The sequence below is a fragment of the Erithacus rubecula genome (genome assembly GCF_903797595.1).
Source record: "Erithacus rubecula genome assembly, chromosome: 4".
Classification (NCBI taxonomy): Eukaryota; Metazoa; Chordata; class Aves; order Passeriformes; family Muscicapidae; genus Erithacus; species Erithacus rubecula.
Genome location: NC_136686.1, coordinates 13446346 through 13679447, shown reverse-complemented (window position 1 = coordinate 13679447; position 233102 = coordinate 13446346). Strand labels below are relative to the sequence as shown.

Below are 233102 nucleotides of genomic sequence, written 5' to 3'. Positions count from 1 at the left end.
TGCACCACCAGCAGTTTTAATGGTAGTGATGTAATTTAAAACAACAATTTTGATTGCACTGTAAAGTGATGGCTTGAGATGGAGAGAATATCCTTTCTAGCAGCTGGATGAGTAGAAGGGAGCACTCAGGAGCATTTCAGAGCACGCAAGGCTGAATGAATGCTCGATAGTGAGCTTGTATGTTCCTGAGGGCTTCTCAATGAAATCCTGGCAGTGCAGTGTTAAGCACAAGCATCGGTAGAAAGAAACTTTCCATCAAATAACACCTGGTATTGGTTGACACTTTGCAGACCCAAGAAATTCTCCATACAACCACTATAGCACATTTTAGATGATCAATCCTCTCTGAGTAACAAAGTAGGAAAGGGAACAATGGTTCTAAGTTCAACTTGATCAAAACCAAAACAGATTGCATCAGAATGGGCCAAGAGATTTCCTACTTTTCTCACAGAAATCTGAGTCTTGCCAAAACACTGCATGCTTAGGATTTTCATAGTGGAAACTTTGCTGAATGCAACTGCTTTTCACAAAGATGTGCATTTGGCCTCTAAATTTGGAAGCAAGGTCAAGAGTTAATCTTGTACCAAATTTGTTCCCATATTTTCTCCATACCTAGTTTTTCATGGCTCAGACATTATTTTCCTGAAACTGGGACATGTACAGAAACTAGTTTTGTGGCTTACTTGACTCAGAATCTCCAAAATAAAACTGCTAACAAGGATCATTGTTCGAAGCACCTATGACTGAAAAATGGGAGTCTCTCAGTTTTTGATTACCAAAAAAGTAAATGTGTTTTAATGTTCATATTATTTCTTCCAATGGCACCTTGAGGCTTAACGGAGATTTCCATTGCAATAAGCACTGTACAAATACAGGAAAAATATTCTTTGCTCCAAATTGCTCACTGTGTTGGAAACATTTGATATTAATGGATAAGATTTGAATTCCTTTACTGAACTTTTGCTATTGAGATAGAACCTGTTAGGACAGAGAAGATGATGAGACAGTGAATACAGCAGTCTCGAGAGGACAAATGGGACTTTTTTTTGCCAAGGGAAGGTCACCAACTATATGTTAATCACAGCCCCAAAGGTGTCTGTGGCACTGGTTCCCAGTGAGAAACAGCAATACAGCAAGGAGAAAAAGGATGGATAGATGAGCTATGACCATTTACTTTCATAGGGCTGTTTTCCTTAATAAAAGGATACTAAGGTTGGAGAAGTTTATCTCCAGATCTTCTCTGCTGTTCTGTCTCTCCTGATTTTTTTTTCCTCGGGTAATGATATAATTGCTACATGATTTCTGGAACTGCAGAATAGTCAACATTTCTTGTGAATATAGGAAAATCCCTACTGAAAAAATACTTTTCAACTAATACTTTTCCCCCCGAGCACAAAGGTTACTGAGAAAAGAGACTTTGCTCACAGATTGTAAGGGACACTTATCTTTAAAATCCTTAACATTTGTTTACAGCTGCTAGTTCCACTCTGATCAAAAATAAAACAGTGGTGAGGAATGGACTGGCAGCTGTAGAAGTCCAATTTCTGTTTTCATGTATCCTCTTTGCTGTCTGAAGCAAAAATGCACAACCTAATGAGTGAGACAGAAATATCTCTTAAAAAGGGAAAGTGAAGGTTAGAGCCAAAACAAGCTGTAAAAGGACCTTTGATTGATGTTACCTGCAAATGGTCTCATAAAAATCCAAAAGTATTAGATCCCAATTAGAATCCCAATTCAATCAGTAAAAATTTATGACAGTTTTGGTGAAAGAAGCTTCCAACTGTGGATACAGTTTTTTCCAGGATACAGAAAGCACCCTTTAAAGTTCCCTTTAATTAGGTGGGTTTTTACCTTTGAAAAAAAAGCCGAAAACATAAACACCATATTTCTTCTTTGAAGCTGAGATTTTTTTGTTACTCTTAGGTAATCATTTCACAACTCACCTGAAGGAGCTAGCTGAAGCTTCTAACAGTAGTTCACACTTTTGTTTCAAAAGATGACCTTAAAATTCTGACTCTACAGTTCAAAGAGCAAGTCAGAGGACAAGGTTTTATGCAATTTACTCTCAAGAAGAGCTTCCCTGGTTTTGGTCCCACTGCTGAGTAGGTTAGAAGGTCAGCTGGAGCTGAGTTTGTCTTGCTTGTTTCAGCTCCACTGTAAATATCAATTTCTTTCCCTGCCCTCCCCAGCCATTAGCAACAGCAGCTCCAGGAAAACGTAATGTGATTCCAGGAAAGCAGAGAGGAGAACTCCACAACTGTTTAAAGGGTTTTTTTCACCTTGTGCTCCATTGTTGTTCCTGAGCTATTGAGCTGCCAAGCCCTGGCAACTGAGTGCCCTGCATCCCGACTCCCGCGCTCAGATCAGATTTCCATTAGTGATACTGAATTATTTAGTGAATGCATTGAAGATTGAAATCAACTAGTTCTAAGCTGTGTACCCACTCACTTTCATTTCAAGCACGCACACTATCATCACAGAGACTATCAATCGTATAATTGGAGTAGAAAAATCCATGGAGCTCAGAAATAATAGTTCATACCTCACTCTCTAGTACTAAAGTAATGCAGCATATAAAAAAATCAGATTTCCCAGATGCACATGGAAGACACTGAGGGCATGAACCCAGAAGAGTTATTCTTTCATGCATATACGCTAAAAACTTAAGATACTTGGAAACAAAGTCAGTGGCCCAGCAATTGATCTTAAGCTCCAGTCACCAAACCATGAATATATGTCATAAATTTACACATTTGACTGATTCTGTTTTCTGCTCAAAATTATTAATGTGCATACATATGCATGTTGCATTTTGAAATCCATATTGAAATATATTGAAATATAATGCAGCACAGCAGGCCTTTCCAGATCCCCAGCATTTAAAAGGCTGCTCTTCATATGTTGGCTTCTCTCACTACTTTCTTTTGTTCGTGCTGGTAATCCTGGAAATGGAAGTCCGACATACCCAGGATTTGAAGCCTACTGCATTAAAAATAAAATACCTTAGCTATGATGAAAAAAAATTTGCTTTGAGTACATGATCACATTTTTTTCCCCATAAACATACATGTTCATTTCATTGTAGTTTTTCTGTCTGGGAAGAAGTTTAAACAAAGAGAAAATGGCATTTGATTATGAAGGCTGAGCAACAGCTACCACGTCTGTTTGGCTTTCTGGGGGTTTGTCACTATACATTGTAAAATCAAAGCAAAATGCAGAAGCATGTTTTTTTCTTTGAATAAGAACCAATAAAATCAACATTTTTAGTTGATTTCAAACTTATGGCAGAAAATTATTGTACAATTAGAATATAAATTTCCCTTTCAATTTCTCACAGGAAGAACCTGATTTGTTTATACCTATTTTTTCACGAGGCACTATGCCCAGGTGCCTAACTATTCTATGAAAGGACTGGCTTTAGAAGTAGAGAAGATAGCATTTATAATCCCACCAAATCAGTCCTTGGTGCTTCATTAAGGCAATCAGCTAGTATCAGACTCGGTACTAAATAGCTTTGCCCTAGGCACTGGACTGAAATTGTCAATTTTACTCTCTGCCAAGCTAGCGATAACAGATCAGAGGCTCTAAGTCTATAGTAGGCAAGTGATTAGAAAATTAGAAGTATTCTGATTCTTTCCCTATGAGCTAAATCATGACACACAACATTTCAGAGTTAAAAATATAGTAACCATGTTTTGAAATATATAATCACTAACTTTCAATCCAATTGTGCCTATATAATAAAAAAAATACTTCTTACTATATCTCCTTTAGGACAAATTGGTAGTATTTTGGGGAGCAACCATTACAACACTCTATACACCCACAATGTGATGCAACCAGCACAACTCAGCTGAATGTATGAACGAAGAAGAAATTCCACTTACCAAAATGTTCTCATGCCTTCTGATTTGTTTGTGAATTTGTAGAGTTCACCTGTGTAATTATAATGATGCTAAACGTCACATTTAAAGACAAACGTAAGTGGTTTTACAAGTTTTTCTTATGCACAATCAAATGATAAGAGTTCTCCTTCAGAGCCACTGCAGAACAGGCAGCTGAATCCTTGATTACCAATCTGGGTGAAATCACAGCAATAGAAGGAACACTGAAAAAATAATATTGACAAATAATTATCAAGCATATTCAGAAATACATTACTGAGAGTTCTTTGTAGCTGTTTTTCCCAAGACTCTGCTGGCTTAGTTCACCAGCTTTCAGTGGTTGCACTACAAGCTTGCACATACTAAAAGGGGGGTTTTTCATCACTTTAGTAGTAGCAGTCACTGTAGTAAATACAAGCATGCACTGATACTGACAGTTGTGGAAGCGACAGCAACTCATCCATTAAGTAGAACATAATAAAATTCAGGCCCTAAAATGGTTGCTTCAGAGGATAATAGTGTTGCAAAGTACTTTAGGAGCTAGCTAAATAGACACAAATTTTCACAAGAGAATAAAATAAAAATGTGAAATTGTATTAAGGTTATGTGGAACTCTTTCCCTGCTACCATTTCTTTAGAAACAACTATGGCAAATGGAAAATTTGGGTGTTGTCACATACAGAGATAACAAAAAACCTACACAAAGGTCTGTTGTTAAAAACATAAGAGCTGGAGGAAGAGCAGCTATAGCTTGCACATGTGCAATACCTCATTAGTTAATGTAATGGCCAGGATTTTTTTGCCCATAAGAGCAAAATTAGGTACATCTGTTCTTAATTTGTTGGCAATTTCTTGGTTGAGACTTGAGCCAGTTGCATAGCCCTCATAAAGCACAATACATCTTTGATGGAAACTCCTGTGGGATGCTGTTGGCTTCAACGTCAGCTTGATCTAGGTTTTCATGCTCAGGAGTTTAACAGAATGTGGCATCATCATTCACAGGCCTAGACCTGGACTGGCTATTATTAAAAATAATGTGCACAATAAAACCTTTTAACGTCCACATTAAAAATTTCATTCTGATGTCAAGTTATGGGGATTACTGTGGGCAATTCTTGCTAAATGATGTGAATTTTTTCCCCAAAGACCTAGTTCCCAGCATTATGTGATTGCATTAGACATGCAGTTTTCAACAGTAAAAAGTGCAAACATAAGGGAGAAAGTCCTGATTCTTCCACTTATGCTTTAGAGGGAAATCTCAGAATAAAAATGTTAAAACATTGTTAAAAAAATCCAGAGTTAATAAAAATTATCAGAATGTGTCAAACTGTGTATCATAAACTTCTATATTATAATATGTAATACATATAAATGTTTAACATTTGGAGCCTTTCTCACAAGACTTGGTGGGAGTTTTTTTTTGCATTTTTTATTCTTGGAACCATCAACATAGGAGAAAGACTCGAGAAAACAGCCACACGTTGTTTTGGATATTTCCTCTGGCTATATCCAGGGAGTAGAACACAGGGGAATGTATCTTTCCATGCAGAATAATTCCTGACACCACTGAAAAAATCCTAATTTTAGGCTCATTTCATCAAAACCACTACACCTTTTGCTTGTAATAATTTTGCCTTTACCATTCATTTTTACAGTTGAATTATAGAGGTTTTAAAAGGAATTAGGTCTGAGCAAAGATATTTGGCTCTGCTTTGAGGAGAGGGAACAATCAGGGTTAACTCTGTATCATCCACAGCTCTTTTGGTCATTAGTCTTACTATTTCTACCAAGAAGTGTATAGGAACAGGCTCTCATCCTGTTTTCTAGGACCCCTCAGGTACTTTAGGCCTTTTGAAAATACCATATTTTTTAGTCATATTTATGAAATGTTCAAAACAGGGGAATGCAATCTTATCTAAGGTTCCTTTTGTCTTACTTTAGGATTAATTCTAATTAATTACTATATTACATTACTGATGAAATTATATTCAGAACCTAAGAGAATATATGTACTTGTACTTCAGGTTTTGCTTTTTCAATTTGCTTTTCAACACTACGTGAGATTCTTCTTGTTTTTACCTCCCCAGGCTATCCTTTTTCTAATTATTCTGCCTAAACGCTAAGATATTGCAAAGTAGACCTTTCCAAAAGCTGAGTTCTGTCTCTTTCTTTAGCATTCTTCCCTCTCTCTTTAAATAACCTGCATCCTTCTCTGTCTAAATGATGCTAATATAAGTTCTGATTAGGACAGCATAAATTATGCACATCTAGAAATTGCAAGGAGTTGAAAGCAGCAACACCACCAGATTTGTCTTAGGAACTACAGTTAACTGCCTAAAGGCAATATAATATTTAATGGAATGTTCCAAATTTTTAACAAAATTCCCATATTTCTGGTACAATTTGCCTATCTTTATTTCCTTCATCATATCCTTACAGAAGGTAAAAAACATGAGCCTTTAACAAGGGACCCTGTATCACTGTTGCCTGAATTTCTTTCTTTAGTGACATGTTTTATATTCGGATTAAATTTTTCCCTTTTTTTTTTTTTTTTTTTCCTGTGTGTGTGACATCTGTTTTTTTTCAGCTGTCTGGGATAGGAAATGAGGAGCACTTTCCTAGCTATGTTGACTATCTTTACTCAAGCATCTATGGGTACCATTCATTTTCCAGATGAAATAGTGTTTTGGAATGTTGTAAAATGATACTCCCTTTATGTTTCAAATTATTCCTACGGTATTGGTCAAAAAAATGAAAAACACCTAATTTTGGAGCATAGGCATAGGACCAGGTCACAGATGTAATTCAATGCTCTTTATATAGTGCTTTTCTCCTGGTTGTTCTAATAATGAAAGAAGTGCTAGGAATCCATGAACTTGTTTAGCAAGCGAGTTTTTTGTAGGTCTGTTTATTCATGAAATTGAAAAGTGAAGATGGGTGAAATCCATGCAAACCAATACACTACCTGATCCAGACAGGAAAAATTCATCCTCCATGGAATCCTGGTTTATTAACAGGGATAACCTTTTTATTAAATCCTAGATGAACCCCAGGGCTGAATTCCCCTGCTGCCTTAGCCTGGCTAGGAAACAGATTCATCCTGTAAAGAATGCCCAGATCCCACTGCAGGCACACTGCATCTAGGCTCTCCTCACTGTGGAGCTGATTCTCACCTGTGATTTTCCCCACTAATATGATAAACCCATCTGTGTGACTGTGTCTGAAATATTACCTAGTACTTTGCTACAATAATTGTTCTAGGAAGGGGATTCAAGGCAAATTTTTCTGTGCTTACTGTTATTAAAGGGAGAAAAAAAAATAAACTCAAAAAAAAGCAGGTCAGGTAAATTAATTAGAATTTACATCTTCTCAGGCTACAATAACAATATGTTTATAAAACCTCAGGATAGCAATTCCTGGGACATCAGGGTATCACCTGAGATGTCTCAAAACCGTTGCTGATTCAAACTTCCCTCTGATTACAACCATTCAAAATTCAAATCCGACCCACTAAGATTATTGAATTTGAGAGAAGCCAACAATACTGTTTTAACATTCAGGTGCTTTTTTATTCAGGGTAGTTGAGAAGAGGAAGAGTGTTGGATTTGGAACCTCTTGAAAACACAGATAATTTTTAAGCTCAGGCTGTCTAAAAAATGAAGATGAATTCAAGAAAATGGAAAGTGATTTCCTGTTAACTTTGTGCAGAATTACTTAACCAACACTGCTAAAACTCTGGCATTCATAGCTGTAAAAGGCATTAACCAAATGACCTCCAGCTTGAAGAGGTCTTGTTTCATACATCTCATCAATACTTGAGATGTGGGGCAAGACTGAACTGCTGGTTTTGACCCTCATTCTTGTGCCAAATTTTTCACTATGAACACTTAAAAGCCTTTGAGTAATTAATATATGAAGGAGATTAAATTAGTCACTTTTGGTTTGTGCTTTTTTTTTTTGGTGTAGTTTTTTGTGTTGCTTTTTTTTTCTTAATTAATATTTCAGAGCAAGAGCTAAGAACGGGCATAATTGTTTCAAAAAGGTAAGTTTGAAAGACTGAGGCAAATGAAAAGAGAAGGCTTGGAACAGTAGTTCTATCTTAAGGATAATTAGTTTTCTTTATATTTTTATTTAAAAACTGTACTACATTTCATCTGAGAACTGAAAGATTCATCCATATTACTGCATGCTCTATACTGGTGCTTATCTCAATGGGTAAGATAAACCAAAGCCTGTATTTGCATTTTTTTAGTAAGCAAAATAAATGCTAAACTCAAGCCTCTGAATGCTGTCTGGCTTCTGTGTGGGTATGTGTGAGACAGGAACTGGCCCCTCTGCTGCTGGAGCTTCAGCCCATGTATTTTGCCCTCTCCCATCCAGGACAAACCATGCTGGCACTGGTTACTCTTTGTCTTGTGGCTGCACCAGCCCTCATCTGATTCCCTTTCTTCAGGGTTATTGAAGAAAATGATGACAAGAAGAGGATTGAGAGACAGTGGTCATTGAGGCCTGAGTCAGCTGGCTGATCTGTATCTGCATCCTGACAACTCTGTGGGAACCTTCACCTTATACCCTTGGGGCAGGAAGATGAGGAATTACCTACCTGCTTATCTGGAAATTCTGTGTCCTTCTTCCAGTCAAACACACAGACATCCATGGCTGTGTTTGGGTAAGCATGAACACAGCTGTACCCTAAAGCAGATAATTTTTGAACTGTTGCATTCAGTTCACACTGAGATAAAACCATATTGTTGTTGTTGTTGGCAGTACAGTGGCATTTGAACCTGTGGAGTAAGCAGCTCTCTCTTTTTCTACTAACAGAGAACACAAGTCTTGGACCAGGCCCTGTAGTGCTTTTTACTGCTACACTCACATTAAGATAGAATAAAAATTAAACAAAAGAGAAAACATTTCCATATCCATTGTTTTAGGGCATCAGAATCAGACTTTTTCCTGGTGACCATGTGTATCAATGGAAAGAATGTGACAGGGCGGCAGGCTGTCCCCTCCTTCTCCTCCCAGTTTCCAGTTAAAGACCAAACACATTTGAGAAGCACAAATCTGTTTCCTATTTTCTGCTTGCACAATAAGGATGCAACTTCTAGCTTCAGGGAGAAAAAAAACAAAAAACAAAAAACAAACCACAACAAACCCTAAAAACTGAAAGAAAAGTGCATAATTTCATGAAAGTACCTTCAGCACAAGAGACTGCAGAAACTAGAAAAATCAATAGGAGATACATAGTGCAATAGAATTTGCCAGATGTGAGGCTGACATAGTGGGAGTCAGAGGATTTGCAGGTCTATTTTTTATACCCAGAAGTGATTTCCTGGATGATTTTGAGTAAAGGAGCCTCTCTTTAGCTGTGTCTGTGTTGTGTTCAGCACCTGATTGTGAAAATCATACACATTTTTGTGCTTCCATTTGTCAATTCATATTCTCTGTTCCTTATAGTACTTTTTTCTTTCCTTCTGCTTTTATAAAAATCCAATTTTATAAAAATCCAAGGAAGACCTTGGTAAGACCTAAATAATAGTCCTAAACTCAAGAATCCAACCCTGATAATCCTGTCCTAACCTCAAAGCTGGCGCTGGTTTGGATGCAAGACCAGGGTCAGATGTCCCCAACGACATAAATAGTTTACATTTATATTATATGATTTGTTTATATGTATAGGTTATATAATGTTGTTGGGGGTTGAGTGTTCTTCTATTACTGTGTCAATTTAAAGAATTTTTCCCATTATCATGCCAATGGAGCTAGCCGGGTTACACCCAGGATCTCTGATGACTCCAGACAAAAGGGGTTGGTGGCAGCGGCTCCTGGAGGGGCCTCTGAGGCTTCCGGGAGGGGACTCGTGTTTCCAGCGAGCTCGGAGCAGGACACCCCGTCTGCAGTCCCTGCTGTGGAACACAGGAGAGCCAGACCCTCTGTGATCACCTGCCCTGCATCTGCCCCGTTCCAGCCTCCTGCCTCTGCGGACACAGCTGATCCCCCGGACACACACGGTGAGCGAGGAGCCGCCACTCCAGCCCGTTCCCACCCGAGACCGGCGTGGCCGCTGCCGCCCCTCCCGCCTGCGCTCCCACCTGCTTTCTGCAGCTCCGGGTTTTGTCCCAGCTGCAGCACTGGGACCGAGCACAGAGGGAGCGTGCCTGCAGCTAAAGAAGACTGGAACCGAGTTATCTGTTCTCTTCTTTTGGTAATTTAAACAACTGCTGTTGTTTTCTGCTTGTACGATTAGATATATTAGTAAAAGAGCTGTTATTCTACCCCCTTTTCTCTGCCTCAGAATCCTTGATTCAAATAATTATAATACCTGGGGGTAGTGGAATTAAAGCCTCTATTCCAAAGGAAAACTTCTGCCTTTACTGGAAGACACCTGTCCTTTCAAACCAGGACAGATTTTGGCAACCCAGACGTGGGACAGAGGGCACTGAGTTGAGAGTTAAGACAGGAGTAACAGCTCTCTTAAGTGGCAACATGTTATCGGTTTAATCTGGTTTGGACTCCATGTGGCCACAGATATCTCTCGCCCATTTGCAAGCCCTTATTTGAATATGGGCCCCTTCACCAAAGTTACTGTAGCTATTATCCGATTTGTTTGGTGGATTGATTATGTCAGGAATTCATGGGTTTTTATTTTTTTCTGGGAAGTGGCCACATGGATCCAGAATTATCGTACTCTAACTGCGTGTTTCTGGGGTTATTTCAGTAATGGTACTTACTGTAAGGTAACAAATGCAAGAGAAATTTTCTCCCAACCCATCACCCAGTTTTTTGAGGCTACCCCACCAGTTCTCAGATCTGCTTTAATTGCTAGTGCTATTATACAGTGGCTGGCATTGCTGATAGGCCTGTTCTACTTAGCATTCAGAAACAAGGGAATATTGGCTTGGATAACAACCCTGATACCTACCCCAGGAAATAGAGGTGCTGTCCCAGAGTCTACCCCTGCCCCAGGGACTAGGGATGTTGTTCCAGAACATGACCCTGCCCCACAGCCCACTGCAGAAATGAGCCACCCAGAGTGTGTGGGGGCTCTAGTGAAGGATATAGAACAAATGTTGAAGGAGCAAAGCCAGATGTTTAAAGAGCACTTTTCTCCAGCTGGTGAGAAACCCTCCTCCTGCCCTAAAGAGGGAGAGTCAGATGGTGCTGCAGTGGAACCCGTAGATGTCGTATCTGTCCAGGGTCCAGCTGGATCACAGGAGCAGCCACAGCCAGCAGCAGTTGCTCCTGTGGAAACTAGGAAATCTAAGATTAAAACGAGGCACCTAGATAATGGGGATCAGCAAGGAGGGTCCTCACAACCAGCAAGGAAGCCAGAGGTTGAGATTGTCACTGAGTCCCTCTCATACGATAGTCTCCGTAACCTGCGCAAAGACATTGCTCGGCGGGGCCGTGAGCCTTTCACAACTTGGTTACTCCGGGTCTGGGACCTTACGGGAACAGGTGTACAACTGGATGGAACTGAGGTCAGGAATTTGGGATCCTTGGCCCAGGATTCAGGTGTGGACCAGATATTTGTAAGGGAGCAAGGCCTCCTTTCCCTCTGGGACCGGCTTTTAATGAGTGTGAGAGAGAAGTTTGTCCACAAAGAGAGAATGCAGGAGCACTACCGTAGGATGCACTGGAAGACCCTTGAGGAAGGGATCCAGCAGCTGAGAGAGACAGCAGTATTAGAGGTAGTCTTTGGGAGGGATGGACAGCATGACAATGACCCTGACAAGGTCAAGTGCACAGGGCAGATGCTGTGGAATTTGGCAACCTTGGGTCCATCTCAATATACCACCTACATAGCAATGATTAATGCTGATAATCACCAAGAGACAGTGGATTCTGTTGCCAACAAACTCAGAAATTTTGAGAGTATGATGAATGGCCCAATGCAGGCCAATGTCTCTGCTGTGGCCAGGGACCTCCAACAGGTCCAAGATAGGATGAGGGATATGAGGGAGGAGATGAGGGAAGAGATGAGGGAGGTGAGGGAGGAGATAAGGAAGATCAGTGCGGTAACAGTATGAGTCACAGGCCCCAAATCTTGAACACAACACCCCCAGCTAGGGAGAGAGGGTACACCCCACGAGCTGACCTGTGGTTTTTCCTGCAAGACCATGGGGAAGACATGGGAAAATGGGATGGGAAACCCACTTCTGTCCTGGCAGCACAGGTGCGTCAGCTCAGGGAGGGAAATGCTAACCGAGGGAGCCGCACTAAAATGAAGGTAGCCTCAACCTCCCACAAGCAAGGTACAGAGTATTACAGAAAGGAGGATGATCTGTCAGATCCCCTGGAAGGAACCTCCACTATGTATGCCCAGGAAAGAAATAATAACCAGAGCTAGAAGGGCCCTGCCTCTAGCCAGGGAGAGGCATGGGATGACAGGATCTATTGGGTAGTGTGGGTGTGATGGCCTGGCATATCAAAGCCACAGAAACATAAAGTGCTAGTTGATACTGGTTCACAATGCACCCTGATACCATCAGAACATGTGGGGAAGGTACCTGTTTCCATGGTTGGGGTGATGGAGGGATCATAGGAATTCATTTTGCTGGAAGCTGAGATTAGCCTGACAGGGAAGGGGTGGCAGAAACATCCAATTGTAACTGGCCCAGGGGCACCGTGCATTCTAGGCATAGACTTCCTCAGGAACGGCTACTACAAAGACCCAAAGGGGTTCAAGTGGGCTTTTGGAATAGCTGCTGTAGCGACAGAGAGCATTAAGCAGTTGAACACCTTGCCTGGACTGTCAGAAAACCCCTCTGCAGTAGTACTCCTGAAAGTGACAGAGCAACAGGTGCCAATTGCCACCATGACAGTGCACCGCTGGCAGTACCGGACAAATCGAGATGCTGTGATCCCCATCCACAAAATGATTCGTGATCTAGAGAGCCAAGGGGTGGTCAGCAAGAGCCACTCACCCTTCAACAGTCCTATCTGGCCTATGCACAAATCTGATGGAGAATGGAGACTGACTGTGGACTATCGGGCATTGAATGAAGTGACTCCACCGCTGAGCACTGCCGTGCCGGACATGCTGGAACTCCAGTACGAGCTGGAGTCCAAGGCAGCAAGGTGGTATGCCACCATTGACATTGCAAATGCATTCATTCTTCTCCATTCCTTTGTCAGCAGAATGCAGGCCTCAGTTTGCTTTCACCTGGAGGGGCGTGCAGTACACCTGGAACCGACTGCCCCAGGGGTGGAAGCACAGCCCCACCATCTGCCACGGACTGATCCAGGCTGCACTGGAAAAGGGTGAGGCTCCAGAACATTTGCAGTGCATCAATGACATCATTGTGTGGGGGAACACAGCAATGGAGGTATTTGAGAAGGGGGAGAAGATCATCCAGATTTTGCTGGGAGCCAGTTTCGCCATTAAAAAGAGCAAAGTCAAAGGACCTGCCCGAGAGATCCAGTTCCTGGGAGTGAAGTAGCAGGATGGACGGCGCCAGATCCCCACTGAGGTCATCAATAAGATCATTGCAATGTCTCCACCAACAAGCAAGAAGGAGACACAAGCTTTCCTAGGTGCCATCGGCTTTTGGAGAATGCACATCCCTGAGTACAGCCAGATTGTGAGCCCTCTCTTCCTGGTGACCCAGAAGAAGGATTTCCACTGAGGCCCTGAACAACAGCAAGCCTTTTCCCAGATCAAACAGGAGATTGCTCATGCAGTAGCCCTTGGCCCAGTCAGAGGTAAAGAATGTGCTCTACTCTGCAGCTGGGAACCATGGTCTGTCCTGGAGCTTTTGGCAGAAGGTGCCTGGTGAGACCCGAGGCCAACCCCTGGGATTCTGGAGCAGAAGCTACAAAGGATCTGAAGCCAATTACACTCCCACAGAGAAGGAAATCTTGGCTGCCTATGAGGGAGTTCAAGCTGCCTCAGAAGTGACTGGCACAGAAGCACAGCTTCTCCTGGCACCCCGACTGCCAGTGCTGGGGTGGATGTTCAAAGGAAAGGTTCCCTCTACTCACCACACCACTGACGCCACATGGAGCAAGTGGATTGCCCTCATCACGCAGCGCGCCCGTATTGGCAACCCGAATCGCCCTGGGATTTTGGAGATAATTACAAACTGGCCAGAAGGTGAAGATTTTGGTCTCGCTGATGAAGAGGAGCAGAAACAAGTGACCCGGGCTGAAGAAGCTCCACCGTACAATCAGCTGCCAGCAGATGAAACATTCTACGCCCTTTTCACCGACGGTTCCTGCCGCATTGTGGGGATGAACCGGAAGCGGAAAGCTGCCGTATGGAGCCCCACATGACAGGTTGCACAAGCTACCGAAGGAGAAGGTGGATCGAGTCAACTTGCTGAACTCAAAGCTGTTCAGCTGGCCTTGGACATTGCTGAGAGAGAGAAATGGCCAAAGCTCTACCTTTACACTGATTCGTGGATGGTAGCCAATGCTCTGTGGGGTTGGCTGTAAAGGTGGAAAAAGGCTGACTGGCAACATAGAGGAAAACCAATCTGGGCTGCTGATGAGTGGAAAGACATTGCCACTGGGGTAGAGAAGCTGCCCGTGAAAGTTCGTCATGTGGATGCCCATGTTCCCAAGAGTCGGGCTAATGAAGAACACAGGCACAACAAGCAGGTAGATCAGGCTGCACAGAGAGAGGTCTCAAAGATAGACTTAGATTGGGAACACAAGGGAGATGTGTTCCTAGCTCGATGGGCCCACGATGCCTCAGGCCATCAGGGTAGGGACGCCACCTATAAGTGGGCACAAGACCGAGGGGTGGATCTAACCATGGACAGCATCTCTCAGGTTATTCATGACTGTGACACTTGCGCTGCCATCAAACAGGCCAAGCGGGTGAAGCCCCTCTGGTATGGGGGGCGATGGTCCAAATATAAGTACGGAGAGGCCTGGCAGATTGACTATATCACACTTCCTCAGACCTGCCAAGGCAAGCGCTACGTGCTGACCATGGTAGAAGCCACCACCGGATGGTTGGAGACCTACGCTGTGCCCCATGCCACTGCTCGGAGCACCATCCTGGGCCTGGAAAAGCAAGTCCTCTGGAGGCATGGTACCCCTGAGAGAATTGAGTCAGACAACGGGACTCATTTCAAAAATAGCCTTATAAGCACCTGGGCTAGAGAACATGGCATTGAGTGAGTGTACCATATTCCCTACCATGCACCAGCGGCTGGGAAAGTCGAACGGTGCAATGGTCTGCTTAAAACCACTTTAAAGGCACTTGGTGGGGGGGACTTCCAAGAACTGGGAGATGAATCTACCAAAGGCCACATGGTTAGTGAATACCCGAGGTTCCACTAACCGAGCAGGCCCTGCCCAATCAGAGCCCTTGGGAGCACCAGATGGAGATAAGGTTCCAGTGGTGCACCTGAGAGGCATGTTAGGGAAAACTGTCTGGGTGAACTCTGCTTCCAGCAAAGACAATCCTGTTCGTGGAGTGGTTTTTGTTCAAGGACGAGGTTGCACTTGGTGGGTGATGCAAAGGGATGGAGAGACCCGATGCATTCCCCAAAGAGACCTTGTTCTAGGGTGAACTATCTATGATACTGTGACTGTAACTGCATGTATGTATATAATTTAAAGGTTTTAATTTGCTGTAGCATGTTGGCATGGAAAAAATTCAGGGGGTATGATGTTGGGGGTTGAGTGTTTTTCTATTACTGTGTCAGTTTAAAGAATTTTTCCCATTATCATGCCAATGGAGCTGGCCGGGTTACACCCAGGATCTCTGATGACTCCAGACAAAAGGGGTTGGTGGCAGTGGCTCCCGGAGGGGCCTCTGAGGCTTCCGGGAGGGGACTCGTGTTTTCCGGCGAGCTCGGAGCAGGACACCCCGTCTGCAGTCCCTGCTGTGGAACACAGGAGAGCCAGACCCTCTGTGATCACCTGCCCTGCATCTGCCCCGTTCCAGCCTCCTGCCTCTGCGGACACAGCTGATCCCCCGGACACACACGGTGAGCGAGGAGCCGCCACTCCAGCCCGTTCCCACCCGAGACCGGCGTGGCCGCTGCCGCCCCTCCCGCCTGCGCTCCCGCCTGCCCTCTGCAGCTCCGGGTTTTGTTCCAGCTGCAGCACCAGGACTGAGCACAGAGAGAGTGTGCCTGCAGCTGAAGAATGGACTGGAACCGAGTTACCTGTTCTGTTTTGTTGGTAATTCTGACAACTGCTGTTGTTTTCTGCTTGTACGATTAGATATATTAGTAAAAGAGCTGTTGTTCCTACCCCCTTATCTCTGCCTCAGAATCCTTGATTCAAACAATTATAATATCTGGGGGTAGTGGAATTAAAGCCTCTATTCCAAAGGAAAATTTCTGCCTTTACAGCCAGACATCTGTCCTTCAAACCAGGACAAATGTACACAAATCTGTAATCTAGTGAGGAAGCATAACAAAGAGCTGCAAAAAAAATCTCATATTGGTCAGGAAAAAATGGCAGCAGCCAACAGGAAGGTTCAATATGCCTGGGTAGGACCAAAGTTCAGATCTGAGACAGCTAGAGCTGGGCATCACAGTCTGGGAGCAGAAGGTTAATTTCTCACACCAGAAAGCTGTTTCCTCAACATACAGGTAGTAAGAAAGAATCTAAAGCAGAAAAACTAACTTTAGCCATTGACAATTAAGATCCTGAATTATCCACCATTCCCAAGTTCTTGGATTCAAGACCTTCATAGGACCACAAAATCATTTAGGTTGTAAAGGACTCTAAGATCAAGTCCCATCATTAACCAAATACTGTGTCAAGCAAAACCACTAAACCACATCACTAAACACCTCATCTACACAGTTTTTAAATGCCTCCAGTGGTGCCAACTCTACCACATCCCAGGACAGTCTGTTCCAATGCTTGTCATCCCTTTTGATGAAGAGACTTTTCCTAATATCCAATCTAAACCTCACCTGGAACAACTGAAGGCCATTCCCCATGGTATCATCTCTTGCTTTAGGCAATTGTAAAGAACAATAAGGTGTCCGATGAGCCTCCTTTTCTCCAGGCTGAACTCCCACAGCTGCTCCTCTTAACACTCTTGCCCCAAACCCTTTGCCTTATGCATACATATGGCCATTTTTACAGATGTCTTTTTTATTGGATTACTGAGTTGAGACATTGAAAAAGGCTGCCATTTAGAAGGAGCTGCAAATCGATATTCTGGAAAGATTAATCTCAGTATTTGTTACTCATAATAACAACAAAAAAGAAGATAATCAGATCCTGTATTACTGGATATTCAAAATTAGAATACAGGAAACTACAGAATGTTTAAAAAAAAGAAGAAATATTAAATGACAAGGTCACAAAGTATTGTCATTCTAAGTCAAATGGTGCCTCATAATCCTAATCAGCCCTTATTCTTTTTCTCCCACGTGACCACAAATGTGCTTCATTTCTGGTGACAGACCAGACCTCTTTCATTACTAAAGGGCAAAAAGAAGCCATAGATGATGCCCTAGCTCTCCCATTAGGGGATCACTTCTTAGAGATGGACACTGCAAGTAAAAAATCACCTTGACTGCAAATCCGATATAAGAATCTCAGGGTGACTTACAGACATACTGCTCACTTGGTTTGTATTAGGGAAAACTTCAAGATACAAAAAAAAAAAAAACCACTAAGTGACTGGAAAGACTAACAAGAACTTCTAACAGCAGTGTCGCAAGGAGAAACTGCTGGTTATCCAGTGACCCCTCTACAGTACAATCATCTCATTGAACTGAACACCACTGCTCAAATCTACCCTTTTAATATATATTTCATTAAAGGCAGAAGGAAGGAACAAGGGAAAAGAGGGAACACACAGAATAATATCCCCTTATATTTATATGGAGTTTTGCATCCCATTAGGACATACCTCAGGGATGATAGTGAGACCCATTAGCAAAACACAGATACTCCTGGAGCTGAGTACAGACTGAGAAAGACCAGAGCTTATTAGAATATCATCAGCTCTGTCAGCAAAGAAATTTATGAGGTACATACATGCATTAACAAAAAGACACAGGTAATCATACCCCGTTAAAAGAAAACACAGTCCTCAGCCTAATGGCTGATCATATCAGGAGCAAAACCCCCAAAATCTAGACACCAAACACTAGTGTGAACCACTTGATCAAAGTAACTCAGGTCAGATGAGCTCCAGGATCCAAAATATTCAGAATTACATTTTTAGTCTTATTCCTTCATTTTTAAGTCACTTCTTCACTAGCTTATCACCCTTAAAAAACCCAACCAACAGCAACAAAAATAGATTCTGACTACCCTGTGCCCTCCATGTTTTGTGGAGAGCACAAAACCTCCTGAGAAGGTCTACACCATCCTTTGGTGAGAAGCCTCCTCTTCCCTCTAATTTTAGTAGAAGGCATCATTCAAAAGCTGAAACTTCTGTGGCTTCCTATCAAGGCATTACATGCTTTAAAGGCAAATGTAGAACAATGAAAGCTGCAGTCAGAAGTTCTTCTGACAGTCAGTCCTACTGAATTTTGTTAGTTCCCTGATAGCAAACTGTTTATAGGCCTTAACCAGACAGTGCTTCATTCTCCTGGTTTCCTATCATCTACAGGTTGCCCATCTGAATTTACACCCACCAGCCTGCTTCTTAGCCATGGGAAACAAATCCTTCATTTTTCTGGGTTTTGGAAATCACAGCTCACCTTTAATACCTCAGAACCTCATGCCTTACTAAACAAGAGCAGAAGAATCCATGCACTTGACCCACTAATACTTTAGCTCCACACTCACATAGTAACAGTTCCTGACAAACACATGCTCACACATCCCTGGTATCAATTAAGACTGTGGATAGATGGGGCAGAAGCAGTGAGGGTGCACCTCTGAAGGTTTTCTTGTGCTGCTGTGAACTAATACAGCTGCAAATACAAGTCTCATGTAGCAATATCAAGCCTTGAATGTGATTGAACACCTTGAAATTATGGGACTGCTTCCAATATTTACCTATTTTTAGACTTAACAACCTTGGCAACATGTCTTACAAGCATCACTACCTAGTTTAAAAGGTCCCTTGTTAGGGATAACTGCATTTTAACAGCAGGGAAATACTGAAATTGCTTGGCTGTGGTGAAGCTGCAGGGGCTTGGAGGGTGGGGGGGAAAAGGTTTCAGAGCAAATTACGCCTGTCAGGACTGGTTTTTTTTCTCCCAAAAATGGGGTTTTATTGTTTTCATTGTAGTTACATTTCTACTTAGCATGAAAGCCTTAGCATTTTAGAGAAACATTATTACATTTCATATGTAAAGGTTGCATGAAAAAGGGAATTTCTCACTGAAGTATATTAGCCTATGAGATAGATGTTTTAATAGATGTGTGTGTGTGTGTGCGCATATATAGTTATGAATTTCACATTAAAGAAACAGCCCTGTGTAAGCAACAGTTAACAGAACTGAAAGGCTGAGTAACAAAGGCAAATTACAATGGATGAGAAAAGAGCAGTTGGACTCTCTTCAGAACTACACACACATGTAAGGCCACACACATTCAAGAATTTGGGGTACAAAAAGGATACAAAGCTGTTTTCTCATTTTTTCAGATGCACCATTGAGCAGCTCTGCCTTGCATGTGGTGGAACACTTCCAGAGGTTGCTGTGGGGGCAGCCCTGAGCACATCAAAAAGCACCTCTTCTCCATAGACATTTCCAGAGGGCAGCTGGCAGCCATTTGGTGCAGCTGGTGGCTGTGAAGGACCCTGGAGGAGTCAGTGCTTTGTACCACAGGGCTTGTGGGTGTCAAATCAGTACTTGGTGGCTGTTCTTGCTGTGCAATGTAACCCATGACTAGCATCCATCCTTGTCCAGCTCCAGTCCTGCACAGGCACAACAGTCAGTCTTCTGAGCACTATTCTTATTAATAATAATAATAATCCTAGGCTGTCTGAGACAGCAGGAAAAGGGAGCTTAAAACATCCTTTAAAAGATGACAAACACACAGCTGGCTGCTGGCAACAACAGCGAGCATCAAAGGGCTTGGAGTGGAGAAGGGAGACAACCATGTGTGAGGGAGAGGTTTGGGGGGCAGGCACTGTCCCAGAGAGACATCACAAAATGATTCAGAAATACAGTTTCAGGGTGGGACAGTGGAGGCAGGGGAGCTGTTAGGAAACATCGACTTGCACAGAAGAGAGGTTACAAAATTTTTGTGTCAGATATGGCACAGAAACTCCTGAGTGAGGCAGGGAGGGGGGGCTGCTGAAGACAAGAAAGTGAGCAATGGCTATGAAATTCTCAAAAATTCTTCAATTAGACACATCTGGGCATAAACAGAGTTTCATTCATGGGTTAGTCCTGCCTGAGAGAATATGGAGGTGAACCAGAGAATGCATTGGAGGAATTATTCTGAGATGCAGAGTTAAGATCCTGAGGTGACCTACATGCCTACATTACAGCCCTGCTAACCTCTGCTGGATCTCTCCTGCACAGTGCTGTGCTGACAATCTCAAATTACTAAGGGACAGAAAACATGTTCCTGTAAATACTAAAGATATAATTAACCTTTTTCTTTACTGTGAGCTTGAAGTCGATTTATCCAGAGTCTTAACACTCTCTTCTCTACACTATCATACACACATATACAGAATTTTGACCTCTGGATCCCTTTCCTTCTCTCCCCCTGACTCTTCACAACTTCCAAGCCACACTGTTCTTTCCACTCTGCCAGAAGCAGCAACAAAGCTCTGCTGGCAAATAACACAAAGAAACTCATCCCACCCAAGGCATGTGCTTCTTCACTTTTTATTCTGTACATTTCCACACAAGTCACAATACAGAAAAAGTGTCCAAAAGGAACAGTAACCAGCTCTTTCACTGTATACATATTTTTCCTTCCCCCAGTTTAAAATCATCTTAGTAAGCAACAGAGTGATCAAGATGCTTTGTATAAATAGGAAATGCAATAAAATCATGGAAGAAAATACTTTCTTACTTTGTTACAAAAGGCCCTTCATCCTTCTTGTGCTCCCCCTCACTGATCATTACCTATGCCTTGATTCTGTGTTAAACATATATCCTCCTTTTATGGGTACTGCTGTGTGCCTTGGGTTCCTTTTGCCAGCTGGCAGCCTTAAGATGTTCCAGCACATTATGCACGGGGTCAGGTAGCATAAAAGAGCCCTTTGAGGTGTTATTACAACTCCTGGAACAGATGTGGATTCAGATAATAGGATATGTACAAATACTGGAACTCTGGATGCCCACAAAGTGTTGCTTAAAAATGCACATTTGCTATTTGAATTTACTGCCCTGTTCAGGGGGCCAAACACATTTTGGAGTGGTCCAGCTACTGACCTCAGTCACAACTTGGTTCACCAGGAGTGAAGTTGATGCAGAGGAGATCAGAATCTGCCCATTGCCTTTTTTCCACCATCTCCAGGAATCACCCCTCTGTATATATATAGCCTGACGGAACCTTTCCATCAAGAGTCTGCTCATCACCATTCCACTGCTTCCTAGCCTTGATGACTCCTTCTTCACCTTCCTTTCTGCATGACAACCTTCCAGTTCCCTTAATCTTTGGTAATCCCGGTGCTTGTTCTTTACCAGTTTTCATTTCCCATTTGCCAAGTGGCCAAAGGAGATGTTAATATGAAAGGCCAGAGAATTTGTTCCCTCAAATGTTTCTCTCCATTCCCCAAAAAAGCCTTTTGCATCAACAAATCAAAGTGGTGACTTCTGGACTCTTAAGCAATATTCTGCCATACCAGAATAATAGCAGAGAGGTGACAGAAAGAATTATTTCTGAGATGGGCACTCCCAAAGGAAACATTTTGTGCTCATTAACAATGGAATAAAGCTGCTCTAAAATTCAGCAAAATACACTTCTCTGAAGAGAGATAAACCAACTGAATACTTTCATTGATTTGAACTATTACCTGAGTTACAATTTTTAATACAAGATAGCTCAAACATGGAAATCAAGCCTGAGAAGTGCAAAATAACTCATTGGAAAATTGTCAATCTCAACTTAAACCATTTAAACTAAAAAGCATGGGACAGGGTTTCTCTCACTGTCTCTCAAAAAATGGCCCCAGAAGAAGCAGGATTCTATAGACAAATAATATTACAAGGCACACAAAAAAAAAAAAAAAAAACCAACAAAAAACCCACAAAACAAAACCACCAAATGAAACCTCAAACAAAAACAAAAAAATCAAAACCCAAACAATTAAAAAGTAATTAATATACAGTATATTTTGGTTTTGTAATACAAAGCATCTTACCTGTCCGTGTCTGGGGAGGTGATATTATCTCCTTTTTCAGATAAGAAAACTGAGGCACAGTAAGGCTAAATTATTTACCCAGAAATATTCAATGGAAGTGGCAGGAATACAATCTCAAACACTTGATTTGCTACTTTTGGTCCTATCTCTTCAACCCCAGTGCCTCCTGGGAGGATTTTGATAAATTCTGCAAGCAAATACTTTCCCTATTCTGTGACACAACCATGTGGCACACAGACTTGTTCACTATTATAAGACGGAAGCATACCATTAAACCAAGTAATTATTTTTTGCATAATCTTTTTTGGTTTGCAGCAAAAGAACAGGTCAGGTCTTGCTAGATAAAAGTCCTCACCAAGCCAGCTGTGAGAGTCTCATAAAACAAGGTCAGGCTTTACATGGGTGGCGTTTTCATTAGGACAAAACTGCAGCTTGAGGAGAGTTTGTGTCTATAGGAAAAACATGTTTTCCCCCATACCACTGTAGTTTTTCCCAGTGCAAGGCTGCAAAACCATAGCTTTTCTAAAGGCTGTTCAGAAGCAAAATAGCAATAGCAGTGGCACAAAGGCAGGCCTGTAGCAAAATATTCCTCTCAGTGACTCAGAGAGGACACTGAAACTTCCATGGACTGCCAGAAGGTTTGTGTGGGAGCTGCAGAGCACAAGTCCTCAGCTCTATCATTGGCTAGACTTTCAAAAATCTTTCAAAAGCCTCCTGCTTCCAAAAAGCTGTCGGCATCTAAAATGACTGGCACAGGGTTTGCAGCACAAAATAAGATGGGCAGGAGAAAAGTAACCTTCATTTCCCACTGTGAAAGCACATTTCACCTTGAGGAGATTTCTACAGAGAAATGTGGGCAGTCATATTCCATTCCATATTCCCTCCCCAGTGCACTGCAACCTGCTGGGTTAGTGGCTAAGGCTGGAAGCTCCCAAGTCCATTTTGAAAAGGTTTTAAACTCTTAATTATTTCATTTTCCAATAGAGTTATGGGACACAGAGCATATGCAACACATGGTGTGAGAACAGCTAGATGGCACCCATTACAAAGGGCATTCTCAGCATGATTGCTCTGGGAAGACACAGGCCAAAATCCCTGTCCTGAGACACCAGGAAGAGAATCAGAAGAGCTTGGAAGAGCCCTTAAGAAAGGAAGTCCTACAGGTTTGCTACTGTCCATATGTATTTTACACTCTACCTGGCACTGGTGGGGTGTTGGAAATAGGTACCTTCAAAGAGTTGTTAGTTTTGCCAGTAAGGTGACAGATTGATCTTTCTGCACATAAAGCATCCCTGATTCCCCTTTCCCAGTTCTGTGAGGTGCAACAGCAAGCTAGGGAGAGACAAAGCTCCCAGGAGCTACTTGGTGCTTTGAAGGTTCAGCCACTTCTTTTCTTTTCTGCCAAAGCTGTTTTGTGATCAAAGGAGGCAGATGCAAGAGAATCACTCTGCAGTGACATGTAAATGGAACAAGAACCCCTGATAAGCCTCTGCCATCTCCCTGTGATTTCTGTGAGGTACATGCTGAGCAGAAAACTGTACAGTAGCAAAGCCAGACATTTTGCATGAGACACCAGCACACTCACTTGACAGTTGGAAGTGGCTTTTTGCAAACACAAGCACAAAGCAATTCAATAACATTTGCCCAGGCAAATATTATTTAACATAAAAATCACAAGGGGAAGAAAACATAAGAGTAGGAAAAAAGAAAATATACATAAGAATTTTCCTATTAATATTAAAACTAAGTCTGGAAAGGCTGAAATCAAGCCCTCAGGTATGAAAAACCCAAGTCAATCATACTTGTCATCTGTTTAATCCTGAGATTACAACTCTGGCATTACTGCTACCCTCAGAGGAGCCTTTAGTATGGCACATCCAACTCATTCCTAGTACAGATAATTTCAACATTCCCTACCCATGTCTGTACATGGTCAGAGGAGATCCTGCCATCTGCGACTGGTCAAGCAGAAGTGTCCCAAGGGTAAGCACATGAGCAGGACCAGTCAAAAAATGAAGGTAGGATGAGCTAAGGAAAGAAGAGGTGATGAAAGATTAACAATTTCTGTAGAGAAACTCTGAAAGGGAGGGGAAAGGAAGGAAAAGCAAAGAACACTGAAGAATATTTAAAAATAAATTGAAGTAACATTAGATTCTATTTCCTTCCTGTCATTAGCTGCCAGCAAGACCACTTTTTTCCTTAGCTTTGACATGAATGTACTTCTCCCCTATGCCATGCAGATAAGGTGAGTGTTACAATAGTAAAAAGACAAAGAATAGACAAAATCCACAACTGCACCTGTCTTCTGTTAAAACAGACACATAAACAGACTTTCCATTCATCAACAGACTTCCCATTCTGATGAAGGGAAAAAAAAATTGTTCTGAAAAAGGGCTGAAGCAGGGGACAGAAGAAGAAAGACAGCTATTCACTTTGTGACCTACAGCAAACAATTTTTTGATGTGGCATTTCCTCAATTTATTTGGAAGGAAAACCTCCAGCATGGCTAAGGAGCAGGGAGGGGTGTCCTTGCATACCTTAGGGCTCATGTCTCACTTCACAAAGCCTCAAGCTTTGCAAACAGAAGGGTGTCTTACCCCAGACTGTCTGGTGATATCTATAGGGGTAGGAATACCTCTTCATCTGGGTGACATAATTATTGGACACAGTGAGCACCCACCTCAATATTACAATGAAATATATCCAATTATGATGCATAATTACTCATTACAGTGTTATTCAAGAAGTGGCATTGTAACTCCGTATCTAGAAAAGAGCAATGCATGTGGAAGCCATTCTGTTGAATTCCCCATTTCCAGGGGCCAGCTTAAACTTACTTTTCTAATTTTGTCATCTTTAATTTTTATGTGAATGTCACACACAGAAAGCAGCCCTAGGAAAGTAGGACTGCTTATTAAAGCCTAATTAGCCAAGTAGAAATCACCAAGTAGAAATCATCATCAAGCTCAAGAGCTTCTTGAGCTTCTTCTTCATACCTAACTGATTTGCACAGCTCCTAGACAGGGTTTGGACTCTGAAGAACAGAGATTACCTTCTACCTCTTCTTGACCAGAGGTTAGGAAAAAGAGTGGAAATTGAAGGTCACTAAGGTAGCTGGAATCAGAAGTCCATTCTTTTCATTAAAATGAAGTGCAACACAAAGAAATTAATTGAATGTGGTTCATGCACTAGGAGTTAGGTAATTGCAGCAGCACTTTGGATTGTCACAGTGCACTTCACTGAGTGCTGGGTTACACATCAAGCAGCCCCCTAGACAGAGACTAATTGAAGAGCCAGGTGTGGCACTTCAGCAAAAGGATGCTGGCAAGAGATGAGGCAATTACATGTGTAGTATTACGGTGCTCAAAGAAATAGTGCTTTATTTCTTGCCTTTCAAAATGCTACAGCTTCTCAATACTTGGCATGTGAATGCTGAGGCTGTTAAAATACTGATGAACTCTGAAAAAGCATTCCCAAATCAGGGTTCTGATTCTAGTGGATGAGGGCAGAAAAATAGAAACAAATTTTTTAAGAAAGCAGGTTTTTGCATTTTTGGGCAATCACCTACCTTTATGTGCCTGTCAAGAGAATTACTGCCTCCTTATATTCCCCAAATCTCTGACACATAGGAGATCTAAGAGCATAAGCTGACCATTTTAACAGGGCTTAGCATCAAATTATTTCCTGAAATATATATGTTAATATTGAAACAAATGTTTTTGTTGCAAGGCTACCCCCTGCTCTGACTTTAGAAGTCATGATGTGCTACATCAGAATGAGGGGATTTTAAAATTATCTGCCTGTGTTCCCTGCTCTCTGGGTAATTAGATACTTGTATACTGCATAGTTTTTGGTTTTTTGGGTGGTGGGGTTTTTTTGTTTGAGTTTTTTGGTTCTTGTTGGTTTTTTATTTTGTTTTGACTTTTTTTAAATCAGTCAGGGAAACAAGAAACTGCAACTGAGACTGGAATGTGGCACCTTATAAATAAGGCAGGAGACAAGATGCACTCTAATGGCTGAACACAGTAAGGTCATTCAGCTCTAAGACTGCCTAATCACTGAAGTCAAATGTAATGAATTTACTGGTGTGATCAAGCCCTGAAGGAGGGCATTTCCCCCTTTTGCACAAATGGCACCATACATGGGTCAGGAAATTCTTTGGCCAAGGTAGGACATGTTTCTCCAGTGCACATGTAGAGGGGATGAGAGAACACCACTCTCTGTGGGCACCACCACAGGCTGGAAACACACTCCGAGCTCTGGAGCCCGCAGAGGATCTCAGGCAGGCACTCCAGAGAAGTCCAGTGCCATGGCAGAACCTGGAGTAAAAGCAGCCATGGTCACTTGCCATGGTCACCTGGAGTAACTTGCAGCACATTACTAAGCTGCTGTTGCAATCAACAGATTTTGGCAGGCAGATCACGGAATTTAAGGCTTAGCAATGCAGCCATCTATTGCTAAGAAAAACAGTTGTTAAGAACACAAAACGAGAAGATGAGTACCACAGTACCACAGTGAGCACTCCAATACTCTGTCCTATGCATCCAGAAAACACAGGAATATAAGCTGTTTCCAGGACTGCTGAAATGTCCAAAGATACTCACATTTGATGCTTCAGATGAATTAGGAAGCAAATGTCACTTTGGCTCAGATTCACGGAGGAAATTGAAGAGAGGAAACAATATCTTATGAATGGAAAAGAATAGGTAAAATGGAGGTCAAAATGTCACTTTTAGCAAGCTTAAAAACAAGTCATATAAAATACTTTTCTGTAGATGTTAGTTTGGTGCAGAAGAAGAAAAAGTGGGAGAAGGAAAATTACACACTTCAAATGGATCAGCACAAGGAACTGCTTTTTTCTTGTAGTACATAGAGTGCAAGGACAGGGTTTCCTTGGGGTTTTTTCAAGGCATTTAAATTTTCAGCATGACCATACATTTCTCAAGTACCATTAAACTCCTAGAAAACTTGAAGCTACTGATATATCTTGCCCATTTGATACCCCAGAGGCAGATCGCATCAACATGCTTTTGTCATCCTGGAAGGGTCAACACATAAACATGTCCCACAGAAGGCATCAGGAACAGCTGGAAGGAAAATAGCCACCTTCTATATGAATTTGTGTTAGAAACTTTCACTATCATGCCTTTCACAGTCACAGCAAAGAAAAAGACAAATATGAGCCAAAGATGTAATATTTCAGTAATATTTCATTATGCCATGAAATATAACTGAAACAAACCTCCCACAGCCACACCACCAGAAAAACTATGTGCCCCATCTATTCTTCTCAACAGTACCAGCTCAGTAAATGCACCTGGGAAGATCTGTGGCAACAAAGCATCAATTTTGTTCTATTTTCTTAGTCTATGGTTTTTCTGTATTGCAGTCCTCATGTAGCACGGGAAATTTCACGTAGACTGAATGCACCATGAGTTGAGATTGAGCAATTCTACTGCTGCTGGGGAGAAGCAAGAGTGACAGATCTCAGTAAAAACACCTACAGACATCCCAAAGTGCTAAAACACAGATAAGCAAGATACCACATGAAATGGCAAAGAGCCACTTGAGTCTGACATGTTTTGTAACAGGAAAAATTTGCCTTGAATTCCTATTATAAAATAGGAAAAATTGTGAAATAAGAAAATTGTAAAATAAGAAAAAACTCAGCCTCACATCTCACAGTATTGAAGGATGCTCAGAGAAGTTGTGGATGGACCATCCCTGAAGTATTCAAAGTCAGCTTAGATGGAGCTCTGAGCAACCTGGTCTAGTGCAAAGTGTCCCTTCCATTGTTGATCTATGCTATAATAAATGAAAAATGTTTGATATCATCATGCCTTGAATAACACATAAAAGATACCTCTATCATTGAAACATGAAACAATAAGAGTAACTGATGCTATGAGATGACAAAATTAAGTTTATTTTATCAACATTATAAATACTTTCTTTCCCCCCATTTAACTGCAAAATGAGGTATTAAAACCAGTACAGTGGAACAATTCAGAAGCTCCTCAGTTCTACTGAATAATGTTCCCTTTGATAACAAATCAAAATGTAAAATAACATTTTGTCAGTCCAGCAATCTCAGTAGCTGAGCATCCCTAGGGACTTTATCATTCAAATGGCACAATTTCAAGTGTGTTCACATATGTGTGCACCTATATACATGCTTATTGATATTTATAAATATACATATATATATATATATATAGTTATATACACACATCAACAGACATAGCCACTGAACAGATGCTTTTAGTAAATCAAAATTACATGTAATTCAAGTGGATTCCCAGCTGCACACTGGAATTTGGGCCCTGCCCAGTGCAGGCACAGTTGTACTGTACTGATCTAGATCCCAAGTGCTCCAGAGATTCAGTACATGTGTCGCCTTTAACTGCTGCAGTCTGCCTGCTTCTTGTAATCCCATCACACTTGAAAAGGGTAGGGAATAGTCCTGCAGCATCCTGGTCCCAAACTGCCCTCAGTGAACCAACTTCTGATATTCCTTGCCATGCATGAGCCATTGTAGAAAGCAATAGATGTGCTCTGTCACCTACAGGTACAAAACATCACCAGTGTGTTGTGCATCACATGTTCCGTGCTTTGGGACACCTTAAACACTAAAGGCACTGCATGCAGCCAGTTCCTGTCCAACCTCTGGTACTGGGGGCTATTTTTATCATACAGTAGCTGTCTCCTACAGAGCACACAGCAGGGGTAGCTGTCCTGAGACACAGAAGGCTTACTCTGATCATATATCATACTCCAGCTTTTGGTGAAAAATCCAAGCTACGCTCTCTCGTGTGCTCTGAGTTCATCTGAGCAGTCCAAATGGCACAAAATTGCTCAGGAAATCTGCCCATCCTGACAATCTGTTCCAGAGCCTGCAGCTGCAGGCACCTCCTGGGTACGAGGGAAGAGCTGGCAAGGGAAAGGCAACTGGGCACAGAGGGACCAGAAGCAGTTCCCTTATCATAATCCACATTTGGCCTCTGGAGGCTACCTGTGATTAAATCAAGGCTTTACTGCTCCACCTGCTTCATGGGATTAAAGGATGAGGGAGCTGTCACGAGCTCAGTGACCATACTCAGCTTGGCCTCAGAACAGGACAGAGCCAAGCTCCTGTGCTATTGAAATTTTCTCCATTTCTCAGATCAGCAAAGCAAATTAAAAGATTAACGTGATTATAACAATATTTCTATACATTTGATAAAAATAAGAATATTACAGTAATGTCTTTTCTCACAACTGGGAAATGATACAAGGCCTATCATGAAACCACAGTGTGAGGATCTTTCCTTGTGGAAATATCACATACACCAAAACTATATTCTGATTTTTTTCATTTAAAGAGTTGCCAAATTATTTTCTAATATATACACATACTTATTTTCTCAATGAGTCTCTGGATAATTATCAAGGGAAGTAATTTGGCTTTCATATTTTATTTTTAAATGAGAGAGGTAAAGACAGAAAATAAGACAAGATACATTTCATGTTGCCATTGATCTATAGATTATAATATATATAATTTCCTTCCAGAGGAAGATATTAAGGAAATATTTTGCCCATATTAAATGAATTTTTGAAAAGAGGAAAAAAAAATTTTTTTCATTTCCCCCCTCCTTACCACAATTCATGGTTTAAAAAAAAAAATTGCATTCATTTGATTTCCTTCACTTCTACCAAAGAAAAAAAGCTTATCTGGATAACAACCTGAGTTCCTGAGTTATTTTCATGGTTTCAAAATGCATGTAACCCTGGTGATCACCATCTATCAGAGAGCTACCCCTAGCAAGGCATGTGAAAACAAACACTGGTAGAACTTTCAAATCAAACAACAAAGCAAAATTTAAAAAATGTATTGATTGCAAGAGTTATGCCAAAAGTCAGGCATGAGCATTGGTCTGACAAAGTAGAGGTGGAAGTTCTGCTATTTTGTCAGCTGAGATATCTGTAGCAATTGGAAACCCAAAGGTGAAACATTTGTTTGTACCTGTGTATTTCTTTACTTTCTCTTCTCTTATGGTTATAAGACAGAGAACAGACAAGTACAGAAGACACAGCTAGCCTTGACAGCAGCTAAGCTTTACATTTCCAACCTATTGTGGGTTACAAGGCAAAGAGCTGCTGCTTGTCCTTTTCAGGGACAGAGTTCCCAAAACTTTGTTCCCTTGAAAAATCAGATTTACAGGTTCAGTCAAAGATGATTTTCCCATTCCCAACGCAACCAGGCTGGCTGCTGATGTTCCAGGTCTCCTTCCTCCCTCCAGCTGTGGTGCAAAGGGGACTAGGCCTGCCAGTCAATTCATCAGAATTCCCTCAGACTTGCACAAATCTCTCCTCAGTGCAAAACCCATCTTTTCAGAAGTAAAGAACAGCTATCAACTTCTAGGCAGGTCTGAAACCTGAGAAGAGCTGGGTCAGCCCTTCCACACACAAAACTGTTATGAGAAACCTTCCTGGTGACTTTCTGCTCTGCCTTTCAGCATGCTATATCCCATATAACTCCTTTCCATACAAGTGCCTGTCTCACGAGGACACTGTAACTGTATGCCAAGCAATGATGACGTTGGTTTGTCACTGCTGTAAATCTAACTGTGTCCCACACCCTGGGAAACGACAATAAGCAGCATCTTCTCTGAAAGCAAGAAACCTCTGTGGTGGCTGAGTACTGAGAACACAGCTTCCAAGAGGATGTCAAAGGAGAGGATGTAGCTGATAAAAACACTGGATATTTCTTAAGGGCATCCAGAGGTCCTCATATATTTTGCTGCTTCCTGACCATTCGTGAAGACAACACAGCAGTAACAGGTAATATTTAACTGACGAGAAGTGAGGGGAACAGGAGAATAAAAGCAATGCAGGAAACTGTAAGGATGGAGGAGAGCCTGGTCGGGCTGGCCTAATGTACCAGTAGGTTTGGATTTTGTTCCCCCACACCCTTTTTACTCTTTCCTTTTTTTTTTTTTTTTTTTTGTTTTTTTTTTGTTTGTTTGTTTGTTTTGTTTTGTTTTTTTAATAAATTGTACAGATGAACATGGGAGAAGTTCATGCTACTTGCTGGAAGCAGTAAAGGTAAGTTTTGTGGCCTGTGGATTCCACAGACCTTTGAGTGTCCCACCTCATTATCATGGGCTAACTTATGGAACATAAGCATTCCATGGCAAGGCTCAGTAGTCTTTAGAAACCAGTGACATATCCTCAGGTACTTTCCTCGAGAGTGAGAGACACGTGGATTCCATCAGTTTCTTCCTCACACAATGCCCGAATGCCTCAGATGCAGTCTCAAGATTTCCAGGGATCCTCTTGAACATTTTCAGACATCAGACTGCTGTCTCTAGATCCTCATGGGAAACCATTTGATAGTTTTGTTGACTCTCCAGGTAGGCAGCCAGATCCAGATCACCAGCTTGCTGAGCCCTGTCACGAGGGGTCTTACCCTGCAACAAGAAACATGAAGAGAAGGTCTTATGCCAACACATTTAGAACAACAGATAATTTCTAGGCAGAAGACAATTAAGAAGTTAGAAGCCACTTGTCTAGATGTCATCTGTTTCAGAAAGCTTTTTGCAAATTACAATTCTGTCATCTGAACAGGAGATCATAGAATTATGGATGATCTCTCTTCTTATTACAGGCTATGTCATAGAGACCAAGTAGGTAGGAATTGGTTTTCAATTGCTTCTGACTGTGGAGTCCAGAGAACCAACTCGCTCTCAGCTGCTGACCACAGGGTGCATGTGCTCAGAAACTCCAGAGAGGCAGCTTCTGGACCATGTTCCTAAGCAATCAGATTGTTGCAATGAGAGAATATTCCTTGGATTTAATTTTTCCTAGATTTCTTTCTCAGTCAAGCTTACACCAAGAGAGTGCTGTGGTTAGTGTCATATAAGTGAGCATAGGGGCAAGGAAGGGCAAAAGAAAATAGTTAACCATCCTCACAAAGCAAGCCAGCCACAATAATCATGCCTCACAGATGCTATGTGATCAGAAACCAAAGCTCTTGCAGGTGGTCCTTGCACACAGGCCTCTCTTTTGACCACACAGGAGGAGGATACTGCTGTCTCATTCACATTGAGATGTCTCATTTTCACCCCATGCACTGAATAGTTTGAGGCCAGGCTCTTGCTATGGTGACAACGACTTGTGTTGGGAACAGAACTGAAGTCTCTTGTACTTGTTTAAATCAATACAGTTTTCTCTATAAAAATAGATTCCTTAAAAGAAGCTGTCCTCGGCACACACAAGGAAGCCTCAGTCATGCAAACAGCAGGGATGGATGCTGATCAGCCTCATTCCGTTGAGTTTGTAAGTGTTTGATGGAGCTGGATTACCTTGGAGTCTGTCTTTCTCAGAGAGGCTCCCGCATCCACCAGGAGCTGGCAGACGGCACGGTGGCGCTGGCAGGCTGCCTTATGTAATGCTGTCTCACCCCTAGACCAAAGTACAGAAATCAGCAGTGAGACACATCACACCAATGTACATTTACGAAGCATGACGTGCAGAGGATAGACACAGAAGGATGCTGCATTTCTGCGAGGTTCGCTCTTGCTGGCAGAGGTAGACTTGTGCACTCTCTCTCCCTTAGCATCTACATCCTTTGACTCAGTAGGAAAGCCTGCAATGCACAAATAGCAGATGAAGAACTTCTGAGGGATGAACAAGAAACATGCACAGATTTTACTTACTCAGAGGACTGAATGTCACAATCCCATCCAACCACCAGCACTGTTAGCTGCTGCAAAGGTAAGCTAGCCACCTTCTTATTTCACGGCAGGCAAAACAGCAACAGGGTTTGTTTCTTCCTGCAATTTCTTTCCTTAATCTCATTCTTGGAGTCATCCTAGAAAAATCCTACCCATCAAAGCTATGACTAGTGCACTTGCTGCCCCAGTTCTGATACTGTGCTCTCTTGGACATACGAAAGCAAGACCTCTCATGTGTTTTCCACCACTGGACTGCTAAGCTACTGGGGAAGACTAAACACATGTTTTTCAGAAGAGAAGACTGTGTAGTGGGAGCACATTTGTTGAAAATTTTCTCTCTGGCTGAAGCTAAGTCTGATAGGATTCTGAAACTGACTTATTCTTTAATGAGAGTAGAGAAATCTATCTAGATTTGCCTAGGAAGAAGAGGAAAGTATGCTTTGAGTGGGTTGAAAAGGAGTCCTTAATACCAGTACCCAACAAGCAGGGACATTACATAACCTATGAAATAACAAATGACAAGAAATACATGTAGCAGGACAAATCTTGCACCTACCTACACAGAGTGCTTAAAAGAACCTCAGCCCTCATCCATGACAGGGGAAGTTGAAATATTATGAGGTAATCTTGCAATAAATTGCTGTATGAGAACTAGTATCAGAATTGGATAGAATCAGAATTGGATACTATCTTATCTCCCCTTGAGGACCAAAAGACAAATTTATACTGCCAGTTACAGCTTGAACCTTTCCAAGAGTTAGAGGTAATGGAACCTCTATAAATGGAACCTCTATAAATGGAACCTCTATAAAGGGAAGCCCTCGTAGCTATGCCCACTGACACTACACTATTGGATGAAAAGAACCTGCGGACTTCACTGATGCACCTTGTGCTAAAGGTGTTCTTGTTAGCAGAGGAGGGCACTGTGGGATGAGAAATGGTAGGCTTGATCCCTATCAGAAAGACTGCTTTTGTTTTGCCTGTATTACACATATTTTCCAGGGCTATTCATGCTTTCCTTACCTACTTTTGTGAAACTTCGGTTATACAAGGTGTAAAAAAATTGAGAATTGGAAAGGAAAGTAATTTTCTTGGGTAGGGTTGTGGGGTTTTTTATATAAGAACAGAGGCAATTGATGTTTTAACTACTTGATGGAAACCTTCAACTGCACAACTCCTGGCCACTTGGGAGAGCTAAGGCAGAGCACCCTGGATGAATCAAGAAGGGACTGAAAAAAAAGGTGTAGAGCAAGAAAATTAATTTCCTGACTTTTGGAATTTACTCTTCAGGTTGGTCTCTTAGTAGCTGGAGGCCAGAAACATAAAAATACAAGCAGGGCTTCTATTTCTCTAGAAAGATTAAGGAAGCATGGGAAGCAATAGAAAGTCCTCTGCAAATCCAATAAATATTTTTTGAGGCAAGAAAGCCACATATGAGTGTGATGTGTGGTTTTTAGGGGGCCTTCTGTTTGTTTTTGAAGAGGTATGCCACTTTATAAGCTTTTTCCTATTTAACAGTTTGCACTTGAAAACCAAGAGGAGTCTGCTAGTTTAACACACATAACATGAAGGACAGAGTAGTTTGCACTTACGTTTCACTGTCTGTCATGTCCAGCAATTCAGATGGACCTGCAAAAGATAATTAGGTATGTCATATAGCATTTGCCTGCAAGACTAAAAAAATGTATCTATCAGGAGAAGATTCCCAGTAAAAAATATATAAAAGAAGACAAGTGAAAGCTTAACCTCTACAAATACAGAAAACTTCAATATAATATTTGCTTGTATGAGCCCTTGTACTAATAAAATTCTGAATGCACAGTCACTGCTGGAGTATCAGCAACAGGGAGTAGCAGTCTCTAAATTACACTGGGAATGAATATTCATGGAGTTTATTTTCTCACTCTTCACCTTGTTCAATTAAGTGGTTCACATAAGTACAGTACATTGAAAATGCTGATATGCTGGAAATCCTGATATATTGCAAGTTAACATCTATTGTTGGTACTAGAGGGAAAATGTCATTAGGAAGTTGAAATTAGCCAAATTCCATCCTGAATGACATCCCTGTGCTACTCCATTTAATAGCATTATACAAAATGTAGATCAGGTTGGAATATTCCCAGCAGTCTTTATATTGATATGCAAATCCTGTACTCTACTGGTTAGCTGTGATCAGGAAAGTAAGATGAAGAAAAACAGAAAAGATTTTTGCTAAGTGGGAAAAAATACATTTATGTTAATGTCCTTTTGTCCTTGATAATCACTACAGGCAGATATTTATAGCAGCAAACTCTGTCACTGGAATTACAGTGAAATGGAAATTACAGTGATATAAAAAGGCTAGGATCTGGGAATCACTTTAAAAAAACAACTTTTCCTTTGCAGTCTGTCATATTACTCTTCTCTCCATTGCTCTGGAGTGCAGTGTTAGATGGCATAGGCCAGTTAGCAAGGGGAACAGGGAAACTTTACAAGACTTTTCCTTCCTGTGCATGAATATTTCGTTCCAGCACACTGCGACTTTGAAATTCAAGAGTCCTCAAGAGCTTACAGAAAATCTCACCTGAAGCTGAGGAATTTCTCACTACTTGTTCACAAAGGCCTACACACAACCTCTCTACACTCCTTTTATTCTGACTGTGTGTCAAAATACATCAGAGCAGCCTGTCTTTACCTCACTGCTTTTACAATGTACACATGGAGTATTGTAGGAGGCTCCTGGAGCTGCAGGCACCTCCTTCACTGCATCTTTGGTCATCATGAAAAAGGATGGTGCTTAGTCCTCAGTGCACAGGGCGTTGTGTACCACTGCATACTTATCATGACAGTTCTCCAAACTGAGTAGCCTCTTTCAATTATTTAATGCACCCTGACTCTACTGCCACACATCCTCATCTCTGCCCTTGGCAGTTGTGTGTTTACTCCTTCCTATCAAAAAGAATTGGTCACTATCCCTGAGCTCCTATGATCATGAAGAAGGATAAAGGGGGATAAGCAGAGTCTCTTGTTGGGAGGAAAAAAAGATAATGCCTGAGAAACTAAAAAGACAATTAATGAACAACATGTAGTAAGAAGAAAAGGAGTCCTTTATACTTCCTAGGAGAAAATCATGTTCTCTCAAAAGTAAAGGTAATTCCCTAGCTTCCTGCAATACTACATCCCAGTGATAGCTAAGCAGGAATGGCTTGCAGTGTGTTAGAGAAGACACTGCCACCTATTATTTCTGCTCATAGTTGAAGCAAGAAAGGTTGTGTTGCCAAGGTGGAACAGGGGGACAAGTCTGGCTTTATGGGACATAGAGGTACTTGCCCAGGTAAGTGGAAGAAGCTGTTAAAAGGTAAGTAAAGGCAGTAAAACAGAGAGGAGTTAGAAGAATATGACCTGAGAGGGAGAAGAAAGCTGAGGCAGAGTGGGTCTAGAGAGAAGCCAAGGGTAAAGGAAAACTGGTGTGGAGCACCAGAAGTAGCAGGGCTAGGACAGAGGACAGTGTTGAGGACCATGAGAACAGTCTGTGAGTACACACCTGAGGAGATGACAGGTACACCCCATCCGAGTGCAAAGGATGCTCTCCTGGACACTGTCCCAAATTAAGCATTTCGTGGGAGAGCCCTGACCCCATCTGAGATGCACATAGGGGCCAGATACTGGGGTTAATAATTAGCTGCATGTGGATGCTCAGTCAAAATTCTATCATTAGGATTTTCCCAGGCTGAGAGCTTTCTCAGTCCCAGCTCGGGTTTTTTTCCAGCCTTGAAGCTTTCTCCAAGGTTAACATAAAAAGAGAAACGATTACAACAAAAGATAAACACCTGCTGAATGTGTGAGAGATGTCACAAGGGGTGTTAACTTTCTTTGCACCAATGAAACCAAGTCTTTCCTCACTTGCACGATGTAGAAAATAAAAAGTGTGGTGATCTCTTTAATAAAGGGCTTTTTGGTTTTTTGCTTCTCTTCTGCATGAAGGAAGTCCTGTTGTGCTCTTTCACCGCTCCACAGCCCCATACAGCAACAGCTGCACAATGCGGTACCAGGATTCTTTAATTTCATTCTCTCTGGCCTATCTCTGAAGCTGGAATGTCCCAAGTCACAGCCTGAGCAGTGCCCTTCTTTATTTTATTTTCACTTCTGCTTCTCTTAAACCATCTCACACCCTCCTCCTAATTCCCTTTCCCCTCTTTTTTGGACCTCATTTTTATATCAGTCTCCCTGGCGCTGCCAACCGACCATTCCAAATCCCTCTCTGCCCAGGACAAAAGCTGCACAGATGTGGGAAGGGCTGGCACTGGGAAAGCTAACGGCACTGTCATCCTGACCCAGCAGGGAGGCGGCGGTTTCACTCTGGGACAAGGGCAGAGAAAGAAAAGGGGACCAAGGCACAGAGAGAAAGAGGACAAAATAACCCAATAGAAATCCGGAAGGGAAATGCATGAGTGAGATTTCTATCAAGGAAAACAGCAGGGGGGGAAATAAAAACAAAAGATAGAAATGTGTGGAGATGTGGAGGAAGGAAAAAAAAAGAGAGAGAAAGGGAAAAAGAGACTGGGGGGCTGAAGAATGGCAGGATGGGGATGGGGGACAGGGTGGGGGGAGAAATTCGCATGAAAAGAGCTGAAAAGCATGAAGCACTGAGGGGAAGCCCAGCTGAGATCACTCTGTTTCCTCAGTATTGCCCATAGACTGTCTGTGTGGAATTACTAACTTTCTTCTTCTCTCCTTTTGCCCTCTTTCTCTCCATCAAAGCCCTTCTCCAGTTTCTCAGAAGGCAAAGCAGCCTGAGCTGGGTGTGGGAGGAGGGAAGGCAAGGAGATGCTCAAATCCAACCGCTCCTTTGCTAAGCTCACTACAACAACAACAAAAAAAAAGATTTTAAGTGCCCGTATTTCAGAGGCATTTCCAAAATATACAGCACCACACATTCTTGAAAGGCTTCTGAGCCCACAGCATAGCCTTTCCTAATGGATGTGGTTACAGCTAACCACAGGAGACCCAAAGATATTAACCCTGCCAGTCCCATGACCTGTTAGTCCTTCATAGAACGGGGAAGAAGGGTGCTTAGTCTAAGCAGTAATGCCATTATCGACATTTCTGGATGATTATCTGTCAAAACCCTCTTTGTTTAATAACCTGAGGTTTTTATCTGGGGGGCAAAACTGGATGTGGATCTCCACCTTCAAAGTAGGAATATTTTTTAGACAAAAGTAAACTGGAAATTCAGAACTATTTCTAGCCTTTCCTTAACTCCACACTCTTTTTTTTATCTGATGTGAAAATTAACAGTGTTTTTTTCAGCTAGCATCTTTTAGCTCAGAACTTCCACTGCAATATAGAGACTAGTCAGGTTATGGGAGCATTCCTTCCTATGTGTTTGTCAGCCATGTTGCCCAAAAATCTGGTAAACTTGAAATTAAAATAGACTATGTTATACCTTGTGCCTTCTAGAAAAACTAAACTGTTTACTGCTTAGGCCCCTCACAAATGACCACTACCTTGAAATATTCCACAAATCTAGACATACAAACTCACTCTTACTCAGTGCTGCTTTCTGATGACTATTCAAACTTCGTCCCTGACACACATCTCTATCACCACAAAATTTGTTTTCTCAAAGCCTTCTAAGGAACTTCTGAATCTGGTCAGGATGGAAATCCAGATTCACTGATCGCTCTCAACACTGGACTTTGCAGTGCTAAGATTAATGAAAGCATCATCTTTTTTTAGGGGGATGCTAAAGCATCAGGGGATGCTTTCTAGTGAAGCAAGGACATTGAGGTTTGAGGACACAGAAATGTTTAGGATGGGATGCCCTACATACTGTTTGTTGCATCAGAAGGTATCACCACAGACTCCTAAGGCAACTGTAAACATCTTCCCTCTCTTCTGTTTAAAATTAAAATACCCTAGATGAACTATAAAATTCTTGCTTGTTTTTTGAATGTCTAGAGAAAATAAGGACAAGGCAAATGGAATTATTTGTACCATGTTTATAAATTATACATTTTTCACAGTAGCCAGATAAATACTCCAATCTAAGTTTGATATCAAATATAGGGGATTCAGGAAGCCCTTTATCCAACAGAGGTTCTTAAGCTTTCCTTGATTCTGCTTGTGTTAAGCAAGTATACAGTTAATTCTTCTCTAATGTGCATGCAATAGGATGTGATGCAATTGCTCACTGCAGCATTAAAAGGCTGTGGTTCTCACACCTACTTTGGCCATCAGTTTCTAGCTAAGCATTTCTTACTTCAGCTACAGACAAGTTTTTAAAACTGACCCTTCTACTAAAAGCAAAAGCCTCCTGATTTAGGTGGGCAATCTTGAACAAGTTATAGGTCTGTGTATCTGCCTTTCCTGCACAGGGAATGGAGGCAAACTGTTTTATTGGAACAGCAGCCAGCACAACTTCTCCCACAGCAGCAGCAAGCAGCTGTTGTCCTGATGCCTTCTACCTTGGTGCTTCAGCTGCTATTCCAGGCTTGTGCTGGGCTACTGTGAATTATCTGGCAGTACTGCACAGCAGTGCTCCTGTGTGACTCATCTCTCCTGTTTCTAATTAGGATAGGTTATTTTCCTCCTCTTAACATCAGAAACCATTCTGATCATGATCACAGAATATCCTTTCATATAAATATGTCCTGCATGTTTGCAGAAAGCCATCTCCACAAACTACAGCTTTAGCAACACTACACTGTTCTCCTTCCTTTGTAATTCCAGTTCTATGGGTGCCAGTGCTGTATTGTGTTGGATTCACCCCACTGTTTTTCATACTAGACAGTTAAAGTTCCTGGAGCAGTGAAGTTTTTCTTCCTTTGTTGTTGTTATATTCAGAAGATATTCAGAAGATTTTCCCTGTGTGGTTAATAACACACTTCCTGTGCTATGTGCTTGAGGGCATTTTACAGTGGTACTGTTATTATCATTCACTATCCTCAGCCATGTATGGGAAACAGACAAACTCCAGAGGAAGTGTGACTGGGCAGAGGTAATTGCCAGAACAGAAGGAAGACTAATATATATGAAATTTTTATGGGTGGATATCGGCAGAAACAAGAACCTCCACACAGGGAAACCTTAGATATTAGTAGCATTGGATCAGGTCATATACAGTAATTATTGCTGAGAAGATGTCAAATGCCAGAGGACACAAAGAAAAACAAGTACATGATTACATTTGTGGCTGAGAAGTGCCCAGAGTAGAAATGAGTTTCATTAATTGCTTAGGGGGAGAGGAGAGGCAGCTTCTATTAGATCGTGCATTGTCCCATGCACTCCATGATCCCCAGAGAGCATTAAACAAACAGTGCATTTGGAGAAGCCCTGAGGACATGTCTGGAAAGCTGCAAAAGCTTCCTGCCATCCTTGGAGATAAAGAAGGGAGAGAGGAACTGAGCTGACATTTGCTCAACCCTCTGATTTGTATTTGTCTAACAGTTCTTAATCCCTCACACTTCTCTATTTACTTCAAAAATTCCCATGAATTCCCTGCTTACATTTTTATCAGTTTAAATTATCTCACTACCCCTTCAACAAAAGAACATTATCTGGGTCAGACTGTGACTAAGTTAAAGTAGATGCATCTAATAAAAATCCTAGAGAAGCATCTATGACAGTGAATTGGCACAGGTCATGTGCAGTGTGAAAAGAGACCGGGGTAAGAAAATAAAGCAAAATTATTCTTGTCTTCAGAATTCAGTGGCACATATGTGCACTGTGACTAATGAGATAATCCAGAGCACTTAAATAGGAGGTAGAGTTAGCACTGGTAAGGCTTGCTAGAACTGCTGAGAAAACCAGCCATTATTTGGATCATAAGCACAACTGCACTGACCTATCCATGTGTAGGTATCTATATGTAAAGGAGTGAAAGAACAACTCAGCCCCTTTCAGTCAGATTTTTGGGGCACGGCTCAGTTGCCCACACACAGATATTTTGTGTCATTTGATATACCTAAGGGCAAGCCTTGGGATGCATTTGCAATGACAGAGATGCTTGCTTGGGCTTTGGCTGTCAGTGCAGGTCAAGCCTCCTCTGGGCCTTGTGCATTATCTTGTAGAACCAAGCAAATGTCCTGGATATCCAAGGGCAAATGACATTAGTCATTTATGTATATCTAAATTAATAAAGTACACAGGTAACTGTTGCCTAAATAACTTTCTGGGCTCCAGTGATTACCTCAACTAAGATTTCCTTTGAGTTAGTCATGCTAAAAGTCTGCTGCTATTAAGGATGCCCCCTCCACTTCCATCTGCCACCAAAAGTGCTTCTGTCATACCAGGGCAAATGAGCTCAGTCACAGATTGCTGCTGACAGTACAGAAACTTGGACCTATAAAATACCTGACACCTGTATGTTAACACCTAGTTTAGGAGTCAAGCTTGAAGAGATGCAATGTTCCTTCTTCCTTTCTTAGGAGTTGTGCATTTTTCTTCTCTCTCTGTACAATTTGTGCAGTATCTTGGAACATTAGCTAACACTTGTTCTAATTGCCAGGGACAGTCTCTATGTTCACACTAACATTACTGCTGAAATAATGCAGCTGATTTTGACATTCAGAAGCTGAAATAGCCATTAATATTTTGAAATGTGGTGAGACAAGAGTTACCACTAGAAAACTTTTCCTACAATGAAGGAGGTTGATAAGTGTGACTTCAACTCTATGTGCAGAGTAGTGACTGTATTACTGTGCCACTCTCCAGCAGTAAAGGAACAAGGTTACAGTGGCTCAACAGGCAGAAGCTCCTAAATGTGACTACCTCAGACACAAAAAATTGCTGGATAGCCTGCAGTCTCTGCTACTGACAAAAATAAGTGTGAAAAGGAAAAAAGGGCAATGACAGGATCACAGTCTATGAGTACAAAATGGAGACCGTAAGTTTTTGCTACTGGGTGGTCTTGAATCTAACAGGCATAATCTACAAAGGTTGGAATGGATGCTAGGTGAATTCATCTAGAAAAAATTAAGCAGCTTCTTGACCAGTGTGTTACTAAATGCTGAAATAATAGCAATGATTGTATCGGCTCTTTGTCACAAACATTTGTAAATGTTTGAATGGAGATTAGATGCTTTCTGTAAGATATACTCTAATTGAAAAACAGTTCAGAGGATTCCTGTGGCAGAGGTTTTAACTAGAGCTTCATATTGCTTCTTCACAGCCCCCACAGCTGATGCAAATGTGAAAACACCATCCTCCTCAAAAGCCATTCTAATTCTTTTCACACTTATTCTGATGCCATCACTCTCATTGCTACCCCATTCCCAGCCTCCTGCTCACACATGCTGCAGGGGGACACTTCACTGAGGGGCACCACAGGTGAGCGAGGCCACTTCCAGCAGCCCAGTGTGGTTTTGCCTGACTGACACTTGGTTGAAGTACAGCTCTCCGTGCATTTGCCCACTGGGACTCACCATGCTCCAGGATGTATTTCACAATCTCACCGTTCCCAGTCTTAGCAGCATGGTGCAACAAGGAGCAGTGATCAGGTCCTTGGATTAACAAATTGGCTCCTTTTTTACAACATTCTATGAACTGGAAGGAAAAAAAAGAAGGGAGAGAAAAATTAATATACAGAAGGATAAGATGGGAGGAGCAGAAAAATATGTCAGTAAATTCTTTACTGGTTCTCATTGTAAGTCAGTACCAAAATACAATAGAATAAAATAAAGCATTAATTTAAAGCCAGCATTTAGGCCCTGATATAAAACATCTGAAACCAGAAGTATTGACAATTATATGGGTTAAGGAAAACAGTCTGTATTTCCTAAACAATGAGACATTGCTACTCCACTGGTGATGATTTACTGCTTGCTAGGAATGCTTGCAAAGAACATCTGGCAACACTGCTGGGATATATAAAATACATGTACTTGACAGAAAATTCTGGCTTCTTTGCTGAAGACTCAATCTTTTCCTCAGCACAGGAGTCAAAGATTTTCTGACTAAATGAGAAAATTCCAACACAAAATTCCACAAGGAGGTGAGGTGACTGTCATGGACCTCCTTTCTCACAGTTCCTCCTGTTCAAGGCTGGCTGAGGAGGAAGCACTGGGGTAAGAATGAGAGGGGAGAAGCAACCAGGCAGGTCTCAGAAATGCTGCAAACTTTGCGGGGGAGGGGGTGGGATTTGCAATGCAGATCACTGAAGGAAAAGGAAAGAATTAATTTATGATGCAGTACATCTGAAGAAGCACAGGAAGTTTCCCCCTCAAAGCCAGCTCAGGCAAAAGGTTTTTGAGAAGTGTAAAGGAGAAATATTTTTATGACTGCTTTAAGGACTGCTTATTAGATGCTGCAGCCACAAGTGCTGAGGCAGTGGTATAGAAGAGGTGCCTGCAGGCAAAAAGTTGGTCTACAGCACTGCCATTTTTACAAATGGCTCTAAGCTTCCAAGCTTGCTTCTCATAGATAAAATTGCAATCATTAATCACAGCCCTCATCCAAATTCGAAGGCATGTTTTCAGATCCTGAGTTGGCTACTGAGACACACAGCCTACATAGCTGTCTGATGTGGGACTTCAGTCACTGGCACAAAAAATATTGCATGAGGAGTTTTGCCTCCCAAACTTACTATACCAAGGCACTACATGTTTTGAGACATCCATCAGGTGATAAAACAGCCAGCTGAGGTTTGTGCTACCTGGTCTGGTGATTGTCTAGGTAGACTTTGAGTGAGATAGCACTTGAGGGCTTAGCCACCAACCTCACTGGTGGTAAAATATCCTTTCCTGTGTAAGGGTGTGTCAGAACTACCCTTCTGTTCAACACTGCCAATACAGTAATTTTCCTGTTTGTAACTGGCACATTGCTGCATGCAGTGGGCTCTGAAACCTGGGCAAAAGGTGCTGTCTAACACCAGATCCTATTAATTTCCCACCTCACCTGAATAATGTGTTCCCCCAGTATTCAGGATTTCCTGGAAAGGCTGTAAAATGGCACTTGCAAGCAATCCCTACAGCAACCTATTTATGTTTTGAGCAGAGGTGTGATCAAATTTACAGTGTATCTGACCAGCAAAAACTGGTGAATAAGTGGACTCAGTGCTCTGTACTTACCTTCAATAGATCACCAGATGTGACAGCCTGTAAAAGTGCTGCAAAAGACAAAAAGAAAACTGATGTCAGGCACAAAGCATTATGCATACATCTTCACAGCTGAGGACATAGCTCACAGCACATGCAAGTTAACACTGAAGACATCCCTCAGCCCATTTGCATCCTCATTATTACCAGAACCAGTGCAAACCCTGCACTGCCACATATTGGAAAGGCAGAAGACAATCCATGGTATTGAAAGCTCTATGGACATCAAGGCATCATTTCCAATGCTGTTCTGGAATTGCAGACTTCTGTCTGAATTTTTCACTTGAGACATTTCTGAGACCTTTTAACAGTATCTACAAGGTCAAGTATCCGGCACCTGAATCATCACTGAAGATACCAGTGTTATCTGCTCAGAGAATCTGAAATTAACTACCTAAAGACCTGTTGGAGTTCGTCATACTGATGGTGGAGTGGTCAGTCAGTCTCCAATACACAGAGAATCCCAAATTGTAGAGGATTAAGTGACAAGAGAAATTTCTTAAGAGTTACTTTTAATACAAAAACATTTTGAGATGCCAGAGGGGAGCAAGTCCCTTGGGCATGGCAGGCAGGGTCAAAAACAGAGCAAGAGACAGTCCTCACCTCATCAGCCTTTGTATTTTAAAAAGACATGGAAGGAAAAAGAGACAAAATGGACAAGGGCTCACTACAAGGCAGGACAGAGCTGCAGAAAAGCTGTTACAAACCTATCACTGTGTGGCTATCTCCTTCTTTTCCCCTCCTCTTTCTTATCATGATACATATTGTAAAAAACAATGATGAATTATCTTTCTGAGGAAGATACATGGTTTCATCTTAGAAAACACTAAACATCTGTCTTGCACTTTTTCAAGAGTATCTAAGCCCATTTCTTTCTATCTTTGCATCAAGGCAGTGGAATCAAATTCAGTATTTGCTCAAGTACCACGCTTGATAAAGATGCCAGAAATTCACGTAAACAGAAACAAGGGAGGAAAGAGAATCACAGTACAGTCTGAAAAATAACACACAGGAAGCTGGACTGTGGGAATTCCATTATGAACTTGCAACGCCTTCGGAAATGACAGTACATCCAAGCCAAATACTGCAGAAGAGGAAAGATGTTCAAAGGCAACTCCACAAATGTCCCTTTCTTTGAAATCACCTGGGACTATGTGGCTTTCTGGTCTCACTAATGCCTCATGCCCTGCCCATGCAGCAATGGGAAAAGCAAAACTCCAGTCCAGCTAAGATCTGTGTTGAGGAAGCAATTCTTGCAACTTTAGATTTAGGGAAGTTTTTCAGTGACCATAAGAGTTAAATCAAACCCTAAAAGTCTCCTCGGCATCTGTGAGAATGAGGACACACAGATTTTAGAAATGGAAGAAGGCAAACATCAGCAGGTGAGAGCTAGAAAATTTGTCAGTTTTTATTTTCAGTGGTTTACATCCTTCTTTTTTTTCCCCAATAGTTTTAACAATTATTCAGCCCAAATTAATAGCAGAGCAGCATTTAACTCATGTAATTTGTTTTCTTTTTTTCCCTCTTTTTTTTTTTTTTTTTTTTTTTTTTGCCAATCTGTTCTCACTGACACCCTTATTCTTTAGGCTACTGCAGTCTGAGCATGTATAAATATTTTGCACTCCTCGTATGTGAAAATCAAATGAACTGGTGACATGAGTTTTTCATTGCTATCTACATCCAATTTCTTAAGACATAGCTTCCCTGAAATCACTTTCCTAAAAGTCAGTGATACATTTTCTTATGCAAGCCACGCTGAAGATTACAATTCAAAAAAAACCAGGACAGAGAGCTATGATTCTATGAAAAGCCTGACAAGATGAGAAAAATCTTCTGCACTGAATATCCATAATCAGAACTGGTCTGATGATAAGGCTATTAGAATAAAGCAGCTCTAAAACAAATTCAACATAATTAGACCAATCTTTTAATCTCTTTCCTAAGCCTCAAATCCAGTAAAGCATTTAGGCAAGTGCTTAGCTTTGAGCTAATTACATTCTTTTCACACCAAGTCTACCTGCACTCTTAAAATTAAGTGCTTTGCTAGAGTAGAACCTATTGGATAAATGAATACATTACAGATCAACAAAACCAGCTGGCATAACAAGAGATTAGACTACAGTAAGATAATTCAGAGCTGTACATCCCAGCACAGGAAGATTTAGAAACTATTGAGCTAGAAATGGAGAAATGTTCTTTAGAATCAGGAGCATATTTACATAAATATATGGATATCCCTTAGCACACTAAACTCATAAACCCAAATGGGACTTCTGGGCATATTGAGGAGGAGGGTGAAGATGGCAAAAATCACCTGGTTGTTAAAGTGGTGATGAAGCAAGCAAGCAGATGGCATTGACAAGAGAGAGCAGACTGAGAAGTGGAGAAAAATGCTGTTAACATGCAATGCCAGGCTAGCTTAAAATTAGAAAAGTTAAAGTAGGAATTGTTTTATTTTTTCTAAGCAACACTGCCCCACAGGTCTAATAGATAAAATGAATTATGCCACTCTTTGAACATATATAATATACCTTCAGGTCTTAAAGACATCTAAAAATTACTTGATTTAATTAATATTTTAATCAAGTCATTATTATCACAAGGAAAATATTTATCATTATTAATAAAAGTGTTTTATTACTTTTTATATTTATTTAGCAAGTAGCTTTATTGCTGATGTAAGGTGACAGCTTGTCAAAACTGGTGACTGGAGTGCTCTGTTCGTGTACTGTGGAAGCACTTGGTTCCCAGGCTGTCTCCTCTGCAAAGCTCTAACTACTCAACTTAGAAAAGAATCTAAATTTTAAAAAATAAAAAAAACAAAACAAAACACCAAAAAACCACCCACTCCAAAAAAAACCCCTCACACACACACACACGCCTGACTTATAAACTATTCTCGAGGAGATACAAGTGGATAATGCACCAATAGGAAAAAGCCATGTTGAAAGGGCTGCTAATTGAATTGTAGTAATGCTGCAAGCTAATACAGCTCGAGACACAGGATAAACAACTACTAGTAAACACTTATGCAGAAAACAATACTTTTCCTAGGGCATATATCACTCGTCTAACTTCTATATTAGTGTCCATTGCTTCCATTGGAAACAGCTATTTTTATTTCATACTCTAAAAATCTATGTTAATATCACTGAGTTACAACAAACATTTTTATTTCCCAGACAAAATTAATTTCTGAAATAACAATTGCTCTCTGGCCTTGCATGTGAAGCCAGCACCATTAAAACTGTGCTGCAAAGTCAATCATTAAGGAAGGAGTGAAGTATTTATACTCTATAACTTCAGAGAAATAGCAGCCTAAAAAGAGCAAAATGAGAGGTCTTCTTTTAAGGTTTTCCAAGGTGTGATATTCCTAGCACCAAGCAATTCCCATGGTGGTGGAAATTTCAGTTCATCATATACCGTACAGGTGCAGAATGAGAAATGTCTCATAAATGTAAGGGCTGACAAAGATCCACAACTGCAGCACATCAGAAAAATACAGCAGGAGAGGGGCAGAAGTCATGACCATCACCTCACTCATTTCAGAAGCCATGAAAATTCAGAGAAGAACCACAAGCAAGGAAAAACCTCAAACAACTACTCCTTCCTGGATGCCCTGCAGAAAAATTTTCTCATAATCCCAAAGCTGCTGATCAGCTTAACACCAAGCACAGACATAGGGCTCATTGCTATGTTACTATCACACCAGAAACATTGCTGCTAAAACTTCCAGAAAGAACATGAAGAAAAAGGTTCTTCTAAGACCTTTTAAGTAACACGTCAGGATCGCAAGGTTCTTTGTTTAAAATAGGTTGACATGGAAGATATTAAGTAAGTTAGCTGAATTATCTTTAGTGAGACAGTAAGAGATGGTCTGCACTGGAAAGAATCTCAAAGAACAGGGTAGTTCTACAGCTTGCCACCGTTAGCAATACAGCAGTAATGTGTCTTTTCACTTGAGTAAAAGCTATTCATAAACCCTAAACATCCTCCAGATTCTATTAGTCAGATTGCACACCTGATCTGACTCTTCCAATGTCATGTTTGAACCCACTACTTCTGTACCAACTAAACCACAAGGAATGATGATAAAAATGTACAGCATCTTAGAAGTTTTCAACAGTTACAGCAATTCTTTAATGAAGATCTAAAAATTGTGACTGAAGGGAACAGAATTATTTTAAACCATGTTATAAAGTGTAAGTACCACACCAATGAGTTGTCACATTCACCATCAAAATACAGGCAATTACAGGTCTATGAATGAAATGCAGTGTGACAGCAGAGTATTATTTGCAATAATGCATGAGTTAAAAAATACCAGGGTATCAATGCATCTAATCAGACTATAACAATATTCAAGCACATGGAAACTATGGCAAAATTCAGCTACCATAACTCAAGACCTGGTTGGAGGAGGGTGCTTTGACCAAACTGATTTGTTGGGTGGCATCTCTGGCAGGGGAGTTGGAACTAGGTGTTCTTTAAGGTGTCTTTCAATCCAAACCATTCTATAATTCTCTGATCTCAAGCAGAATTAGGGCTCACACAACCTCTAGCTCTTTCAGAAGACACAGTAAGATAGTTGATAATCTGAACTAATCAGCCCCCTGCAGAAATCTCATTTAACAGACAATGTCTGCATCTGTCCAGATCTTTCTAGACACATCTAGTGCACTGATTCAGCATTTTGAATTGATATGTCATCAGCATTTCAGTGCTGAATGCTTCTTACTGGTTGGAGGTAGTTAATAATAAAAAAAAAAAAAAAAAAAAAAAAGAAAATAAAAGAAAAAAAGAGCTTTGGTGTGGAGGGTCAAGAACTAGTGACAGTGTTCACCACCATCTCCCACTGGAGTGCTCAGGGGAACTCTTAAGGAATACCTCATAAAATACTGCCTCGTTCAAACCTTGTAGAGCTAATAATGAAGAAGAAACTATAGGAGAAAGTGACATCAACAGATTTTTGAGAGTTATTAAACTTAACTTGGACTATCATTAGCTTCCAGAACATCTCCAACATTTTATTGCTGTTTTAGTCTTTGTGTAATTTAGAGACTCAGAAATTTAAAGTAATTACTGCTTTATACATTGGGAAGTTAAAAGCTGACCCTGATTAGAAGAGAACTTATACACAGTTGGAGTGTTCTGAGCTGTTAAAGATCAGCATTACAGAAACAATAACAAAAGGAGCCCTTGGGGTTTATTTTTCACCAGTTTTACAGAAATCAATAGTAACTTCTATTTCAATCACTCCAAAAGCTATGCTCTCAAAAGACTGGAGTCCATATAGATTATCATTCAGAAATACACTCTTTTCTCTGAAAACAAAAATTTGCTCATAAAAGCTTTATGACAAACTGGCAGTAATATAACTTACCAGAAATGTACAGAAAGGATTTTTTTCTATTCTAGCCATGATCTTCAGCCTTGACCTGCAGATGAAAGGGTGGAGGATACCACAGGGAATTGTTTTGTGGATTACTTCCCTTCTGAGAGGACTGTGAGAAACAGGCACTTAAGATGAAGAGCAGTGAATTCACCTGGTATTTCTGAAGGGCCTGCCAGTCCCATGGAACAATTTTAGGGATCCATGAAGAGAAGTTGCAAATCTCTGCATTTGAACTTTTGCATAAACTTTAGCTCTTTCCAACCTTTTATCTGCTTTTAAAGTTACGGAAAGAAACACAAACCACCTATGAAATACATATGCCAAACTGTCTACATAACTGAGAAATTAAATTGCAAAACTAATAACCTTTGTTGGAATGACTGTGAGCTCACAGGTCTTTGATCTACAGACAGTCTCAAGCCTCACTAAAGCTGATGATGCTTAAATATTTCCTTTGAAGATAAGCTGAGTGAAAGGAGCAATTAAGTTTTTCTTCATGTGTTTTATGCACCTGCAAGTAGTGGAAGTGACAACTGAAGACCATGAAAAAAATTAAACAGAAAATAAACCTTGCAGGTTAAGGGGTCTTCTAGATGCTGGCAAAAAAAAAAAAAAAAAAAAAAAAAATCCAGAATCAAATGGTAAAATCACTTCTTCTTCTGTATTCACTGAAAAAGTACTTTACATCAAACAGCAAATGGAAAAAGGTTTCTGAACTTGCTAGAGTAGTTCTAACTCAGCCCAAAGACTGCATAAGAAGCATGATAGAAACAATACAGCAAAAATACATACAGTTTAGAGGTTTTCTGCCTAAATCATAATATCTCTTGTGCTGAATAAAGCAAGGACTCATTGATTTTTAATTTTTTCCCAGAATGTATCTGTTTGGTGCCACTGCCCTAAAAAACCAAGAATTTTCCACAGGTTTTCAGATTGTCAAAAGTCTTCTTATGAAATCTGAAGGCATGGCCACCAGCCTAGGCTCCCAACAGCTCTGCTGTGAGGCACTACTCCCATGAAAGGCAAGCTAACAAAGAGCCTGAGTTCTCAAAATACCCCCAAGAGACCAAGAAAACTGACAGTGCAGCAACAAGAAGGTAGAAAACCCTTCTAAATATTTGAGGTCTATCCTTTAGTTAAAAAAGCCCTGCATCCCATGCAGATTTAGAGAACTGACACAGTTTTGATTGCAACTGTTTGCCTAAATTGTGAAAAATAAAAAAATTTAACATGGAAAAAAATCAATCATTACTCAGGTGGCTATAAATATGCATTATGAAGATTTACCTTTTAAGAATTTTAAATTCAAACAACTGCACCAAAACACTTGTAAGAGAGGAGAGGGGGAAAGGCAAAAATAGCCACACATGCTCACTGAAGGGAAAGAAAGGCTAAATTCTCACACACAAGTCCCTTCATAAAACTCTGGTAGGATAAAGAGGCTTTCAAGTAGATGTAAATTGCAGTCAAGCTGCCTTTAAAGCCACAGACCAGTTTAAAGCTACTTTGATGACAATTAGAGTCCAACCTGAATTGTTTATGTGGCACAAGTGCAGAGCTGGGAGTGCAGTTGATAGTTAGGAGTGGAAGTATTCAGACCCTAATGTTGAAGTTTTACTGCAAGACCAGTGTTGGGGGTTGAGTGTTTTTCTGTTACTGTGTCAATTGAAAGAATTTTTCCCATTATCATGCCAATGGAGCTGGCCGGGTTACACCCAGGGTCTCTGATGGGTCCAGACAAAAGGGGGTGGGTGGGAATGGCTCCCGGAGGGGCCTCTGAGGCTTCCGGGAGGGCACTCGGGTTTCCAGCGAGCTCAGAGGAGGATGCCCAGGATCTTCAGCCCACGCGGCCGGAGCACAGGAGAGCCAGACCCTCTGCGATCACCTGCCCTGCATCTGCCCCGTTCCAGCCTCCTGCCTCTGCGGACACAGCTGATCCCCCGGACACACACGGTGAGCGAGGAGCCGCCGCTCCAGCCCGTTCCCACCGAGACCAGCGTGGCCGCTGCCGCCCCACCCCCCTCCTTCCTGCCTCCGTTTTCGTCTGCCCTCAGCAGATCCGGGCTGGGACTAAGCACAGAGACAGCGTGCTTGCATCTAAAGGGACTGACACCGAGTTATCTATTTCGTTCTGTTAGCAATTTTAACTGTTATTGTTTTCTACTTGTACAGTTAGATATATTAGTAAAAGAGCTGTTATTCCCACCCCCCTTATCTCTGCCTCAGAGTCCTTGATTCAAACAATTGTAATACTTGGGGGGGAGAGTGGAAACTTCTGCCCTTACTGGCAGACACCTGTCCTTTCAAACCAGGACAACCAGTTAACTCAGATTTACAGAAGGACATGATGGTTAAAAAAAAAGGATATCCTTTGTAAATAGTTTAGAATCCCAAAGAAAACTCGCAGATAAACTAAGCACCATCTGGCTCACAGCATCACTTTTTCGCCTTCCCTTTTTTCCCTTCCACCATTTGTATTTTTAAGCCAAGACAACAATTCTCATTCTCAGGAGTGATGCAGTGGAAGAAAAAATCTGTGATGAAGTGAGAATGCAAGGCAGGGAAGACTTTGGCTGACCAATGCAGTAATTCTATCAACAGAGTGGCACTACCTTGGCAGAAAGAGAATTCTAGGTAAAATAATTAAACAGTGGTTTATTTTAAATTTAAAAATAAATGGGACTGCAAAAAAGAAGCATTGTGGGCCACACTGTTCCTCTTCTCTGGCTTTGTGGATCATTACCATCACAGGCACTCTTAGCATGCTACTTTCAGGTTTTTGCCACTGAACACTGGCTGCAGTGCCTTTGCCTGGCAATATCTAAGCAACCCTACCTCAAAGAGCTAGGACTTCACAGGAGAACTAAATAATCCAATATTCAGTTCAAGAATATTTTTTCTAGCCAAGTTCTTCAGTGGGTGAGGTGATTGCCACTTCTATCTGACCATGACCAGCCTTCATCAGAAAAAAAAACACAGAAGCAAAGTAGGTTACAAGGTTACCCAGGGCTTCTGCTTTAAGACAAGCACTGAGATTCAGACAACATATACCTTCCTCATACTTCCTCCAGAGGGGAAAAGGATAATAAAGGCAGTGGACATCATGAAATAAATGTCTTTCTGTTTTCACCTAGTACTGATTCAGATGCCCAAATCTACCAGACACCTCCCCTCATCTCAGCTGCCTGCTGACTCCTCAGGCTGCTTGGATATGATGAGAGGTAGGGTGTAGGCACCTTTTAAAGGTTTTATCTGGAAAGGATCTCCCTCAGCCCTAGCATGTGCTTTCACAGAATGCTTTCTCTTGCCAGGGGGACCCTGGGTCAGCATCAATACCAGCTTCTGCTGAGCTGAGGAGCAAATGAACAAACCCAGGGCAGATCACCAAGGCATCATTGGCTCAGCTGGACACAGACACTATCCAGGAGGGCTTCCCAAAGTGGCTAATTAATCAAGATAAAGCCTGCATTCACGAGCCTCCCTCCAGCTCCTCCCATAATCTCTTTAGTTTGTATGGAGAAAGCATTCCAAGACATCTCAATTTGCTGCTGGGTAAACAACTGCAGCATTCCCATGAAGAATACAGTGTCTCCTCTCTCTCTTTTAAGGGAATCTGATGTACAAAACAGCCATTTTTTCAATCTTTATTTTTCAATTATACCAGTGCTGAGATGTTTGGATTCATGTGCAGCACCCTGCTCATCCTTTTAATCAGTATGGTAGACTTCTTAAAAACTCTAGAGGAGAACATCCCTGTGCAGACTGTGACTATCAAGATTATTGGAGAGTGGCTCCAGGAAGAAGAAAGGAGACTAAGAGAGTGAAGTCTGCATTCCCAGAGGTCACCATGGGCAACAGGAAATTCCATCTATCGGAGGTTCCAGAAAGTGTTGTTCCTTCTTGTGCTATTTTTTGGGATTCCTGAAACCATCATCTTCCTTGCACGTGTTTAGATTTCCTCTCTTGAGCAGAGCAAACAGTGTTGGAGCAAATCCCAGAGTGTACAGTACATTCTGCCCCCAAGGCAGGAGCAGATACCGCATAGCAAAGCATTTCCCTTGTAGGATGGAGTCACCACTGCCTTCCATGCACACACATGATCAGTCCCCTTCTTATAATTCAGATAGAGGTCTCTCTATTCAGAAGGATGTCCGGAGGCAGAATTACACCTCCACCTAAAACTTCCAGTTTGAATCATGCCAAGCAATCCCTGTGGAATTATTTTTCTAATAGAGACAAATTTAGAAGTCACCATTATCAACTCAATTCACTTCTAATGCACTCCTGACTCTACAGAAACCCCTCCTAGGTGTAGGATATTCAGGCTGGATGACTACAAGTCATAAAATGACTCCATGGCACGAAGTCAGCATCTGGCAGAATCTGAAAGACCTTTGAATGTTGCTACCTGTCTTTTCTTTATCTTAATCTCTTATATAATATTATTAATTTGTAATAACTAGCTGTCTTAAAAATTGCTCAGTTGAATGTATTTCTCTCTTGTCTTAATTTCTCAGTTGTCCCCTATTCTCTCATGAATTTTGAATCTATTACAAACAAAATGCCCAAAACCACAAACCCTAAATCAGAGAAATTATGCTATGCACCAAAACCACATGTCTGCTGGAAAAAAAAACATGGCAAAAAGCCCAATTTCATTGGTTTATAGGGAAATGAGTAGGAGAGTAGTGACATTAATATTTGAAACCTCTTGTCTCCCGATCAGAATGCAACTCAGATGTGTTAAGGATTAAGCTCTTGTTGACTGCTACTTGAGGTGCATTAGTATAGCTACTTAAAACTCGGTAATTCCATCAAAGGCAAGGTTCTTCTGTTTGAAGTTAGACACACAAATATAGACACACAAATATTGAGTGTCTATTGAGTAGACACACAAGTTGCCATGACATGAATAATGCACCAATGTCCCTACACCATTAATAGCAACAATCCAGAGTTTGCTGAGTGTTTTTCAGAATGCTTGATATGGAAACAGAACTCACTGTACTCTTTTTAAGGCCATTTCCTTCAATTGCTCACATGATTATGAAGGATCAACTAAAACACACAAGGCAAACAAAGAATATAAAGAGAACTTAACTTTAGCCAGATGAAACTACAGATATGAATATTTAATGCAGATTTCTGCAGGGTGGCTGTAAATAGGGGTGGGCAGGGCATGATCCAGTGTGGACACAAAATACAGTGCAGCTCTGAAAGGTGCTGGGTGAATGAAGGGTTTCACCTAATGATAACCCGACAATCACTGTGAAGTGGCAACATGATAACATTAGACAACGTTAGAAGTCTGCATTTGCACCACACTACTGTACCTGTTCAAGAAGCAATGGGTGCAATAACATGCAATAGTATCAGGCTTCCTTCACCAGGACTTTTTATACAGCAAAAATATAGCAGGTGATACCCTCCACTAAGAGATTACTTGCCTGGCCCTCCATCATGACATCTACCAGGCCTCCTGTGGTCCTGGCACTTGCCCATTGTTGAGTCTCATCTAACCCAACACTGAATGAAAAGCACTGACTTCCAAGGCTGCACCTGATGCATGCAGAGGAATGCAGCTGCACCAGGGCCTACCTGACCAAACAGGCCATTCTTCAGAGTCATCAATCCTGTCTAAACTAGAATGCTTTAGGATTTACTTGGCTTGTATCATTTTGTCAATCAGTTAGAGCGTTTGGGGGTTACGGATTTTGTCTACTCCTTTTGTTATTGAAAAGAAAAAAAAAGGGGAAAAAAAAAAGAAAAAAAAAAAAGATGGATTATGGGTTTCACTGTAGTTATCTATTTCCTAGCTACCAAGAACAAAGACAAAAACCTTAAGAGGTTTTGGGTATATTTCTTTTGAAGTTTGGGATTTTCTAGCAGTGCTCTTTCTCTTTCTGTGCCAATTAAAATGGCTCTGTTTTGTAACTGATATAGGTACCTTTAACACTCATCCAAAACAAGGAGCATGTTCAATGGATGCCCAGTCCCAGACAGATGGTGCTTTATCTTCACCCACTTGTCAAAACAGCATAATGCATTGTCCTGTCAGGTATTAATGGAAGTGCCACTCACATTAGATGTTAATTCTGATACAAGTCTGTTAGAACACTATAGATGCTACAGCTACTGTTTCCCACAAGTGCTTGTAGCAGTCAGTCCACACTGGAGCAAAAGCAGGACATTCAGAAAACGAGGTGTGGAGCTCAACGCAGAAATCTATGCAGAATGCAATCTTGTGGGAGTGAGTCATTTAAAATGCAAGAGGATGTTTTTTAAAAAAACATGAAGAAACAGAAGAAGGAAAAGTGACAACTGAATATTAAAGCTGACAAAACAAAGATTGGGAGCCAAGAGGAAGGTTAAAAGAAGAGATCTAACATAAAAGAGAAAGAGCCTTTTCTTAGTAATGATCAACACATCACATCATCAGAAAATCAGTGCTAGAATGGTGTCCATAACAGGAAAGAGCAGCTGTAATACAGGACAGAATTGTAGGTACAGTGAAGGTATATTACTCCATAGTTGGAACATTCAGATTTCCTCACTATGTAGCACAAAGCATTATTTCCTTATTAGGAAAAAAAAACAAAACCAAAAAACCTGAATGTTTAAAATATTGAATAGATGCACAGCTGAGTACTGATTATTAGTGAACATATAAGTCTCAAAACTGATTCCAAGATTTACCATGGTCTGTAGCTGGCATATTGGGATAGATGAAATCCAAGTATTGGACCTTTCTATCTGAAAAGTCACTGGAGAATGGGAAATCTTTTGTTCTTGAGAGAAGCTCCTACATATTTATATGGATGATAAACCTAAATAGATACTCCATAGTCACAAAACTCCTAATAACTGGCACTATCATGTCACTAATTGGTCAATCCTTTCACTCTGCATTTCAGAAGAAGTTGATTGTCAGAGAAAGGGAAGAAGAGGCTATTCAGAGATGTTGATCAAACCCAAAAAGCCAAACCATGGCAGCAGATGGTAGATGGCAAACAGAAAGGTTTTGTGAAAAACCAGAATAGTATAAAAATAGTGGAAAGAAAGAAAGCATTTTATGGCATGAAATGCTAACCTTTAAAGATACACAAGTACACCGTCTGTTGCTCCATTAATAGATAAAGATGAAGCAATAGACTAAATGCAAGGGAAATGAAATAGCAAGAGCAACCTATCACTAACAGTTTTATGCACTAAGATGAAATACTTGAAAATACTTGAAATAGTATATTAAACCATTATGATTTCAAATCTCTTCTGACAGTTGGAGACATGTTAACTTCTCATAAGTGTCCTATTTGAAGCTGTGGTCACAGTAAAAAGCAAATGAACTATTAAACAGGAAAACTCCATCTGGTTCACAAAATCAATGAGCTAAAAATCATAAAAATCTAATAGAGCACACCAGGAAATTAAACCTGTATACTTCTGCGAGTCTCGTACTTTTATTTGTCACAGGATCTGCTGCTACCAGACACTGGAAATGTACTATATGGGCCAGATATATCTTTGGTCTTGCATGTTTATTCATTTTTATGGCTTTCTTTACAACTTTTGTTACTGAGAAAGGACTCGCCAAGGAGATGGAAGAGAGTTTATTAATGGCAATATGTTTGCCATCCATTATACTGGACTGAAAACCTTGACTGGAGCCAAGGACAATGTAGGTTGATATCTAACTAGTCACTCCACACTCCAAGAGAACATAGTTCAGTGACACACTTCCAGGCTCAGATGTCCTTACACCTCCATTTGCAATGGTCCTTACTACTCCCATCTGGAATTTTCTTGAGTAATGCTTATGGTATAGGCCAGAAAATGTTCTGATTGTGTGACTGCACACAAATTAGATGCCAGAAGAAAATAGATACTTATTTTTTGGACCAAAATAGCGTTCCCAGGTCAGAGCCACATGATGAACTTTCTGCTTTCAGGCAGTCTCCCTTTTTTTGTTCCTTACTCCCTGTGCAACTCTGGCAGTGCAATTACCACCCCTTCACAGTATGTCTGTGGATTTCAGTGCCAATGTATCCATTTACTGATATACTGCAGATGGACTTAAGTTTACCACATTATTAAGCAGCTGGTAACCACAAACTCTCTCTTTAGTGCATAGGGAAAGATCAGATCCTTCAAGTCTTCCTCACAGCAACCATATTCCCATAACCTGCAACACCAGCTATTCAAGCTGTGAGATTTTTCCATGTAGAAGAGCCTAGCTACACTAAATTCCATACTGTCCTACTAAACTGACTTTACTGGTAACCCAAGATAATGTGTGTTCAAACCTTTAAAACACAATGCATTCTCCTCTCAGTGACAAACATGCTGTCCTATGAGAGTCATAAGAGGTGTGCTTATCTTTACAAAAAACATGTATCGTCCTTTGAGCTACACATCATTTTCCACAGGTGAAGCTCTTCACAGTTGGATGAATAAACTCTAAACTCTTGCAATAGTTCAATTTGATTAAGCAAGACTCATTTTACAAATAACTCAGCAACTTCTGTCAGTCCCAATTAAACTAACTAAATGATCAAGCACTTAATGTCTAAGGGTGAACAAAGTTTCATCAACATCAAAGTGCTGTTTTTATAAAAAACATTTTTCTCCACTACAACCATGTTAAAATAGAGCTTACTAGTCTTTGGTCTCATTTTTAATACACTGTTAGTACCTATAAAACAGATCTTACCTTGATCTTCTGAAGAAACCGGTGACCTGGAATGAAGCAACAAAACCCAGTCAATCTTTGGTTAAAAAAAAGGTCACAAATCAAGTTTAGTCTCAGTCTGGGGAATGGGATATGGAGTAATTTGAAGGGTATTTTTCTTTATTCCTTAGAAGAGAGGACTGAAAGCCATCTGACAAAAAAAAAAAATATTTTTAAATTTTAAAAATTAGAGCTGAGCAGGCCATCTAGCAGCAGATTCTGCAGGCCAGAGTGACCATATGGAGCCACCTCTGTGAGGACTGATGCCAAGACTGTCTGTAGATACTTGGCAGAAACTCATCTGCTACTTTCACTGCCAGAAGAAAACCTCACAACTAGGGGTGATCAACAAAATAACACCTTGGCAGGAACTCATAGTCATAGTCATTACATTTTTTTGCTGTAAATCAATGTATTGGTTAGCATAAAACAGTAGTTATATTTAACAACAATTCATGCTACCCTCACAAAAGTAACACAGCAGATCAAATTTTCTGTAAGTACCAAAATAGCAACATACCAGCAGCAACACAAGAGTTATAGAATACCTTAACCAGTGGCTAAGGACTCTGATAATACTCCAAGAGAGGGAAGGGTTATAAAACACTGGTACCCCCTGTTTTACCACCAGCAGGGTGTCCCTGTGGATAAAGAGAAGAACCCCAATGAATTCTAGAGATTTATGTCACAGTTCCCATCACTAAGGATCATACTCCTCATGGTTTTGCTCATCACCTAGAACAAAGGAGCACACAAGTACTGGCCCTCCATTTTTCCCTTTGTTGCAGTAGTGTGGCTTAGCAAAACTGAAGCTAACCATGGAGCTGAATCTGGATGTATGCTCATTATTTAGACCAGACTGACAGCACACAGTCCAGTGGACTGGACCATTCCTCAGAATTTCCTCAGCACAGATTCCAGTTGTATACACAGCCTTCCTATCCAAGCAACAATGTGTTTGTTCCTGCAGTGAGTGGGGCAACCCTTATTTCCTTTCCAAGATATTTAATTTCACAACAATGTACAAAAACAATAATTTAGAAAAGATTTTTAAATGTTAGTGTTGCCAGCAAGCAGATCAAAGCCAACATAAGAGAAGCAGCCACAGAGGGGTGAAGGGAAAAGAAGGAACAAAGGGGAAAAGAGCACACGTATATTTAACTGAGTCAGCAGGGGCTCAGGACTGGGTGGGGGAAAAGAAGTGAAGGAACCATGGGTTAGAGGAACAAAGGAGCTGAGGAATAAGCCATGATCTCATTTCATAACAAGGGTTTGAAAATGAAGTTAGGGGGATTATAGTACATCAGAAGCAGATATGCAAATATGTAGATGCAAACAGGAAAAATTGAAAGAAAAGGGGGAAGCTTTCCTGCCAAAGTATATAATTTTTTTTTGGTTTTTTTTTGTTTGTTTGTTTGTTTTTTGTTTTTGTTTTTTTTTTTTGTTTTGTTTTCTGTAAAATAAGGATTTGCAAATAAAGAGAGGAAAGAGTTAGAGCACAGCTGGAGCAATGGTCACTATGAAGGGAAAACATTTGACTGCCTAATTAGGATTCTGGCTGCACAAGAAGACAATGTGTCTGTATGGACCAGAATTAATTAATCCTCTATTCCCATTAAAGGCTCTGATTGCTGCTGAACATTCCAAGCTTGTATCCTGCTCTGCTGCCAGCCAGATCAGCTCTGCCCTCACCCTTTTGCCACATGTGCAGAGATACAGCAGGAATGCAGGTAACCCAAAGGATTTAGCAGGCACCAGTAGAATGGTCCTGCTTTGACCAGTTAGTTGCAGACTTTTGTCCTTAGCTCCTAGAGAACCCCTTCTGAAGATCAAAATCCACTTCATTTTCTAGAAGGTTAAACAATGCCAAATGGGTAATATCAAGAGGTGAAAATGTTTAAATATTTGAGAGTATTTTTACATGCAAGAGTCGTGCAAGGTTCATTGGTTCACGTATCCTGACTCTCCACCCATTGCTAATGCAGTATTCCACTGCATCAGCAGAATTATTCCTTTGTTTTGTTTTTTAATTGCCCAGTTTCATCACCTTTCAGTTCTTTATGTGAAACAATAAAATAAACAATGCAGATTATCCTATAATTTCGTTCTTCTTTATGCTTGGTAAAACAGATGTCATTAGTTCCTTAAAGCATCAACAACAGAAGAGATGCTATTACAATACCAATGCCTTCTAAATTAAAACATTGATTGAAGGGAAGGATGAAAAATATGTTTACGCATATTTTGCATGCCTAAAATTATTATATATTTTTCAAAATATAACTGTCTTTTTGCTTTTTTGCATGCCTCAAATACAGTGCTTGTAAGAAATTTAGCATTACTACCGATGCTATTATCAGTGCTTTTATTTGAAAGAATCCATCAAATAACTGTGTAGCCTGGTATCCTGAGAAAAGAAGGTTCATTTAACCTTATTTATATCAGTTTCATCAGGTTCGTATTGGTATCTTGATGTGCACATATGCACGTCTCTGTCTCACCCTGATAAACTCTTGTTGGCTCATTTCATCCCTTATTAATTGACAGAGAGTCAATTCCTGCTTTCACGCAGCAGGAAAAAATAGCATAAGCTCAACTTTTCTGATGTCACAAATAAAAGTTTTATATATCCCAGCCACAGTAAAAGCCTCAATAAGAGTTTCCACCACTGGAGATACCAAAGGCTCAACCACAATAAACTGGGCTTCCTTTGTTCCACTACTGACACAAAGTATTTTGGCAAAGAGTATAGAAGACTTTCAGCATTCTCCTATAATTCCAGGCCATACATTTTAGCAAGGGGGAGGCTTTCCCAACTGCTCAAGTCCTGTCCTCAGTACACCAAGGGGATTCTTGTTTGTAGCTATGCTGGAAATAGGTGAGACTGTAGAAGCCTCTACACTAAATAGAATTGGGCATTTTATGCACTGACTCATCCTGCCCATGCTTATGACAGGCTCTAAAAGAGGAAAAAGAGAAAGCCTAATGACCTGTTCTAAATGACATCCACTCACTCCACACCCACAGCAGGCTTTCCTTACAGGAAAAAAAAATCCAATAGATGCTTGTATTTCTGGTCACACATCTTTCTCTCAGGTCTCTAAGAAGTGTGAGAGATATACTGTGGCAGCACTGGTCACCAGAGAGGTGTTCCAAGAAGGGACGACTCTTATCTGTTTACATCCACACAGGAACCATCTGTCTAGTGTCAGCTACCCACCCAGTACGACCCTGGCTATGTGTTTTACTGTCATAATGAAGCAAGTTATCATCTCCACAGCTTCTATGCCTTAAAAAAAAAATTAGAGACAAGTCAGAGATACTTCAGAAAAACTAATATACTGTCAAGTTCTGTGGTCTCACCTGGGTCAAAACACTTTGCCAAATGACATGTTGAAGAGATTTTCATTTGGTCAAACAAAACAGAAAAAATCTTCAGGAAAAGGTTAAGGAACTGCAATATCCTGTTCTTGTCCATTTCAGAATGGAATAACTTTTTTTCTTTATACACACACACACACACATCAACTGAGTTTTCCTCTGGTTTTACCTTGGTGCAAAATTAACTTGTAGAAAGAAGGGGTCGCCATCTCCCCAAGAGAGTAAAGGCAGGCCAAATTAACTGTGACTGGCTACATCTCCAGAACAATGAGATTCAATTATCTCTTATACCAACAGTTATTTTTCCATGCACAACTGAAACTGGGAAGCCTGATTTCACATATTTTCACCAAACGCTTCAATCTGACTTTCCTCCTGCTCTGGTTTTACAAACATCTATTGATGCAGCAGATACTTCAAGTAAAGACATGTTTCTGTGATAGGGCAGAGGATCAGAAGGGAGGAGGAAGAAAAGCACACTGTGAAGAAAGGTCTTATCACCTCTGTTTGATTTCTATGCTTTTCAAAGCCCTTCTTTCTTACAGGTCCTGCAGCAGTGTTCTGTTGCAAAGTGGCAAGCTCAGCTCAGAGGGATAATAGAACTAGCAAGCCTCAGCCTGCAAGAGGAAGCTGTGCAAGATCTGTTCCAACACCCCTTACATAAGCAAAGCAATACCCTTTGGGCTTTACATAAAACTCGCAAGCTTCTTCCAGAAATCCAGGTACACATATTTAGAAATGCATTAAAAAGCCATTAAAATGGTGTAAAAAAAGCTTGATCATACATACTCTGAATGCATCCAGTAAATTGGAATACTTACAATATTGAAGGCATGAGACCTGCCCACCTAAAACTGCAACAGGCCTCCAAGTTCACTGTGTGATCCAAAGCTCACTAGACTTTTTCCACTCACTCTTTCAGGGTTTGGATGAATTTCTGCAGAAATCTAATCCTCATTATAGCCATGGCAGCCTTCGCTATCACACAAGCCTCTCTCAAAGAGCCAAACTCTCAGAGCTGTTTCCAAGTGCACTCTTCGATGTGCAAACACTAGGTTTGTTCAGCACTAGGTGGGTAGAAGAAGGAATATTCATTTCTAAGGAGGGAATGTCACAATTTTGAGCTAGTCAACTAAGGAACCTAGAGATGTACAGCCAGATTCCAAGAGATTAATTCTAACAAAATTTCAGCAGATGAGTACATTATTCATGAAGACAAAAGCCTCTGGAGAAACAAACTTGGAGCTGATGTAAAGCAGCTATTTTAATCAATAAACCTGTAGCAGAAACCATCTGCACTAGGCCTATTTAAAACCAGCCATTTAATATTCAAAGGCTAAATAAAAATCTCCGTGCAGCAATTCTACTGGTGTTTATGACCATTACACCTTTTTTCCTGCTTAAGGAATGTATTTCTGCAAACTTTTTAATTCAATCTAACAGCTACCTGTGATGAGGGGAGAGGAAGAGCTGTCAAACCCCTTCCTTCTCATTTTGCAAGTGCATCTCTTAAAAATCAAGTGGCATCCCTGTTGGGATTTGTTCACATATCCCAATTCCAAATGTAGAAAATTTTTAGCATATCAAGTATTTTTAGAATATACGTGAGGAAACACTCTCATTCATTTGTATCAATACTTCTGTAGCTGTGTGTCCCCTGCAGTCCCAGCTGCAAACAGTACATGATTTTACTGGTAGAAAAGCAGAACTGCTTCTTTTTCTGGTCCCTGACCAGATAATGCTCAGTCTGGGCATCACCATTTTCTGCCATGGCACTTGATGAACAATAAGAATTTCTGAGAGCTTCCCCACACTTTCACTTTGACCTTATACATGCCCAGATCAGAGTGATCATAAGAGGTTGGAGAAGTACAGCAAGATCAGCAAAGGCAAACGCAAAGTCCTGCACCTCAGGAGGAGTAAACCCATGCAACAAGACAGGCTGCAGGAGTCTAACACCTGAGAACAGCTTTTCAGAAAGAATGCCTGATTTTAGCAGAGTACAAGCTGAACATCTGTCAGCAGGGTTCCCTGTGACAGAAAGCGCCAACAACACACTGAGCTGTATTTGCTAGAGCAGAGTCATAAAGTAGATGGAAGCGATTTTTGACCCTCTTCTCAGTGCTTTGAGACTTGAGAATGAGACAGACACTTACAAATTGGATTGAGTTCCAGAGATGGTGCAGGCATAGGAGGACAGGCTGTGGAAGCTGGGTTCATTCAGTAAGAGAAGGTTTGGGCAAAATTGAATTGCTGACCTCAGCTACTTAACAGGAAAGGGTAGAGAAGACAGAGTCTGCATGAAGCAAAAGTTCCAAGCCGGCACATGAGAAATTCAGATGGGATGTTAGGGGAAAAAAATTTACCCCGTGAATGATCAAAGAGAAGAACACACTGTGTAAAGAGACTGTTGAAACTCCAGTTTTTCAGATGTTCAAAACTCATCTGAAAAAGGCTCTGAAGTTCATCTAGCTGGATCTATCCTGAAGATTTGTATTAGATGATATTCAGCGTCCTTCCCAACCCAAGTTTTTCTGCAATTCTCTAAGTCTCTCTACAGAGCTTTTGGTTTCACTACCCCATTTTTCCTGTCATTCTTTCCTCTCAAATATTTCCCATAGACAATGGCCATACTGTCACATACATGGGAAAATGCTGCCCAGCAAAGCCTCCAGAATCTAAGAAATTCTATTCAAGTTATTTATTAGTTTGCAGGTATCTGTTTGGACATGTCCTGTAACCTGCAACAGACAAACACTAGGGAGATTATTCTTTCCTACTGCTGCTAAAGGATAAGATCAATACTAATTCTAGCACCTCTAACTTCTCAGTCTCCATCCAGACTTCAGCAGTCTCCATCTCTACCTGCACAGCAATCACTGCCTCAGCCTGTTCACATGAAGTCCAACATAAAGGAAAGTAATTGGTGCTTCTTAGGGAAACCAGGGGAGCTCAGATGTATTCTATACTGGGTCTTAGGTATGTCAGTGTCTCCTGTATTGTCACATATCTTTTTTCAATGCTGCTTAACTTTGTCTCTCTTACCATTCCTCTGTCCACTGTGGATTGTTTTAATGAAGACTTGTACCACCACAATGCAGCTTCCCTGAAGCTGTACTGACACCCAGAGGAGTTGTCTGGGAATTGCTGCTTAAAAAGGAAATAGAAGATTTTATTGCAAAATCAGATACAAACCCAAATGTGCCTATAGTTAATTTTTTAAAAGGAGAAGAAAGATAGAGAAATGTTCTATTAAATTCATCTTGGATAAGATAGTTCCACCTCAAAACATGACTTGAGCATGCTGGCTTGGTACTTACTCGAAAAAGAAGGTATTTCCAAATGAGCAGCAAGATCACTGCAGGATAATCACAGTTTGTTTGGATTTGGTTTTATGTTTTGTCTTTTTATGAATACTTGGCCTTTCTTTCTCTTATCATCACATGGCACCAAAATATGTCAATGGAATGCAAGAAAATTAATTTGAAAAGGGCCTTATCCCATCTTCTTTGAAATGTTCTTTCATTTCCAGATTTTAATTAAATCTTTGTCTTGGGTTGCAATACAGGATGTGACCAGAAATGTGTATTCTATCACCATATGCTGGTGCAGTGATCCTTATCACCGTGGGACATATTATCTGCTAATGGGCCATCTTTAAAACCAGGTGGGGCAGTCATCTTTATCTTTTTCACAACCCATCCTTCCTCCAGGAAGATACCTGCTAATAGGCCATTAAGTCCCACTGTATGGCTGATAAAATTACATCACCCCATTCAGAGATGCTCCACCTGGGAGAGGGGCCAAGCCTTTCCTACCTAGATAAAAAATGAGATCTTGAACACCAAGGCAGCCTTCTTTCCACTGGATTTCAGAGGAAAGCTGGACCTTTCCACATCATCACTGGACCTTCATAGAAAAACTGCACTCTTCTACAGGAGCACTGCTTCAACTGAACATCTGCTACTGCAGGAGGGCTGTAGCCACTGTTCAATTGGACTGCTACCAACACCCTGACTGACAGGGTGTCAGGTTGTATTCTGACTCTGTCAGTGTTTTGGATTTGTTCTTTGTAATACTGTATTTCTATTTTAATTTTCCTAATAAAGAACTGTTATTCCCATTTCCCATATCTTTGCCTGAAAGCCCCTTAATTTCAAAATTATAATAATTTGGAGGGAGGGAGTTTATATTTCCCATTTTAAAGAGAAGCTCCTGCCTTTCTTGCCAGACACCTGGCCTCCAAACCAAGACAATCTTCCAAATCCTCACCGACCTATAGAAATCAAGATCTCGGTATGCCGTGTAACACCTTAGTGGAACAACAGCCTGGATGTCAAGGGACTGGATGTTGTTTGACACAGATTATTAAGACCTGGAACAGGACCCAAAATTGCTACATTTATGCACTTCCTTAACATTCTGCATGAAAATTTAAGCATATCTGTTAGGTAACAAAACATCTGGCTTTTCCTCAACAACAAATCAGTGCACTTTTACTTAATTCCAGGAAAAGATTAAAGCAGTGGTCACTTTATTAGGACTTCAACTTTTATTTAACCCAGAGAAAAAAAAAATTATTTTGCTAAGCCCAATGCAATGACAGCCCAATTATGAGCACCTCAGGTATAACCTGGTTCATAAGACACATCTCCACTTGGCCCTCAGGCTAGATGGAGGTGAAGCACATCAGTTGCTTGATGTCTTGAGATGCTACTCAAATAATTTTAGGCCACTTTGTGTTTTCAAACAATCCAGAAGCTACCCTAAATGGTGTGTTTGTTACAACTATGCAAAAGAGTCACTTTTGAGAAACAGCATTTTGTTCCTGAAACACAAGAATTCCTCAGAAACAGATTCATGCATTTATGTTAAAGAAGTGGCCTGATTTTCACAAATACTAAGCACTAAGAAACCTTCACTTTCCTGCCATCTTTAAAAAAATAATCTAAATATTAAAGAATAACCTTACTTAATATACATAACACACAGATCCTAGGCAGAGCAAAACTGCTGAGCTGTTTACACCTCTGCTGTAGACTAACTGATGTGGAATAAAACTTCTATTGGGAATTTCAGATAGGGCTTTTGTGCTGCACTTTTGGATGTCTGGCACAGAAACAGGAAAGCAGGAGTCAGGGTTACACTGGCTCTAAGCCCCCTCTGGCTCTCTGATTTCACCTCTTGGCATAATTTAGCCAGGCCCATCTGTCCCTGCTTGCCCATGAGCATCAGCACTGCCAGGACCTCAGCAAGGCTCTGTGTTCTGGCCTTGCTCCCCTTGTATTTCCCTCCTTGCACACACCTCTGTGCCAGCACTACTAAACACTCTCTGTTTCAACTACCAAGACAAAGCCATGGGTTTTAGTGGTCCTTTTCTAGTGCAGCGAAGCAGCAGGCAAGCAGGGACAAATAGAATGTTTTTAAGCTTTCAGAAGTTTGTCTGCTCACCCAAGTTCTTTGGTAGGCATGTTAAAAATGTACTGTACCTCCTACACCCTGACGCATAAGCCCAGAACCAGGGGACTCAGACAGTCACACTAGACATGGAAGAGAAAGAGCAGCTCTCTGCAGAGCAGCCATGCCAAGACACACAACCTGGGAAACGATGAACTTTCCAAGCAGCTCCAGTGAAGAATCTTGCTTTTGTTCCATGAGTTAAGTGAAGGCTCATGTCAGAATATCATTCCCAGCCTCACCCAAACACTAAATTTTGCAGGTTTAAAATACTCCATTGCAAACCTCAAAAGATGACCTATTTTCACACAACAATCCTTTGTCTTTAGCTTTTTGTCACATGGTGTTTTTGACATTTCCCAGTTTTCAGCCACAGCAAAAATACAAACATATCTGTAGAATTACAAAAAGGTTTGGCTTTTTTGAGTTTAACACAGTCAACTCAGGCAAAGTCGTACTTCTGTGTGATAGTTTAGAGCAGCTGTTTTACCAAACTACATTTTTATTATCTTCGAAAGCCTGTTAAACCAGAATTTAGGGATATGAACAAAAATAGAAATACAGCCTGAATGAATATAATGAGATGTCCAGGTGTGAAATCTTGAACAGAGTATGTAGCCCAATGTGTGTGTAACACATGTACAGGACTGTGTTTCTTCCCTGGACTCAGAAGCTCACTAGTTTTGGCTTTGATAAGACAGCTTGGTACTGAGCGAGAACACATTAAGAACCAGTCTCCTCTCCAAGCAGATGGCAGATCCTTATGGCAGGGACAGAGCACATGGACACAGGCTTGCTATTCCTGTACAATGCTCAGAAAACTGGGAGGTTTAGGTTTTTGTTTTTGTCATTTTGGTACGTTTTTTTTCCATCCTTCAACTCTTACAATTGAGTAAGTACACATAAATGCAGACAAGTACACATAAATGCATAAATGCCTCAAACTACAAGGTGCACAATTTTTCAACCTTGATTGGCTTATAAGACTGACATTCTGGAGAATATTTTACCTATATTTATAACAGTGCCTAAAGTAAACCCAGAAGAATATATCTTTTTGTCAATTATCCTTTATCACCCCAATAAACCCATCCACCTTCTTTTCCAGCACTTTTAATGTCACTGGGGACTGTAGGTCTGTTTCCAGTCCCTAAAGCTGGACACAGGGATATTCACATTCTACAGTGGCATTGTCAGATCCACTCTTGCTACCCTGCTCCTCCCAGGTACAGTTACCACCTGTCCAATGCTTGCAGGGAAAGCAGTAGGGCCTAAAAATCAAATTATCAAATGTTACTTTCTTGTACCTAGACAAAAAGAAAATGAGATTATGAGAAGTTATTCTCCTGTTATATTTCTGTCTTCTTTGCTGTAAACCTGTTTTACTTCTCATAAAAGATTCTGCTTCGCAGACCAAAGACTAAAGTAGGCAAGCAAGGCTGGAAGCAAAGGGGGAAAAGAAAACTGTTGTTAAAAGAAAAAGAGAAAAGAGACTCTACTGCTTCAGTCTTGGCTATTAGCCAGAGAGTGGAATGCAGATTAATAGCTGTTATGGTAAACTTCTTAAAGGAAACCAAGGAACCCAGCTATCTCTACTTCGACAACATAAATTTTTATCCTTTAAATGCACTCCAAAATAAAAACTTAAATTCCATGTGGAAAAACTGGCTTTGTCCCTTTGTCTACTGGAAATATTCAGAAGGCATTTTCAAGTTAAGTGGTAACTGACTTTTTAGCATTCAGGTAAGATGGTTCCTTTGTCAAGTACGTGTGCATTCTATTGTTTGAAGTTGCCCCAAGGAGAGGAGGAGAGCTGGACTGCTTGCATTTCCCTTTCAGAAAGTGGGATGCCAATCCAGAAGCAAAATCTCTCTAAAGATGCAAGTTTGTAGTCTCATCATGTGTAGGAGTGTTTTGCATATCACTGTCTGTCAAAATAATTTGTCAGCAGGGTGAATTTCCTCAGCTGCGCATCGGGTGTCGAGATGCCACAAAAGTCATTAAGAGGGGGCAGGTTGGTGAGAAAAGAGGAAGATAAAATCCCACCCGATCCGTTCTGGGGAGTTAAATATTGAATGATGAAATGCATTGGTAATAAGTATTAATGAGAAAAAAAACACCGTGTAGGACACAGTACATGATGTGCTCTATTTCTGCCATCTATGGAAGGGGCAGGTGCACAAACCTACCTCCCATGTGCCTACTGTTATTGAAACCCCTTTGCCTCAACAGCAAAGGCTGGGGACTTCATTCTTGAAGAAAACACACACTCTCTTCATTGCATTCACATACACAAATAAGGTTATAGACATAAAAATCTAAACAAAATTCTGATTTCTTCTTTTCCCAATTATGGTTGACAATAGCAGAAGCAAATGTGTCTTAAAGCTCAGTATTACTGGGCTGGGTTGTCAGGATGGTGTGTAAGTACCAATTACTAATGACTGTTGCAGAAAATCTTATGAAGTAAACCCCATGAATTTTCTATTTAACAGTAGTGACATAAAAATTCTACTCATCAAAACAGAAGAGATTACTAAATAAGGTTTTTTCCTGTATGCAATAACCTGAATGTAACATTAGAAGCTGCTGAAAGTTTGTGTTGAATAGCTTCCAGAACCACCTGATTCTCACTGTTTGCAAAGGTCCCTCAGGTCCAGTGCCTGAAACACCACAAAGCCACAGCTCATCCCCCTGACCTAGCAGGGAGTGTATGTGGCAACACTTTCCTTTGTCCTGTTTATGTGCCTTCAGATATCAGAATTAAATGCTAGGCTCTTTCCATGCCCAGAACCATCCCTGAAATGGTACCACTCTACCTGAAGTAGCACAAAGCCTCTTGAATCCTGAGTTGAGAGCATATGTTCTCATTTTCTACCCGCTCAGGATTAATCAAAAGCATATCTAATGCAAGCCAGTCTTTGCAAAGCTATTTTAATATGAACATTCCTCTCCATTCTCTCTCACTTTAGCATTGTTTTCCTCTCCCAACTCTGCCTTTCTTCTACAGATGAGTCAAGGTGTGTCTACTAATCAGAAATGGCCAGGAGTCCCTGAATAATTTTTGTATTTTTCCCCACTGAGAATCTCCCAAAACAATGAACATGGCTAAGAACTTGATGTATATAGGGAAATTATATTCACAACAGAAGATTCAAATACATGAAATTGTTTACCACACCTGTGCACTAGACTAAAAAAGTAAGCAGGTGCCATGCTTGTCAAAGAATTCTTCATAAGTGGGAGTACGGGAAGATTTTTAGAGGAATTGAAGAAAGGTTTGCCTAATGGTGGATAAATTGTAGCTTCTCCCTGGGATGTGTATAAAATTTTAAGTATTGTGACTGCATCATGCTATGAAATAGTAAAAGTTTTAAAAATACAGGAAAGATGCATCAAAATGCATCACTTTGTTTGCACTCCATCTCATGCAGGGAAGTTGCTTTCCCTCCAAACAATTTCTTATTCATCTGCTGTATTCTTATAATTTATTTTTCTTTGCATTCTTAAAAATTCTTTACCTATTTAATCCATGTTTACCTTCTTCTGAATAATTCTAAGTCCTCCTTACAACACTTTCCCTACTCTTTGAGTCTACATCTTCCTTTCCAGTGGCTACCCCAATTTTTGACATCACTTTCCTAGCAAGAGGGTGAGTTGTTTCAGGCAAATCTATCATGCTCCACTTTTAGGTAGTGAGAGAGATCTCTTACAAGCTATTTGTAAAAGTATCCAAGACAACAGAAGAAAAAGAAAAGGAAGAGCTGAGCAAAAAACAGACATTGCACTTTGTTATATTTGAGTTCTATTATAAGGACTACATGGAGTGTACAGTAAAGGTAATGGTGATTTATGCCTTCACTAAAATAAGATTTGTTTGAAGCAATCAGTACTCATGGAGCCTCATCTGCAAAATGGAAAGCAATTCTTACAGGGGTACAAATACCTGATTAAGACATATGCACTTCACTCTTGCAGTGTAATTCTAGAAATACAGCTTGAACTAAATCTGAACTGAAAATTAATTCTGATTTTGCTATCAAAAACACCAGAGTAGACTACCATGCCTATTTATGAGCTGATGCTGATTTTTTCAGTGCAATATATTTTGGGCAAACCATTGGATTTCTCAAGTCCTTACCAACCTTTGGAATTTTAGAGTCACTATCACTAGGCAGTTCCTGCCTAGCATGCTCTGAATCATCTCTTTATATTTTCTAAACTTTCTCTAAATGAGCATTTTTGTTCCTTTCTACATGCAAGTTTGTATCCCTGATGCTCTTCTCATCTTGTAATACACAACAATTTCTCTTTAAAAAATACCCTAAACCACCCTGTAACATCTGCATTGTCACATGGATTTCCTGGGCAACAATCAGATTTTTGTGGCTGTCTTAAACACTTGGCATTTGCCTTTTTTATTCTTCCCTCTGAGAAACTCGGTTATTATTGCTTTATAAAGCAATGCCTGGATGGTACTACTAGCTAATTAATGTCTAGTTAGTGGAAAGGGTTGCCATCTTCCAGCGCCTACAGGTGTTTTTTCTTCCTCTCCCTGGCAAGACCAGATGGCATCCAGGCCAACCTTCACCCATCCTTCACAAGCCATGCCCTTGATTCAGAAAATGCAGCCAGCAGCCTGGGAAACACATTACCATCACAGCTGGACAGATGCTAGAAAAGTGCTGGTTACTGCCCCCAGTAGTGGGAAAATTAATTACTTCAATTAAAAGCTATAGATTAAACCTCTACCAAGATGTAGTCATCTTTTCATCTCTGTATGCTGTTAGGGGTTTTGTTTTATCAAATTTTCCAGCTCTCATAACATAACAGGGTGACAAACAACCAAGAGAAACATATGGCCAACAACACACAGCAAGCTGTGAGGTCTTCTGCATCTCGCTGCACCATTTAATCACAGAATGAACCCCCTCATTCACAAAGGAAGGGTCCAATTACCTGTATTATTATCTTTTTTCAAGATCAAGCACCTCTAGTCCTAGTAAATTGTCTTCCCAATGTGGGTTTTTTTAATGCAGTGTTCACACTAATTGATGTTCCTATTAAACTATAATCATCCCCAGCTCCTGGTTACTGCATCAAGACACTGTTTCAGATCCTATCCAATCCATCACAGATCAAAGAGTCTTCAAATAAGGAACAAAACATGAAATACTATTAACCAATAGCTACCTGAAAATAACATGAAGTCCAGTTAATTGGAAAAAAAAGCGTAATTTTTCCTCAGAAAGACTCCTGCCTCAAAATCATTATATTCACACTATGCTTTAACCAAACAAGCTTGTGATAAAAAGCAACACCTAACATTATAATTACTTCCTGATCACATATTCTGTTCTCTGCTTTCATTTATTGAAATAATATAAGGGATCGTTCAACTTTGAAATTTTTAGCTACATTCCTCACTTCTCAGAAATAATTACTTAATCTTAAAGAAGATATAGATATAGATAGATAGATATGCATATACACACATCTATATCTGTGCATATAGTGATGACAGATATTCTCTGACATCCTGAAGCTATATTATGACCAGTTGTGGTCATATCCTGTTTAGGAGAAAAATGACTGCTAAGAAAGCATTCCCAGTGAATCAACTTTCACACTAAGTCCCCTGTCATTTGCCCTAGGCTATAGGATACTGCATTTTGAGCTGTACAATATTTCCAACTACATAAAAAAACATTGGATGCTGATGACCCTCAGAAGAGCTCTATGTGCAGGAGAAATTGACTCCTCTCTTTTCTGCCATATTCTTGTTTAGGAATTTTACTGAAATCCTTTTTTAAAGCTCTAATTGAAAAATAATTTCTGAAGGGACAAATCTCTGCAAAAAAAACCTGTGACCAACTTCAGCTGTCAAAATATAATAGTGCTTTATTTTTTTCTTTAAAGTTCCAGTTAGACAACCTCAGGCAACATAAATGTATTTCTTAGTTTCCAGCCCTTCACACTCTTTAAAAAGTTCCTTGTAGTGTCCTCGCAGTAACCAAACCTACTTCACAGTGGACATGCACACAATGCCCATGGTTACACAGCCACTTGCAAAAAGTTTGCTGTAAATTGCCATTTAGAAATTCTGTCATGGATGCTGAAAAGAGAAGCCAGTCCCACTGAGCATCATTCAGCTGTCTTAAATTTATTACCTTGCTGCCTCCACTGAGGTTCCCTGACTCATTTACCATACATCTTCCACCTTGGTAGCAAGTGAGGCCGTATCTAAACATATTTCAGAGCTTGCTTACCTGTCTATTAACCTGCATAAACCCAGAATTCTGTGTTCTGGAAAGAAACAGCCACATAATCTTCCCTCATGCCCCTAGCCTGTCACTCAGCTCTTCCTTATCTGTAACCCATGCACTCCTCATTTTCATTATTCCCATTCTGACTCGCCAGACACCTGGTTATCCTCTGTGCCCTGAACAGCTCCCATCCTTTAACCCTACTCACCAAGTTCCTGCACATGCTTCCTTTTTGCTTTTACTCCTTTGGCTCGTGCAACTTCTTTTCCTTGTTCCTTCACACACCTTCTCCTGACAATCTCTATCTGATCATGAGTACTGCATCCCTTTTCTCCTTGCTGCTGGAGATTAGCTAATGAACAGCTCAGTCTCACTTCCCTCAGTCCTGTGAGCAGATCTGCAACATGAATTAAGTACAGAGGAGTAACTCCTCTGTGAGCATGTACAGACAGAAACTTTTGAAAGCAAAGCTCTTGAATCTGAGGTGTCTCCGAAGTGAATGAACAACCTCATCAGCAGGGCAAATTCAGGGGTATTTTCAAGACAGCAAAAGGCATCTCCCTGGTATTATGATGACATTTTACTAAATGTCAAGCTTCCAAAATTTCATTCCAGTGAGGTTCATTCCACTGGTAGCACTAATTCATCTCAGGAAAGAGCTACTGAATTTATTTGAAATAAGGTCATTTAAGGGAGCACATTTCCCACAAATCTTGTCTTCAGAAAGAACTGGCTGTTTGGTAAAGTTTTTACTGAAAGAAAAAGAATCAGTCATTGACTGAGTCTTAGCGTGAAAAATTTCAACCAAAACAATTAAAGTTTGGAGAAACTGTAAACAAAATTCCTCATAGCAGGCAGTGAGAGGGGAACTTTACTCCAAGCAATGCTACGAGCTTACCTGTATTTAATAAATTCAGCAAATGCAATTGTTACAGCTAAGCAAACATTTCCAGTCATGCTGATGCAAACAAAATCATTCTTATCAATAGAAATTAGTCCACATGTTCTCACCATCACTACACACTGCCTAAAACTGTCTAAGCATCATTTTTCTCACAGCTTGGACAGCTTCCGATTTTGGGCCCTGCCATTCCAATCTATGGAAAAATTAACCTCAATTCACCATTCTTCACTTTGCAAAGAATATAAAGAACTGATCCAGAATCTCCCAGTAAGAAAACCAGGCAATTTTCTCCTGGAAGTGATACCCTGATAACCCTTTCTTGCTGTGACATCTCCTCCTGACAGCAGTCACCAGTTAGCTGGAAAATTTCCAGTTGGCAGCCTCATGGCTAGACAGCCTGCCATCCACACTACACCTGTCCTGGAGCTGTAGGCTTTGCCTGCTCTGTGCCTTGCAGCTCTCTCCCACACATATCCTGACAGAAAAAAAAAAAAACAAAAAAAAAAAAACCTGAAAAAAGGCCACATTGACACTATTCCTAATTTTTCTATACTAGGTTTTGAAACCTGTCCATTGGGTTGCTGATACAGTAGAACCAGAGACACAATTATTCATTATGTAGTTGGGGGATGGGAGAATAGAACCACAAAACACAAATAACAAAGTCAGCAATAGAGTTGTGACAGATGTTCCCCACACAATCTTTGGTAGTGATCCTCTGATGGTTTTGAAAATCTAAAGTGAAATACCAATAAGTTGAGGAAAATAGGTAACCAGAATAAGAGATGTTTTTAAAATCAATCAGAATATAGTAGATAGTACTAAGTAGATAGTACTAATTTTTACTAAGGTAAAAAATTATTTTATGGGGAAATTATCAAAAAGAAAACCACTATACAGCCATCCTGCATGGTTCAAGATTATATGAAAACCATTTCCTGCATCGTTGATAGCAAGCAGCAGTTCTAGAGATTTCTGTTTCTCACATTGCATCAGAGCTGCCTTGAGGGTGAATGCTTTGACTTTTCACCAAACCAGTTGCCAAGATTTTCTTGTCTGGAGCTTCAGACAAATAAGGTATTTTCTTTCAAAGGCTTGGATTTAGGTGTATCAAGAGGAGCAGCTGCCAAAGAGAATGAAACAAAGGCAGTAACATAAAATAATGGACAAAAAGGAAGAACAGAAGGGAGAAGCAAAAGAGATGTAGCAAAAAATATTTGTAATTTAAGCATGTTGGCCCATTTCGTTAAGATAAAGGAGATATTACAGGTTGTCTGTGGTGAGAGGGACAGTGAATCATCAAGCAGAGAAATGCAGAGGGCTCTTACTGCAGCATATGTGTCTGGCTGGCGTCCTTTTGTTTGTCAGGTACCTCGTAGTGGGGAGAAATCTTTCCAAGGCCGCTGTCGCTCAGCATCCTCTTCCGAACGACAGGGTTCCACCGATCTGATATCCTAGGGAGAGAAGGAGGAGAAGAAAGGCATTCACACCTCTTGTGTGCTCCACTTTGAAGTTGTCTTGTGCCAATTGGTTCCTAGCATTTTTGAGCCCATAGCAAGTTAAAATAGATGAATTCGCTAAGAGTACAATGCTGCTTCTGCAGAGGAATAGAAGCATTTCTGGTCTATCAAGAGGATGATAACAGAGGCACTTCATGGTCATTCTTAGACACAAAGGGCTTCAGGGCCTTACACAGTGGAGTCAGGACTCCAATCACGCAGAGAAGTTTGTAATTCAATCATTAGATATTCATGGCAGGATTTAGGGTCAAGTGGTGTGACATGGTTAAAAGGTGCTGAAGTCCACTAGTCCTGCTGTGTGCTCCAGGAAGTCTAATGGAGTAGATGTCACACTACTGTCCTCCTGTCATTACCACGGCTGGATTTGTTCCTACCTAATACCCACCCTCCCATATCTCCTAATCCTTCAGACAAGGGGACCAGAAAGAGATGTCCATCACTAATACAACTGCTGAAACTCAGATCCCAGCAACACTCACCCAGTTGCCTGCTCCACTACCAGGTCAGGCATTCCTGGTGGTGTCCCCACCTGCTGAGATGTCGCCATCTCTGGGTCCAGAATAAAAATCTCATCCTGTGAAATTTCCGTCACAAAGTGCAAATGTTCCTGTTGGAGTGACACAAGCAACAAATAGTAAACCTGTAGCATCACTGATCTCTCAGAGTATCCAGCTGCCCTAGAATGAGTCAAGTGCATGTCAGGTTCTCTGAAGAATATTCAAGGGATTCTGTGTATTTAAGTGTGCACTCATACAGACATACACATTAAAATCAATGCCATAGAAGTCACTAATATCATAGATTTCAAGCCAAACAAGATTCCCCATGAGCTAGCTGCACACTCACAGCACCACTTTAAAGGCTGTTACTTGATGACTATGCCATTCTGATGAAACCTGGAGATCTACCCATAAAGCCAAGGTTTGCATTTTGAAATTAGGACCAAAACCTGTGGTCTCTTCTTTGATGACGGTTGACAGGACTTTTCATTGTTTGGGTGTACTCTTCCAGATCTCCACCACTTGTATATTCTGTTTTCACATGTCCATTACCAAAGCTCACTTTCTCAATCCTTTATTTTTGTTATTGACACTGAAGGCTTATTGTCTTTCAAAAAAACCACTGAGTGTATGTCTGTCTATGTAGGCAAATGGGCAAGAAATTTGTAACTATTTGTTCTGAGACCAACACACAGTATTAATTCTTTTACCCACAGAATCACAGGATGAAGGAGTAGGCATTAAAAATTACAGTTAGTACAGTGTCAAATATTAGCGAAATGCAGAATAAGCCAGAGAAAAATTGCCAGTTTAATCTGTAGCAGCATCTTCTTCATCCTTGCCTTCACAATGTTAGATTACAACATTAAACCATTTATCTGACTGCGTGCAAAGAACTCCCATGGTGTCTACATGCAGATACAAAACATGGGAACTCTGAACTGAAGTCACAGCTCCTTCTGCTAGAGTTAAATCATTTTGCTAAGAAACAGTAACATGTCCATGTGATCCAGAAACAACTTATACAGTTCTCAGGGGGACCAAATACAAACAACCACAGTGTGAAATCAACAATTTGAGCTTAATGCTGAGTTACTAATTGGCCTGTTCTGCCTACAAATCAGAAACTCCAAAAGCCCTGTAAAATTTTCAGTGTCTTTTAGAAAATATATTCAGATTGTCAGATCTGTGCCACAGGTCTGAATCCAGCAGAGATACACATTGTTTTGGGTTTCCTTGGGAATATTTTATGCACCTCTGTTCATAACTCTCAAATTGTAACAACATCTTAACTTCAATAGCTATTTCATGGCACACACACCAACACAGAGATGATCAAGACTTCTGGTGACTAAAAACATCAGTGAAAAGATTAATACAAATACATTGGCACCACACAGACGCCTCTAGTAAGACTTGATAACGAAAACAATTGCAGAAAATTCTGATTTGCATCACATTGGTAGTAAACAGAATGGCAGATGATCAGAAGATACAAGACTTTAATGAAACAACGTGAATTAGATCAACTAAAAAACAGCCCAGAATTTTTTTTCTCTACTTCTCATGAGACATCATGAGTAACATTTTGCAACACAGGAAGAATGGCAGATAATTCATTTTAAGCAGCATTAGATGTAGCTTAATACAAAAATAAATCTATAGAAACAAAAAACAAATAAGGAATTACCTGAGATCTGTCAATGCGGTAAAAACGATCAGCAGAAGTAGCTGCAAGACAGAGAAACAATAGCAGAAAATAGTCTGAGCAGGACTGCATGGACAAGATGGGCTGCACTAACATCACTGCTTCATAAAACAACCCCTGTGCCAGGGAAGTCACAGTGGCTCCACAAGGACATGAGTTAACTCCTTATGTCCATGTGAGGGGTATGTCTCAGGTCATTACTGTGACCAACATCTTTGTCAGTGGTAGGGGCAGAGGGGTGGGGCGTGCCCTGGGCGAGTTCCCTGCTCACACCAGCCTTGGAGGAAAGCGACACCAGTCAGGACCACCTTGACATGCTGAGAGCCAGGCCACTGCAAACCTCATGGAGTTCAACAAAATGCAAGGTCCTACACAAGAGCCATGGCAATCCCATGGATGGAGAAGTGATTGAGAGCAGCCGTACAGAGAAGGACTTGGAGGTGATGGTTGGTGAAAAACTCAGCACGAGCCAGCTGGGTGCGCTTTTAGTCCAGAAAGCAAACCGTGTCTTGGGCTCCAGCAAATAGGAATGTGGACAGCACATCAAGGGACGAGATCCTCAGCCTCTACTCTGCTCTTGTGAGACCCTGCCTGGAAAGCTGTGTACAGTTCTGCTGCCCCTAACACAAGAAGGACCTGGAACTGTCAGAGCAAGTCCAGAGGAGAGCCAGGAAGTTGATAAGGGGACTGGAGAACCTCCCTTACAAAGACAGACTGAGAAAGTTGGGGCTGTTCAGCCTGGAGAACAGAAGATTGCATGGAGACCTCAAAGCAACCTTCCAGCATCTGGAGAGGTCTATAGAGAGGCGGACAACAGACTTTTCATCATGAACTGTGGTGACAGGACAAGGAGTAAGGGGTACAAACTGAAGAAAGGGGAAATTCAGGCTGGATCTTAGGAAGAGATCTTACTGGAGATCTTACTGTGAGATGGTGAGATAGTTGCCCTGGGAACTTGTGAATGCCCCACCCTGGCAGTGTTTGAGATCAGGCTGGGTAAGGCATTGAGCAGTCTGGTCTAGTGAGAAATGTCCCTCCCCATGGCAGGGGGGTTTGGGTCTGAACGACTTTTAAGGTCCCTTCCAACCGTTAACATTCTACAATTCTGTGATATTCCTCTCCCATTAAATGCTGAATTTAAAGGTAGTAGTCACGAAAAATATTAACATGAAAAAAAATATTTTTTAAAATACATAAAATGGATTTCAGTCCTCTAAGAAGAATTAATTACATTAAAATATGTGACAGAAAAAGATACTTTGCTCCGCTGAGAGCAAGCATATGCTGAATTTGATGGATCTAATGGGATAATTCTGATTCTGAGTCTAAAGAACAATAATATGCTTGGAAGCTCTTTATAAATCAAATGCTTGGCCACAGATATTGACATCGAATTAGTAATATGTTAAAGAAAAATTTATGCTACTCATGAAAAACACATGAAAATAGGGGGATTCACTAAATAAATTCACATATTATGAATCTTGTCATAGCCAAATAATTTATACTGCAAAACACAAAAGTATTTATCATCTATAGTGTGCTTCATCAGATATGATTTTTTTTTGTATCTGCTTTGCATTTATTTGGGTGAGTGAAATCAGGTTGATTCACTCTGCAGTTTTGACACAAGAGCACATTGATGTAACATTGAAGGTTTTGGCACTTCACAGGAATATCAAACACTGAAGACAAAAAACTGAACACATCTATCCATCCAGCTTTCTCCAAAAACCAAACATATTCTTGCTAAAGCTTTTATCAATGCCCCTCTTGAGAGACAAGGAAGGGTGATTAGAAATTGCTAAGGAGAATTTAGTTTTGTTTTGAGCATTAAAATTTTAAGTCTCCCCATGGTGACGCTCTTGTAAAAGCAGATGCCATCCATTCCAGCTGCCAATTCTTGTGCTCTGTAGCCTGATGTAAAGCCCAGATAAGTTATCTGCTTTGACAAAGTCTAGCTCAAATAGAAGTGCAGCTCTCCAGAGCTCTGCAGAGCTACAAGGAAAGGGAGGTACCTGAACACTGCAGTGCCTAAAGACTAGAGTGTCTGCAGAGAAACCAGGGTGAAGAACTCAGCCTAACCAACAGCAGTGAATTGTACAACTGGCTGCACTCTGAGCTTGGGCAGTGCTCAATCACAGCAGAGTCTGATAAACTAAGCTTCTAACTCACCTCAGGGAAACACCTTTCTGTGGGATGGAAGTAGCTACAGCAGATATTTTGATTGTTAGATGAAGGGCCTGTTTCATTTTTCAGATGGGAAAGGGGGGCACACAGCTGCTTTTTTACCTGCTCAGTGTAACAAGAAGGAACAGTTATGCCTCTCTAGCAATACACTCAGAACTATCCTACAAAGCACACTAGAGGCAAGCAGCATGCTAGGCACAGGAGAAGGGAGATGTACTTACCATCTAGGAAGCACCATCTAGGAGAGAGCCTCTGAACAGAAAGCACTCTGGGGAAAGAGCTTTCCTGGTCCTGGATAGGGCATGAAACTTACATTATTAAAAAACCCCAACAAACTGTTTCTTCACTAAAAAGGGCTATTTTTTACATTTTGACTTTTTCATTTTGCTCTACTAACATTGCACAATGTGCAAAATCTATATAACCCAGGAACCAAATGAAATTACTGGGGAAGAATTAAGATCTTCCTGACCTGTACTTATCAAATACTAAAGCAGGCTACCCCACATGTTTTTAGCTCTTACTGGAGAGGCAAATGGGATCAAAAGGGATCTAAGAGGGCAGAGGGTGATCATGGCTCTGCTCCATGCTGCCAGTGCATAGTCAACCAACTTCACAAATCTGCTGCATATAACATTTAAGCACAAATATATCTAGATAGGGCAAAACAGTAGCATGGGTCTTTGGCATACACAATTTTTTTAGAGACATATTCAATCCTTATTCACATCTTTAGCAATACAATCAGCACATCTGTAAATGCTGTAAATTCAGAAACATGGCTCGAGATTAAACTTTATTCCTCCTTCAGACAACAGACCACAGAGTAGTATACCAAGTCAGGTGGCAGGAAAAGAAAAGTAAAAGCAACAGGGAGGATTTTACAGGATACCATAAACCTTATTCTTATGGTATCCAGCCTCTGTGCATCACAGAGAAGGAGACAATGACAGCATAACAGAAAGTGAATTATAACTGTACATGGAGAGCAAATAACATATCTCAGAGATTTCACAGAATCGGATTGAAAATACAACTTTGTCTAACATAGGCAAACAGACTTGTGGGATTTTTAGGTTTGATTGTATTGCCACTAGAGTGTTTGTCAGTAAATCAAGGATCTCTGAAATCCACTAGTCTTCTGGCATTGTTGTATCTACATGCACAAAGCTTTATGTATCTTAATATTTAGTCCACTCTGTGTGGAATGGAGGAGACTGCAACACAAAGGAGAAAAGGAAGAAAACATCCAATGGGTTGTACTAAAACACAGTTTATAAGAAGTGGAGAAATGAGCAAAATTCATAGAGTACAAAATGCTGAGAAAATGAAGATGGGAATACTGCTGGTAAATGTCAACTTATGTTCATAAATTGAACCTTGTGACATACTCCCTCCAAGACCTCATTACAGTTCAACTACAGAATTAGCTTGCAAAGTCTCAGGCCCATGAGAATGATATTTTGTGAGCATTAAACTCATTAGAGAAGCAAAACAGAATGAGAAAATGCTCCAGTATATTTTTTCTCATTTGCACTTGGTTTTGGTAATATTTCTGCTGACTCCCTATGTTTTGAACTGCAGAGGAATTATGCCAGAGAGCTGCATGTAAGAGACTTAAAAGTACCCATGACACCTTATTAGTGAGGTATGAAAACAGTTCCATCAGCTAAAGTACCCTATTCATGTTCTTTATCCCTCTCTTTTTCCCATTTCTGTAATATGTGGAGGGATACCAACAAATATGGAATAAACCTCAAATTAACCTAATGTGACAATTTGGTGAAATGACACACTGAGGGGAAAAAAAAAAGAATCCTAGACAAACAAGTGCCAAAGACACAACACAGAGAGGTGCATTTGAAATGTAACATCATAAAAAATGACTGGTATGTTAGGGATTTCACACTGCTGTGCACTAGAGAAGATAGGTAAGCAACTAATTTATATACTGCTGTAACTGCAGAGGTTAAAGCCAAGCATGGAGCTGATTTCTGACATTTCATACTCTTTGGACATCTTCCCATATACACAGATTTTGCTCCTCATTTTACCTCAGGTGGTTTCCTACACATGGAGCAGTCGGCAGCTACTTAGGTTAATTCAGAATGAGTGGAGCAGACTCATACCTGCTGGTTTATTAATCAATTTTCTAGACACTAACACTGTTCTAAAACTGAGTTCCAGAGCAATGATTGATGGAAATATCACAAATATGAATTTAGGATTGGATATGGAAAGAAAGAAACAAACCATGAACTGATATAAAGAAGGCAGTTCAAGGAAAACATGACAAATGGCATTTTCTTATAGTGTCTGTAGCCAGTTCATCTACAGGCATTCATGTGAAACTGGAATTCTGTATTACCCAAGTAAACATTAAACCCAAAAAATTATCAGCAATTTCACCACAATTGGTTTATGTAGGCTAGTCTCTGCATGCTTTCTCAGTGAACTCATTCTTGCTGATCCAACATTACTTGCATTGTTATTTCTAGGGAAATGCTATGAACACCATGAAAACTTGTCCTGTAACCCTAAGTACTATGTCAACTGACCATAGTTTGTGCCAAGTCTCCCTGCTAATATCATATAATTTCAGGAGTCAGTAGAGTTAGTCACAGTTTACTTCCAATTTAAGCACTCTTCAATGAATTGTTTTACTGAGCGAAATATGCATTATGGAATGATACTTCCAACTGAAAAGACAAGTTCTGTATTGCATAAATGGTAGAATAAATTTGGAAAACATAGAGACCAATTTTAAGAACTATTCACCTACACTAAAACCTATTGATCTCATGAAAAAAGTGCACATGTGCTTAGGATGGACTAAAAAATTACTCTGAAGATTATGTAAAGTAAGAATGAATGCCTGTCCTGTACAGAATTATTAAGAGGCTGGGCCTGATAAAGCAACTTTTTTTCCCCTGAAGACAGACTTTATTACAACAGCTATGCAATACAACATGTCATTGTTAAGTTTCTCAGACAGAGAAACCATTGTACTTTTCTCATTTGTCCTACAGGATACATTTTCACATTCACTTCAATATGGAAAACACTGCTATTGCAGTATCATTCACATCATCAAGCTCCAGTAATTTCAAAGGTGATTCCATAAAACTAGTCCAAGAGAAAGCAGAACTAGCTTCCAATATTTAAAGGTAAATACAATAATCAGATAATTAGAAATTAATCTAAAATATGAGTCTTTCACCCAAGAACATATGGGTTCAAATACAAAGAGTGCCATTCCCATTTTTCTGTTCTGTTGCTAAAAGGAAAGTTTATCTTACCTGGTAATGAACTCTCTGTGTAGCAGATGTTACTGACTGTAGGTCCTAGCAGGAGAATGAAAGACACAGCAGTGATGAAAAAGATTAAAGCAACAATAAGAGCTGTTTGTAGTCCTATTATCTGAAATGGCTGGGCAAACACAAATAATTTTGCAAATATTTTTCACTGGTTTTAAGCATATGAAACAAACTCCATAGAAAAGTCAAGGAAAGCTCACTCAAAGTTTAGATTTGTATGCATTTGATTTAAAAAATAGTTAGAAAAAAAAAAGAGATTATACTAATGTATCTTTAACACGTTAAAAAAATATATTTGCTCCAAGAGAACTAAACTAAATTTACAATATCAGCAACAAAATTAATGCAAATACGTCAAAAATCTTTAAGACACCTCTGTAAATATTTCCGAGTGATTAATGCACTATAGGAAACAACGGACAGTTCTCTCTATTTTAAAACAACCTCAATCCAAGAAGGTCATAGCAGAATGATCCTGATATTTAACAGGGTTCAGGTATCTAATTTATTTTAATAGAGATTTTGTCAAATAGTTACAGCACATGACATAGTCTACTAACGAGCCTGACCTAAAGACCATTGTCCTCCAGCAGCATGCAAACCTTGGCATCTCTACTCCCAGCAAATGGGACTGAGCCAAATCAAGCACACATACACAAAAATTAATACAAACCCTGCAAAAGGTTGGAGAAACACAGTTCCTCCACAACCATTATGGGTAAGTCAACCAAAATATCTAGCTGTGCTTCCTTCAGGGGTTGTAGCTAAAACTGCCTGAACTCAGTGTGAGATCACATTTTCAGTCTGATGCGATCATCATCATTATTATTTCACTGTAATCTTCTGCACTAGATACTTCAAATATGCACCACCTTACAATGTGGTTTTAGGTCTGATAATAATAGCCACATCCCAGGTCTGAATGTCCAAAACTGCAATTGATGAAGGGAATTCGGGCTGAAATGCAAAGTGAAAGCCTAAGTGATATACTAAGTTTCATACTCAGACTGCAAGTGTGGAGTTCCAAAATCTATGGGAAGTCAATGGCTCCCAAAGAGTTCAATGGAAGGGATGAGGTTCATAGCTCCTACATAAATTAGACTAACAAGTTATAATTTTTTATAAATATGAATATATAAATTATTTATAAATGTAATGTCATCAGACTTGTAAATGTTATTGAAAGCTATCACCAAGAGATTGAAATACATTAATGAAAATCCATTTGTTTATTACAAAAGGGATTCATACTTCAAATGATTCAGGTAAATGAGGCATTTGGAGTCTGCATTTCCAGTGTATTGTAGAATGGATTCTCATGAGGCAAGGTGTTAGAGAATAAAAGCGAAACTGTTGTTAGCTGCATGAACACCCATTTCTGTGTCTTTGAAAATATCTAGTTAGTATTTGTTGTCTTTAGTGGTGTCTCAGTAATCTCCATTGAGTAATCTCCATGACAGTATTAGAGAACAATTTTTGCATAATTAGATCTACTCAAATACCACAGTGTTTATCCTTGCCTAACACACTTTCTAATCCATAATTTATGTAATTTCAACAAGGTATGTAGAAAGTCCTACTATTCCGTTATAAATCAAGGAGAAGTAAACACACCCATTCACTTCACTGCTGTTATAATTTAAAAGTAACCAGTAGGATTTTTTATTTCCTGTATAGGGGATATTTTTCAGTACTTTTATTGTCACATCTTAATTCTAGAATTTTGGTTTCAATGGTAGACAAATTGAAATACTCTTGATACATGGTTGTTGCAATTATTTGGCCCCTGCACTCAAAACTGAAAGAAACATAGAATGTTGTAAATGATACCTGAATTCACAAAAGCCTCACCTCTTGTAGACGATCAATGTACATACGACAAGTCTCCAAGTCACAATCTCCTCGTACAACTATGATTCCTAACGGAATGGCTGAAAAATTGAAAAAAAATAAAAACCTCTTTAACTGAAGTCTCTTGAACTGTAACAGACTTGCAATGGTTTTCCAACTCTATTTTTTAATATCCTCATGAAAATTTTCTACTCTCTAAATCTTAACAGTTATGTAAAAGCAAGAGCATATTATTCATATTAGTTTCACCCATTTATAATTATCAAATATTGCATTTTCAACCATCTTTCATGGTTTCATAAAAGAGGCTAAAACATATCCAGTTAAACTGTGTACTCCATTTTCAGATCTGAACATCAAATATTATCTGTAAAACAAAGGAGCATACCCCAAAGCAAGATTTATGGGGGACACCCTTATACTTTGAAATAAGAGAGATATTTCTCAGAACTCAAAGTCTACAGACTTAAAGCAATAGAAGTCATTGGTGATTTCAGGGCAAACTATCCAATGCCATGTTGTCTTGAAGTAAGGCTGCTTTTAAATCAAAACAGGTATTATTCCATCTACACACAGAATTTACATATTTTCTTATTTAGTCAAACAGAAAAAAAAAAAAGAAGTAAAAGATAATCTGTGAAAATACAGCAAAACCTTTCAGGTTAGGGCAAAATTTTAATAACAGGAGATTGAGGTTCCCACATTCATTCTGTTCTTGCCACCAAAATGAGTCCAAAACAAATTTGTAAAAAGAAAAATAAATAATAAAGAATACAATAGAACAGAAAAAAGCGAGTCTGCAAGAAAGGCACCAAGAAACCTACCTACTAAGATCTCATTAAATAAAAAGAAAACAAGTGAATATTCTTGAGTATCTGATTTTTTTTTTTCCCTGAAGGGTCTTTAATCAAATAATGGCCAAAAAATTTATGGGAGCAGTGGGAAACATATTTAAATCTTCCCATGAAATATTCCAGAAGCAGAACAGAGTATCAACTCATAAATAATTTTGGTAACTGGATAACAAGCAGCAACATAAAATCACCAAGTTTTCTGAGATAAACAGTTGTGCTGCAACCCTTCCTGCTGTTGAAAAGAAGTTGATTAAGAAGGAGAGATATTTAAATACTGTCAAGTTCTTCATTCTGATAAAAGAACAAGACAGTGCTAAAAGATATTGGGGAAGAGAGCTCCCATTTTTCTGGTCCACCGAGGCTTGAAGCACCAAGAAAAGTTCAGTGATTTCCAGAGAGAAGAGCTGGAGAGCATCTAATGCACTCAAGGTCACTGTGGACCTCAGAGTCCAGCACAGGGCTCAACAATGCTGCCAGAATTGGGCTTGGGAAGCAAATTGAACAGCAGAAGAGCTATGGATCCAGAAAAACTGGAGGTAGGGGGAAAATGCTGGAGTAAGAAAAAAAAAAAACATAAAGAAAGAATAGGCGGGTAGGAAGAGGTCACACATCTCCTGAAACAACACTGACATCCAATAGTGATGACAATCCCCCTGCCCATTTTCAGAAGGGCCAAGTGGAAACAGACCTCCCAGATTCTTCCACTACAGAACAGAGACTGAGAGACAAGAGAGTGGAAGGATGGTCACAAACAGGGCTTGCTTCATGCACTCCAGTGCTCTGGGTTACAGACTGATTCTCTACACTTATTGTTTATTATTGCTTAACTTGCCTTGGCAGGAGCCCCTTAAGCTCTTAGCAAGAGTTCTTAATAGCTATCTAGTTTCAATTGAGCAGATCTCTTTACAGCCCTTACTGAAAGAAGTGGTTTTTAAATTCATTTATAGCACTAAAAACTGAATTGTAGCAAACAGAGCTACACCTCCAATAGTTACAGGGCACTAGGGAGTTACAGCACTGTTTCACAGATTGTCACCACAGACTTTTTTCTCTCTTCTATGCACTTAAAGGGGCACTAAAGCTTTGACCTGACAAAACAACTCAGATAACAGAATTGGAATCCTTAACTATCACCATTCCTGACAAACCAAAAGAGAAGGACCTTAAAAATTTTTGTAATTCTTAAGAAATCCACCAAAGTACCTAAAAAGAAAAAAATATCGTGCACTATATATCTTAGTGGTGATACTTCATGAGTCTCATCTAATCATTGAAGAACTAGTGATTCACAGCAGTAATTAAATTATCTCAAGGTGATTCTTAGCAGTCAAAGAACAGTTCTGAAACCCTGGACTGTGTGACTTTGTTCTTAAAAAGAAAAGTGCTGCCTTAAGTGTTTGGAAATTGTGAATTAGCATGATCTATGGTTCTCGGAGTCAACGGCTAGCTAAGGGGTTATGTGTGGGGTGGGTCTCTAGTGGTTCTATTCCACATGGTTCATGGCTTTTAAAAAAACCTTCAAAGTCATTACTGAATAACACTACAGTATATGCTAAAATGTTGCTTTCCAATTTTTGCTGTTGTTGTTTGTTTGTTGCTTGATTGCTTCCTTTTGCAAGACTCATTTGGCTTTCAGCAAGGAAAATGTTCACAGCCCTCATTTTTTAATCATAAAAAGCAATAAGTAAACAAAATCCACCACAGAGTCAAGAATTGCAAAGTGCTTCACAATAGTTGCTAATCTAAAACAAAAGCAAATGCTTAGTGATTGATAATGGGATAGAAACTCTGGGGTTGCTGCTCATTCTACAAATAGTGCAATACCATACAATAGAAGCAAAATTAGTTAATTTATGATAAATCAATTAAAGACCAAGTCAACATGCATTGTGGGAACTTTTATCCAGGACTAAAGGAGCCTCTGCATTTGCCATGTGGATGAGGATGTGGACAGTACAGAACTGTGCTGTGGAGCACAGGGACTACTGGATATGCCAGGAGAGAGGTGGGAGTGCAAACACATAAAGAGCAAAGGCACTACAAAACTATTTTCCATGTACCCACACACTGTCCACTCCTGTGAATATATGGATAAACCCACACACATGAACATGCCAAAAATAAGACATAGTCTCAAATCATGAGCAAAGCCCCAGCACTCAAGTGCCAGATACATTTCTCCTGAGGCATCTGCTCTTCTGGCCACTTGCTTCCATCTCTAGTTCCTTTGTTCTCCCTGAATGATGAAAAAGGATTTTGTCCAGGCAGCTGTGATGAGCAGCAGTGCAAGAACCCCAGGAAATGAGGCAGGCAGACAGTTGCTTCATAATCTGAACCAGTTCTGCAGAAAGATTTTTGTTCCTAGCAACACTAACCAAAGCTAAGGATCAGCAGGAGGAGGGTTGGCTAGATGCAGCAGTATGGCCAGCATGGTGTTCTAATAAACTGCAAGATTAGGAGTGATTTCCTCAGTCCTCATGAAATTAGCTATGGAATTCATAAACAACAAACAAATCTTCCACCTGTTAAGTGCCCATTATGCTGAATACCTAGAGCTAATTAACTCTTTAATAGCATTGAGGACACAAATGAAGGAAGCCCACATATACTTACATATATTACAAAATCCAATTAACTTCCTTGTTTATTGTTATGAAAGGATTCAATTTGTGATCTTAATACCATGATTAGCCCACTCAAATCCCAAACAAAACAGCCTTGAGACAGAATATTACAGTAGATGCAAATGCCAGGAAAACTAGCTCTAATTCTGACATACCTCAGGAGACTGGGGAGCTTAGACATTGGACTGTAAATGTTTAATGTAACAAATAAAGGATCCTCACTACTGAATATGTTATAAGAATGCCATTTTCCTGAGGGGCTTTCACTGATATTAAGAATATGAAGGATGAAGTAAATTAATGGCATAGAATTATAAAATATTCAGACATTTACCTTGAGAGGTTTGGCTTTTGCCACTATGGTTTTAATAAAACTGAGTTTGTACAAAAGGATTTTCTTACCACACAAATCTAAGCCACGTGTCTCTTCATATCCCCTCTGCTTATTACACTGAGAAATCCCAATTCTCCCTAGTTCATTGGTTACTAGTTTTTTTTAGCCCACTTTCAAAATCCCCACAAAAGCAGGTAAAACACAGTGGGTTATCAGATTGAACCAGACCATGTTTGAAAAGGAAGTCATCCCCTCTAGCCTCTCAATGATTTCCCCAATACCCTGCCAAAAGGGAAAAGGCTGCCCAAGACAAAGGAAGAGAGAACCTGTGCCAAACACCACACACACAAAAAGAACAGATTATAGAAAATAATTTGAAGACCTGGGAATTGAAACTGGCTGGGAATGAATATTGGGACTAAGAGCTGACAGCAGAGATCTGGATAAACAACAAGTAAGTATTTGGGGTAAAGAAAAAGAACAGGAACCTGACCTGTGAGGTCTGCAGAGACAGACTAAGACAGGCAGGAAGGATGTGTGTGGGATGAGTTATCCAAAGGGAATAACCAGGACTGAAAAAGTAAGAGGAAATCAAATCAGGAAAGAACTAAGGAAACACACAAGTAGAATATGGACAGAAGAACATCCCAGAAAGGCCTGCATGAGAAAAACTAAAAAAAAAACCTACAGTGTGATTTCCTGGAAAGTTTGAAAATGAACTTGATATTCTTGCTTCTCCCCACTTCTCTAAGGCAAAAATATAAATTTGTACCTATTTGAAATACTGCCCTCCTCTAGTTTAAAGATGACAAACTTAACACATGACAATTTCCCACTAGCTCAAATGGCAGAGGACTGTACAGAATATGTCTTGTGAGGTGACAGGACAAGGTAGGTTTAGATTAGATATTAGGAAGAAATTATCTACAATGAGAGTGGCAAGACACTGGAATGGGTTTACCAGACAAGTGGTAGATGTCCCATCCCAGGGAGAGTTCAAGGTCAGGGACTTTGAGCAGCCTGCTCTAGTGGAAGAGGTCCCTGCCCATAACCATGGGTTTTAAAGATTATTTTTAAAGATTCCTTCCCACTCAAAACATTCTATGATTCTATAACTCCATGATATGAAATTTCAATTACTTGGGTTTACTCCTTTCCCCAACCTCAGGCAATGATGATTTCCAGGATTTAACTCACTACTGACTTCTAATCATCTGGCTCTCACTTACAGCTAGGAGGCTGTAAGCAACCCATTCAACTCCTCTCAGTTTCAGGTCTTATGAAATCACTGTGATGAAGAAATGCCTAAATTAGTTAATGTGCACACAACACATACTAACAAAGCTGTTAGAGCAAGGCACTGACTTCTAAGCAGGGTGAAGGTAATGTTGTCTCTTACGGAGCTTCTACCATGTGCCCAAAGAGCACTTCTGACAAATAAATGCCCATTGGTCCATCCTTTACATGATGAAGGACAAAGTTCGTAGCTGCACAGCCTGCCTCATGTAAATCCATCCAGCTCAAAGTTGCTTCCCAACATAAGCACATTTCCTTCATGGCTCATTAGGAAGTCTTCTGCTCCCTGATGATTTTTATATTACATAATCAGGACATAAATACCAAGTCCTAAGTGGTGATCCCTTCTTTCTTAGCTAGTTGTTCAAAATCACATGAGCTAGTTTCCAAATTAGCTTCACTTGTGCTATCCCTAAGTTTTAGAGAGTCAGAGTGCTTTTGATAGATGAAGGCTTATAAGTGCATTTCTGGTATGAGTAAGCTAGTGTATCACTGTACATGTACACATCAGAACAACTCACAAGCTAGTCACTCTGTGTACCCCCATGTGTCTGATAAGAACACCTAGGAAGAACCCAAAACCTTCAGGTAACCCACAGATACTGGAGGCACACACATTTAGCTACAGATAACCAAAGAGACAAGAATGAGAGGTTAAGATCTCAACATGGATCATGCATGCACACACACAGCAAGGAGGCTACACAGAAAAAGATTGTTAAGTTACAGACAGTCCAATCACTACATACATGAAAATAATTTCCTCTCAAAATTTCTTTTGAGTCTAGTGTGCAATTTTATTCTAGGGGACATAAGCAGCATCTGCTTCTATGTAAAAGAAAGTGTGGGAAACTCAGAGCTGCTACAGGGCTGAGAGTTCTGATACTGTCATCACTGCAATCGGGTATGATTCCTCCTTAATCTCAGTGGTACTGAGGAAGCTAAGACTATTCTCCATGGCTAGGGCACACACAACAAATTAAGGGCAGTAAAAACTGACATACACTATTAAAAATCCCAAAACTGTTTCGTTACTGCTTATTTTTTTATGGTGCAAATCTGAAATGGTGTTGCTAGAAAGAACTTTGAAGCACTGAAGATCACTAGGTCACTAGCTATCTTATGTTTGGATTGTCTGTTGTGGTATTTTTTTAACATAATTAGTTTCTGCTTATGCCTCCACTGCCAGGAAATTCTTCTTCATATTGGAAAGGAGAAAATAGGGTGTCACACAGAAAGATTTTGCAATCTTAAAAATAACTAAATTGTTTACCCACAGTGCTGCTTTGGACCACACATTCCTGCTATAACAGGAAGCCAGAGAGAGTGCACACAAGAAGGCGGAATTAAATTCTGTCCATCTAGAAACATCAGTCTACCACAATTCTTGAGTAAGATAATCTTATTTATGGTCATTGCAATGTCCAACTCTCATATTGGCCAGAGACGGTGAAGCTTGTGACTAAGGTGACAAGTGCTCAGGACACGAATAAGGAAGAGTTAGAAAAGACAGCTACATTTTCAGTGAGAAACATTATAACATAACTAAAATACCAACATACATCCCTTTCTTAAAATGCTGCATGGAAGCATACAACCCTCCTCACTGAAGGATCAATAAGCATCTTCTGCACCATCATTAATCATCTCCCACACAATAATACTGAGATGCTGACAGGAGAAAAGAAGGAGCAAGGGAAGGGAAGAAAGGGACAATTCAGAAACAGCATCCTGGTTAAATGCCAGCTGCATTGACAAGGAAAGTAGAAAACAACAGAAGGAGAATGAGCTAAGGACAGTCATGCCCTTCAAAGAACAAAATGGCATTCTTTAATTGTTCTGGAGGCTTTCAAAATGAGATGTCTACCTCCAGCAGAGTGAAGATGAATCTTCATGGAACGGTTTGTATCATGACCTCCTCTAATTCAGGAAGTGCAATCTTAGGTGAAATAGTTGATAGATTCAAATCAGTATTTCAAGCAATAGGGGGAATTAAGGTATTTACTGTGGGTTAAAATTATCCAGATTATTACATTGAGGTCAGAGTTTTCAAAACGCTATTATGAAGACATGTAACAAGCAAAAACCATAATAGGGTCTCTGCTATTTTTCCTTCAGGGAAAACTGCTTATTAACTGGCTTCCTTTCCCTGTTCAGATTGCTGTGAGATTCTGCCTTGTTCTCATATTATTTAGGCAGGTCAAAGTGTTTTTAATCTTTGCGGATGGAGAATATATATTAAGTGCAGCATTCTGGATTCAGTCGTGGCTATTCTGCCAAAGCCTGAACTAGTACATAGACTTGGTCTCCTGCAAGCATCTAGTGAGACATCCATACACACAAGAGCTACAGTTCTGCTGAAGGAAAACAGCACCTCTTCAGTAAAAACTCCCCAGTAAAAGAGGCATTTAAAGTTATATAGGCTTTTGACCACCAGTGTATAGTGCAAGTTACATGCCCTCTCACAGGACATTCCTGCTGCAAAGGCTAAGGTGAAGTATCTTTTCTGGTTTCTTTTAGGATAATGGGGATATTTGCTTTCTCTTGTTCTTAAAATAGTAACAGCAATGCACAAGCATTACTGGGACAGTTAAAAGAGGACTGGTAGGAAAAACAACTTGATGAAAAAAATATCTTGGGAGAAGTCCAGTCTAACTATGTTATATTATCAAGGTGGACATGCATTAACTTCAAAGAGACAAAAGGTTTTTACTATAAATGACCCACCAATATCCAAAAGCAATTTTTTTAACTCTTGATGAACAAACATCTGATTTTTGAATGATAACCTCTTAAGCACACTCCTAGTAAGTGATCAAATCCATACAAAACCTAAAACTGAGACGTTAGATGAGTTGCTGGCATTTTCTTATGATGTTATCATTATGAATTTTGGCAGGTGACAAAAAACATATATACACAATTACCACTGCAGTGACAATAGTGTAAGAAGTTGTATATTTTATGTCAGAATGTGCAATGGCTCCTAAGTACAAAATACATGCTAACTACAGACACAAAATTTACATCCATAGTAAGGATGGATGAGGATAGTTCTCCTCAGATGGGAAATCCTCGAATGAACCAAGTTGCTTCTGACAGTTGTTTCTGTTGGGGAGTTGTATATTCAATGTGGCCTGAAATTTACTCAATGTCAAACCCTGAATTGAAACTTGAAGCAAGTTCTCCTCCAGTGAGGAATAATCTTGATCCTGTTAAAATTCTTCTCAGTCCAGTGAAGAAGGTTTTGATTGCTTTAAATAAAATCAAAATCCACTAACTTCAGTTAAGGCAGTCAAGACTTATATTAAAATTTAAGCCATTTCAATTCTTTTCTTGTAAGGAGAGATGGTAGATTGAGAAGAGGTGGGAGTAAAAGAGTGAAATGGAAACAATTTAACTATCTCCCAACAATAAGATAAGCAAACCAATTAAAAGGATTGTCATCCTGTAATTACCAGAGCACTCTGTATTCCAAAGAGAACTGAAGCTCTGTTGCACAACAGTCGTGCTTATAATTTAATATGAATAATGAGCCAGATGCAAAATAAGACTATTAAACTGTTATCACGAGCAGCCCTGTCTCTCATTGATTAATGACTCTGTGTCACCAAGGAAAGGAATTCCATTTTTAAGTTCAGATTGTCATCATTAATGTTGCCAAAGCAACCACTGTCTGCTTTTGGCTTACCCCTAAACATGGTAATTAAGCCACTACATGAGGAAACAAAACAGTGATTATTCTCTGAAATGGAAAACTGAAGGCTGGTAAAGAATAAGGGTTTGAGGAACTCAGATTTGTTCCCCAAGATAAATGTACCTGTGCAAGAACCATGTTCCAGGTCAGTGCACATTCTCAATATCAAATATATCATGGTCTTCCACTCAGTTTGAAATGTGATGCTAATCATAAAATCTGGTACAGTTTCATATCCTAGAAACCCAGCAGAATCAACAGACAGACATGAATAAAAAAATACCCTGTGTGAAAAACACTTATTTTACAGTAAATATAATCAGAGGACAGAAACATAGTTAAATAAGAAAGCAGGTGGAATCCCTATAAATGGTCTTTATAGAGGGGACACATTTGCACATATAGATGAGCATACTCTCTACATTACTCATCCAAAAATGTGTGCTTGACTCTTTCTTTAGGGATTTCTAGTTATTTTTGGGGCAGCGGTTGTTTAAGCCAATGCAAATTTTATACCGAATGTTCTACCAAGAGCAGCTACAACCTTGCTTCTTCCAACTTACAAGCTTCCCGGAGTTTTTCCTTGTCGTAATGTAGCCCCTCGTATTCTTGTAAATTAATCCTGTTCACTCTGATGCGCAGGCGATCTGGGATGGAATGAGGACTGCAAGAAAAGGAGAAAGCTTCTTAGACAAAGTATTCCCTGGAATAGCAAACAAAGCCAGATATGAAGGGATTTCAATCTTCTCTGAAATAAGAAAATGAACAAGCCTCTTCAGAAGTGGGCCAAGTCCCCACAGGCCAATTCCTGCATTTTAAATTATGAATTTCTACTGCACAACAGCATCTACAGCATTCCACCTTAAATAACAAGCAAGAGTCCCCTTTGCTATTTGTGTGACCTGAAACTGTAAAGATTTTTCCTGAGTTCTTACACCCCTATGAAGCTACCCTGCCCTTCTCCAGTTCAGCTTTATGTACATTCTTAGAGCCCTACCAGAACCAGTAGATAGATCTGCCAACTTGAATTTCAAGACATGGAAAGATGCTTCTTTTGAAATTTCTCAGGACAACCTCTGCCCATGAGAGCATCCACACCATATTATTGAAGGATCCTGATACAACATCTCAGGTCTGAGAAACAGTCAACAATAATGTGGCTAGGAACCAGATTCCTAAAGTTGTGAGTCTAATACTCAAAACCCAGGAGGACTTTTAAAAGCAAGTAGCAGTATGGTAACCTCACTTTTACAGATTTCAGTCTGATTCAGATACCTCAGCTATTGGTAGTTTTGAAAGACTCAATAGGTCAGTATCTAGAAATTTGTGTGTTCATATACTAATAGAAATATGTCCAGAAAAGCTTTCATTTCACACTAGTTTCTACCTTAATGCAACCTATTATTTATTTTTTTTTAAGTTTAGTTGGATGCTATGCAAATCAATTTAGCCACGCTTGCATCTTCCACTTTTCAAGAAAGATAGACAATTCATGTATTACAATGCACATAGCAAATGTCTGTCCTATAGGAACTCAGGCCCAGGTCAGTTAAAAGTAGATTATTTATTCTGTAGTTTTACCATAAGACTGTCTATATTTTCTATTTTAATCTTTTTTATAACAGGACTATGCCTACAGTAATATTGATTAATACACACTGCCTTTTGAAAGTCAAAATGCTGTGTGCTATTGTAAATATATGGGTTTGCTTCTTTCTTTGTCTCAGTTTTGAACTATTTGACTTACAGCATTTGCACTGCTAGCGAAGGACAAGGCACATCTCACAAATTTTACCTGTGCTACCTAATTTCTAAAGACCACTTCAAACGTTAATTTTCTTCACTGATGTCATCAATTCATTAGTGGTAGATTTATGTCCTATCACAATGGGCCTCAATTCAAACTCATTATCACGGTGAATAATCTGGACATCTCATGAAAGCAGGAGAGGAAAGACAGGGAAACAGAATGACCTCACTCCAACATCTGCCAAACCTTGGCTAATTGCCTCCCTTCCAACCTACCTGTGAGAACCAGATGGTGTTTGGGCACCAAAGGAGGGGAAAGACAACACTGAATTATGTAGATATGCTGACTCACTACTAATGCCATGTAAGGAAGAAAAACAAATGTTTTTTCTTAGCTTGAAGCCAATGGCAGCCTATTGCATGCGCAGTATCACCTTCTGAATCAAATTAGTGCTTTCACCTGAAAAGAAGTAAACAAGACCTTTTTCTTTGTTTGGAGATGGAGAAAAAAAAATACCTAAAATGAAGAGCAAATCTAGAATACATTTTTTCTTCCAGGAACACACACATACTCTTCAAAATTCTCTTTTAATTGGAAAATGCAAAAGAAGACACTTGCCATGCTTTTGCAAAAAGTATATTTTTATATATATGGGCACATTGTATATCTCTAACTTTGCTCCTGAAGGAGCAATAAGTGCATCATCTAAAGTGTGATGTATTTGCTGAGGAAAAACAGGAGATGGTCCAGTGTAGGAGGGCAATCAACTGGCAAGTACCAGTTTGACATTCTGTTCTGCCCTCCTTTCACAACACTTTTTTAAAGACAGGCTAAAACCATTACATAAGCAGGTTGTGTGCTAAAACATACAACTGGTGAAAAACAGAACTTGGCCTCTTGTCCATTTGAAAAGTTTAGTTATCTCAATGAAAAAAAAATGTAACCTTGGAAACAGTAGCTTTCTATAGAAAATAAATTATTATCAGAAACAACAATGCCAGGGGTTCTTTTCTACAGGGTGGTGATTTATACACTTAGCCAGGTCCAGACACAAGTAGCATATTCATAATACAAGTAAACATATATACACATTCCTAAAAATGTGTGTGTATTGACACACACACAAAGGAGACATTTATTCAGTAATTGAAGCTCTGTGGTTTTGTTCCTTCAGTTCTTTGCAAACACCCTTTGTTCTCTTAGAACAGTCATTGGCTGACACATTGTGTCACTAAATTTTATTACCTATTCAAAATAAATTTGATTCTAAAACTCACTATTTGAATATTCATTTCTTCTGCTATCAGACTAGCAATTGAAACCAGGGTATATTGTCCTCATCAGTCAAACTAATTAACCCGTTCATTCACAGACCTCTATTTAGTGCAGCTGAGCAAAATACTTCCACTATCAATACTACTGCAGTTTTCATAGACACTGCATCATAATCCATATTATTATACAAATAGATCAATTTATTTTTGTTCAGACATGCTCAGTATATGCAGAAACCAGAAAGATTAAGTAAGCATGTCCATGTAAAGGCAAATAACAGGGTGATGAATGTGAACACAAACAGTAGTACAGTATTAATAGAAATAGATGTCTCTGAATACCACTAAAACAACTTGCTCAACCACAAGGAGAGGAAGATAAGCTTTCCACACAAAGCAGCAATTTATAAATAAATTTGGGGAGATTGCTGCAGTTAAATTCAACCTAAAATATTTAAATTACTTACCTCTTACAAATTATTTTTTTTAAATGGTGTATTACGTAGTCAACAAACAGTATTTGAAAGTACAGATGAATGAAGTTCATTACCTTCTAAAGAATCTAATTAAGAACTTGTTCCACAAGCACATCAATCCACATAAATAAATCCTAAATATCATTTGCCTCATGAGGATGTAAAGAAAGACTGAGGTCAACTAAAACATTCTATTTTTTCATGTTTATTATATATAATGATTTCATTTAAGCACAAACTTAAATACAAATTTTCTCCAAGATCATTCACCTAGAAAACACACTTAGCTTTAGATGACTTCCTCCTTTCACCCCTATTAATCACCCAGCAACAAGTGAGAGGAAGCCAGGCAGTGGTTTTCCTATGAAACATGCTCCTGTCTCCAGTCATGCAGGGAAGAGCACAGGCAAGGTGAGCTTGGGTCCTGCCCAAGCCTGGCACTCTGGCTCAGCAGCTGGTTATGCTTCTGCCATGCCACTAGCTTGGTATGAAGCTGGGAAGACAGACTTGTGAATTATAAATACCCTAATCCCTATATCAATTATTTATGAACCCAGTGAGCCATTTCTTATGCTTCATGTCTCCACAGAGAAAGGAGTAATAAGAATAAATGGTCCAACAAGTCTACAGAATCCAATGAGAAATTTCTGATATTCAAGAATACAGCCTACCCCATCCCTACACACAAACAGATTTTAACGTGATTCAGTAAACTGGAAAGGAAACTTACTTTCCCCCATGCAAAAAATACTTGAGTAAAAAATAAAAAAAAAAATCAGTCCTTTAGGGGATGTTTGCAGTGACAATGAATGATTAATAAATTACCTGTCTCCTAGAGAAGAAATAAACATGAAAAATTAATTAGAGTGTTCCAGTGTTTAGGGGAAATGGAAAGAGGAAAACTGTAGTCAAAAGAAAAATTATTTCACCTTACTTTCAAGATCACATTGACAGAGCTTGGAAATGATACATTAAAAATAAGTTTTTGACAGCATCTCTCTGCTTCAAACATAAGAATGCCACAACAGAACAGACTCATTCACACTCTTCTATGGATGAATTTCAGTGCTTCACAAAAGCTCACTACTATTTTAAGGTAAGCTCTTGCTAAATTCATTACCCGAAAAAAACCATACCCTTGAAATTATAAGCTCTACCACATTTTTTTCTTTCATTTGGGAATCTGAGATGTATGAGTAGGCATGTTATAGAATGCTGGGCCAAAGGAAACTCCCCTTGGTTAGGAGAAACACTGGAAAGAAAAGATAAACCTCATAAATGGGAGAATAATTCAATGATAGAACAAAATAGTAAGATAATAATAAATATGGTAATAATAATAATTATAATTGCAATGGTAAGTGGAGAGTAGAGAGAGTTACAAACACAAGAGAAAAAAGGGATGCATGACACAGCTGCTCACCATGCAGCATATCCCCAAACAGCAGCCAGACCCCTCACAGGTAACTCTACCAATTTGCATACTGGGAATGATCTTCTCTGGTGTGGAACATCCCTTTGGCCAGTTTGTGACAGCTTATCTGGCCTCATTCCCTCCCAGCACTGAGTGCAGTTCCTCAGAGCAAAATTTGAGACACTAAGTGCTTTACTTAGGATAAACACTACTTAGCAAGAGCCAAAACATATTTTTGCCATAAATTCAAAAAATAGTTCTGTACAGCTACTAGGGAGAAAATTTGCCATGTCACAGCAAAAACCAGAACAGAAGTGCTATCCCAGATAAGACAGGTTAACCCACTGTACTAAATTTTTTGGCACTTTCTTGTCTCACAATTGCTTTAGCAAATACACTTTGCTTTGTAGAGGCTAGACCCACACAGACAAAGTACAGACACACACTGGTATTCCCAGTAGAATCCTGATATTTGCTTTTCTTCTTCTGCATGCTAACTGTGGTTCTCTCACACTTTACCTTTCCAAGCACAGGGTGTTCTCCGTAAGTAATAATCCTCCTAAACAGAATTAAAGAATTTTTGGGGTTGGAAGGGACCTTAAAGATCACTTAGTTCCAACTCCCCTGCCATGGGCAAGGACACCTTTCATAAGACCAGGTTGTTCAAAGCCCCATGCAACCTGGCCTTGAGCACTTCCAGGGATGGAGCACCCACAGACTCTCCGGGCAGCCTGTGCCAGTGCCTCACCATAAAGAATTTCTTCCCAATATCGAATCCAAACCTATTCTCTTGAAGGTTGAAACTATTCCACTGGTCATTACATGCTCTTGTAAGTCATCCCTCTTCATATTTCTTGTAGGCTCCCTTCAGGCACTGGAAGGCCACAATTAGGTTACTTCCAAGCCTTCTGTTATCCAGATTGAACAACCCCAATTCTTTCAGCCTTTCCTCACAGGAGAGGTGCCCAATCCTTCTAATTGCCGTGGGGGCCCTCCATTGAACTCACTCCAACAGTTCAACATCTGTCCCATTATGTGGACCCTGAAGCAGGATGCAGCACTGCAGGTGAGGTCTCACAAGACCAGAATAGAGGGGCAAAATCACCTCCCTTTGCCCTGCTGGCCACGCTGCTTCAAATGCAGTCCAGGTTATGGCTGGCTTTCTGGCTGCCAGAGAATACAGGACAGAGAATACAGAATACAGCTTCATGTTCAGAAACTCACATGTTAAACAGGAAAAACTGATGAAGAAACAATGAGACTCAATTCCTATGAGCATTTTCATCCTTAACTCTGCATTGAGAATAGTTCACGCTCTACCACTTTCTCCCTTACACCTTGCCTCCTACTATTCTTTATTAGACTCTCCTCTTATAAACAGTAACCATATTCAGCCTGAGAAAGTTGATTCTATTTGGAATTTGGACCTCTAAAAGCAAAAACATTATTTTCTATTACCCTTTTGTTATTCACACAGGTTTTATACACATACTCTGCTGCAATCATTATCACATAAACTCCATAAAGGACCAGTATTTACCAATACAGTGATATTTATATTTTCATTTATGCAGACTTTGTAATTGAAAAAAAAAAAATACAGCCTACCCACAGTGTTTATTCTACTTGTAGAATAACTGTAGGATCTAGGCAAGTAAATATTTTATTTTCAATGGTAATTTTTTCAGCATTCCTTTGTGATACGGGTGGGGAAAGAAAGAAAAATCTCCCGAAGTAACAACTTTTGTTTTTTCCTCAAAATTAATGATTTCTGTTTGGAGTCTCAACAGGTACTCCACCCCCATTCTACCTCATACAAGCTCAGGCACAGCTAGCCACATTGCTATTAGCCATCAGAGTGCTAGTCCATGCTGAAGAATCCCTTTCCTGACTCAGTTTCCTGACAAGTCATGCTGAGAAAACTTCACCTCCCTTTCTACCAAGTCCAAGATGCTTCAAAAATCTGTTCAGACATTAGAGAATCAAAAAACTGTTTACGTTTTGGAAATGTTTTATGAATGCTTTTGTTTTGGTCATTTTGTGTTCTTTCATTACTTCAACTATTTAATTTTAAAAATCCTTAGTAGAAATTTTCTTAATTAATAAAGAAAGGGGAGTTGTGGAGGCTGGTGAGCCGACAGGACCCATAATGTCTCACTGCTTTAAGCAAATTGTTTGTATCCTGCTGGCTCTTCCCACCTTGTTCCTTCCCTGCACCCTCAACGATGCTCTACCCCTCCCCTAAGCTGTCCTATATAAACTTTGTATCAACCACACAAATCGAATGTACTCTCACATGTGCATCTCACTATATGAGCCTAACTGGCTGCCCCAAATTCCCATGCACCTCATGCTGCAGAAATCCTGACATTTATCTAAGACAGACTATATCCATCACCAGGTCTCAGTAGGATCTGCCCTGCTGTTCAGTACTAACTGGAACTCAGTCTGTTTCTATGTTGTTCAACAAAAAAAACAAAGGAACATTTGAATCTCAAAGCCATCATAATTCAAATCAAATTTCCCTGTTACCTCATGGGTTCTTCTTTTAATTTGGCAGACACATTAATTGGCAGCCCCAGTGCAGCAGATTGTTTAACCAATTTTTACAGATTTTAAGATACAAACATATTTGACTTTCAAATTAGTTTGGGGCTTGCAAGTTTTTCTCTCCCTGCTTTATTCTGACAATTGATAACAAATGGGTCATTAAAATGAACTGCATCAAAACTTGGAGGTCATTTTCCAAGGGATATCCCTGAGCTTGGAAATAGTATTCATGCTCCTAGACAAACAGCTCAGTGTTCTGTGGAAGGAATAAGGGTTACCTCAATTATTTTCTAGAGGCTGATTTAGATGCTGAATTGTTGAGAAAAGTTAGTTTGATTACTTTATGCTTCTTAGCAGAATACAGCAAACTTGACCCACAAAAAAGGGACACCAAACTGGGAATCTTTTCTTGTTTGCAAAATAACAAAGAAGTACTCACAGTTTTCTGAAATTTCACAGAATTGCAGAATGGTTGAAGCTGGAAGATATCTCTGGAGGTCATCTGGTGCAAACCCATGCTTAGGCAGGACCACCTAGAGCAGGCTGTCCAGAACTATGTGCAGGCAGGATTTGATTATGACTAAAGATAAAGACTCCACAACCTCTCTTGGCAATCTGTGCCAGTGCTCTGTCAACCTTAGGGTAAAAAGCACTTTTTCTTCATGTTCAGAGGAAACCTCTTGTGTTTAATTGAAAAGATCTCATCTCAGTTCTTTCCAGGAATGGTGCCTGGCATCAAACTTTGGATGTGCCTGCTGCTATGGATGTCTGGGGAGCAGGCTCATGGCTGGACCTGGTCATCATCACCAGACATGTCCTGCTCACCTTACTGGGCTACTGTGGAACTGTGGACTTCATGGCAAGATCCTGTGCCCATCAGTCATGCTGTTATTTGACTTCCCTCTTTCCATTTGTTACTGGATTTTACTGCCCTATCTCTCAGCTGAATGACACGGTAATAACAAAAGGCTGTGGAACTCACAGAGTAGGAAAAAGCCAAATACTCACACAGTGAAGGAATCAGGGGGAGCTGAGACTCTCCTCAGGTCAGCAGACTGCACTTTATGGATACTATAAGGCAGCAGGAAATGAGTGGCCAGGAGAAAAACGGCACATGGTGAGGACAGACAAGAAAAAAAGGTGAGAGAGAGAGAGAGAGAGAGAGAGTGGAAGAGAAGACAAAGACACACAACATTTAAACAGAAACAAAAGGAATGTGTGACATAAAAGCTGAATGAAGTGACATGCAAATCTCTGAGATCACACTGGGAAGCCAAGAGCAACCGAAGACATGCAAATGGAGAAAATCACTGCTATGAGGCACACAGGAGGTTTCCAAAGATACAAGTGAGGACCAGTGACAAGCTAGGCACACAAGTATGCAAGGAAGACAAGGCACCCCCGAATTTCTTCCACAGGCACTGAAAAATTTCAGAGCAACAGACTTTGGAATCAGGTCCAGAAATGCAAACAAACAACAAAGATGAGATCCAGACGGATGGAATTATCTCCAAGGGTTGACCATGTCTAATTACTGTTTAAGAAAAAAAAGCCTTACTAGAGATTTTGTATCCACAATGACAAATTCCTCTTTTCATTCTTCTTTCTCATACCTTAGGGAAACTTGAATTTTATATGTAGTGACTCCCAATATTAATTCACCTTTAGTGTTTTTACTCAAATTATCCCTCTCTTTATCTTGAATGCATCAAATAAGTTTTATCTAAAAGCTCTTCCCTCTTCTTTCTCTTTCATTATGCAGGATGCTCTTCCTCAACCCAAATTAAAAGTCAGTGAGAGCGAAATACGTTTTGCAACTCAGAGTGTGTTAATTAACTGAAGCTTAATGGGCAATATACTGTACAGGAATATCTAATCAGAAAATTATTCCTGGAAAAGCTGAACCACAGTTCCTCTTTTGATTCCCCACAATTTTTGGTATCGCTCACAACAACCACGTTCTTTGCTCAGTCACATAAAACCAAGCTATGTGTTGTCTTTTTCACATGCTATCATGATCAATAGTGGAGAACAGGAATGAGAACTTAGCCAACAAGTGTTTCAAGGAGAAAAAAAACAAACACCCACAGAAAAAAGACAATCGGGGCAAAAAATTACAGAAACAATGTAAAACTTCTTCAAATTAATTATTTTTCTACTCATTCCCACTTCTTACGTAGCAATAATATCAAAGCTGACAATAATAACAACTCTGCATTTCTGTGACCAAGTTAATTGTCTAATTGCTTTCCTGGCAAGGAGCTCAATAAGGGCTGTCTAGTAATTAAGGACAGCTCCAGACCCACTGATTTATCTCACACATCTACATTCAAATTATAGTCATTAAAAAACCCCTAATCTATCATGTTCAATCCAATAGAAGGCTCTCTGGGAGATTCCAACAGAACAAGGAGTTATAGCCTAGAGATCAAGTTAAGAAAAATAGAAAAATATATTAAATTACAAATTTCTTCACTTGTGCAATACTGCCAATCAGCATCATATTGAATGAACTTCTTACAATACTAATATGCTTTGTAGATTTTAGCCTTTAACAAGTCATTTGCTTTTTATCACATTAGAAGATTCAAGTCCTCCCTCCTTCCTTTTCAACACCTCAGAGTGAAGTACATACACAGATACATACAGAAATAGATGTAAATATATACACATACAGTTTCTGATATATGAAGCTAAGACTAGAGTTCCTGATAAATCATTTGCATTTTCCCAATACACAGATCTGCAGAAAAATACCTCAGCCAAATCAAAGGACTCTAACAGCAATTTAGTGTCCCATGACACATTTAAATCAAGCTAAACCACAAACAATATCTGCTTGACAATTGGCATATGCTACAAATCTGCATTTCCCTGCCACGGTTTAAAATGAGATCTAAAAATGCAAACCTAACCATGCTAATTATCAGTTTGAAATACCATGAATTCTTTTTTTAAATTTGCATTAGTCTCCTTCCATATAGAAAAGATGTCCCAAGATTATCCTTTGCTTTATTCTAGCTTTCCCTGATGACTGAGGCCTTGAGGTTGGGTGAAATTGGGTACTGCTGCTCATAGTCAAAATCCTGCTATCTCTGCCTAAGAAAGATGAGTATACCTTATGTATTTTCCAGGCAAATAGAAATTGCACATTAAAGAAATGGGCTTCTACTGCAAGCATTAGTCTCAGTAAGAGAACAGAGTGCTAAATTGAACAAGAACATGCTGAAAGCAACCAGGGTGGCTTTGATTACATTAATAGATTGAGAGCCAGGGGACGACAAAAAACTCTTAAGGACTGGAGTCAAAGTTTGAAGTAAAGCAGTATCTTTCTCTAGATATACAGCTGTGAGAGGGACAACTTTCAAGATAGCTGAAGAGAAAAGGTGTGCCTAAGACCTTGCCCTTTTTTTCCAATTATATGGGTTAGTCTACTGAAAGGTGTTACATCTCTTCACAGAACTTGCTTCACCATTACAATTGCAACTGCAAAATTCCCCACCAATTTCCCCAGAAATATTAAAGCTTTGGTGCATGAGTGTTTGAATTAAATGTGGATCCTTAATAATTTTAGGCCTTTAGTTTGATTAGGTCCTTAATAATTTTAGGCCATTATCTTTGGGTAAGGGACAGACTGTTTTGCTTTGCATTGAGAATATTTGATGAGAAAGAGTGAAGTCCCTTGCATTACTCATTTTAGGAGTAATAAAAACTTATACAAGGATTACAATAATACCTTCTACAAAATAATATAAATAATTTTATTGAATGGCCAATGAAAATTTGACTACTTAGGTTTCTTCTGATTAAAATATATGCAGTTCTTGCAAAGAAAGTTGAACCATGAAGAGGAATGTTAGCCCTGTGTTGCCCTCTTCACAAGCTACTGGTTTCCAATCTTTTTAGCTTTTCTCTAGTCATATTTAAAACACTCATTTCTTATTTGAGTTTCTGTACTGGAGAAGGATTTCCTACAAAGTACAAACAATTCTTTCAGGACATTCAAATCTTTCTCCACAAACTTGGCCAGGCAGCATGTGCTCACAACAGAGACTGAAATATGTCCTGATTAGTTCTTGATTGTGGCAATTTCTTATGGGGTCTTCAACATAGCTTAAAAAGCAGTTCAATAAAGCTGAAAAATTAAATAAAAAAAACTTCAAGGGGAAATGGCATACATATGTCAGAAGCCAAGGGGCACACTGCCAAGCTTGCAGAAACCTCTTTAAACAAACAAACAAGCAAATAAATAAATAAATAAATAACAGAAAGATACACCACCAGTCTAAAAGCAAGACAGGGGTAATTCAGAAGATAAAGAGTAAAAGAAAGTCAGATAAGTATTTACAACAGAGTGAAAAGGGACTTCAGAAGATGTGTTGTTTTCTCTTTTAATTTATTTTTCGAATGTGCTGCAAGTCGTCCAGTACATGCAAAATCCAAGATGGAATATGCTGCCCCACATGGGCCTCCTGCTGTTAGGACATGCACATATGCAACTCACTCATTCAGCAAAGGCATAGACGTTCTCCTCTTGCTTTTCTGCACCATGTTGGCTTGGTTCCTCAGGGAGATGCGGATGAGGGAGGGAGCCAGCCGACAGGGTTCACCATCCACTTGCATGGGGATTGACTTGTACGTCAGCAGCGTCACCTCCCGGCACTGGTGCAGCCGCTCTCCGTGACCACCCACCTGCAGGGCAGCCTGCAAAGCACAAACACAGAACACAGACAAACAAAAAGCAGCAAAAGGACAACACACCAGGCAAAGAAAAGAAAAGGTACCTCAGAACAGAGATAGCTGAGGCAGCTAGTCTATTCAAAATGGCTCTTTGCTGACAGCATCCATTATACAGTACTCCATACCTAAGCTATTCCAAAAGAGCACAATGAAAGTGTTTTCACCCCAAAATTGCAAAGAAATACTCAAAATTTAATAAAGAAAGTGGTGGGGAACAAGCAGATGTCTAATCACATGCATTATAGGACTCATCATTTACATATATGCACATGTGCATACAAATTAATAACTGTGTTCATTCTTAAAGCTTTCAATTTGTTTTGGTTGGTTTGGTTTTACAATACAGTAATGCTAATAATTATTTGCTCTTTAAAACAACATCCCTAATTAGATACATCTGTGAGACAGAAAAATTATTTCCCCTTCCTGAACAGAATAGTCCTTAATGTGAATTAGATAAATTTAAATTTTTTATTATGAAAGCTTACATATCAAGTCAGCCTCAACATTAGACAGGATGAAAAGAGCAAGCAGAAGGACATTTTTACAACAATTAAATATCATGCTTAAGAATTCATTTCAAAGAAACTAAGTAAGGAAGACAATGAGCAGATCCTTCAAGCTCTAGGCAGACATGTTTGGGCAGAAATAATTTTTTTTAATGACTATGACTATTATGTGACAAGTAACTCATGTCTCAGATGCAGAAAAAAATCTCATATTAATGCAATGCCAATATAGAACAGCCTAAACACAAGTCAAGGCCTGTGCACTTAATATTATGGACCAATTGACAATATTATCAATAATGTAATAATGCTATTAATAAAGTAGTTCTTTCTCTCAGTTTCACAGACCCACTTAGGTACAACAAGCACATCTGAGAGACATAAAAGGCAAATCGGGATTATATCTATATAATCTAGGGTTAAAATTGTTCTGCAGTATCACAACCAAAGCGCATCTGTAGACCCTCAGTTCTCCATTAGGCTTTCTTTAAAGAGAATCAGCAGCTCAAAGGCTCCTACTTCTTAATTTCAGCCCCAACTGAAAATCTTGGTAGCTTTTGAGATCTGTCTAGCCACTTTCATTGACTAGAACTGTGTTAGTGGCCAATACTCCACTAAAAAAAAAATCTCTTCTGACTCAAAACTGTCAGTTTGTACATGCTAAAGAGAATTTTGACTTTTTAGAGAGTTTAAAGAGAGATTAATTTTGAAGAGTATTTTCAAAAGCATGCCCTAAACTCTTTATATTTATTCCACAAGATCTATTAAGCTAATAAACAAAATTTTTCTTGTTAGTTATTTCCCTAATCCATTAGACCCATAGGAAAAAAAAAAAAAAAAAAATCCAGGAAAGTATCCTTAACCCAGACAAACTCTTAAAGAAAAGATTGACCAAGATTGCCTTTTGCTTACTTTGAAGATTAGATTTGCCTGAGTTTCTCTTTGGGGAAACAAGCACCATTATCGTGGGTATTTACTGAAAGTGACTGAGGGCAGGTCACACAACAAACAAGGGAGTTTAGCTAAAACAGGCTTATCCACCTTTGTTCTCAACTAGCTTACATGAGACTGCAGCAACAAAGGACTACAGGTATGGAGATAAGTGTGCTATAAAAACTTGCCCAGAAGTCCAGATGTGGGCCTGCTGCTGTCCACACTAAGCCCAAGATGCAGTGCCTTAGGTAGGCTGGTGCTAGCATGAGGATAATTGCCAGTTCTGCCTGCATTTAACCACCCCCTGAGGACACTGTCACAGTGCCTGATCACTGCCTTAGCAGCACACCAGGGTACTTACAGCCAGATTGTTTTTATGGTAACTCAGTTTTAATTCCCTTTAAGGACAGCATTGAAAGAAAGTGCACTGACAAAACTGTTAGCTGAATTTCCTTTTCTTAGCAGAATAAAAAGGAGAGATAAAATTCATGCAAGAAATGCTAAAAAAGTTTTCCTTAGCTATTACTAAAGTTTCACAAGATTTTTGGCGAGCGTACAGAAACCGTATGTGTATATAACTTTAGATAATAACTCATATTTATACACCAGACATACCTAAAAATAGACTTTAATGCCATAGATTGAAACATAGAAACGGTAAAAAGAAAAAGAAGTGTTTATGTGATCATAGAACACTCCCACAGTAAAATCATGACTTCATGCTCTTATCATACCGTTCTTACTGTATTAATCTTGCCATTTAACTTTGGAGCACTGCACATGCAAATCAGCCATATTTTGCAAGTAATACTTTTTGTTATTAAGTAACTCTTATTAGTAAAGAACAGTTTGGCTCTGCCATTTAACAGCAGAGCATGCTGCAGCTTTATCTGACTATGGGGAAAGACATTTATCCTTCAGTAACAAGAAATATTTTGCACTGTGCAGTGCTGCCCAGGTGGCTGACTCAGCCTGCCAGCAGCCCATGCACTCACCAGCGAGGCCATGGTGAACCCAATGACTTCAATGTAGCCATCGTCATGACGCTGGGGCTCAAAGTCTCTGTGGTCACTGGGGTTCCCCCAGGGCATTGTACCAGCACAATACCTACAGAGAGAGGTTTGGAGAGCGAGTTGGAGAAAGCAGCTTGTCCCAATGGGTCCTGACTAGCAGCCTTTGAGTCTCTTCTTTTTGCTCCCAAGCTGATACAACACACTCAGATGTATTCACCATAAACTTTATCAGGTTCCTCTCTGAGAGGAAAATGGGGAGACACCAGGAAATAGGTCACAGAGCAGCAGGAGTCTTTTCTGCCTATATGCTTTGGTTCCTGCTGGTGAGCTGTTGAGCCATAAAGCTGTTTTGCCCCTCTTTCCTCTCTCCCTGCCAGGTCAGCAGTTCTAACAGCAAAAATAATGCAAACATTGCACATTTGAGGAGGCAGGGAGACATAACAGACACGAACAGGTACAGCTGTGGCATCTCTCTTTTCTACCATCAAAGAATAGATGCAAAAGTGATCTAAAAGTGATAGAAGAGGGAACTTTGAAGAGGTGACAACACGTAGAAGCTTGCAGTGCAGGGCTCAAAGGATTAAGTGCTTGGGAATGCCTGTGGAGCAAAGTAGGAGGCTGTCTAAAGCAATGGTCTCCAAAGTGGTGTACATGCAAGAAAAATCCACATCTGACAAGACAATTAGAGTGTATGGAGAAAAACATTACTTTTACTTTCAATAAGAAATCAAATATTAAAAACAGACATTAAAATAAGTATTTGTTTAATCATTATGACATTATTTCTTAATTCATATTTGTGCATGCTTTATACTGCTTGTAATACTAGTATAAAGGTACATGTATATAATTTATAAATATACATCTATTGGGGCGGTGCTTAAAAGCTTTTTATTGATAGAAATGCACAATTAAATTAAGTTTGGAGACTACTGTTCTAGAGATCAACAACTTTTGATAATTCAGCTATATTTTTATTAAGGACATATTGTAACATGTTAACAACTCTGACTTCTTCCAGCAGTTTGCTATTCCTTAACTGGTAAAATATTTATCCTTCCCCTCTCTCCATTTCTGTCCCCTTCTACTCCTTTCCCTTTTGTTTGCACTTTGATTCTAATTAAGCAAAAGACCCCATATCTGTCCCTTTACTACCCTGTGTGCAGGTTTGATGTACTGCTTTTCAAAGTGTGTTTGCTAAGCATTTCTACTGTATGAGGCTATTCAACTTTTGAAAGAATGGTTTTGCTGCACCCTGAACTCTGATGCCATTCTGCACAGCTCGTTAACAGCATTACAAGCAGCCAGCTCTCAACAAAATAGCTCAGAGGCAAAATGCTTCCTGCACATTCACCCAGCCTAGCACAATTGGTAGGTGTCTTTTGAAAAGAATTGTTATTTTTTTGTATAACTTCCAGAATCTGTCTTGAGCTTACCTGGGTATGTTTAAAAACACTATACACTGGAACTTCAGCTCCTGGATCTTTGGAGTCAGGTCTGTACCATCACACTACAAAGCCAAAGTGACAGAGCACAGAGAAATTGCTGAATGGAGCCACAGACAAGAGAAGTGTTGCTGCTTTGTAACAACTTTCCCAAGACTTTCCTTGGAATGTGTTGCAAATGTCATGCTCAAAACTGAAAAGTAACAGAGCCATTAAACTCTCATCTCACTGTGCCTCCCAAACCTCCACCTCCACCCCCTTCCCACAATACTATGACACAATTTTTTATACTTACCACAACTTTAACATGCTTGGATAAATCCCTTGAACTTCTTTGCAGAAAGTCTGTAAAGGCTGCCTGCAACAGAAATAAGTGAAGAAATTTCCAACACTGCCTCTCCTTTTCTTTCCCTCAGTTCTTATCCATCCACAGAGCTAATTACCAAAATGCCATCCTTTGGTCAAACTTACTCTCTCAGAATACTTCATTTGATTTTATTGTTTGAAATTGTGATACTTCTCCTTTTGAGATCTTAACTGAAAAAAAGGCTTTGGAAACCCAAGGGCAATGGTGTCCCGGACCATTAAACACAAATTCTTGCTCACATACTTGTTTCCATGTTTAAGGCACATGGGCACGGTGGATGTCATCATCCAGAAATACATTATATGTCATTGATAATCAAACTGCTGTTTGCTCTTAATGGATTTAGAATAAAGTGCTGTCCATTTGCCTCCTGAATGCACAAATGGGTAATTATATGTGCATATTCACCTATCATTAATCACTCCAAATATCTGATTTGTGCCCTGCATGACCCTACATCCAAGACTGTTCCTCAAAGCTACAAACATACAGGCCAAATCTTTGGGAGTTCCTCTGGGAAAGTCAGTATCAATGCCTTTCCCAAACCCTGAAAAAAGCAGAGCAGGGTCTTGAGAAGCTTTTGAGCCAGGTGCAGAGGGATCAAGATATGATCAGGACTGTGTCCAAAGGAGTGGCACTTTTCTCACCTGCCCAGCTCTGTATAACAAAAGTACCACAGGCTCTTCTCTACAGAGACCTACAGTGTGTGGCACTGGCAGAAACAGCATGTGTGCACTTGAAATTGTGACAGGCAGAATGAACAGGCAGGAGCTCCTGATGTGAGAAAGTGAAGGGGAAGGCAATCAATAAGACATTCAAGAAACTAAGCTAATATCATTCTGTAAGACAAATCTGTACTTACCCCTGCATAAAACATTTTATTTCTAAATCGGCTGTTGAATTTCTCTGGATTTGCTTCTGTGAAAGGATGAAAAATAAAAGTATTAACACCCTAATAAAACAAGTAGACTTCATTATACCTTTACATTCCCTGTCACCACTACAGTGCTTTCAGTGTATCACTCATAGAAAATATTAACATTTTCCCTGTGAGAGTCACCTATCTGTGCTTTCTCTGCTATCAGATTTCCAGCATGGATATTGAATCCTTCCCTTTTCTTGCTGAGAGTGGAAATAGAGAGTAACATGAGCAAAGAGGTAACTAGAATTCAGTCAGTTCATTTCACAACTTTCAGACTATTCATCTTATGATCTCTCCATAGAATTTGCATGATTTCTGTTTCTAACAATGGAGAACAAATCTGTAATAATTACTAGAAATTTATTAGAAATTTAGTAACCCATGCTTTCAACCAGAAGTAAAGCATTAGAAAATTACTAGATGAAACAGACCCAAAAATTCAGATGTGTTACTGTTACTAAGGAATAGACATTTCTACACAAAGTTTTCTGCAGAAAAAAAAAAAAATGCTCACCCTAAAACCTATTTAGAAAGCTGTTTCATTTTGATTAGACTCCAAGTGATGGAGAATTTTAAGTCTAGTAGTAATGTACATCTAATGGTTAATTATTCTCACTCTTAATGTAAATATGGCAGTTTCCAATCTTGAAATTTTCAGTCTTCCAACTGCCAACTGCTAAATCTTGTTATACTTCTCTGTCAGATTAAAGAGCCTTCAACTACCAGATATCTTCTCCTTGAGTAAATACTTATAGGCAGTGATTAAATTGCCTCTTAACCTTCTTCCCAATAAGCTAAATGGAGTTCCCTTAATCTCCCAATAAGGCACATTTCCCAGCATACAGTTCATTCTTGAGCCTCCTTGGAAACTGCTTTCCTTGTTTGTGGCATTTAGAGATTCCAGAAGCAGTCTTTCTGACCCTAGTTGGCACTTCTCACTCTAGTTCATTGATTCTCTAGTGAAAACATCAAACTACCAAGGCAATCCTGGATTCACACTAGTGTGGATGCATCTAAATTACCTCTCAAATGACCATTTAAAACAATACTTCTAGTTCTCTGTGAAGACACTATATCACACAAAATACAGCTCCATTTTGTAAGAATGAGCTGCTTGTGGCTTCTGATTTGCTTGCTGGTTCAGTTCCTGTATCTGTTGCTGTGTCACAGGTGACTCTAACTCATCCAGGGCCACTTCAACTTCAAACAATGAATTTAATTGCATAAGTCAATCTCATCTCACTTACTGAATTCACAGCTCTTTGCAGAGAGTCTCAACACCCCATATTAAGCAGCAGAAGACTTCTGAAGTCTTAGTGCCTGTGCTGTTACTCTCATGTGAGTATCCCCAATGGTTCCAGACAGCACACATCATAGCACTGGACCTTACCTGGATCTTACAACAAATACTCCCCATAACTAAAGCCCAAGGTTACAATAGGAAAGGAACCTTTCTGATGTCAGGGACTCAGCAGTCCCTCAACCTACTGGTCCTACTTCTACCAACAGATATGAGTACAGGTAGGGAGGAAGGACACTGTGATGTAAAATAGAGCCTTAAGTTGATTAGCGTGCAACTTTGATTCTAGGAGTAAATTATTGAGTGCATATCCAAGGCTCACTGCACCCTCATCATACTTAAACCATCAAGGAAGTTGAAAATGGAATGTGTTAGACTCTGTCTGTGTGCAATGGGGGAGTTCCCTGCAAATAAACAATTCTGCACAACTGAGGGATCAAACAGCCTGTCAGCAAGGATAAAGTAAATTGCATCTTCCATGCTCTATCAAAGCACAAGGATATCAATGGAGGAAGTTGGAAAGAGCACTACCCAGAACTTCCCAAAGAAGCAGAGCTAAATACATTAGACTTGGATCCAACCCTCAAGCCTCAATCTGATTAGTCACACGAAAAGTGCAGAGGCTGCCATAGAAAAGGCCACATTAATATATAGATTCCTCTGGGACACTACAACCACTGCTTATTTTCAATATAACAGCTGACCAATCTCTACTGCATAAAGTGTCATGCTAGGCTGAAAGCTCATAACAATTTATCTTATTTTGGTTTTCAGGCATGGTATTCATTTGTTTGAATACTATATGTGATTACAATAGCTCCACATAAGCAAATGCATACAGACAGTCACCTCAAGATCACAAATGCTATAGCTGTAAAAGTACTTTACATTTTGCTGCTGTTGCTGAGAATTTCTCTAGATTGTCATCAGTGGTAAATAAGATCATAAACTGCTTTGCATTGCTTAATTCAATGAGCCACAGGGCTCTTTGGGCTGGAAGGAGCCTTTAAGGTCCTTCTTATCCAACCCTCTGCTATTGGCAGGGACATCTTCACCTAGATCAGGTTGCTCAGAGCTTCATTCAACCCAACTTTGAATGTTTCCAGGGATGGGGCATCCACCACCCCTTTGGGAAACCTGTGTCAGTGTTTTATCACCCTCATTGTTGAAAACAACTTCTTTATATCTAGTCCTAATTTACACTCTTTTTGCTTAAAACGGTTATCCCTTGTCCTATTGAAACAGGACCCATTTTTCTTACAAATCTCCTGCAAGTACTGAAAGGCTATAAGTGCTTCCAGGAACCTTTTCTTTCCCAGGCAGAACAACCCAAATTTCACATGAAAAACAATATGACTCTCACACCAGCAACTCCTCCATGGCTATAAGCTTTCCTCTTCTAAAATACAGAGAATTCACTTCATATATTTAGCATTTGAAAAGGCAAGGCTAACACCAGCAGTGAAGACTTCTGCTACAAGAAGCTTTCCTGGCCATTCATACTCAGACAGACTGCTTGGCAGAGCACTGCCAAGTCCTTTTTCACCTGTGTAAATTTTTAAAACACTGGCATGTCTGGAATAACATACATTCTTTATAGGGCTCCATAACTTCATTATTAAATAATGCCTCCATTAAATGAGAAAGTAGCAATGCATTTAATCTATACAGTATATTCACAGTCACATTAGCAATGCAGAGTGACATGCACTCATAAAAAAAATGCACACAGCTGTCATAATTTCATTCCTGTGCCCTTTTGCGGCTCCTCATTATTATTCCTAAAGCTTGAAGCAGTCTTAAACATCATAAAAAATGCATTAGCTCATTCCATCATGTATTCTGCTCTTTATTTAGCCTGGCATTAGAGTGCTATCTTTTCACCTTTCAATGACACTCTGATAGAATGACAGTGAATATAAGGAAGGCTGTGTTTCAGAAAAAATACCTGCACGTGAAGCTGGAATGACCAAAAACTGAAGGCAGACACCTGAGCAAGGTTTGTTTCTACAAGCACACCCACCTAAACCGTATACATAGAGTCCTTCCTATCAATGCAAAGCCATTCATTTCAGTCCTTAAGCCACATGTCAATCTGCACAGGGTGGCATAACTGCCACAGGCAAGGTGACAGATAAGGTACTAGAACTGCTCAGATTCCTGACACTTCTGCGGACATTAAACTCTTTAACTTGCAGAGAGACAGTCTGGGTTTGTACCAAGTCCAGGGATGTTATGCTATACTGATCCAGATGTAACAGGTATTCAGTTTGAGAATACAATTATATTCCTACTACTTCCAGTCTTGCAGCTCTTCTCTTCTCTTCCCTCCACTTCCACACTCACACCTGACTTATATATTATCTCCTTTACAAGATTTAACACTTTGGAAAGCTTCCCTTTTAGCCCTTTTCCTCCAGTACATTACAGTCTTCTTTGTACATTTTTCATTTCTTAACTCTGAAGTCCCTTGGAAACTCATGCTACAATCACTATTTCTTCTTGTATGCATCTTAAGGGTTTCTATTCCAACTTTACTTTTGAACTGTAAGAACAGGATGTTAAATCCAACTCTATTTCTTATTAAGAAAATAAATGCCCATCCACAGGGCTAAGGAAATAAAAAGTTCCTATTACCTCTGGATTCATGGAACTCCAGCGTAACATGTGCATCAAATCCAAGACTGAAGTAATTATTGAAGACATTGAGGGGAAGCTGTAATTAGATAATAAAAAGAGACATAAAAACAACATTAACAGAACATTTCTTGACGCACCATGGTTTAACTATTTAGACTCACCTTATCATGGAAACCTACTAAGAACAAAGTGGAACATATCAGGGAAATGTAAGCAGAAGGTTGTTCTGAAGGTTCATAATGGTTTGCGGAAAATAATCGGATACAAGAGCCCAAAGAACACAAATAGACCTGCAGTGCTTTATGATCATATATGTGTCTTTGTTAACACATCAAAGGGTCCTTATGTTGTCTTTTAGATTCCCCATAAGGTTGTACCACCTAAGATATCACCAACACAAAGGTTTTCAAAGGTTTTGCTGGCTCTTCAAGCTGAGCATGGCAAATGAAATTCCACCTGTGTTCTTCTCACCCCATCTATAACCAGGAGCAATCCAAGCCCCAGAGAAGAAGTCCTAATCCTATTGAAGATGCATGAAGGCAGGCCGGCACATCTGGCATCCTCAATGTTTCACACACCCAGCTGGACTGTAGAGAGGCAACTGTAGCATCCAATAGATAAGCTGGAATTTATAACTGAGAAGAGGAAAATGGTTCACAGAATTGGGAAGAGTTTTATTTAATTTTGTAATATTTTCATCATCCTCAGTCCAAATTATGTATTACTATGAGAATTCCTCACAAAAATTTTCCCATTCTTCAACTACCAAGATACACTAGTGAAGATTACATGGAGGCCCACACAAAAAGAAGTTAAATACCAAAATACACTACACCTTTCTGTAAACTAGGAAACAGAGGGTATCCATTAGCAAAATCCTAAGGAATAAAATTTTACATCCTTTTTTTAGTTTTGCCTAATTGAGGAATGGATGGTAGTCACAGGGTTGCTTCTTCTGCAACTAGAGAAACTCAGCAATGACCTTTCTGACAAAATGCTAGAGATTTTTTTTCCCAGGATTTAATCTTTGACATAAATGATGAATGCCAGGGTGTTTCAAACAACAAACAAATGCCTTTCACACAACTCTGGAATCACTGACACATGAAAAGAATCAAAGAGAGAGATGCAAATAGAAAATTAAAAATTTGCAGAACTCCCCACCCCTGCTGCTTAAAGCGCAGGCCAAAGAGCTTGATAGGCATTCCATAGTTTCCATGGGAACAAAGCAGGCTCTAACCTTACGTGCCCCATCCTCCAACTCATCCTGAGGCAAATCAGGGTTGCGTTCAACCTGAAGATTCCAGCGGTCCAGCTGGACAATGGTTCCATCTTCTACATGGCACAGGATCTTAGGCACAGGCTCATCTGTGTAACCCTGATAGCAGAGTGACAGAACATCAGCCACACATGATGAAAACAAATCATGTTACTCACCAACTACCTGACAGACTTCCCTCCTTTCACACACACCTAAGATCCTCAATAAATTTTTGATCAAACATTTTAACAAGCTGCTATTGAGATGCACAAGTCTAAGGCAGGCAAAGTAAGGCCATAAAGAGAGGAATTAAAATTATATTTGCCTTTCTGGAGTAAGTCCAGTATTGTGGTAAAGGACAAACAAAGAGAAAGTTCAAATTATGCTTAAATTAGAAGCCTATTTACTGTTCTTGATACTTGGTTTGAAATACCAGATACACCTACATACACTTCCATTACAAGAACATCATTAGTAATTCAAAATCCCAGACTGCAAATTGAAGCAAACCATTCTGCGAGACTGAAGTAGACCTTGGACACAGTCCTGCCTGCTATTTTAGCCAAAAGTCCCACCCCACACAAATAACCTGAACAGCAAGTTAAGAACCCCCACAGAAGGTACACCAGCCAGTCCTTACCCCACCCCAGTTGAGGGTGCGGGCAAGGTCATTCCCAGTGCCAAGTGGAAGGACAGCCACAGGAGGTGGGGGGCTGAGTTGCAGCTCATCAAGAATGGACAGGATCCAGCCCACCTATAAAAAGGGAAATCAAGATGACCGTTAGGAACATTAAAGGGGAAAAGACATATTTTGATCATATCATTTTCTTTTCCACAGAGAAGATCAAGTAAAAAAAAAAAAATGAATGAGGAATATGGACAATTCAAGTTTTTGTTTTTGTTTTTTAATTACCATTATGTCAAAAGAAACTCAACCTTTGACAAACAGCTATAAAAAAAATTAGAAACACATTAAAATAGCACAGTGTCTCAGAACTTGTCCTGCCAAGCATGAACTTGCTCACAAGTCTCCCTTTCCCAAAGAGACCTTAATGCTGAATTATTTCACTCAGTTCAAAGCATTATATCTATATATATATGCAATACACAGATATACACACACATACATATCTAATAAAAGATTAAAAGACTAGACTAAAAGGCAGACTCCGACTCAGGGTTGGAAGCTTTGGATTGGAACAATGAATCTTTGTCTTTTGCATCCTAAGCTATCGATTTTTTCAGAGAGCTATGTTTTTTTATCTTTCTTCTGGACTACATAAAGCTGTCAAATAGAAATCTAGACAGAAGAACAAATTATTGTAAATTATTTTTGGTTTTATTAAATGGTAATTTTCAAAGGGGAGAAAGAATTGTTGCTAAAGATGTTATCAAACTTTTGGTGACTGAAATTCTTGCTGTAAAAACAGAGGACTCTTTCTTTAACTACTTCTCACTTTAAAAAAAGGTGAAGAACCTGTGCTGCATTTTTAGATAAAGAGTTAATAAAAATTAACAGAAGATTTTTTTTTCCTGTTGTCAGTTTTCAAAGATACAGATTTTACTGCAAATGTGAATTTTTAAACAGGACAGAAAACCAAAATCCTGACTACAGCAGGACTGAATTTCTCTTGCCCCAGCTAATATTACTGAGGTTTCAAATATATTCTCAATCCAAATGAGGATACTGGAGCTTCAAAAAAGGCAGCCAGCATAACATGGCCACCATGAACAATAGCTGGAGTTTGAAGGACTGCAGAGGAGGTGCCCTGATAAATCCAGAAACCACCACACTATTTAGTATTCTATGGTATTTCTTTCTCCAAGTCTATTCAAAAATTAATTTTGTACAAATGGCATTTATCAGACCATCATAACCAATTGTCCAATTATTAAAGCATTCATCTGGGATGTGATCCCCTATTCAAGTTCATTGTCTGACAACAGCCATCTCAAGTACTTACAGCTCTCATGACCTTGGATGTCACCAAAAATACTGAGGTCTTTAAAGGGATTTTCAGAGGTAAGTAATCCTCTCTCTTTCAAAATATCTATACTTCTGCACTGATAACAGGAGACAGAATAAAAAGTCAAGATAACATAAGTAGGGTGAGGACTTCCTAAAGCTGGTCATTGTCACTGCCAGTGACTTAATCCATACATCTGTGCTTCAGCCTCCCACTGCTACAGGTAGCATCAAAATTCCCACCACTTTTGTAAATGCTTTTAACTGATGAACAGAAACATCAAATTTCAATTTATAAGTACAACATTGCTTTTTAACTTGAGGTCACTTCTAAACCTAGTACATCAGTTGCACAATCCAGGATGACACATACTATCACTTCCCTATAAACAGAAATCTCTGGATTGCTTTGAAAGCAAAGCTTTCCACTCCCACCCTGAAATAACGATAGAAAAGTTACAATAAGTTCTGATTCACCTCAGTAATGAGAGATAACATCTGGTCTCATTGCATATTCATTAAGTCCATTTGAGCCAGATTTTTCATTTCTAGATGTAATGGCTTTGGGAATAACTAGATATTAATTTGTTTCAAACTGAGCAGCAGCAAAGGTAATACTGGAGTGCTGCTCATACTAATGAGAAGCTGCTGCCACCTCTCGCTTGCACAGTTCAGCAAAGGGAAATAAGATGGTTCACCTCAATGTAGTTGTATTCTTTTCTCCTTTAATATCTTCATGATTAATTTTTCCCCCCTTCCTCGGATGAGAAAGAAAACAGAGGGAAACACTTTTTCTCAGCTGATGCCTCCTGCTAAAGGACAGTCTTTCAAGTAACAATCACATCTTACTTTCCCATGTACCTGCAAGGCAGTAGTCTTATAACAGACTTTTGTCTTCATTCTTGCAGGGGAAGCATTGATATTAATAACCCCACTGCTGGGATTTTAAAAGAACCAACAGAACCTGAAAAAATTCCCCCAGAAATTCAAGCAGAGACAAATTAAGAGAGGGGATTCAGCTCTCTACAAAATAAACCAACTACCTTTCCATGCCCTAAACATCTACATTGATATATTCTGTTCAGTCACTGTATCTTGTGAGTAGTAATGCATTTTCCTTTCCATACTTACTGTTAAAATTGCCATCAAATGCATGTTAGGGATCTGAGCCCCCTAGAGATTAAAGGCCAGTTTTTCAACTGTATTTAGCACTCAGTGGCACAGACTAAGATTTAAAGTATTTTCAAGTACTAGAAAGAGAATGCAGGTATAACAACTCCATTACCACTCATGACTTCAAACCATGAGCTGCAGAGATTTTCTCCAAACGAAGGTGCCCAAATCCTTTAATGGCCTGACACCATTCACTTACCCAAGAACATGGAAATTCTGTTGTAAAGAAAAGTACTGAACCTGGATCTGTCAAAATCTAGCAGGCAGGAGCAGAAATTAGGATTTAATGGCTCCCAGACACTAAGTCAACCTTCTAGACCCTCAGATGTAAAGTGTATGGTGAGAAGACACCAGCAAAATCAGTCTTTATCCCTTTAAAGCTGTATAAAACCTTTATGCATAAAGGAAAGAGGGCTTTGGACATGAGAATCTGGCCCCATATCTACACAAGCCAGGCCACACAGAAAATTGAAAAACAAACATTAGATTTAACAAGTGTAAGATAGGTTATCTCTCTGTGCCTTTGCAGACAGTGTGAGGTGGGAAACCCACCACTGTGAGGAGTTTAATCACTTGGCCAAAGACCATGAGACTGCCACATCCCTGCCACCTACCGTCCCATCCCCACCACATGCCAGGATCCTCAGGTTTGGCACTTTTCTGTACAGCTCCAGCCTGCCCAGGGATGGAAAGGGGGGGAAAAAAGGAGAAAAATGTAAGAACAGTAATGCAGACATTCTTCATGAGTTTTGCTGAGTGAGAGCGTAACCACCACTTACTGCACTTCCAAATATTCATTACTAAGAATATGAGTGGAGGTGGAAATGCAAAACTACTAGAATGTGAAATGGAGCCTTCCTCCATGTCACGCAGCACATCCTGACAAGTGTTTGATCAGTTATCATCTTCCCAGATTTTCATATACCCTCTAGGGAGGTCAAAATCTTTCATTTTTCTCTTATCCTAAAGCAAATAAATTTAAACACTGAGGTTTAATAATAATATTTAATGTTCTTCATCATGACTTGTTCAGCTACCATTTCTTAGTCTTGTATAATGTGACAGCTTCTTCAACTAATGTATTTTAACACTACAGAAGGCAAGAATATGTTCTAGAGTTCTTCCTCTGGATATGTGATTTAAATATCAACAGGAGAGACCACAAAAAGCACCCACTGAAGTCCTGTTCCTTCAGTTGCACCCTTCAGAAAGCCATAATGAAATATCTTCTAGTGAAGGGGGGAACATTCACATGTAGAGAGCTGAGTGACCAGAAAACCTAACTCTCCTTTTTCCCATTACACAGCTCTGAAAAATGTATGTCTAACTAAAAGCTTCTAAACATCATGAGAGAGCAGCAGTGTAGGTGTTTCTGCAGGAACATAAAAATCTTGGGTGCCTTTAATAGGAAACACTTGGACTATTCTTCTACAGGCAAATATTTGATTTTACATTATTGCTGTAAAATATTTACAGTAATAATATTTACAAAAACATATGAAACAATTTTACAAAATGTGAAAATAGTTCTGAACAGAGGGTTAGGTAAAGCCAGCATCCCCATGTCCAATACCACAAAAGAATGGCTTCTTAGACCTTGGCAGAAGAATCAGCCCTTTAAAGAGAGGTACTCTCTCCCTTGGAGGAGGCTTGCACTTCAGATATTGTCCTGCTAAGCTGAATTAGTTACTCAGTGTGCAAGGACAGTTGCCCATTGCTGCCATGTGGCACCTCTCACCACTGGAATGCTCTTTCATTAGGGAATAGTCAGGCACTGGGATCCTCAGCAAGCCTTGGAGCCATCTGGACCTGTCTCTGTCTGTTCATAGGGGAACCTCCTGACCTCTTCTCACCAAAGCCCCCACTGCAGCCCTTCCCCTTGCTACCAAAACCTGGCTAGGTAAATCTCATGCAGTCACTAATCCAGCCAAGCTAGGTCTTTTCCTGTTTTCCTGACCAGACCAGAAATGGGGGGCACAGCAATTAAGGCTCCAATACTTACGCATCTCTCGGCCCTTCCTGAGAGAGATCAAAGACCTGGCGTGGATTCAAATACCACATAAACATTTGGAGAACCTTGGTGCCCTGGCAAATGAGAGAAATCAAAGGAAGGGAAGTTATGAGCAGTTTCATGATTATTGGAAATGATAGTGTGCATTTTTCTCTACATTTGAACTACTTTTCTTTTTTTCTGTACTTTATAAGGCAAACATAAAAGAAGACAAACTAGAAAGTGGCATAGCAAATGACTGCTTTGTAGAATAGCAATCAGGACAAGGTGCACATGCAGGCATATAGACCAGTTTCAACAGCACAGATGGTCCATAAGAACAGGCATTTGGGGTCAGACCAAAGGTTTGTCTCCCACAGCAACCTGTTCTCCTGCTTCTCACCACCTGCAACAAGAAGAAACCTCTGTTATCTCACCTCACCCTCAGCTGACCATGACAGCAAGAAGTTGAACGAGATTGTAGCCAAAGTCTCCATCACACTGGACAGAGTGCTGCCCAATGTGGCAGCAGCAGTGACAGTGCTGTGGCCTCCACCATCACCATGATGATCATTCATAATTGTAACCTCTATCATCTAATGAAGCAGGAGTCAAGGACTTTGTGGGGTACAGCTGTCCCAATGGTCCCTCACTTGGTGCAGTGTGGCCAGCCCATCACCTAAAGGTATAATTTCTGTTTTCTCAAAGGCCGGGGTTCATATTCCCATGCAAATTCCTTCCTTCATGTTCTGCCCAGACACAAAGTGACAGGAACTCTTACTAGCAGCAGAGAACTAAGAACTCTATGGGCTGAGCTTGTACTCTAATTCAAGAATGCCTTTCAGATATGGCCTGAGGGTACACATCAGGACTTTTCCATAGCTCTCCCTTCCTAGGGATGGCTCTTCTGCCTGACACCTTCCCTGAAGTGAAGAACCAAGAATAGCAGTCATAGTACCTGGGAAAAGGTATAAGAGAGAAAATAATTGTGATGTTTGCCATATGTATTCTTCCAGTCTCAGCTGTGTGCAGTTCATAGAACACTTGAACCAGAGGGTGGTACAGGATTTCATGTTTTTCATTTCCAAATATGTCCTCCAGCCTGTATAAATGTTTAGCATCCACAACATCCTATTGCAAGAAGTTTTTCACTGAACTACAGACTGTGAGAAGAACCAACTTTTTGCTTTTGTTTTGAATCAGTCTAAACAGTTTCATTTGATATCCTCCCTAATTTTATCAGAGGAGAAAATGAGCAGTGCTATGCTACTCTCTATGCTCTATAGGCCTCTGTTGTATCTTATACAAATCTTTTCTATGACAAAGCCCTGTTTATCAAAAGACACTCAGATTCTTTGATATTCAACAAGTGGCAGAACCAGGAAAATATTCACTTGGGTAAGTATTTATTCCAAGAATCCTAAGGAAGAAGTCTGCTGCATTTTAGTCACTGAAACTTGGCCTCTGAGGTACAGTACAAGACCATTAATGATTCCTTTTAGATGCCACAGGATTATGTCATTTCACATTCAGTAATTTCAATAGCCTTTCCTATTAAAGTTGAACCACTTTTTGGATAAAAGGTAAGTAAAACTTCAGTGAAAACCTAAATTTTCTGTGAAAGGATGAAATCTGAAAACCTCCAAACTTTTCAACTCCTTTCAAGAATCTAAAGACAGGAATACAACTACTCAAATACTCAAATATCCACTTCAGTCATCCAACTCTACTCAAGTAGAAAGGCCATTCCACAGAAAGGACCTCTTCTGAGGAAGGTCTTCAGGCTTCTTCAGGCATAGTCCTTTCTATCTGACTGGCCAAGAAATAGTATCACTTGCACAAACCTTGCAGCTATACTTAAACTTTGCAATCCAGACCCAGCTGACACTCTTACCTGATTACCTCCACTTTTTGGATTGACAAAAACCAGCAGTGGCTTCATGAGTGGAGAGGAGATAGGCTTTATCACAAAAGGCCGGCCCTTGTTATCCTGAGAAACAGAAGCAAGAAACAGCCTTAGTACAAGTTAGCACACAGAGAAAACCCAACCTGGTTCTGACAAAAGTACCTCATGTACTGGAAATGGTACAGCCATGTCAATGTGCAGCCAGCTGAAAGTAATTTATCCAGCTGAGACAACAAAATAAAATAAGAGGTGGAAAATACCATTCCAGCGTAGCACACAACTATCTCAAAATTCTTTCGAGATTATTTTTGACCCCATTCTCTGAAATTATTCATACAACACCAATAATGTATCAGATACAGTGTTATTGCTAATACAAAGAGTTTTTCCAAAGGAAAACAGAATGAAATAAGTCATTTATTCCATTAATTCAATCTAACAGACAAGCTGTATAAGCACTAATTTGCAGATAATCTGCTGTCAAATTCTTGGCCCTGTAGCCTTCCCTCATTTGAACAAATGCCACAGATTCAACATAACACATCAGTGAGGAAACTATTTGCCTCCCTACTCTGTAGTCCCTGCAAGACACCCACGAACCCAGTAATGAGAGCACTGTCCTGGGCTCTAACAGACACAGATTCCACTTTCTGGGGTGCAGCTCTCCCACCACGCAGGAAAGGACTTGAACCAGAGAGCCCAGAATAAGCAGGCTCCACCTCTCCCATGAGGCTGTTTGTCCATATAATTAACCCACCAGGAAGGATCTGGAAGCAAGGTCTTCTATAAGACACATGTTAAATCAAAACAATAGATCAATAATCTGTATTCTCTTTCTATGGTCCAATTTTAATATTAGATCCCCTGAAGAAGACATCCTAAAATGGATCACATCTGGACCTCAGCCTTGCATCAGTGCACTCACCATGGGTCTCATAACCCCTGTTTCACACCCCTGTTTTGCTTAGTGGAAAAAAAAGTGTGAGCTGAATCTCTTACATCCCAAGGGAACACTCTATCCTTAGGGTGCTGTTCCTCCAAGAGTCTGGTACATAGTTTCTTGAAAATAATCAACTCAGAAAATAAACTTCGCATACAAGTTTTATCTCTTCTAACAACAAATTCAATATCATGTAATTTCACAGGGGAATAATATATTAAACACTTCTGTGAAAAAATAGTTTAAAAAACTCAAAAACCTTTTAAGTCTGTGTTTAGACATTTAAACAACAGGAGTGTAATTTCCAAAGCACTCGACTACCTACTTCATTTCCTCTTTTGCTGGCTTTTCTTTTAAAGGACGTTCTCTTCTTTCGCCTTGTTGAAGTCTTTAAGGAGGTCTGCATCAAAAGAAAAAAAGAATACATGAAAAGCAAAACAAAATTGAGAAGACAGGCCCAGACAGAGTCCCTTTACGAAGCTCTTCCATGCATGTCCACTTGGAGAATGATAAGAGTATCTGGCACATGCTTGAGATTTAAATTACATGCGCTGCATGCTTTACACTTCCACACCACCGTTTATGGAGAAAGCCACACACGGAGACCAGACTGGTGCTTTGGAACTGGAAACTTTCCCACGCTGTGAGGGGGGAAGAAAGATCAGATGCTCCCATAGACTCACATAACACCACACGTTGTACCTGCCAACCCTCCCAATAGGGGTAGGAGACGCCCATTTCCCCTTCGGGGCTCCAGTCTCCTGCCCAATCAGGCTCGTCTCCTGGTATGGAGACCACCTGCATAAAGATGTAATAAAAAAACATGATAAATAAGATATTTTTCATGTTTTTTTTGTTTGTTTGTTTGCTTGCTTGCTTTTTTTTTTTTTTCTTTTAAAGGAAAGAAAGCAACAAGTTTTAGCTCTGGGAACCATTATGACTCAACATAATGTAGGCCAGTATGGCATATGATGCTGGCACTGTAGAGTCATTCCAGCCTACCAAGAAGCTTGTGTAATCATCTGCTAAGGAACAAACTGAATTGTTAATTTTTGAGGATTTAAGTAAAGAAGGTGTTCACGGGGTCATTTTTTGTGTTTTTAAATAACAATATCACTTAAATACATAGGAAAAAAAATGTACAAGTGCTTGTATTTTTGCAGAACCTATTAAAATAGAACTTTCGTCAAGGTTATTCTCCAGGCAGATGACAGTCTGCTCCATGTTACTGAGCAAAAAGGTGTTCTGGTGTGATAAGAACAGTCAAAAAAAGGGGAATTTTATTATATTTTTTAATGTATTTAAATTCATTGATTGAAATTTCACCTGCAGGAAACCCTAATAAACCTTTCCATAATTGAAATTTTGTCTTTTGGGAAATATTCCAAATATTTATGCAGTATTTCAACTTCTACTTTAACCATCACCAGGAAATAAAGTAGCATGAAGAATTAGAAGACAGTTAATTTCTCTTTTTTTCCTGGACATAAGAGAGAAAGTGGGATCCACTCAGGTCATCTGAAAGTTAATTTCTGTCCTGACTTAGTGGTACATCAAAAGTGTACGACTAATGAAAGTCAACAAGCAGATACCATCAAATTTGTAAAAAGTTATATTTGTTCTTGATCCTGCTCACTAACTCACATCAAGAGGAATAGCTGCTGTTTTGTTAAATACACATCAACCACTATCAGAATTTCAGGACTCAAGTATGACACATCAGATACACAAGTTAATGCTTCCACATTCTGAGAAGAAAACTAACAGCTATCTAACTGAAATACCTAAAGGCATTGTTCTCTATCACAGTAGACCAAGAGAAGCCTGCCACAGAGCACAAGATGCCAAGCTCTCAGCATTCCTGAAGAAGGAAATAGTCATGCCTTGTTGTTTACTGAAAGTACAGAAGACAAGACAGCTCTGTAGAGCAGTTTCACGAATTTAGCCTTTTAGACCAGATTTTGAGAAAACACCTAAAGAAGCATTCATACTCTAACTACTCTGGTACAAAGGGATCCTGAAAGTGTGATAAACCGTAAAGACTGCACTGATACCGAGTGCATCAGCAATCCCATCTGCATCACCTTGGGTTGCCCTACTGCAGTAGTCACATTGACTCCAGGGAAAAGTCTTGATGCCAAAGGAAAGTTATGAGTGCATTACATTCAAAACTGCCTCCCATGGGGGCCTGATTCCTCAGGCATTCTCTGAGGGATTTTCCCTGGATTAGGGCAAAACACTGAGCAGAGAGAGGAGATCTAGTCTATCTGTACTCTCATTACAGTTCAGTAAAACCCCGACTAATTATAAAAGAATAATTTAAAGAATGTTTAGATGTAGTTGTCATTAAATTCCACTTTAATGTACCTAACAGTGGGGTGGGAAAACATATATAGTTATATTAAAGAAGCAGTTTAAGGCTAAGCCTCCATTCATGATTATAACCATTTTCATTCCCATACTCAAAAAGGCACTAAATGCTGCATCTCAACAATGTTATTTCACCTCTTTATTTTTAATCTTTTTAAAGATGCCTACAATTATAGTAGGCATGTTTAACAGAACCTAAAACTTTGCTACAGTAAATGCAACCACCTGTCTGTAGCAGATGAACTGCAAAAAGCTGCTAAAACACACCCAGGGGTTTTTTGCAAGCATGCAGAAAAGTAACAGCCAAAGAGTATAGGCAGTCTTTGCACACTGAAGTGAATAAATAGATACATAATACTTTGTTCACAGAACAAGGAAATGAGTGTTTTGTAAACACATAATGTCGTTCAGCAAGGAACCTCATAGCAAAGCATAATTTTAAACGGGCACCATAGGTAAATCCTAACTTGCCTCTAGAGAGGAAACCTCTCCTTTGTGGGTGTCAGTTTGTCCATCTTCAAAAAGAGATTTTTCACATTATTGAATGGTCAGTATAGCTCTCAGAAAGCTTAGGTAGATGAACAGAAGAATTGGAGTCATTGGATACTGTTGGATGGTGTGAAGGCCACGGACTACCTCAGACAAATCCAATGAAACCTTTCAACCTTTCCCTTTACAACATGTCATTCCCAATTTTCAAAGGCTTTTCGCACACTGATTTTAAAATTACTTAAACAATGAGAAGCATCTCAATGGAAGGTCAATTTTTGCCATCTTCTGGTTGCTCACAAACCACTATCGGACAAGTCAGCTGCACTCAGCAATTGAGGAAATAAGGAAATAAGCCAGAAACAGAACTTGAACTAGCTCACAGTTTTCAAAGGAGGAGAAGAAAACAAGTTTACTCACCTTGAACAGAAAAACCTTGGAATTTTACAATTTACTGCCTTTGTCTTCCCAAACAGAAGACAGACAAAAACAGCAAATCCATAAGTTGGATCCTCCTTATCATCTACTTTTCTCCCACAACACATTGCTAGAGCTAACACCACATTGGCTACCAAACCTCACCTGAAACAAAATACCATCAATCAGCAAGGATGACTCACTTCACAAACTAGGAGATGGAATTGTTTTGAAGCCCAGGAAAACAGAACTGAAATCAAAGCACTGCTAGCAATACAAAAATACTGGAAATCAGTAAAAAAGTTACAGAAGTGGCTCACATTACAGATAACATGGAAGAAGTATTGGGAGTTTTCATTCATGTAAGGGTGTTTTTACACACAGGGCTACTGCCAACTCCAAAACTCTTTGAACCATTCTGAATATCTTCATCTTGCAATCAGTTGCTTACAAGAAGCAAAAACTCCCCATTTAGAGCATAAGTTGTCAGCATAAATTTGTTCTTAACCAATTACACCATGACGCTTCACTAGCACAACACTGCTGGTAACAAGACACAGAGTGCGGTCTTTGTGCAAGCCTAATATTTGAAAGGAGGTGACCCACGTTGTACAAAATAAGCATGGAAAACCATTTTTGTGGCAATCAAAAAATAAAAAATCATAAAACTGGGCGGGGTTTTGCTACCAAATGCCATCTTATTTACTTAAAAGAAACCACAAACAAACAGGATGCAGGCGCCACTAAAATAAATTTTGTATGAGCAGGGAATTCAGTTCAGGAGTTGTCTGTGACCAATGTAAGTAGTTAATTAGAGCTGAGGAAATATTTTATGCCCAAAATCTTCTAGCCATATTTGTTCTGACTGTGGAATATGTGAAAAACAGATTGTTGGTTACACATTCATTTTTTTAATGTGAAATTACAACAGTTTTTAAATATTGTGTTTGAACTCTCTGGATCAAGTGATGTGAAAATTTCACAGTGTTTACCAAACATTTCTACAGGGTGAAGAGGGTCATAATGCATAAAAGCAGAGCTGGCCAGAAACAGCAGGAGAAGAAAAATATTTCTTAAGAAAACAATAAATAAGAGAACAAGGTTTCTGCCAAAAATCTGAAAACATATCCAAAAGATATATCACTATTTTCTAAATAAGGACGCATTTCCCATAACTCCAATGTGTGCTATTAGGAAGCTTCATGAAAATGCACCCATTGTCTGTGTTAAATACAATTGTGATCTATTTAATTCTTCATCTACTCAAGATAAGGTTCTGCATGCCACTGGCCATGAATTTCAAGGACTAGAGATGTGATGGCAAGATAATAATGAAGTCCCTTCTCTGCGCTCATGACTCAGGCACACAAAGCTAACATATACTTTCTTTGAGTTTAATATTTTAAGCCTTTATTTAAAAGATATTTTTTCCATAAATTATAATTACCTGGATTAGATTTATTTTTAATTTCAAGTTTAAAAAAATGGATAAGAAAACAAATTCTCTACAAAGATTATAAGGAAGGTACTCTGCTTTGGGCAAAAGCCAAATCACAAGAAAATTGTGCGTCAGGGTTTGTTGAGGTTTTGTTTGTTTGTTTGGGGGTTTGGGGTTTGTTTTTTTTCTCTTTTACTATTGAAATTGAATAACATAAAAGAAGAAAAGCTTCTTTTAGTAAGGTCAAACATCGATGCATCTGTCAAACACCACACAGTTGCTGAAAATTAGCCAAGGATATTAAGTCCTTGCCAAGAATTCAAACATTCCTCAACAAAAGAGAAAAAAGTATTTCTCCTGAGGAGACTGAGTAAAACAGAAAAATAACAACTTGGGGAAAATATACAAATGGCAAATCTCAGAATGGAGGTGGCTAGGTTTCTTGCTCTGCTCTCTCTTGACCTAAAGGAGAAATACAGGTCTCTTTGGTTGACTTTTTGGTTACTTTACCCATGTATTTCCCCTTCCCTCTGCCCTTTGTCTTTAACAGCTTCCTACTCATGCCCAAATCTGTCACATCCCTAAACTGGAACTAAAGACAGTGCCAAAATTTGGGCCTCAGGCCTTTTTCTGGTTTCATGAACTACTTTTGTCTTAGAGCCTTGGCTACAGCCTGAATTTCTTAGCTTCTTCTTGAGTACCAGGAGGCAGAGTCAAAAAGACCAGGTTACTTCCCAAGAATGGACTAAAATAAAGAATGTTATTCTGAAATGAAAGTTTAACCAGCATTTCTGACTCCCTGATATGTTCACTGTATGTTTCTTTCAGCTCAATTTGGACTAAAAACAGACTTGCAAAGAAAAAGTTATTATTGCATGATGTGAACCCCCTTTTAATTTTTGGCCAGCTCACTTTTGGATATCTTTTCTCCCTGTTGTGTTCAGCAGTGAATTACCATCTCCAAGACCTATCACATCCATCACAAAATCTTTGACATCCATGCTGTTATGTGCAATTCAATGAGCATGTGGGTTTACTGCTGACTGAGTAAGACCTGATTCTTTACATGTCCATTAAAGGAAAATTCAGGAGGATGCCAGTCCAGACACAGCCAATTCTTATTGCACTTCAAGTCAATGTTTGTGAAGTTCTTCCCTGTATTTGCTCAGCTCTATTTAATGAAACATGCTTGACTGCCTACCACACAGGGGTTGTCTTGCAGTATGCTTGCTGAGCTCAGTTATAGGAACAACTCTGAGCTGTTTGTTGCTAATCATCCCAAACAGGAAAAAATTACTGAAGGCCTTGATGGAGGGGAAAGAGGGTACAGGTTCATAACAACCATGGAGGTATGCTGGGTTTCAGGGATAGAGCCAGGGTTGAACAAGCATGCCTTGGTGAAGGAGGAGAAGCAGAGAAGCCTGGCTGGCCCTGCACAGCCAGACAGCTTCAGAAACAGACATCGCATGCAGTTACCTGAGGTTTCTTCACCTTAATGATCCAGGTGGGAGGCACGATGACAGCAGCATGAGCCCCCAGGGAACATGGCTCCTCAATGTGATGCAGCATGAAACAAGTGACTTTATTATGAAACTGGAAAAAAGGAAAAGAGTAGAGTCAAGAAAGAGGACAAGAAAGATAAACGGGAAGCCTGCAGAAGTAGAAGAGGGTGATGGTACAAAAACTGGAGCAATATTCCCAACTCCACCATCTTCAAGTTCTTCAAACCATGGAGATTTAGGACATGTAAGTAAAGATTATCTTCCTAAGCCATGTCTTCTTAGAAAAAAAATAAAAATAAAAACAAATATAAAAACAAAACCAAACCAAGACAAATAAAATAACCCAATCATGAAATAAATTAAAAAAAAAACCAAACCCACAATTACTTCTAGTTAAACCCAGATACGTCTCCTGAAGTATTTTCCACTTACCGCCAGTTTGCACCAGGAACAACTGATGGCCACAATCTCTTTACTATGGAAGGAGAATTTCTGCTGAAAGCCCTATAATAACCAGGGGGGGAAAAAAAGGATTAAATTCCTCTTGACTGTAAGAAATTATATATCTCTAACTCCAACCAAATGAGTGTGCTAGGCAAGAAGATTTTTAGGGGATAAAACAATTACAGGAGGTAACAGAGAAGGCTTTTCTACTGGGGTACATGTACACAATTCTTTTGAAAGGGTTTCTGCAAAATTTTGCACTTTTCCTTAAATTTTTTTTCTAGTTACAAATAATGGAAAAAATGGAGAAGAAATGTCTATTTTAATTTTTAATGGATTTTTACAGACCTGAAAGTTTCATATTTTCTATTGAACAAAGTGTTCTGTCATTGCAGCCTTGTTTGTTCTAAATATAAGCAAGAATTTGTATTTTCCTTCTTTTTTTTAATGACAGAAAAAAATGAACTACAATGTCTGTCTGGGAATGTTCTGACAGGGAAACAAAGTAATAGAGTTTATAGTTTTACTGAACTGACTTAGATTAAAATCTTTCCAGTAAGTTCCAAAAAAACCAGTATGGCCTGATGCAGACCACAAAATTAAAATGAAATATTTCTTTACATTTTTAAAGATAGAAAAGCCCACCCCAACCAGAAAATACAGCTTATTCTCCTAGAGAGGTGTTGCTTTCTATGGAATGCAACACGATTTTGCTGGAAAAGCAACTTGAGTCATATATATCCTTCTACATCTATCACAGGCAACAAATACTAAGATACAGTCTGCAATTTTGAGCTGTTAAAGCTTATTTTAATCAGAGAAAAAATTTGATTTGGGTTGTTGGCTGGAGAGATAGAAAGTCCACAATTTCAGTGAACAGTTTGTCAAAGTTGCCTTTACTACTTGGATTTCAAATTTGCAGTTGGTTGGATCCTTTATTCACAGCCTCCCATCAATCCCCTCTACCTCTGTCAGTAGCCCATCACCCCCCAGAATTTTGTAATTCAATCTCTCTACCAAGTGATGAATTTGCAAGCCAGTTTTCTTTTCAACAAGCTGAGTAATACCTGAATCTCCTACATGCTGGACAATGCCCAAGACTCAACACAAAAAAAGTTATAAACTGATTTAGTAACATTTAACAGGTTCTATGTTTGAAATTCTTCTTATCCTGCAGGACAAATGAGCCTATTAGTGCTCAGTGAAATGACAAGGTCAAGCACACCAAAGAGGAGAAGTAAATAAACAATCAAAATATACCATGCAGAGATCCCTTGGTCTTCCTGAGTGAGAGATTGAGCTACAATCTGTCTAAACAGGGTGGCTAAAGACAAGTCTATTGATACTCAGAAGGCAAGGAGGTTCTACCTGCCTGCCCAGAATGGACAAGTACATCCTGCAGCTTCATCTACAGATGTCCCCAGCAAATACTCAAACCAGTTTGCCACATGGACCTCATCACCAGGACCAACTTCTGAAAAGGTTTGTGTCACCTCTGGCTAGATTTTTGGGGTTTTGCTTCAATCCTTCTCCTAATGCCTCAGGGTTTACATTCAGAGAAATTCAAAGGGTATGTTCTTCATAAGTGATAGTGATTTGGCATATTCAGGTTTAGCAATGGAGTGTAGTGAAGTGGCTTAACAAAGACAAGCTGGCCAGATATTTCTGGCTGAGCACGTCTTTGCTGCCATTCAGTGTGGGCATAAGAACAGTAACTGTGATACAGGACTGTATCACAGAGGACTGACACTGGACAAAACACTCCTCATTTACTCACTCTAGTGCTTCACAATGTCTCTCACAAATCTCACTCCTTCTTGTTCCAAAGTGTATTACAATAAAAAAGAATTATTTCAGTCCCTCATGGGCATGAAGTGTTTTGGGTTTTTTTTCTGCTTTGTAATATCCAGGGGGAAAACTCTTCTCTCTCAAAATCCCCAAAAATAAAAGTGTAAATTCAGTACATTAATTCAACAGCCCATCAGCTGAACATATGGACTGAGCTTGTCTGGTTTGAGATGGATCATTTTTCATTTATTTAGTAAGTCATTTGTCTTTTAGGGAGTCATTAGAGAAAATTATACAGCAATAAAAACATATTAATGATAAGTAGCAATAAACCATCACTTTCTTTCCTTAAATTGCTTTACAAATGTGAGTTAACTCTTCCTAAGGATACAAGTTTCAGGTGAAATAGTGTTTATTTGAAAGCCAGCTTTACAAATAAAGTAATTTATGAAATTGATAAAATAAACTGTGCACTGTAAGTCACAGTGAGATTTGACAGGGTCTGCTGGACTGAAACATAGGAACTCTACATAGTTCACTAGAAATCATATTTTCTGCCTTCTCTGAATGAGAAGAAACACTGAATTTCAGATGTCTTCAATCATGCAAGGAGGTCTTCTGTATCAAATTATAAATTTTGAGATAGAAAATGAGTTTCACCTTTTTGAGAGCATCAGCCTAACAGTATACAATTAGCACTGATTCTCCAGCAACCAATCCCTCCACAACACCTGAAACCACATGTTGTAAGCTGTTCCTGTAAATATAAACAGTTGAGCACACCAGAAAATATGTACTTGTAGGAAAAGAGCACCTGAATGTCCAAAAAACCAGCTTCTGTTGGTAGTTCAAACTATCTGAATAGTCTGGATTAAAGTACAAATTAACATAGACACCTGTGCACATAGGGATTACTAGTTCTGATATCTTCTTTTTATATTCTCAGAAGTATTTATTATTAAAGATTATTACCACACCACTAACAATATTTTTACAAGTATTTTCCTACAAAAGATTTTCTCTTTTTAGTGCTCTTAGAGATACCCTAATGCAACATAACTGTAGGAGAGCCAGGTATTATTGCAACTTGAATACAGACTGCAACAGAAGTACTTGGATGGTGATCTCTGCTAAATAACAAAGAACTAGAATGGCCTTTCAAGCACTAGAAATTTCAGTCTTAACTTTACATGCAGCTCTGCGTCAATCCACAGGACTCTAAAGGGACCAGTGACAGAGACACTGTAGCCACATACTGCATCTTTATGAATGACATCCCATCCTGGACACCACATAAGGTTAAAGAAATAGTGTCTGTTTAGTATTATGATCCAAAATGTCTTCTTAGACTCAGAAAACCCCTCAGCCACTGCTAACTGGAAGCTTATGAGAAAAAGATTTATTTCCATTCATACTTAAGCTTCTATTGCTACACATAGTTATGAAATGGATGCTGGGCCACATGGTCTGAGTACTTTTATGTCATATTAGAGAAAGATTAAAAAAATTACCCTGATTTCTCTGATGATCTCAGGTAATAAACAGCTAACAGCTACAAAACTGTCTTTTTTTTTCTATGTCCTCAAGAGAAAGAAAAGAATTCTTAAACATCATGAATGGTGTGGATGCCATGGCTTGGGAACACTTAATTAGCATCCCTTCAAACACAACAGCTATGAAGCATTAGTTAAAAAACTAATGTGTGATAGGTTTGAAACAACCAAATCTAGTTTTCCTCATAGCATGTAGCTAAAGGAACTTGCTAAAGTTTGTTGTGAATGCTACAACTTTATATGAACTCAAGGTTCAACAAGGCAAGACCACAGTAAAGAGATCATCATAGACTGTCAACCATAAAAGCACGATTTCTGGAAATTAACAGGACAAAAATAGAAATAATTTTCTTGGTTACACTGCACATTGCAGGCCCCCTTCCCTGGTACCAATTTCTCTACATTGTACTTCAGGAATAAATCAGTGAAATCCCCCTTAGAAAGAAGAGCAAAAACCTAAAGCCTAGAAGAGCTTAGACAAGTTCTATTTGCACTAGCAAGTAATGGGTAACAGGGTACCATAGGTTCTATTAGAACTCAAGAGATTACACACAAGCATTTTCAGACAATTTTACTTTGGATTAGCTGTAGTCTGGTCCTGTGGACTGAATTCCCACCAGTAACTGCAGAGTGAGCTTTCAGTTAAGTTTAATCTAAAAGGAATTCAGTTCATTTGTTACAAGACTATCCCACATGTGAAGCATTGTAAGTGATTATAACAAGGAAATTTTCTTTCCAACTGAACTTCTGATCTAAGGTGGAACATTGACAGCCAGACCCCAGTGTACTCAATTTTACAGGAGGTGTCAGCCATGGCACGTAATGGCACACAGAACATAAAGCCTCAAGGCCATGCTAAGAATATGGAGTGCATTACTTCCTATGATTTGAAGTATGAGATGGGTATATCCTGAAAACTTTCTTTATTTGAGCTGTAATTAATAATCATTATAATACTTAACCATGCCATCCCAGGCATGGGATATAGGACTATAAATAGGACTATAGGTTATAGGACTATAACCTGGATCTACCAGAATCTCTAAGTATTCCATGAATAATACTTTTTTATTGCTTTAAATTTATTGCCATTCTATTTCAATGACAGTTTCCCTTTTCTTGCAAGAGAAGAGAATAATACAGTACTTACTTAGAGATTTTTATAGCAGAGCACATGCATTTTGCTATAATAGGAGGCTGCTTGGCCAATAAATATAACTGATTTTTTTTGTTATAATTTTCTCTAATTCTTTGTTTTCTGGCCAAGAACAACTCTACTACCATATACTCATATTGTTCTTAACAGAATATTTCCTATTTAAGGGGAAAACTGAGATTTTCTCCGAACTTCTCTATTCCCTATATTCTCTGTTTGATGGTTGCATTTGAGGCCCTTTATCAACCAAGGCTGCCCAGGGGAACATACCCAGCACAGGTTTTGATATGATACCTAGTAAGTACTCTCATTGCAAAACCAAATGCCTGTAGGGGAGATCCAGGCCAGGAAGGCAGAGAAGGATGGCAAAGTCATACCCTAAGAATGCTGTGTGCAAACTGCCTTGCTGCACCATTTCCGTGGCACTTGCTATAAAAGGGCATCACATTTTTATTGCATGTCCTATTGCAGCTGGTAGCTGACAATCTGCATGAGTATCCAGATACAAATCTCATTTTCCTCTGACTGAAGTGCTGTGCCATGGAGACATGAACTTCCTTAGTAGTTGTAAAGAGGGAGGCAAAATATAATATAGTACTAGAGAAATTATATCCCTGTTAATTTCATTTTTATATATCTCTCAATATCTTTCATATTCATACAGTACAGGGGTTCATACAGTGCAGAAGAAAGACCCTCAGTTGCTAAAGTACTTCTTTCCCTTTTTTATACCTTTTTAGAAATAAACTTTTACAATCTATGAAACAGTGGAAACACAAAGCAGTCACACAAATCTTAGAGGCTGCTGGGGCAGAAAGAAAACAACAGTCCTTCTTTTTCAGGAGCCTAAAATGCCATCAAAGTTTTGGCACAGAGGACAGTATTGCAAGAACATATTATTAGTACAGGGTTAGCTTAGCAATGAAAAGTAGCCACAGCTTTCCTCCTCCTCATTTTCAGCAGTCATTACACCACAACCTCCCAGGACAAATGATGTGTTCATTCCTGCAGATACAGCTGTCTTTCTCTTCCCACATGGGAATCAGGACTGTAATGCTCAACACCTCAGGCTTGTCATTAGTTATTAAAAGAGGCCAAATGTTTGTGATAGCAAAAAATGTGGTGACTAGAGGACCCACTGGCTGCCCTGAATTCATAAGTGGCCTATGCTGTACTTGGGCTGTGCTGGAAATCTTACCTTTCCACACTGCTTACATTTGCCCTCCTGCCTCCGCCGGTGCACCCAGTGATGCCGCACGAAGTTCTGCAAACAAGGACAAAAAGATGCATCACAGGAAGCACTGGCACCTTGCAATCAATAGTGCCATCTATGTGAAATCTGTTAACAGACACCAAAGAAAAAGTCTCTTCAGTCAACAGAGTAATTCCTAGAGCAAAATATGCAGCAGGCACTGCAGGAAACCCCAAAAGCCACCAAAGCTGTAGGAGGAATAAGCACAAGGTGGTGTTTTCTTTAGCCTCATTGAAGTAAGGCCAGAATGACTTCCTCAGTATTTGGGTTTTTAGATGTTTGATTTTATGTTTGAGATACTTCTAGAGGGGGAAAAAAATGAAGAGAGAACAAGTGAAAGGAGAGCAAAATAGTTTCTTAAAAAATAAAAATACCAGGAAAAATGCCAGGAAGAAAAAAAAATGCTATCAAAAAAAAAAAAAAGAAAAAGAATAACTGAATGAAAGGGCAAAAGACAACAAAAAGGTGAAATGGTTTCTGTCAGTGTAAGCAATAGAGTGCTTCAGCTAGAGTTCATTTTACATTTATTCTGGAGAGGGAAACATGTTCCACTGGGAACCAATTCTCCGTCTAAGATTCCTCTCAATCTAAAAGCACCTCTGCAGCAGCACACCATGGGGATCAGTACACATGTCAAATGCAAAATGATCATCATTTGTCCATTACTTACTTCTCTTGGAGATCTGGAGCCTCCTTCTCGGAAAGTTGGTTTGCAGCGAAAATTAATCTGGCATTGAAATAAAACTGTTAGAATTTAAAGTGAGATGAAAGAAAACTTATTCCAATATTTTAATCTAAACTTGACTTCTAAAATATTTATTATCTATTAAAATATTAGCTTCACTAGGTGAAAAAAACATAACTTATCTATATGTCAGAAAAATCTCTCTTCACATGCTATATTAATTCTCCTTGCTAGACCTCTACCTCTACCCCCCATCTTCACTAATGCTATTGCTGCCTACACAACTCAAATATTTAAACTGCCTTCTCCTTCTAGAAGGAAACCACTTTATCTGTTTTGTTTTTCTGAAGATCATTTGCAAACAAGTGCACACTTCAGCTCAAGTGTCAAAAGTCAGCAGGTGCTGGAAATCTCACTCTGTAAGACCTTTGTGCACGTCCTATCTTTATATGTCATAAACAAAATCTGTGGAGAAACTGCCACTTACATAAAGAACCATGCAAATCCTCACAGATTTCTACCTCTTCCTTAGACAAGGATGTTTGCATTCACCTCCCCAAGCACAAATTATTTGGGGAGCATTGCATTGCCTCATGCAGTGGTGTTGCCACTCTAAAGAGGAGAAGAGGAGCTCTCATAAATGCTCTCACTTTGAGGGAGGTGAAGAGAAAAAAAAAGTATTTAATAGAAAGGAAGGCAGTCCTATGAGGAAAAAAGTGTTGAGAAATGAAAAAGGGTAGAAATAAGAATAGAGGGATGTGGACACTAAAAAAGATACTGAAGAAGAGCATGGTGGTTTGCAAAAGTGTGTGGAGAGTTCTGCAAAAAATCTAAAGGATATGTGAAGTAAGGATGCCCTAAATGAAATAAATTCAAGTTTGAGTTGACTATCCTTCAAAGAATTAAACATTTGAAGATAATGCACAGCTATGCTTTTGTTACAATGGTAGAATGACCAAGTTTCTCCAAATTTAAATACAACCGTCCTTAAATAAAGTTCTTCCCTTATTTAATATTTGCCTTCAAATTAATAACTCTAGAGAGAAAAATAATTAAAGGCACACACAAAAAAAAATAAGCAAACAAAATACCTAGTACATATAAATAAATAAAAGGTATTGTAATATTAATCTTGTTCCATTGCTCTTCACCTGTAATTGCAATTTGTTGATTTATTGCTCAGTCACAGCAGGCTGGAAATTCCCAGCTTATATTTATTTTGCTTAAAATGTATACCATTGCAGAGAGAGCCAAGCAGAAGACTATGTACTAGTTTTAAACCTTACAGACTTTATAACAGCTCTCTACCAAAAGGTGGATTTCATGGTCTCCAAAACAGCAACAGAGAAGCTGGGTTTTATCTAACTGCTCATTTTCTCTGGCTGACAATGCCACCAACTTGCTGGGCTGTGGAAAGTCAGCATTGCTGGTGATGAAGGAAGTCACAAAAAACTCACTGGTAACATTTTGTGCTGAAAGCATGTGCTAATGTGAGTTTCGCTGTGGATAAAAGCATTGGGGGTGGAAATGGTACCTCTCCAACTCGGTGTTATGGCAGTCACTGTGGGATTTATCAACATGAATCCAAATATTTGGAAAGAAAAAAGCTCTTTCCTTATAGAGTTGCTGCTATAAATTTGTTGTTCATCAGCTTCTTTTATGAAGAAAAACACTGCTAAACATATAGGAGTGAAAATAAAGTTCTAATGAAAGCAATGGGAAAATTCCCACACATATTTCCCTGCATGTATCCCACCAGGAATGAAAACGGTGAGGAGGAGATTTCTCTAGCACGTTTCCAATTAGGCATAATGAAGACAAATCTCTGAGGGGAAGACTGAAGTCAGTGATAGATATTCTCTAGCTCTTTGGGATTGATCAAGGGTCCTTGAAGGAAAGGAGAAGCAGGACAGATGCTCACAGAAATAATGAAGGACAGGTTTGATGTTTTCCATTTTACAGACAAAAACTTGAATTCTGAAGTTCTGAAGAGAAAACAGTATAGTCTAGTAAATAATTAATTACTTAATTAACTAATTACTTGAGTAATTAATTAATACTTAAGTAATTACTTAAGTAGATACTTAGTAAATAATAAATAGGGGGAAAAGTTCACACTAGCATCTTGTGTTGCACTGCTCATAATAAGTATAGCTGTCATACAATGAATTATGCTGGCTTTAGTTGAGGAATTGTAAAAGGCCAATTTTGCATATAACAGGATTCTCCATTTTCTAGCTTCAATTTTTAATCTAGAAGTAGACACAATTTTTTTTTTAAACATTGAAAGTGTGAAAGCATTCTTTAGTTTTTGTTCTTTGTTTGATTTTGGATTTTGTTGGCTCTATGGTCTTCTTACATTTCACAGAGTTTGAAGAAATATACTTAAAAGAAAAAAAAAAGTAGAATTTTAAGCCAGGTTTTGTTCACAAGTACATTGTTAAAACAGCTGTGAAAACTTAATTTGGCATAGAGTGCTGTCCAGGCTGAAACCTCACTAAAAGAACTCAAAGCATGTTGGCTGCATCAGGCTCCAGAAGATGGCAATATCTCACCTTCTCTAACTGCTCCATGCACGCGTTGTGGACCACGATCTTGCAGGCAGCACACTTCCTCCTCAGGGCTGACTTCTGCAACAGCAAAGGGACATGTGTCTGTGTGAGCTATTCCCAGGAGGAAAACAAAGTCAGCTCCCTGTGCAACATACTTTTTTTTTTTTTTTTCCTCCTTTGGTGCTCTCAGTTGTGTACAAAATAGACAAATAAATGAAAAAGGTCTGAAGCTCTTCCAGTTAAAACCCAAACTTTGTGAAAACAACAGCCACAGCACTCCAGCTGTGAACTAGGAGTGAATGTCTCACTTTGGGTAGCAGATCAGGTTGTTAACACTGCACAGCATCACTCTGAAAGTGAGCATCCTACAAAGATAATGAGCCAAGAGGAGAAGAATTGCACATTCAAACCAGAGAATTCGGATCAGTTTGCAAGAGATCATTTCATGCCTATCATAAAATACTTCATTTGATGGGCCTGAACGCTGCCTTTCAGAAAAAAATTGTGTACTTGGGTAATCTTAGCAGAAAATGATAAAATTCTCAGAGAATGCTGTTAAATGCTTATGAAATGTTACAGCAGGGACAAAATTCTCAATTATGCCAGTTAGTTTTATTAATTTCAGTAGGGCTTTTGAAATAATTTCCATTGAATCCGCTGGGCTAAGGCATATCAAAGACAAGAGAATACATCTAGAAGAGAGAATGTGTTTACTTACTTTACTTCCATAAACTCAATTTAATTAACCAGATGTAAGTGATTTTCATAGAAATTTAACTTACAGGCTTGTACTTGAGGGATAGAAGATCTATAAATACACAGTAAATAGAGATTTTTTAGCTTCAGATTTTTTGCATTCAATTTATTCTTGTCCATTTAAATCTCTAATAAATTATTTCTTTTATATTTCTTTTATTTCTATTTATTTTTATTTCTATATATTTCTTTTATAATTTTCAGCATATTTTAAATAAGCTCATAAAAAAAGGGAACACAGCTTCAGATCACATTATGGAATAATTATAATAATTTTATTAATTCTTGTAATTATCTAGATACATCATAACTGTACATGTTCGCATTAACATGGTGTTCTAATGTTTCACCTGAAGAATCATGGCCTTGTGTAACAGACTAAGCTTTTACATGTTTCATTACTTGGTAAGTTCATGGTTATTATCTCTGTGTTTAGCCAAGTTTGTATTTTATCTCTGTGAAAACCATATGGAACATATTACTAAATTTCTATGCTGCTTTCAATGCACTAAATCATAAAAAAGAATTTGCTCCATTTTAGGAAGGCAAACTTCTACTGAGAGCACAAGAATCATCACACTGGGTCAGATCAAAGGTCCACTCAGCCAAAAAAAGATGTGTCCAGCTCTTGCCAAAACTTGGTGCCTGTTTGATGGTTGGATTTGAAGGACCAATACAAGTGCACAGCTAACACAGTGACAGTGACACTTCCTTTGAGAATCACCACACAATCAGCAGCTGTTGGGACTTGCAGTACCCTGAAGGAGGCACGGGCTTCCTTAATGAGATATACCATAATTAACCAATTTGCTTGAGAAGTTTTAGGAGATGGATATTAAATATGTGCTGTGGAAAGCACTAGTATTTTGGATCACATTGTCCTGAAAGCTGGGGGTGATTAGTGAAATTGCTTTGATTTTAATAAAATCCGGGGGGGGGGGGGGGGGGGGGGTGGGGACAGAGCATTGGGGGAGGGCGTTAATACAGGCAAAAAGACAGTATAATGAAGAGTCACAGATGGTAACCACAAACATCCCAGAGAAAAGGAATTCCCTTTAACCTTCTCAGTTCAAGGGCTAGGATACTCCCTTAGAGCATTGTTTTAAATCAAGGATGTGAACACTCGATCTCCACTCTCTTCCCAAGCTTCATAAATACTAAAGTTAGAGGGGCTTGGGTATTTTCTTCTCTTTTGATGAAGCAATGTAACTGAAACACAAGGCAAAAAGAGCTCCTGAAATAGACTGGAAGTGTAACACTCAAAGAAGAGATATTCATGGATATGAGATCAGTCCAGTGAAACATTTCTATAGACAGCAGAAAAGCTTCAATAGAAGAAAGGTAATCTTGAATATTCCCAAATAGGAGAAGGTAAACACTCAAATATGAGTGCACTCATTGCTGGTGAGTACATTCAAGAGTTTGGAAAATTCAGTTCAAATCCTTGCAGTGATTAAAATTGCAGAAATTTTATCAGACCTTCCTCTCAGAGGCAGCAACACGTAATATATATTTGCATATATTTTCATGTAAAATAAAGTAGTGTCTTTTAATAGTCCTGAAACATTTTAGTACTCTACTCTTTTCCCCCTTCCATGTTAATAAAGCTGTTCATCGCATATATTCTCATGTATAAAAAATCTGGGTGAATCAAAACTGGTTTGGGCTTTTCTCCGGAAGCAATAAAGTCTTTACCAGTAGCCTTTTGCCCTTTTTGCTCTTGTTTTGGAACATGGGCAAACAGTTCAAACTCTCAAGTGACTGAGCATTGCATCAGTCTGAAGTCAGGCTTGTTACTTCAGGAAGAGAAAAAAAAAACTGAAAATAACTCACTGAGAATTTGACTTGGCAGCTTTCCTCCCCCAGGTAGCAGAGGTCCCCAGAAACATTTGTCTCTAGCCACAGATGCTCTCCGTTCACAGCATTTTCCTGGGAGAAAAAAAAAAAATTAAAAAAAAAAAAAAATGTAGCTATTAATCTGTTTTGTGAAATTCAGCCATGTGAGTACACAGGGGTAAAAACTCTGATTTTCAACAAATTTTAAAAACTAAAATAAACTTTTAAAAAGTCAAGCAAGCACCAACTACCACATCACAGGCCTTGCTTTGCTTTTCTACCATAGCATATAACATTACCCTGGCTGACCATCCCAGCGTAAAAGATGTTGACAATTCAATGATGTGTCACCAACTGAAACCAAAGTATTTTTGAACACACTTCAGTTAAACTTTGCTGGTGTTCTTCCCACATGCTGCATAGTTTAACTGGGAATTCAGATTTCATAAGCATGAGATGTACACAGAATTTTGAAGAAAAGAGAAAATCCAGAGAAACAAAACAAAAACACGACTAATGAACTTCCAATGGGAGAAACCAAAAATGTGAGGACTGGGCATAGAAGTAAAAAAAAAACATGCTGACTATAGCTTTGGGATAATGGGATAAACTAGACAAGGAAAAATGCTTTCTTTGAAATAGCAGGGTCATCACTCTATTTGTGAACACCTCAACAAAACATTACATTGCCAGGAGAGACTAGACTTTATACATGAAAGAACAGCACATTTGTCTGAAAATGCTCTCAAAAAAAAATCTACCTAGCACACTGACAATTAGGACTGATTAACAGGTTAACATCTAACCTTCAGCAACACCCTTTCACCAAATTTGCACCTTGATCCTATGCAAATTCATGTTCTAGGGGAACTTGTAGGTAGACAATGGGTTTCACTTGTCTGTAATTCTGATATAACTAAAAAGCCTAAAAATCTACTGTACACTACTTGAGCAAAGTGAATAAAAAGAAATTCTGTTCAGCCAGAATTAGAGCATGATAGAAAATGCTTTGACAGTCTGACATTCAGTTCCCACACTGCAGAAGTGACAAATAATGACACTCACCAAACAAATGGCATCCGACAGCAGGATGCTCCGAAATAGCCATCATGGATAAAATAATTTATTTAAAATATCACTGTCAGTTTCAAAGTGATGAAATGAGATAGCTTCTCTTGCTATGCTGATTTCTTAGGCATAGCAGAAAAGCAGAAGTAACAAAATCCTTTGCTTTTTGGAGTGCACCCATAACAGCCAGGACCTATGCAAGACTGCATATGGTGCCTACCACAACCACAATGTTCACTTTAGTAAAACAAGAGGATAAGACAACACTGCTTTCTGGTGAGAGGTCTACCTGTCTTAAATATTTAATTCTTTGAAGGATAGTCAACTCATTTAACTTCATCAGAAATGTTCCAATTCCCAGAGTACAATAGTTTAGGTGAGGATTTTCAACACTCTCATAACGCAAATAATTTCTAATATCTTGCACTACCTTGAGCAAGCCTTTCTTAGCAGGTACATTATTCAGATTGTAAACTTTGTCTCTCATGTGTGTCTTTATATTGCAGCTGTTTTCCCTTCAGCAGCAGGATACGAGCTCACCAAAGAGTGCTTGACCTGAGCAGCTTCTCTGCTGACAAAACAGTGCAAACTCAACATTATAACCCAGAGGTAAATTTTGTAGGTTATTAAAGATTTGGTATTAAAGTTGGTAAGACCAGCTCTGAAAACTAAATAAGAAAGCACACAATTCCTGGGAGAGAATTTTTAACAAGGAATGAAAAATATATTAAAAAATAGATTAACCACCCCTTCATTTGGACCAGGTCCACATAACTTGCCATCAGGATTTCTAAAGATAAAGTGGCCTATTTCCTTAACCTAGTTTAGACTGTTCATTCTCTATTGTTTCAGAGTGTATCAGAGATTTACATATCTAACTTTACATCACCGTGTAAATAAAACTGGTTAGCAGTCTACAAGGATGATCTTCATAGTTCATGTTATTACAGAGTTCTAACACAGAGAAGTAATAAAAATGTAAATAACCAGGTCCGGTATGAATGACACTCCTCCAGACTCCTACTGACACAGAGAATTTCGCAGCACTGTGTGTCAAAACTCCCAATTTCAATTTCAGCAAATTGAGTTTTGAAAAATCTTCCATCTTGAATCAGCACAAAGAGCTAAGAATGCCAATGATGAAATTTCCTCCCTCAAAAATCTTTCTTTGTCAATTAATTTGTCCCAATAAGGTCAAAGGGAATTATTTGAACTTCATTTTTAAATTTTACAGGGCTCTTCATTTATATGATGAGACATTCTCTTGCCACTTATGAAAATCAAGATGATATAGTCAAAGGAAGTGCTGTGACCTTTCGTAAGACAAATTTTTTATTCACTTCAGCCAGAAAACTTTGACAAAAATCAGTATATTTCTGTGAAGCATTTTTACTTCAACAAAACAGTATTTTCTAGTCTAAAATTTGCAGGGAATATTACACAGCATGCTGGAAAAAAGGGCACTCATCACCTCCCAACACAGAGGCTGAGACAGGTCCTTGGACTAAGCTCCTATCACCTCTAAGATATCCTGTTAAACATAAAGTTAAACCTCAATAAAGGTTCTGTCATCCCTTGTATATTTTGACACAGACTTTTTTTCCATAAGAAATTTGCCAGTTTGGTTTATTTTGTACTTGATGTATTTACGTTGGCTTTAAGATTTAATGGCTTCTAAAGGAATAGTTAGAGTAGCTATTCCCTTTCTGTCCCTGAAGACATAGATGCCAGTCTCATGCTCTTGCCATTTTCTTCATGTTGAATCTGTGGCTGTAAAACTACGGATAAAATTAGTTCAGCTAAAGGAAAAAAATAGCTATCTAATCTGCCAAATCAGCTAGACAAAATGACTCACCCTGTGACCACATAACTGTCTGACACAAAGACTGGTGGGTTAAAGATGGCTTCAGTGGGACTGGTGCCAGCTCAGTATCAGGGCACCTCAGCTGACCCATCAAATCACACTTTGGGCTGACACGTTTTGCTCTGACTTGCTATGTAGAAAATGGATACTGTCCATCATTGCAGATAAAATAACAGTGACTATGGCCTAATAAAGAAAACTGTGAAATCTCTCTCCTCTCCAGCTTCCCTTCACAATTGTGTGATTTCAGTGACCTGGGAAGAAAGAGAACCCCTGTTCAGTGAAGCGGAGGCAGCAGTGCCTTCCTGGCAGCCTGGCTCACAGGGGACACACACAATCTCAATATGTTCCCCCAGATGGAGATGTTCCCTTTGATTGCTCCTGATCCATTACCACCTCAATAGCAAACGAAATAATTTCAGTAGAGCAAACATTCCTTGCACACAAAACAAATACCACATACAATCCCCCCTGAAGTGGAAGAGAAATAAGAATTCAAGGACCAAGAGTTGGGAACCATGTAATGTGTTCATGAGTTGCTGTGCACATTTCACTAATTCAGCTAGATTTTTTTGAGTGCTCCAGCACAGAAAATGACAGAGCAATGCCCACCATTATCCCCATATCTCACTGTTCTTCAGACTGAAGTCATGGTTCAAAACCAATAAAGATATACCTGACTGTTTTAATTTGCCATGTCAAGCAGCTGTACTTATTCAGACAAATAAATCAGTCAGCCCAAACTTCTAGTTCAAAAGAGTTGTAACTCCAATTGTAACAGGAGGAATGGAACTCTTTTCTATTCCCTCTATGACTGACATTACACAAAAAATTATTTAAGAAAAATCTCTAAAATGAATCAGTAAGAAAATTTTCCCTTTGGTAACACTCCAGCAAGAGAGGAGAATTTTCTTGCAAATATGCATGTAGGTGATACTTAGGATTAGTGTAAAAATAGTGGTCATCAATCTAAACTTAATTAAATATATTTGTAAGCAAAAATTATTACTTTTGGCCCTTTTCTTTATGAGATGACTATTAAGCAGATACAAATTTGCTTGGATGTTTCTTTTCCAAATATCTCTGTCACGTTTGGATTATGTTTCAGCTTTAACTCTAAAATTTCAGAGCTCACACTACTCATGTTGCAAACGGAAGCAATGCCTCAAATATTTTTCTGTTGATGTATATTCTCAATTTTAACTCCATCTCAGCACATTTTGATTTGGGAATATTTTTCATGTAGAGGTCATGTATTCTTTAATTATTGCAAATGTAATACATGGACATAGAACAAAATAAAACAGCATAGGCATACATTTTTCCTTTCCCCCACCATGCTTTCCAACATTTCTGCATCAACTGCCTTTTGAGATCCCCATAATCTTCAGTTGAGAGATCACATCTATACAGAAGCTGAATAACAATATTTGTCTTCATGGAGCAGCAGTGTTCAGATGCTATCAGCTGAGATGATGATTCCCTATGCTCTTATAGGGAATCTGAGATATTCCTGATAACAGTTGCTGATAACAGTTGCACTTCAGCCATGTGAAAAAATACATGTTTTCTAGATGGTCACCTTCTGCAAAATCACTGCCTCCTCTACAGCACTTTGTAAAATACAAAGATATAGCCACCATTTTGAAATATGACAGACTTCTTTTCTCTTTAGATCTCTCTGGAAAGAATATCAGATCTCAAACCTTCATGAAAAAGAAGCAGCGAAGTATAACTACTGATCCAGAACAGAGCACTTCAAGTGTCAACTGAACACAAAATTTCAGCAGTTTTTAAATATGCACTCATCACTATTTAATTTGTATTAGAATTCCCATCACCTCTTCATGTTTTTATGTAACTTTTTAATGTAATGAAGTACCCTGGGATTCTCCTTTTTTCATGAGAGCATATAAAAACATACATCTCTTTTCAATTTATACTTAATTCTGAATTACAGAACTTAGCCATGAAGACCCTCTAATGGAAGGGAAGTCCATCCTTCAGTGTAAAAGTTAGTATAGCTTTTAGGAATTCATGATACAGCACACAAATCATTCATGAGGAAAAGAAATAAATTCATCTCGAATGACAGAAATGTTTCATCATATGTAAAATATGTGCTACTCTATTAAAACATGTACTAATTATCCAAGCTCATTAGGCACTTCCAAACACTTACTGTCCATGAAGGTAAGCAGACAGAACTACTGACTAGTGCCAAAAAGGCACAGAATGCAATGCAACAGACTTATTTCAAAGACACATCCGCTAATTTTAAACACCTCACTGGTACAGGTCACTTCATGTCTATTTGTCTAGTCCATACCCCAATCAATCTATCTACAAGGATGTTTTAGAAGATGGTGTGAAAAGACTTGCAAAAGTCAACACAATGGCCACCACTCCCTATTACCCCTCAATAAATCAATGCTGAATACTCTCAGTCACTTCTTATTCTTAATATTTTTGGAAATTACCTCCAGATTTGCTCCATAGCCTTCCCAGAAGTCAGGGTAAGACTGATTAGCCTGGAGTTCCCTGGATCTTTCTCATCCTTCTTGAAGGCAGAATTGGCATTTGTTTTATTGTAGCCCTCAGGAGCACCCTCTGACTATCACAACCATTCAAAGACAACAGACTGTGCTAGAGAGGGATATCAGCCAGCTCACTCAGCACATTTATGTGCAACTCATCAGGTCCCATGGACTTCTGGATGTTCAGTCTAAGTATTCCCTAAACTGATCATCCTCCACAAAAGTTAGTTTTCCTTCTTTCTGAACCTGGTAGCAGTGACCTGGGACTGATGAAGGCAGCTCTCACCAGCAAAAATGGAGGCTTTAAAAAAAAATAACAAACAAAACTGAGCAATTCAGGTTTTCCACACCCTTGGTCAACACATTATGTGTCCTATTCTGGGGAAGAAAATCAGGCAGAATCTTGTACAATCATCCTGACCTAAGCCTGCTTTGACATATTGGTATGTGCCATTTTTCAACTTCTACTCTGACACATATTTTTTTCATCTTGTTAAGATGTAAAAAAATTCTGGCTTTATCTTTTATGCACATAATTTACAGTATAAATTATAATATTTCACCTCTAAAAAACGCTCAGCTTGTACATAGAGAACTCCAATTGTGCATTCACAGAGAACAAAGCATGGATCAGTCAAGTTTTTTCATTGACCTCCAAGAATGGAAGCTGAATACCTTCAAATGCCTCTTAAGATATGGGGGAAAGATTCAGTCTTGTTGTCATGGGAGAATGAAAGAAATGGGCACTAACAGAAAAAAATGCACAATGGAAAAAAATTATTTGGGGATGTTTAACACTCTGATGTTCTAGTGGCTGTCAATAGTTTTGTAGGCACCACAGAAAGCAAGAGCTAGAAGGCAGTATTAAAAGAAAATTACAGGAGGACTTTGTGCACAAGCTTATGGTCATAATCCTTGGTAGAAAATGGCAATGGAAAAATACACAAAGACCTGGATCCTCAAAGATATACAGGCAATGTATTGGGTGGCTCAGTCTGTACCCACTTGAGAATCTGGGCTAGAATTAATTAATTATTCAACACTTGGGAGTGATGTCTAAAATGAAGGCATGTGGAAGAAAGGGAGAGGCATAACATATCATAGAGGCAGCCATTTAGGTAAATTCCTTTTTGGTAAGGCATCCCCAGCACTCCCCTCTGGTTATTATAACACCTACTCCAGACACTGTATTCTGTACAGCCCTGGTATGAAAAGAGAACCTTAAAACATATAGCAAAGCCACAAGTTATCTTGAATTAGTTGTAACAAATGTGGTGAAACTGGACATTTTAAAGCACGTTAGGGAAAAGAAACCTCAGGGAAGAGAGACAGCAGTAACAACAATAATAAAGAATACTGAGAGGTTTTATGTAAAAAGTTTAGGAGACATGAGAATCATCACCTCTGTTTCACAGCTAGAGAGGCTGATGTATTCAGAGGCAAAACAACTCATCTAAGCTCACTCACAAGGTAAGTGACAGAGCAGAGAAAGATCTCCCATCATTTGCCCTTGGAGAATCACCCTCGGAAATACTGAAGAGAAGGATGATGTACGAGGATGCAGCACACACTGATCAATGTTGCCTTCCAGTGATTAAATACAAAAACTTCTTGTCTAGCTCCCCCACATCAACTGAAATATCTTTTCACTCTACCAAATACACCCCTGGGCTTAATTTAGAACTTTTTAATTTTTTTTTAATTTTAAATTTTTTTCTTTGTTGAAATTCACTACATATTAAAAACCCTTTGGTCCACTTCAACATCCTCACATCTTCAAACCATACTCCAAACTCATATCTCAGATGTGAGGAATACCTTTCTCCCTTTTACTAGTTACTACAGCTGGTCAGTTCAGTGTCTTAGCAGCCACAGATGGCCTACATTCACTATCCTGTCCCTCTCCCCACATGATAAAGAGTTCCCCCTGCTTCTCCAATAAAAGTGTGAAGTAAAGCAGCAACACCAGGCTGTAATCTGCTAAAATGTTGAACTGATCAAAACTCTAAACCATAGGCATGGAAGTAAACTATGAAAATATCACATACAATTAAAACCCAAAATATTTAATCAATATTTACTAACTTACAGCAACTCTTGTTGTATTTATGTAAAGAGATAACATGAGGTAAAAGAAGTAATCATCATGGGATCATGGATCACCCCAGTAAAAGAGTAGCAGACAATCAGCTGAGTAAGGGCAAGCTGTGGTTGATGCACTTGCGGTTCAGGGGTTTTTTGCAGGGATTGTTGCTGCTGATTTTTTCAAGTATGGTTTTCAAAGGTGTTTAATTTAGCTAATGTGCTTAACCCTTCACTTTTGTGATCTGAAGGATCCTTCAGATTCCCACTGAACAGCAGTGATGACTCAAAACAGGCATTTTTATTACCTTGCTGAATAAGCACATGAGTTTTCTATAATGAAAGAACAAGGTATTCTCCAAAACAATTGCAAGAGGATTCTATGCAAGCTTTCAAACTGTAGACCCTCATAGTGAATCTAATCCAACTTCCTGCAATACAGTCTGCAAAATTTCATCCCTTAAACTTTGAGTACAACACCTGGAGTTCAAGAAGAGCAGGCAATCTAAAATTCAAATTTGTTTTGGTATAGAGAACAAAGATAAGTATAAGCCATATTCATCAAAACAGAAGATATCTTCAACTAAAAGCTGCTTGGGTGGCTGGTGCCTTGATAATGCAATGTATCAACCTCTTTACCAATAGCCAAGTGTAACATCTAATGTATGCTTTGTTTTGAGACATTTGTGTGACCTGTTGGCTTATAACTCATCTTTTTAGCTCTTGCCAGTGCATAACCACATGGAAGGTGCATGGAGAGGTACAGACTTGCCATTAGTAAACACAGAAAGGGTGGCTAAGCCCTGGAACCCTCTTCCTAGAGAGGTGATTGTTTTAAAAGACTTGAAAAATGCCTTTAACAGTCTGCTTTAACTTTTGGCCAACCCTAGAGTGATTCAGCCCAGGAACATAAAAGAGCAAGCTGAAAGTGGTGGAAACATGCTCTTCATGTTGACACACTAGCTTGGGCCCAGAAGAAATCTAATCATACCTACAAAGAACTGTGACGAAAGATTTCAACTACCTATTCTACACATACAGACAACTCAACATGTGTCTTCAGCTTAAATTTTGGCCCATCAAACAGAGGAACAAACCCCTGCTCTGATAAAATTAGATCAACCTTTGATGGCAGAATTTGTCAAGAAGGAGGAGGGAAAGCATTACCAGACAACTGCCAAGCTGGAAAATCTGTCCTGTTTTGCACGAGGCGCCACAGGTTTTCATGTCTCTGCCTTGTGCTTCAGTTCATAATCGAAGCATACTCCCAATGACTAGCACTAATTCTGACAGCAACAGGATGTCTAATGTTGATTTAAGGATGGAGAGAGCACCAGCTAGAGATACTGCTCAAATTAACTGCCAAAAAACCAAACACCTACAGTCCACTCTAAGGCTGCTCTCGGTTCCTTCACAGGTCCATTGGTGACTGGAATGTTGAGGGAATGCACAGGAGCCAAGTGCTGGAGGCCTGACCTGGAGATTGCTTTCCTGCAAATTGAAAAGAAAGAGAAAAACCACAAATAAATGGAGTGTATATATGGAGTATGTACATAATGAATATATCTCTCCAACATAATTACCCAACATCCTCCCCAGCCTTCTCCAGAAATCAGAAGAGGCAGCAATGCATTTCATTTCAGCTTCAGTGAAATGAGGCTTGAATGCCATCTCCTGCTAAAGCTGTTTAGGAAAAGAATAAAGCAACCTGATCACTGGAAATTACTCTTTAATGGAGATCAGTCACTCATCTAGCACTATGCTGAAATACCAAATCCAGTGGACTATCTGTGGTTATGTTTGCCAGTGTCAGCGGAGTCCTCATTCATTACACCTATTCCTTACACACAACTAGATCTGTTGAATCAATTCATATCAAATTTAAAAAAAAAAACATTTATAGGAGAGACAAAATACAATTTTTTTACAATGAATCAAACTTGCTTTTACTTAGTTTATAGGCTGGAAAAAGTCATCCATTCAGCATCCAACTACATAAAACAGAACATGAGGATGTCACCAGGAAGGGAAGTCACAAACTGCTACTTTCTTTGATCATATCAGGATCCCTCAAGGAATTACAGCTTCTTTCCACTTCTATTTAAGTACTATCTTTCTGATCCAAAGTAATTTTTGCAGCTCTTGAGGCAGAAATGTGACCTTCCTCAGAACTCATAGGTGGTGGCCAGAAACACTCCTGAAGCTGGCTCCAGTATGGAGGGGATATCACCCCCTGCCTGTCTCCCTGCAGACACCCAGCCTTGGCAGAGCTGCCTCCACCAGTGAGCCTTCAGGTAGAAGTACAGAACACTGCCAATGCAAAGCTCATTTGCACCCAAACAGTCTCTTTCCTACAGCTTCCTGACATTATTGCATTGTATGTATTAGAACCTGATAGTAGTGGCCAAAATAATCTCACAGCTTCAGCTGCAGTGATTCAGAAGAGGACAAAAATAATCTCAGGGAGATATTTCCCTTTGTAAGCCCAATACCCATGCCCCACAAAGTAAAATGGCAGGCTGTTTGTGTAAAATGCATTTTTGTGATACCGCTCCCACAGTGCTGCAGCTATTTATAGCATCTCCTAGTCTTACCACTGTCCCAAGGCAATAAAGGTCAACTGAACCAGTGGAGACAATGCAGGTCAGCCATATGCTTAATAAATCTTTTCACTGTCCTGAAATATATATCTGCATTAAAGGAGTTTGGAAGCCTTGATGCTTACAGTGCATCTCTGGAAGAACTGAGTGAACTGAAGCAAAATCTCTTAAATCCCCTCTCTTGTGGCCAGCATGAACAACTCAGAACATTAACATCAGCCTCTGATCATCCAATGCCCTCTTTTTATACTGGGCAAAACTGACATTAAGGGTTTTTTTTCCAAAATACTTTGAAATTGACAAAAAAAGGGAAAAAGCCCAAGGAAAACACTTTTACCATCAGGCAGTGTATCAGAAGGGAACAATTTAGCAAGAAAGACTTTATGCCAAATATTTAAGTACAACACATACTACACATCTCAATAACTGGATTAAGGCCTTAGAGAAATAAGCTACAAGAAACTAAAACAATTATTTTTAAATATATTTTTCAAGAAAACTTCCCAATATTTGGCAGTCTCCTTCCATGCTCTCTTTGGTATCAAGACATTCAGGCTTCCTAAACACAAGAGTACATTCTTGTGTCTATTTCATAACAGACATTCATAATGTGTTAGTTTGTTGGGGTGGAAATAGGGCAGTAGCACTTTTTCCACTCTTCATCACTGACAGGGATAAAGTAAACCTACTTAGGCCTGTCGTCAAAACAGAGGAAGGCAAATATGTGTAATAAGTGCTTGCAGAAGTCTCAGCACCAAGCTTCAGATACTATCTCAAGTCAGAATTAGAGATGTGCAAGCCTCCCACAGGAGAACCTGAGACTTGGCCCACATTTCTTTCAGAGCAAGCAGAGGCTGATGAGCTTTTTTGGGGGAGACCTGGCACAGTTTTGTGCCAACAGCCTGCCCTTCCTCTGCACGCCGAGCTGGATTTTTGGCTTCGTCTAAGAAGAATGCAAAACACAAGCATGACAATAATGACCTTTTCCTCTGGTTTTTTTTTTTTTTTTTTCTGGTCTGTTTTAACATAAAAGCCTTAAAATTATCTCAGGGGTAGCAAATTTGCATGAGCCAGGCAGAAGTGACCCTTAGGCTCAGGAACAAGCTAAAAATGTCTACTTTGCACAATTTCTTATCAGAATTTTCTCTCAGAGGAAAGAAAGACAGAATGTCAAAACACACTGTATGCACTGCAGAAGGCTTTCCCATCGAAGAAGGAAGCCAAGCTAAAGAGCAAAAACATGGCCGCCTAATAAATATAAAACAGACAAGAGATGGGAAAATGGGGGGCAAGGAAAGGTAGCACAAATTTGATAACAGAGCAAATGCTGAGTGTATCCAGGTGATCATATCTCATATTGCTTTGATAAATTACACCACCTGGCACTTTTCCAATGGTAAGGTAACATGATTGGCTTTTAGTTATCTTTCCCAGAAATTTCATCTCCACCATGCTGAGTGCATGAATGAAAACACAGGCTTGACAGACACCCTTTCCAATAGAAGTAATCACTGTTTCTCTGATAAGAGACAAACAGTAAAAGTGAATCTTTTCAAACTATGAAAAGCACAACTTTGTTAAAATGGGCACTACCAGCCCAGTTGCTGATGTAGTAACCAACAGCTAGGAAATATTTTGAGCTGTATTTCGGTAAGTACTTTTTCACATCCAGTAATCATTTATTTGTAGTAGATATTATTATTGACTTAGCTAACACCCCACCATTGAGAACAAGCATGGGTATGTAACTGAACGGGCTAGATGGGGTTTTTTAGCCTTCAGCTACAAGTCAGGATAGCTCCAAAAAGTCCTTGATGCATTACAGTTCCAAAGCCAGCTAAAAGACTCTGAGACCTTGCTCCAGAAGTTCCAAAGACAGTTTATTTCTTCGAAGGGGTCCGCATACAAAACCCGATTACATAATACAACAAGGGGGTTTTATAGCTTGTCAGAGGATTGAGTTTCTAATAAAAACTACAAATTACAAACTATCCAATTACCTTAAAATTCTAAGTAAGAAAAAACCAATCACTTAACAACTTTAAGAACCAATAGAGATCGTATGACATAACAGAGGTTTTGATAAGGGAGGGGGGCATGCTCTAAGGAATTTCTTTGGTTTTGGGGAGTATGTCCCAGGGGCCCTGCTCAGCAGGAATAACATCATCCACATGAATGCCTATGTCATCGAATATAAAACAGACAAAAATATCTGATACTAATTCCAAGGTTGATATCACTAAGGAAATTCTTTAACAGAGCAGTCAACTGTCTTGAAAACCAAAAGCAATCAGACATTCAAAGCATTCAAGTACACTAACTGACTTTTTTTATTTTTTAAAAGCATTACATTTGCATTTTGCTGAAAAATCAGGAGAGACTCAACCTACTTATCAGACCAAAGGATACACATTTGATCAGGGGAGATGTGAGCTTATATCCTAGCCGTTTATTGGGGTTTATTAAAGGGCTTTATTGAGCCCTTTCCTTCACTGAAGGCATATAAATATCCTCCAGTGAGTTCTTTAGACTGCATGGTTTTACCTGAACCCTCAAAGACCACAACAATTAGTCAATAGTATGCAAACTATTGAAGTGCTAGGGAAAAAAAAACATTTTGAATAAAAAGAACAAGTACTATTGCACGTGATTAACAACTTTGACTGTCAATTTAGTTGTCATGGTGTTGGAGTTGCTACCTTTCCAAGGCTGGGGTTTTCATCCTCCTTTGTATATGAGCATTACATTAGGGTAGTCTCAGCTGCAAGGTTGAGAAAATATAAAAATGTAGAGAGACTGGCTTCCACAGATCCTATGGCTAGCACATCTGCCAGGAAAGATGTTTTGGAAGTCTTTTTTCCAAGTTAACCTAGATATTTACACAGAAAGGGACAATCATTTGTATAATGATGTTTAAGTTTCAATAGCCCTGAATTTCTCTGAATGTTCAATGTGAATAAACCCTATACAGCCAGCCCTCAGCTTTGCCAACTAGAGGTAGAAAAACCCTGTACCAGGCCAAACAGCGCTTATATACTGTGTGCACAAATTATATGTGCCTAAGTTTATTTAGAGGAGGTTTTCACTCCAGCAATTGGTGCTTATGGATGTTTTGAATAAAACATACTGGCTAATCTACGGCATTATTTAAGTTTTCCCCATGCATCTCTGCTGACTGCATCAGGACCCTGAAACTACTGTTCCCAGCTGGCCTCCTAGATGTATTGTTTGTTTTTAAGCTGACCACTGGCAGTGATTATTTCACTGCAACATTTACTCCCAGATTTATTTGCATTTGCTATGAAAGGTGCCAACTTCAGCCAAATTAAACAACCTGTCTGGTGCACCAACCCATTCCTGATAGCAGCCAGTAGCAGGTGTTTAGAGAAGCCCTGGCACAAATTGGGTGATCTTTCCCCTGACATACTCCAGTCACAGTTTCCAGTAATCAGTAGTTTAAGGACTTCCTGAGCTGGAGGCTGCTTCCAGACCTTTCTACTTAATAGCCTGTAATGGCTTTTTACTCTAGGAATGTGTTGGTCTTTCCCTGAACCCATTTATAGTCTTGGTCTCCACAGCAGGCTATGTAATAAGCTCCACAATTTAATTATGGGCTATGTAAAGTACTTTCTTCAGTCTGTTTTTAAAATTCTGCCAGATAATTCAATTGCTGTATCATATTGCCTCTCTACGCCTTCTGTGACTTTATGAATCTATAGATACATCCCTTAAATAACCACAACCTCAAGTGGAAGCACCCTAGACTACTTAGACTTCCGCTAATCTTGGATCTGTTCTATCTTTATCAATGTTCTATAGCACAATTGCAGGGGTTTTTTGACGTACAATTGTCAGAACTAGAAAAAAATATTCAACATCTGGCTGCATCAGAGTGGTTTCTGCACTACCCTCTATAATTAACCAAAGATCTCTTTCCTGAGTGTTAAATGATAATATAAAGTCCATAAACTTGATAGTTTTTTAATCCTGCACATGCATTATTTTACCTTCACTGATCTCACATTTCAACTGCAATCTGCTTCAGTCATTCAGCATCATGACATCCTTCTAAAAATTTCTGCAATCAGACGATGCCCATTCTAATTGTGCAATGCAACAGGAAGCTTTGTCCCCTTTCATTTTGCTTCCAGTTGCTGTCCACACTTACACAGTTTTTTACGCACAAGGACATCATGTATTCACCCCTGGTTTCTGTATCAGAAGGTGCTTTTCTTACCCCACTGAAGCTTTCTGGAAAGCCTGGGCTCTCCTTATCCAGACCACCCAGTTCTCAGGCCTCATGCCTCTGTCAGCAACCTCGGCAAGATTCACCCATTCCAGTATGGGAGAAGTGTGCTGGCTCTCCTCCAGCACAGCACATTCAGCTGTGCATTACTAATCCTGCATCTTATCAGCAGCTTTACCAGTTTCTCTGATTAAACTTGCTGCTGGGTTTCCCCATCAGCACTCTGTGAACCCATGTGACCACCCCACTCCTTTAGGAGTAGAGATCACTTAACAGAGGATTTATAAAACCCTCTCAGCAGTTTCTTATTTGAATTCCACCAGAATACTTAGCAAAATCAAACCTTAGTAGTTAGTTAGTGGCCCTTTTGTCATGTGGTTACAAGCCTCCTACATCAACCATCCTCTTTCCCTCAGGTTCATCCCACAAGGAGCAGCTCAGCCTAGAACACTCTCGAGCACCCTCAGTAGTGAACATTGATTGCAAGAAATTCAATTAGCACTAAAAGAAACAGACCTTTGAAATGCTTTCCTAAGCATCTGTCACCCCTTGCTGCCCAGTGAACCAGCATATGGGAAAGCTAAGATTTGGGTAATTTCCCAGCCAGTCAACATCCACATCACCAATACCCCAAACAAACCTTTCCTACCTCTCTCTCCACCTCTCACCACACAGAGCTGTCTGAAAAATAGGTGCATGGAAACTGGCACATCTCCATGAAACACTGCATCTCCATGCAGCTTTGCTTCAGCCTCAAGCCCAGCCCTCCTGTACCTGGGGCAACTCACGTCCACTAGGACTGTCCTGAAGAGGTGAAACAAATTTCCACTACAACCATCTTCCCAAGTACCTCCAACACGACCACAGACCTGCAACACAGCGCATCGACTCTCTAGTAAGTTCTGGTAGGAACATTTGAATATACATCAAACACTTATTCAGCTTGCATTGAGCAGGTGCAAGATCAAACAGAGCCAACAAGCCTTCCAACAAAAGAATCATGAGGCAAAGCAAAGAAGCAGAAATGAGCTGCAGAAAATTAGACCAGGTTAACAGAGGAAGGTCTCTACCACATGATGATGTTTTTCTGCATCAACACTGCAGTTCACAGACATTTCTGTGTTATGTACGTGAGGGATATTTGTAAAAAGGAAGTAATATCTTTTGGTATTCTTGAGGTATGCCCCCCAAAGTTCTGGGTACAAGAATGGCAGGTTACTTTCCTATATCAAAAGAATAAAATGAATTCATTAAAAAGGTCTTTGTGTGGCAACAGGCATTCACAAGTTGTGGCATGAATATGTTTGCAGTTTCTTGAAGGCAGACATGCAAATCATCACTGCCCTGTGGTTACACTTGGAGCTTGATTTAGTGTCAAAACAGTGCAAGTCCAAATGCTAAAGATTTCTATTATATATTTTTTTTTCTCTTCTCTGCTTCACTTGACCAGTAGGCATACATTAAGGACAAAATCTTACCTTTTGGAAAGCAATTTATGGTTTCAATTTGATCCTGAACTGTGCTAAATTATTCAATCCCTTAAATCTTATCTTCCATCAAAAATACATTTTGATGAAAGCCAGAGAAAGCACACAGTTTTGTATCAGGTCCTATCAAGGTGACCAATATATCCTGTCCCAGATCTGTAAGTCACTTCAGAGTCTCTATTACCTAAAATCAGGGTGACTTTGTCCTGCATGCCTTCATTGGCCAGCCCTGGATCCAGCTAATTCCCCTGGAAACTATAACATCCTCATCTGCAATATGGAAACTGAAAATGGCTTAGATCCAAAACTTAGATAATAATAAGATAATTATACAGAAAAGCAAAGGCATGCAGAATTCTCTCTGAGCTCCTATCAGGGCTCAGATTTCCCTATATCAATGGTAAGCACCCATTTTTCCTTTTGCTCACTTTAGGGTTTTTTTGGCCTTACTCTTAGTTTATTCTCTAGATTTCTTAGCAAATGAGATAAAACAGGAAGGTACAAGGCAACTAATTTTAGGACCAACAGGATTTCTCCCAATATTTTGTTTAAAATTTCTGAAAAATATGAACAAATACAGTAGTTTCTCTTGCCACAAAAAGTGACAGGCTTCGGAGGCCTCCTTGTAGTAACGAAATGTCAATGTTTAGTGTTATGAGGAAGAAAGGAAAAAAAGTGATACATTTGGTGATACAATAAAGATCAGGAGTATTCTCTATCCCTGTAATTTACTGAGAAAGGGACTAACAAAGGAGCCTAGGAAAGCTGGGGATAAAAAAAAAATCCATGAAAGCTTTCTTGAAGTAATTTATTTTGCTTTGTTTTGGCTTCAGTCAAAACAAATTTGTTTCAGAAAAGCATTTAAATTTTTTCTAGCCTTTAGCTTTTAAAGCTATTAATATCAGATCTGGAAAAGACCTTTTAGGTCATGAAATCCAGTCAACTGTATTTCAGGCAAAGTTATCATATGTTGGAATTCACAAAGACCCATTTCAAATCAAGCCCGGTTGTACCTTCTCTCTTATTCCTATTGAGAAGCTATGCTAGATCTCCACTCTTTTCATAATTAATTTTTTTTTGTGATTTCCATCCAATATGCATGCCCCTGTACAATCTTCCTTAAATTTACATTATTAGGATTTTCACATTTCATCCAAAGTGTTAAAGTTGAACTGACAACCAATGATTTTATACAATCCTTCTACAGAATAAAAGGTACCTGAATGTTTTGATCCAGAAATCTTTAAAACTTTGGATCAAAATCCTTTGAGTGAGTTTATGTAGGGCAGAGATGTGCATGGGGAGTTAGAATCTCCCATTTCAAAGATTCTGGAATCAATCAAGTAAGCAAGATGATAACATTTAATCACTGTCTTTCCAAGAAAACAACAAGAAATGCTCTAGGGAGCTCCAAGCATAAATTATTTCCAGCTGCATCACAGACTGGACATTAGCATTAAAGATGATTGATTTGCTTTTATAGTATTTCAGAAAACAAAAGTCTGAATGGGAGTCATTTTTATACATTTCATCCAGACAAAAATCATGGGATATGCAGGACCTACATTCTGTAGTTCAAGTATAGAGAAACAGTGGTGACAGCAAATTAGATGGACATAACTATGGTATAATTGTGATTTTTTCTAAAATAATATTTAAAAAAAAAAAAAATAATAAAAAAAACACCAGTGCAGATATTCTACGTTATCTGTCTGCCAACCAGATTTAAAAAAAAAAATTTAAGCTCTTTTTTTGGGGTACTTCTTGTGGCATCAATTAACATTCATTTGATCTGGAAGATAAGGAAAAAGAAAACAAAACAAGACAGGGAGGAAGGGAGGAATTTAGAGCAGCATTTTAACATTAGTCTTGGAAATTTTTTCTTGCCACTCAGATGCTAGCACATGCTTTCTAAAATAACTCAATTTAAGGTAATTTCTATGTCAGACCAGGATGTCTCATTGGCATAAGCTATTTACACAAGCTGAAATGTCATTATGTTTCAAGGACTATAGAGCCTCACATAAACTATATAATAAACTACTATGCTTTTCTTCTTTTCTGCAAATCCAGTGTTTGCCTTGCAGTTTGCACTGTAGGCATCAGACAGTTATTTCAAATATGGATTTTTTGAACCTTTCCATGCCCCTGAATCATTAAGTGTTCTTTTTTCTTTGGGCAGTGTCTTTTCCTTGAAAATGGAAACACCAAAAATGGTGATTGTCCATTTCCATATTTTCCCCATTATAAGCCTTCATTTAGCATGCAAGGGTCCCAGAGGGGATAAAAATAAAAATCTTCCATTTCCGAGTATGCAAAGAAACATTGAAAAGTTAATGGAGATTCATACTTACTAGACAAAAGAAAAAATCATACCACAGTTTATAGACTGTGGATTTAAGAAAAAAGGAATATTACAGGAGATTCCAGAACAAGTTTTATTACCAAGTATTGATAGAAGAATCAAATTTTCTTCCTAACAGATATATACATACCTAGGACTCAAGGAAATAACAAAAGCATGCTTAAAACAATCCACAAAACACCAGTTTTTTTTCTAACGAAAGATTTTGCAAGTATATAGGACAGAGAAATCTCTCTTCTAAAAAGCAAGTTAGACTTCCACACTCCAAGAACCATCTAGAGAGTCAAGGGAGTTCAGGCTCTGCCTGCACAGTCTATCAGAGGAAAAAAAAAAAGAAAAAAAAGAAAAAGGAGATAACTAGAAAATAAAAGAGGGGGGGGGAAAATCCTACATTTGCTTGTCATTAGAACCCAACTCGAGAAAGACAGATAAAAATATACAACTACCATTGACTAACCAAATAAATTCTATTTTCTCTCTAAGGAAGGAAGTCCAATAACTGAGATAAGATAAGGGGTTTTTCCCCCACTTTGCCTCCCCAGGATCCTATGAGATATGAAAACTGAAAAAAATTCAACAAGTGTCTCTTTCTTGTCATTCCTCACCACAAAGGACTACCAGGTTTTATGGCATGCATCTAATGCAGTACTTTTAAAAATTTGTTTTGAGCACCTGGGATAAGAGGCTGCTAATGCCTCAAGGGGCTGGGAGCTGCCAGGTGGGACAAGCACAATGCTCCAAGAACCTCATCCTGTCCATACCATTCCCAACTTTCTTCCTTTCCCTCTGGCATAGTTTATATGCACCCATCCCAAGGAAGCAGATGTGTGCCCACCACTTTCACTTCCCTCTGGTTAAGGCAAATGAAAGAGTCTCAGCAGAAGGCGGAGAAAGAGAATTTACTGCAGTAAGTGAATGGCACATGGAAAGAAAAAGCATCAGTTCACCAACAAGTCTGTGTAGAAAGCCTATCCCTGCAGGACCCCATCCAAAGCTCAGATTCTAATCAAAAGGTTTGATTGCTTTTAACAAGTTTTAGGATCAAAGAACAGAGGCTTAGGGATAAAGTTTCATCAAAAAAAACTTAAACAGGAATGAAGGATGTGTGTAGAAAACACAATAAAGCACCACCTTCCCCTCTCCTCATCAGATACAACGGTATGCCATACAGAATGAGGAAAAAGTGCCTCCTGACAAGATTCCCTCTCTCCCTTCAGCCACAGAAAGAAGAAAAACTTAGGAAACAGCTTAAAACTGGAAGAGAATCTGACTCAAGTCCTGCTCTAACCTCAGAATGCCCAGTGTGTTTATAAAAAAATTAATTCCCACTCACAGAATCACAGAATATAGTGAGTTGGAAGGGACCCATCAGGATCAAGTCCAGCTTTCTGGCCCTGCACAGAGCACCCTGAGAATCAGCTCCTGTGCTGAGAGCATTGCCCAAATGCTTCTTTGGAGCTCTGTCAGGCTTGGTGCTGTGACCACTGCCTGGAGGACCCTGTTCTAGTACCTACCCACTCTCTGGGTGAAGAACTATTTACTAGTATTAACCTACATCTCCCCTGATTGCAACTTCAGGCCATTCCCCTGGGTGCTGTCACTGCCACAGAGCAGAGATCAGTGTCCTGCCCCTCCTCTTCCCCCCGTGAGGAGTTGTGACTGCAGTGAGGTCTCCCCTGGTCTCCTCCAGGCTGAACAGACCAAGTGCCCTCAGCCACTCCTCCTACAGCTTCCCCTCAAGGCCCCTCACCTTTGTTCTCTCCTTAGACTCTCTCTAACAGCTCAATGTCTTTTTTATTGTGGTGCCCAGAGCTGTCCCCAGCCCTGGAGGTGAGGCTGCCCCAGCTCAGAGCAGAGCAGGACAATCCCCTCCCTTGCCCGGTTAGCGATGCTGTGCCTGATGCCCCAGGACAGGAATGTCCCTCCTGGCTGCCAGGCCACTGCTGGCTCATCTTCAACCTGCCATGCACCAGGACCCCCAGGTCCCTTTCGGTGGCACTGCTTCCCAGCCTGCCATTTCCCAGTCTGTCTGTACACCCAGGGCTCCCTTGTCCCAGGTGCAGAATCTGGCATCCCCTTGTTGAACTTCACATGGTCACTGGGTGAACATCACCCAATGGGTGATTCCCAGTCCCCTAATTGTTAAGGTCTCTCTGCAGGGCATTCCTGCCTTCAAGATCTTCCCAGATTGTATCATCTGCAAACTTGTCCAGTATCCCTTTGAGTTCTGCATCCAAGTAGTTTATGAAGATGTTGAAGAGCCTAAGACTGAGCCTTGTGCAACCCCACTGGTGACAATCTCCACCTAATGTCACCCCATTGACAGCAACCATTTTGCCCAACCCATGAGCCAGTGCTCACTCACTGCATGATGTACTTATCCAGCTGTTTAGCTCCAAATAAACATGAATTATCTACCAAAAATACTTAATGATTAGCTTATTCTTGGTAATCAACTTTGGAATTGCATGTAACCTTTTTTTTTTATTTTTAAAGAAGACTTTGTGTAGCAAACTTAACATTTCTGCCTGAAGGAGAAATCACACCAGGTTTCACATCAGATCAAGACAACAACGTTGCCTGTTGTCATTCATTGTTCCAAATCTCACCAGAATCACAATGAAAGCCTTCTCCCTTCACCATGCAGCAGACACTGAATTGGGCTGCAGAAAGACACTGAGGCACTCTCAGTGTGAGAGTGAGATTATTGCATTTCACCCCAACCCCAAGGGACAGCTATCACAGGGTTGAGCCTAGGTCTCAGTCTTGGAATAGGGAAACTTTCAGGGAGACATTGAGGCAGAAAAGTGCAAGCAGTACATCATCTAGAGCAGTGATCATCATGGCTGAGATGAAAGTGGAGCTCTTTAACTTTCGTTACCAGCTCTGTAGATCTAGTTTAAAAAATGGTATAACTGGAGTTTGGGTTGCATTTCTTTTCTTTTGGAACCAATTTAAGAAATTTTCATTTTTCTCATAATCTGCCCTTTTATTTTTTCATCTAAACTCTGTTAAATTATACTTATGTGGTTCTGCTTCCTCCCTGTTGACTCATCAGTTGCATACAAGCAGGCTAAAATAACCTCCACAATACAAAGCACTGTCAAATGCATATAACAAGCAAACAGCAGGGAGGAAGGAACCTTATTTTTCTTATAATTTCTTTTTGGCTGCAGTAATCCTGGGTGTTGCTACTCTTGTGCCTATATAGCTTCAGAAAAGGACACAGTAAATTGCTGGTATTCCTTCAGGGCTGGATAAATCCTCTGACAAAATGACCTGCCTACCTTGGCCTGGAAGAGATCTGGACACCAATATTACAAGGGGACATATCCCATTATTTGGACATTATTTCAATTTGAAAAGATTCTGAGTGCAAAACAGGGATTTGTAATGCCACACTCTTAACTCTTGTGTTGGTGTATTATTTAGTCACTGAGGTCAAAATACTTATTTGAAGTTAACTCACTGATAAGACCACAATAGAGAGAAAATACTACCTGTTTATGTACTGGTTTTATTATAAAAGAACAAGACCAGTATCTGAGACTCCTTTCAATCATTGAGCATTAAGAAATGAAGATAACTGACAGCACAGGAAATTAAAATCCTTTACCACAAAACTACCAGAGCAAAAAGTATCGACTATACAACCATCCCAGCCACTTTTATCCTGGAGTAACACTTGTAGCACTGAGAAGACAGGCCAATCACCAGATTCAGTCCAACTCCAACCTTGTATTTTCTTGGGGTTTTTCAAGAAGGGAGCCATGGATCTAGGTGTCTTAGTCCTCTTGCACAGGATAAAACTACATGTCCCCTAAGATGTGACCTGTGTAGGGGTGTTGAATCATTTTACATTGGCACAAAACTAAATAGTCCTTAAATTGTTCTGGTTTCAGGTAGAATCAAATCTGGATTAAAAATCGCCTAGAGGGAACTGCTCATCATGCCTTGAAATGGCAGTGTCTCGAAATACAGCACTATTAAAAGAAAGAAAATCCAACCCTGGTGAACTAAAACTAAATAGCAATTTACTTGTTTCATTACATTAGCCCCACCAAGCAAAGTAAGGTACAGAAATGCAGGAATTTACTTTTCTGCCACATATTTTACTTCTGCATCAACAGAAACTGCTTCTTTAGATAGCAACCATCTGTTGGATGAAATCACACCTCAACCACAAAATGACCATTGTTCTATAAAAGGTGTAACAATATCCCAGCTGCCTTTTGTCTGGCAGATATCAAATAGCCAAGCCAGGATACCCTTTAGAAGCTCACTGCACACATATGAGATGAAACCTGACTTTTTCTTAGCATGGAAATCCAAACTACCTTAGATCATCTGATCTGATGGGATCACAATATAGATATAAAAATCACCCAAGTGCAGGACCAGGTTACTTATGGTTCTTCCCCAGCACTTTCCCAGCACTCAAAAAAGGACTGAATCACTGGGTGTTATTCTGATTTTAGTACTACATCCATTTTAGAGGGAATATAAATTCTCCCCTGAAACTACATCGTGTATCCCCTCAATAAAAACTTCAACAAAATACTAATGGGCAGTGAAGAAAAGTGAGAGAATAAATATTTTGAGAAGGATATCTCAAATGGCATCATTGCCCTCTTTCTAGTGATATTCCTTGGCAGGAGGGAAAGCACAGCTTGGCCAAACCAACCAACTTGCTTGGGGACCTGGCCCACAGCATGAGTCTCTCATGGGGGAGGACATGAAGGAAGTTGCACACTCCCATCCCAACATCAGCCTGCTCCAGCTTCATTCCTTCCATTTTACCAGAGCAAAAGGACAGAATGAATATAGTTAAGAAGAAGAGAGAACATAAATAAAAGGCTCATAGCAAAAAACAGAGAAATCCTGAAATTTTAAGGGGAGCATGACCATTTTCTGCTCAACCTAGGATTAAAATATACTTTTTGGACTGCTTTTGCTGCTCTAAAAATGAACATAATCATCTCATCCTGATAGCAGGCCAGAGTTCACATCCTGACACATCTACATGAGCAGCAGGGAAGAGTTCTGCTCCCAAGTCTTGCAAAAAGTACCTAACTGGTGAAGTTAGTATGACCACAAAACCCACCCTTGCTAGTTGTCCCCTAGCAGATTATCTTGACAACTCCACAGATGATGTTTCTTCCCTGCAGCAACATTCAGGATTTCAAGCCATGAATTGATACTGAAAAGTTGTGAAAAGTTCCTACTGAGAAAAATCTGCCAGGGAGGCAACTGCGACTATTCAGTAAGAGCATTCCAAATACAGGCAGGTAACTTCTCTAACAAATACTGCACTAAAGCTCTTGCACAGATAAAGTCCTGGGCAACAAAAAAGAAAGAAAAATAAATCTCTTCTGTGGAAAAACAAAACAGTCAGAAATAAAAATTTAAAAAATAAAAAGATAAAAAAAGTGATATACTCTTGCTGTTTTTTAGCCCCAGCTTTTTTTCAATATATTGTCTGTTCTTTGAACTGAGTAGGGATGACTACTTCTGAACATGTAGAGACCAGTAGCTGCCTTGCTGGGATCAAGAGCCCTCATCCCCAGCTGGCAAATATGGTGCAACTCTGACTCCAGTGAAGTAATACCACTTTGGATCACTTGAGATAATATCCCCAAATTAGCTCTTAACAAACTAGCCGTATGATATTAAATCAATTATTTATAAGTAACATCAAGCAAAAATTGAGTGAAAAAAAAATTAGGCATTGTCAGGAAAAATTAAAAAGAACAAGAAAAAACCTCCAATTCCCATTGCTGCTGGGAGGCACAGAAGCATACAACTTCTTTGTATGGTGGGTGTTAATAAAATGCTATATCTCACATCAAATGCTTCAACTTGAATTTTAGACTACTTAATTCTTACTAGTCCAAATAAGAGCGTGAAAATTACTTACACTTAATAATATTTTATTGCAATTGGGACCAAGTCTGTGCCCCTCACGCTACAATAAACTGAAAAACCTGCTAAGGGAGTGCCTACAGGAGACACTGTGTTCTGAAGCTGCTCCTTCACACCAGTATGTAAATCAAGTGCAAACTACCCAATTACCAGCGCTCCAAGAAAAACTAAGTAACAGTAAATTGCGTAAATAATAAAAATTGCAAGATGTACAGTGCAGTGAACACCATCTAAGATTTTTATAGGTCCTCCAGAAAGTCCATTTATTTTGTTATTGTGAGTGCTTTGTATTTTAAGACATCTGATTGCAAAAGGCAATATTGAAACCACAGCCCATCCGTAATGCAGAAAAACTGTCTGAATTTGCAGAGAAACTGATGCAGCAATTTTGGTTTTAAAAGGGTCATGATTCAAATGCCAATTACATTAGTTTGACATTGTTGAAAATGCACTGTTAATTAAAGGGTACAAGAGATGAAGATGAATACCTACACAGTTATTTGAGCAACTTCTCATTTTGGGTAGGCCTTAAAACAACATTGCTGGTAGCAGCAATACTGCAAGCCAAATTTTCTTCACAAATCAGGATTCAGATTTCCAAACTTGAGGGATGCTGCATGAAGATGGTAATTCCATCTGGAGGAGCACAATAAACTTGAGCTTTGTTCTTGTGGTCTAGCATGTCACCAGAAACCTCTGCTGGAATTACAGAACTACTACATGCACAAGAGTGCATTACCTCATCAATAAAATGTTTCAGGAGCTTTTACAGAAGCAGCAGCAGAAAAACAAAGAGCAATTTGGACTTGAGAGAAGCTATTTATTATATCTTGTGAGTTCATTTGTAATGCCAAAATATACCATTTCCTAAAATAACAGTTTACTTGTAACCTCATTTTAAACTCGTAAGCAAAAAAAAAAAAAAAAAGTGAAATTTCATTCTACAGAGTCCTTCATATTGCAGATTCTAAAATGCATTATGAAACAGGGAATAAACCAGCATTTTGTAGATATAAACCAAAAGATATATCTTCCTCAGATATTCTTTTTTTTCCCAGATCCAGAGCTCTGGATCTCAGTTTTGATCAGAGCAGCTAATATTTCCAACAGATGCTGAGGACTGGATTTTCTTCTTTTAAAACAAATAAAAGGCATTTGCCATCATATCTCATCCAAATGACTGCATCCTAAATTTAGCTCAGTGTTTTAATCTTCTAATCTGTACAAGACCTTGTTCTGAGATCATGTTAACTTTAGTGTATCCATCGTCACTGGCTTGAAATTCAGATGAGAAGGGAAAGCACTAACAATTGCTTACTGAGAAATATTGCTCTGGAGAAGGGAGAAGACTTATTCTACACTCATGCACTTCATCTGTCTTACTAACATTCCAGTCTTCAAAGAGCCCACTGAAAATTAGCTTACTATTGAATGTATCATGCCTAGTCATATAGCTCGCCAACCTTGTCTTTTCCCTTAATTTCATCTGGCAGGGAGACACTCTAAAGAAATTGAGGCCAGAGTCTATACAGAAGGAACCAAACTAATGAGAAACTTGCAGAAAAAGTAGGTTGCCCAGAAGTAAGATTTCAGTTTCAGGTGCCCTGAGCCTTTCCCTGCAATCCCTACTTTTAGGAATTTCCTCTGTTGCACAGAAGACCAAGTGACAAGTCTGATGCTACTATCCCAGATGGAACATTTCCCCCAGACACCTACACACTCCTACATCTTCTCATAATTTTTAAGAGCTGCCTGACGCTGAAGTAAATGCAAATACACTTGACACCTCTGGTTCTGTTCCATATGTGATGTCCTACATTCAGGGAGCTCAAAGTGAAATTATGTTACCTCCCTTTACCAGCAAGGTTCAGAAAGGCAAAACATAACTTTTCCAGGGCTATGTAATAACAGAGGCAGAATCAGATGGTGTTGAGGGTTGGGGTTTGTTCTCTTACTTACTCTTTCTGCAGCTGAAGAAAGGGCTGGAACTGAGTTACTTGTTCTGTTTGGTTGTTAATTTTCATAGCTGCTGTTGTTTCTGTTTGTCCGGTTAGATACATTAGTAAAGAGCTGTTATTCCTAACCCACTACATCTGCCTGAGAGTCCCTGATTCAAAAATTATAATACTCGGGAGGGAGAGGGCTTACATTTTCTATTTCAAAGAGGAGCTTCTGCTGTTATTGGTAGACACCTGTCCTTCAAACCAGGACAGATGGCAACAAAAATTAAGGCCATTGCTGAATTCAAAGCTCCTCTGTGTTCTCACTTTACTACTTATAGACAAATATATCACCCAGGTATCTTGTTACTTTTAAGTCTGACTATCTGCACTGCTCCCTTGGCAATCGGTCAAGAGACACGTACATGTAGTTGTTATTATTCCAAGCAGGTTTTAACATCTGCTATTGCAGAGCTTTCTGAAGGTTATCAGAAAAAAACAAAGTTCAGATGCAGAATAAACTGGAATAGTTTCTATTCAACTGGTGAAAGAAAGAAAACTTTTTCTAATATCAGAACAGGGATCTGATTCATATGTGGAAAAAATTTGGTGATTTGTAAGGTGAAACAACGGGATGTATAATGTTAAAAATATTTGGTTGAACCAGGTTTCATCTAATACAATAACCCTAACATCAACATTGCCTGGACAGGTATTTTATCCCTCAGCTTCAGTAACTGTGTTAAAGACTCTGATTTCCCATGCCAGCAGTTAAGCCTTTTTAAACATATTCTTTACTTTGCCTTTTGTGCATTCCATCTTTCCATGCACTGTTCATGGCACCAAGTATCTTATAAAGTATTTTATTAGTCTTTACAGTAATATATTACAAATAACTTATAATAAAAAAAAAACAAGGTGGACAATTCACAGCATTTGAATTCTATTTAAATAGTCAATGCAATATCATGCTTATCATGCATCTCATACTAAATAGGAAACAACATGTACCCATTAAAACACAAAATATCTGCACAGTACTGGTTTCCTTTCCTAAGCCATGCAAAAAGTAAGTCATTTAGACATAAATATACCTTGTATCAGGAAATCCATGAGCATAATAATAAATTCAAAGGAATGTTTTTTATCACCTTATTAATATAGAATATAGTAATAGAATATTAATAGAATTGAGGAAGAATTAAAAATCTTCATACTTGTTATATTTTCTGGATTTGAATTTCAGGCAATGAAAGTCCCATAGCTTCCCTTAGGAACCTAATCCACATCTACAGGCTCTGGGACAAAGTCCTGGCTGTAGTGAATTAGTCTAGTTTCATTGATTTCAGGCTATCTAGGTTGATTTTTCACCAGCTGATGTATTTAAACAGAAGTACAGAGCAGAACAAAATTAAATGTAATTTTTATAATTGCCCCCCTCATTTAACTCTAAGTCTCTTAAAAGACTTCAGCACTGTAGACTTCTTTGTTTTAAATGCTTAAACAGGAGGTGAAAATGCTACCAAATAAATAAAGGACCTTTAAAACTCGAAAGGCATTTCCCCATGTTTCAATGGAAATGGGACTTCAATCTTTAACCAAGGTGACATTAATGATCATATGCCTGAAGTCAACACAAGACAGAAAGAGGACAGAAATTGCCAGTTACTCCAGAGAGTGTCAATCTGGAGCACAACCTCCCCAGTTAGGGGTAGGATTTGATACCCTTTCTGCAATGCAAAGCTTCAGCAGAAACAGCTCTCACAGTGTTAGAACAGAGAAGGGTTGCTGATTTATTTTTAATTTGGCTCAGTAATCATGTTTGCTAACTATAGAAGCAAGACAAATAAATCAATGTCATCACCATCTGAGGGAGGAAGAGGAGGAGTAAGAGAAAGAAAGGGCAGTTTCAATAAAAGTAACACTCAAAATGTGTTGCTGTGCTCCAGCCCCCTTGCAATGTGTCTGGATCTCAGTTTTATTTAACCCTGCCACACATGGCTGTATGCTGATGACTGGAAAGGATCACTGGATTGCTGTGTTGGGTGCTATCACAATTACAGCATGAGCTGACCGCAAACACCAAAGCTTTACTGAGCTAGGAATGTGTGCCATGAATGACAAACCCTACTGTTATGAGCTATTGGTCTAATGGCAAGAGGAAAGGAAACAGAGGTGTGAAATGACTGTCCAGGTTTCATCTTTTCCATGGCCAAGACAAGAGCAGTCATGTTTCCTCCAGATACTCATTGCATCCCTCACCACTGCTAACAGTAGCCCTTGCTGTGCTGAGGATTTCAGCCTGGCAGATCTGAACCACAGATGACTTAAGATATGTCTGTTTCTTCATTCCTTTGTGCCAAAGCATCCTGACTCTCCATTTGTCCTAACTGCAAACACCATCATTTTTTCACTGAGCAGAACTGGAGCCTTGAAAGGATTCAGTGAAGAATGTGTCAGTCCAGTTTGCATAGTGCCCACCCAAAGGCCAAAGAGACATCACACACTACACAGGTGCTGAAGTGTCAAGGAAAAAACAAGTTTCTCTGTGACCAGAGAAACTCCAGTCCACCTTGAGATCCATACCTAGAACAAATAAAGGACAGATCACATGAAGACATCTACATTTGGCAGAGAAAATATCAGCTAAATTACTATTTTCTGGGACATCAAAAAAGAATACCAAAACACAGTATTTTCTGGCTACTTCTATAATTGTTTCTACTTTGGATTCTGCTGTTCAGTGCTACTCAAAACATGAATCTCCTGAAGTGTCACTAGGACCAACCCATTGGGAACTGCTGCTGAACTTTGATTTTTAACACAGAAATAAAATAATAATAATAATAATAAATTAACTTTGGATCTGTAAGAAGACTTGCCAAACAGAAATCACATTGAGGAAAAACAGGCCTGATTTATTAATATGCTCTTCTAGGCATGCAAAGCCTTAGAGAGACTGCAAACAGGAAAAAAAAAATTCCCTTTTTTATCCTAAATTTAGATCCATAAAAGAATGTGACTTTTAGTTAGTCTAGAAAGCAGAGCAGCCTGTGATCCTTTGCACCATGACAACCACAAAGCCAGATGCTGAAGGTCTGGGGCAACAGATCTATGTGGAATATTTTTCCCCATATATTCTGTATAAAGGTGAATGCCCTACCTCACACCAGCTCAGAGCACCAGAAAGTAGAAGGAATGACAAAGGTGAGTCTTTTGTGCAGATTAAAATTAAAGATTAGTTAACATAAAAGACCAGAATTTCCCAAATCCTGCAATAAGGCTACACATTATTCTGGAAAAAATTGTCATTTTTCAAAGCTACATATTTACAGTATCTTGTATAAAGAGATGGAATTCAAAGAATAACTTTCATAGTAATATACATTACATATGCATACAGTACTACCTGAAACAGAGGTTCTAGTGAAAAACTTAAATTTGGGTGACTCATTTTACAGCTTTGGTGTCTCCCTTCTTCTTACTTCAAATATGATCATGTCATAAACCTCCAGAGAAGTCTAGTCCCCACTCTGTGGAATGACCACCATGCAAGTGGGTCAGCCTGAATGCCAGTCATAATGATAGTAAATTAATTATATGGTATGGATTAAGACTGTAAAGAAACTCTGATTAACTGGAATGCCTAATGCAGAAAAAAAAAGCAGTCAGTTGCTTTGTTTTGGTTTAGGTTTTACTAATCAATTTTTTTTTTCCTTGCCAGCTCGGACTCCAAAACTCAGCTTTACATAAAATAACTCCATGTTTTGGGTAAACTCAGTGAGCACACAAAATGTAAACACCAAACACAATCTGTGATATTGACCACAGCAAATGTATGAATCATTCTGATGCAGCTACATGTCAATATATTTAGACTGGGATTGCCTTTGAAGCTAATACACTTAAATCAATTCAAATGTAACCAGCTGAGTATAAAAACAATCAACTTATTTGGCTTTTGCCTCAACGAGTATCCCAGCATCCTCTGATATTCATTGATTATTCTAATGGTAGCACCAAAGTAGAGAAACAATAGTTTGGCTATTAAAAATTAAAAAGGAAACAAGATGGTGGCTTTTTCAGCTTCCTACAAAAACTCATGAGCACTGAAGGAAATCTGAGCTGGGCTTTCAGACTCTTATTGAAGCCAGCAGCCCTACCCATTCTTTTCTACATCTATTACCATTTATTGGCAACAGAATGCTGTGCTAACCTACCAACTAAAAGAAAGCTAATGGGTGGTATTTGCATCTTCTCAAAGCACTACTTAAAGGGAAAAAATAGAGAAATTCCACTGAAACAGACAAGACCAAGAATAATATGAAAAGGAATGTAGGTGTAAAAACTGCTCTACCTTCCCTATTCCTTAGGTTTTTCTCTCCCCTGTGGTTCTCTAAGCATTATATTTACAAGAGGTTTGGTGCTCTATTCTGGTACAGGATATCTCTGAAAAGAATTGTAAAATCACATAGAGGTAACTAAAAACATTATGATATCAATTTATTTTTTAAAGCCAGGTAAGAGGAGGAAAAGGCTTAAACTTGGATTTGAAATGGACATTGGGAATGAGGAGAATAATGGAGATGATTAAATCAGAAACACTTGGTAAGGCTGTGGGTCCAAAGCACATCCCCAATGTTCTTGCATTCCCATGGTTCGTGAATGTGGTCAGGACAGTATCCAGGATCAGACAGGACCACTGCAAAGAGTGTTCATGAAACACTTATTCTGTCATGAAGATGAGCAAAAAACAAAACAAAACCATGAGAGCATCCTTAATTCTTCCCTCATTGTGCAGCCTGAATAATGTCATGAGGAGCAACGAGAAGAAAACAAAATATAGAATAGCTTCTCTTTGAAACTACATGGGGCATCTCATGCACAGAGGGTTGCAGGAGTTCTCTGAGAAAAGCAGCATGCAACTGTGTAATTAAAGACTGAATCACAAGGCATAAGTGCAAGAGGGTGGGAAAATCCACATCCTGGCATTTCCTAACTATGGCATGTTTGATTTTGCAGTCACATGAGCACTCTTTTTCCATATGTCATGAACACATGTCCAGTATGTAAACAAACACTCCAGGCTGTAATTCAGCACTGCTCTCCCCAGACTGAAGGGCTGCACTGTACTTAACCACTTCCTTGAAGCCACAGCCTCCAGCAGGTGCCCCCATGTCACTGCAGGGATGGGACTCACCTTGCAGTTCTGCAGCTGGGGAGGGTGCCCAAACCCAAACCACTGTTATTCTCATGCTATACAAATATCCTGAAGTGGAATTCAGGTCCATTCTACAAGTGGAGGATTGACACAGCAGGTCATAAACCCATCAGAACTGTAGATGGAGCAAAAATAGCCTTTGAAAGAAAAATTCAGCTAACACTAAGACTAGCACTCACAGGCAACTTGTGGCAGCTCAAAAGAAGGGAATTCAGAGAAGCCCACCACTAAAGGAATATATTGCAACAGCAAGCTGCCAAGCACAGTTGCAGATCCATGCAGGGGTCGAGGAAGAATAAAAGAAAAATCTGAACAGGACCTCTTTTAAAAGGACCTTAAAAAGCTCCTTTAAAAGGACTCAAACTAGCTGCATCAACTAACTCTGTTAATATGATGTGATCTCTCCAGTGCAGGTAAGTTCCCCACTTTCTCATAACTCCTGCCTGCCAATGAAACATGATGATGAATAACTGGACCCCAATCATCTGGGTTTTGCCACTTGTAGCATTACATGAGTAGTTCAGAAGCTGCTGATATGTGTTGCTTTCTCCTCTTGCAGAGATAAACTTTTGGATTAAATTATTCCACCTCAAAGTCAACAACTCAAGGGTTCCAGGGGCTGACTCTATTCTATTCAGTTTCAGAAGAAAGAAAGGAGGAAGTCACATTCTACATTTAGATTATCTATACAAAAGGCTGCAATTCTTCCAATAATTTGATATTAAGCATTATTTGATAACAAATGAACAATTAACTTACTATAAAGCCATATATACCTCCTCTGCCAAGAACCAAATGCAGGCAAGAGAAGTAAGAGAAATAGAAAAGAAATATCAAGAAATGGAATACCATCCTTAGCAATAGCTGTATTTCTGATCCCACTCCCAGCTTCTTGCCTCTCTGACCAGTCTTCTTCAGGTAGTATGTCTGATCCCCATCTGTCTTGTTGCAAAAGCTAATCAAGCCTACACAGAATAGTAGTAAATACAATGAGCAACAGATTAAGAAATGACAAAATACTTTCAGTCTCCATGCTGAAAGACAATTTTGTCTGAGATTATCTTAATGAATGTAAAGCTCCTTTGCCACAGAAGCTATCAATTAATATTGGAACATCAGTTCCAAAGCTGCAGTTTAGCTGGATCACCCTAGGAACATGTTGTTGGTCCATGTAGACTGCTTCAGAACAAACACAAATGAGCAGCAATAGTGGATCCAATACTCTGGGACAGCACTATTACAGCTGGAAAAATCCCAGCACAACTAGAAAATTCCCATCCCAGTTCTATCCACTAGCTAATGTATGCCCTCATGGCTGAGATTTCCCTTCCCTCAGCATTTATTTAATCTGCTGTATATTTAAGAGCTTTTGGGCAATGTCCTCAGTTGTATTTATATATCCAGTCACAGCATTAACAGGTCATGCTAAGGGTTGGACTCTACATACAAGTGACCCTGGAGGTCACTGTTACAAAATCCCTTCCAGCAATACAGAATCTGTTATCAGTTGATTTTGGTGAGGAAAGTGTGGTTCTACCAAAGCAGAATGCTCATGAACTATTTGGTACATTTTAAAATAAAAAGCACTATTTGAAAAGAGGTGTACACGACTACAGTTTTAGAAAATGCCTAATGACTTTGAAACATATAATATCTGATGGAGTCCTAAATAGTTCCCTAGGGCCATTTCAGATAAAAGAAGTTAATTCCATAGGGATTTGGTCAGAGAAGAATATTCTTATTGAAGAGGCCTGGAATGAAAAGAAAGTCTTGATTTTCCACTTAGGTACTTGCACCTGTAATGATTTTTGAAACATACAAAACAGTACCGAATACAGATATCACATAAAAGATACAAGATAACTTTTCCTCCCCCAAAAACAGGTCTCTCATTTTTAATAGAGGCACATATGGAAAATACAATTTTTCCAATTCCTTCAAATTAAAATTAAGTGCTTTATTGTTATTCTAGCATGTAATGCATTCTTCCATGTCAAGAATGTTACTCACCACAGATTAGATCCTGTATCCTCTTAAGTTTACTTCCTGCACCACTTTAAACCATTATCTTCTTCCTTTTCAAATCCCCTCTGAATGCCTACTTCTCCTGCCTTGTTTATAAAAAAAGGTAGATAAGCATAGCTTTTGTTCTCTTTTCCTACTTTGCAAGAGTCAAAACAGGGAAAACAGGAAGCTGAAGAAGTGTTTGGAGAAGCAGAACTAAGCACTTAAACAAAAATAAATCAAACAATGCCATTGTTGGCAGTCATTGCTGACAAACCACAGTGCTTGTACCACCTATCATTCCCCCTCCCAGACCTTTCAAATTCGAAGCAGTGATTGCACTTTCCACTTTTGCTAGTATAGACTTGGCAATGGATTGCTTTTGTGGGAAAATACTTTTTAAAAATAGCTAACCAAAAGGACTGGAAGCTAGGAGGAACGTTGCTTTTTGAAGTGCAGAACTCTCTGTCAAATCATCTATTTTCTCTCAGTTTGATGCATTACCTTGTAATATATAATGTGCTTGGAAGGAGCTCTACACTGGGTTCACCTCAGAAGTGTTCTCAAAATTAGCAGGCAGAAGGGCAGGTCCTTGTGTGAACTTAGAGACTTTAAACAAAGAAAACAGGGCACTCCATGTAATCAATCTGTCATGTGGTTTCCCCAGGTTGTTCATTTCAGGCAAATCAGAATATCCTTGTTACTTGTGCTAATGACTAACAAATCCCACTCATCTGGCACTCCTGCTGTGAAGAAAAGCACTCCTCCAAACTTTATATTTTTCTGTATCTTACAAGAGAGCGATATGTAACAAGATCTATGGCTTTTTCCTTTTTTTAAGCTAAGGTAGCTGTCAGAAAAACATCTCTCCAGACAGGTAAAGCTACATAAAGCTTCATTCTTCAAGCCCTCACTGCAGGAGCAGAAAGGTGAGAGGTGCCAAACAGATGGACAAGACACAGGAGAGATGACAAAGGACACTGGATTCTCCTTTGGCTTGTATTTGCACCCATGAATATGTCCAACCTGTTCTCCTGAGTGGGTGCCACTCACACCATTCATTCCTCAGCTGCTCACAGAAAAGGATAGAGTTCACGTAGCACTAGCCTCCCAATGCTCCTAATTTCAGACCACATGCTACTCATGCCTCTTAAGGTCTATGTGAGGCAGGAGTCACTGAATGAATGGGGGATGTTCCAAAGTCCAACAATCTGGTCTGCACAAATGGTGGGAAACCACTTGTTCCAGTGTAGAAAGGTCAGCCTTGGACCTCACAGACAGTGGAAACAGCAGTTTTCCCCCAACACACCAGTGCCAGAAAATTATGTTTTCCATGGCCAAAGATAATTCTCAAAAAGATTGGCCCAAGGGTGCAGAAGACTAATTGAAATCAGCAAAAAATCAAGAGAAAATACAATCTGCTCCCATGCACCTAAATTTTGGTACTTTATACACATCTAAGAATTCATTCTGTTCTTCCAATATCTTATATTCTTCTCTCTCCCACATTTCTTCTTGTAAGGTCTGTTTTGCCTATGTTTTTAGATTTGAGAGTTGTTTTCTGGAGGGGCTTGGGGTTTTGGTTTTGATTGGCTGGTTTTTACATAAGCAGTTTTTCTTTCTAATTTTCATGACAGTACAGTCTTTGAGATCAAAGGGAGAGTATGCTACCTGAAAAAAAATCATTTGACTCAACATTTTGGTTTTCTTCACGGAAGCTGTATACATCTTGTGCTAGGACTGAGGGGACCAGCTTGACTTCTATTTTAACCCCAGCTCCAGACAGTCAGAGAAGATGCTCAAACAGAGAAACAATTTTTAAAGTAAAGAAAAAACAAAAATTCTTTTGAACTAGAAACCGTAGCCAAGAGGTGAGGTTTTAAAAAAAGCAATTTTTTTCCTTTAAACCACATTACTCTTCCTTAATGTAAAAGGTAAACCTCAGAGGACTCATGGAGGGCACTGTGTACAAATATACAAGAACTAGAAAGTATTTTTAATTGTTTTTCCTGGAAACTATACACCAGTTTTTGTAGAAAATCTTTTTGGCATGGATTTCTAGGATGCTACATGCTGAAGGACAAGTGGATATATACTGAGCTTGCTAAAAATCAATGATACTGCCTTGCAATAAATTTTGCTATGGTTTTGGCCAAAAAAAGCAAGTACTGAATGTCTCATAAATCAGCTTTTAGCTAGTATAAAACTGCCATGGCACAACAGAGCCACATTGGTGTGCAGAGGACAGCACCATTCTGTGCAGCTCTGCAATCAGGACTAGAGCATCATGAAAGTGGAAAAAAAAGACAGCAAACCCAGCTTCCATGACTGTTCTTTTGGCCTTGCATACACATCAGAGATCTGGCAAATGCAACAATTTTCCTGTCTGGCAGCTCAGCAAAATTGCAAACTCGGTATTTCAAACCGAGTTTTATGAAGTTTGAAGGATTTTCTAAGACTTCAACAGCAAAACTAGGAGCATGTAGGTAACATGGATTATTTCAAGCTTAGTGAACTTTCTCAGCAGTTCCTAACTGGTTTTAGACCATTAAAACATACATGAGGATAGCTTGTAGCACTAATAAAAACAATGAAACATAACAGGAAACATCTGTAAAAAAATAAGCTCCAGAACAGCTTTGAGGCAGAAGCAGATTAATGTATTTTAATGTGGAGTCTTGTAGATACAGTTTTAGATAACTGGCCCCTCAAAGAAATACGGGCTCCCTGCATAATATTTTATAGAGAGAAAAGGAATTAAATTCTTCCAAGTAACATAGCAACTAAGTTGGCTAGTAGGGAGGTGATAGGAAAGTGCAGCAAGCATGATCTCTGTATCTGCTTAAAATTCACATGCAGTCCTGATACTTTTAGGAGAGCAAGTGCCTCCATGTCTGTACCACCTCACATGAATGGATCTCACATCAAACCACTTGAAGGCAGCAGGGTCCAGCAATCTTGCTAGTAAGGGGTTTTGGATCAGTCTCAGCATCATGTCAACAAGACGAGCTGCTCTTCAGACTCAAGTTCCCAGCCTGTACCATGCAAAGGGCAGTATAATTTCACCTCTGTCTACTGTAGACAGACTCTAATACTAAGAGAACAATCTTACTGAACTGTCTCTGAGACAGAACAAATGTTCACCTAAGCCAGCAGCTCTTGCTCACAGAAAATTAGTGATGGACATTAACAGAGAAAGTATGAGAATGTGGCAAGTCCAAAGGTATGCTGCCCTCCACATATCCATCTTGCCTTTAGCAAAGCAGAGTTTTGGTCTTCTTCCTCTTAAAAACATCCAATCCTCCTAGTTCCTGTTCACTAGTGGATTCTCAGTGTTTATTTACTCTGACTTTTAACACAGGTATGTCGGTCTCCATGACATTGCTCGGCAATGAAAACTACCACATAATATTGAATTGTAAGCAAACACTATTTGTCTTCTTTTAAACCTGTTTGACAAATTTAGTTGGATGTCACATTGCAGGAAAGACTAACTTAGCCTTCCCTACCTGCCTGCTGTTTGCTCTCAAAGCCATTCAAGCCGGTAAAACTTTTCTATTCAGCCTTTTCCCAGCCATAAACTGTTCCATTTCACTGATCAAATTACTATTGCTCTATTTGACCAGTAAGCAGAAATATTCAGAGACTTATCTACAGTGACTACTAAATCTCTCTCTAAATGGGTAATAACTAATGCACCATCCATCCTTGCCCAAGTTAACTGCAATATAGTGCAGATGGAAAAAAGTGGCCTTATCAACACAGAAGTGCAACCCCAATTTTATAGTCCATTCTTTCACTACAATTGATCTTCCCTCCACTCCACAGTTAATTCTCATTTTAAATAGCTTAGAGACAAGTTTCAGCATGCCATAGTTTATTTCCTCTTTCCAAACAATTTCCAGGAGTGCATTTAGCACCAACTGTTCTAGCTCCATATAAAGACCCCTCTAGACTAAAAATCACTCATCTACTCTTTTTTAATCAGTTTTGAGACCAAGAATCTTCATCCCACAGAATGCAATTTTGTTTCTTCCATACCAAGAAGAATTCTGCTCAGAAAAATAAAAAAGTAACAAATACAGATATGCTACATCAATGAGATCATGGAATGAACAAACAGCTTTGGCAGAGGGACCAGAAGTAGAGTGACTAAATACTACCACTTCAGCCCATCTCCAGCCTTGAGCAATCCAAACAAATCCCAGTCAGGCTTAGGGATTTCTCTACATATCAATAGATAAATAAATCCAAATCCCTCGAGGGTTCACGGTTATCTCAAAGCTTACATATATGGACAATAAAGCACTAGTGAGCCTCTACAGCATAAGACTGGGTTGCTAAGGAGGACAGATACACTGTAGAGATGTACATTATTTTAGCCCGTTAGTGATCCTCTATGAGAAGCATTCACAATGGAGAAAAAAAATCCAGGAATTCAGCTGCATGTATTTTTTCATTCCTGCAATTCCCTTCAGTTCACTGGGCTGTGCAAATAATTATTTTCAATACAGTCTAATAACTCCATTTGTTTTCTCAGACTTCTTCCAATTTCAAGCCCTGCAGACTTCAGCTCTGCATTGTTTTAAGAGAAGTATTGTAAATCTTTTCAAATTCACATGCAGCTCTAAATTAAAGTGCACTTCTGAAGCCTTTCTTACCCTTTTCCATTAAAAGCATCAACAGTCCTGACCTAAGAGGAAGAGTGCAATTAGGTTTGTTTGTCAGTAATTTTGTTCATAGAAAGGACAATGCAGACTGAAATTTGTTTTTCATAGAAAAATACTTAAACAGCAATGCCAAACAGCTAGAAAACAAAGAAAGAGGTGCCTCTCCAATGGATGAAAGGCAAAAATCTTTGCTAGCACATCTTTTTCTAGTGCACACACATAAAACAAGTGAAATTCAGAAAGAGGTCCAAATGCATGCCAAATAAATTATAAAATAACTAAGCCTCATATTGACTAGGACCAAGAAGTGCTGAGCTGTCACTGAAACCCAGGCCATTTGAATTTGGTTTGTGTTTAGGAACATCAATGCTGACATCAGCAGAAACTTTTTCAGAAAACTATTTCCTTCTCACACAAGGAATGGCAAAAGAGGATCCAACCCAGAAAAATGCCAGTATAGATTAGTTCAAGGGTTTATTGACCTTATATTGACAGCAGTTTTGTGTTTTCCCACAGGACGTAATCCTAAACTGCCCAAAGTTCCACTGTTTGTGTTAAGCTCTATGCTATACAGGATAAAGACATGTTTTTACAGGTTCACTAAAATAATAACTGACCCTTAACATAGATGACTACTTAAACAGGAGCTAGAAAAGGATCAATTTGTTTCTAAGTAATATTAGACATCTTTCATGGAAGTCACATCCCAGCACAAAGTCTGTTTGGTACAGAATAAATTGTATAAATGAAGACCTGAAGAGAAAAATAAAGTAACTCTTGAATAATACTACTATGCTAAGCATCTTACAAGGCAATTTTCTCACCTAAAACATCCTGCAGAGATGTCCTTATCAGCTAAAGTAGCTATGAAGAAAGGTCATCTGCTTATTTTGCTTGGAAGAAACAAGATTCACCTGAAAACATACATATGAGTGTAAAGTGAAGTGAACTGTCAGGCAGCCTTTAAATACTGGACTGAGTCAGCCTCCTTGTCTGTCAGGAGAAGAGAAACATCAGGGGGCTGCAGTTACATGCCTAGATCCAACAGCCTTCCTGAGACAGAGCATGAATGGCCGATATTGCCAGTGAGACCCCAAACCAATCCTTTTGGATAACAAGAGCTTCCAGAGCTTCTCATGTTAGTCACCTCCCTGACTATTTATAACATTCCAGCTCAGTCCATGAGAGCTGATTCCCAGCCTCATTTCGGGGAAGGCGAGAGAGATACTACAGTTCCATAACCATTTTCCCTTTGGGCAGAGATTTTTGCCATCAGGAGCTGCTTAGTACTAATTTGTAGTCACCACACTCATTCTGATGAGTACGATGATTTTGCCTTTCGTAGGCAAAATCTCAGATCCTGATGGAGAGTAACACCTCTACCCCTGCATCCCAGTTTTTCCAAAATATCCAGGTGACTGGCTATTTCCTTCCCCGTGGAGGGCCGTAAATCCCAACCTAAAACTCTTTAAAGCGGTAAATTTTCCAGTATTTATACACTTTCCAATGATGCTTTTTCTAAGGGCACAATCTTCAGTTTCAAAATTATCTTTTCAAACCTGATCTAAAATAGCAGTTTCCTACTTGAACACAGAGCTGTGTGAGCCGCTCTCTGTTCCTGACAATTGCCTACATATTCACCAGGACATATAACAATATACAGCAATTCAAACGCTTTCTTCAAAACAACATAAAAATAAAGAACTTTGGCAGTGGAAAGCTTTGCACCTTGTAGGAGCTCCTCTCAGCCAAAGGACTCCAGTAATTCCTTCACAATTCACAATGATTAAACACAGATTTGCTGTCTCAAAACTGAGGGAAAATCTTGAATTAAGGGAATTTCAGTAAATATGGAAACACATGGTGATTTTTATTCAAGATCTATGCAGGCAAAGAAAGAGTAAGAATTAGGCAAAGATTTCTCACCTCAGTGTTTCTTTTGATTAATTGCAGTGAAATTGCACACTTTTCTCCACTACTGTAAGCAGAATAAGATTATTACAGGAGAGAGTGATCCCTGAGAAAATACAGAAGACATGGATGAACCTAGTTGCCCACTTTAAATTTCTCCTTAGTTTCCACTGCAGTAATGTTCTGTTTAGATATCCTCACTGAAATATCTACAGTGACTCTTATTCCTTTGAGAACTCCACAGTTCCAGAGCACATCACTCTCTGTGAATTTAGGCCATTTTTGCCAGCATGCATTACTTGACATTTAAAGTTGTTGCCATGATACAAAGCTCCTGGCACACCAAAATTTACTTGGAGATTTTTGCCCTCCTTTACAGTCTCTACCAAATGTTTTCTCATCTCCTTTTCTTCCAAACAAGAATTTTCTGCAAATGAAAAAGTGCCCTGTTGACAGGCCCGTGAAATACTTTGTCTCTCCAAAGAGCATAGATGTTCATAAACAGATGGAAATTCATCCATTCAGCTTTATCTCAGTGTGTCAATACCATCATACAAAGGGATCATGCACCCCAAAGGAAGTGGATGCTCAGGGTCAAAGCCCACAGAGTTCTTCATACCCCTTGCTCAGATGACCCCTTGGATTGCCACATAACATCAGTGCTGAGAGCAGGGGGTTGCAGCTGTGACCTGCACAGATGCTTCCAGACACACACACATACAATTACAAGGATTTTCTGCATTCGGAATGGGTACAAATACTCATCTGGACTTTAAAGAGTACATGTCCTAGCTGTGTTTGTGTTTGAGGATTTGGTTGCATTGGGGGTTTTTTGAAGCTCGTCAAGTATTAGGAATATATGATGAAGCAGCCTGCTGCATGAAGATTTCCAAGAAATGAAAGAACAAAGGTACACTGATGAACTGTGTTTATCCACCTCCAGGGTGAGATATTAAATGTATGAACTGCTTCAGACCAAAACAAAATGGAATTTAAGAACCTGCTGACTAAAATGATAGGACAGAGATGAGAGCTGGCAGAAGTTACACTCACTTCTTAATTATTACTGTCAGAATTTCATGATAGATACTCCAAATTCTCACAGATAACTTACTCAGTGAAAAAGTCTTCTGAAAAACCAAGTAACTCAGGTCAGCTATGCTGGACTGCCCTTATTCTGTGTTTATATGCAGTCCCACTTCTGTGCCACTTCATATCTGCAAAGCCTAATACATGTGAGATTGCAGCTTTTGAGTGAAATAGCAATTTGACCCCAGATTTACACGCTGCCCTTTGCTATTCCAAGATTCTCATGCAGTTCCCCTGCAATGACCAGGCAGCTTGGCCAGTCCCTGATTTCCAGCCCCTTGCTGCTCCAGTTTGGAGGCAGATCCCACACTGGTGCTTTGTCAGTTGTCACCAGCAGCTGCAGATTTTTCAGGATATATCATCACATGTCCTCATCAGTACTGGTATTATTTCACACTTTGGTCCCTGCAGTAACCCAAGATGAGTACCATCCTATCTACGTGATCTAACCTCACATTCTTTTGTTGCTTTGTATAAAATAGGCATTAGCAGATCTGAAATCCAGAGTACTGAAGAGTAAGCAGTATGGAGCAATGTTTTGTTCCTGGTGTAAAAATCTCAAATTTGCTTGCAACAAATATTTCCATATGAGGTTAACTTGATTTTAAATTAAATCACATTGCTAAACCAGATGCTAGATATTTGCCTCAAGATCACCACAAACACACAAATGGGAGTTTGCCACCTTGAATCTGACCATAACCTATTGCTGTCTGAAAATTCTGAAACACAGTTAAACCACAATTTTCATAAAGATTCACATCAGTCTTGCAGCCTCTTCATTGATATTTCTGATCACTAAAAACAGTGGCTCGAATCTACATTTTCAGTGACCAAATACTGACTCAGGAATCTCCAGTGTAAAGCAATTGTTGCTCTTCCATTCAACGAGCTGTGGCAAGTTAGACATCCAGTTATGGACTACATGGGGAAAAATGCATCTGAATTGTCTATGTAGTTGCAGTCAATAATTTGACCTTTGATTTTACCTTTGATGAGAAAAGACTGAACTTGTTAAAATTATTTAGCCTAGAAACAGTTTATGATAGGTTGACCAGATTTAACATATCTGCTGCCATGTAATATGCATATTACAGACGAGGAAATAAGCAAGCATATATTATATTTGCCTTTTCCAAAATATGGGGAATGAACGTGTGACTTCCTATTACTGACATTTTCAAAGTTAATTTGAGGCCAATAGTTGAACAAATAAAAAATGTTGAAAGGGACATTTTCAAAAATGACCATGCATCCATTCTCAGCAGATTATTGGTCTCAGTATGGGCATGATCACTTTTTTCTTAAGTAAAAAATAAAAGCAAAGTAACATGTTTTAAATTGTATGCACATTCTGAAATTACATTATTTTTCAATAATAAAGTTAATAAACACAGAAAAGCATTTCTCTCCATAAAGAATAACACAAGTAGCTGGAGTCTTCCAAACATGTAATACAGGAAATCCAGAAAAAAATACTCCAAACTGCCAGATTCAGGAGCATGATCAGTCTCTCCTTTAGTCCCTTTTTTTTCAACACTTATTCCCAGTGTTATAAAACAAGACAGAATCTTGGCTCTTTTTTTGTTTGTTTGGACATTTTTTTCCTGGGGTTTCAATTTATCAATAATGCTGGATAAGCTTGACTGCAACAAGCTGACTAAAGAGTCTTCTCAACACCATTGCTCTTCTTTCACTCATTATTTCTTTCTGGAAACTGAACTCCAAAATGCCTGGATTTAGTTCAAACATTCGTGTTTTTCCAGGGATTTATTTGGAATTTTCCAAACTTTCAACTGCAAGACCAGTCTGCACCTCCCATGAGGAGCAGCTGGGCGCCTTGCAGCTTGGCCAGAGGCACAAGGAGAATACCTAAGGGAGTTCCCAGTTCTCCCTGCAGGAACTCTATCAAAGCCTCAAGGGAAGGCTGGAAAAGGTCTATGCTTATGAGACACACTTACCATACTGAGATAGAAAGCTAGAGACACAGAAGCAGAGAGATAGCTGAAAAATGACAAATCACAAAACTTTCTAGTACTGAAGGCAGTGAGAGTTTTCTAATTTTTTAAAAATGTTTCAGCAGCAAAAGGAGCTTTTGTTTTTATCTTAGATGGCCAATACCCATCAGGATTAATTAGTAGTCATTAGAAGATATTTTTCAATGAAAAATAAACCAACTAGGAAAAAGTGGGCCTTCTGAATACTTGGAATTCAAAACGAGGCACAGTTCTCACACACCCAGCTCTCATTACAATTTTTTCCATAGCCTTGGAGATACGTATTTCACTGAAAAATTACAATGTTCTGACAAAAGAGTGTGACTTCAAAAGCCTGCTTCCTTCTTGGGCACACTGCTATTTTCACTACACAGACAAGTGCAAAATGTGAAGGATAATATCCTCTAAACAAAACCAGATCTTCACACATTTCTGCCAGTTCCACTATTACTTTGTTCTGGAGAATCCACTTTCAAAATTAACCTGAAGCTTACAACTGTCTTGTGAACAGGAAATTATCCCAAACAAAATCTGAAACTTGGGTTAGAAAATAAATTTTCTGATCAATGGTTTAAAATATTCTGTCTTAGTCAGATCAATATTAAATTGCTAGTTGGAGGTAGAGAACTATTCCATTACATCTTTTAGAAGAGCAGAAAATTGCTTTAAGTTGTCAATGGGAAAGGGAGAGAAATTTCCAGGCAACATCAATAGACATCAATACAGTTCTCAGTATGAACCTCTCATTGAACACCTCCACAAGTAATCTTACAGAAACAAAAAAGTAATTTTTTTCTGTTGCAAGAAAAATAAAACGCACTTAGCAAACACTGCTGATAAACTAGGTTTTGTAAGAAATCTACTCCCAATTAATTGAATAAAGTTCTTTTACCTTCTTAATTAGTGAGCATTAATCAGTATAAAACTGTTTTTTCTTTTTATATTTTGCTTTAAGTGTGTTTGATGAAGTGAAGGACAACTGGATGGCAGGATTCCTCTGTTCCAAGGTCAGTATGATGCTCACATTGGCAAATAGCATCTGCTATTAGCATGTGCCTGGATAACGAAGGAAAGGGTCTACAAAGGCAAATGGAGTGGAGAAAAAAATACAACTACAAAGTAAAGCAGATCTTCACAGGAATCAATGAGAGTTTGGAGACTGATCTACAGTCCCCAGCAGGTCCCCTGAAGCCCTGAATCAAACCCTCTGCACCACATGGGAGAGTTCTGCTCAGTTTTGCAGGAAAGTTGAATTCCTTGTCCCTTGCTTAGCCTTGGGAAAGAGATCTCTACCGATGCCATGTTAACTTTTAAAAGAAGCACTGTTCCTTTCTCCTCAGCCAAGAAAAAGGCCAATTTTTGTACAATGGAAACTGTTTCAAAGGGGAAAGAAAGGGTTATGTGTGAGTACTCAGGAGGAAGTCATCCCAACACTCAGGTGGAATAACCACCCAACAGAGTGGAGAGAGATACATTTTGCCAGACATTAATTCAGACATTTGTTACCTTAGCCCAGAGAAATGGCATAACAGATCATTGCAAGTAAAACAACTGGCTTTTCTAAATCCATACTTCTCCCGCCCTCATCATTCCAAAGCCTCTCATATCTTTCCATCTCAATTCTCAAACCGTTTTCCACAGCACTGAATGGGCACAGTACTGAACGCCAGGAACAAACAAGATCCAGTACAATCAGTGAACTCTGCTGAATGCAGTTCATCCAAAAACACCAGCAGATACACCACAGCATCACGTGTGACAAGAACTGCCTTTCCTCATGGATTAGGGAAAGGAGTTCAGAAATCTTGAAACACCTTCAGTGCTTGTGGACAAGATTGGCCACTAAGCATAACGACATGAAGCTTTTCAAGCTTAAAACTTAACAGTTCCTGCAAGAACCCACTTACCAGCTATCCAAGGAGCCTGACACAAACATTTCACACCTGTTCTGTTTCCTGCTGCTTTTGCAAAAGAAATACATGTATCTCACACTCAGGACTTCCAGGAAAATTTAAAAAAAATTAAAAAAAAAAAAAATCTCTGATACCTCAGATAGCCAGGCTAGGTAGAAAACAGAAAAGTGCCTCCCATCAGTGAGTCAAATTGAAACAGGGAAATCTAAAGCAGGAAGAAGAAAAGAAGTAATATCATCAAAGGCCAGTTCCTGGAAGAGAATGTTGCTGGTGAGCTGATCAGTATGAGCAAGCTGAGATGATGCATGGCGAGGTGGGGAGGGCATGTGTGCACACATGCACACAAACGTCAGCCCCTTCCTTGGAAGTGGATTAGGTGGCAGATGGTGTCAGAGCCTGAGCTGCTGTCAAGAGCAGACACTGTCCTGTTCTCCTGCACTTAGAGATGAAAGCAGCACAGACAAGCCATTAAAAAGGCTGATAAACATCTGACAATCAGCTTTGTCACTGGCAGTGGAACGACATCACTTCTTCCCTTCTCCCTCCAGAGTCCTTACAGGCAAAATCCTCTCTGAAATGGAGACAAAAGAGGAAACAAACGTGTGTGTGGAATCTCCCAGCGTGAGAAATACTAGGGGCTCCGTTTTTCATAGGGAAACTAGAAAGCGCTATTAGCAACCCAAGTATCAGAACTCAGGACAGAGTAGGGGGAAACAGAACACTCAGTTTAAATCTGTAAAAAGCAAAGTGAGTAAGCAGAGAAGAAAAAGAAAAAAAAAAAACCAACCCCCCCCCCCCAAAAAAAAAAAAAAAAGCAAAACCCACAACCAAACCAACCAACCAACCAAACAAACAAAAAATGTTTAAAAAGGAAGAAAAACCCACTGCCCTTGATTGCCAACACAATGAAAATGAGTGAGGGAAATAATGCTTGAGAGGGTCATGTCAGCTGAAAACAGTCACAATGACTTAGTAATAACAGGGTTGCCTGCACAAATTATTGCAGATAATAAGGGTTTTCAGGCTGAGCAAAGGCATTTTTTTTCAATTCCTAAAACCTCATTCTCCCTCTCCTGTCACCTACCTCCCCCTTTTTCTCTCACCTCTGAGCACCTGCTTTACATAGCTTTCCTTGTATTATCATTAGCTTCGTGGATAATTGATAGCTCTGCTTGTCCAGCTGATGCTAAGAAAAGAACGACAAGGTGGTTCGACACACTTGCTATAAATAGACACACAACAAGGCCAGTGTTTGCCTGCATCTGGTGATGCCTTCCCTCCTGGGTACTAAAGTTAGCTAGTTTCTCAAAGGCAGGAAAGAAAAGGAAAGCAAGGTAAAATGCCTTCAACTAATTTTGCAGAGATTGAAGTGATAAAAATAGGAATGGGGCTTTATATTTTTATGATGTGCTAAAAATACCCACTTTGTGAAAGCTTTGGCACAGTTTGCAAAGCACTTTGCAAGTTTAAAAGCCTTTACTTTTCTTTTCTTTTTTTTTCCCAACTGTGAAGTTCCAAATATTTATCTGCTGATGGGGTCTTGGTCAATAGGGTTGAAAATGAGCAGATCTCTGCTGAGTACAGTGTGTGAGAGCAAGACAGAGAACACAAACCTCCCAGCTGCAGTAAGCCCCAGGTAGCTCTGCAAAGCTCAAGTGCTCATGCTTTGAGCTCCAAGGGTGAAGGCTGTCAGTCCTGAGTGCAGGGGAATCAGCTGCCTCTGCATGGCTGGCAGGAGGCTCAAGCTGCCTCAGGCACTGACCCAGCATCAAAGCCTCAAGACTCATCTCTGCTTGGTTCTGGACAATTCTGGGGCAAGGTACTGACCCCTACCCCTCACCAGACATGCCAGAGGCAGGCTTCCAGCTGGGAAAACCTTCGTCATAGCACCCAGGGAGGTATGACACTCCATGCAGTTACTGTCTGGTGAACACCTGCTTGCTGTTGACCCTCCCCAGAGCCTTTTCCAAGTACAGAAATTACCTTTGCAGGATTCATCCAGACTCTCTGAAGGTTCACCCCCCTACCCAGCCTAACCCACTTCCCAGCCCTGCCTTTCAGTGCATTCTCTCCTTCTTTGACAAAAAAGATACCCCAACATGGTGTAGGCTCCAAAATCAACTGCTCCCAAATTGGACCAGATGTTTATCTCTTTTTGTCTTAATCCAGGTGGACTTTGCAGATCAAGTCAATATTTTTTCCCCAAACATAAAATTTTTATTTCAGGAAATTCTTAGTGCCTTCCATCTACAAACACTAATATAGGTTCAGTTCTCACTTACTAAGCTTCATCAGTACAATTAAGGCAAGGAACAGTTTAAAATTTCCCCTGCTGAGGAAAGCAGCTGCAGGAAAGTATTTGCCCCAGCACATGCCAAGGTATCAGCACTGCTTTTGTCCTTGCAGTAGCCACCTCCCATTTCAGAGCTGACAAACTCATAAATGTCCTCAGGACTCTCTCATTTTCTTTCTGAAGGCCATTTTAGACTGGAGTAGGCAGGAGCAAAGCAGCACAAAAATAAACAACTGTTTGCCCTAATCCTCAATCAAATACCAAAATAGAGAAAATTTGGCACTCACACACAGTGAGTGTCCAATCAAGACACAATAGCAGTATCTCAGACCTCAGGGAAGGGAAAAAAGAAGAGAACCTAAGCTAAGCCTCCATGCAGCTCTGTGACAGGCATCCCACACCCAGCAAGAACAGTGGTATAAAGCCACACAATTTCAGAGTAGGAGGAGGACTTTTACTTAACCAAACTCCAGAAATCTGCACAAGGTGGAGGCATCATCTTAAACTTGTAGCTTGAAGCTCCCAAGAAAAGCTGCATCAGGAGCAAAAGAATAAAAACCCCCCTTTTATGAAATTGCTTACCTAGTCAATGCAGGAGGGCAAACACTCTATGGATGAAACAAGGAATGAAAGGATTCAAATAGTTTTTCCTCTCACCAGACAAAAAAGTACTCATGAAAATGGAAGTTGTAACTATTTCATATCTAAAAGAAACAAGAGAATTTACCCAAAACAAGACTGCTGGTTCAGCAAAAAACAGCAGCACTCACAATAAAGTTGATAGAGGTTTTACATTAGCTGCACTAATACCAGTTGGGGAGAGATAAAACCCACTCACAGAAGAAAAGATGCAGGTTCCCTTTACAGTTAGCAGAAAGGCAGGGATCAGATGGGGAACAACCAATGTTTCCCATCTTTGTTACACTTACACAAATCGGTTAACATCACCAAAAGTGGAGACAATTCAGAAGGGATCAGTACTTGGAGTCACAACAGATTATGCTATTATTTTGAGATTGTTTAAGAGAACAAATTCTATTTTATATGTTCTAATTATTATATATAATTATATGTTCTTCATAAATCTTGGCTTATTTGCATAGATGTAGTGGATGTTGGACTAGAAATAACATCTTGCATTCCTTTAATTTCTCTACTGACTGACCTCCTTACAACAAATATCCCCTATTTGAGCACTGGCACTATTAACCACATGATCAAACCCCCAGCTACTTGACTCATGTCTCGCTCACACACTTGTGACTAAAGCAATCACCACCCTGAGATCAGCAAAGCCCTTCCCCACAAGCTCAGGTTAGCAGAAACCTTGGAGATTTTCCCACCTTTCCTTACAGCAGATGGCCCTGTGTATTTCCCCAAGATCACCTGGGTATTTTCACTACCAAATTCCCACTCCAGCAGGGACTCAGGAAGCTGGCAATGTCTGACATCGCACTTGATGGTTCCTTGCAGCACCAGAGAGTTTTTCAAAAACTGTGTTAGAGGGCTCAATTTTATAGCAGGGATATGAGAGATCCTTAAAAATTTAGGTACAGGAAAATTTACAATTTTTTTCTCCTATAAATCCAGACTTTTTAATTATGGTTACCTGCAATTACAGAAACAGTACTCAATGATCAGCGTAGTCACATCCAATTCTTTATTGCTCCCCACTTATTTTTGGTTTTATATGTCTGTGGTTTTCCCCCTATGCTTCCAAAAATTGAGAATTCTCAAAAACAGAAGATTTGGGGGTTTTTTGACAGGCACACAAGCCTGTACCGCTCACACAGGCAGAAAACATTTTTCTGTACATTAATCAAAGATGTGATTGATTTCCACCTATGTTCGGCCTATCACTGAAATTCTGCATTTTAAATTCAACTTTATCAGTATATCAACCTATTTCACTTGAAAGTGGGTTGAACACCCAGAAGTTACTACTAACAGAGAATTCTAGTGTAAAGTACACAGAGGAAACAGGAGTGGAAAGGAGTGAAAGGAAAAAGTAATTTCCAATGAAAACACAAGTCAAAGGAGTGATGCTTATGATGGTGACAATTTTGGAAGAAAATCTAATTGGAGATCAAGAGAGGCAAGGTGAGCTCTCAGTAGTCAAACTAAGCCTGGGAAAGTGAAGCCTTGCTTAGAAACATCATCATGCCATTATGAAATTCCACACAGAGAGCTCAGCCTGACAGAGTCTGTCCTACTGAAGATCCCTGAGGCCTTGCCCCATTCACCACTTAACTCTGTTGACTCAATCTTTGACTGTAAAATTTGTAAAAGGCCTGGTAGGGAGAGTGGTTGAGTGGCTGCAACCCCCTCTAGAACAATTCCTTCATGGTGCTTACAAATCAGAGCATATGTTTGGCACTTCCCTTTCTCTGACAGACTTCAGCCACAAGTGAGTGCCTGCAGTAAGCATCCCAGCTTCCCTTAAAATGCTGGTTTGCAGGCAGACCAGAACCAGGGATAAATAGTGTGTCACAGGCTATGGTCATGATTTCATTCAGAGCACAAGGTACTTGGAAGTCTGGCTTAGAAGTGGTAGCATTTTTAGGCACATCTCTTGCTGCAAGAACAAATCCCATGCATCCTTCTGGGCAGCTCGAGCTAGCAGGAATTTCCCTACTGCCTGTCACAAATTGTCATGGCTATTTCAGGGCAGAGCAGAGAATGACAGCAAGCTCCCTTTAAAGACAGCTCAGGCATTGATGACAGGACAATTCTTAGCATTATTTGCACTCTACAGTTCCATCTGTCAGCCACTCAAGATACACAGATCACATCTGCTCCTCGAGGACAGAATTTGTTCCTATCACTAAAATAAAATCTTTATTACATAAGTTACTTAAAAACATGCACACTACCCAGTGCTACATACTCATAAGGGTACTCACTGAACAGCAGGAAGGTATTAGAAACCGGAATTAAACTTTGTCTTCACCCTAAATTTATGTAGCAAATATACAAGCAGAAGCAGTGTGGAGGACACTTTTGTTAGGCCACCTAGACAGTCATGCCCTGTAGCTGTGGAGATTTCATTTCCTTTGGCAAAGACTGCCCACTTCCATCTCAGGGGAAACACAAAGATAAGGTTATATGGGAGCTCACAGGAGCATGTGTATCTGAAGAGTTTCTGAAGGTGCTGTGTCTGCAAAGTAACACACTGTCACCCTTGGGGGTTCTTTCTTTTTTGCCCTTCTCCTTTTATTTTTTCACCTTTTTATTGCTGTTGTTTGTTTTATAGCTCTATTTTTTTTTCTTTGAGGTTTTGGTGTCCCCTGCTCTCTCCATCCCCTGCACCCCTCCCCCTTAAAATTAATACACTCTGTCTCTCAGATCCTTTGCTTTCCCTCAGTAATAGAACATTTTCTCCTCCTTTCCCTGCTCTCACCTTTTAGATCCATCCTCCACACCTCTCTAATTCAGTACCCACCTTACACTTATGTTCTTTGCTTACCCTCCTTCTTCCACCTTCTCCATTTAATCTTCTCCCTCCCATTGCCTTACAAATCTCTACCTTCCTTGCCCTGTTCATTTTCTCAACTAACCATTCCTCCCTTCCCCTTTTATCCTGCTCAGTTCCTACTCCCCCATTTCATTCCTACTCACACAGCACCCATTGTGGTTTTCTCCTCCTGCCCCAGTTTCTAACGTCCTCATCATATTTCATTTTCCTGAATTCTGTTCAGGTTCTTATATCAGCCTATTTCCCTTCATCATGTTACAGAACATTTCCCACCTCCTGAATCTTTCCTTCCCCATATATAACAGTAGTGGGATTATTCCTCCTATTAACATCAATGAGCTATTAAAATTTTAGACATTACTTCTGATCAAAAAAAGGTAAGACAAACTCTCTCTCACCCTTGCCAGCATAAGCTGGTACATGTCTGTGTATCCACAGCCCAGGACAAGCAAGGCACACTTCCCTGTGTCCACTGCTCAGCAGTAACATGAGCTCTAATGAAAGCTATGCTAGCCACTAGATGCCAGTGGACAAAAACAATTATTTCTCAATGTGAGATGTAGGGGATTTTTTAGTAGACAGAGGTGCATGATTATAATAAGTTACTAATAAGAAAAAAAAAAAAACCAAACAAGTGAGATCAATAGGCAAAACCCAAATAAGAAAATCATTCAAACAGCTTCCCAGGGTTGGGGCTGATCAGACAACAATTCAATAAGACCTTCAAAACAAACAGCTGAGGTCCTATAAAGACTGTTCTTTTCTGTACTGTGCTGATTTAAACAGAAGCTATACTTAACCTTCTTCATCTTCCTCTTACTACCAGATTCAAATGACTACATGATTTGGCATTTCAAATCCAAATGAAAAAATACAATACCTGGTGAGAAATGATGTTCTGCAAGAGGTCTGGCATCAAGCAGAGAAAATACAAGTACCCAGGCTCTTGGATCTACTACAGCAGTGGGAAAAATATTATTTTTCTTAAAAGCCAGACAAAACAGACATTTTAAAGACTTCTGCTGCTTGTACACATCTTATCCTCTCAGTTTTTGTTGAAATGGCATTTTCTGAAGACCAGAGAAGAAAGTTGCTCTACAAGCTTTTTCATATCTAGGAGGAGGGGTGTGGCTCCTATTGACCTTGCAGAATAGGGGACAGAGCTAGATATCATATCCACAAACCTTAAGTTCTGTCCCTTTTGCACTTGCCACTCAGCTTCTAATGTCCCTCCATCTTCCCCTCATCACCTGCCATCTCTCCCTTCTCTCCTTCAGACTCCTCAGAGGGAACATGACAGGACTGTCAATAAAACAATTCCTGACTTTAAGGCCTTACTCAACAAACATGGAGGACATGTCCTCTGCCTCTGGTGCTGAGGACATTTTCATACATAAATGTTGCTCTTCAGCAAATAAGCTGAGAATGCTACTGCAGCTGGATAAAGGTTTCTTTAATCCAAGATGTTAGAACCTTGTGCTTAACCATTCCATCATTCCCCCCACTCCTCCCCAAATCCTTGAGGTGCTTCTTCTGGTAGTTAGTTGCCATAGGAACCCTAATCTTTGTGTGCTTTGCTTGTTAAATAAATTAGCATCAGAACTCTCGTTTATGGCTGCTCTGTCCTTCTCCTCACTTTACCCCTCCCTCCCTCCCTGAAAAAGAGACCAAATACATAATATGTCTGATAATCATCCTTTCCTCCTCTCTTCCTTTCTCCACAGCTCCTATGAGCTTTCCAAGTCTAATATCCATAATTTGGCAGAAACAGCCACTGTGAAGAGTAGGGATGTATAAGACCTGGCTGTTCTCTGGATTTGTCCAGAGAGAAATCAGAGGCAAGGCAGAAAGCCAGGTAGGAAAATGCATCTTAAGACAGCTAATCCCAGCTATTTTAGATGAAACTTTCCAACACTTCCCATGACAACTCCCTTCTCCAACAGTCCCTATTAGTAGCTTTGATATCAACCTCAGTCTAGATCTACAATGCAATTTTAATGCCATTAGAGAGGGGACAGCCCTGAAAAGGTGCTTCGGAGATGAAAGATGAAAACAGAAAGCCAAGGAGGCTAAACATATGAGAAACACCAAAAAAGACCAGATGTTTGCAGTGGCCTAGAGCTTTTTAATATGAAGTAAGATTTCTCCATTCTATGACTCAGAGTTCTAGGCCAGATTTATGCAGGTCACAAGCAAACCTTGTTTCATCTGGTCTTATGCCAATACTTAGAAGGTGGCAAGTCCCACTCAGAGATCATTATTTTTTTTCTTCGTGTATTTTCTTGTAACAGAGACAGAAAACTAAAGTGCCAAGAGATGCTGGGTGAAGGAGTAAAGCCACATGGCTTGAGGACATGTCTAATTTTCTAACCATACTTTCTATCTCAGGAGGAAAACACACACACACATATGCATGTATGTATGTGCTAAATACAGAGATTTCAAAGTTGTTTCCTCATAAATTTTAGTACAACAAATATTCAGAGAAAGAGCAGTGGTATTTCACTCCTTTGCATGGAAGAAAATGCCTAGAAAATTAATAGTACCAAGGTGGAAAAGAACAGGCAAAAGGGGATTTTCAAGAGCCTGAATTCCTGCTGCAAGTAACACCAAAGCAGGTTAGCAAACAAGGACCCTATTTACTTGAAATTAATAACTGGTTAATCCTCCATCACACCACAACAAAATAATCTCACACCATAGCAGAAGCATCAATTTTAGGATCATTTGGGCATACCCAGGGATCTTCAGCAGTTGTTTACTGGCATATGAATCATGATCCCCATGGAAGACTTTACATTGCTTAGCTTGCCTCCAGTGGATAAAAGCACAATTCTGAAAGCAGTTGGACTACTGATTTCTACCTAATTCAAAGCTTGGACTGGTCTATGTTTAGCTGAAGGACCCAGCAGCTGTGTAAAATAATTGCCAGGGAAACAGTCACTGTTACAATGTGGTTTACAATTAGTTGTCCTACTGCTGTGTTTTGCACAGGTCCCCTGCTTGCCCACACATGGATGCTCTCATATTGCTATTTATCAGGAATGCAGGCTTCCCCCCAGACTCTTTCAGAAATGCACCTTAAATTAGCAGCCCAAAATTTGAAGTGCAAAGTTCAGGCATAATTCAGGCAGTTTCACATACACAACTTGGCTAACTTTACCCCCACTAATCTGTACTCTGCTGAACTATAATCTCTTATGATCTGGATCTTTCTGGCATGCCTACTACTTCTTACTCCTTACAAGAGTGCTGGAAACAGCACTCAAGCAGACATCTTTGGGAATACTTATTCATGTGTACTCAGGCCCACAAGTAGAAAGATGAGACAAGTGAAAAAAATAACACTAAGTTGAGCTAAGGTTCTTTCACATTCTGGATGAAGGTGTCGCAAATTCCTGCTCTAAATGAATCTGTCCCCTATCAGAAGTCTCTTTTCTGTGATAAACATGGTCCTTATTCTTCATAAAGCCATTTTTAAATTAATTTAAAAGCCATTGAAATTCATTTTTAAACCTAAGTTTTCTCTTTCTCTACTTTGCTTTTTTTCATTTCTCTGTGGGGGCTGCTTTTTTTGAAGAGGTGTATGTGGGAATCCCAAGCGGCTTTGCCACCCACCCTTATGTAAAGTATATTCTGGGCCATCAGAGTGCACAGATCAGCAGTAAAGCATTGTGGGCGCTATTTCTTCTTCAATCCTCATGAGTCTCCTGCCTCCAGTTTTGCTCAGAGATTCATAGCTGAACAACCTTTTAAACAAATTCAGCTGAAACTATTTCAACTGAAGCCTCCTCTGAGTTTGTACCTGAATTAGGAAGAGGTAGTCTAGGGGCCAAGAGGAAAATTATCCAAGATTTATTTGTTAAGTTAACCATACTTGAGATTAGACTTCCAATCCCTCAGAAGGTTTACATGCTCTATTTTCACAAATTTTACAAGGTAAACATTGTAAAGAACTGATGCCTGTAAAGACTGACCTGAAACAGAGACTAGACAGAGCAAAAAGAATAAAACAGGTATTTATTGAAAGGATACACTTTGGGCAGTGCAATAGTCCAGCTGGGGATACACCCAAATCAAATCCAAGATAGATCTCGGTCAGGAGTCTTTGCACTTTTACAAGTTTTGGTTCATCTACATATTGGGGTCAATTATCCAACCACAGCCCCAGGATATGAAGCAAAGAGCTCAAAGACATGCTCACAAGAGTTTGCCACAGCAGTTTTCATTCCTTTCTCCTCTGCAATTCAGCCCATGAAAAATTTCCAGTGTCCTTCTCAGTTTATGAATCCCTGCCTCACTAAGATTTCTCTGCCACCACCCCCACTCACTCAGTGAGTCAGACTTATTAAGATAACTTCTCTTTTTCTAGTTCCTCACCTCCAACACACTCAATGCATTAAGGCACGTACTCCTGCACATATTTGAAATTGTCACCCAATCGCCCTCTCTAATCCTTTCTTCCTACAGTCCTTGCACTCCTGAATCCTGGGACAACAGACCCAGTCAAAACCCACACAAATTAGTTCAACTTAGACTTCTGGCTTCTCTCAAGATTATTTTGAGCTGGTGTTTGAAGACACCAGGACAAGAAGGTCTAAAGTAGCTCTCCTCTTCCACCAGCACACAGCCTTTGGCAAAGATGAGGTTTGTCATGCACAAATCAGCCATGACCAGACACGTGGTAGGGAGAGGCCTTCATGCTGCACAGGGCTTTGGCTCTGACCCACATGCTGTGTGCAGACCACAGTCATGGCTTGCCATGGGCTGGTTTAGGAACCTAATGGTTCCTCTGAATGGTGAAATTTTGTCCTGTGGAAGAAGAGAGATTTGTATGTCACTATTTACCCTGCCTTAAGATGTTTCAGGCAACAAAAGCTTCTCATCATGTTTTAGGATCAGCAGGAACCCTAATTTCCCACCAGGCTATGGATGCTCTCTAGGCAGTGGTTCTTGGGTGGTCACTGGGCATAAAACAGGAGGCTGAGGCAAAACAAGAAAAGAGCCCTTCCAGCCCCTGGGTCTCAGTGTCTGTGCCAGCACAGGATGGACCACAAGCTGCAAAGCAACACTAGCACTGCAGGGGAAAGAAAGCATTTGCTAAAGCTGGGGGTTTGCTCAGATTGACACCTCTGCTGCTGTACAGAGCTCTGCACATATGCTCATGATCGCTTTTGTTCCTTTTCCATAACCAGCAACAGGTGGGGAGAAGTGGGATGTACACATGGAAGGAGGATGCAGTGGGAGCAGAGAACATGTTCCTGACATTCAGGGATATGTGTAGGGAAAGCTTTCTGCCTGGAGCAGAAAGGGACTGGGAAAGGCAAGGGGGCTGCTGAGCCATGGGGCGCTTAGCTAGGAACAGGGACAGACTTCTAATTCTGGCAGCATCAGGTGGGAGCTGGGAAAATAGCTGAGGAAAAGGTTGAAGCAGGAGTGCACAGATCAGATTAAATGAGGGAATCTGCATCCTTTGTACCAAATGTCAATTCTCTTAAAATGGTCTTCTGTCACACTTGTGTACTGATTAAGAAACAGTGCCCATTTCTGAAGCAAAATTCTGTGCCTTCATTTCATATCCACTGTCAAAAATGCTGGAAACAGCTGGAGCTAGGCAAATGGCTTTGCTTTCTGTGCTTTTGCTGTTTCTCTGATCCATACACTGTAGTTCATGTGCACCACTTCTACTATAACATTACAGTCTTCCCTGACCAAACACTTCCAAGTCTCAGCTATTTGGAATGTGCATAACCAAGTGACCCTGCTGGAGACCTACAAGAAAAATTAAACTGATCACAGGTAAAAAACTCTTCCCTAACTGCACTGCAACCCTTCCAGTCACCTTCTCCCATAGAACAAGTTTCTTATTTGCTCTGCTTGCTGGATAACAGGAGCTGGATTAATTTTGTTCCTCACTCAGAGACCAGGCATACAGCATTTACCTTCTCAATGTTCATAATTGCAGCACAAGCCTTGCACATGAAACACCAGTGGGAAATAGAGCTAAGGAGAAGAGACATAAGAGAAAGGTTGTCCTCTTCACTTTTCCAGAGTTTTTGTTTCTATGGGGTTGAATTCTAAACAAACACTGTGAAAAGTCGCAGGACTACTTTACCCAAAAAGACATTTAATCACTCTAATTCTGAATCTGGATAACTGGACAGAAAAGCCACACATTGACTATTCAGAGAATAACTGAGATATCAGCAGTAACAGAGAGGCAACACTTGATCCAAGACTCCTCATCTTTGAGCATGAATATACCGCTCTTATGAAAGAGGGAGATACAATATCTGGACACATACTAACCTAGGCCTCTGTGATGAGCTGCCAATAAGTGCTTCAGCTGCTGCTAATTATGGTGGTGTTTCTACAATGATGAGATGACTTCATTGTGGAGAAGAGCTCTCATCAAGAAATTGGGTCTATTGCAATTAACATCTTTAAATATCCAAATTTAACATCCCCCTTGAGCCTCCTCCCTTATTTCAGGAAGTTTATGATCAGTCAAGTCCTGGAATAGAGCTGGAGATCTGGGATTCAGAGAAGAGGGAGGAGTTCTCTGTTTGGGGGCGGGGGGGTTAAGTACACCACAGTTTCAAAATCAGCTGGTTGATGTCTCCAGCAGCATTTCAAACTTTCATCCCTATAAGAATAATTTCCAAGAAAGCTGTTATCATTATCACCACTATTTAGAGTAAGCATAGGTGATACATCCTTTTCCTTGCCTCAGCTCTGTCTTCAGATTCAGCTGTAGAGCAGAGTCTGAGACACAGAAAGCCTAAAGACACAAACATCCACTCCTGAAACGATTAATGCAGTGTGTCATAGAACACACCTTTCCTCTTCCCCTCCTTCAAAACAAAATCATCGATTTTCTCTTCCTGGGACTCTATCATTCTATCAGTCCCCACCTACTGCAGCTCCTCACGGAGCTGAGGTAGCATGAATAGATGCCTATGCTGGTTTGAAGGGCAGGTATTTTGCCAATAAAGGCAGGAACTCTTCCCGAGATGGAGAGTGTAAGCCTTCTCCCTCCTGATCATTATAATTTATGAATCAGGAACTCTCAGGCAGAGATATGGGAATAGGAATAACAGTTCTTTCCTAGTACATCTATAACCAGGCAAACAGAAACAGCTATGAAAATTAACGACAAAGAGAGCAATAACTTGGTTCCAGTCCCTTTGTGACTGCAGACTCTCTGCCTGCGCTCGGTCCCGGTGGTGGAGAGCGGGACAGGGCCCGCGCAGCCGTGGAAAAGTTCTCCAGAGAGGAGGAAGAAAAAAGTAAGGGAACAAACCCCAACCCCCAACAATGCCAAAGGAGAAAACAAACCAAAAACGTCTTGCTGATCTTCCCCTGCACCACACTGCATCTGTAACACCACACCCAGTACTTCCAGCAGCAGCCCTGCCACAACCCTACCCATAGGAGCAGGGCAAATGAGTATTTCTGATGTACATCCTTTCAGGGGAGAAGGAAAACAGGTTTTCTGTTCTCAGCACACTTAAAGAAAAGCATATAGGCCTAGCCACAGAAACTTTCCTCATCTTGTACCACAAACAGAAATCTAAACAGTAGATACGCTCACTTTATGGCACTGTAAACAACTGGGGGGAAAACAGCCATATATTGCAAGGATTTACCAAAAATTTCTCTGCTAGCTAGCTATTAAATTTCAAAAATATATTCACAGCCAATACCACCAGAAGGTTAAAGTTTAGGGCTCAAAATTCATAATCATTAAATAAGATCTTTTTAAAGTATTATCTTCAGGTTTTCTGCCTGAGGAACAGATAGGATTATATCAAACAAATGACTGATTATTCAACAGTTTTTTCCCCCTCTCAGTGTCAGCACCAACACCTTGGGACTCTCAATTACTGCTCTCTACTTAGGTCAAGAAAGGGTTATCATATTTAGTGTAATGGAAAAATCAAATTAAAAAAAAAAATAACAAACATTACTTTTGCTCTATTATATTCAGTTATATAAAATCTGATTTCCTGCTAGATAGCATTAGACCCTCCCCAGCTTGCAAAATGTAAACACTGAGTGTTTACATACTTACCTGAGCAAATCATTATGACTAAGAAAAATTGTACCACAGTCAATGAAACTGAAGTAAAATGTAGCACCACTTTATGTTACACAATGCCATCTCTTGTCAAAAATGGCAATGAAAATACCCCCCTCTCACCCCCCCCCAAAAAAAAAAAAAAAAAAATCAATGAAACTTGAGAAATAAGTAAACTAAACAAAACTAGGATGGAGACACTTGGACGATAGCTACAGCAGCTCACACAGTCATCTACACTTGTTTAATAATCAAGAAAATATGCCTCAGAATCACATTTGGACAGTGGAGCCCAGGGTAGCCAGAGAAGAAGTCACAGGGAGTCATTCTGTCTGTTGCAACAGATACCAAATTAGACATGAGAAGAGCAGAAAACTGAACAAATTAATCCTACAGCCTTTTATACTGAGTTCATCTTTATTTTCAATGAGGGATGCTGCTAGACAGAGACAGGAAAATACTCAGATAAAGGCTTGTTGAATGAAGTCTAAGAGTTAGAATAAGAGAAGTAGAAACTAGGAGCTGATGAGTTAAAAAACCACTGCACAGCATGAGGGCTCAACAGCTGAGACAACAGTGCAGAGGGGGTTGCAATGTTCAAGGCTTTCTGCAAAGCTGCCCCTTTCAAAGGAGCAGTGAAGTTATAAACCAAGTAAGATTTATGAAGATCCACACACAATATTATGATTCACTAGTGAAGGTTAGAAACTAATAATTGGGGTTCCATTGTCCCAAATTATTCTATATTTAATGCAGTCTGTATACAGAGGCTGTTGCAAACATATCATCCTGTCTTACAAATCACTGTGATTTGTGTGCATTCACACCAAGAAACATCTTGACCATGAAGAATTACAAATACAGTTGAGGGGTTCTGAAACTGCTCATTTTTACAGCTCTCAAAGCCAGGGTAATTTCAACAAATGAAGGAGAATAATAGGAAAGCCAATTCTAGAGGATCCCATAAGAATTCCACTCACTGGAGACCAAGGGGAGGGATAACCACTAGGGATGAGTACTCAGTCAATCCACTCAGGTGAGCAAAGGGGTAGGCATAGAGGAAAGGTTTCTTGAGTGCCCTGGCATCCTGAAGGTGGCCCAGCTTTCTGTGCCTGCCACATTCAGAACATCACACCCTGACGGCAGGAGGAATGAAAACTGCACAGATTAGGAGCATCAAGCAGGCTTTGTCCTGATGGCAGGTCAAGTTTCAGTCCTCTTACCCTTCACAAAACCCCTCTAAAATTCTTGCACTTCAAGGCATGAAGTTACCAGAAGTTACTAAAAGCCTAACATTATTTAGAGTCTGCAAAGCCCTCTGTCACACCCCAGTACATCAAGTGTTCCACATCATCCAGCTAAAGCCACTTGGTTCTTAGTGACATTTAAGGGGAAAATTCTTTTTTAGCTCTACACTCAAATTGCCATGACAGAAACAAACAAGGTGAGCCCTTTAAAGAGCACTTTTGTTTCTTTACTTGCATGACCTTGCTATTGTACACACACAAACATACTGACACACGCATTGTAACTAACTTGTGTTATTTAGATGACCCACAGAGATATAAATACACATATGACAACCTGGACCACACAGATACTTATGCACCAGCACACAAAAGCTCCCAACCTTTGTGTATTCCAAGGATGTTTGTCTTTCCACCAGTCCCACATTCCTGCTGGCTCCTGCCCCCAGCACCCAGTGTCTGAGTTCCTTGTCAACCTCAGGAGCTGCCCAGCAAGAAGACAAGAAAGCAGTAGGTGGAGGGAGGCATGAAGAGTACCCTGTGAGTGCCCCAGGGTAGCCAAGAGAAAAAAAGGTTGAGGGAGAGAAGGAGGGAAGAGGTGGTTCCTGAGAGGTCACTGGAACAACTGTCATATGAGCAGTCTTCAGTGCCCTTCCCATTTTTTATATTTAGGTGAAAATATGAGTAACTACTTATAAAATGGAAAAAAAAAAAAAAAAAAACCTCTTTGGCTTATATTTTTCCATGGAGGACCTGACAATGTTTGAACATCAGGACAGCAAGTAAAAGCAGAGTAAACAAAACCCATGCAATTTCCAGATCCTGTTGAAATTTTACTTCACATCCAGGGATGAGCATCAAGAGTTAGAGCAGTAAACAAAGAATCCCTTGCTTTTGCTTCAAGCAGATAACCACTGTGGCTTTCTAAAACCTCTGAGTGCTGTAGCCTTTTATAACAAGTAACAAAGCCAGGCAGAGCACATAATAACCCTTACTGTGTGATGAAGTATAATAATAATAATACATTACCACAGCTTGCTGGTACTTCTTTATACATGAGTAAGAAGCTACTGTGTTCTTCAAATAAACATTTTGTCTGGCTATAAGCAAAGCTCTTAAAGTCAGAGTGGATTAAGGAATAAATTTACTTCATTAATAGTACGGAGCTATAGTCCATCCCATACTAATGGCAACTCTCAGGCTTTTTGTCAATATGTTCTTTTTATTGGAAATTTGAATAGCTTTATAGCTGGTTCATTTGTTATTTTGTGCCACGTATCACCTGCTCTTCTCTGCTGATGTTTTCCAGCTTTACAGCAGAAGATTATCTCCTTGGGCTGATCATCCTTTTTGAAAAAAGGCAATGCTGTGAAATACAGGAAGCAGGTATAACAAATTTTGAGAGGAACAACCTTTCATAGATGTCTGCCAACTCTTCAATCTTTCCAGTCTCTAAATGCTCCCTTCTCCTTAACACCTGCTACTTTCTTACCAAAATAGCTGTGCTTCAGTGCACACAAAGAAGTCTCCTCCCCAAAAAGTGGTCACAGCATCTCACCTCCTGCAGCTCCCCTGGTTTCACCAGCCAAGGGCAGTAACAGCCTCCACTGCCTCAAGCCCAGCTCGAAAGGCCTCTAAGCCAGCTCAGGGTAGTTCAGCCTCTCTCCTTCCCCAGAATCCCATCACCCACATGTTCCTGCTACCTGTGCCTAGTAAATCAAGGGTCTCAATGACCTGGGTTTGCATCCCTGATTTTTGCATCCCTTGAATAAATTTCCTCTGCCATAAATGGCCAGCTAGAGACATTGGGCACAATACTACCAAAGAAGACCCTTCAACTTAGTATGATCTCATCACTTCTACTACTTTTAACACTTTGTGATCATTTCTGCATGGAGATAAGTCAATCTCCCATCTTCTCTCTCAGGGAGAGAGAGACTCTTCTGAAATATTTCAATTCAGCATTTTTTCCAATCATCTTTTAAATGTTTTTCTTAAAACCAGAGCTGACTCATCCACTAAAATGAGATAGTCTGACTCATATTTAACACTTTTGTCTCCATGGCTCATTTTGGTCAGCAACTGGCTTAGACTTTCCTTTGTTCTACATGTAAGGGGAAAGAAAAGAGAAAAATGTACTTTAAACATCCATTCAGTTCCAAAGCGTTGACAAACACTCAGAATAAATCTGCAGAGAAAGGAAAATTGTTTCAGCACCTAGAGACATATTACAAATTAGAACAGAAATGAATTTTTTCAGCAAGAGACAAATGTGCATTTTTATGTTCCCAGATTCAGATGGAAAGGGGGCTCTGTTCAAGAGATATTTGGCTAGAGAGTTTTCTTTTTTTCATTTACCATCATCAAAAACCACATAAGACTGAAGAACAGCACTTCAGAAATTAAATACCAAGCCAGGAATAATTTCCCATTTACATATATCTGGCAATGAAATTTATTACTAAATATTTCTAAAATATCTAAAAAGAGGAGCCTAAAAATCTGAGGCCCATATTTAGGTGGGATATAAACTGTTACTGCTTCACCCATTGGAAATCCCCATTTCAAACAGGGACAGCATCCACATCCTGGTTAGAGGCACCAAATCCTGATCCACAGAAGGCTCCTGTGAGGTGGATTCAATTAAACCACCTGCAGCAATTTTCCAGAGGAATCCAAAAAGCCAGAGAGCACATTTTATAGAAATTAATGAAATCCGGATGTTGGTTGCCTCTAGCTTTCTTTCAGCGACCTTCAGGTTAGCCTCAGAGCCTGGTCTTCTCTTTGATATGAAGATTATTAATAAAACAAAAACATGTCTTTACCCATTTGGGAGCAAACTAAAATTGTCTATGCAAAGACTTTTCAGTAACTTACCAGTTGTAGAGGACTTCAGTCCCAGCTAATGTGAAATAAACTCACTGTCTAAAATTTAAGAAGTTGTTTACAAGGTTTGGGTAGGGGCTTTTAATAATCTTTTGGTTAATTAGAACAAAGATAAAATAATGGGGGAGAAGAGGGAAGAGGTTTGGACATAGCAAGTGGAAATAGGTTTTAAGTGTCAGAAGGTGAAACAGGCTTAGTTTATAGGTGTGTTTTGGAAAGCAGCAGGGAACTCCAGACATCTATATAAACACATAATCAAAGCATTCTGGCTCAATTCTCACCTAGTTATCAAGAGACAGAAATCCCCCTTAGTTCACATACTTCCTCTGTTTATCCAGACCCACTGCTCCAACACACTTTTCAGTTTAATCTGTGTTTAATGCCTCCTGAGATCACAAGATCTGCTCTTTCAGGGAACACTTCTGTAGCCTAGGCAAGCAGGACCAGTCTCTAGAAAACCCGCAGCTGGTGTCCATCCCTGCAGCATCTGAACTCTGCAAGGGCAAGGTGACTTTGAGAACAGTTCTGCTAGTCTAGAGATGTACTTCACACCATGTTTGAAAGGAGGGACAACCCTATCCTGTTCCTCACTCACAGAGGCAGATCATAAGCTCTTGTGTCACAAGGGGCACCTCCACCACCAGCCCCAGCAGCACAGCAGGCACTCAGTGAAGAGCCAGGCTATTTGTTCTCCAATGCAAAGTAGCCAAATGTCCAATTTATCATATGCCTCCACCATTTGCCAGCTGCATGTGATCACTCATGAGTAAAATTCTCCTGCCCAGATCAGAGGCACAAAGTTGTGCCCTCTCGTTGATCACGTGTCATACACAGACTGTCCAAGACACAACTGAGATATGCTTTTTTAAGTGCTTTATAGCACAGGAGTTAGAACAGAACACTTCCTTCCAGCTGCAAATCTTGCCCTTGCTGCAACCAAGAATGAAGGAATCTGGTGCAGGTTGTTGTAAACAAACAGAAGGCCTCTCATTTTAGGAGCACATGGTATTTAACTGCATCTGAGAGAAAGCCAGGGCAGTGTTTTCTCCCAGATTCACCCCTCTGAGCTACCAGCAGGTCTCCATTGCTATACTGGCCCCTGAACAAACCTTTAGGAAGTCTGGCACTGAGCTGATGTGTTGCCAGGGCAGTCAGAGCCCCACATCTCTGTATGGGAAGGGAGGAGCTTGCAGACAGCTGGATAAGCACGGATGGAAAAAATAACAAAGTAGTTCCTTGGACATTACATTCTCAAATTGCCTGAAGCTGAACACCTGGTGGTAGGCACACCTTCTCAGTCAGGAGATAATAAAACTGTTTGTGCCCTCTTAGCCATTCCTCAAGGAATTACTGCTGTGATCTAGTAAGAGACTCAACTAGGTAATCTGTTTCAGAAGAGAATGACCAAGGTTCAGACAGCAGAGAGTTTCAGCTCCCTTTGAAAGCCCAAATTATAGAGGCCTGTGTTGGCTCAAGCTGTCTGCCCTGCTCTGGGTTCATCATGCCACTCTGCCCCCATCTTACAGCTCCAGGACTTGGTAGCACAGAATTCCCCAACCTGCCTGCACCAACACTCAGAACAGCAACACTCCTACTCCGTAATACTCCTACTGACAGACAGCATGCGGAATAAAAATTTTCAGTTGCCGACAAGTTGCAAAATAGAGCTTAACAAGAGCTTAATAGAGCTTAATTAGCAATTAAGATAAAATATTGTAAAAGTGTGCACACAGGATGATAAACATTGCTAGAACCAGTGGATAAACAGATAATGGAGAACATCATGGCTTTTGTGGCATAGTTGTGCAACAGGAAAAAATAGCACATGCCCTAAGAGAAGTTCAAGGCAAAGTCATCTCAATATTGGGGGCTCTCAGTGAATATGATGACCTTTAGATGACCCTTCAGGACCATAAGAGGACTTCCAGTAAGAGACAGAGGCATGTAAATTAATTTTGGGAAAAGTGATGTTCATGTATTATCTAGGAAATACTACTATAATACATTATAATGAATATGTTTAATCATGGTGGAATAAACACCCTGTTGTAAAATTTCACAACACACATTCAAGTAGAGAAAAAAATCCCCTGTGTGTATATCAAGCACTGTAATAAAAAATGCCTTTTTTCTAATATTTTCAATTGTGTTAAAAATTTTGTTCTCAAGACGACTTCAGTATCACTACCTTAGATGGCAGGACTAGCCAGAGTACAGCTCATGGCAGTTACAAACTGCTCTTCCCAAAGTATTGCAAAACAGCAGGGCTGGATCCTTGGCCAGCAAATCCTTTGCCTGGAGGCACAAAGGCAGATTGAGGTGAAATGCTGTACACTGGGCTGCTACATCCAGGAGGAATGAAGGTCAAAGACCTTGGGAGAGAAGAGATAAATGAAAGAGTGTATTAAGAAGGCAGCAGTCAGAGAAAGAGCATCCAAACCTACTGGCAGTATACCCCTTATAACTGTGGTAAAATCTAGAAATCAGAGAAAGCCTCTTAGGTGCCCAAAGCTCATGTGTCCCTGAGCAGGTACTCTGAAAGGACTGCTTCACCTCTACAAATGTCTGAAAAATTCATAGTTTAACCTTTACTCTCGATTTTCATCTCCTGTGGTATGAGAACAGCCTGTCCTCTGCCTCCCCAGTGATGTTGCAGAGATTAATGTATGCCTAAACAGGATTTTGCAAACTGTTTTACAAGTCTCCAGAGTTTGTCATTATGCCCCAAAAATCACAGAATCACAGAATAACCAGGTTGGAAGAGACCTCCAAGATCATCAAGTCCAATCCATGCCCTAACCCCCCAACTAAACCATGGCACCAAGTGCCACATCCAGTCTTTTTTTAAATACATCCAGGGATGGTGACTCCACCATCTCCCCATGCAAAGCATTCCAATACTTTATTATTATTTCCGTGAAAAACTTTTTCCTAATATCCAACCTATATTTCCCTTGGCACAGCTTGAGACTGTGTCCTCTGGTTCTGTCAGTGAAAGAGACCAACCCCCACCTGACTACAAACACCTTTCAGGGAGTTGTAGAAAGTGATAAGGTCACCCCTGAGTCTCCTTTCCTCCAGTCTAAACAACCCCAGCTCCCTCAGTCGTTCTTCACAGGACTTGTGAGGAACTTGTGTTCCAAGCACCTCACCAGCCTTGTTGCCCTCCTCTGAACACACTCAAGTACCTCAATGTCCTTCCTAAACTTCCTAAAAATAAAATTCTTCAGAGAGAAGCTTGTGCTCAACATGCAGTAGTCAAAAGCAGGGCCAGGGCCACAGATGCCCAACCTTATTTGACAGCAGCACCCCCAGGCAGAAGGCAATCCCAGCAGGAACACATCACAGCAACACCTGGCATACAAGTCACTGTCTTCAAGCTAGTGCATTCTCATAAGGATTCCCATGCACTTCAATAATGGATGCAAGAGCAGCTCTGCTCCAGCACTCAGCAACAACCACCAGTGCTGTTCTCACTCCACTTCAAAGGTCACAACCAAGACGAACATCATGGCAGTAAGCAAGAGAGCCGGATCCCCAGAAAAACTCAGGAATCCTGTGTTTCCCTCCCAAGCAGGCAGAAACAGTCATTCCTCTCCAGCTCACAACGGAGGCACCAAGAAGACCCAAGACAAAGACAGGAAGAGTTACACAAGCGTAAGGAGAGACAACAAAGAACTGACACCCATACACAAGCCCTCAGATAGTTTCCTGTCACTGAGTCCATCCCCTGTGCTATTCACACTAGTTTTCCATCCCCTGTCATATGTTAATAATTCTTGCCCTTCTGCTAATCATGACTGTCAGTGTGGTCAAGTCAGATCTCAAAAGCAGTGAGAGCTGTGGAGCCACAGGAAGGCTGCCTGGCTCTGAGGAAACATGCAAGAGCACTCCAGAGGACAAAGCAGACAGCACAGACATTCATGCTGCAGAAACAATTCAGATTTTTTCAAAACTTTGCTTTACAAATTGCATACACTCAGCAGCATGGAAAAGGTAAACCGACCATTTAATGCAGCAGTTGGGCACAAGAATCCTGTCTGCTTGATTTGTTCTCTTTTAAGTGGCCCTCCCAGCTTTTATAGCACAAGCTAAGTCATCTATACTGAAGTATGGTGACTCCAGAAATCCTGATTTTCTTGACAAATCCAGTTCCAGACAGGCCACTAAAATTTGAAGTAATATATACACTCATAAGTGAATATATTAAGTTGCATCAAAATTCATTTATCTTTTATGTATTGCTTCCCTCATATTTATTTTCTGAACTCACTACAGTGGAACATTATCCCCAAGTAAACATAGTTTTTCATGTTTAAATACACATTCAAAAGATGCATATAAATAAAAACCTGTGGAGTTCATATCTGGAAAAGTCCACATGAGACTCCTGTCTCATGTGAGCAACATCTGTTGCTCATTCTAGAATTTCTCTGTATGGATGAGATTTCCTTTACAGTGCAGCATCCCGATCGACCCCAGAAGTTTAGAGCAAATATCCTTTCAGATGCATAACAGTTTCTTCAGTGCATATTTACTTTCATTCAGCCCATCATTCTTTACTTGGAGCTATATTTTTATGCACAAAACAGCAGCTTTCAGAGGCATCAGGAGTTATGAAAAAGTTCATCTGTTCTAGCTGCTTGATCCTCACTTAAACTCATCATTAATCCTTTTTTTATGACACCATAATTGTCCCTATGGCAACCAATTATGATGTCACATACAAGATTAGAATTTTAGATAGGGGAACAGAATTAGCTTCTTTGCTATTTGTTTAGGTCCTTAGCAGCTGACACACCTGATCAAATCACTGCCCAATGGTCCAAGAACTCTGCTCAACATCCCACCAATACTTACGTTGGTATTTTAGGCAAGGGAGACAATAACACAGGCAGTGGCATGTACCCAATGAAGGATGGAAAGCTGCAATGCACAGACACTCCCTTTCCAGCCCCTCCAGGTCACATTCTCAGCTCCTGAAGCAAGAAATCATCAGCAGCTCCAGTGACATTGTGGGTACTCAGCAGTCAGAGTTGTTACAAATGCAATTAATTTTCCTATAAAAGCCTGATCCTTTTTTGGATTCTACTGAATATTTCCCCTCAATGATTTGCTGCAGCAGTAAAGTCCCTATTAAATACACACAAAACAATCATGTATGGCAAGTAAAGAAAAAGCCCCTGAGCTCACTTATTTCACCTACTTATACACCAAATAACCACAGTCTGTCATCTCTCTTCCTGAAGAATAATCACAAACACACTTGAATGCCTGAAATTATTTACCCTTCTTTAGTCCTTTCGCATTTCATCTATAGCTTTTCAGGCTCCCAACAAACCAAAGGAAGAAAAAAGGAAAACTAATAAAGAGGTCAAATATCAGCCACCCAGGTACCATTCAGCACATCATCAACAGCTGGAGGTGTCACATATTCACAATAAAGATGATTTGTCCTCATTCCTTCCCCCCTGCAGGTTTTGTTTGTGCCATTCGGGCGAGGTAAATGAATTAGAGTAATAAAAAATGTTAAGCTAAGAGCAAAGCTGACCAAAAACAGGACTGTCACACAAATAACATCAGGAATTGCACAGAGACACCCATCCAAGTTGCCTCTAACAGCAGTTAGAGACCTCCTTTCAGCAGCCAGGGCTGGCTTTGAACCATTAAAGAACAATCCTGAGAGATCAGAAGTCTTGGGCAATCCATGCATTTTACTTTCCAGGTGATCTATTGCTCACAGAAAACATGATGAACATGACACCCTAGGTATATGTGCCCTAGAGAAGCAAGAGATTTGATTTCATATCCTGCACTAGAGCCAAACCACAGAACAAGTGGCTCCCAGCTGCCCTTGCAGCTGGCAAAGCAGTTAATTTTCAAGATGCAGTTCACAGCAGGCAAAATGGCAACATATCTATTTGGCTGCAGAGAAATTGCAGCAGTTTATAAAATTGACATACTTGCCAGCATCCTCTAAAAGAAGTCACCACTTCCACTTTGAAGCAGATTTATATCTTGCTGAAAAACTCCAGAAAAACAACAGCAAAACTAAAAAAAGGGCTTTTTGCAAGAAAAATTCTATTTTGCTCTTTTTTTCAGTTTGGAAGCATTTGTCAAACACCAACAAGCATATGCATCTATTCATCCTGTTTGTAAGAAGGGTCCATATAAAAACCAATTTTAAGACTGCTTTCCATGGACTGCCTGCAGTCAATAGAGATGAGCTCTTCCAGAGGACAGTTTGGAGCCAGAATTGTGTTTGCAAAATGGTCCTCTGTAGAATACTCTCTCACGTGCCATTGGATAGGGGTAGCCTCCCCAGCCCAAAATTATCCTTCAGGAATGATTCCTCCTCTCCTTATACTGACTTCTTCACACATACCAGAACTCACAATTTATCAGAGCCAGTAGGGCATGACACCAGCCACCAAGGCATGGATGTGGGGACTGATTCATCACAGCAGAGCCATTAGAAGGAAATGCATTAGTCTTAATGGCAAGAACTGCACGTTGACATGGTCTCTTCTCAAGAAAGTTCTTAAATCCTGTGGGAGACATATGTCTGGAACAGCAAAACCAGTACAAGTAGACACTGTTCTGTGACTGAGAATTCGGCAATTGCTTGTCCAGACACAATTTACTATAGCAAACACTGCCTTACTATTTTGCCTATCTCTTACACTGTTTCCAGGCTGCATTTACCAACACCCTTCAGTCTTACCCTCTTCCTTTTCTGCTGCCCAGACCAGTTAGATGGGGGCTCTTCAGTCCAGGGAGCCAAATCTCGCAGAAATTTGACTAGTACAAAATTCCCACCCTGTTGAGTGCTGTGGTGCTCAGCAACCAGGGCATGGTGGGAGAGATCATCATCCTGCCAAGATCCACCACCCTGGTGCCCCCTCCCTGAGAGAGGATAATTGCTGACCCCATTGTCCATGCTCAGAAAGGAGCAGCAGAAATGGCTAAAGAGCAGATCAACACCTCTTCAGGGCAGAAGCCTTTTCAGCTCTAACACCAGATATTGCTTTCATCCTCTCTCTAAGACAAAAGCTATTGCTAGTAAGTGACTATTCAGCTGTCTACTAACCAGTTACTTCCACCAGCAGATGCAGAGGAAGACTCCCAGATACACAATATTTTCAGAAAGATAAGGAAAAAAAACATACACCTGATCTACATTTAGCTTTCAGACATCCCTGGAAAATGATATGTCTCTTTAGCTGGAAAAATCTGGATGGCCATGCAATATTATTCTGATAACATGTCTTGATTGCGACATCAAGAAGCTCATGCTAGCAGTCAGAAGAAAATCTATGTTCCTTCAGTCTCTGGTAGCTCAGAAAAGGCTAAGTGTCACGGGGCCAGCTAGATGTGGTTATTACAACACATTTCTAATACAAAAAATTAATCATGGCCAAAATAATTTCACAAACGCTACTAAATAACAACTTTGACTTGCACTCCCAATCGTTGGAAAATTCTCATATTTCAAATCAAAACAAAATCACTTTTCTCTTCTGAATCAAAGTGAAAAGAAGAGCTCAGGATGAAGAAAAGGAATGATAATATCAGTCATTCTGTATTTTACTTATAAGATGAATATATAAATATATTTGTCATGTTGGGAGGTTTTTTTAAACAAATCAGCATCTTCTCCAGAATATTTCAGTTGGAAAATATTATGTAAAAAAATATCTTTAAAGTAGGAAAAGTCCACTGCGAACTTTTAAGCTACCCTTCTGCACTACAGAAGACTGGAATTACAAGCAAATGCATATATTGTGGTACTTTCACAAGTATTACCTGAAGCCCAACTTTCTTAGAATGAGCAAAAGGTCACAATTTAAAAAAAAAAACAAAAAAAAAAAAAAAAACAACTGTTTTCCCACTGTCTCTCTCTTTGAGCAGACTCTTCACAGCATGACTTTGAAATCTTCCTTTTGTTTCAGCACCCCCCCCCCTCCAGCTCAGCCACATCAGGCACCAGCCCTCCAGGCTCACCTGGCTGTCCCCAACACCTTCATCACTCCAATCTTCTGACATGCACTGTTGTGCCTGCAACCACCCATCATGAAGATATTTTCACCGATTTTCATTTATCCTCCTATAATTTGTGGTTCCACACATAATAGAAGCTGCTTTGTCTACCTGTGTAGTAAATTTGTCTCATTGTCTTACAACCTCGCTGTGAGAAGCTGTTAGGATTGATTCACAATAGGGCCAACACTTCCATCAAGCAAATATCATGCTCAGCACCTGACAAATTGTGACATTGTTCGCAAAGTGACTGAATCAGAAACAAAAATCTCCCACTGTGTATTTGGGTAGAGGTGGCTGGGAAAGGGGCTACCATGCAGGAAACAGGAGCTGCTGGCCAGGCACAGCTCAGACACAGCAAAACCCAAGAGCACCCTGTGTTTTCTGGACATGATCTTCACAATGCAGGCAGGAATGGGCAGGAGAGCTAACCTGTCAGGGAACTGTCTCTAGAGACAGCACGCTATCTCCTAAAGGAAAGGAATCCATGCCTTTCTCTTTTTCAGCAATTGGATCAAATTGGGTGGAATTGAGTGATGATTTTACTGTCCCAGCTTATTTCCTCCCTGTTTTCTTTCCCTCTGTATTTCACATCCTTACTGGCTTCTTTCAAGCTAGGAGGAATTTTTGTTATAGGGTATTACCTAGTGTGCTCTAAGCATGACTTTTCACCCTTCCTTTCCTCCTCTCATTTTATAATTGCTGGTGACCCGCTGAAAAAGCCTGTCTTTGCTCCTCCTCTTTGAGGATCCAGAACTCTGACTGAATTGAAATAATCAAATCCTTTTTTTATCACCTGCAGCTCCCAGCACAAACATGGAGCAGGCCCACATCCATATCCTCCAGGGGGCAGTTAGGCTCATCTTTAAAATTGATAAGATGCACAGCTGCAAAGGATAGTAAAATAACGCCATTGGTGGCAGAAAGAAAAGGCCATTTGGTATCTTTGCACTTCACATGCAAAATGGGATTATCTCCAAATTCTGCGAAGCAAAAAACTTGAGTAATCTTAGGACAAAGGCCAAACACCGAAAATAAAGTTAATTTAGCTTCTTTTTCTGCTAAGTCAGAAGAGGGGTATAACCAGTCTGTGATGGAAGCTCTCCTTGCCTCTGTCTGCACTACAACTCTCTCTGAGCAGAAAACAGGCCCTATCAATTAGGAAATGAGGAGGAAAGAAGCCAGAAGTTTCAAAGCCATAGGTCAGCTCCCTTCTTCCTTTCATCTCTCCCCCTAAATTAGTCATCTTATCTTCTCTTCCCACAGAGGAATAGCATGAACTGTGGAAGAAGAGCCCCCACACTAGGGCTCAGCAGCTGTGGCTTCCTGGACCAGGTACTCATATAAACATCAAACTCAAAGCCTTTTCTCAGAAAGAAGGGAAGTTGGAATTGTAAGCAGCTATTGTATGGGCAGGAAAATGACAGCTTCAACCTATCATCTGCTGATGGCAGAATTACATTCCAATGCTTTCCTTTTTGCACTAAGGAGGTGTGGGAAAGGGGAGAAGACTGTACTAAGCAATCCAGGGATTAGGGAAAAAAATATCATATTGCCCAGACAAGGGATTAGATTAGGTTCTCCTTTTAAATTCCCTGCTATCTGATCTCTCACATTTTCTCCAGACATAAGGCAAAAATTGGAAAGAATGCATTTCTTCCTCTTGAATAGGTGACATTTGGAAGATCGAGAAAATTTGTGTGTCGTATTAAACGACTCACCTCGCTGAAGCCAGAGATAGCTCAGCTTTGTGTCCTTCATTAAAAAAAAAAAAAAATATTAGCAGAATTTACTCCACTCAATCTATCTTTCTCTCTCTCCATTTTGTTTTGTTGGTTTTTTTGCTTTTTTTAAACCACATGCGAGGTTTTTCTAAACAGATGTTTTAAGAGCTCCCCTGCTCACACAACACTCTCTCTGGGTTTGTCCTGTCCTGGACAGCATTTCTTAGAGTGCTTCTGGCTTGAGACTGCCCAGAGGCTTGGACAAACATGCAAAATGCTTAGCTTATGTTGTTGATATCCATCATATCACCAGGAGTCTGGGGTCTGGACAGCAGCTTGCTGAGCACCAGAAAGCCCAGGTTATTCCAGAGAGAAAGACATGCAGTATCCCCTCTGGTAAGCAGAAAAGCTGTGCTTCTGCCAGCCCTCCCTTTGGAGAGTACCAGAGTCTGCCAGGCCAGACTGCCTACAGCCATCCCTGCTGAAGGTAATGGCTTTTCTCCCTCTCAAATGGATTAGGGTTTGGTTGGTAAGAGGATTTTTGGAAATAGACCTGCCACTCCAGGCCACTAGACTGAAGGCCATCAGGGTAGCAATTTCCAAGCACCATGTGTAAAATCTGTGAGGAGGCATTTTAACTGCTTGATTGGTCTCAATCCAACTCGTAGCTGCCTCAACTCCACAGCCAACATTACTCATCCTTCTCTCTGCTGAAAAAAGAGAAACAAAATGCTTCCAAGACTGATGCCAAATAACCCGACACTCAGTAATTTTGCTCTGGAACATGGCGCATTTATCAAATGATGGCATTGTCCATATCATACTTAAGGAAATTAAAAACACTCCTTTGTTGTTTGCTGTCCAGGCTGAATCAAGATTCACAAAGCCAAAAGAGAGTCCAGACAAGCATCACAGCCCTACCCTGTACCTAACCCACTGGGAGCTTACTCCAGCACTGTTTGTTATGCATCAGGAGCAGTTTGTCAGATACCTCTCAGTATTTCTTCAAAACCTGAAAAAGCTGGGAAAAAAAGCTGAAATCTGAGAGGGTTACTAGTGCCTCCTCCTTTTTTGCCCTAGGTTTGCATTATACTGATGGGAAGAAGTCAAAAACCAGTCTCCATACCAATTACACTTTAAAAGAGCATGTAACCCCTCTGCAGAGCTTGGAAACTCCCCATATTGCAACTCTAAAGGGGAAAAGGAAGCAGCTTACAAGCATCTTGATGGTAAAGAATGAGAGATAAAGCACTGTACTACAAAGCTCACACTAACCTTGGAGGCATGAAAAAACTGTTTGAGCAGCCTCAATAACTTAAATCTAACCTTGTAGAATGTGAAACCCAGTGTTCATGTAATTCTGTGTTCTTTGTTCATTGTACCATGCACTGCACAGCCCCAGGTATATAAATAACACAGAGCACCAGGGTCTTGGTAAAGTCAGGGCAACAAAGGAAAATTATGGAATTAAAAGGATAGAGGACAACTAAATTATATAGAAAGACATCAATTCTCTCGTGGTAGACACTGGCCAGGGACAAAACTACCTGCTGCAATGCCAAAAGCAGCTGGGAAGGCACTAGAACTGGATATCTCTTGAGGCCGTAGCATCAAAGGCACTTTTGTTTCCTATCTACATGATGGTTTTTAAAATGCAAATTCTCTCAGTCTCTCAACTTACAAGTAAACTCAAAACTTACAATGAAACTTTATTCTCATCTTTGGCATTTCACTTACTTTCACAGGAGAGTCCATTGCCCTCTAGGGCTCCATCTGAAAACCATAGACCAGGCTAACATCAGTAATTAGTAATGAAGGACGTGGCCTAGCATGCACCTTCACATGGCATTTCATTGCCTTCAGAGCACCTGCAGGATGCAATGCTCCAGGAGGAATGAACCTCAATGTGTTTTCACAACAAAAGGATATACTCCTGGGATCACTCACTAATTGGATAAAAGCATCAGAGCTACCCAATTACCATCCCTAGAGGAAACTCATAAGCAACCCAGTGAAATAAAGTGATGACAGGAAGGTATTTTCTCATGATCTTTTAATGCTAACGGGCTTTAAAGCTATTTTGCTTCCTCATCCTCTCCTGTGGTGCCCAGAAACCCCATGGCAGCTCTCAGAGAATCACAGGCAGTCCCCTCTCCTACACATTGCACAACATCAGGGAGCAGTTTCAGAGCACAGAGGGATTCTAGGGTGTTCGACTCATCATCTTTGATGAATGTGTGCAATTGAATTTTAATCCCTGGCCCACTTGGAAAATGCTCCCCAGTGGGTCAAGCTTCCTGATGAGTCATACAATTTAGAAGAAAAGTAATCGGACTACTAAGGACTCTGCTGTTTGGTTTTATGATGGGAAAAATTCATGGATATTTGAAAGAAATTGGAAATATTGAAACAAACTTTACAATTTTGAAATACTTTGAAGTTGATGAAAATACAAATATTGAAGCAAGTTCTACAGAAGAATTATTCTTCTAATAATTATCAATTAAGCATGATAATTTTTTCACCTTCTCTAAAAAGCATCAACTCATACCCCCAAACGCTTCTGTATCATACAGCCTTAATATGTACGTATTTTAGATGTACATATTAAACACAAACTCCTTAGTAACAGTGAGGGAGGAATGGATAATTTTAAATAAATCTGAAAAGGATATGAGAAAGCAAGATAAAGTATTTTAGCCACACCTCTGACCACTAAACACCTTCCTCCAAGTCCAATTAGACATCTCCCTTCTCTCTGACTGCATGGCCATTTGTCTACAGCAAAGGCAAGTAGTATAAGGTAGTAATAGGGCTGGTGAGCTGGAAAACTTTGTAGGTAGAATTTAATGCTATTACCCCTCAAAAAATTATTTTTTGAAAATTAAATTGGATTAACCAAATTATGAAATAGCACTTTCCCATTAGGAACTCCAAGTTTTGAATCTAGCTAAGCAGCTAGATTTTAAACAGCTCTTAAATGGAAAGGGATTCTCGCAGTGCCATTCAGAGCTGCATTGGAATGGAAATGCAAAACTGAAAGGTTCAGGACCTAATTCCCAAGGCTTTTCTAGCACAAGAGTTTAAAACCAACAAACTTCCTCAGAAATGCAGTATAGGCAGGTATTGGGAAATACCAGGCTCAGCTCCAGAGCAGGAAGTCAGCCCTGCACCAGCTTTTTTATGCCATGAACACAGTAGCTAGTGATCATTAATTCCTCAGAACCACCTAACAAATCTTTCCCTTTCCCCTCAGCCTCCTCCCAAACTTTATGCTGAGCCATTTCTAAAATTTCTAAATTAACTGAAGGTGTTGAGACATTCAGAAGAACCACTTAGTGCCCTGTAGCAGCCTCAGGCTACAGAAGACCTTTAAAAATGAACCCACACAATGGCTCAGTAAAGTATATCAGAAGCAAAACATAGAAACAAAGAATACTTTTATTTGAAAAGAGATCATCTTGATCCAACACCCTTCCATAGGCTGAGACAATTTCCACAGACCAGTCTGCCCTTCCAACCTGGCCTTGGACATTTCCAGAGATGGGACATACACAGCTTCTGTGGGCAACTATGGAGGGGCTTAACAGCTCGTCTGTGAGCCAAACTGAGTTAGCAGAAGGAACAGCAATCTTTGTAGCCAGACTGTATAAGTAAACGTGTATACATGCCTTATTAACTTGTGCAAAAACTTTTACCAAATATATTGACGCTACTTGTTTTGCACCAATGAATATAATAAGTTATTGTGATGTAGTCAATGACTTAAGACCACACTTTGTTAAGAGTATATAGACTGGAGAGCGCACTTAATAAAAGGATGCCATTATTATTCTGTTCAAGTGTGTGTGTGTATGTCATGTCCAACTCGACAGTGACAGGCAACCTGTTCCAGTGCCTCACCACCCTCACAGGGAACAATTTCTTCCTAATACCTAATCTAAACTCATCCTTTTTCCAGTTTAAAGCCATTATCCCTTGTCCTGTCACTACATGTCTTTGTAAAAAGTTCCTTTCCAGCTTTCCTTAGGCCCCCTTTAGGTATATTTGGGTATATTATACTCTAAGCAAGCTCAAATTATTGTACACATGCACAGGTATCTCTTGTCTCTCCCCCAACTTTCAGGTTTTCTTTGAAAGTTGCAGTTTTGATCCTTTTTTTTTTCCAATCTCTTTTTGGCCTGGATGGCAGATCTTGCTCTAACTGCTAGAGTTGAATATCTCTTCACATTTTGTCCCACAGACTCCATCTATAGGTCTCTTTATGTTCCTTTCCCTCTGCTTCTCAAAGTGCATCTACAAATACTCAGGTCCTGCACTGCTTGTGTTGTGTTGTTACAAATTACAGCTCTACGGGTGGAAAAAAGCTGAGACAACATCCAATGGGCAAGAATTAGACTTAGTTTAAGGTAGGGCTCTGATCAGCACACTAGATTTTTTTGGAGTTAAAAAACAAACAGCTTCTTCTTCGACACTACACAGTCTCCTACTTGATTTGTGGATCTCTTCTGCAGACTAAGAGGACTTTGGTCTTTCGTAAGAGAAAAATTTCTGGTGAAATTTAAGGTAGAAAAACCTCTCTTCTTTCCTAACCACAGTCATCCCAAGCCCTGTGTTTTCCTGAGAGACTGATTCAAGCACCGACTGCACAGTCTGTGCTAATATGTGGCACACAGCAGACAACACATTAGACAAGGTGGTACTGGTGTGAGGACTGCACATATCTTTACCTTCATGGACAAAATCCTCCCTGAATTCCTTTATAGGCAAAACACAAAAGACAAGTTTCCAGGTTAAAAAAAAAAAAAAAAAATGAGCTGGCTGAGAGGCAGTCAACTTCCCTGCTGGCAGCATGAAGTGAGCTGCAGATGCATCAGTAACAGCCTCACCAGGAGTTCAGCATCCCGAGAGAAAGGGTAATGAGAGAATCCAGGGACTCGCACAACATGGGACCAAGGGAAGAACTGCACCCAAGAGATACAGAGAAACAGAAGGGAGAAGCACAGCACAGACAGAAATGAGAAGTGAAACCAGAGAGATGTGAGGGCTTTTAAAGAGAGGGAAATGTGCCTGAAAACTTGGGACACAGCTCTTGGCACTGCCCTTTCCATCAGAACTATGGCCTTCACCACGAGCAAGCACATTATAGTTTTGCATACATAAATATGTATTACCTCAGAGGAAAGGACAGAAAAAGGCTGAAAACTCACACACCATACATTAGAATTAGCAACATAATGACATCCCTTCATCTTTGTCCCTGGGTCTTTATACAGAGCATGCACCAAGGCCCACAGGCACACAGCACACTGTAAGCACTCCTCAGCCCATGGAGGGCCCAGCAATCTTTTGGTGAAAGCATAGATTATTTTCCCACGTGATTGCAACTTTTAAAACAGACAGCAAAGTCCTTCATACCCATGTCCCATTACAAACCTCTTTCACCCAAGGGACACAACTTTTAATACACACAGCCACCAAATACCCAACACTAGTCCACGTGGAGGCCCCTATAATCTCCCTACACCCACATGGGCTTCTCTAGAGGTAATCTTAACACTTTATTTTTTTTTCAAATACACCCTGTCCCACATGGCTTTTCTTTGCTAAGGACAACAAATCATAGAAGTCAAAAGCTACAAGAAGTAGGAGGAAAAAATGTCCTCAAACCAACACTGGGACATGTGGGTGAACATGTCAAGTATACTTGAGTTCATGCATTACTTCCCTTTACAAAGAGCTTTTAAAAAACCAAAACAAGAACTTTGTAAAGCAAGGCAAAAAAAGAGCTCCAAATTTCTACATCTATTTTATTCCAAGGCAAAGTTTCTCACTGACAGTTCTGTACCTAGAAGTGGATACAAAGATGTGAGGCTGCCATTCCTGACTAGTTTATTATTATTATTCTTTCCCCCATTCCTCTTTTCCTTAACATTTGTGAAATCCTTTGTCTGACTGTCATGTGTGTATCTCATGCCCAGGCTCTGCTGCATGTACCATAAACCAACAGAAAGAGCACAGAAGATTGATACCTATACACATCACCATCCCAAAACCTCAGCCAAGTTGCCAAATTTAAAAAAAAAAACTAAAAACAAACAAAGCAAAGAAGCCCAAACATACAAAAAATAACCAAATAAACAAATCTATCAAAAGTCATGTGATGCTTCAAGATTATTTCATCAGTTACATGACTGACACAGGAGAGAAGAACTGACTACCTGCTCATTTACTCCAAAGGACTACAGAGAACAAAATTGGTTTTCCACTTCATCAAAGTTATGTGGCAGCTGATTCAGCACTTTTTACACAATGAAGTTTTCCACCTGCAGGGCAATCTGAGTGTACATGTCCATGTCTGTGCTACACAGCAGCTTCGTTATGGGCTCACAGAGACTCACCCTTTCCGATCACTGATGCACTTATCTCCTTCTGTGTACATAATTCCATTGCAGCTCATGTGCAATTTTAGCCAGTTACCACTCACAACACCTCATTTGTGAGGTGCTGCTAAGCCCAGACACAGAAGGGAGAAGGTCAGACACACTCTAAATTCAAAGGCAGTCCCTTTATTTTGTGCTACGTAAAGATATTGATGGCCAGACTGGCAGCCACATCTCAATCTCAGGAAGGAATCTTAAATGTCAACTTTATTTTCCCACAGTAGGATTCTTCTTTCTGACTATCCTAGCATTTTTCTACATGTTGCTGTAGCACAGAGTTTCCACCTCAAAGCTTTAAAAACCAAATAGTTTCATGAAGTCCTCTTCATATACCAAAAACATCTAATGAACTGCTTTAAGAAGAAATGACAAAATGGTGATGAAAGTCTTGGTTGACCAAAATAGATTGAGTTACTGTTACACAAGTGGGTGGTAACAAGACTGCACAGTACCTACCCACAACTCCTAACAAAGACAGTTGCATGCAGATTCTCTGAGATTAGGCCAGAGAGTGAGAATTATTTCCTTTACATTTGGTAGAAGATAAAAACCCATCCATCATTTTCATGGAGAATAGCCACACTCATTTATAGCATTAAAATGCATTAAGACTCAAGGAAACTTAGGTAAAATAAAGCAACACAATCAAAAGATCAAAGACTTGTGTTAGGTGTTTTCATTCAAATGTCATTCAGCTTTAATTATTTACAATACTTCACAGCACAGTAATAAATACTGTCACATTTCATAAAACAATTAAGTCTTAGTAATAGGAGACACCTCTATTATCCTGTCTATATTTAATATTTACTAAGAAGTGATGTGTGCTTTATGAACATTATCATGCCTGGAAACAAAAGAACCAAAGAAATGAGGGTGTTTCCTATGTTTACATTTCCATTTTAATCCCCACCTGTAGTCTCAGTTACTTCAATTTCATCAAGAGTGACAAGGCTTGTGTAATAAGGATTTCCCAGAATTTCCTTGCTGTAACTTTTTCCCGTTTAAACACAGTGACAAAACCAACTCTAGTTATAATTCCTGTTACTTATTGCCACAGCAGACAAGCAGTTCTTACTGATGGAGCAGGGGGAGAGGCCAGCTCAATTCTTGGCTTCTGCTCGCAGAGGAAGGGTCGGGAAAGCACACGAGGCACATCCCAAACAGATTCATTTGGCAAGCAGGGTAGAAATTTCAGCCAAGGAAACTCAAACCACCTACTTGAGATGGTGACAGTTCACAGTGACTCATTCCACCCAGGAGTGGAACTGGGTGGCCATGGGGGTTCAATAGCTAAGGAAAGCAGTGCAGCCTCTCCCATTATCAAAAGGGCAATGCAGGATGTCCTGCTGGAGCTGCTGCCAGTTAGATGGTCCATCATAGCCCCACATCTGGAAACTCCTGACTCAAGTGGGAGCAAAAATTCTAAAGCCTGCCACCCACTGCCTCAGTCAGGATTTCTCAACTTGGTCAAAATGAACTTGAATTTCTCTAGGAAAACTATTCTCTAGTGACAAGTGTTTGTCAAACACCACTGGAGCCCTCATAAATGGGACATTAAAAATTACAACTTGATTTTTATTTCCAATGCCACTAATCAAGAGTCCCTGAATTTCTAAAAAATAATTAAGAAATTAAAAACCATCTGCTATATTGGTTGTTTCAGGTTGTGTTGTTTGATTTTTAGGGATGATCTTTTGTTTGGCTGAGGTTTTTATTCATTTATTTATTACTCTTACTATTTCTCTAAGCTTAAAGAATTAAATTACAAGACTCATTTCAGATTAGATTTTGGAGGCACAAATACTTTCAGGAAACTACCAGATAATGCTTTATTTCCCAGGTTTTCTCTTACCTTAGTTTTTTATTGTGGAAATATTCTTATTGAGTGCCCATCATCTTTTTTTTTTTTTTTTTTTTTACTTCAGGAAAGCAACTTTGACCTCTACTTAATCTAAAAGACACCACGAGGTTCCTCACAAACTTTGCTATGACGAAATAACAAAAATTAAAGGGGAAAAAAATTACCTCACAGCTTTCTGTTCCAGTATCTTGTAAATATTCTGCTGGCTCTACAAATGTATGGGGTAAACACTACTCTGAGAACCAAACTGCAGAAAGCATTTCTCTCTGGCAGATGTACATATTTAATTCTCTTTTCAGTTTTTATTTGCCAAATTTTCACAGTGGGGCGGGAAGCTGATCTCTTCTTTTTATATATAAACTGATAGAACCAAAAGTTTTTCATTGTGTGATCCAGTGCTTCAGATTTCCAGCTGAAGAGCCAAAACATCATTAGGATATTTAACTCCATATTTGCAGGGTAAAAAAATATTAGGCCTAAGAATTGCTGCTTAGCTGTTGGCATCCTGATGTTAGCATCCAACCATTGGGAGGGCTCATGTTTAAGAGTGTGGGACTGAAAAGGGAGTTTCTCTGCTGTCCCTCTCTCTGCACAGCAATAGGCATTGCAGAGACCCCCTCAGCGAGGGACCCATAACACATGCCTACATTGGCATTTGCTATAGAAAATCATGACATATTTAATACAGCAGTTTATGCTCTTTAAGCTACGGGCCACATCGGTACAAAACATTGATTTCTGAACATGTTACTCATAGTTTTGGTACAAATCTAGAGAAACTAATAAGTTATTTGCATGCAACAACAATGCCAAGTAATTAGAGATGTATTACATTGAAGATATTTGCTGTTTAACAACAAATTAAAAAAGAAGACAGGGCGTAAGATAATACTTTCTGCCCAGTCTCAGGTGCAGCAGAAGTTTTCTTTCCTTTTTTTCCCCTGTAACATCATCCTGACCACCTATTTCACTCCTTCAACTGCCACCAGTAGATTTTTTTTAGCGTGTATTTTCATGTACCTTTATTATTTTAAGCAGGTTCTATCTGTTGGGGTTTTTTTCCTGAATGGATAAATACAGCTCTAAGGGTGTGTATGACAATGTAATGCACCTCCATAGAGAACCCTAAATGAGCTGTTTCAAAAGCCTTGAATAATTTCTACTGTGCCTAACTTCTCTAGTTGGTTAAGACAGTCCAAGTGCCAATGTAAATAGGTTTTCCTGGACCTAATCCAGGCATTTACATTTGCAAATGTGTTTCAGCACAATAATTTACTGAGGGAAATGGTAGAAATTTAAAGAGTCTGGGGTTGCAGGGTGTTGAGAACTCAGTGGAGGTCCTCTGTGGAAGTTTTGACTCTTCTACCTGTCCAGGTTGTTCTCATTATGAATAAATGATATTTCATATTATTTCAGCAGCTCACCTCCGACTCTGCCTTTACCTACAGCTGATTTACCCCTAAATGGCACAAGCTAAGACAACTGCCAGAGTAAAGATGCAAAAGTACTAAGAGCTGACTGATGTTTTGTTTGTTTCAGAGGTGACCACTAAGTTTTCATTTTCACATCACTCACCTTACTGAGTCTAGGATGAATCATCCCAAACTTCACACTCACCACTGGAACCATCAACCCTGACAGGGAAAGTCTCTCTGCACACATCAGGTATTATATAAAACTTCAGCTATGAAGAGTGTTTAATTACATCATTTTAAGCCCTGCCACATGCAGAGTTTAGACTCAGACCAGATCCTACATTATCCCAGGTGTAAACTGATAGCACATTAAGCATCTCCATGGCTGAGAAGAGTCTTCAGCTAATTTACCTGAGGCTAGAGACACCTTTTTCTTGCAGGGACAAGTAACAGCTGTGTTTTCTGTCCTTCCAGCTGAGAGGGCTTGTCCCTAAGCACAACTAGAACACTAGTTTCTGATGGTCTGCTGCCTCCACAGGGGCTCTGCAACAAAAACTTTTTGGCATGGACCTTCTCAGACAGCAATCCGTTTCGGCAGTTGCTGGCAATTAGCAGCTCCTAGGCGGTAACAGAGGAACAGACAAGCCCAACCAACGGTCCCGTCGTGCAGATGTATTTACAGAAGGAACAAACCCATTTATTTGACATCAGACATTAGAGGCAAATGCATAGCCATATAAACGGAAGACTCTGATTATGAAAGCAAGGTCCTGCTCCGGCCATAGTAGGGCATGTGGCACCCGCCTGGAGGCCCTCAGCCAGCAGCCACGCCTGAGGTGCGGGGCAAAGCAGCCCCCTCTCTTATCAGCCGCTGGGGCTTATGCAACACGGGTGGGAACAGGCAGGGAGGGGACACTGCACTCCGGGAGAATTCCTACAGAGAACCCCCCCTTCCCCCGGGAGCAGCGGTGCCACCAGAAAGGTATTTCCGACCCCCGCTGGAGGCGCCGGGATCACAAGCGGTTGTGCTTTTACTGAAAAGGGCAAGCCCTGCTCCCCAGGCAGCCGGGCCAGACCCCGACTCTGTCTCGGAGTAACTCCAGAGTTCACCCATTCCCCGTCACGCTCCCCATCTCCCCTGGCGCGGCCGCGCCGGAGCAGCACCCTAAGTGTGACGGCAGCAGCGGAGCTGAGAGCAGCTCGCTCGCTGGCTTAAGGGAATGCAGATCTGAGAGATCTCTTTCAGGCTTCGGGATGAAGAAGATGCCCCACAGAGTCCAGGGCGCTGCCCTCACGCCTCTACCCGGCCACGCCACCGCCGGACCCACCTGCCGCCTCCCCACCCACCGAGAGGCTCCCGCCCGCCCGGCACCCACCTGTAGGACACCTGCTTCCTGAAGGTGAGGCTCCGCAACTTCTCCTCCAGCGACTCGTCCGAGGCCGACAGCCCCTGCTCCTCCGGGATCCCGGCGGCGCCCGCCGCCTCCCCGCCACCCTCGGCCCCCCGGCAGCCGCCGCCCGTCGCCCCCGTCTCCTCCCCGCCGGCCGCGGCGGGAGGGTTCATTGCGGCGGGGCAGCGAGGCCGAGAAGGAGGAGGAGCAGGGGGCAGGGGAAGGCCGGCCGGCGGCTGCAGGCGCTGGGGGGCGAGGGCGGCCGGGGGACCGTAGCTCCCGGGGCCGCGGGGCGCGCTGCGAGCCGCGGCGGCTGCAAATGGCAGCGCGACCGCGCAGCATCCATCAGCGGCCGCACTGCAGCGGGGCATTGTGGGAAACTCCTGGCCGGCCACGCCCCGCCGCCCGCCGGCCAATTGTCGTGCCGCGCCCCCGCCGCGCCCCCGCGGCCACACCCGGCCGCGCCCCGCCCCGCCCCGCCCTGCGTCAGTCTGCAAATACCTTCCAGAGCGAGCTCAGGTGGCTCAGGGCATTCAGTGGTGCCCTCGTCTTCTTACATCTGCGCTTGCTTGTCTATTGCTTCCAATTTGTTCCCCCGGTGATCTCAGTTTGGTGCACTAAAAACCAAAGCACCCAGCGGCAGAGACATCTTCTGACAAGCGTCACGGTGCCCCTTCATAAAGTTAATTGTACTCCCACCTGGTTCGCTGCTTCTCTTTTTCCTTCATTAGGGGACACTAAGGAAAACTTCAGAGGGAAGTGTCAGCATGTTTCAGCATAAGAGCTGACAGTGACAGTAAGATTAAAAATTACAGAAAAGGTTGAGGTCTGTGGCCATGATTTCACAAACCTCCATGGCCTGCAAATGACTTCCCTAAGCAGCCTTGCCTACCTCTGTGTGAAGCCTGTGCCAATCAGGTTTATGACAGTCAACAGATTTCTTACACCTCATCCTTGCTCCTTCCCAATCCCACTCACAGATTCAGCTTCTCCACGAGAAGCACATATTGTGTACATCTTTCACTTCAGCTTCACCACTGACAAGCCCTCCAAGCCAGCCAGTCTTCCTGCCCCTTGTTGGCAGTAGCCACCAGGACCTTGCTGGGTGATGATGGGTCATCCCTACAGCATGACTATTGAAAAGTTGAACCAACCTTCAAAGGAATGTTCTACCCCATGCATAACCAATGCATACATTCCCTGAATGCACAGATGCTTTGCTCAAATATATGCTTTCTCCCCCAAACCTCAGAGTACTTTCAATTACTAGTGAAGCATGTAAAGCATAATTAAGCAATATAGAACCTTGCTTATTAGAAGTAAAACTAAGACTCTTATGCAGGACTGTAAAAGGAAGGTCTGGATCCTCCTCTGAACTTTGTGCACAGAGATCTACATTCATGGAGCTCCACTGGAACATTTGGTGCCTTTTCCATTGAGAGCTGGGACCTCAGCTGGAAAGACTCTGGTTGAAATTCCAGGGAAATCAGCAGTGAAGTTTGCTTGTGAAACTATTCAATTTAAGAGAACGTGACAAATATTTTTTGCAGAACCAAACTAAACCATCTTGGGGTGGACCTGTAAAAGAGCAGTTAAGAGCCAGCCCAAAAGCCAGCTTCCAGAATGGGGAGTGGCACCACAAGTCCCTGTCTTATCAGTGCTATTTTTGAGGTTTTGTCATTGGTGAAGACCGCGTGGCCCATTGCTATAAGAAGATGTCAATAACGTGCTAAAAAAAACCTGTAACTGCAAATTAATTTTGTACTCAGAGTGCAAAACATTGTGCATCATCTTGCAGCTTTATTGTCTCAGCCTTTAGTCCACATGAGAACAGCTCTGTGGCCTGTGCCCCAGCTAATGGCTCCACCTCCCCTAGAGCATCTGCAGCAAAGCCCAACAACTAATCAGGATTTCCTATCCCCCTCTCCAGTGAACATTCATGCCATTGAGCCATCTCCTCCTTCAGCATAAGCCCTCCTGTAACTCCTGCTTGTCAATAACCCTTTTATCCACATGACCAAATTTACACTTTGCTCTGGGATTACCTATTTTTCCTCTGACTGCTGCAATTCACATGACTCATTTGTAACACGAAGAGCTAAACTGACTTCCTTTGCCTTTCTTCTGAGTATGAGCAATTATGAGAGAGTCTGAGGCTGGTGAAGGGAAGCCCTGCTTACACAACTACACCTGTGGTGCAGCTGTCAGTCCCTCTGTCCCTGTATAGCAAGGCAGTGAAGGCAGAAACTTTGTAAGAGTATCACGTTTGCTCCAAGGTGTGGCTGCAGATATACCACTGGGCCAGGAGGGAAAGGATGAGTGCAAAAATAGATTTTTAGCAGGTTTTGCCAGTATCTGGCATTATGATGCTAACAAAAATCCGAATTCCTAGGTCTGGGTTCTCATCTCATAAGTGCTGTCAGATGAAATGGAGCACCTCACATCTACCTCTCCTGATTGTGTGGGAGAGCTGAGAAGGTTCAGCAGGTAGGTTCAGGGCAGCTCTTTTTCCTGGGTGGAAACTCACCATATTGCATGCCAAGAATAGCAGGATGGATGGTGGGGATGGTGGAGGAAATGCAGCAAAAAGAGACATCTCAGCCTTTTGGAGGGAAGGTTTATTCCGTTACTCACACACCTGTTAAATCCCATTTTGAACACTCCAGCGTGCACAGACTGTGTGCACTGTGGTAAGTTTAATTCTGAGTGGGAGGGACTGAAATTTATTTTTCTAATAGAAAAGAGATGGATATATGAAAAAGGGGATTGGTGAAGAAAAGGATGAGGCAACCTTGTTCAGTGTGCTAGGTTAGCCAATGAGAGGTCAGTCTACTTTAAATGCTCCATATTCCTTAAATTCATACAAAATTTATCCCCAGGTTAGCCCCCAACATTCAACTTTCAGCAAAGACATAAAAAGAAAAAATATATATATTTATACACATAGACGTCTGCATGTATTTGCATCTCCTCCTTTAAATCTTAAAATTATTTAAATCTTTTTTAAAATGTGACATAAGTGGCCAGTTTCTCTTTCCAGATCCAATGTCGATAGATTGGATCCACCCACAAAAACATTCCTTTCTCGTCAGTATTTGAAGGTCTAGTAGAGAACTGCTCATCCACTGGGAAACTGGGGGATGTTGAGGCTCAGCGAGGAGGGTTTTTACCAGAGATGTTTTAAAAAGAGGGGGCTGACCAGTACCTAAGCATGTCTTTAGACAGAGAAAATGGGACAACCCAACAGTCATGAACTTATTCTTATTTTCCTTTAGTTTTACCACAATAAAGATAGGGGCCAGGACTTGTAATTTCCTCCTTACTAGAGATACAGTATTACTTACTAGAGATAAAATATTAATTTTATAGCAATGTATGGAACTCATGCAAATACATTGTAAGATTAATTCAATAGCAAAAACTTAAAGAAGTCATTCCTACAGACCATTTGAAGCCCACTAAGAGGCAACACCAAGGAAAGGAGAAATCAAATCACTTTTTATTTTTTGAGGCACAAACTGGAGCATTATTATTCATTGGAAAGGAAATATGCTATCTCATTTCAATCACCTTGCTTTGCTTAATCTCTGTGTGATTTACACAGAGGAGGATACTACCACTGGCTTTGCAGATCAAGAATCTGAAGCATGGAATAATCAGGGCAAGCCAAATTCAAGCATGCCACCAGCATGAGGCCCATGTTTCTAAATAAATCCTAAAGCAAACAAATTAGGAAAGGAACAATCAGGAATCAATCTTCCATTAAATACCTTCAAGGGGGGTGAACTCTGTGCTGTTGTAAAATAGGTACAAACAATAGCTAACAACACAAGGAGAACACTTACTACCCTAACATGCCATGAGAGGCATCATGAGCTGCATTTGGACATCCTTCATCCTGCCCTGCCACAGGAATCAGCCTGGAAAAGGAGTATCAAAATCCAGCCTTGAATTCAAACAGTAAGATGCTTTTCCAAGAACAGCATGTCCTGGAGGCTGATAGGTAGGGAGGCTGGCAGCTCATCACACAGCATTTTCCCATCATGCGGGGGTTTCTTTTTTTAATCACAGACTCCCTGCAGCATCACCTGCTGTGTGATGCTTTAAGGGCCACACAGAGATCCGAGGAGATTCTTAACCCATGTCTAATCACCAGCCTGTGTTTTGTTTGCTTGGAGGAACTGAGCTCAGCTAAAACTAAGCTGAGGGTAACTTTCCCAATCAGTCACAGTCTAACGATTTTCTTCTAAAAATGCTATATGTGGCTTGATGCTGCAAACAAGTGCTCTGGATCAATAGTCCTGGTGAGTGAAATTGCCTGTTTGGAAAGCAAGAGGCAAGGGTAAATCCTTGGAGAAGAGCTTTTTTTCCTTTCTTCACTTCCAATTTCTTTGGTACTTTAACCTCTTTAGCCCAAAATCAAGGCATTTCTGAAAATCTGCATCAGCCACAAATTTAGTGCAGGCGCCACGGTGTTCCAATTCCCATGGAATGCTGCCTTCCCCAAACTCTAAAGCAGCCTTCTTTAAGAGGCCTCAGAAGGAGGCACCAAAGCCATCTGTCCTCACTCCCCATTTTCAGTTAAGCTGGAACTATTATTTCCATGGCTAGTATTTCCTGTGGAAGATAAATTCATGGTTGCTGTTGTAGGAATGCATAGTACTCATACATGAGGTCTCCTCCTAGTAGGAAACTGGCATAAGCCAACTTACAGTACCATTTGTGATGCCAGCTCTGCACAGAGTAATTTTCACATCTGCACTAGGTCATCCATTGTATCCATTGTAAAGTTCCCTGGATGACCAGCAAAGCCACAGAGTCCTCAAACTGAAAGCAATGAGGCATTTTCTTGTCCATTTCTACTCAAAGCAGCACAGGTCACTGGTGTCACTGGGCTGAAGCATTGCTCCCTCTAGCATAAGCCTGCCTGGATCCCACTTGTACAGAGAATTTACAGTAAGTGGGGCTGTAGCACAGTGTTACACTGAGAGTCACTATCACTGTTAAATGCCTGATTTCCACCCATTTCTGAGATATAATTCTCTGCTAACCTCATAAAGGGAAGGGGCAGATAGCTTCAGTAAAACCCCACATGCTTCCTTTTCTATCACTGAATTACCAGGCTTCTGCCATGTTGAAGATGGACACATGACACACACTGGCACACCTGGGAAAGTCAAGGGCTCAGATTTTTTCCGATCATCAGGAAATCAAACAAGTAGTAATTGCTTTTTTCTACAGAAAATATTTATTTGCAAGAAATGAAAAGCATAACATATTTCACTACATACATATTTAGGCTACAAAAGCAAGTAGTCTGCTCTCACAGAATCAGGCAGATGATTTAAAAAGGAAAAAAGAGCAATTTCTTTCCACTCAATGGACATGTTTGCAGTGCGAAAAATCGGTGGGACTGTATCCAGATGACAGCACTTGTACAAAAATAGAAGATCACTGAACACAGACAGAGTTAAATATACATGGTAAGAGAATAGAGGACATCTGCAGTCCAGAAGAGGCCCCAATGACATTTACCAAGGAGCTGGGGGAAGAGGGGTGCTTTTGCACTAGAATCACTGTCCCTGTCAATCCTATACTACATTCACCTGAACAGAGAAAGGAAGAGATCAGCTTAAGTGCTTGGGGTGTCATAGCAGACTGACTTAGTCACAAGGTGCTGTTCTGCATGGCCCAAAGCAATGGAATTGGCCATGGATATTTCTGTTTGAGAGAGTGACACCAAGTAATTTACCCTTAGAAGGCCCAGTGAGTCTCGGGTAACACTTGGCTGTACTTGCACCACCCTCTGAGAGGAAACTGCTTCCCCTCGCTGGCACTTTATTGTGCCTGAGGGAGGGCTCCCAGGGGCCACCTTTCAAGGCTAATTTACACCACTCAAAGGAAGAAATAATTTAAAAAGAAAGCATTCAAAGCTTTTTACAGACCAAAAATGACCAGAATTTTTTTTTTTTTTTTTTGTAGCAAGCCAGAACTGCTCTCTAGAAAGGCCAGACAGTCTATGCGTACACACACAAAAATGACACAGTGCAACAACATTCAGCCAACAATTAATCACAGACAGCAATTCACACAACAGTTTTACGAGTGCTTGGTGATGTGGAATGTGAATAGGTTTCAGAGGGAAATGCCTGGACTTTCTGCTGCACCAAGCCCAAAGTGCCCTGTGTGTTCAGGTAGATGCCTTTATTTAGCTACATTAAGAAAACTCTCTGATTTTGACACCTTTTGATCATTCACCACACACATGTGCACAGATGCACACACACTCACAGTCATTCTCACTAACTGCACAAATGAAGAAAGCAAGATGCCATTATATCAGCACCACTGAATTAAAATCTGTTATGGTAAAGTCAGATATGTGCAGAGTTCTATAAAAAAAAAATTCAGTACCTGCCTCTGCTTCCCTCTCTCTTCCACTCCCTTCACTATGAACTGCTAAGGTTCAAAAAACATTTTACCTGCTGTTTAGAGGGTATAGTGGGATACAACATAAAGGTCAGGTATGCATAAACAGGGCTGCACAGCATTAAAGAGCAAGGGGAATAGAGTAAAGCTAAACCTAGCAGGTAACTAATCAAAGAGGCTAT

The 233102-nt window shown here is 39.9% G+C and overlaps 1 protein-coding gene across 4 annotated transcripts; it reads right to left on the bottom strand.

Annotated features, from left to right (window-relative positions):
• Positions 1–28010: 28010 nt before the first annotated feature.
• Positions 28011–226825, bottom strand: DGKI (diacylglycerol kinase iota). 4 transcript variants are annotated; one of them, XM_079305072.1, is made up of 33 exons: positions 226477–226825; positions 151651–151759; positions 142715–142810; positions 140129–140203; positions 137559–137615; positions 136835–136900; positions 131128–131199; positions 130670–130786; positions 124805–124879; positions 123528–123623; positions 121646–121728; positions 120258–120318; positions 117145–117258; positions 116484–116621; positions 115241–115319; positions 111244–111299; positions 110310–110372; positions 110006–110079; positions 108552–108663; positions 105879–106078; positions 94474–94574; positions 85106–85185; positions 83237–83281; positions 80159–80228; positions 77730–77770; positions 76019–76146; positions 75348–75473; positions 57994–58019; positions 43862–43899; positions 42218–42338; positions 34403–34439; positions 32439–32538; positions 28011–31544 (listed from the first exon to the last, which is right to left on the bottom strand). In XM_079305072.1, the coding sequence occupies exons 1-33, from the start codon at positions 226662–226664 to the stop codon at positions 31428–31430; spliced, it is 2961 nt and encodes a 986-aa protein (XP_079161198.1). In that variant the 5' UTR covers positions 226665–226825; the 3' UTR covers positions 28011–31427. The 4 variants fall into 4 exon arrangements, with proteins under 4 accessions (XP_079161198.1, XP_079161199.1, XP_079161201.1 ...); XM_079305073.1 differs by having other exon boundaries at positions 130685–130786; XM_079305075.1 differs by lacking the exon at positions 226477–226825 and adding an exon at positions 187628–187936 and having other exon boundaries at positions 130685–130786.
• Positions 226826–233102: the final 6277 nt, after the last annotated feature.

Coding starts and splice junctions, on each gene's coding strand:
- DGKI (XM_079305072.1), bottom strand. CDS start 226,664: ATGAACCCTCCCGCCGCGGCCGGCGGGGAGGAGACGGGGGCGACGGGC. Junction 142,811..151,650: donor GAGCAGCCTTAGAGTGGACT/GTAGGTGTTTGG, acceptor TTTTTCTCCCAG/GAAAATGCTGTGAACGGAGA. Junction 131,200..136,834: donor AATGTAAGCAGTGTGGAAAG/GTAAGATTTCCA, acceptor TGGTTATTATAG/GGCTTTCAGCAGAAATTCTC.